The sequence below is a fragment of the Thamnophis sirtalis genome, unplaced genomic scaffold, assembly GCF_051295495.1.
Source record: "Thamnophis sirtalis isolate CommonGarterSnake01/CBP01778 unplaced genomic scaffold, rThaSir2_p1.2 scaffold_9, whole genome shotgun sequence".
Classification (NCBI taxonomy): domain Eukaryota; kingdom Metazoa; phylum Chordata; class Lepidosauria; order Squamata; family Natricidae; genus Thamnophis; species Thamnophis sirtalis.
Window position 1 is genome coordinate 36,327,924 of NW_028261389.1, and position 280,660 is coordinate 36,608,583.

At 37.4% G+C, this 280,660-nt stretch overlaps 7 protein-coding genes and 1 non-coding gene across 11 annotated transcripts; 4 read left to right on the top strand and 4 right to left on the bottom strand.

The window, feature by feature from the left end:
• Positions 1-13,278: 13,278 nt before the first annotated feature.
• Positions 13,279-84,229, top strand: CDK17 (cyclin dependent kinase 17). Of its 2 annotated transcripts, none has more exons than XM_014051529.2 (17): positions 13,279-13,511; positions 43,720-43,868; positions 52,975-53,139; positions 56,588-56,721; positions 64,745-64,870; positions 68,854-68,910; positions 70,988-71,102; positions 73,358-73,452; positions 73,875-73,937; positions 76,461-76,584; positions 78,432-78,552; positions 79,045-79,142; positions 79,399-79,504; positions 80,587-80,629; positions 81,856-81,946; positions 82,396-82,473; positions 83,187-84,229. In XM_014051529.2, exons 2-17 carry the CDS (start codon positions 43,751-43,753, stop codon positions 83,222-83,224), a joined length of 1,572 nt encoding a protein of 523 aa, XP_013907004.1. In that variant the 5' UTR covers positions 13,279-13,511; positions 43,720-43,750; the 3' UTR covers positions 83,225-84,229. The 2 variants fall into 2 exon arrangements, with proteins under 2 accessions (XP_013907004.1, XP_013907005.1); XM_014051530.2 differs by lacking the exon at positions 13,279-13,511 and adding an exon at positions 13,585-13,722.
• Positions 84,230-86,533: 2,304 nt separating this feature from the next.
• Positions 86,534-138,108, bottom strand: ELK3 (ETS transcription factor ELK3). 3 transcript variants are annotated; one of them, XM_014051528.2, is made up of 5 exons: positions 137,695-138,108; positions 109,857-110,065; positions 107,402-107,533; positions 99,253-99,375; positions 86,534-90,383 (listed from the first exon to the last, which is right to left on the bottom strand). In XM_014051528.2, exons 2-5 carry the CDS (start codon positions 110,061-110,063, stop codon positions 90,285-90,287), a joined length of 561 nt encoding a protein of 186 aa, XP_013907003.1. In that variant the 5' UTR covers positions 110,064-110,065; positions 137,695-138,108; the 3' UTR covers positions 86,534-90,284. The 3 variants fall into 3 exon arrangements, with proteins under 3 accessions (XP_013907003.1, XP_013907002.2, XP_087579457.1); XM_014051527.2 differs by having other exon boundaries at positions 86,603-90,383; positions 107,402-108,190; positions 137,695-138,101; XM_087723331.1 differs by lacking the exons at positions 86,534-90,383; positions 99,253-99,375 and adding an exon at positions 105,548-105,977 and having other exon boundaries at positions 107,402-108,190.
• A 26,027-nt stretch (positions 138,109-164,135) lies between these two features.
• TRNAD-GUC (transfer RNA aspartic acid (anticodon GUC)) lies at positions 164,136-164,207 on the bottom strand. The gene has a single exon. It is a non-coding gene; the product is annotated as a tRNA-Asp (tRNA).
• A 275-nt stretch (positions 164,208-164,482) lies between these two features.
• On the top strand, positions 164,483-190,683 carry LTA4H (leukotriene A4 hydrolase). The gene is made up of 19 exons (XM_087723332.1): positions 164,483-164,670; positions 165,885-166,015; positions 167,859-167,979; positions 169,852-169,920; positions 172,555-172,659; positions 172,798-172,850; positions 174,030-174,102; positions 174,212-174,352; positions 175,163-175,186; positions 175,603-175,673; positions 175,761-175,872; positions 183,302-183,446; positions 183,528-183,631; positions 184,309-184,379; positions 184,859-184,913; positions 185,528-185,623; positions 187,192-187,274; positions 189,096-189,200; positions 190,163-190,683. The coding sequence occupies exons 1-19, from the start codon at positions 164,518-164,520 to the stop codon at positions 190,290-190,292; spliced, it is 1,842 nt and encodes a 613-aa protein (XP_087579458.1). The 5' UTR covers positions 164,483-164,517; the 3' UTR covers positions 190,293-190,683.
• A 5,287-nt stretch (positions 190,684-195,970) lies between these two features.
• On the top strand, positions 195,971-217,108 carry HAL (histidine ammonia-lyase). Its single transcript, XM_087723333.1, has 20 exons — positions 195,971-196,299; positions 197,296-197,356; positions 197,568-197,604; positions 198,333-198,407; positions 198,490-198,562; positions 199,659-199,725; positions 199,928-199,965; positions 200,055-200,180; positions 201,125-201,264; positions 202,431-202,478; positions 203,505-203,652; positions 207,491-207,586; positions 208,757-208,815; positions 210,094-210,174; positions 211,019-211,084; positions 211,195-211,360; positions 212,665-212,799; positions 215,499-215,607; positions 215,719-215,788; positions 216,614-217,108. Exons 1-20 carry the CDS (start codon positions 196,053-196,055, stop codon positions 216,770-216,772), a joined length of 2,001 nt encoding a protein of 666 aa, XP_087579459.1. The 5' UTR covers positions 195,971-196,052; the 3' UTR covers positions 216,773-217,108.
• Positions 217,109-218,209: 1,101 nt separating this feature from the next.
• On the bottom strand, positions 218,210-228,554 carry AMDHD1 (amidohydrolase domain containing 1). Its single transcript, XM_087723334.1, has 9 exons — positions 228,267-228,554; positions 227,092-227,198; positions 225,869-225,933; positions 224,265-224,542; positions 223,396-223,621; positions 221,180-221,304; positions 219,776-219,869; positions 218,863-219,023; positions 218,210-218,605 (listed from the first exon to the last, which is right to left on the bottom strand). The coding sequence occupies exons 1-9, from the start codon at positions 228,404-228,406 to the stop codon at positions 218,500-218,502; spliced, it is 1,302 nt and encodes a 433-aa protein (XP_087579460.1). The 5' UTR covers positions 228,407-228,554; the 3' UTR covers positions 218,210-218,499.
• A 1,841-nt stretch (positions 228,555-230,395) lies between these two features.
• On the top strand, positions 230,396-261,080 carry CCDC38 (coiled-coil domain containing 38). The gene is made up of 16 exons (XM_014070289.2): positions 230,396-230,791; positions 233,118-233,187; positions 235,545-235,630; positions 236,627-236,795; positions 238,537-238,604; positions 240,268-240,431; positions 241,945-242,025; positions 242,653-242,867; positions 245,118-245,231; positions 249,823-249,907; positions 250,120-250,192; positions 251,540-251,691; positions 253,587-253,722; positions 257,393-257,607; positions 258,635-258,728; positions 260,381-261,080. Exons 2-16 carry the CDS (start codon positions 233,142-233,144, stop codon positions 260,486-260,488), a joined length of 1,806 nt encoding a protein of 601 aa, XP_013925764.2. The 5' UTR covers positions 230,396-230,791; positions 233,118-233,141; the 3' UTR covers positions 260,489-261,080.
• On the bottom strand, positions 259,807-266,497 carry SNRPF (small nuclear ribonucleoprotein polypeptide F). The gene is made up of 4 exons (XM_014070295.2): positions 266,305-266,497; positions 264,849-264,974; positions 262,522-262,586; positions 259,807-260,846 (listed from the first exon to the last, which is right to left on the bottom strand). Exons 1-4 carry the CDS (start codon positions 266,305-266,307, stop codon positions 260,780-260,782), a joined length of 261 nt encoding a protein of 86 aa, XP_013925770.1. The 5' UTR covers positions 266,308-266,497; the 3' UTR covers positions 259,807-260,779.
• Positions 266,498-280,660: the final 14,163 nt, after the last annotated feature.

The window sequence follows — 280,660 nt, forward strand, 5'->3', positions numbered from 1 at the left end:
ATCTGCTTGTGAAAAAATGTACTTATCCTGAGGGGCGCAAGGGATTGCATATAATAGGTTATTTAATTGGCTTATCAATCCTTTGACCCTAGGCAAATGGACATGAAACTTGTACCATGGAAAAGCTGAAACATATACTGTGGAGATCTTTTTTTAAAAAAAAGAAGAAGAATTCTGTTTTAAAATCCTATTCCAGCTTTTGTAATACAATCAATTTGGCACACTCATTTTATAACTATACCTGTAAGTGACCATTATCCAACTGTAATGTTTCCTTGGTTCCTTACTAGCTGTATACTACTGTTGGTTCCTACACATGCCCAGAACTTGTGATTAGTTCATTCCTGCCTAGTTGTTCTACATAACATGAGTGTCAAGCTCGATTGCGTCCTACGCCGGATCGTGACATAGGGCAACATTTTTTGCCTTTGCAAAACCGGGGTGGGCGTGGCCTGCATGTGATGTATCTGGCCTGCGGGCTACCAGTTTGATAGGCCTGTTCTATAATCAAGCATTTGAGTTACTGTATGTTGCATGTTTAAGTTTTTCTTTTAGAATATACATACAAATATTGGGATTTTCATTATCTATTCTCCATCTAATATTATATACAATCCTTGCATCCCTATTTCCAGATTTTTTTACCTCTGAAAAAATATAATTTTCCCCATCATTTGGGATGAATTTGGATAATCAATAGAAGAAATATGTGTAGCTGAGGATTAAACTGTGGGGTCCTTGGTGCTCTTTGAGCTTGACTGTTTTCTTGCAGACATTTGATTACCAGTCTAGATAACAACATTACTACAAGCATGATGATGACACAAACATCTGCAAGAAAACAATTGAGCACCAAGGACCCCACAATTTTGGATACGTTTGCCCAAAACCAGATACAAAGCTATGCCTAGCAGTCATGATTCCAGCAACTTTTATAATAAAAGTAAAGATTCAAATTTGAACCCTTTTGAGTAGGTGGCATCTAATGTATGAAATGTCATACATAAACCCATCACTAATAATGAGAAAAAGATGAAGGGTCTAGAAAATGAGATAAGAAAGTTTTGATAGTTTTAAAAAGCTTTAAAAATAATTATAAGAAAATTAAGGAAATTTTTAAAAGTCAAACAGTTAATGTGTATTTATTATTCCCGAGTACCGACTCTTTGCCCTTTCAGTCACTGGTACTGAAAGGACACCATCATTGGTGCGAAGCATGCCCAGGGCACCATATGAGCATCCCAAATGCATTATTTATCTGACAATCACTTCCCAGAGCTTCCAGCATTTAATGAAAGCATAAGCAGCTCCACCTTTTTCATTAATAAAAGAAGAAATGAAGATATTTATGGCCTTTTCTATTACAACACATGGTAGAATCCTGTAGTTTGTATTTCTTTGTGTTTCTTCTTTTTAAATGCGCTCTCCACAGACTGGACTGGTTAAGTACAACAAGAAACCGAGAGTGTGGCAGACCATCAGGCTAATGAACACTCAAAGAGAAGAAAAACACACATTTAAGGTGGCATTGAAGCAACAGAGAAGAGAAAAAGAAGCTAGTTTTGTGGAAGCAGAATTTTCCAGTGTTTATAAAATGCCAGTGCTGTTTTGCAGATAGCATAATGTGCCTGTTGTAAGCATGTCTAGCAATAAACCTGAGGCATAATATTACTATAGTAGAGCTCATTATATGCTAGTAATGGCTTGAAAAAGTATGAAATACATCAGAAAATGCTATATAAAATGGTATTTCTGAAGTCTTTATAATTATAGCATTACATACTATAGTATACCCATCATAACAGTACACCATTGATTATATTTCCATCTTTCTGTTTCAATTGATTTTTTTTCTACATCCTTTCCCCTTTTTACCTGTTTTCCACTGAATAATCAAAAGTACTTATGCAACAACAAAAACCAGAGAAGAATGCAGGATCTGCAAATTAATAGATATGAAAGAAAAATATGACAACATTTGTATATTTTTTATAAATGAGCTCTCTATTTCATTATACTTGTCTGTACTATAGACAACTATGGGCAATGGGCTGTACATTTATCTTTCTAATGCTACAATATCAATTTTTTTCTGGCCATAATAATGGCACAGTGAATCCATTTATGTTATTCAGTTGTCCTAACAATTTCCATGTAATAGGTATGTAGTTTTAATAAACATTATCATTTGAACATTTTAATTTTTCACAGTTATATTTATACAATCCATTACTTTCTCCCAAAATATAGTAAGTATAGGACACTGTAAAAGCATGTGTTTTAAAGAAGCATTATCCTTATTACATTTCTAACAAAATGCTGTCTCAGATGCATATTTTCTATTCCAATGAAATGGAGTCCAATAAATTCTAAATATTAAGTTTTGTTGTATAGGTTGTAGCTTAAGATCCATTGGCATGGTTGGTAAAGAAGTTAAGACATTGTCCCATTTTCTAGGCAATATAGGAATCTCTAATTCTTTATTACACTCATTTCTTAGAATTATCAAATAGATTTACGATAACAAGTATATTCTGTATATAAATAATGGGTTTCTTAATTTTAAAGGCCATAACAAAATGTTCTGGGATCTCAAGCGTATCCAAAGCTGAAAATGCTGTTGGTTCAAATACAGTTGTTAACAAATGATGTAGCTATAAACTGCAATTAGGCTACATATGACAGATGATATTTGTCTCTTAACACATGTTAAAATTTCATCTCCATCATCTATCAGTTGATCCATAGTCAACTACAAAAAGGCACCAGGCTAGAAGCTAGGAGACTATAAATTCTAATCCCACCTTAGTCATGAATGGCAGCTGGGTGACCTCTCTCTCTCAGTGCAATTCACCTCACAGGGTTGTTGTTTGGGGAAAATATAAAGAGGAAGATGCATGAGTTATTTTTTAAAAATAATAAAGCCAGGATGCAAATAAATAAATAGCCAATATCCCTTTTTCATCCCATTTTTCCATATTATCATCTTTTTCTTAATTTTAAAGGTTGGGATCAAATCTTCAATTAGACATTCCATTCCATAATTTTCTAACTGACACAATTGTTTCCAGAGATACTAAAGTTCTGTGTATTTTGATTCAATGTTACCCTTCCAACCAAAACTACTATGTAGCTATGTACATTCCAAAATTGCCCAATTCAGAAAATTAACAGCAACTGTTGGTTTCCAATAATTAGGATGTGACAATCAGAAAGCATGATGATATAGCTCTAGATTCAGAAAACTGAATTTTCACTCACCAACTGAAGCCTCTGCTTTTTCAAAATGTGAAATAAAGATGTCAGAAACTTTTATGAAGAAATAAAATATTCACTTAATTGAAAATGAATTTCTTAATACTGCAGTTTAGATACATCATCAATATTTTAGAATGAAACTTTTAAAATGCTATAGATGTTTAACTTCAAGTTAAGTCCTGAAACACTCAGAATTAGAATAATTTCATAATATACTGTTTCACACATCATACAAATACTTCCTCTTCTTAATGCATGCTTTACCAGTCACAGGGGGGAGGGTGATGTACAGGATGAGGAAGCACTGTTGCTTTCTCTTCATCCATGATCTGCCTAGGTCACTTTGCAAACTATCCCCTATGCTCCCTTACAATCCATTGATCTGCTCTATTACCAGGCTTGGGAAGCTCTGCTATTGCCCAGAGGAACTTCCTCGGTATGGAAAGTACTCCCTAGTAGCCTGCCAATCAACTGAATGGCAAGCAAGAACCGTAGAACAGAGCATCAGCATTCACAATGTGTTGTACAGATAGCTAAAATTGCTCTGCAGCATGTGAAAAATTAGAAAGAAAAGCAAAAAAGTAAATAGAAGAGGCAGGGCCAAAGAAAGATGTGCCCCTGCCCCCCTGCAGGCCCACTTGCCTCATCAGGGAGAAACCAATTTGGTAGCACTACCAAATGTTGATATAGAGTTAGATTTAAAATTATTGCTTGCTCTGATGCATTCCATGACACACCTCTTCAGTCTATTCTTGGCATGTTACTAAGATACAGCTGTTTCTATAGAGAATTCATCTGCTAGCAATAGCAGGCAGATTAAACTACGACCATTTGGAAAAACAATTAATTAAAATGCAAATGAAATGTCAGGGCTGAAAAATGTTTAAAATTCCTAGGTAATGGCCTCATGTGTGGAGAATGCCTGAGCGTTTCAATCTTTAGCTATATTTTGGATAGATTCTTCTCTTTCTCTCCCTGCCCCCATCGCGAGTGGATTAACTTTCCTAGTTGAGCATGGTGCAGTAATCGTAGGTTTTGAGTTTCTCATGTTGTTCTAAAAGCTTTTGTGAGCTTAAAACTCAAAGGCAGTTATAAATTGGGTACTGTACAAAAGAATCACAAGAATATGAATTGCAAAATAGAATGGTATAAATAAAAGTTACCTGTTTTAAATGCAATGAAACATTTGTATGAAGTTCTGAGTACAAGAATTGAGCAGCAGAGATTTGGAATAAAAACCAAAATAAGTGAAAATTGTATTCTTATAAGTGGAGCAATGCTTTAAATTATTCAAAAAGTCATATGTAGTAGTTCTTCTTGGGACTCTAGCACACCAAAGAGCCAACTACTTTACTATCTCCTTAATCTTTCTGGACTTCTCTTCCAATTTCTTTCAGATTTCCTCTATAAATAATCCTTGATTTACATGTCATGTGACCACCTCATTTTTACAATAGTTACAATTTACAACCATATTGGGAAGGCACTGTATTATGCTTGTACCTCAAGGACTACCTATACCTTTCTCTCACTGACTACATTCACACCTGGTACTAAGACGTAGTCTAGGGATAAGTATGTCCTGATCTAGTTTTATGCATGGTTTCAGCTTATCTGCCTCTTGTTGGCTGCAACTGTGATTGGGTAAGCCATTTATCTTTTTCATATTGGGAACTCTGTAAAGACTGATATAAAAATCCTCTGTAATACTATTTATTAGGGCATCTGCTCCTTAGCTTTTCATTCTGTTGTTCCTCAAGTGAATCAGAACTGTGTGCATCCATTATCTCCCTCTATTTCTCGTTTCCCTACCAGTAATCCTGTAACAAGGTTCTGTAATGAATGTTATTGTTTGCACTGTGGTGTCTCATAGAGTTTTAAACTGCACCTAAGGTACTGAAGGAGCAGAAAAATAAATGTTTCTAAAGTTGTCCTTCACATGCTTGTGTAATAGTTTGTTTACAAGTTCATATGTTGCAGTAATAGATGGTTGCTGCAATCATTCTTACGCTTCTCCATGGGCCACAGGTTAAAACTAAACAAAAGAAAGGCTAATCCTATTGATTAATATCCTAGTAAAGTCATAAAAACAATTGATAAAAGAAATAACAGTGAAAGTGGATTATAGGAATTTGGTTGCAAAAGCTTGAATAAACAAAGGGTTCTGAAGATAAAATTCATTGGACTGAGATTAAAAAAGAATCATATATTTGATCCCAAGGTATCCCAAAGTTTATGGCTTTAGAAGGGAAAAGTAATTAAAAATAATGAAATTGTTGGTTTTAAAAAACATTTCATGTATCAAGCAATTAAATAAGAATAAACTGCATATAGGAGACCAGACAAGGAAAAAAGAGAAGGTAGGAATAGCATCATGAGATAAAATTCTAAATGTTTGTTAAATGAATTGGTGCCATGTGCATTGCAATGATAATTCTTTATGTGAGGTGTATATTTCTGCTAAAAGAAAAAACATGGAAGGGAATGTTAATGCTTTCCAAAAATGACACAATCCCTATGCAGACAAGAGTTCTTTACAATGTCCTTATAGCAAAGAAAAAGATTTCAGAACTTTTCAGTCATTCATGCCACTGAAGGTTTGCCAGTATTAGGCACAATGCAGATGTGCCTTTGCTGCTGTCCTTTCTTTTCTTTTTTTTAATAAAATTTTTATTTTCAAACAAATACAAACACACAAAACATATAACATAAAAACCTCTTCAACTGCATGCAGTGTGTCAATTGGTTACAAGGTCTTTCTGTGTCCTTTCCATAGTCATCATTTGAGCTTTATCAAAAATCACATATTGTCAATCAAATATCTTTGTATACATTATTATACTTCATTAGTTTGATTATCACTATTGTTTTTCCATTTTAAACAAGGTATTCTAAATATGTATCCATTTATATTATAATGATTCAATATATCATCTTCAATATATCCAATAATAAATAATTTTTATATCCTATTCTAAGTCATTCTATAATTTTAGCATTGATGACATTCTCTAATAATTTTCAATTCCATGTTTTTTCCATTATTTATATATCAATCTAATATACATGTATACAAATTGTTATAATTGTTCAACATCCCTTAAGCATAGCTATTATTACATCCTTTTTATATGAAACATATTAAATTTGAAGTAAATTTATATTATGGCATTTTATTACATCATCCTGAAATCATCCAATGATATTACATCTTTATATTCTATTCTATATATAATTATTTATCTTTTATAAAAGTTTTCAACATCATCTCCATCATCCTCACTTACAGTTTGTATAAAATTTGATATTATCAATCTAGTATATATAAATGCTTTATTATCATTATTGATCATTTATTTGATTATAGCTATTATTATTTTGTTTTATACCTAGTACTCAAAATGTAACTGCATTTAACTAAATTTTATTGTGACATTTCTTTCATCATCCTGTATCCTTCCAGAAATAGTGCAGTCCAATATCTCTTGCCATTTGTAGAATCTGTACTCTTGATAAGTCTTATATGGACTTCTCTTCACAACTTGTTATTCATTGCATATCTTATAAAGATTCAAAACCCTCTATTTGTTCCTTTCATCAGCTTGACTTTTGTTATCGCTGGTGCTTCTGCCGAAATTACTCTCATTGTTTCTGCCAAATTTTCTCCCCTTTCTTCATCTATATTTTGACATCTGAGATAGAGTTCCAGTTCATCGATCTTTCCTTTCCATATTTCGCACTTATCATTTCCATCCACTCTCGATTTGCTGTCAGTGTCAACAATTTTCTTATCACTTTCATATGTCTCTGTGGTTTTTTGAACTCTGTCCTCAAATTTCATCATCGTTTATAAGTATTCTCAACTCTTCCCTCCGTACTTTCTGTATTTTGATCTATAATTTCAAGTCTCTTTTCAATGCTCTCTGTGATCATTATGATTTTTGAATTTCTAGCATACTTCTTTGCAATATTAGTCCTTTTGCTTCTTCATATTCGGCCATTTTTACAGGTTATAAACATTGCCACTAAAACATCCAAGGCTTTTGCTAGGTTTCAAACAAAATCAGTAAAGTTTTTCAGGTCAAAGTTTTCTATTTCCTTCAAAGAAACACCTGTATAGACAAGACGTTTTCCACTGACCCTTTCAGTAAACAAAGCCAATAACTTTGTATTATTAGATGTTGCCAGCCTCTAGCCTCTAGATGGCAGTGTTATCTCCTTTCCCTCTGTTTTTGCCTTTCTTTCTAAGCTCCGAACTCTGGAAGAGAAGAAGAAAAAAATGTTTAAAGATTATGATCTGGCCGAGCCTTGCAAGGAAAGAAACTTTTAATCCACAAATACAAAAAATGGAAAAAGTATAGAGGAAGAAGGGGAAAAAAGACCAGTCCAGTTTAAAAGTAAGAGGCATTTGTAAAAAGTCTATCCATAGAAAACAAACAAAATTAAAGTGAAAAAGATAACATGATCGTTTTAAACTAGGGTTAATTCGCCATTTGCTTCCTTCTGTCTTCAATTTTATTTTAACTCTAAGTCTTTTGGGTTTTCTCTTCTCTAATTATAAGGATTTTTCTCACCATTTTGACACACTGTCTCTCCTGTTCTGCTTCCGTTTTAGTGGACTGTCCCAACCATCTGCAGCCATTTTGGCTGCTTCTCTTGTAGCCAGCAAAAAGAGCTTTCTCCTGGATCAATCAGGGACTTTGTGATGTCCCTGAGATCAGCAGGACATGCTCTTCTCTATCACCATTCCTTCAGAACGGTTTAGATCCAAAAAGGACAGTCCAGCAACAGAGCTATCGACAGCAATCCTGGAGCCCCAAGATTGCATGTTGTGTCATCGCAACATCAAGACCCACCTCCCACTGCTCTCCTTTCAAGTAGCGCTCCATCAAGGGCCTGATAAGCATCAAACTTACTGGGATCAGAAAAGCTGACAAGGCCTAACTTTCATACATTTGTTAAATAGTTGGTCCCTATCCTGCAGTGATGAAAGTAAAGATGGTGGCAGTAGTGATGGTGATGATGATGGTTAGTCGTTTTACGTTGTTTTATTTAGTCTACAAAGACTACAGAGAAATTTGGAAATCCAGAAAAAAAAGAAGAAACAAAGAGTTGGCATTCCAGTTGGAAAAAAAGAATTCAAAAGCTGAATTTTAGAAGATTAGAGCTGTAAGGAGAAGAAAAGGAATGAATGGTCTCATCAGTTGGAGACAAAGAAGCTGAATAGCAATATGTCTTTTACCGCAACACTGCCAGCAATTCTCATTCTTATACTTTCAAAATAAAAGTAGGTTAAGGTTCTCAACCATTTTCTGCACAACTCTGAATATTTAACTGGTCCCCTATTACGGTATTAATGGCCTATAACATGTCTCAGATCAATATTAATATTTATGTATTATTTAAGACCAAGGATAAAAACCCTATAAGAAAATGCCAGATAGAACTAAAGATAATTATGGCAAAAGCTGCTCAATTTCTATCAGGTTTTTATTCTCAAAATGACTTACTGTTTGCTATCTGGCATGAATGTACAGGAACCAGAATAGTTGAAGAAGTATTGTGCTGATGCAACTTTAGCAGTTTATGGCCCAACTACTTGAATAGTTCTACAATCAAATCTTCCTGACATAAACCATGACTATATAAGTAATAGGCTGGTACAGTGGTGAAATTCAATTTTTTTACTACTGGTTCTATGGGCGTGGCTTGGTGGGTGTGGTGTGGCTTGGTGGGTGTGGCTTGGTGGGCATGGCAGGGGAAAGATACTGCAAAATCTCCCTTCCCACCCCACTCTGGGGCCAGCCAGATGTGGCATTTGCCGGTTCTCCGAACTACTCAAAATTTCCACTACCGGTTCTCCAGAACCTGTCAGAACCAGCTGGATTTCACCTCTGGGCTGGTAGCCCACAAGGTGGAGGATTCCAAAGTTTGGGCTCAAAGAATTATTGAGTGAGTTACTGCCTGAGTTACTGCCAGCCGGATAGGATTAACCTAGAAGCCACACTATCGTACATCTGCAACAGTACCACACATCAAGTATCACCCAACCCACTATAGAGGGCAGACTCTCTGACAGAGCAGTCTCCAAATGCTTCAAATATAAAGAACATGGTATTTTAAGTAATACTTTCCCAAAATGAAAGTTCAAGTGAATTTTAATCTAAAAGTCATAGGCCAGAGAAATTTACTGGAAGTGCCCAGTAAACACTTCCCTAAATTCAGTATGGATGTGTAAAAAGTGATAGTGGATGGTATTAGAGAAAATGATAATGTTTGACTCAGTTGAAAGTATGTTCCTGTATCTGCGAAGTATGATAGGTAATGAACTATTCGGGTCAATATGCAGCAACAAACTGAAGTATCCTATCTTAAATGGATAGGGACGTTGAAGCAACCTAACATGAGGAAGAGTACATTGGAAGTGGAGCAGCAAACTGCACCCTGAAAAGTGCTGGATTTAGGCATAAAGTATACAAGCTATAGTTTAGAGCTAACAATCTGCAGGGTATCAGTTTGCTCATTTTGCAAACAAATTCATTATTTATATTATAAAAAACATGATATTACTTATTTTGTTAGCATTTTGTGTGTGTATATGCATACACACACACACATACATGCAGTACATGATGTATCCATATGTACACAAGTGTGTGTGTGTGTGTGTGAATGCATCTTGATTTTTTTAAAATTATATTTAAGCATTATTTTCAGAATATACAGTACTATATTATAATCTATGAGAATCAAGCCAGCCAAGTGATAAATATTTAACCACTAAATGCATTCATGTGAAAATAATTTTATTTTTCACTTTATCTATATATTAGATAATTAAAAGGAACATATATTTTCAACTTTTTTGTGGTGAGCCAAGATCCTCATTTTGGTACACACTTTAATGAGACCTTCTGGTATAATTTCTTAACAATCGACCTTCAACTTTTATATAGCTTAAGGCTTTACCAAGTCTAAATTCAGCACTGATTGAAATTTTAGGGGTATGTGTGTTAATGAAGGACAACATCTGTTTCTGCCTTAGAAGTATGTAACCAACAAGTGATAGAATAGGACCAGAGCAGCATGATATGCTTCTCGGTTTTCTGGCCCTTGGCATGTCCCATGTGAAACCTTAATTGCCACCAGAGAGATGCTGTTCCATCAAACACCCAGTTGCCAGATCACAGGGAGTGAGGCAACATTTAGCCTGTGGGAAAACATCTGGAAATCATTGATCTGAGGAAGCATGCATAAGGGCCAGGCTGTAGCCTGTCCTGCCTACAGAATGCATAAAATCACTCCAGTGTAGTTTCATGTTGGTCCAACCAATGAAAAACAGCAACCAATAGACAGAAAATACATTCTGGGAACATATTATTTTATCTCCACAATTGGTCCTTGGGGGCTATCACCTATCTGTGGGTGCAAACAATTGTCTTCAAGGTACAGAACTAACAATTATTCACAATAGCAGGCTGCCATTGGGAAGAATGTGCTTCCAAAACCAGCAAAGAACAGAATCTGAGGCTGGAGTACTAGTGACTGTGCCATGTTAACAGCCTTTTGCATGTTTCTTGGGAACAATGGAGACCTACATAGACTAAGCACAAATGCTGGACAACTCCGGCATTAAATGCATATTTTTACTTCCAAGGAATGGAAAGTATCACCCACATAAAAGTCTGTGATCTACATCCTCAGCCAACAACTCCTCTTGCACATGTACCCAAGGATCTGCTCATTGGTGTAATGTGAACTATAAACATAGGGCAGTGATGGTGAGTCTTTTGAGTTCGGCATGTCATAATTTCAGAAAATGCCTATCTTGACTCTGCTGGTGTGTCACATCACACACATCCTTGGATAACAGAGGCCTTTTCGGCATCTCTTCTCCAGATCTCTGGAAGTCACACAGGAGGGCCCTGCTCTCACAGGACCTCTGGAGCCTGGAAAAATTGTGTTAGAATCAGAGGTGCGTTGCACCCAGGTCGGCCGAACTGGTAGTAGCAGCGGCAGGAAGCTTCTGCGCATGCGCAGCGCATGTGGGAGCATGCGTGAACCGGTAGTAAAAATATTGGCAAGCCACCACTGGTTAGAATGCTCAGTATTTTTCAGACAGCACAAAGGCTGTGTGTGAGCAAGGCCTTCTCACAGAACTTCCAGAGGATCCAGTCTGGAGGTCTGGTATGTCAGCAAAAATTACCTGGCATGTCACCTGTGACACATGTATGATAGATCTGCAATTACTGACCTAGGGGAAAGTATGGTAGCATTTTTGACCCTTGTAGAGAATCATAACATGCTTGTGCATATGCATGCATAGAAAAGAACTCACGATCATTTATGGGACATTTAAGCTCCAAGCAGCACAGCCCTTTCTTAAGCAGTAACACACAACACAATGGGTTTTGCAACTAGTTATCTGGAGGCATTAATGCAGAGCTCAGGTACCAGTATCTCTCTCTCCCCCTTCTTTTTAAGAACTGGGAGGGGGGAGCCTGCCAATCACAGTGAAGGTGACTTGGAATTTGTAAAAAAAATACTCACTTGTTTCACTAATCTGGCATTGGATTATCAGGGACATAATTTACTCATAGCAATAGCAATAGCAATAGCAATAACTCACACCAGATTGAGTCAGGCATGTTCTACACTATAAGCATTATATTTTACATTTTACTTTGGTACATTTTACTTAATACTTTGAATTTATATCATCCTCTGAGGAACCATTTAGTACCCACCTGACCTGCTAGTCTCCAAGCTTGACTGCATAGACTTGAAATCAACACCAGAAATCCCTTTTCATTAGGTTAAGAACTGTTGCTATGCAAGCTTAAATTACCTCTTCTAAACACTTTGGGAAATATTTTATTGAAAGGCACTGTGTTGAGTATTGAATTTTAGCCAATAAAATAAGAAGTACACAGTATATAAAATCTGCAGCAGAAAATATGTTTCCAACTTCTATCAATTAAACTGGTGTCCTTGATTGCACTGCAAATATTTGAGTGATTGCATTTCAAGTAAGTTTTAAAAATGAATTAGTTGAAGCCTTAACATACCGGCTGAAGAGATGGCTGGGACTTGGAAGTAAAACTTGTATTCAGTTGTTTGAATCTTATGATTCTCATTAAAGGAAATAAGAAAGAAAAGAAAAGAAAAATAAATTTAAAAAGTGAAGATATACAAAATCAGGGCTAATAGAAAAAAATGTTTAAATACAAGAATAAAACCTCAGAAGGGTCTATTTGAAGCCATGTAGAAAGATCAAGAGACCATGAGACCCTGTAACTTGATTTTTATTTTCATCAGGAGCAATCACAAAACATAACCTCTAAGCTAAGATTTCAGTCTCAAAAATTTTACTCAAAAATATTCAGTCATATTTTTGAGTGGGGCTATGTGATATATAAAAATAAATGTCCATATCTCTGTTGATTTTAATAGTTCCTATTCAAACACCTTCAGCAACCTTTAATTTATAGGTAGGATACAGAACAGAAAATGTATAAAAGAAACAAAACAGAAATGCTCTTCGAATTAGAAATAGGTATAATACAGGGGTTGTTCCGGGCAAATAGACAGCATTGGCAGGAATATGTAGATAAAATATCGTAGTGGTAAAGTGTTAAGTATCCAATCCCGGCCCGGATTTCCTTCAGCGAGGTTAAGGGTTCTAAAGAAAGACTACTACAACTTTAAATTGCAGTCGGGGAAGGCCGTGGGCTCCCTTTCCAATTTAGTCCCATATCGGCAGTAGCAGAGGCAGCAAATCACTCGCCAGCCGCTAGCTGTCGCACTGGCTCGGGTCTGCGCTGCGGCTGCTTCGCAGGGATCTGGTGCTCCTGGGCGGCCGCTCAGTCGTTCTTATTTGGCAACTACGCGCAGGGCGGCGGAATCGTCAGCAGCATCCGGAGTCGTACCGTGGCCGAGCAAAGGAAGTAACGCCGCAACAGCAAAGGCCGAACGGCGCGATTCCCGGTCTAGTTGGCGGGCGGGCGGGAGGGGGAGCAGCCATGTTGTGGCGAGGGGTATAAAGTGACTCTAAGAGCCGGGAAAGAGCCGGGAAGAACAGGAAGCGTGCTTGGGGCGGTGGCATTAGCTGGCGAGGGCTCGCCTGCGGAAGACGAGGGGGCGGTGGCGGTGCAGCGGTGCCAGCCAGGAGGTGCCAGCCAGGAGCTCGGAAGGCTAAGGCAGGACGAGGACCGCCCCGGCGCGGCAGAGATTCGGCGCGGCTCCTGCTGCTGGTGAGTTCAGGGCTGCTCATTGTCTGCCGTGCGCGCAGGTCAGGGGCCTGGCCCGAGACGAGAGGGCGACGGCGCGGCTTCCTTTCAGCCCCGGGAGGCAGCAAAGCGGTGGGGTGGGTTTTCAGCGATCTCCGGTGGCTGGAGATGTGCTTGGGAGAAATTGGAGAGGCGGAAGGACGACGTCCGTGGAGGGTCTACTCTTTTGGCACGTGTGAGTGGATGGGCTGTTTAAAAATTAGGCTCTGCTGAAACCCAATATGATAGCACCGTAACAAAAAAAGAGCCTTAGACCTTCGACTTTGTTTGTCTCCCACTATCCTTCCCTTGGGGTGCACGGGAGAGGATAGTCCGGACCGGATGGTAATTGCGCATGAGGGATAGGACGTGGTGAGAAGGCATTTGGCTTTACAATATTTCGCTTCTGTTTTCAATGCTTCTTCCTGGATGGGAGGAAGGAAAAGGGGCTTAATAGTAAAGAATTGATTGCCCTGATTTGAACTATTCCTGCTTTCGGTTCACCGAGAGCATTCAGTTTATTGGTAAATGGCTTTTCAGCTAAGTGTCAATTCTGCAAAGCTGTGCAGGGGTGAAAGCAGGAACAGCATATTAAATATTGTTCTCTCCCTCCCTCCTCCCTCTTTCTCTCACACACATACAGATCGTTTTGATCATCGTTGAACACTATCTGATGTTGATGTTTAATAAGATTTGATATGTGCATACTGTTTAGGTCTGGTTCCTCTTAGATCTGCTTTGTGTTATTATTCTCAGAGGATGATAACAATTTTTTTCTCCTGACAATTTCCCTAAATCTCATACTTTGGCAACACCATGTTTAAAATATCTATACATTTATATTTCGATTTACTTCAACAAGCCATTTTGAGAGTGCTTTAGCTATATCTTCTCACTGCACCTTTCCCCTCTCTTCCTAAAGCAGTCTTAAAATGACAGGATATAAGGCGTGCACTGACCCTGAACCCCTTCCTTTTTAGAATTGGTATTATCACAAATTCTGCATAAACAAAATAGCTTATTCTGGGAGAGCTGCCTACTTGGTATGAATCACCATTTACAATTTTGTGCAAAGCAATATAGTGTGGTGTTTTCAGAAATGTATTAGCTTCTTTTTGCTCCCTGGCTAGCCTTATTCTTCTTCTTGCAAAGACTATTCAAGTAGCTTAAAAGACATTTGGCATGTTGTTTACAACAGCTCCTATTTGCCAGTGTTCAGTGGGCCATAAGGAAGAGACAAGACAGAAGATGTAGCCAAATGATTCTATTTGGACTTCTTTTACCCTTATTATTGTTACATGGTGCAAGTGTATATGGGTAAAAGTACACATCTGGATGTGCACAGTTTGTAGTGAATATTAAATGATTTGAAAAATCATTGTTAACTAAGGGAGGACATCAAATCTCTGAATTATCACTCAAGTTCAAAGTTTATTCTTTAGTACTTCTACCTTTTAAAATAGCTCTATATGTTATTTCAAATAGGTCATATGCTTTTAGCTTAGAAAAAATTGTAAAGAGCATTGTGAAAGTAGACAAACTGTTTATTATTTCTTATTACAATATACATTGTGCCCTTTCTTTGGGAGCTCAAGGTGGTGAAGATGGGTGTTGCCTGTTATTTCTTTCTCCCAACAATTACCATATGGAGGGAGGTTGGGTTAAGAAATAATGACTGGCTAGTGGAAGTAACAATGTATGTTAGAAAGCTGTGACTGGCTGTAACTGCACCCTCTTTACAACCCTTATTTATTTTGCATAAAGTGAAAGCATTGAGTACTATGAGCTTTTTATTCTTAAACTTTGTCACTGATCTGAATTTATCTTTTCAAAATTGCCATGTATTATTTGTTGCAGTGTACTGGCCCCTTGCCATTTTTTCTTCAATTTACCGCAACATTAAATGTGCAAAAAGATTTTGCACTAACTGGTCTAAAGCTCTAAAAAGCTCCCAATTTGTTTTCTTGCAAAGAAGACAGTGATGAGGGGTGGAGGATAAGATTCCCAAACTACACAAAAAAGCATACACAGTACTTTAAAAAAAATGAAAAGTGATTAATAGTCAATGTTTACTAGTGAAGTCCCATATTTGTTTAGGACTAATGTAAGTAAAAAGTATGGTCTAATGGTTAGCTCATTTCCATCCTATGCCTATTTGCTTGAAAGTAGATTCCTCTTTATTCAGATAAGCTTATTCCCCAGTAAAAATGTTTTGAATACTTCACTGTTAGTGTTGTGGATGATTAATTCACAGGATAATTTATACACGTCCACTTAAAGTAAGGCTTATTCCCAAGTAAGTTGATTCAGACTTGTAGGATCAGGTTGCTAAAGAAAATATATGAACTCATATTCATTGGGTCATATTTCATTTCATTGACTAGTTTTGCCTGCTTAATTCTACTTTATTTCATTTATCATAAGCTACAGTATTGCATTATTTTTTCTAGAGCTCTCCTACCTTACGGAAACTCCCATTTTTGTCTGCATCTGATTATCCTGTGTTTCCTTTCTCATTTTCATCTTTTTCCCTTTTCCCTTTGTGGTCTCTTAAGGAGCAGCAGAATCTATTTGCCTCATTCCCTTTTGGCAGCTGCTTCTCCCAGATGAGTTCCTTTTTTCTCTTAGGATGACTTTCATGACTAACCTAACTAGATGTTAGATTCTTGCACCTTTTTGGTGGGTTGTTGGAAACATTTGGAATTGTGAGGTAATATATGGATACTTTCCCAAAATGACTGCAGTGATAATCTTATTTTGCCCAAAGACAAACTGATCCAGCATCATTGGGTGCTTTTTATCTTGGCAGTGCACTTTTTTTTAGATCATTTCCAGTTACAGCACTTATTGCATTTACATTTTACAAGAATGCCTCCTAGTCTTGTACAGGCATCCAAAGCATTTTTGATATGATTATGCACTTGGCTTTGTAATCTACCACATTTCCATTTCTTATTTTTAATGACATGCTTTCAATAGTCTAAATGTGCCCAATTTCCTCCCTCTCTCCTCAAAGTTGAGGATCCTTGAAACAGAAACTAAAATGCGTAGAGGATACTATGGCCTTGTGAAGCCATATGCCAATGGTCATAAACCTGAATATTGCCTTCAGCAAAATGAGAGCATTGCTTTGTAGTGTTTCCAGATCTAGGTCTCAGCCAAATATCTTAGAAGGCTGTAGTAATTGATGTTATGTTGCGAAGAATTGCACCATAGATAACAATGATATCTAAACTACATCCAATATCTGTCTTGGGTCATCCATCCAAGGCTGGTTTTGTGGATAAAATTGTTTACAAGGCTGTCTATTGCAAGAGATTGAAGCAGTGTAAGTTGTTGTAAGCTAGAATTCAAAACAGTTCAGATTGTTTCATATAAATGCAAGTTACAAGATCCATGTTATAGATTCTATATGAGTGAAACTTTTTTTTTGGTCTAATACTCAGTACAATTGAACATCTGCATGAAACCAAATTCTTTTTTAAAAAATTGTATTCATCTTGATAGAATATTCCTCCCGCTCTCAAATGCTTTGTAATGTAAAAAAAATATTTCCATTATTATACAGTGACCTGTTTTAGTGTGATATTTGAACACAACTTTTAATTGGCAATAAGAAATCTTGTGGATAAATAAAAACATGTTTTTAATATGCTGAATTCAGTTCTAAACCCATGAATCATTTTTAAAGATTTTAAATGAACAACATGTTTATTTAATCAACTTGAAATATAAAAAGTAATACTGGAATACAGATTGCTTTAGGAACTGACACAAAATTATGGTTACCTTTAAGTTTGATATTTATGGTAATTTTGTTCTTTTCTTCATTTTATTGAATTTCTTTTGTAGAAGGTTGTTTATGATGTCATGTGTTGTTTTGCTTATAAAGAAAAGTGACAGATAAAAATTTGATTTCATTAGTGGTTTTTAATTTCTTTAAGAAACATTTCACATGATAACTTATATTTGCTTTGTCCTGGCCAGGTTTTCAGACTCTAAATAAAAAGTCTTCTGTCATTTCCTTTAAATTCTCTTTGGCAGCACAAGTTTTGTTAATCTAGATACGCCCAAAATATTCCTTTATAAAATATTGTGCTTTCAAACATTTTTCTTCACTTATTTTTCCTCATTTATGTGTTGTTGATACATTTTACTTAGTACTTTAAGTTTATATCATGTTGTTTATTTTGATGTATTTTTGTAATATTTTCATATAATAAGTATTAGGAGGTACAGTAAAGTTGCTAATCAACTTACCATAGCACAATAATAGTTATTGCTCTAGATGGTACCGCAAAATAATTAGAAGTAATACACTTCTTTTTCTAATTTCTTATATGAAAATTATTTCTTTTTCTTTGAATATTTGCTCTTCTCTTAATGGAGTTGTCAATATTTAAACAATTGTAATACCATAGACTGCATTTTGATTAGTAAGCCTCATCACACAGAATATTCTTCAATTCATTAAGATAAAGAAACAAGCTACATGCTACTCTCGTTTTTGTGCCTATTACTGCACGTAAAAATGCAAGTAGAAAAATGGAAACCACCTTTGATGGGAAGGTAACAGCGTTCTGTACACCTTCGGCGTTTAGTCATGCCAGTCACATGACCACAGAGACGTCTTCGGACAGTGCTGGCTTTTTGGCTTTGAAATGGAGATGAACACCTCTCCCTAGAGTCGGGAACGGTTAGCACATATATGTGAGGTGAACCTTTGCCTTTACTTTTATCTGCCTGTATCCTGCTATCAATTGTTGAACCTTATTCTGATCTAGATAGAGTTTTCAAATGTTACCCTCATATTATAGTTTATTATGATGACAAATTTGTTCCCTGCAAGTCCTGATGAATGCTGCAAAAGGCAAGAATACCAACATTTTTGAACAACTTATCTCTATTACTGACATTTGGCTGAATCCATATGTTTAGTGGTAGCATAGTTGTAGAATACTACAGTTAAATCTCATTTTAAAAAATCAGACAACCACTTTGCAAATTCTAAATTAAGCTGTGAGAGTCCAGTTTGTTTGTTGACCAATTTCCCCCACATATAAATGCTTGTGTGAAGCAGAATGAAGGCCATCCTTCTGAATCCCTTTCTCTTTTTATTTTAACTTTCTGTTATCTTTTGCTTATCTCCTTTTTCTTACAGTTTTTGTAATACATTGCTCCTTTTCTTGCTCGGTATTCTAGCTGGTCTGGTGCAACCTACCATTTGAAATTATGTTGCAGGGTTCATTATGGGCTATTCTTGTGCAGATAAGGATGATGATATACTGTATCTAAATTAAAATGATCAAAATCTAATGCAAGAATCTCTTATCTTGAGAAATATTAGTCATTCTCAAATATTTATTTTTAAAATAATCAGTCTAATAGAGTAGCAGATGTTATGACATTCATGGTGCTTCTCCCTTTTTTAGTTTCTCAGTTTTGCCTTGTGCAAGTGATTGCCTCCTCCAGGAGTTGTTAGGAGGGGCATCAGTGATCTAAAGATGGTAAGCACAAATGGGCAGTAGTAGCTGTCCTTCTTTATAATGTGTATTGTTGCATTACATGCTTGTAAAAAAGGGCAGGGCTTCAATCATCTGGTTGTGTTCAGCATTTTGACATGTTTGACACCCACCGACCCACACCCGGCAGCTACCCCCTGTTTTCCTGAGGTTTATAGCTAAACAAGGATTTAAACCATGGGCCTTGGTCCACTTTTGTTTTTTTCTTTCATTATCTATTGTTTTTCCAAAGTGTTGATGTGCTCATGGCATTGTTCATTTAGTCTTGTTTCAGCCATTCTCAGAGTCTACTACAAAATCTCATCAGTGTAAATCATACAATTTTAAACTTTTTTATTTTCTCGACTAGTTTGAAATATAAACTATGTATTTTATTCATTATGCTTGGGCCTTTACCTTGTCTAAATCTACTCTGTGGAAAAGAGCTATGGCATTTTACCACCTTTTTTTACTGTGTGTGAAGTTAATGAGATTCACCTCCTCCTATGAGTCAGCAGGAATGTATAATTTATTTCAGAGTTCAACAAGGTGGATCAAGACGTAAAGTTTACTGCTCTGTTACAGAGCTTGTTTTCTAGCCTTCCAGATGTTTGTTCTTTCTACCTCCTTTTGGAATCTCTATCATTTTGATGTACAATAATGTGATAAAATAGCACATTGCATTTTCAATTGGAAACCTCAAACCATTCTGCTGTTCTCACCAGTCTTACAACTAGTCTTGCTCATATTTTGCACAACATTAAAATAGGGCAAAGATCCTTCTTGGAGGCTGGGAGTTTAAACTTAGTCTCCTGGTATTCTAAAGGACTGCAGAAGGCCATATAGTGATGTCATAGAAATGAGGGTTTTTTCCCCATTCTCTCTGTGTCTCTTTCCTGAGGCTTGTCAGGTAAGGGAAAATAGAGGAAATTAGACTAATATCTTCTGGGAGTGTATAGAATTTCATGGAAAAAATCTGTCTCTCCAACATAAACAGTCCCTTAGCACAACCTAATAGGAATATTCAGCTAGGCACCAATGTCACAGGCCCGTTAAAAAACAAACGTTCAGAGTACTCTTCTAAGTACCTAGAACTGCTTTGTACAGTATATGTTAAGATTTTGGAGCCACCATGGAGAAATTCTGACTGCTGGCCCCTACAACTCTTACTTACCATGCAGACAGAATCCTAAGCATTTCGTCTAGATCAGGCCTGACAGCTTGGGCAGATTCATTTTAAATAAGGTGTATTAAAAGGATTTATCATTGCTCATTGCTCCTAACAAAGCCTGACTCCCAGTGATTTACAACACAACTCCCAATAAAATGTAGCAAATATAAAGCTAGTAATATTATACAACCATAATTAATAAAGTTAAAAACAAAAAGGATAGAAACATGGCATCAATATTTAAAAGTCCAATATATACCATTGAAATAGTCATTATGGGAGAAAATCTAACATAGAAAAGCAAGTTTAAAATTTTCTTAGAACACAGACAAACCAAACGGAGGAAAGGAATTTCTTGATGTTGGCATTACCACCAAAGGTTACCTTTGGTGTTGGCATTACCACCACTCATTAACCAAAGCCAAACTAGGAAACCAGAATTGTGAATGCTAGTAATACTTTTGATATAACATTGCAGAAACAATCTTGCAAGTCTGGATGCGCTTTCTCTCCTCTCTCCCTTTATCTTTGTGAGAACTAAGGACGGTCTTGCCTGAGGCGCTTACTCAGATTACAGTTTTGCCCCAACCTCAAGATTTCCTTTAGCTGACCATTGTCTTGATAGCAGCTCTTCCTCTTTTTCTTCAAGGCAATTCCTTCTGCCTATTACTCTTACCTCTGTAATGGTATGCTTGTTGACATCTTCTGAGAACAGCATTTCCTCCAAAAAAGACATCCAAGGCCACACTTCATATAGAAGAAGCTGTTTGTCCAGTTAAACAGGGTCCAAACCCTCTAGGGATTTGGCATGTTGGCTTGTACTGTATTGCTCTAATACCTTCCCACAACCTTCATTCATATAATTTTATTTTTCTGAAGGATTTTTATTCTTTTAGCAATCTATTGTTTCTTTTATCTTGTATTTATGTATGTAATTGCCATGCAGCATCCCTTTCTCATTTCTTTACATTTCATTCTCAATCCTACCTTTTTATTTGTCCTTTGTAGATCTGAGGAATGTTGCTTCTCATTCTGCCCAAATTGTAAGGTCATTGTTTATTTAGCTATTCATCAGCATATTGGTAAATAAATATGGTCAGAAATCTCTGAATAAAAGGTGCAAAGAAAAAGTAACAGCTGGCAAGGCAACTTTCCTGAGGCTTCCACACCCATGAGGACATGGACAAGTGTGCCATCTCATGTTCTCCACAGGCATATTAGAGCAGGTAGATAAACAAAATGATGTTGATGGAAGTATACAAGTTGAATCTGAAACAAGTCATATTCAAATATCCAGCTTTAAACCACTCTGGACTTGATAGCCAGTAGAAAAGTGATTTGGACCAACTCCTAATGGGCAAAGGATTGAAAATATCTAATGACCATTGGATGATGATAAAGAGTTATAGAACAGTGTAACCTATTTCTATTTTCTAAAAGTCGTAAGGATACTTGCAGCCTACATTTAGTAGTTCTGCCTAGTATGGGTAACATAGCTTAAACTCGGTCCACACATTGCACTAAGCCATAATGCTACTTGTTTTGTTTTGGTTAACTATATAATAAAAACCCAGTTATTGTAATTTGTATCATGATTTATAGCATAGCATTTTTATGTTAAGTCTTAAATCCTCATCAGTAGTGATTTATTAAGTGAACATACACACACACATTTTTTTATAGTTTATTTGTTATATGTATGTATGTATTTATGTATGTATTCAATTGCTCTGCCAACAGTTGAGCATACTAGCCTTTTGGAATGGACAAACATACCGTAGTTTTCATTAGTGAAAAAGCAACATATGTTTTAGCTTCATAGCCATCAGATATAATCAGGCAATTTCTAGATTGCACTCAGACTGCTGAGATCACTTGAGTTATATGTTAAGGTAAAAGGATGTGTTGCGATACCAAGTAATCTGCTCCTTTAAAATTGAGGTATATCTAATCATTTTCCTCTAGGGGAAGGAATGAATAGAGATGGAAGGAATGCGGTAAGGATATCTTTCTTCAAAGCAATGTGTCAGATGAGCATAGCAGGACCTCCCTTTTCTCCTGCCCTTATCGTTTGATAATCTTTTATTCTCTTATATACTTTAGTTATTAACTGTGTGAACTAAAGCAGGAAACAAAGAAAAAAGAACAAAAGAACATGGCAGAACAGTCTTGCTGTGCTTTCTCTGTTATCTCAATAGGCTTTGTATAGGAATACTTTTTTGCAGTAGTATACTGGCTTTTCTTTGTTTGAAAGAAAGAAAAGCAGATATTTATGGTGTTAGAAATCTCTGAAATCTTCACAGTAGTGTACATTGGATCTGATATTCATACCAGGTTCATCAGTGGGTTGCTGCCAATGTTAATGCTGATTTGCAATCCGCGCGCCAGATGTGCACCACGCACGTGTGCACTATTCCATGTGAATTGTTCTACGCGCATGCGCAGAACAATTTACAGTGAACTACGCATGCACAGTCACTAAAATTCAAAATGGCAGTGCTCAAGCGGCAGCAAGGGAACTGGTTCGGGGGCATGTCAGGCCTGGGTCGCTGCCGATTCTGGGACCCAGGCCTGAATTCCACTACCGGTTTGGCCAAAGTAGGCCGAACCGGCAGCAACCTACCTCTGACCAGGTTGTACTAGCTAGCAAGACTGTAGAAATGATACGGAGAATTTTTGAAACTAGGTACAGTGCTTGTGTGTGTCCCAAGCTTTAATATGGATTGAATTTTAAAAATGAATTTGGAGGGGGAAATGCCATGTAATAGATTTGGAATAAGACAATATCTTGTAAAATCACTTTTGTAAACAAAAAGCATATTGAAAACACATTCGTCAATTTTGACATCTTGAAGGCACTTTTAATCATAAAACTTTCCTGTACTCGTTACTGATCTCTATCACCTTTCTGTTGTTCTTGCTTCCCAATTGCTATCAAACCATGTTTTCCTGATGTGTAGTTATGTTGCATATGTCTTCTTCTGTTTTAGTATATCAGTAGCCAGCAAGGAAAACATCTGCTAGTCTAGGCACTCTGGCAGGAATAAATGGGGTTTACATCAGGATGCTGTCTGTCCTCCTCCCATGTTTCATGTGGGCACTTCCCAAATTAAAATAAAGTGAAACAGAAATGTATGGGAAGAATAAATACCTCAGGACAAAAATACCTCAGAAAGGAGGAAGCAGACCCTCCATGATAATGCAGCTAGCTAAGTCCTGCTCAGCAAGTGACTAGCTGCTAGGCAACCAGGTCTCTTGCTTGGAAATGGGGGTGGGCAAGTGGTTGAAAGTGATGACAAATATAAAGAAAATGGCATATAAGCAACAAGAGCCAGATATAACACCCCTGGTTTTTAAGATACGACAGTACAAAAATCTGGACTATGAATCTACAGGTAAAGAAAGATATGAGCCATAATATATTATACATTATAATACTGTAAGTTATAATATACATTATAAATCCCTAATCATCATCTTATTGGATACCCTTTCCTTCCCTAAATAGTGGACTTCTGACCATTTCAGAGTGCTCTTAATGCAGAACAATGTTAATATGATCCTCTTTTCACCAAATAAAATGGTGGAGTTTTCTTCGCCTCTCCCTTAGTACCCATTGGGGTCAAAATTAGGAAGGAGAAGAATGAAGGGTAGAAAAAAGACTCAGGAAAGGAAAGCATAATAGAAAGGGCAAACATTGGGAATAAAATGGCTGCAAGGAAGTCTGGCTAGTGATCGGGAAAAAGGTTAGGGTTCATCTTTTCCAACACTTCTACGGCATAGTTCTGCCATTTTCACTTATAGCTGGTGATGGTATAAGAGCAGTAGTATTGTGGGCCATGAGGAAAGATTGGTATTGGTATCTTAAAGCCGCTACATAGTCATTGATCGACTCCCCTTCATGTTGGTTCCTTCTGTGGAGCGCATGACAGCGGGTCACACGGGATGGCGTAGGCACATAATGGTGTTTTAATTTTGTCATCAAAACCTGCCATGACGCTGTGTGAATGGATTGCAGTGCCACTAGAGTACCCGCAATGTTAAACATGTCCCTTCCACACAGGTTTAAAAAGCATGCCCTTTTCCTACTTTCTGACAGATCAGGGTACTTGTTTGCTTCTAAGAAACACTCAAAACGGTTAATATAAGAGACCCAGGTTTCTGAGGCGGCATTAAATTCAGCGAGCGTGTTCATAGAGATCATGCCTATCTAACAGCTGCCCTTTTCTAATTCAGAAGAAAAGAAGAAGAAAAGGAAAAAAAAACCCTTTTCCTTCTTTTGTCATGGTTGTTTCCCCCTTTCTTTGATTGTCTCCCTCACGAAGGTAATCAGCTCGTAGTGACTAATTTTCCCTCAGCAAGGTTTATCAGCTCTCAGTGACTGTGCTCTGAGGCAGGGACTTAATCAGCTCTTTTCTGGGCTTCGTCCTCAGTTCTGAAATCTCATCTTCGTCGCCAATGTTCTATCTGGGAGAACTCGGGTGGAAGGAAGGACTGAGGCAAGTCAAATCTCTTAATGCTAACAGTTTATTGCTAACAGGTTGCCAACGTGGCATTTCACTATGCACGTGTCTCAGATAACACTAAGACCCTGCTTGACAGGTCTTTATATATGCTGGCTGTCAAGCAAGAACCAATCAGAACTGAATATGGCGCCCCCTAGTGGAATCAGGAAGCTGCCATACACAACAGGTACAGCAAGATTATGCCTTCTTAAAAATGCAAGTGGGAGCAGCAGGGTTAGAAATTATGGCCCAGTAGGGGGGGAGAGGAACTGGAGAGTGGCAGACTGGCACACGTGGATAAAGCTCATCTTACACAAGTTGAGCTGCACGCATGTGTGCATGCATACCTGCCCACCACTAGCACAAGTTGAGCTACACATGTACGCGAAGGCCCACTGCTTGCAGGGCTCAGTCCCAAATAGGCCACAGCCCAGTAGTGACCCATGGCCCAGGGAGTAGGGACCCCTGATCTAATTGTTTGCCCCATTTCCCCAAAAATAAAACCTAACTGGAAAATAAGCCCTAGTGTGATTTTTCAGGATGCTTGTAATATAAGTCCTGCTCCAAAATAAGCCCCAGTTAAGATTGTCAGCAAGACAGATGCATTTAGTATCATATTTCCCTAAAATATAAGACCTAACCAGAAAATAAGCCCTATTGCTAGCAAAAATGAATATAAGACCCTGTCTTATTTTCAGGGAAATACAGGTATGTGCCATGCTAAATTTATTAAAGAAGGAGTGTCAGTGGTTTCCTCACCACTACTGTTTGTAAGGAAAGTTCATTCAATGTGAGTAGAGTACATTAAATGGAAATATGATTTATTTGTGTTTAAAATGGTTATCTCAACTTTATGGTAGATAATGAGCTGTTTCTGTTAGTATTTAAATCTGCAAAATGATATGAAAGTTTATTAAAGAGCAAAGTTGCATATAGACTTTAGAAAGGATTACCTTAAATTAAACCACAGATATAGTCCTCTCTTTTTGTTTGCCCCATTGATTAAACAAATAATTCACCTTTAAATTTCTACAAGTGAAGAAAAGGATCCCTGTAGTTGTTAATGTATAGCATGTTTATGGCGAAAGTTAGTGTAGAAATAATTAACAAATCAAGAATTAAAACTATGCCTTGTTAAGAGAATTCTGTTATGTTCATTTTGAAATTTATGGCACAGTAATGGTTAAGGCATAGAGCTAGAAATTGGGAGGCTGTGGGTTCTAGTCCTGCCTTAGTCACAAAGCGATCTGGGTAACCTTGGCCTGTCCCTCTATCTTAGCCCTAGGAAGGAAGCAAAGACAAGCCACTTTTGAAAAACCTTGCCAAGAAAACTGCAGTGATTGGTCCACACAGTCTTGAAGAAGTGAACATGATTGAACAGAAGAAAATATGTATTAGTATTTTGTAAAAGAAATTCTTCTTGTTCAGATCTTGTTCTTGTACAATGGCAATGTTTTGTGTGTCGCATGTCCTCAAAACCACCACTTGGATCACATATTCTGAAGAACTCTGTAGTACTGATTGGGCATTTAAAAATGCATGTTGCTACAAGTTGTAACAACTGAATAACATCCTCTTTAATGCATATTTTAAAAAAGTTGAAAATCACAAATAGTTTAACGTTTCATCTTATTTGGTATAAGTTGTTGCCAATGTCATTTTGCGGATCTGTCATGCCAATATAAGTCCTTTGATTTGAGTCAACCAGCTTATGAATTTTAAGTAGGTAGTAGATGGTTCTTGCAATAGTAGGAAGATCGGTTTGTTGAAAGAGAGTTCATGCATGCCTTTGTTTAAAAATTAAAACAATCTGGCTGTTAAACATACATTAAACTGTAATTTGTAAGGGATACATGAAAAGTATACAAAGTATCACTTATTGAATAAATTACTACTGGTTGAACTTACACTATATATTAAATTATAAATCTGATGTGAGCAACTACAAATGTCAGATCACAGTTCATGAACTAGTAGGCCAGTGGTAGCCATTTACTCATGTTTAATTATTTTAAAGATTTAAACTTTTAAGTGTCAGATGGTATGAAATGAGAGCCCTTTAGAAGGGAAACCCCACCCCCACTTTTAAATTACCCAGTTCCTGATAAATGGCCTGAAATTGGACCATTAAAATTAGGCTCATTTGTCAATACCTTTTGGCATAGTCTGAATGTTCTATTGGATATATATATATGTACGTCATGGGTTGCTCATTTCTGCCATAAAACATGGTTTGCAAGCCATGATAGTTGGGTTCATCTATTACAATCAGTCAAAAGCAAACAATCCATAATATGGCCGAATGTGATAGCTGAATCAAAATATGAATGACACATAATGGAACATATGTAGAATAATTGTGATTTTAATCATATATACAAGCAATATATTATGAGATGAATTGTCCCTGTGATATTTTTTCCATTCTTGCATAATGTTCATTGAGCTTGTTATAAATTCATGTTGGGACTATGAGCATATGATTTATGCTGTGTAAACCATAAATATTTGATTCAGTATTTTCACTGTTCATTTAACAGAATCTTCTGGCAATAATTGAAAAGAAAGCCAATCCCCTGAAGAACTTGCATCTCTTGTCAGCATTATCTCCTCATTAATGCTGTCTGCAGTCAGCACTCTGCTTGGTGGCTTTTGAAATAATGTTTTACATGATGAATAAAGAATCCTTTGTCTTAGTTGTTTCTAAGTACCAGGCTTTTGTCAGGAGCTGAACAAGAGTAGCATGTAAATATATTTAAAGAAGTATTTGCTAAATATTTGTTAAACTCTGTTTTGAAAGCTATATTTTAACTTGAAATAAAATTGAATGGCTGCTAAATAAGAAATATGATTTCTTTGTATACTTGCAAAGTAGAATTCGTGCAGGCATTTTAGATAAATGAGGGAAAAATATTAGGCGAATTTGAAAATCAGAAATGTAAAACTGAATAATTTTATACATCTGTAAACATTCAGGTAATCTTCACTATCTGTTTCGTCTAGTGACTATTAGCCATTATTTGTGTATTAAGTAGACTTAACATAATATAATTTTAAATGCGCTTTTTATACCATCTGTTTCCACTTTAAATATAATCTGGATTTAGCTGACTTATGCATTTTAATGATCACTTAATATGCTGGTTTACTGGCCGGATTGAGAGCTGTTTGCATTTCTTCACTTTCAGATAGGAAAGCAATCAGAGTGGAATGCATGTTCAGCTATAATTCTCTTATTTGATGCTCCTTCTCTTATTCAACTTACCTCTGTTGTTTAAATGTTATATAGAGACATATTTTTTATTTATCATATCATCCTCCACTTCTCCCACAACTACTCCTTCCTTGCTGTATGCAGACTCTCCTTTCTGAGACCTCTGTTGGTCTGAGAATACTTTGAGCACTTTGATCCCTATTATAAATTTGAACAGTTGCTGGCAAATCATCAAATCTAAAATTATGATTATTTAAAGAATCTTCTCTCCCACATTATATTTGGCAGATAATCTTTTGAATCTCAACAACTGAAAATGCATAATGTATATAAGTATTCTTAGAATGCTTTTGGAAAAGTGCAGTGATTATTTTTAGTTTCTCTGTTAAGAGGCAACTGTTATTTCCCAGCTAGGTGGAAAGATTTTGACCTGAAGATGCTGTTGCAGCTGTAATACTTTACACAGGAACTGCTGACCTTTAGGGACAGAACTGAGTAGATTTCTACAGTGAATCCTTGCAGTCTCCAAATGTGTCCATAATTTGGGGTAATGCCTACAGATGGGATCTGTGCCAGGGAAGGTGCAGTTTCCTTTTCCTCAAGTTGTGGCTGGATCTTATCTTTTCGCAGATAGGTTTGGCTGTGCTAATTCTACCTATAACTTAAAATTTGCCTTCAAGATGATGCTGGAAAGTAAACCCCGTAATTATGAGGGAAATAAGCACATAAAGTATAATGTAAGGTTCTTCAGTTGTATGTATCCCTATGTTGAATCCTGGAAATACAAAGAAGAGTACAAATCTGGAACATGGAGCTACAAAAAGGACTCCAGCCTAATTTGCCATCATTCAGGTTTAAAGGTCCCTATAAATAGATTTACCCAAATAATTTACTTATACAGTGTTACACTGTAGAAATGCCAAACTTTTATATTAGTCCATTTTTTCCTATAACATTATTAACATGTTCCCGAAAATCATCTTTATATAGCTAAAAATATAGTGCAGTTCAGGGAATTATTGTAAACTAATTGTCTGTAACCCATCCAGATATACCATTGCCGCCTTCTGGTTAGGTGGCACTTGAGAAATAAAGTACTGGATTCTAACCATACAAATTCTTATTTTTCAAGAATTCCTTTGGGATGAATGACTTATAAGTAAGGATTATGCTTGACATTGGTGTTTTGCTTTTCAGGGAGCTATCTATTTTTCTGAAATAAAAATATTTTTTAAAATTAAAATCAGCATATATGCCAGGGAGATGTTCCTGAGACCCTTGCGCATAAGCTAATTTGATTGACATAAAACACTTCTGCCCAGGCTTTTTTCCACCTGGTCTTACCATTTAAGAAAGTTGTTTCCTGACTCACTTGCAGTATTTTGTTAGTTTATGTCTTTCTGTTCTATTTGTTTTCTTCAGCCTCCCACAATTTTTCACAGTAGGCAAGAAAATACAATTATGGATGTCCAAGACTTCTTGTTCTCAAACCTTTTATAGCTGACTGAACTGAAACTTATTTTCCCCAAATACAAATTTCACTGAGTGTTTTAAGCAAGATTAATTCAAAGATCCTCCAGCAAGTGAACTATTTTTAATATGGAACCAGTGTACTTACTGTTGTATACATTAGAACTGCTACATTCTGATAAAGGAAGAATATTCAGCTTGGATTGGTTATTCATTTTCTAGAAATGTAATGTTCCAGAACAATACAAATGTTTAGCTCCCTTTCTTAGCATATTCAAACTTCTCAGGTACTTGATGTGGCAAAACTGTTAAGACACCCTTATTATACATCTCAGTCCCCTCAGGGAAAAGGGCGGCATATAAATCCTTAATAAAATACAAATAAATACAAATACATCTGAATAAAAACCCCAAACGGTTGATACGTCTCAGATAATGAATCTCTAGACCCATAATGGCTAAACTATGGCACGTGTGCCACAGTTGGCACGCAGAGCCCTCTGCAGGGACGCAAGCTTTTCCCTCAGCTCTACCGTGCATGTGTGCGTGCCTCCTGCAAACCAGCTAGTTTTGGGTCTCTGCCATGCATGAATGAGGGGTGGGCCGCTTGCAGGAGATGCACGTGCATGTGGGGGGGAGTGTGGGGGGGTCACAAGCACATGCGGTGGGGGAGCATGGGGGGGGTCATGCACGCATTGCATTATGGGTGTGCACCTGCGCGCTTTCGGCACACAGCGACAAAAAGGTTTGCTATCACTACTCTAGACTCTTCTACATTTTCTTAAGTTTAAACTCAGAAGCTCTTTTTCACACTTTAATGCTTTGTGTTTCCCATTCTGAGTGCTAGGGGATAGTTCATTACTGACATTTTCAAAATTCCTGCTCTTGAAAATTCTAGCTCCCAAATATGTTACACAATGAACCACTTCTGAGAAGAGGATTAATCTATGGAAAGTGGCCTGTCCCAGCCAAATCCAACAAAGGCAAAAAGAAAAAAGAGAGATAAAGGCACTTTTCCCTTCCCATTTCTGGTTCCAACAGCCTGAAGTTTCTCTCTACAGCAGCCTTTACTCCATTATCACTAGTTATTCCATTAATAAATCTGATTTACACTGTCCATTCTTCAGAAATTAATGAAAGATCCCCTTGATCTAATTTTCCAGATCATCTTTTGTTCAACAGGAGAATAGAAACTAAGATTTCCCCCCATTTATCTAAAAATCACTGTAGTTGGCTTTCTCATTCCCATTCTATAGGGTCTTATTTTCTTTTGACCCCTGAAATAAGTGCTTGTCATTATTTTCAGGGAGGTCTTATTATTTTTGAGGTGCAAGAGCCAGCGAGAGTAGTCACCTCATGGCTGCTGCTGTGTTGCAATATTTTTGAGAAGGGCTTATTTTTTGTGGAGGGCTTATTTTAGTGCAAACGCTCAAAAGCCTGTATGGGCTTATTATCCAGGGAGGTCTTATTTTCAGGGAAATGGTACTTTTTAAAGGAATATTTCTTTGATTAAAATTATTAATTCCATCATGTTCTCTTATTCTTGGGCAGTTTAGTCTTTTAGAATGTTTTTTAGTAGATCCTTTCTATACGGAACAGTCCAAGATGTTACATGTATTGGTCTTCCACTCAAATTCCATTCTTTAATTCTGCCTAGGTGTGGCTTGGATGAACTATGTGATAGCTTTGAAAGGCTTGTTCTCTTGTGCTTAAGACTCTTTCCTTTTCCAAGATGCTCCTTCAGGGCAGATTTCACAACTAAGCATTGTTTCCCCCCCCTAAAATATGTTTGTTTTACCTTATGTAAATGAGACGTAGGACTGCTGAAGTCACTGCCACTGAAGTGTGGGACCAGGCCTATTGATTTCCTAAAGAAGCTTATGCTAAATCTATGGATTAGCTTCTAATGACTCTTGGTCTATTTGACATACAGTGCATTCAGAAAGTATTCAGACCACTTTCACTTTTGTCAGTTTTGTTATGCTGCAGCCTGGTTCTACAGTTGTTGAAATTCAGTTTTTTCTCCATTAATCTACACTCAGTGGCCCATAATGAAGTAGAATTGGCCTCCATAATTCTCAAATGGAAGAAGTTTGGCACAACCAGGACTCTTCAAATAGCTGGTTGCCTGATCAAACTGAGCAATCGGGGGAGAAGGGTCTTAATAAGAGAGGTGACCAAGAACCAGATGGTCACTCTGAATAAGCTCCAGAGATCCTGTGTGGAGATGGGATAGAGTTCCAGAAGACACTGCAGCCCTCCAATTTGGGCTTTATGGCAGAATGACTAGACGGAAGCCTCTCATCAGTGCGAAACACTTGAAAGTCCGCTTGGAGTTTGCAAAAAAGCACCTGAAGAACTCTCAGACTGTGAGGAACAAGATTCTCTGGTCTGAGGAAACCAAGATTGAACTGTTTAGCCTCAATTCTAAATGTTTATGGAAGAAACCAATTACTGCTCATCATATGCCCAATATCATCCCAAATCTTAAAGCATAGAAGTGGCATCCTGACTAGCTTGAGAGGATTTGCAAGGAAGAATGGCAGAAAATTCCCTAGTCTAGGTATGCAATGTTTATCACATCATACCCCAAAAGACTTCAGGCTGTAATTGCTGCCAAAGGTGCTTCATCAAAGAACTGAGTGGAGGGTCTGAATACTAATGCCAATGTGATATTTAAGATTTTTCTTTTTACTACATTTATAGACATTTCTAAAATTCTGTTTTCATTTTGTCATTATGGGGTATGAGTGTAGATTAATGAGCAAAAAACGAATTTCAACAACTGTAGAATCATTCTGCAGCATAACAAAATTGACAAAGTGAAGGGAGTCACTTTCTGAATTCACTGTATTTTTGATATTGTTATGATTCTGATGCTGACCATATTTTGGAAGACTTCTGCAGTATTCCTAGAGTGAATAACTAGGTAAGAAGGCACATCGTCTTGGCCGTGAAGTTCCATGATCTTTAAAATGGTAGACGACCCACTGTATCAGCCCAATATATTATTGCTTTACCATTCCTAATTCCATTGCTTACATTTTTCTGAAGGCAGAAGAAAAGTTTTGATCCAAGTTAGTTTTCATGTCATCAACGTCTTATCGTATGAATATTTATAAAAGTGAAAGAAGAGAGACGTCATTTCTTATACCAATAGCTACTCTTAATTTTACTAGGAGTAACTAATTTTACAGCTACTCTGTAATTTTCTATAAGAATAATTACATTCCTATTTTCTTCAATATTGTGCATCTAGAAATTTACTTACCCATCTATGTGAATCACAGAGGCTACGATTAAAAAAGGAATGTGCAAAAACATTTTGTTTGGAAACACATGAAATATGCTTTTTTTTCAAAATGTAAGTTTTAACCATAAAACAGGATGTTCTAACTACTGTGGAAGCAGCTTGAGCTTGAGACAGAGGGATTTCAATCTCAAGGCGTGAGATGACACCAAATGATAAAAACAATGTGTTGAAACAAAAATCAGCAGTTTTGGGATTGAGATGGGTGTTTTGCAAAATTTCATACTAAAATAAAATAAAACATTGTGCATGCCCATTTTAACCTCTAATGTAGTTCTTAAGTGGTCAACTGTGCATTCATACAACCTGCCCTATCTGAGTATTATCACTGTTGGAAACTCACTCTTCTTTCACACCTGCTGTGCAGTGTTACAAACTGAAAGCAACTGGCAGGGGTCATGCCTAGTCATGTGTTATATATGGGGTTTAGCTCCTGCCAAATTAGTAAGCTGTAGAATTTTTTGAATGAACCCATCCATACCAATGAACCTGACCTTACGAACCAGTGTGTGGGAAGTCATTCCAAGAACTGCAGTTGCAGATAAATAAGTAGCTTCTTGCACACACATGTTAGCAATAATTTTGAGAGAACAAGAGGAAAGCATGTTTTTGTAGGAATAGTTCTCAGTTTTGCAGAATGTAATTTACCAAGTGTATAACATACTATTTTCTGACATTCTACTTGCTTACACTCTTCCTTCTAAAAATACTTCCTTGTAAAAATTTGCACTCTGTCATGGAAATAAAGGATTCTCTTGACTAGATTTTCTTCCTAGAATTATCTAGGTAGTAACAATCTTTGACAACCATGTAGAATTTTCTGCCTTGGCATTCTTGCACTCCCTGACTAGTGTCATCTATGTCAAGCCTGATGATGACAAATACATGATGATGTCAACATGCAAATGAAAGTTTTGTGTAGTGATGATATGACATATAACATTCATAAGGAAGTTCTGCCATTTGTATTATTACATTATCATGCAGATATCATCTATGGGCTCTTTGCTGCCTCTGATGAATGTTTCTGGCATGCTGGCAATATTTCTATGTGTTGGATATGTTAACCACCTTGGGTTACTTATAAAAAAATGTGGAACAAAAATTAAACAAATAAACCAATAAAAACATATTTGAAAAGAATGTCCAATATGAGTTAACCTAAACTGAACATGAACAATTTCTTATCAGAAGATGAAGGAAAAATATTCAAAGTTTCTCCATGTGTTCCCTGACAAGATGAATCAGCTAGTGATCCAGTAAATGGAGAAAAAAGATTTTTTCTAATTCCTCTACTCTATCTTTGCATTACTTATCCTGCTAACAATTCATTTCATATTTAGTAATCCGTGCCAGTTCTTTTGTCACTAGCTTATCTAATTGCTTTTATTTAGATTCATATCTACACAATATTGTACATCTTTGTGTGTCCCAATTGCAGGTACTGTATGATTATTTCTAACCTCTGGTAGCCTTTTCAGTCTGTCTGCTTATTTATAACATTTGTAAGTAAGGATATCTGCAGTTAAACTAAATTACCTTCTTAAATACATACATACATACATACAGTATATATTTACTTGTACAGAGAGAGAATGTGTGTTAATATACAAGGATAGGCATAGGCATACCATATTTGATATTTAAAGCACAAGCTTCCCTTAGTTAATGTTTATTATAGCATATTAAAACTTCAATATTGAAAAACACCATACACAAACACATAGAAAGCATATAAAAGTACAAGCATACCATAACTAATACTTTTATAGCACAGTAAAACACTCTTACTTTGAAAAAAATCTTACATGAAATTAATCATTGAAATAATTATTTATGGCTTTTTAAAAAAGCTCTGTAAACATTTTCAAAAATGGCTAATGTCTTTTTTATTACCCTCATTTAGTTTGTGCTTGTAGTTGTCAACGTGCTGTAGGGTTACAATTCAATTGTTGAAAATAAGAAGGGATTTTTTTCCTTCAAACTTAAGTGTTTATTATTACATTTTGCTTGATAAATTAAACTAGAAGAACAACAACCTTGAATTTTTGCGACGTGTGCAAATGTTGCTTAAATGTTTTCCATGAAATGTATGTAATATACAAACTTGATCTAAGTTAATAAAACGTGAGAGATAAAACCTTCTTTTGGGGTCTTGTGCTAAGCTGAAAACAAGTGAAGCATGTTATGACACCAATGCATTTATTAAGGAGTTACTGAATTCAAGTTGCCTCTCAATCAGTCACATTGGCTTGGTCACGCCCACTCAATCACATGACCCCTGCCAAGCCACGCCCACCAAGTCAAGTCCACAGAACCTGTAGTTAAAAAAAATTGAATCCCATCCCTCGTTTAGAATCTTTTGACTCTCTTTCAAGTAATAGTAATAATTTGGGATGCTGCTAATACATCTTTTTGGTCAGGAGATGTTTTAAATGCACATATTGCTATTCTGTAATTTTAGACAGTTCAGATTTTTCTTGCAACACCAAAATGTTTAAAAAGGTTGTTTAAAAATAAATTGATCGAAAGTATTAATATTTTTTGGCCCAGGAATTGCAAAAGTGGCAGTTTCTCATGGGAAGAAGGGTCACATTTAGGCTTTCTTTCCAACCACATACAAATATGGACTAAGCCTTTAATGTAGGAAAACAGTTGATAGGGTAGCAGAAGAGAACCAAACCCCTATCACAATTTCAAAGGAGAAAATAATATCTTTCTGCTCGTCTCGAAGGCAATGGCATAAATAGCAATGGATGCCCCTCAATAAGCCCCTGGAAAATTACTGCTGTGGGAATTGAATTAGCTCCAAAGAGGTTTCTGGGTGCAATTCAAGGTGCCGGTTAGCATCATTAAACCCTTACATGCATGGCATGGGACTGAGTTCCTTGTGAGACTACTAATCCTACTAGATCTGGAAAAGTAGGTCTGCAGTGCAGCCTAAAATGTTTGTTTTATGGAACAATTTTACAAATGCCCTTGACTTTATTGGTGTTTAGAAAATGGTAAAGGCCTAATTTTCACCCAGGCACCCAAGCGCCCAGAGCCAATATGTTGATGAAGCTAGCATAGGTGGTTGATCAAGTTTTATTTATTTCAATTTTATTCAGTTATTGAGGGCTCAGTGTGGTTTATTGTTTAATTTTTAAAAAATATATTATGATTCTGTTTTCTTGTTGCTGTTCTGATAGATGAATGGTTATATGTTTATTTAATAAATAAATACATTGTCTATCTATGCTGCAATGTCCAATAAAATTAGAAACATAAGTAAAGTATCTGATTAAATTCATAATATTAAGCAGAATGATGCCAGTGATAGCGAAGACATTCAGTAAATGGTACAATAAAGTTACATCACCAATTAATAAGTAGAGAATGGCATCATTCTATGCATGTGTTCTGCATTTGTCTCAAATTTGCCACCTGCACACACACACACTGTATATATGAATGAACACATTATCTATAGTGCAGCTGTTTGGAAGCATAAAATGTGCTATAGCCTTTTAGCAACGAACAGATAAAGAACATTTTTAGTGTATTTGAATTGCCTTACTGCATCTTGTTTCTGGAACTGCAGTTTAGATATGTATCGTATATTTGCTATTGGGAGTGAAGTGAACCAAATAAGATTATTAAGCATTGATTTGGAAAAATGAAACGTCACAGATCAATTTTTCATCAATATGAATTTTTAGACAACAGAGCTTAGTTCAGATTATCCGTATTCAAATGTGCAGATCAGTATTTAACTATGTGGTTGTATATTTTCCCATTAAGTCACAGCCTAAAACAACTCATTATATACAGAAATAACTATTTTAGATTATTAACCCAATTTATATAATTGGAAAAAACAATCCTTTTATTTATTATCTGATTTATATCCTACTTTTCATCCAGGAGGTAGCATATATAGCATATATATTATATATATTATCACATATGTATCATATATTGAGAGCTGTATGCAACAAAATTTCATTTTAATATATGCCAATTAGTGTACATTTAAAGTGACAATAAAGTTATTCTAAATCTAAGTCTAACATATAGCACTTCTTCCTCCTGTTTTCTCCACAACACTAGCCTGTAAGATATATTTGACTGGGAGAGAATGACTGATTCAAAGTTACCCAATGAACTTCTATAGTTGAAGGGTGCACTAGAAAGTGAGTTTCTCTGGTTCCAGGCCAACATCTTAATCACTGCAAGTCAAGGTGGCCAAGGTGGCGCAGTGGTTAAATGCAGCACTGCAGGCTACTGCTAGATCAGCAGTTCAGCGGTTCAAATCTCACCGGCTCAGGGTTGACTCAGCCTTCCATCCTTCCGAGGTGGGTAAAATGAGGACCCAGATTGTTGGGGGCAATATGCTGACTCTCTGTAAACCGCTTAGAGAGGGCTGAAAGCCCTATGAAGCGGTATATAAGTCTACTGCTATGTTTCTTTGTCTTCTTACCTTATTGGAAGCTGCAATAAGTAAATGCATTTTCTATTTTAAGGAATTTTAGGGAAAGAAATGCATACATCTCTGTTTACTACATACCTTTCACAATGAACTATATAGGTTAAATAATCATGTTTTCTTAAATAAGCAAGCCATCCTTTAAGGGAGCACTATGTCCTAGTGTAATGTATGAATCTAAATGTCTGTAATAATAATGTTGGCTATTGGTTATTATATAATACATCGTGCCATGTTAATGAGGATGCACAACTTCTACAATTTGTATCGGTTATATTAAATGGGGAGATTATTCCTTTTTCATAGAATGGCAGGAATATATGGCTTCTTGTCATAGTGTTTGACCCACATTAAGAATTTCATTAAGTAGAGAAGTACCTTTTTTTAAAAAAAATGGATTCAACTTTTAAAAAATTTATAATATTTGATAGGTATTTGCATGTTTCACTTTTAGTGTGTGACAATCAGTTACTAACTAAAACAATAGAATCACTTCCTACAACAGAATAATGTATATCTGAGATGGAAAGGGAAGTAAATATGCTTGGATTTCCATTATATTTGTCAGGCCAAGAGTTTAGTGTTCAGTGTCAGAGGACTGAGGTTGAAGTAGCTGCTTGGTACTTGATACTAATAGCTGGTATGAAGACTGGTGGTTGTAATACATTCTGTCCCATCCTACTTGACCAACTCGCTTAACATCTATACTAACTAGTCTGTTTGGTTTACTATTTGTTTCTGATGCTAGAGAAAGTTACTAGTACTACAAGTACTAATCCTTGGTGTCTTGTTGAAAGATCTAGTTCCATAGTTATAGATGTTGAATGTGGCATATCACACTATCAAGTTTCGTATCACAGCATGGAATGCTGTGACTTAATTTAGTGTTCAGCAGTTGATTTAACTTGCAGAAGACTTCCAGATGCAATTCTGCTAGATGAGGTTCTTTATTAAAGACAAGAATGAAAACATATACACAAAAATGAATTGCTTTGGGTAGTGCAAAGAAGTAAAATATATAGGTCAATTCTAAACTAATTCTTTTTTTCCTGTATTTTCTATTAATGTATATATTTAATTTAAATTTAATTAATTATTCATGTAATGGCCCATTGTGACCTAGAAATACTAGTTCTCCCTCACCATACTTAGTTTTTACAAATATGTGCTACAAATTAAAGTTAGTTTACCTTATTTATTACAGAGGGAATCAAGGAAAGTATTTGGAACAAATTCTGTGTACCTCCTTTCCAGCAGATCATTTTTTCCATATATTTCTTTCTATTTCTTTTTCTCCAATTGACAAGTTGCATGTCCTGTTTCTCTTAACAAGATGTGAATGATTGTGCTTCTTCATCAAATTGGCATGGCAGGCAGAGAGATACAATCTGGTTTTCTCCATCAATGTTAATATTTAGATGCAGGGATTGCTTTTCTGGAGGTGGGGTGGGGGGCTTTCCTATCTGTTATTCTGTTGTATCTTCTTCTATTTAGAGAGAGACTATGTTCAAACCAACCCCAAATTAGCACAAGACATACCAGATAAGTGGAAAGCCAAGAAAAACACAGAAAACTATTTTCAATAAGTAGAAAGTTGCATTTCACTAATAAGAAAACATGTAGATTCCATAATCTACATGTTTGTTGTAAACATTGAAATGCACTCCAGTCATTTCCAATCATTCCCGAAGAATAATTCATCAGTAAGGTGTTAAAAATCATTTCTTATTGAAAACATACTCCATACTCCATTGAAACTGTGACATCATCAGAAATCTGTGTCTATAAAGTTTTTTCCAGAGTTCCGTTGCTGATGCCACAATTTCTTGACATATTACACAGGCATTCAAATATTGATTAGGTTATTCTTTTCTCATACATTATAGGACACTACTAGCCTTAATTTTATTATCCTTTTAAGAACATCTATGTTGATTATCTACCTTTGATATTTAAATATCAGAAATTTGAGTGTTATTCAGGAATGTTTTAAGAGTTTCCATTCATCATGATTTTTTGATTGGTGTAAAAATTACAAATATTTTAGTATGAAAGAGGTAGAACCAGTGGTAAGAAAAGTGTGTTATTTGATAGAGATTTTGAATAAGAATGAATTTTATTGATAGCATCTACTCTTGATTATTTCTGATATGGTTTTTAAAAAATTCTAATCATTTTACTAGCATTTGAAAACTAAATTCTGTAGTCAGAAGGTTAGATAAAGTATGATTTTTACATCATGAAAGATAGAAAAATCAAATTATATATAATTCTTTGTGGAAGTTGCTGTCTTTCCTTTTTGAAATGCTTGTAATTTACCTTTCTGAAAATAGAAGAGTAGCTGTGGATGTTTTCAAATTTAACAAACAACTGCCTTCTGATAGAAGTTTGATAGCTAAGAATGACTTTACTCTGCTGTTAACTTTTAAGAGCTAGTGAAAGAAATTGGAAGCAATATAGAAACTGAGTACTTTTCTAGAAGTGCACACTGACTCATACCCTCTTACAGATTGATGATTAAATGCAGCTCAGGCTATAATCCATAAAATTGTGTGTGGGCTTGCTTTTTGTTTCTGCTAGCATTTTGTGGTGGAAGTTGGCCGGGAAATGGAAAGGGATGTAAAAGAAGTTTCTTTTAGAACCAAAAATTGCATGGTCCATCAAAATGGAATCCATTGAAGCATACTATATAACAGTAATCTACATAATATCCACTTGTGTCTGTCATTCATGTTTCATTCTACAAAGCAAAATGTATTTAAGAAAGCTACACACAAAGCTATGCTTGGGGAGAGATTGTGGATAACAATAAAAACAGTAAGTTCAGTAGCACTATATATACATGGATAAAGTAATGAACTAAATTTTGACATTTTTAGGAGATTAGCATTTTCTTTGGGCTTTAGCACTAATGTACAGCTCTTGCTTCTTTAGTCTGAGATAATGATAGCAAACAATAAGGATTTTATAAAAGTTTGAACAGAGATTAAGAAAACCTTGTGGCCATCAAAAAATACATTCCTTTGAGGGGATACTAAAGTAAATAGTGGCAAAGGGCAGAGAAAAAAGTGAATTGGGACATCCACCCTATTCTTTCTGAAATTTTAGTTTTGTCTCCCTCATTCTCTTTCTGATCTCTCTCTCTCTCTCTCTCTTAAGCAGGGCACTGCAGGGAAGGGACAGATGTCTCCTATTGGAAGCTTGAATCAGACAGGTTTTAATTAGGTCAATGACTCAACTTCAAAGCAATTTTTTTACTCCTGAGAATTACTTGGACAAGTCCTTGCAATTTTCTTGACAACATTTTCAGCAGTAGTTGCCATTTCCTTCTAGAGATAAGAGGGAGTGACTACTCAAAGTCACCCAGCTGATTTCCAGACCTAAGTTACGATTAGAATTTAGTTCCTCATTCATAGCCCCAGTACCTTCACTATTAGACCAAACTGGATTTCTCAGCAGGCAACTACATCATTTATATTGTGGACGAAACAGAAATTGCTTTTTCTCTGGAAATCCTGCGACATTCTTCTATGTATTAGGTCAGCATGGTTGCTATTGTATTATTTTTGAAATACGGCTAGTAAATATGAACGTTGTGGTTTACTAGGCCACTTGGTTTCTGTCTGATTCTCCTTTCTGCCACCACAAAGAGTCACTTCAGCTTGCTATAAATGTTTTCTCACAAAGGTAGTTTAAGCAGTTCACATAGGGTGGCATCTTATAGAGTCAAATGATGTGTATGGCCTAGTATGGGTATGGCTATATGCATGCATATGTACATTCATCCATCCATCCATTTAAAATGTTATGTATTTTTGTCAGATTAATAAATGTTTTATCGATTATCGACGGACTTGGACTCCACACCCGCAGTTCCAGCCGAGACTCAGGGGGATCAAGTTCAACAGCTCTGGGTTGAGTTTCAGGAGGTTACCCCCGGGGATGTGGACAAGGCCATGAGAGCTGTGAGTTCCTCCACCTGTGCTCTGGATCCGTGTCCCTCATGGCTGGTTTCTAACTGCAGTGAGGTGACACGAGGCTGGATCCAGGCGGTTGTAACCGCCTCTCTTCGGGAGGGGAACTTCCCCGCCACACTAAAAGCGGCGGTGGTGAGACCCCTTCTGAAGAAGCCATCCCTAGATCCAGCTGTCCTTAACAACTACCGCCCGGTCTCCAACCTCCCCTTTCTGGGGAAGGTTGTTGAGAAGGTGGTGGCCTTCCAGCTCCAACGGTCCTTGGAGGAAGCAGACTACCTAGACCCCTTCCAGTCAGGCTTCAGACCCGGTTACAGCACTGAAACGGCCTTGGTCGCATTGATGGATGATCTTTGGAGAGCCAGAGATGAAGGACATCCCTCCATCCTGGTCCTCCTTGACCTCTCAGCGGCTTTCGATACCATCGACCATGGTATCCTTCTGCGAAGACTGCGGGAGGTGGGAGTGGGAGGCACCGTGTTACGGTGGTTCTCCTCCTACCTCTCGGACAGGTCGCAGTCGGTGTTAGTGGGAGGGCAGAGATCGTCCCCAAGGCCCCTGAAATATGGGGTGCCGCAGGGTTCGGTCTTATCCCCCCTACTATTTAACATTTACATGAAACCGCTGGGAGAGATCATCCGTAGGCACGGGATTAGATACCATCAATACGCGGACGATACTCAATTGTATCTGTCCGCCCCGTGCCAAATCAATGAAGCGGTTGACGTGATGGACCGGGGACTTGAAGCCGTCATGGACTGGATGAGGATTAACAAGCTTGTGCTCAACCCAGAAAAGACCGAGTGGCTGTTGTGTTTCCCTCCCAAAAATTTGGCCATTAATCCAACACTCAGGCTGGGGGGTCAAATTTTACACCCCTCAGAGAGGGTTCGCAACTTGGGAGTCCTCCTGGATCCACAGCTGTCATTCGACCATCATATAGCGGCTGTGACCAGGGGGGCATTCGCCCAGGTACGCCTGGTGCGCCAGTTGCGACCCTACCTGAACCGGGAGGCCCTCACAACAGTCACTCGGGCCCTCGTGATTTCTAGGCTGGAATACTGCAACGTGCTCTACATGGGGCTGCCCTTGAGGTGCATCCGGCGACTTCAGCTAGTGCAGAACGCAGCCGCGCGAGTGATCGCGGGTGCACCCCGATTCACCCGCATTACACCTATCCTCCGCGAGCTGCGCTGGCTACCTGTCGATCTCCGGATGCGCTTCAAGGTGCTACTGATCACCCATAAAGCCCTACATGGCAGTGGATCTGGATACTTGAGAGACCGCCTTCTGCCAATTACCTCCCTACGACCTATAAGATCTCATAGGTTAGGCCTCCTCCGTACTCCATCGGCCAGCCAGTGTCGGCTGGCAACTACAAGGAGGAGGGCCTTCTCAGCAGCGGCCCCGACCCTTTGGAACGAGCTCCCCGTAGAGATTCGTACCCTCTCCACCGTCCAGGCCTTCCGCATAGCCTTGAAGAACTGGCTCGCCCGTCAGGCCTGGGGATAAGGACCATTACCCCGCCCGAATGTTGTATGCATGTTGCTTATTATTTTATTATGTGTTGTCGTCTTAGTGCTGTATTTCCCCTTCCCTGGTTTCTGTGAGCCGCCCTGAGTCCCCCCAGGGAAAAGGGCGGCCTACAAATAAAATCAATTCTAATTCTAAATTCTAATTCTAATCGATTATGATTATTTTACTTTGGGTAAAATGTGTGCTTTTATATGCTACTAATGCTGTTATCACTTGAAATAAAAACAGCATCTACTCCTAAATGTTAACTCCATCATTTTGCTGTGAATATGTGAATATTTCATTGCTGCATATTCTTTTAGTCTCCCATTCTTATATTGTTGGCACGGTTTCTCTTTTCTAATGTTGTATCATATTAATTCTTGGCACTGTCAGCATACATCTTAATAAATTATGAAGCTTTTTGTTTACATTTCTGTGATTATACCTAATAAAATATGTGTGGTTTTAATTTTAATCTTATTTTCAGAATTTTCTGTAGGTTTTGTATGTTTCTTTGAGTCAATGTTCCTTTATTGTGGCATTTCTAGTATTTATTGTGGTGTGATTTGTTCATCTTGGCAATCATGGACAGTTATAGCATGTGTAGAATATTTTGTACCAATTTTGCTTCAAATTGTAGTTTAGTGTAAATTGTATTGATTTTTTTCCTATAGTTTTACATCCATTTTATCATGCAATTTTTAAGTTGTCCAGTCTCCCGATCATATTTAAGTATCAACTATAAATACATCCTACTAAATTGTCAGTTCTATATAAGTATTTCAAATTCTGTTATCTTTCTAAGGGTATGTCCTCCTTCTTTGATGTTATTTTTTAATTTTCCAGTTATTTTCAAATACATTAACCATTGTAGAGATTTATCTTATTAAGCAATTATTGTACATATTGATAGATAAAAGCAACAAAAATATTTTTTTCCTGATTATGGAAATAGTTTTCTTTTAGCTACAATGAATTGCTGGTAGTCAGGTGGCATATAAATTTAGTTAATAATTCTTTTAAACTCAGATAAATACAGTTTGCACTGTTTTTTTTTAATAGGCTTTCTCAAGCCAGGCTTATAGCTGGTAGAATGAAAAAGTTTAAGAGAAGACTTTCTTTAACACTGCGTGGGAGTCAGACTATTGATGAGTCACTTTCTGAACTGGCTGAACAAATGACAATTGAAGAGAACAGCAACAAAGATAACGGTAAGTACAGGCACCACATTTATTATTTTTGTAAAGTACTTAGAAAATGAACATGTTATTTATTGATAATAATTACCTTAACAAGATAAATTTTGAGTTTGGAATTAATGTAGCCGTGTCTTTTATTTTGGATAATTATAATATTTGCTTTTCACAAAATATTTCTAATGTGTTTTGTTCAGTTTATTATTATTGAAGAACATATTTTAATTGAATGTTCCCAAATTTCCATTATGTTTATTTAACAATATTGAATTGTACATTGGGTTGCAAAAACCCTGCATCATTCCATTCCTATTAGTATCATAGCTACATCCATATTTTTACAGCCCAGCAGATGTATTCAGGTATTGAATACTAAATCTCTTTTTCATATTGCATTTTATTTTCAGTGTTGTGCAGCAATTTGAAATTTCAGTTGTAGAGTAGAGTAGTTTAGTTTAAAAGTGAAAGCTATGTTTGCAGTCTGCTGGATGTTTAGTATTGCTGAATAAAATGGTGACTAGTCCAAAGTTGATATTTATGTACTTTAATAGATGGAATTGTATGGGTTGAAAAGTATATTCCATCTAGTTAAGATGACACAGATATATAAGAACAAATAGTTAAGATGGTCTGAATTTCTTTGCTGAAATAAAGATTTTGCACTAAACATATATTATGGGTAATGCAAAGAAGTTGTGCATCTTTCTTTCACTGGTATACAGTGATGTGCTGGTAAACATGATAATCAGCTTTGCCAGCCATTGCTGGGTGTTGTGACTCATTCAGCTTGCAAAAATCCAATTTAATACTCAGCTTCCATGAACAAGCTGACTCAGCACATCATTGCTGGTACAGTATATTTTTCATTGGTTTAAATAATTCGTTGAAGTATGTATTTCAGGCAAAATGATCATATTGTACATATACAGTCTCTCAGATTCAGTTCCTTGAAAATCTAAAAGACTTTCAAATCAAAGGTATGATTTCTCATGCAATCTTTGAAAAATGGGGTAGTACTGGATTTCCAGGTGATGAATGGTGAGCTAGCGTGTCTCTGAATGGGAAGAGACAAGATTATAGTCATGACTGAAGGACCAAGTGGATTGATCCCACAGAACTTTCGCAGATAAAAAGAAAAATGGAGATCTCCCATCCTTTTAGATTGTTGCTTCTCATGGTAAGAGCATACAACAACAGTGGTTTCCCAAGGGTTTCAGTGCCCGGAGATGAAGGGAAGCCAACATAATCTCAACCACATAGTCTCAACCACTGCAGAGCCTTTTTAAGAACACTGCTAGTAGAGTTCTTCAAAATAACAAATTTGCAAAGCATAAGTTTATCTTCATTTCAGAATTTAAAAAAATAACTATGAGTTTAAAAAAGAATAGCCAAAGCTAAATAAGACTTTAATTCAAGAAAGTATAATCAAATTAAGAGAACAGATGAATTTGGACTATTAGAACTTTTCCTATAAGGTTTTGAAAATAATTGTATAAATAGCATATTAATGGGAACAAAATTTTAGTCTACCTGAAGTTATAACAGACATCCAAGATTTTATTAATTCAAGGGGGACTAAAGATTCGAGGCCCAGAAGGAAACAGAAAAATTAAAAGAAGAGGCTTGTATTTTGTCTTCGATCAGCATTGGGAAAAAAGAACAGAAAATGATATGGCATTTCAAATACTCCAGGAGATAGTTAAGTGGGGACAAAAACTAGCAGCTACAATGTCAGCAAAGATGTCTTCTACTGTGGATAGATTATTTCCAAAAGATGTTAAAGAAGAAATCGCAAGACTGTTAGAAGCACAAAGGAAAAGTATAAATTTATTTGACCAAAATTAAAATAAGACATTTCTATAAAACTTTGGAAAACTTTATGGACTTTTACTGATACCAGAAGTGAAGTGTTAATGATTTATGGATAAGAAATGGGTTATGGGAGATTTATCTATTTATGTATCTATTAAATTTATATGCCACCTATTTTGCATTCCAAAGAGATACTTGCATTGAATCTTATAGGGGTGAAGAATCACTAAGTTTGTACTTGTGATGAACATTAGAACTGATTACTTTAAATATTTTTTTCTCCTTTTCTTATTTTTTCTTATTCTTCTTCCTCTTTTTTCTCTTTTTTGCTTTTCTTTTACTTTCTATTCTATTTTATTTTTTATTTTATTTCAGAATTTAGGTCCAATTGCCATTATATTTTTTTAAATTTTAATCAAAATTATTTTTAAAAAGGAAAGCTGGTGTACAGGTAGTCCTCAATTTACAAACACAACTGAGCAGAAAATTTATGTTGCTAAGTGAGACATTTAAGTGATTTTGCCCCATTTTACGACCTTTCTTGCCACAGTTGTTGTGAATCACTGCAATTGTTAAGTTAGTAACACAGTTAAGTGAATCTGGGTTCCCCATTGTCTTTGTTTGTCAGAGGGTCGCAAAAGGTGATGACATAGCCCTGGAACACTATAACCATCACAAATACGAGTTAGTTGCCAAGCATCTAATTTTTGATCCCCATGACCATGGGGATCCTGCAACAGCCTTACATGTGAAAACGGTCATGTCACTTTTTTCAATGCTGTTGTAATTTTGAACAGTCACTAAATAAAATGTTGTAAGTCGAGGACCACATGTAATACTAGCCGAGAGGAAACTAGAGATGAAAGGTGGATCATTGACAGATTCGTATAAAATTAACCTCTTTTTAGGTATCTATTGAAGGAAAATAGAGAGCTATGGAGGTTATCAAATCCCTGTTCCGAGATAGGCAGTGTATCTCAGTTGTAATTTCCCTTGGCAACTACCAAGGTTGCTTTCTCATCTATGCCATTTTTGTTTGATTTTCATTAAATGAAATAAGAGGGTGATATGTTACATAGAGCTCTGGTCTCCAGATAAGCTGCACAGTTATTCTTAGAAAGTGGAATTATCAGTTGCTACAGTTTGGAAATGTGCCAGCCTGCCCTGAAAAGAAGGCAAAGGTAAGTTGCAGGAGTCACAGAGCAATCCAAGGAAGGGAACTCATTTCTTCAAGCAGTTGCTATGTGACTGGCTGGGCACTCCAGGCAACTCTTCTGCATATAAACAAGCAGCCTTACAGTGATAGCTTAAAAGGGAAAAAAAAGATCAATTGTGTCATATGCGCCCTCTAGCCCCCCCCTCCCCCAAGTTACTTGCTGGGCAGTATTCTCTTACATAAAATCCTCCCTAGTCCTCCTGATCTTGCTCCAATTCAGAAAAAGATACATTTTTTGCAAACAGGAATATAACATCTTGTCAACTAAAGCTTCTTGTTGACTTTTTTAAAACAACTGTACAGTAAAATTGGCTTCTCATTAGTCTCTAAATTTCATGGAAATCATTTCCCTGAGTAGTGGTCACAATTCATTTCTAGGCAAGTGGCTGTTTGCCAGCCATTATGGAAAAGCTGGGATTAAAACACAGGGACAGATGGATTAGGGAGATCTTTTGGGGAAAAACCCTTAACAGACAAAAAAAGAAAAATACAAATCTACAGTATATGTGAGTGCTTTCTTTTCCCTTTATATCATCCGTACTCTCATTTCTTTTACTATAGCTATTATACAGTTACTATTATTTCTATATTTTTAGTGCCCATAGAGCAGTGTTTTCCCTTGGAGAGATTGGTTTGTCTTTAAATCCCCCCACTCTAGGATTTCTTCTACATTTTTCTTCTTTATTAATCGGCACTGCATAAAGCACTTGCACGTTCCCACATTGTGCTATGCTGTGCCTCTTCTTTTTCCTTTGGGCTATTCAGTTTCTGTGAAGGAAAAATATATTCCTTTATTTAGTTGTTTTCTCTGTTTGTGGCTGGCTGCAAAGCTTCCAAAACACACATTTCTCCATTTCTCCTACCTTGCCTATTTCAGGGCTACAGTTTTATAGGTAACTCTGCCATGCTGATGCTTGGGAGAAGGCTCAAATAGGAGAGGCAGAAATCTCTCTAATTTTTTTCACCAGCCTGTTCTTCCCTACATTTACAATTATATATGAAAGTTTAAATATCCTTGGTCAAATTATGTGTTTCAGTTGATCTCTAAATGAACAGGAAATGATGCAACTCTGAGTAGTACAAATTTACATGACATCTTCCTTGAAATGCATACTTAGCATTTATGTGCAGTTATCTGTAAATTTAAAAGAAGAAAACAATGACTATGACAGATGCAAAATGTACACTATATTGCCAAAAGTATTGGCTCACCTGCCTTTACTCACATATGAACTTATATTGGCTCCCAGTAGATGTTCAGGTGCAATTCAAGTTTCCTGGTTATTGCCTTTAAAGCTTTAGATACCATAGAACCGAGCTACTTGCAGGACTACCGGCTCCCCTCAACCTCTGCCTGCCCCATGCAGTCCCATATGGACATGCCGCATGCCCCAGATCTCTGCTGACTGATGTCTAATGAATGTTGTTACAAATCCTCTACCCAATACTCATATTAATACAGAACAGATAAATGAAAATCAGTCTGATAAAATCCAGACTAACTATAATTAGCACAAAGAATAATGAAAAAGTCATTAATTTGAAGAAGTCACATTATAACTGATATGCAGAATAGGCAGTTATTGTATAGTTAATAGATAGAACTGTTACTGTGATGTCCCGAAGAACAGATTCTTGTTGTAAATTCCATTTTAAGTGAATATGCATACATGGGAACTGAAATTGTTTAGATAAAAAGAATCATTGCAGAAGCAAAGAGAACATTAGGTATCTGACCATATGTAGAAAGGAAAAAAGGAAACAATTGAAATACAAACTACTACAAGTAAATATGACTGTTATCAGTTCAGCTCCAGCATAGAATAGGTACCTAGTGTATCCTGAGATTACAATGAGTTTCCATGTAATATCCAGATTTAGAATAGGATAATCAGATTTCACAAACATTAAAGAAACCATAGTTACTTAGTTCAACTTCATATATGAATTATTACAAAATGGTTTTCAATTCTGCAGGAGAACTTTGGAATTCTAATTTTGTTTAACAGGTATAGACACATTTTCTTTCTCCCTACCCTAACTTATAACATGGTGCAATATTTAGAAATGCATACATTCATTGTTTCAGTGATCATTATCTAAACTGTTCTTAGTACTTCAAAGGTTCTATATAAGTAATTTGAAAGTGGAATGCTTCAGATTCAGTTTAGAAAAGGTGCTTCAGGATGTGTGGGAACATGAACTGAGCACCTGACTGACAAAATCGTCTAAATTGTCTTTTCCAAATTGGTATAGTACCCCAAGTTGTATGTACTTCAAGAAATGTACAAAAATAAGTTCTGCTTTTTGAACCACCATATAGTAGCTGGCTGCAAAGGTAAACCAGCACTCATGTTTCATTGAAATCTGTTTCAAATGAATTCCACTGGCATCTGCAGCAAACTGTAATGATACCAAAACAACAGTGTGTACATGATAGCATAATCACACAAATGCTGTGATTACTTACTTTAGTCACAGCATTTTGTATATTTACATCACCACACATTTCCTGTCATTGCTCCCCTTCTCTGCCACCCATGTCAATCCTTTGGTCCAGCTATTGACTTTGCTTGTTGCATTGAACCCCCAGGAAGTTTTCAATGACAATCACGTGACCCTGGGACACTGCAACAGCCATAAATACCTGCTGGTTGTTGAGTGTCTGAATTTTTATCATGTGGCTGCGGGGCCACTGCTACAGTTATAAGTGCAAAATCTGTCCATAATTCATGTTTTTCAGTACTCTTGTAACTGAAAAATTAAATGATTGGACATAAATTGAAGACTTTTTGTATTCAGAGGAGGTGCCATGCAATTTTGTTTTGTAACAAAAATAAGATTGTGGCAAACTAACAATGTATACTATAAGATTTGTGTATTATGATTCACAAAGTATAATAAGCTTTTGATTATTATTGAGTTTAATATCAGCATCTTTCTTTTTATTCCAAAATTAAAGGAGGTTTACAATTACTACAACATGCATGTTGTTTTAGTAACCAAAAACATTATACAGGATAGGACTCATGTTAAAATTGTTTCAGATTAACATTAAATAATGTCGTTGGGATTTATTTTACGGCAAATTATGGACCAGTTTATTGTTTGAGTGCACCCTGCCTATATGTCTCAAAATAGATTTCATATTGCAGTGCTATGTTCTGCTACAGGCATCATTGCCCTTTATTTTGAAAGTGATTCAATAGACATACATAATACTTCACAAATAACAATACACTACAAAAAGAAAGTTCGGTAAAGCTTCCACATCTTTCTACTGCAAAAGGGTTTAATTCATGATCTTGTTATATAAAATGCTTCCTCATCTTGTTCCTAAGCAACTGCTTCATTTTGAATTGGGTGAAAATGCTGTTCACCTAAGATCTGCTGCCTCCTTTGTTCCTCTCTTATGAATAAAGTGAGAGCAGGGTTACCAAATCAGTCCCTCACTGCAAACAATTGTTATTACCTAGTAACTACTCATGTATCATATGGACACAGTTTTGCTTCTTTTCCAGATAGATTAAATTGTGTGTAGACATCCTCTTCCTTTGGGGAGTTGTGACTTGCTCCATATGAGAATTCATCACAAGGCATTAGACAAGAAGCTACATACAAAGTGTAAGGAAATGACGCCACATAAAGTTTACATTTCACTTAATGATGCCAATTTTTTTAAAATTTCTAAAGCAGTTTGTGGGATAGCTCCAACATATATAAATACTATATAGCAGAATTGAACCCATCCACTGGGTCATCAAATGAGGATGTGGTGCAGATCTCCAATCCTAATAAGATACATGGAGCATAGACCCATTGATAGTAATATTCTCTTGGTAGCTCTCATTTTATGAAATGCCCTCTTGCAAGAGATACAAATGACTGTACCAGCTGGCATTTCATAAACAAGTTAAATCAATGTGCATTAGATTAGATTAGATTAGATTAGATTAGATTAGATTAGATGATTAGATTAGATTATTTTGCTTTTTGGTCTAGTAGTTAAGGCATAAGATTAAGACCAGGAAATTATAAATTCTGGTCCGAGCATGAAAAACATCTGAGCCTTGGATCAGTCACTCTTTCTCAGTCCAGCTCACCCCACCGAATTGTTGTGGGGAAAATAAGAGGCAGAAGGAATATTAGGTATGTTTGCTGACTTAAGTTATTTATAAAAATAAATAATAATAATTTCAGGATATACAGTAAATAAATAACTATGCATTAATTGATTTATTTATATTGAGCTTTTATTTTTGTATTTGTCTTTTGTGATTTATTTTGTTGTACTCCACTCAGAGACTGTTAGGGTGGGGATGTGTTACAAATATTGTAAAATATATGAAGTATTCAAACCATAGATTGAGACCTTTGCAAAGAAGGGGAAATTTTTAAATTTAGAACTGGAAAAAATAAAGCAAGTATATGGGAGAAAATTGCTTATTCTATTTTTTCCAAGCTTTCACATCTTACTCATGATTGTTTCTCATGTCTTATATGAGCAGTGAAATACCCACATATCTGACAAGCGAGTCCCTTATTATCAAATCTAGAAATTATCTAGAATTCCCTGACTGTAGTTGTCTAAAACTTCAGAAAGAATAAAATACCAATCTTGACTACACTGATATCAGCATCATCAAATTATGGTGATGATGGTGATAGTGATGATGATGATGACTATTACTGTCAAATATAGCTATTTCTGTTCCTTCTACCTTTTGATTTTGAGTATGCATTGTCAGATTACAAGAGGGAATTCTTCCAATTCCTATTAGAGTGTTTTTATATGGAAAATGCTGACTAAACATTATGTTTTGGGAGCACTGGAACTCACTCTGATTCTAACCAAAGCTATTATGAGAGTCACCTAAAATATAGGATGCCTGAGAGACCACCCTATGGCTTGCTTCAGAAAAAAGAAGAGGAGTTGCTAAACATTATTCTTAAATGAACACAAATGGATTGTGGTTGAGCAATAGGAAGTGTCTCTTTATAAACTCTGTTAACTTTATGTAGCCATCAGAAGATTTTCACAAAGGTTTGCAAATGGTTGAATGCTCCTATTAATTTTCTATGTACCGATAGAAGAAAATATTTGTAGCTCAGGATTGAAATGAGGGATCCGTGGTGTGCTTGGTTGTTTTCTTGCCGACATTTCATTACTCAAATTGTATTACAGTGCCAATGCACTGATGATGTTGCCTAGTTTGGGTAATGAAACATCTACAAGCAGTCGCGTTCAGAGAGCACCAAGGACACACACACACACACACACCGCCAAACTCCCTATGTTTCACAATGTTTTGGAGAACTATCAAATGCAAGACAGTACAAAATGTGGTATTAACATGTGATTCATTATATGCTACCTGTTGTTAAGCAGAATGCTAATATCTTCATGTTTTTTTCTCTATAAATAGTATAATTAATAGTTATGGGAATATATGAGGAACAAAATGAAAGCTACTGTCACAACACTTCCTCTCTTTTTTCATATCATTATATTTCCCATTCTTTTCCCTTTCCCTTGACCATTTTGTACCCAAATTAACCTTTACTCATTTGGTATCCTCTGTAACACTTTAAAATTTTCATCAGTACAAGTTTCAGCCATTTAATTTAGGAATTCTTGCCATGCACCTGTGTATCAACTTTAGTAAATTTGATGGTGTATGATACGGCTTCAATATATATTTGGTAACTAAAATCCAATCAGAGCTTTTCTTTCTCATTACTTAAAGCTTTTTTTAATATTAAAGACACTGGTGTACTTTAAATCGACAAAACAATCCTGTCCTTTTAGCGCTCTCTTAGTCAACCCATTACAGGTGATTTTCACTACAACTGATCCAGCACCAGAGAAGAGGATCTTTCCATTTGTCAGGCATCATGGCTGAGGAGGGAGTAGGTAGGGAAGATAGTTGAGAAATGTGTCCTATGCTCCAAAGAAAAGTTAATAATCTGCTTCTAGACAATTTACATGAGTGCTCCAAATATGGCTGTATGGTGATTTTACTCTTTTCTTTCTCAACATGTTGCTGAATTTCTCTGTTGCGGGATGAACTGGCTGGTGCTGGCAAATCATAGAACCCATTGTGAAGAATGGCAGACCTCCAACATCACACAGCATGCACTCATTTCTTCATCAGTATACAGGATCCTTCAAAAAGCCTCCATTACGACGACCACACAGCGTTATAGGGGGCAGTCTGGGTTCTTTTATGGCAATGCCAAGAAATGGGAGCAGATTAGGTAATGTGCATTTTTTATATCCTTTAAATTAATAGGCTCTCATTTTTTCCTTACCTTCATGTTATAATAACTGTAATATAACAGTCCTGGGTAATACCATCTCCAAATTAAGATATTAGATATGTTCATTGCATATCAAATGGTTTAAGCAGAGATTTCAAATATGATGGCTATGATATTAGAAGAATTGTATGGTACCTTGCCAAATAACTAAATAAACCAGGAAACAATCCAAACTCCACATTGTGCTAGTACCACAACAGCTGGGTTTTAATTCTCCTCCTGCTGCTTCAGGTCAAGAGTACATTTTTCAACATTTTCTGTTGGACATTAGCCATTCAGTGTACTTAGGAAGCTCACAAGTAGAGACAGTCTTACAAAACAGTGACAGTTCTCCAGTGTTACATCCTAACAGCTGTTGCTTATTGTATGATTCTTATTCAGTAAAGTCTGTCCAGACATCAAAATTAATAGTGATTCATGCTCAATTTACCACAAATCTATTTATTTGTTTATTAGATTTCCCCGCTACAATCAAAAATGACACTTGGCCATTTACATTGACCCAGTAAATTACAAGGAACAGCTATAGTATATAAACAATCAACATGTTTTACGAAATTACACATTAACAGATACTCAAATTAACAAATAATTACACAATCAACCAGTAGCCTCAACTCATTCCTTCGCAGTTCCCCAATGAAATTCATTTTTTTAATAATTTAAGGAAAGAAGGGATAAATCATTATTTTAGAGAAGGCTGTTCCAAAATATGAGTAGAGCAATGGAAAGAATGCCTGCAAGCCTTTTCTCGTTTTGTCACATAAAGGTGATAAATTAAAATCAGATCCTCCAGGACTTCAACCCAGCACGGCATCTTATGCCAAAAAATACTCAACATTTAAATATAAAGAGCTATTCCTTTATCAATCTTCTATTCCCCCTTCTAGTAATTTCTTGAAAGTGTGCTACTCTAGTTTCACTTTCATGTGTCCTTTTGCAAGTATGTTGATCCAAACTGCACACAGTATATAAAGAGTAGTGGTATCTTAAGTTTCTATATGGACATTGCTACAGCAACAATCTTATTTTCAGTTTCTTTTCCCATTCATATGATAAACATTTATGAATGGCTTTCCTAAGTGGGAAGAAAAGATAATACAGGGTACCATGAGCTCATTAGCTTGAACTGACAGCTGTGAAAATGTGCTTGCCCAAAGCTCATAGCCAATCCAGTCTCTTTCCTATATCTATCAGCAAACCATCCGTTTTCAATTATATTGTTGTCTAAATCAATTATATGGATTTATGTTACTGTATCCATGGCACATTGCTTAAATATTCATGAGTGCATCAGGTCTTCTTCCTATCCTTACAGAAAAATTAACTGACAGACTTGCCTGTTCTTTGTCTGAATTAGGTTTCCCAGAGGTGTACTTTTTATGTCAATAAGCTTGTGACATAGAAACATTTCTTGTGAACAGAGTATTGTTTTATCTGATAAGAAGAGATGTAAAGATTGGTCTGGCCCATTTCCTGCATCTGTAACTTAATTCATTCAGGCAGTTGTGTTAAATAAGCTTTAAGAAAGAGATTTTTTGCCTAATTTGAATTATTTTTACTGTGCAGTACTCTTTTTTAATTTAAAAATCATTTTTTCTTTTCAAGTAAATAAAAGCTTATATGGGATTACAGATTATTTTTTGCAATTCTGTAGACCAAAGCAAATGCATCTCAGAAGACAATTGTCACTTCTGATGAGCTGTGAGCTTCAGAACTGTAATGTAAAAATAAACACCATTAGTCACAGAAGTCTCTCTTGTATACTTAAAAACTGAATGATTAAAATTTTTGGTGCCTTGAACATTAGCTCTGAAAACAAAACATCTATAGGTGACCTTTTCAAACAATGTCTTCATCTTTCTCAGTGTTTCCTATATATCTTATTAAAATGCATATTGTCATATATGCAAGACTATCCTATTTTATTACACTTTTTTAGCTGCATTATACTTCATTCAAATTTAATGTCCTTTGAAATGCTATTTCTTAGTAACTGGTGGTACTGATGTACATAAAAAATACCAAAAATCTTTAATGGTCCTGTATTATTTATTTATTTTTCATATTTCTTAACTGCTCATCTCCTTCAGACAGGTTTTTTTTTAATAGTTTAATCTAACATATATTGGAAATTAATGTGGAACAACTTGTTTGTAGAAAGTGCCCAATGATAACTCTCTCTGTGGGAGTTGGATAGGAGGAAATCTTTCAAAGTGAAGTTGCTTGTCTGTGGCTATTTGCCATTTTTACTTCACAGAATGTGTCTGGCCCTCTCAGGACCCAAAACCTTTTCCTTTTCTGGAAATAAAGATTATTGGTAGCTGGAGGTCAGTGAAGTGTTCCAAAGACTCATAGAGTCCTCCCTAAAATGGAAGAATTGAAAGGAGAGTGTTGTGGGATGATAAGAGGAAAGGTGCAGAGGGTAGGAAGAGGTGAAATGATTATCATGTAATTGGATATTTCTATAGTATAACTTGAATTATTTTGCAAAACTTGTTTGCAAATTAGTTTGCTAAATTTAGAAATATGATGGCTGAACTTTGGTCAAACTCCCCCCAAATATGTCATCTATTTTCCAATCACTGTTATATCTAAAAGGTACATACAGCAGCTAATCAAAGACACCAGGTACTTCTTATTAGAAAAATGTTAATTTTTTTGCCATTTTCTTCTGTTGTTCAGGGAAGAACATTTTTAGCAGCTTGAATTTGATATTTACTGTAACAAATACTGTAGTTATTGGCAAATGACCAATGCTATTTGAAGATGTCTGTCACCAAACATTTATCTAAATTCAAGTTCTCTTTCTTATCATCTCTTAATAAATGCCTTCTTTTAAATTGAATGTTTGGAAGATTAGAATTTTACATCTATTTTAATTTAATACAGCTGTTTTTTTCTTGCTGTATCAAGAGTACATTACTGCTTTTGTTGTTTTTTTAAATTATGAAATTAAAGAAAGATCAATTATCAGTTAATGATACTGGATAGGACAAAAGTGTTGTAACCGAATTAACATTTTATAATTCCAAAGTACTAATAATCTGTAATTCAATTTGAATTTATATTTTGCTTTTCCAAAGATAATCTGAGTGACTGACAATAAAATACAGATAAAAGAACAAATAAAAGTAATGTATAAAAGTGCACTAACAACTACAGGTAAAACTTTAAAATCTACCGCAGCAGAGAAACCAGTTGAATTAGTAAAAATGTGTCTAAATAAAAATCTATTTGTCACCTGCCAAAGAATAACAGAGAGAAAGTTGGTATGCTCTTTACTGACAGAGAGTTGCATTAAAGCCTGAGAACTATCACTGAGGGTGATGGAAAGTCCTTTCTCAAGTATCAGTTAAATAATTATTGGTTTTGTTCAATTTAGATATTGTACACGAAAACCTAAAAATGGGATCAGATGGTGAAAGTGACCAAGCTTCTGGAACATCATCTGATGAAGTTCAATCCCCAACAGGTGTTTGTCTCAGGAACAGGATACACAGACGGATATCTATGGAGGTAATCTAGTTTTTCACAGGAGAGGCATTATCCTAACAAAAGACTTGGGATTTGTTTGCATTACCTTTGTCCCTGGTAGGGTGCTTTAAAGTAAAGCTATTGATGTTCAGAGTAACTGATCCTGTACAACAGATTTAATCTGATTTTTTTAAAATTGAAGGTTATTACTGAATGTCTAATGTATAAAACATAACATGCCCTAGATAGAATTTCCATCAATTCTGGCCAGTTTGCTACTGAAGATTGAAGTACTCTGTCACAGCTGAAAAGGAGCAGGTTGAAGAAAGATAGTTTTGATATAACATTACATTGGATTGGATTGGATTGTTTATTTGTATGCCGCCCTTTTCCCGGGGGGGGGGGACTCAGGGCGGCTCACAATCAAAAGGAAGTGGGGGGACAGACTTTTACATATAAGACAGTACATAATTAAAACGCAACATTCATACCATTCGGGCGGGTTACAATCTTTAGCCCCAGGCCTGATGGGATAGCCAGATTCTAAGGGCTGTGCGGAAGGTCTGGAGGGTGGTGAGGGTACAAAGCTCCACGGGGAGATCGTTCCATTGGGTCGGGGCTACCACCGAGAAGGCTCTCCTCCGTGTGGTGGCCAGTCGGCATTGGCCAGCGGATGGAACTCGGAGGAGGCCTAAACGATGAGATCTAATGAGTCGTGTGGAGGTGATCGGCAGAAGGCGGTCTCTCAAGTACCCAGATCCACTACCATGAAGGGCTTTATAGGTGGCAAGTAGCACCTTGAAGCGTATCCGGAGATCGACAGGTAGCCAGCGCAGCTCGCGGAGGATAGGTGTTACGTGGGTGAAGCGAGGTGTACCCACAATCGCTCGCGCGGCTGCATTCTGGACTAGCCGAAGTCGCCGAATACTCCTCAAGGGTAGCCCCATGTAGAGCACATTGCAGTACTCCAGCCTAGAGGTCACAAGGGCCCGAGTGACTGTTGTGAGAGCCTCCCGGTTCATTTCTTTCTTGTAAATCAGATTTATTCATTCTGATTCCCTTCAGGTATATTAGGGAAACATGATGAAAGGACATGGGCATAGAGTTCTGAAAGACGAAGGGCTTATTGCATTTCTTATAACTTCCAACCAGGAAACTAATTTTTCTGGTTAGAACTGATAGACTGTTAGGTATGATATAGTCCAACACATCCGAGGTCCAATACATTGAGGAAGGTTATTCAAGCATTGAACTGTTTGACAACAAGTTCTGTTGTAGCAGTCATTGGAGCTGTTTTCTATTTGTAAATACGTTTTATCACAAAGCACTCTATAGGTATAATTAAGAGGAAGTAGGAAAATAAGCCTGGAGCAATTTCATCTTCCTTAGCAGATTTGTTGACATTTAAATGATTTTATCTGAATAAAGAAAAGTGTGAGACTAGACAGAATGCTGCCTACTTTGAATTTAGTACTTGATTTTCTTTTCCTCTTTCTTTTTTAAATACTTTATCTCAACATTGTTCTGTCATACCCAAATCTAAGGATTCTGAAATGTCTGTTGATTTTAAAATTACAGGAAGAATAGCATACATTGCAACTGCATTTATGTGTAGTGACAAGCCATGGTTTACTTTGTTCTGCTTTATGGAAAAAGGCACTACTGGATGAATTCACACTAAGCCTGAAAGTCCAAGCCATATTATAGCTTAATATAATATTTGTTTGATTTCAATAGCTATGATGATGAAAATTCTGGACAATCAAAATAATGTTGCAGCAGCTTCTCAAAATATGAAACCATAAGATGAACAGACATGATTTAGAGGTTGATACAAGCATTTGTAAATAGATTTGTAATAGTCAGTGTATCTCTCTAGGGTTAGAGTTAGAGTTGTCAGGCAACTGGGACAAAATGTATTTTAATGTATTCTTAATAAATACATATTTCCCCAAACTTGCTGGGAAGAAATAAGAAAGCAAATGAAAACAAAATAATTCCCATTCCCCCCACATCCAGTTCTAAAAACACAAAAGGCACTGTTCTTTGTCTTTCTAGCTAATAGTAAGACAGACATGATTGTGATATAGCAAAGAGAAAGCTCAAAATAGTCTATAGTCATTATTTTAGCAAAGCTAAATAATCATGCTATTGTTTCATTTGGTAGATAGGCAGTGAGGCAAAATAGTGTAGCATTTTTCAATGTATATAACCATCAGAAAAGTTCACTCCACTCTTTCTATTTATTCTTTCTGTATATCAGTATCTAATTTTTGTTATATAGACTATTTTTCTAGAATGTGTCATTTTGGAGCTTTGCATGGTCCAAAGATTTTGCCCAACAACATGTCAGGAAATGATATTCCAGAGGTTAGATCTGACTTCTTAAAATCCCTTTGCTTCATTCCCACAAAAATGTACTTCCGCCTTCAGTATGATGTAGCAGAGAACTTTAGTGAAGTACTTTGTGATCAAGAAAGTATTGTGAAGCAGAAGTAGTCCTTGAGAACCTGGTTGTAAACTATTCAACTATTTGAATCACGTTTAGCAACTGTTTGGAAATCATTGGAATTTTAATGTAACTTGTATAAAAATATATGGCTTCACTGTTTTGAATAGTATTTCTTTCTGGCACAAATTACTTTTTAAAGAAAACTTCATACAAACAGCAGATACAACAGTGTACCCCAAATTGGGTTCTTCACTCAAGTGATTTCATTTACTTGTATTGAATTGGCCAGCCATAAAATAACTTTATTTGCTGTTTGCAGAACACTTGTATGAATGAAAATAGTACTACTAAAAGTTAAATAATAAATAATGGCCCAGGAAGTAGGTAAATATGCTTCAAGAACATTTCCTCTCTTTGGACTTAAAGGTCCAAAGCTCATTTGGGAAATCAAAGTTAGGCAGATTTTTGTAACAACCTTGGAAATTGAGCTACAACTGAAAATATGGTAATGTAAGCTTTAGTTTGAAATGTGTAGCTTTGAACACCTCTTACTCATGAGGCTTTCATTTAATGCTGCTTATTAATCTGCACAATGCTCCAAAACTGAGTACAATGGGAAAGCTCTTGACTTCCCCAGATTTTTCTTTTCCTGTTTAAAAACGGAATTGTGCATGACAGTAAACAAAAGGAGGAAAAAGTACTTAATTTCCTTCATTTATAACAATCTGTACGAATGCCAGTATTTGTGGAAATTGCAGTAAAATTTGAAATAATGTTTTAATTGTCAATTTAAGAATATAAAGTATATTTAAATTAACTTTCTAATTTAAATATAGATTCTTTTCATTGTGGCTTTCTGAATTAAACATTTTCTTCATTAAAACAGAATTGCTGTTTTTCCTGTGATTTTCTTAGAGCTGACTCAAAAGCTTAACTATGATTTGGCTAAATCAGTAACCAAACCAATATGTTTAACATGATTGACTAACATGTTTTCCATATTCAGCTGAGTGATAAACATTTTGTATTACTATAGTTTTAGCTTATTTACCAACAATATAACCAAAGCCTTGGCAAGCTGGTAAAATCTGAAAAAACATAGAAAAAAGGAGGGAAATATTGGCATTCCCTGTTTCAAGTTAAAGATGTAAACTGAAAGTCTTTTACACCTTTTAACATACAGAATAGTCAAAGCATGATATACTTTATAACTCATGGATCAGCAATGAATTATTTGCTGGCATTAGAACAGCCATAGAACACTAAGATGGTGACCACTGACCTCAGTTATTTTTTAAAGAAATTACATTTTTTTAAAGGCTAAAATATATCATGAGATGTCTATTTTCCTATGTAAAATCTGATAATACTTGGAAATAGGTACAAAATAATACCGTAGTATGCACCACTTGGAAAAATTGCACAAAGATGCTATAACATATAGTTTTCATTCATTCATTTAAAATTATTTGGGATTTCAAAGCTAATAAAGATGCCTGTGTCGCAAGGCCATTGTAATTGTCCCTGGACTGAAAGATTCAGTCAGATATTATAGGGTCTGATAAAATTTGAGGTGAAATAATAAACGAGCAGTTTAGGAGCAGAACTGCTTCTTTCTTCAGTGGGGATCTGCAAATGAAGCAGTGAAAATAAAGATAATTTGGGAGAAAAGATAATAACTTGTATTTCTTCATTATGATTCTGAATTAGATCTGCTATTAGATCTTCATTCTGTCGTCAGTAGAATAGGGTTAGGGTTCTATTTATTAATTTTTAAAATCACATTTTGGATATGAAACTTGTTCTGTCTCTAAGTATCAGAATTTTTCTCTTTCTAGAAAGTGCCTTATAAACTTGGATTCTCCAATTGATAAGATACTTGTTTCATATATTTGCTAGCATTATGCACTGTCCAGCAGATAACGTATTTCAAACATGACATTTTTCTGATATATCCAGTTAACAATTTAAAAAGATTGACTGGCTAGTTAATTAAAAGAGGGAAGCTTTTATTTTTAATTACCATTCCAATTATGCTAGAATCTATAATTATGAGTCTCTAATATTTCAAAATGCTAAATAAAATATTTTTATGTTCTCTATCTATGGAGTAGTGATTCCACCCCATTTTTGTGGTAACACATTTCTGTTGTAAAATCAGTCTGTTCATGCTCTCTGCCCTGTTTGAGGTGTGTTCTGTTTTAGATGCATTGGAATCTTAAATATGTATAAAGTACACTCCCTGGAAAAGGCTATATGATGTGACCATAGATGTAAATGGCATGATTTAGGCAATATCAGTTTGTGTGAGGAAACCTGAAGTTGTGCAGCAGATCCCTAGGAAGGAAGACTTAGAAAGTCATGTGAAATTCAAAGGAGCAAAAGAGTTTCTGACAAGGAAAGACATAGTGATGATAGCATTCTACCACGCTATATAGAAATATAAAGAATTTGAGTATATTTATTTGAGAGATTTCTCCTCCTTTTGCCCCTGCTTAGAGCCATTGTAAACATCTTTTTCCAGTATTTTGTGTTAGCATCCCAGTTCAGAGATCCTTATGCATAAAGCATTGGCCCAATATACAATTCTTCATTAAAAATGCAGTATATTTTCTGTGGAAAAAATATTCCTCTGCATAGTATTTCAGAATTAAAAATACAGGCAAGTGTCATGCTTAAATGATTGCATCATGAAGTAGCAGTGAGGCCTACAAATACTATTGGGTGTTACATCTTCCTTAGTAGTAGTGCCTGCATCACAAGAATAAGCAGTTTTGTCAAGATGATTAATTATCATCATGAACAATGCAGAAAAACACAATTGAAGGTCAGTATAACATCATCATCTCTGAAAAGACCTGAAAATTTGAAAGACCAACAAAAGCAAGAAACCATTGTCATGTAAATTGGGTGAGATAGCTGTTTTTACAATGCAAGACTCCTCCCTATTTCTTTTATTTACCTATATTTCGTAAGACATTGAATTACACAGGATGATTAAAATGTGGCAATTACCTAGAATCATTCTTTGCAGTAGAATAACTGACTTTGTGCAAGGAAAGTATTATTCATTTCCATTAGCTGAGTGTGTTCCTGTCATGCCTTGATCATAATGATATAATAAACCAGGAAATGATTTACCATGATTCATATTTCAAAATTGACTTACATTTACTTTTAGAACTTAACAGTTTTTACATTTAGAATTATTTTTTATTTGAGCACAATTTTATTTGAACACAGTTAACTTTTTACTATTAATGTAAATATTTTCATCTCATAAAATTGTTTATTGTGAATTAAACAATGGCATAACTTTTAAAAACTCACTGGTGAGAGTCCTGTGATTCCTTCATACAAGGGAAAAGTCGGAGTCTTAACTTTGTCTCGAGCCGAGGTGGCGCAGTGGTTAAATGCAGCACTGCAGGCTACTTCAGCTGACTGCAGTTCAGCAGTTCGGCTGTTCAAATCCCACTAGGCTCAAGGTTGACTCAGCCTTCCATCCTTCCGAGGTGGGTAAAATGAGGACCCAGATTGTTGTTGGGGGCAATATGCTGACTCTGTAAACCGCTTAGAGAGGGCTGAAAGCCCTATGAAGCGGTATATAAGTCTAACTATTGCTTATGGCACAGTGGTCCCCAACCTTTGTGATTTGGCCCGGTTGGGGAGGGGGAAGCGGAGAACTGAGCCGGCACTATGTATTTGGAATCGGGCCGCATGAGCAGCAGGTCGTGCACACAGCTCAACTTGTGCAAGGGATGGGTGTGCTTGCACGTATGGACACAAGCTGGCCCACTAGTTGCTCAAGTCAAGGTCACACATGTGCATGACCTGCTGCTCATGCGGCCCGATTCCAAATACATAATACACCGTGGCCCAGGGGTTCGGGACTCTTGTTATAGCATATAGTCTGAGCATTTGTGTTTGGTTTGATTTTAAAAAACAATTTTCAGCAGAGGGTTAAAGTATAGCACAGAACACTTGGAAATCAATTTTCACTAGATCAGTTGTTTCACTAGATTATATAGAGAACAGACTTTGCTAGTCATTTACCACATTTGTATGCAAAAAAGTAAAGTGTGCATTGTGTTGGCCAAGTCTTGGGAACCTCTGACTCAAGGTACATTTACACATAGTCCTTGACACAATTGATCACAATTAAGCCCAAATTGTATGTTGCTAAGTGAGACATTTGTTAAGTGTATTTTGCCCCATTCTGCAACTTTTCTTGCCACAGTTGTTAAGTGAATCATTGCAGTTATTAAGTTAGTAATGTGGTGGTTAAGTGAATCTGGATTTCCCATTGACTTTGCTTGTTAGAAGGTTGCAAAAGCTGTTCACATGACCCCAAGACACTGCAAGTGTCATAAATATGAACCAATTGCCAAGGTATTTTCAGGTCTCAGGTACCATTGTACAATGACCTAGCCACTCCGTACTAACTTTCAATTTAGTGAGGTTATGAGATTTTACAGTTATATAAAATTTCATAAAAGGTGTGGTTTTGAAGGATATAAGTAAAAGGTATTTGAAGGATATGGAAGGAAAAGCTAATAAAATCACAACTGCAGTTGGTTAAGTTCAGGAGTGTTAAAGAAAAATTGAAGACTTAATTTTAGTGGCTCAAGAAACAAGCTTTGCCAACTAATTCCATGAAGGCAAAAACTCAACATGTAACAAACAACAGCAAATACTGCCTTTGTAATAAAAAGGATGAAACAATTGACCACTTGATCAGTGGCTGTAGGAAAATTCACAAACTGCAGCATTATGATTGAGTTGCCACAGATATTCATCAGAGATTTTGCCAGAGGTTTTGGATTTGAATACAACCACTAAACTACTGGGACAAGTTGAGGTATTTTGGAAAATAAGCAGGTTACGGTCTTATGGGACTTTAAGATCCAAACATACAGGCATGTTGTTCACAGCAGACCTCATATAACAGTTATTGAAAAGAAGAAAATCTGATTCATTGAAATTGCTATACCAGGTGAGAAGGATTGTGGCAAAAGAAAGCATATAGTGCCAATATTAATAGGATGCCTTGGGTACAATCCGGAAATAACTGGAGCATCACTTGAACACCACTGGCACTTGCAAAATCACCATTAGTCAGATGTAAAAGGCATTGGACCAGGAACATCCTGCAATAATACCTTTATGACCATCAAGAAATAACATCTGCGTATTCCAGGTCCAAATTTTTAAAATTTTATGAAGAACTCTGAATTTCACTACATGTGAAGGATATTAAGGTAGGATTGCCAGATTTAGTCTGCAAACCATTAAATAGTAGCCCGTAGAAAGTGTTTGTAAATCAGTTACTGGCATGGTTAAAGAAAGCCTTTCTTGCCATTAAAAAAAGTAAAATTCGCTTTTGCTATTTTGAGAAATAAAGATTTGATAACAACTTGAGATGAAGCATTGCAATTGTATCTTTACGTAGAAACAGCCTGTTTGCTTCATTTATGTGTTCTTAAACAGTAGCAGACTATGCCTACATCAGTGAGTACTTATTGACATTTTTATTGTTTATAAAATAGAAAATAAAATAGAAACAAAATTTTAAAATATGTATGTCATCTTACTAGTGTTGGTTTACTTCTACAGGACTTAAATAAACGCTTGTCACTACCTGCAGACATTAGGATACCTGATGGATATCTTGAAAAGTTTCAAATAAACAGTCCACCATTTGATCAACCAATGAGTCGACGATCTCGTAGAGCATCATTGGTAAGCTCTTTTACCTGCAATAGATAATTTTACTATATCCTTCATATTTTTATTGCAGCACAGAAGTTTAGATATGCTATAGCAAAATGATAGGTGTCTTAGAGCACTTGCAGCTGTACTGTGATATAATTCATTTAATTAAATGATGTATTAATATTTTCTAAATAAGGCTCAAGGTCTGTATTCACCCATAACACTAAGCTTTAATTCATAATTTGCAAACTAGTAATTTAGATCCTCTTATTAACTAGTCAACAAACATAAATGTTGGCTTATTATAAAGTGTGAACGCAACTGATTTCTAGTGTGAAGCCAACTTCATTATAGTTATGAAATTTGTTTGGAAAACAGGAAGACAAATGCAAGGATGGTTCTCACATTGGTCAAGTATAATAATAAGACAGTGGATAATAAACCATGCTTATAAAATACAGGCATTAAACAGCAATTGGGACCACAAGTTTACTAAGACTTACATACCACTCCATAGTGCTTTATAGTACTCTAAGCAGTTTACAAAGCCAGCACATTGCCCTCAACAATCTGGGTCATCATTTTACCAACCTTGAAAGGATGGGAGGCTCTGTCAACCTTGAGCCCAAACTCCTGGCTGTGGGCAGAGTTAGCCTGCAATACTGCATTTGAACCACTATACCACCATGGCTCCAGAAATGGCAATCCTGCAGTTCCGGTTGTCATCGTAACCCAGGACTCTGCAGTTCATTTATCTGGAAGAGACAGAAGTCCCAGGCAAGTAGGCCAGCAGTGAGAGCAACAGATAGACAAGAGTCTTGCGGTGTTCTGGAGTACCAGTGCCACAGGGAAGCAGGGGTAACCGTGAACAGTGCTAGGAGCACAGATGCTGCAAAGGGAATGAAGGGAACTGCATTCAGGTGCTACAGAGTGGGTGGGCAAAAAAGCAGCAACAGTAATTTCCAGCTTCCTGCTAACTTTTCCATTAATTTTGCTTGTGAGAAGCTGGCAGTGAATAGCAGAAATCACAGTCACGTGACCTTGTCTTGCTGCAGTATTGTAATCATGAGCCAGGCACCAAATGCTCAGATTCATCCCTGGATCAGTCATATGATCCCGGGATGCTGTGACAGCTGGAACTCTTGAGTGCTGCTCATAAATCCCTCTTGTTCAGTTCCATCATAAATTTGAATGGCCTCTGAATGAGTATTCATAACCATGGACTATCTGTAAGTTTTAGCATCGTGAGTAAAGGTAAAATAATCTCTATTTAAATAAATAGGAAAAAAAGGGTTTTATAGATTTTAAATTCTCCAATTCATTATGAATTATGCAGACAAATTGGTTTTAAACATTATTTAGTATTGTTCCATCATGTTTTCACTTTCAGATACTTGCTGACTATAAGATATTCAACCTGATCCCTTGGGTCTTCCAAATATTTGCCCATCACCCCAGGGCTTTCTTCTAAAGAGCCATAATTAATTTATCTAATTAAAGACTTGTTCAGTTTCAAAGGGAAAGGGGCACCTTGAAATACGTATCTTTTCCAAGGATCAGACCACAGTTGTGGAAGGCAGCCTCAGTGGCCTCTCCCAAGTCAAGCATGAACACAACTACACAAAGAGATGTGTTTGGTTTTTTTAAATCTCTGTTTACTAAATGAAACTTGCAAACACACCCACTTACATTATAGAAACAAGTTATTACCTTCCGGACTTCAGCAGGTTTGGCTTAACCAGAATTCCAATTCAAAGTAGCGCATAGGAGAGTAGTCGGGTGGAGTCCAAAGGTCAGAGTTTGTAGCAGAATTGTCAGCCAATCAAAGTTCAAAATCAGAGTTGCAGGGTTCACAAGTCAAGGCATATTGAGTGTGCATTAACAGGCATTTGCCCTCAATGGAGAGCTTGTGCTTGCTCTCCGTTTTAATAGAAAAATCCCTCGTGTAGTCTCATTTAGTGGGATGGGATTCCTTCCACTTGAGCAGTCTTACAGAGTGCCTTTGTGCTTCTCTTTGCAGCCCACGGGCTCATGCTTTGGAAGGGGCGGTAATTTAGCACCTTGAATGATAGGTGATAGTAGCTGTATCTGCCGCTTACTGGCCTATCCAACCTCCTCTGCCTGCTCAGAGAGTAGTCTGTCTGTTAGTACTGGAGCTAATTGCTTGTTATCTGACAGTCTTTCTGGATCTGATTCTGGTTCCTCATCGTCAGTCTCCTACTCTGTCTCCAAATCAGAGCCATCCATGACACTATCTACACTGAGAAGTTCCTTACTCTTGAAGACAAACTCTGATATATAAATGTTTTTCAAGTAAAGCATCTTTTCTCTTTCAAATCTGAAGTACTGCACACAGCCTTCCTTTACTGAATATGTTTCTCCAGCCCAACAGCAAGACATTCTGTAGATGGCATGACCATAATTGGGCACGGAATCACGGTCGTTGAACAAAGCATAGTTAAGTGAAGCACCATGTGACTACTTCACTCAACGACCACAATCCATTCTCTGCCACAAAAGGGTTGCCTTTAAATCCACAGAGAACCTTCTACTGGTTTAGGATGCAGTGGCACATGCAATTTTGAGTGCCCCACAGTTAACCTGAGTAACACCACTGCTGCACTGGATTCCAGTTGTTTCCAGGTGCAATTCAAGTTGCTGGTTATCACTTTTAACATCTGCAGTGTCTTTTTAAACTTTGAAATAAGTCCCACTGGGTTCAGTGCAACTTATTTCCTAATAAAAGGTCAGGAGCAAAACCCCCATGGGTGTGTTCTGAACAGCCTCTTTTGTCCTGATTAGACTCCCTATACAGCCTAGTTTCAATTTTTTTTAAAAGATTTTTAATCTTAAAAATTATCACAGCAACAATGAGAAACTGACATGCTGCTACAATGCATACATTTAAGCACAAATGTTTCTTGCAAGAATGCTTCTTGCTCCAATGTAAATCTCAGAGATATTCTGGGTTAATAGAAAAAATTCAAAAGCTTTTCTTTAGAAGTTGCCTAGAAAGTAGGATAACAGTGGTAAAGAGCACCCTAAGTCATTTGAAGGAGTGCCTGAAACAAGCTAATCCATTTCTGTTCTGATAAATGGAGATGTTATCATTCACCAAGCTCCCCATGTGAATCATATTGCAAAGTAGGCAGTCCCCTGAGTTAGCCATTTGGGGAATATTCCATGTCAATTTCTCAGAATTCTAAATGTACCCCCCAACTGGCAATATTTGTTCACTACTGCCCCAGTGAACAGCATTTAGTTACCATATCTAATTAGTATGGAAACAATAAGAGAAATGTACTATGACTTTTCAAAGGTTTCATTTGTTCATTCATTAATTTAAATTTTATTTGACAGCATTTATATTGCTGGTGTACAAGTAGTAAATAGAAAAGCCTAAACAAAAAAGTAAGTGAGTAATAAAAGCCAGTATAAACAAAAGTATATCCAAAAATGTCTCTGATAGCTACCCTTCAACTAGGGCTCTTTGTTAAGTTTAGCTGTTTATGGAATGCAAAAGAAATGAGCTGAATGGACTTCCATGGGAAGAGTGTTGTGTCTTCTAGTCCATTCTCAACAGACAATAATCAGACTGAAGCACACTCAGTCTTTGAAAATGAGAATACTGTTATTTTTAATACACTTTCTATGCCTCCTATGATTTGCAGAACAATAGTTTCTTAATCATATGTAAACAATAATGATATGCCCTGATAGAGATAGTAGTAACATTTTAAGACGGCACACATTATTCTATTATGAAGCTGTATGGTGAATACAGACCGACATGGGCAAAGGAAACCATACTACTAAAGATTTAGTGCAAACAAAGTTCATGTATCTAAGTGGTTTTCTAGCTCTCTTATCTATTCAAATGTTATGAATATGACTCAGGGACACTTCAGGTGTGCTTATGAATATAATATAATGTTACACATTCTTGAAGAAGACAGTCTGATCTTTGTATGAATTATTTTCCTTGTATTTTTTCCTTGTTTTTATTACAGTCTGAAATTGGATTTGGAAAAATGGAAACTTATGTTAAATTAGAAAAGCTTGGTGAGGTATGTCTGCTTTTTTAAACTATCAATAAATAAAATTAGTATAAATTACGTTTTAAATGACAATAAAGGGCAATGACTTGTCCAAGCTCAAAATAAGAGAGAGAGCACACTGGAAATCAAAGAATATATATTCCTTAGTGGTAATATTTGGCTTTCTGCATGATAATTATGGACAATTGTTTTCATTTAGCAAAAGTACTTGTGATAAACATATTATATAAATACAATTGAGGGGTCCTTGGTGCTCTCTGAGCTTGTTTTCTTACAGATGTTTTATTATGTATTATTTACTTGTTTGTTGGTCTGATGTTAACCTAATACGGTGTGAAATTAAAGAATTTTCATCGTCCAGTTGGTGTTCATAGATGTATTCTGCCAGTCTTCTGCCTCTTTGTCCTACATAGTGATTGTTGCATTTCTTATATTGTATGTGGTAGATCTGTGATGGCGAGCCTATGGCACGTGTGCCAGAAGTGGCACGCAGAGCCATCACTCTGGGTACGCCAGCTGTTCCTTCTTCTGGGTTCCAGCATGCACCGGCCATCTGGCCTTTGCATGCATGGGAGCACCAGAAACCAGAAGAGCAGTTCCCCACTGTGCATGCACATGCCGGGAAGCTGAGCTTCCGGTTTTCAGCATGCCAGCTGGTCTTTGTGTCCGCATGCATGCCGGAAACTGGAAGCTCAGCTTCCTGGCATGTGTATGCATGCTGGGGAACTGCTCTTCTGGTTTCTGGTGCTCCCGTGTGTGAGCACCAGGGAGCTGTTCTCCCACTTTCCAGTGTTCCTGCAGGTGCACGCCGGGATCTGCTCTTCCAGTTTCTGGCGCTACCCCCCACATGCACTTTCATTTCGGCACTCTGCGCCAATACTGTGGTAGATGGTTCCTGTTTATGACAGTAAACAATACAACAATCAAGAAACTGACAAAGAGTCAACAGTAAACAGCCCAACCAAAGAATTTCTAAGACCACCCCCAACAACACTGACAGATAAGCCACCAGAATATAAACTGACAGCAAACCACACTCTTATATGTTACCTAGATAATGTTACCTAGTTTGGGTAAAGAAACATCTGCAAGAAAATAAGCAAGCACAGAGAGCACCAAGAACTCCACATTTCAACGCTGGGCTGCAAATATTGTCCTTTATTTATAAATACATTCTTTTTCAAACCTTTTTGTGCATTGCTATTGTTCTGCCCCAAGTGAATTTGAATTTGTTTCAAAAGTAAATCAATACAAAAGTTTTATTGTTTGCTATTAGGTAGCTCCACAAATGTCATAAGCTGTTGTTTGCTTGCAGAAGTTTCATTACCCAACTAGATAACATCATCAGTGCATGATAGTTAACACCATCATCAGTACATATATGATTAAGTATACACGGATATAATATTCAGCTGATAGAAAGAGAGCTTTTCTTCCACCCCACTTTATCTTTAAAGTGAGAGGGTTGTTCCTGTGTACAGTACTTCTGAAAACATTACCTTCAGTTACTCTTCTAGGATAATACCACTCCCTCAGTTCCATGAGTAATCCAATGGTTTTCCAAAATGTAATCCTTCAAATGGTATTATAGACATAGGCCAGTTCTAAAGCAATCCTGTCTGAACTATCATGTCCAGTGTAGCATAAACATGTTCTAAATTATTAATTAACTTCTGGTAAACTGCTGAACCACCCTTGGAATGGATAGATTGGCATGGTCCAGAGGAGAAACAGAATGTTCCAGAGTTATCCACAACATTTGCTTCCGAGAACTGCAGAGTTTGCACATACTTAGGGTAGTACAAAGAACTGAGGTAGATGGATTAATAATATGAAATGGGTAGACACTCTTTCCTATTTTGTGAGAAGGCCCTAAATTGTTTGGCAGTGGTGAAGCTATTGGGAGAGTTATGAATTGGGTATAAATAGCTGTACTTTCAATGACACCATCTTTAAGATTGGGTTCTTTCAACCAATATATAGTAATTAGTATGTATCTGATTCTGAGCTAATAAAGTTCTAATTAGTTTTTTCCCCCTTTAATTTGTAAATCAGATTTCATGTACATTCTTCATTTGTTATTCAGGGTACATATGCAACAGTATATAAAGGAAGAAGTAAACTGACTGAAAATCTAGTAGCTTTAAAAGAAATCAGATTAGAGCACGAAGAGGGTGCACCGTGCACAGCTATTAGAGAAGGTAAGTAACACTTTTTAATTTGGTTGAAAATATGAGCAGAAATTATAATTACATAATTATATCTAATGTGAAAAAACAGGTTTAATAGGCCTGATATGCTTGGTTTCTAGTTCAGAAACACCAGAGTACAAACTGCCTTACACATTTTTTGCTTCTCCACAGAACAAAACAAATTTGGGCATAGGGGAAACATAACCTTAAGGCCTGTTGCTTATAACCTCTCCCTCCTTCCCTCCCTCCCTCCCTTCTTTCCTTCCTTCCATTTCTATGTCTGCTCGTCTCAGTCAATGATTCTATGCAATTTACAATTCAGAAAACATATTGTTAAAAAATTTAAACACATGTAAAAACATTTAAAAACAGTAAAACCAACAAAAAAAACATTAAAAGCATCCAATTCAACATAAACATAAACAAAAGCAGTTAGCAATATATCCAGGAAATGGGGCAATTAACATATTCAGTGCCTAGACTTGGGAAATTTTGCTATTGTTTATGTCCCAACATCTGAAAATTAAGCACTGATTATTTGTGCCAGTTTTAAATAAGCTTTTTATTTCTCCAACGTATGACCAAAGCAAAATGCTTTAGAATTAAACAAAAAAATAGAATATATTGAATTGTAAGGTTTAAAGTAACAGAATCAAATTTAAGTCTCTAATCAAATTTAAGATAAATGGCAGAAAACTATGTTCTTATTCAACTCTTGGTGGAGGAAATGTCTTAATTATCTTATATTCTATGACATTTAGGATATGTATAAAGTTTGAACAATAATACAGTAATGTAAGGTTCTTTATGGAAAATGCTGCAATTTTATTACTTGCTTAAAGAACTGTAAAATATTTTGAAGTAAGATGTTAAGATTCCAGAAAGTTAATATTTCATCAGTAGTGAGCCATTCCAAATTCATTGCAATTGGATCGATGAAAAAAATGGGCTGTTTAAATTAGCAATACTTATGATAAATACTTACCAGTTTTTCTTTAATGAAGTGGTTACCTACCCACAATTTACTTCATAAATTTTATTTACTTCTTTTCATCATCAATATAACTTGCTGCTTTTTATGTAAGCTTTTGATCAACTCAGGGCATGTAACTGGATCTAAGCTATTTTGATGATAATGATGATCAGAGTTCTCATGGATATATTTTAAGCACAAAAGAATACAAATTCTGTGTAATTGCACTGAAAAGATTAGATCAATTTAGGCCAAATTACTAATTGCAGCTGCAGTTATTTCAGTTGATTTTTCCCCCTGGATGTGAAGTTCCTAAATCAAACTACAAAGCAGTGTATGTGTTTTAAAGCTGTGCTTTAGACCAGGAGTATCAACTCAAGGCCTGTGGGCTGGATCTAGCCCACGGGGTGCTTAGATCTGGCCTGCAGGGCCGCCCTGGAAATAGCAAAGGACCAGCCGATGGTGCCTCTGCCAACCAAAACGTACCTCAGGAGGGACGCATGCAGCCACACAGGCTCCATTTTCGCTGGCAGAGGGCTAGCAAAAGAAATCAAAAGCAAAACAAAAGGAAAAATGTTTCCCCTTTTACATTTGAGCATGCAAGAAGGGACAGGAAAGGAGAAAGGGAAAGAGGAAAGACAAAGAAAAGGATGGGAAAAGAGCAAGGAAGGAAAAATAAGGATAGACTGCTTTTTTTAATTAAAGCAGTCACATCCTTTTTCAGATTTTACCCAAACCTGGAAAAGATCCTTTTGCTTTAATAATGATTAGGCAAAATATTTTTTAAAGCAGCAGCATATTTTCTAAGGTGTACAAAGCACTGTTTTAATGAATAGCATAAAGCTGCTGTGCTCACATGAGATCTGAAGCATTTCTTCCTAATTACTTTTGAAGACTTATCAAATTAATGAAAAATAATTACATCAGTACTACACATTTACCACCTAATAATACAGGTAGTCCTTGACTTATAAACATTGTGACCATTGGAAGTTACAATGGCACTGAAAAGAGTGACTTTTCAAATTTACAGTTGTTGCAACATTCCCATGGTCACATGATTAAATTTAGACACACAGCAACTGATGTGTATTTATGATGATTGCAGTGTCCTAGGATCAAATGATTACATGACAGGTAAAGTCAGTGAGGAAGCCAGACTCACTTAACCACCATGTTACGAATGTAACAATATCAGTGATTCCCTTAACAACTATGGCAAGGAAGTTGTAAAACAGTTTAGTTCACTCATTTCTGTATTTGACAATTTATTTTATTCTTTTTTTTTCAGTGTCATTGCTAAAAGATCTAAAACATGCAAATATTGTTACATTACATGATATTGTCCATACAGACAAATCATTAACGCTTGTATTTGAGTATCTGGTAAGTTGTTTTTTAATTCTCTCAAGTGTTTAGCTTAATCATCTAAAGCTATAGAGATAGAAATATGGTAAGAAGCAAAATAATAATAATGTAATACTTAACGGGGGGGGGTAATTTTTGTAGTCTTTTGATGCCATAATTTTAATTGTTTTTTAGGAACTCACAGTGGTACCTGGAAAAATGCTTTTCACTAGCTGATTAGTATAAGACATGCAGTACCTCTTTAGGTCTCCTTGGATTTTTTTTTAAATCGACTTGATTATATTCAATGTGAGCAAAATGTTCAGACCATAAACGTACATGTTTAATATATGTTACTTCCATTTCTCCTGAATTAGAGATAAGATATACACCAAAGTAAATAATTAACAAATAATAAAATTCCTTCTTATCTTTAATGCAAATTATTTTTATTTTGTCAGGACAAAGACCTAAAGCAATATATGGATGACTGTGGGAACATTATGAGTGTGCATAATGTAAAGGTGAGTCGTAATCTTTAATTTTCAATTTGATTTTCTGAATACAAATGCTATCCATGTTCATACATTTTTCTAAATATTTTTCCGTTAGAAAATGGTTTTCATTATTAAAATGTATTTAAACATTGACTATGAGAACCTGACTCATTGAAATAAATATGTAAAGAATTTGATTTTATAAATTGGTTCTTGCCTTCCAACAGACTTTTTTTATACTGTTATGCTTTCTTTCAAGTAATAGTAGTGTGCTCAATAAACAGCAGCTGACAGAATAAATGTGGTTGACAGCATAATGTACTAGAACATCATGAGATTTGGCTTGTACAGCCATCCAACTGTTCTTGTCTCCAACTTTAACTCTATAGGATCTTTTTTATGTGGATGGGGGCAGGGTTGAGGTAGAGACAATATAGTAACTTTTCTTTGAAATTCTGTTGATTTATATCAGATAGAAATATTGATAGATTCCAAATGTAAATCTTTAACTTTCTGGTATGGGTAGATTTATCCAGACATGGAAGAGGCAACAAACATCTTTTAAAAATCCTTATAAAAAGATAATAAAATACCATTTCTAGAGTAAATTTCAAGAGCAATGTGACAGAATAAGTAAAGTTTATATGTATGTATGTATGTATGTATGTATGTATGTATGTATGTATGTATGTATAGGTATAGATATAGATATAGATATAGATATAGATATAGATATAGATATATAGATAAACAGCTGGAAAAAAACATATTCTGTGACAAATGCAACTCATAAGTATTCTTAGTGTATAAATCCATCATTTTGGAAGCCTTTAATATTATGGACAAATTGGCAAGCTATGAAAAACCTCTTTAATGCTCTCAGTTGGTTCCCTTCCTTTGTTCAGTGTGGCAGGTATTTAGATGGTATTTTCAGTTATGAAAAAGAACAGGAAATAGATGATGAAAATGACTTCTCTCTGCCTGAAGTTCTAGAGAACTATCAGAGTAGACCGTGTTGGCTGAGTGGACAAACAGGCTGCATTTAAATTTAGAATAGGTAAATCTAGTATTCTTATCATTGAGTTCTCTGGGTTGCTAGAAAATGGTTATAGAAAAATGTGATAGTAATATTCAGCTTTTTCATAGTACTTATTCATATAAGCGAAATGAATTATCCTGGAACTAGCATGAGTTATCACATGACTACACAAATTTCCTCTTGAATGGCACTGTGCTAATTTAGCCAGTAGTATATTGGATGTGGAACAAAAGCCTAAACTCGTTGAATCCTAAGAGAATGATGTTATTTCAGCCTCAGTTTCCATATATAATCTAGCAGGACAATTATTACCTGAGAGACGAACATTTGAATTTATGCATGAGAAATTATTCAAAACCATGCTCAGTACTGCAGTTTCTTAGTGTACCCTTTGATGAATCACTCCTGTATCTCTTGCTATAATTCACCTTCAACTCAACTACTGGGAAGCCAATAAATAGGAGGAAATGCACTTTTCGGTACATCTGGGATCAAAGGCAAGAATAAAACAAGACAAATAAAATGTATAATTCCAGTCACTAGGTCGATAATTAATAATTGTTACTAGCAGCTATTACTTCAGACCAGGTTTGTTTTATTTTTAATTTGCCCATTTTTGATGCAACATGTCTGTAGATATTAGAATTGGAGACATAAATGTACTGATTCAAAAAAATTAGGGGGAGGGGATATGTGCAGGATTCTATGATTTTATCCCAGATTGCTAAGAATGAGTAGAAAGGTGGGTGCCCAATATGACATAATAATAAAGGTCCATGAAAAGCACTGAGAACATAATGGTTTTCAGACCTCCTTTAAAAATTGGTTTGCAAAATCCCAGGAAGAAGCTTTTTGTTCTAAAACCACTTTGCAAACTATGCCTGAGCACTAAAATATATAGCAGAATGCTAGGGTATTGTGTGTGTGCATTTCTTATGTAACGAATATGAATAAGCCAGAGCTTGTTTCTTTTATGAGAAAATTGCTGTACTGTATGAAAAAGTGTCTTTGAGCATTTGGTTGTTACTGTGGGGGTTAGCCAGATATAAAAAACCAAAGTGCAGAGGAATAAGAAAAACAGAAAAGGGAATATGGTTGCATCAAAATAAAACTTTCCATGGCTATGAAAGTATGAATATATCATTAAAGATAGATAGAAACGCATTATTAGGAATGGTTGTTATGTCATGCAGCAGGCTTATTAACCTGTGGTTTGGCTTTTATTGCATTTTAAACAGATGTCTGCAGGGTAAGGGAAGATAATCAGAGAAGGAAAGTTATACATTCCAAGCCAAATAGATAAAATTTAAAATTATTATATTCTGCAACAAATATAAATTGACTAATTACAACCTGCATATAAAAATAGCTTATATTTTCGAATGTTTCTTCTTCTTCTATGCATTGATAAGCATATTGATTGTTGTATTACCTTGGCAGCTTTGAGGTTCAATTAGTGTAGGTTTGGTTATTGTTCCTGAAAAATGTATTAATCCTCTCTCCCCTATCAGTTATTTTTATACCAGATTCTGCGCGGTTTGGCCTATTGTCACAGAAGAAAAGTACTACACCGGGACTTAAAACCACAAAATCTACTAATTAATGAAAGAGGAGAATTAAAGCTAGCAGACTTTGGTTAGTAAAAGAACTAATGGATTGTTTTGACTGGGGAAAATATTTGCTTTATTTCAATTCTATGAACACCTTTCAATGCCCACATTAGTTTTAAGAATATTAGTCTGTGTGTGTTTGTACACAGATACCCACATTCATGTTTACATACTGAGAAAGCCACAATTCACATTTGCTGAGTTTTGCTCAATTGATTTAAGGGCTAATGCATTAATGAATGTACAGTCTGAAATGCTAAAAAAAAGTATTTTGGAGGAGAATTTAGCACTATTAGCAATATTCTGATAAATATATTCATATATAATTTATTTGTTTATCAGAGAAGCACATTCTTGTTCTAATTCTTTCAGAAACAGAAGTTTCTCTCAAAAAACAGCATGACGATGAAAGCTTCTCATCATGCTTTATAGCTTTTGCCTTTAGCTATTTCTAAGTGTTCTATGCTTTTTGCTAATCTTATGTAATTCACCTGGTTGTAAAAGCATGTTACAGTGCTGTTTCAGTTTAAACTATGGATTATGTTCCTTCTCTGATTTGCCAGCTATTTGTGTTATAGGACCAAACATGTTTTTAAATTATCTGAGAGCCAGTATTAATTTTCTTAGAATAGTTTGATTTTTCCCTATCTTAGAACTTAGAAAACAAAACACAGAGGGCTCCTCTTGCCCCTCTGCTTCCCTCCCCTCAACCCCCCCCCCCAAAAGAGTGTATTAGATTCCCCTGATTGTTTTAGCCTCCCAGGAATATTCTGGGCATTATATTGAAGAGAATTTTTTTAAAAAAAACAAAAGCCTTTGTCACTTGGTACTTTCTGTATGTTTCTTAAAGGAACTTGCCTGTTTATTGTGTAAGGGTATCTTCCCTTTTATGAGCCATTGTGACTCATGTTGTGGTAGCACTTTCCACTCACACTCAGAAATACTGCAGACAATATCTTGCACAGTTTCTTCAGAAAGCAGCTCTAAGTCTCTTGTATTGTAAGCTAAAGTTGTTTCCAGATGATGTGGCATACAGTTCCCTTCATATCCAAACTAGCCAATAAGAGTCATTGGGTGGACCCCAGATTGGAGAAAGTTGCCAAAGGCGCTTCCTTCTTAGTAGGACTACGGATATGTGCCAAGATTGACAATGTTTTCATCTCAAGGGCTATTTTGTTTATTTCTCGTGAGGACCACTTTCAGAATTTAGATATGGCTTAACATAAAATAAATTTTGTTGTTTTCATTCTGTATTTTTTAGTGTTTCTCTTTTCTTCATGTCTTCTTTCCTCTTTATTTTGGTGTATTTTCTTTGTGCACTAGTAAAAGACTGTCCCTTTCTAGATGCATAAAAAGGAATGCAAACTTTCTGGCAGTACAGGAAGACATTAATCTCTACCTGAATCACCAGGCTGCAGGGGAAAGGGATAGTTGAAAGGCCATGGTTGTCTGGAAACTGCTGTTAGGATAGGTGGGGAGGTTTAGCAGAGGTGTCATCACAAATGGCAGAAGTGTTTCTCAGAAAGATTTGTTAGCAGTAGTAATTCCATAACATGGATGCATGATTTTCTAAACATGAGTGATACATCTAAAGTAGAAAAAAGAGACCAGAAGGATATAACAGGCATGTTTTTGCATACACATTAATTTTATATACTTCTAATCAAAGTTGCTGAGAGTGTAAATGGTTGACCATTCTGTAGAAAGCACTCGTCTGTCAAAAATAAATGCTCCTGTTTTATAGCAGCAAGCGAATGCTTAGCTATAGTTTCTGAATCATGTGAAATTTCTATGAAAAAGATCTATGTAATATAAAATTGAAGAAAGATGGAATAGGGCTAAGGAAATTCATTTTGCACTTTATTTTTGAAGGCCTGGCTAGAGCAAAATCTGTTCCTACAAAGACATATTCAAATGAAGTTGTTACATTGTGGTATAGGCCTCCAGATGTTCTTCTCGGATCTTCTGAATATTCCACACAAATTGATATGTGGTGAGTTTCAAATATTAACCTGCTTGCTTTCATTCAAATTAAACATATCTGTATATTTTTCTCCTTTACCTCTAAGTAACCTTTGTTAATAATAAGCAGTAATACTGCAGATGCTTCTCTAGTTCATACTTGAAACTTTGGGGGAAGAAGAAGGAAGCAAGCCAAGAAAATATTGCTTAAATATTTAAATATCTCAAAATTTAGTTGATTTCAATCTCTGAACTTTAAATATTTTCATATTTTAAATCTCAATAGTGAGATTGGACAAATGTATTTCAAGTGAATGCAAATCATGTTGATTATTTTCATAACCAAGGAAAAAGTAATGCACTATTGAGATACTAATTCAGGATACTAACTCATTGACAGTTACATGACCTCATTACCTTAACACAATTAGATTAAGTAGTCCATCTACCTATCATTAAAATTATATGTTTAAATACTTTCATCTCCTTTATAATACTTAATTGAGCTTTTCCTCTCTTAAAGGGGAGTTGGATGTATATTTTTTGAAATGGCATCAGGAAGACCTCTCTTTCCTGGGTCAACGGTTGAAGATGAATTGCACTTAATTTTCAGACTTCTGGGTAAATATGTTTAGCTTACAGCTATGAGTTTATTTTGGTGGTCTTAAGAGAATTTCTGAAAACTTTAGACTTGTAATATAATTGCAATGTTTATATGTTTATAAAGGGGGGTATGATTTTGATGTTTCAAGTCTGTACTTTTGTTAGACTCAGTTATCTATTTTGGAAGCTGTTGTTTAAATTTTTACTTTATTTATTTTAATATCTACATTGGATTAGTACTCCTTATGTTGATTTGTTTAATCTTTCAACTCAGGAACTCCATCACAAGAAACATGGCCAGGCATTACTTCCAGTGATGAGTTTAGGAATTACAACTTTCCCAAATACAAGCCACAACCTTTGATCAACCACGCTCCAAGGTATTTAAAGTTCAAATTGCACATATATCATAAGTACTCTCTCTGGGGAAAAATAACCATCACTAGGAACTGTTTTTGTTGGGGGATTAACTCTAAATGGATTATTATTCTCATGGTCCAGTGACTTTTTGTACCTTTGCATAAAGAATAGTAAAATAATTGAATTTGTGTAATATCTGCTAATGATCCAAATCAATAATTTTTATAATTAGAATATCAACTATAAAAGTGAAAATTGATTCCAGGAATCTTATATTGTTGAAGTTCTACATTTTAACTATAACTATACATATATTTGTGAATAGCATGTTGTAATAGTTTGTTTTGTTTTATTAAAAAATGTGTTACGGCAAACCAGTTTTAAATAATTCGACACATATTGTATTGTCTTCCCTGAAATATCAGTCTTCCCTGTTGAAGGGGGTTGGGAGATCTTCCAAAGACGATTTTGCAGTTACAAAAGAAAAAAGCTATAGATGTTGCTGTGCATAAGTGGAATTCCCCTTGTGGAATTCTCAGTTTATCCTAAAAAACAAATAAAGGCTAAAGACAGCTGCTGTATAATAAAGAAATCTCAAACCAGTGACTCTCAGCAAGTAATGTTAATCTGTGATTTATTTAAAAACCCATATTCCAGTGATTAATTTTGTTTAGGTATCTGTTTGCTACACATTTTGCTTTACACTATTTGAATTAGATTAGGCAATTATTTTCTAGTTTATGTGGACTTACATTCATTTAGTGATTAAACAATCTTGCATTTTCAAAATAAATTACTTTTCTTTAGTGGTAAGCATGTGTAATACATTAATTTTCAATGCCAGTTACATGATACGTCAGTTTATTTAAAAGTATTGCTTTTTTATTTTTACATTAAAATACAATGAAATAATAGTATTAACACAATGCATTTAGTAATAATAGTAGACATATCACCTTATTAGTGTTAAGTAGACCCATAATTACATTCAGGATATTTTGAAATTGGAAGTATGTCTTAAGCAAAGGCACACACATTATTTCAATTATTAGAATCCACCTGGAAACTGTGAATAAACAATGAATATATGATTTATTTCTAGGTTGGATTCAGAAGGGATTGAACTGATAGTAAAATTTCTTCAAGTAAGTTCTTTTTTGTATTCTTTACGCATGTAGTGAGTACTTTTCAAGTTCTTTATTTGGTAGATTAGAAGAATACAAAACTATGGTTCAAAAAGAGCAATATTTAGATGTTGCTCTTGAATGTAGATGTTGCTCTTGCAGCTTCTCTTTTGTTTATTGTAAAGATCTCTTCCTTCAATCAAATATTTCTTCCTTCAGTTGATAATTTAATATGGTAAAATCCTGAAAAAGTACATAAATGATGAATTCCTTAAAAGATTTTGAAAGGCAACAGCAAAAATAATTTTGCATATATACAAATAAAGGCAAGAAAATATACTAGTTTTTGTTTGAATTTATATGTGGAACCTAACTAATTCGGGCTGTATTCACCAGTGTGCTAAGCCAAAAGTTTTAAATAATGGGTCTTTGAATGAGATATATTAAACCAAAAATATAACAAGCAATGTTTTAGTGTATTTGTACCATGGACTATGGAGTAGTCCATCAGTTCATCTGTTTCAGTTTTTTTTCCTTTCTGATGTTCCCAAGAAGTACCCACTGCCACTTCCCTTAGTGTCCACAAGCTTCCTGACCCACTTGAGCTTTTTATCACTTTTTATCTTCATTAAAAAGAATGGGAAGTGGTAGTGTTGCACCTCTAAAATTATTTATCTCTCTCTCTCTCTCTCTCTCTCTCTCTCTCTCTCTCTCTCTCTCTCTCTCTCTCTCTCTCTCTCTCTCTCTCTCTCTATCTATCTATCTATCTATCTATCTATCTATCTACATATAATTAGATGTATGTATATGTATACAGCTACAGCAGTGGTGGGTTGCACGCGGTACGCCCCGGTACGGGAGTATCGGATCCTGCCCAGAACACCGGGTACTGTTCCGTTACAGTGCTCTGGAGGGCCCACCTGCCTGCCTGCGCTCCTTACCTGTGCTTTATGCTTTGGGCGCTTCTGCACACACGCATGGCACATACGGTGCCTGCACGATGCTCCGCGGAGCAGCTGGAGTGTCACGGAGGCTTGCGGAAGTGTCATTTGATGCTAGAATGCATGCGCGCTGCGCATGTGCATGTGGGTAACTCAGAAGCCGTTCCAACCGTACTGTTTGGAACGGAATCTGGAACCCACCACTGAGCTAGAGGTACTAAAGACCAAACATTGTGATTTGAAGTAAATAAAATCTATCCTGCATCAATTGTGTTTTAAAATAGTCTTTATCATTTTGTTTGCCAGTATGAATCAAAGAAAAGAATATCAGCAGAAGAGGCTATGAAACATGCATATTTCAGAAGTCTTGGAACTAGAATACATACTTTACCAGAAAGTAAGTTTATTGCACCTTTGATATGACCTGGGCATCTGGTTTTGAGGAAGTTTATTCTACTTGCTCAGAAAATTAAGAATCTTTCTAAGAATTACATTGAATCAAAAGTATCCATTTGAGTTAGGTTGTGTTTAAACTAGCAGTTATTAACTTTGTATCTTACATCTGAAAGACTTTTATTGATACCCAATATCAGGTTCAAATCAAATTTAGACGGGTTCTTAGCTTTTCCTGTTTTTGTCCAGCTGGGATTGGAAGTTGGGATGATGACAGGAAAGGAAAATACCATTTTCTTCTTCTTTGCTGTAGTTCCTGTAAATCCTTCAGGATTATTCAGATTTGAGCATTCTATAAATATTGTTTGATAAAGTTTTATTTTGATCCTAAATATATTTTTGAAACTGAGACACTTATTTGGGGGGGAAAAGTCACTATATATATTGTTTCAGGTGTATCAATATTCACTTTGAAAGAAATTCAGCTCCAAAAAGATCCAGGCTTTCGAAATTCCACTTATCCAGAGACAGGTATGTAAAGTCATATTTGCAGTTCTTTCTCAGGGTTACATGAGGTAGAACAATTAATATCTATGGTCTTGTGGATCATAGAAAAAAGCACTATTAAGTAGCTTGGCACTGTTGCATCATATGCTGATGTATTCAGGTACATTCTGTGAATGACTGGAGCCATTCCTCATAAGACACTTTGATTCATTTAAGATGCAGGTTGTTAAGCCACAATGATTCACAAATACTATTAAGCCATATATGGGAAATTTCCAAACCACAGTGGCTGAATTCAAACATCATGCTAAGCCAGAACCAAACTATACTGTAATTTAGCATGTATGACTAAGCATAGATTTGCTCATTTGTATCCCACCTTTATTATTTTTAGTCAAGGTAGTAGACATAACCAGTGCACTTTCCTCCACCTATTTGCCCCACAACATTCCCCGTGAGATGAGTTGGAGAGAATATAAGAGAGAAAGCGACTGGCCCAAGATCACCCAGCTGACTTTAATGACTAAGGCAGGACTAAAATTCATGGTCTCCCAGTTTCTAGCCTGATACCTTAACCACTGGACCAAACTTGTTCTCTCCATGAGACGTTTGCTTTAAATATAATGCTCACAGAAACTGCCAGTTCCTTTCTAAATCTGTTTGATATGATGTGTATCAGTATGTATACTGAAACATCACCTTAATCTCTTAACAAAATACATGTTTTTATGTTCTAGGTCATGGGAAGAACAGAAGACAAAGCATGCTTTTCTGAGGCAGGCAGTACTGTTTCAAGCCAAGACTGGTTTTACCTCCATCAAGGACTCTAGTTTAAAGGCAATTCTTCCCTGGTGGACTTGAAATCTGTTTGTCTACACTGTCCTCCTCACAGTGCAGTCTTTTTATTTCGGACCTACTGTTTTTTTTTTTAATATATATATGTAAATATATATATATATGTATTTGTTGTCACAATGTGACAAATTTTTGTACATTTTAAGGTCTCCACCACCATTAGATCCAGTAGGTTACAACTGTTAATGTAACAGTAGCTGCAATTTTTGTGCAGGACTGAGAAACACAGTGCATTATTTATTGTGTAATCATTGCTGCTAAAAAAACTACTGTCTGTATAGTTAAGAGCCGAATGCCTGAAAGAGTTGCAATGGGTTTACTGTATATGCTATGTGAATGCCTTGTTTCTCTTCATGAATTATTGCTGCAGTTTTATATCTTGTTTTTTCTTTAACTGCAATTTTTCCTGGAATGTAAACACAGCTTTCTTGACTATAGTTACTATTTACTTTAACACTCTCTAGTTCTTGGCCTGTAAATTTCTTATTTAACATTAGATATGAAGTACTTAGAATGCTACCAAATACCTTTTTAAAGCACTTAGTAGTACAGATATCAGTTCAAATTGATGAAAAATTATATGGATCAGGTTCCAGATCTCTTATTTTGCTTATATCAGAAATGATAAACCACCTATATGTGACACTTAACTATTATCTCCCTTCTCTAACTTTTTCTAATAGACTGTTAGAATATTTTTGATATTGATATTTCCCAAAACGTTCCAGTGATTCAAAGCAAACTGTGGGTGTGAAGCATCCCAGCTCAATTCTCTAATTGCCACCTGCTTTGGTGGCTGTTTCATGACCACGTGTTCATTGGAAAGCCACTAAAGAATGCAAGTCCACAATAAAGAATCTATCACTTTATTATGCAGGCTTCCTAGAGCAGTGTTTCTCAACCTTGACAAGTTGAAGTCCTGTGGACTTCAGCATAGCTGGCTGGGGAATTCTGGGAGTTGAAGTCCACAGGACTTCAAGTTGCCAAGGTTGAGAAACACTGTCCTAGAGTATGAGAACTTGGAGGGTTTTAAAGGTTGTAGGCGTTACCTGTTTATTGAAATTAAGTCATCATATTACAGTACTACTAAGCTTATGTATCTCAGTGAGTATCATAAGTACCTCCTGGTGATAGGAACAGTATTTTTCAGCATTTGTGTTCACCTTTTGGAACTTCTTCGTTTAGTGCATCTTCCAGAGGCTGTAAATCTTTATTAGTATATTTTGAAATGGTTATGTAAATCTTTGGCTGATGTATCATGAAAAATATTCCTAGATAACTTAATTTTTTTTTTCCTGATGTTCACTGTAAAACATTCAGGGGTCCTACCATTTCTGTTCAGGAAATCTTGTAATTGATTATTGTTATTTAACAGTATTAAGTGAAAGATTTTGTATGTTTCTTTAACTTTATTTGTGAATAGTAATTGTGGCATGTTTTGGAATGTTTTCTTAATGTTTTATTATTATAATAGTAAAATTAATTTGAGAACTTTTTTCTGGAAAAGAAGACAAATTTATGTGAAATGGTGACTATTGGACCACTGCTGCTTTTCAGCATTTGTAAACTGGTTTTACACTTAACGAAGCCCAGTAGAGCTAACCAATTGCTGTTTATTTCTAACAGATGGACCTGTATTAATGCTGTACTTTTGAAAGTATAAATATTATATCGAAATCTTCAGTAGTGTTCAGATATTCTGTTGCATCTCACCATGCAGCTTTAAGAAAAAATTGCATTTCTCCCACCTTCTTGAAATCCTGAATCCCTCACCTTCCTGAAGCTTGCCAAAATCATTGAATTGAAGAAAACTTTCCTGTCACTTTTCAGGAAAAACAATAAATCCTATTTTTTAAAAGATGGCTTCCCTTGAAGCTTGAAACTTTTCCACCGTGTATTATGCATTTTTAAACTGACCAGCTAATCCAGTGAAATCTGCACAAAAACTAGCTGGCAGATGTAATTTAGTTTTACGAAAGTACCCAGAAGATATATGTGTTTTCTGTATAAGGTTGGAATATACTATTGTTTGGAAACAATGTTTAAATTCAACTTCCCAGATTCAGCTAGAAAACTGCTGCTTGACAAACCAGTAAGACATCAGTTGAATTGGGCATAGCAGGAATGGAAGGAAGAAACAGGATTTTTAAACTCTTGAAGGAACTCAGAAATTGCCGTTTATTCAGCAGAATTGTGGCTATTTCTCCTAATATATTTGAACAAAGCATTATTACAGTTTGAAAGACTTGATCTTTTTGCAATTCTGATATACACATCCATTTTTTCGACTTTGCACAAAGAAGGAATTGAGATTCCATTTCATTATTTTCCTTACAGTTCTTCACCACCTACCATGCTATTTAGAAAAATCCCTTCATTGTCTACACCATCCCCCCTCCCTCCTCCCTCTCTGAAAGAGGAAACATTGGCAAAAATTTCTTTCACATTCCGTCAGCAAGAGAACTTTGAATCCAGCTCTCAGAATTTAGTGAAGTTTTTACCAGAAATTCTAACACATAGGGGTTAAATGTTAAATGCTTACAAATAGAACAGATAAACTACAAAAAAGGTCTTTATAGCCAATAGAAAAATAATTGAAATATACATAACATTACCAAATGTTACATTTGTTATTTAAGAATTTATTGCAAATTTCTAATCTATAAATCTGAGTGTCTCACCAGCTGGACTCAATGTTATTCTCATTAATGCTACTAGAAATGTATGCAATCTTTTTCTCCCCGTTAAATATCCTCACAACAGCTCTGTGAGGTTGGTTTAAATAAATATCTTTAAGCTATTCCAATGTTTACATATGTAAAATGTGAATGAAAATAATTAAAGAACTTTTCAAGCTTAAATGGTATTTATGTTGGAAATCAGGATTTTTCACAGCATTTTTTCTTCTTGGCATCCTTTAAACATACTGGACTACAAATCCCGGGTATTCCTAGCCAGTAATGCAGTGCCAGTTAAAAGTTGTACTTGCAGTGATCTGGAGGAAAATCTGGCTTAATAGATATTTTGTTGGTACCTTTAGTCAATTGTACTTCAAAAGGATTGTATGCAAATATGAGTATCTTATGAAGTATCTCACTTGGTAGAGCAGATGTACAGTACGTGTTAACAGTGGTCCATTTAAAACTTTTGTTTGGAAACTGTTGTGAACAAATAAAACATATTTGGGTATGTCTTGTAGGAGCAAATCTCATGGATTGGGCAACAGAAGAAGGATCATCCCTTTTATTTATAATTAGAGTTTATATTTCAGATAAGTTTCATTATTATCAAGAAAAAATAAGAGTTCCAGCTTTTAATGCAATACATTTGTTGATACAGCTGTGTTAAACAACACCCACATTAATGCATAAATGTCTGTTCCCTGTGTATCTGTGAATAATTTCTTGACTGAAGCAGTTAGAACTTCACACCATTATCCAGTAAACTTGATTGCTTGGTATACTTTATTTTTTACACAGCAAACACATTAAAACATTGGTAACTTTAAAGAGTCAACAGGTAATTCACGTTGTATGTGTTTGCCACAGACGCTATCTATGAAAATGCAGAAGTGCATTTGCAGCCATGATGTTTATCTTTCTATTGTTGTATCTTCAGCATCTCACATTATAAGTATGCAAAAACATATAGAGAGAGCATTGCTGTTAATTGGCTTGCTAAATATTCAACTAAACAGTTAAACCAATCTTTCTCAATCTGGGGCCTTACTATGCCTAAATGTAGTATGCTAGCCAAGAACTATAGAAGCAATGATCTGACTAATCTGGGTACTAGTAGGAAAGGCTTACTTTTGTAGTTCACTATGGACTAATTAAGACACATGAGATTTAGACAGAGAAGAACGGGTTAGATACAGCATTTAGGGGCACTTAGACATCAAGCATCTATTAGCTACTTACTAGCCTTTAATTTGCATTTAAGGAAATGAGTTAAAGAAATATGGCTCTGAATATGTAGCTTATTATGGATGTACATGTTCTGGCTTTTACAATATAAAGGTTACAGTATATTACTGATGACCTCATAGTCTCACAGCTTCCTGATTATTGGCAAAAAATTATTACACCACCTGAAATATACCATCTGATATAAACTTTTCTTCAGCTTAAATTTCATCTCAACTTCTGCATGTGATTATTAAAAGTAGCCAAATAATAGTGTTCTGCATGTTCTTCAAATGGGAAGAACACAATCCTACTTTTAATGTAAAAACCCCATAAATCAAAGGATACAGTACTGCACTGTTAATGTTACATGTTATTTATCCCACCCCAAAAACCATTCTAAAGTTGTTTAACCCCGGTTTTAGGCAAAGTTTAGAACAGTTTTCTTTCATGATTTTAATGTGCATAGATTTGAATGTTTACAAATGCTTCTAGCATGCCAATCTATTCTATTTTTTTCCAGCCAAAATAAATGATTTTAAGATAAGCTTCTGTTGCGTAATCAGAAAAGGTGTATATTTCACTCTTAAAACTTTTGAAGTTATTTTATTAAATTTAAACATGTAAGTGCTACATTTGTTTCCAAGTTATAATAGCTATATACAGGTATTCTTCAACTTATGACCACAATTGAGCTCAAAATTTCTGTTGCTAAGTGGCAGTTGTTAAGTGAGTTGCGCCTTATTTTACAACTTTTTTGCTACAGTTGTTAAAAGCAAAGCACTGCAGCTGTTAAGTGAATCATGTGGTCATTAAACAAATATGGTTTCTGCACATGATTTTGCTTATTGGAAGCCAGATTTAAAGATTACAAATGATCACATGACCACAGGACAGCAATTGTCATAAATACATGCCAGTTGCCAAGTGCCCAAATTTGACCACAGGAAGACCACAGCAGTCATAAGTCATTTGTTTCAGTGCCATTGTAACTTTGAGCGGTCACTAAATGAATGGTTGTAAGTTGAGGGCTATCCCTGTATTATGCAGCGTAACAGTGTGTTTGAAGTGAATGTAGGCTATATATTTCAGAAGTTTTAAGAAAGGATGTAAGCAATGTAGGATATGCTTTGATCAGTATTTTGAATCAGTATGCATAAAAGAACTGGGGTCCAAATATTCCCTGGAAAATCTAGCAGGATTCTGTGCATGACACAGAATATTTTTGGCAGTGAAAATGTTTTCCATATATAGTGTGTGTTAAATTGACATTTTGCAATGCTTCCTTGCCAAGAAGGAGATAGAGAGCATATGATAGAAAATGTGATAGAATACTAATCAAGTAAAAAGCCTGGGAAATCAGTGGTTTCTCCAAGCAGCAGAAACTTGTTCTCTAGAAGAAGGAAAGTAAATTTTGGGAGACAGAATGTGAAGTGAAAATCAGCTGTATTAATTTTTGCTTCATATTTTTAACTTCAAAATGTACACAAGGATCTGTCATTTTTGCCAAAACTAGAGCACACAGGGAGATTATTTTCACATTGATTTTGAAACATAAATCTGACTTCTTAAAATGAATGTGTTTTGTTTAAATATTGTTAATATGCATGTACAAGATATCTTTCCATTTACAGCTAAGAAACAATACCCTTCACCACCACCACCCACATTTATTTAGTTTTACTTTGTTTTGTGTTTCATCATCAGGGAACCAGTCATGATACTCTAGGATAGTGGTTCTCAACCTGTGTGTCGGGACCCCTTTGGGGGTCGAACGACCCTTTCATAGGGGTCGCCTAAATCCATCAGAAAACATGTATTTTCGATGGTTTTAGGAACAGAGACATCAAGTTTATGGTTGGGAGTCACCACAACATGAGGAACTGTATTAAAGGGTCGCGGCATTAGGAAGGTTGAGAACCACTGCTCTAGGAAGTGGCAAACTCTTTTCTACTTTCAGAATTCTAGCCTGATGAAATAAAGAATCTCAATATTTTTTTAATCACAATATTCAATATAAGGTTAGTACGAAGTGAGTTACGGGGGAGGAGAGAAAAATCACTGAAAAATTATTCATAATATGGTAATATGGTATTTATTTCCCAATTATGGAAAGGCACCTGTCATCTATTTAGACTTTCATTTTTGTAAGCATTACTAAAATATTTTTTTGAAAAATCAAAAATGTTGAAGTCTTAAAAGCCTTGGTCCATGCACCCCTGGAGACACTTTTTCTCCGTCCCTGATAAGAAGCATGTGAGAATTTTACTTGTTCATAAAAATAAATTTTAGATTGACATCTCTTAACAATCAGCTTTATACACAAAGATAGTGGCACTGAATAAGACTATTCCCTCCAATTTAAAAAAAATGCCCCTAATATAAGTTGCAAGTATTTTAAGACCATATTACTATTTCAGAAGAATTCAAGCACTAATATCTAAATAGTGTTCTATTCTTAACCACAGGCCAAAATATTACGGCTTGTCAGTTCAGGAAGTAAACAAAAATATTCTTTATATATTTGGAAAGCGCTTAATTCAAAATTACATGAATATGCTGCACCACATGGCTGACTGTAAAGGGGAATACTGAAATACTAGGATGGGGAGAAAAGTGTTCAATACTTGGTTCTTTCCAACCTTAATCTTAATACTGGAAAATATATAAATCATTTATATAACATTATGCAAAAGAAGGCACAGCCGGTTATAGTTTATACAAGCAGGATGCATTATACGCAGAAGTACAGAAGTAAAACATTTCACATCCTTTACATATTGTTTAGAAATGTATTAAGAAAGATAACTTCATTAACAGTGTTCAACACTTGGAGAGCAGGATATAAAAATTATAAGTTGTTTTAATGCACAAAAGATTTCTTATACAAAAAACCCCCTCACTGTATAAAAATGCTAAATAAACACCATACAAGTAGGTCATTTGTGTAATGGAAAGTGCAAACCATAGTAAAAGAGTTTCATCATGTCCTCCTGGCTTTACCAGAAAAATGAAACCCATCAGAATGGCTGTGTCAAATCCAGTTTTTTAGTGAGTCCCCAGTTTGCTGAGACATCAGGATTTATGAGCATTTGGAGAAAGGAGAACTGGAGAAGAGGCTCCATCCAAGCTGGGAATTTGCATTGGGATGTGACCATTTAGCAGAGTTGGAAACTGTAAAAAAAGCAAAGAAAAATGTCACTGATATTCACATTCTATCTATGTGTGAGCTCTCAAACATTGTTTTTAATGCTACATAGAGACTGCTGATTGCAGCAGGTACAAGTAAAATAATTTTTAAAAGATCAAAGTTAAACATTTTGGATTGGCTGAATATGAGATGGTTCAGAAAAAGGCATTCATGAAAAGCAGATATTTGTGACATATTCCTGTGGGGGTGGGAGGAAACGTAAGTGAAAACTTTCTTGTGATTTTAGAATAAGCTAACACTTTTTCATTTTATTCTAAAATGAATTAGTATCAATCTGAGGTTCAACATTTTTTTTGTAAATGAATTAAAGTAAATGACAGAACGGCAGGTTTGTATATAACATTGGGTTGGGAAAGAAGTATATGAATCTGTAAGAGTAAGACCATCTCAATAAAACTGATGAATAGAGTGCACATTGTTTTATTTTGGCAATCAGAATATGATTTTTTAAAAATCAGAAATAATAAAATTGAAAATAATTACAATGCAAAAATGTCCATATGTTCTGCAAGACATTATAATCTTCAAGACAATAATGAATGCCTAATAAAATCAAATAATCCCCATAATAACTAATGTTTTTAATTGATTAAAATTTAATAATTTAAATTATTTAAATTTATTTAAATTGCTTGTATATCACCTCAGGCCCATGATTCAGAACAGTTTAGAGCATAAAAACAGACAACAAAATAAACTTTAAAAATACTGTAGTAGCTTGGGTCAACACTACTCATTAAAAGCCCAAATAAGATGTTTTTCATAGATTTCAAGAAGGTTATCAAGAAAAGGACTAAGAACTAAATTGGAGGCAAGGTATTCCAGTGACGTAAGTCTACTATAGACAAAGATTGTCCCCCTCAAAAAAAAAAAAATCTCAAATGCCCTGTGCCACACCATGTAAGACTTTACAGGTCATGACCAACAGTTTAAATTGGGCTTAGATTGGTTTATGCAATCAATAGAGCAGTTTAAGAATAATATTAAGTTGTACTTGCCTACCAGCAGCCTAATCATTGCGTTCTTCCTTTGTTGCTGTGAGTCAGTCTCAAAAGCACCCCACATATAGCACGTTACAAAACTCTTATCTACAACAGCTTTTTGATCCAGTAAGGACTATAACTGGCACATCAACCAGAACTGAACAAAGGTTCTAGCCTTTATTTGCTCTAGCAAGAGCCATAACACACTCCCACCAAGTCATGGACATTCTTTTCCAGTGGAAGCACAATTCTGTCCAGAGCTATTGTGGGAACTAAATTAAAGCCAGGATGCTTCTGAACGAACTACCTCTAAACTGTAACTTGAATTTGGCTATCAAAAGCTGTTTGTAGTGGAGCTACTGGAACATATCTTCAAGAAGGATGCAAAAGATCACATAGCTAAGATAACTCTTATGATGACTAGCACTGATGCTGTTACCTAGTTAGAATAATGAAACATCTGCAAGAAAACAAGCAAGTTCAGAAAGCACCAAAAAACCCTTGTATCAACCGTGACCTACAAATATTCTCCTTTATTAGTAAGAACACTCTGTATTTTGTATTCCTCCTTTTTAATGTCCTTGTTCTGATAAACCAAGGCATGATAGCTTAATGCAAAGTTTCTGAGGCTGTTCTGTTGACATGGTTCAAAGTTCTCTGCCCAAAATTTTATTAGGAGTCTTGGAACTGAAAAACTTACTTATTTTGGCTTCTATGCTGCTCAACAGCCACAAGCTATGAGCAGCTGGGAATTAGACTCTCCCAGATGCTCCCAGATTGAAGGTGGGATAAATTGAGGCCTAATTTGTAAATTACTGGGTTTTAGTTAACATTCTGGAGTCTGCAGAGGCTCATTTGCTACACTTGACAAATCCTTTACAAGGTGTAACATTCAGCTTCATACTTGTTTGCAGTATGAAGCAGCACAAGCCATAATTTCACAGCTTTGACATTTTTGTCTGTATTGTATGGGAAAGACTCTTAACACGAACAAGAAAATTAACTTTTTTTTTCAGAAAGTGCTCCTATAACATTTAAAATATATACACCCAATTTATATTATATAAATTGTCCACTTTGTCATTATATTATGGAGAAATGTAAATGTAATAGAAAAATATTTAAACAATCAGCAAAGCGAATATTTGTCATTGCAGCATTAGAACACACTGTGTATGACATAGTGTATAACTAAGTTTTACATAGGGAAAAACAAATTATTAAATACAGCCATTCTGAATTATCACTCTACTCAAGATGAACATGCTTTTCTATGTCAGCTCCTCAATATCTAAGCATGAACTTTGCATTACAGAAGAAGCAGAGGTTGCATAATAACTGCAGCCTAACTTTTTCACCCTTACATCAATTTCTTAAACAATAAAACAGGGAATGCTGTTGAATATTTATCACATCTCTTTTCTGTAACAAATATCACCTTTAGAATATTTTGGACTCTCCAGTGGCTCTTGCTGTTCTGATTTTCTGTCCTATTTTAAAAGCAAGGAGTGAGCTACAGTCTAAAAATAAATGGCTGTACACAATTTTAATCCATCCACATGTATAACCCACAGATTATATACTATAGTGTTCCATGGGCAAAAGTGTCACTTCTGGAAACCCAAGGAATGCATCACTAGCAACTCATTTAAAAGACACCCCAAATTCCATTTACAAACAAAATAAAGGGCTCTGATTCATTGCAGAGATCTGCCCAGTAAGATGGAGCTTACTTGCTGAGCCAACTAACAATTTTGTCAATTGCCACAATTTGTCTATCCCTTGACTCATCCAAGCTTTGTATTTGACATGCTATGTTGGAGAGTTAGCTCTTTAGAAGATCTCCTTTTGCTTTTGGGCCTAGATATGAAGGATTCTAGGGGGTTTCCCTCAAGTCATTCAGTGCAGCTATAAATACTAAGCAAACAATTAACTGCATGGATTCAAATGGAGAAGTGTGTGTAAGGTGTTGATGAATTTCAACTGTATTTCCTTGCTATTAATTCTACCTTTGTTGCTTGGTAAACTGCAGCTCTCAACAAGTCTTTCATTATCCTAATGACACAGCAAACTTTTAGATCCAGAATGAGTTAATTACAATCTGCAGAGGCTCTGCCAATTACCCTGAGCCACTGACGTCAGTTGGCTGTTGCAGAATCACTTCTACTCACTATACTGGGAAACAAAAGTAGTTCTACCTGTACGTCAACTCAAAAGAAATTGATTCAAGCAGGTAGCGTCTGTGACAAAATTACATGTCTTTGCTTTTGGAAACAGCAGTACACCATTTTTGAGAAGAGTTCGGGGATAAAGTTGAAGGAGCAGATGACGGGAAGCGATACCATTTGTCACTTCCCCTTGGAAAGCCAAGCATGGACAGGTAGTTGTCAACTTACAACAGTTCATTCAGTGACAGTTTTGGTATTTTGGTATTTTATTAATATTTATAGGCCGCCCTTTTCCCCGCGGGGACTCAGGGCGGCTTACATAAAATAGGGAGGGGGGTATAAACAATAAACATAAAACAATACATAAGAGTTAAAATAGTACTCAACATTCATTCTTCATTCGGGTGGGGACAGATTGTGATCTTATCCCCAGGCCTGACGGGATAGCCAGGTCTTGAGGGCTGTGAGGAAGGTCTGGACGGTGGTGAGGGTGCGAATCTCCACGGGGAGATCGTTCCAAAGGGTCGGAGCTGCTACTGAAAAGGCCCTCCTCCGTGTAGTTGCCAGTCGGCACTGACTGGCGGATGGTATTCGGAGGAGGCCCAATCTATGTGATCTTATAGGTCGCAGGGAGGTAATTGGCAGGAGGCGGTCTCTCAAGTACGCAGATCCACTACCATGGAGCGCTTTATAGGTGGTGAGTAGCACCTTGAAGCGCACCCGGAGATCAACAGGTAGCCAGCGCAGCTCGCGGAGGATAGGTGTTATGTGGGCGAACCGAGGTGCGCCCACAATCACTCGCGCGGCCGCATTCTGGACTAGCTGAAGTCGCCGGATGCTCTTCAAGGGCAGCCCCATGTAGAGCACATTGCAGTATTCCAGCCTAGAGGTCACAAGGGCCCGAGTGACTGTTGTGAGAGCCTCCCGGTTCAGGTAGGGTCGCAACTGGCGTACCAGGCGAACCTGGGCAAATGCCCCCCTGGTCACAGCCGTCAGATGGTGGTCGAAAGTCAGCTGTGGATCCAGGAGGACTCCCAAGTTGCGAACCCTCTCTGAGGGGTATAAAATTTGACCCCCCAGCCTGAGCGATGGAACACTGGTCGAATTTTTGGGAGGGAAACACAACAGCCACTCGGTCTTCTCCGGGTTGAGTACAAGCTTGTTAGTCCTCATCCAGTCCCTAACGGCTTCAAGACCCCGGCTCACCATGTCCACCGCTTCATTGAGTTGGCACGGGGCGGACAGATACAACTGAGTATCGTCCGCGTATTGGTGGTATCTTAACCCGTGCCTCCGAATGATCTCGTCCAGCGGTTTCATGTAGATGTTAAATAGTAGGGGGGATAAGACCGAACCCTGCGGCACCCCGTATGTTAGGGGCCTAGGGGTCGATCTCTGCCCCCCAACTAACACCGACTGCGACCTGTCCGAGAGGTAGGAGGAGAACCACTGCAAAACAGTGCCTCCCACCCCCACCTCTCGCAGTCGTCACAGAAGGATACCATGGTCGATGGTATCGAAAGCCGCTGAGAGGTCAAGGAGAACCAGGATGGAGGCATGGCCTCCATCTCTGGCTCTCCAGAGATCATCGGTCAATGCGACCAAAGCGGTTTCTGTGCTGTAACCAGGTCTGAAGCCCGACTGGAAGGGGTCAAGATAACTGGCTTCCTCCAAGGACCGTTGAAGCTGGAAGGCCACCACCTTCTCGACAACCTTCCCCACAAAGGGGAGGTTGGAGACTGGACGATAGTTGTTGAGAACAGCTGGATCCAAAGATGGCTTCTTCAGGAGGGGTCTCACCACCGCCGCTTTAAGTGTGGCGGGGAAGTGCCCCTCCCGAAGAGAGGCGGTAACAACCGCCTGGATCCAGCCTCGTGTCACCTCACTGCTGTTGGCAACCAGCCAGGAGGGACACGGGTCCAGTACACAGGTGGAGGCACTCACAGCTCTCATGGCCTTGTCCACGTCCCCAGGGGCAACATCCTGAAACTCAACCCAGGGGCGGTCTACCAATTCATCCTCTTGTGCCTCGGCTGGAACTGCAGAGGTGGAGTCCAAATCCGACCGAAACCGAGCAACTTTGTCCGTTAAGAATTGGGCATAATCCTCAGCTCTACCCTGCAAGGGTTCCCCCATATCCCTCCTATTCAGGAGGGAACGGGTTATCCTAAACAGGGCGGCTGGGCGAGACTCAGCGGACGCAACCAAGGTGGCAATATGAGATCTTTTTGCTGCCCTAAGTGCCCTGATGTACTCCTTGGTGCAAGTTGTTAAAAGTGCTCGGTTCGTTTCGGACTTATCGGACCTCCACAGGTGCTCTAGGCGTCTCCTCCGGCGCTTCTTCTCCCAGAGCTCCTCGGTGAACCAAGGAGGCCTCCGGGATCCGCCGACCTGGAGGGGCCGTAGTGGCGCAATCCGGTCAAGGGACTCCGATGCTGCCGAGTGCCAGGCAGCAACCAGAGTCTCTGCCGAACTGTGGGCGAGAGTATCAGGAATAACCCCAAGCTCCGTCTGGAACCTCAAAGGGTCCATAAGTCGCCTGGGGCGGAACCACCTGGTCGGTTCCTCCTCCCTACAGTGGGGGTTTGGCCTCCGGAAGTCAAGCCTCAGTAGGCAGTGGTCTGACCACGACAGGGGTATGATCTCATTACCCCTCAGACCAAGATCACAAGTCCACTGCTCCGAGAGGAATACGAGGTCGAGCATGTGACCCGCTGAATGGGTTGGGCCCCGAATTACCTGGGTCAAGCCCATGGCTGTCATGGAAGCCATGAACTCCTGCGCCGCATTAGAGTGTTCACCGAGCGAAGGCAATTTGAAATCCCCCAGGACCATAAGCCTGGGGAACTCAATTGCCAGCTCGGCTACTGACTCGAGGAGCGAGGGGAGGGCTGCTGCAACGCTGTTGGGAGGCAGGTACGTTAGCAGCAGACCCACTTGACCCTTGAGGTCCAACTTCACCAGCAGGGACTCACACCCGACAAGCTCCGGAGCAGGGATCCTACGAGGTGCTAAAGACTCCCAGATAACGATAGCCACACCGCCACCCCTTCCCTGGGCTCTCGGCTGGTGAAGCACCTGAAATCCGTCTGGGCACATCTCTACGAGGGGGACTCCTCCCTCCGTGCCCAGCCAGGTTTCAGTAATACATGCCAGATCTGCTCTCTCGTCTAAAATTAAGTCCCGGACGAGGGGAGCCTTGTGAACAACAGATCTGGCATTTAGTGACAACAGCCTGAGACCAGGGTCCTGATTACTCGCGCCATCTGGCCTCGGAGTGGAACTCATAGGGCCGGAAGGAGGGATATCTGTGACGTAGCGAACCCTCCTTCCCCGGTAATGGCCAGCCCTAAAGTCCCCGCCATATCTGCCCCTCCCCGTTACGACCGTAATGCTCCAGCCCACTCCCGTGGCCGTGGTTCCCCCAGCCATCCCGATGACCCCCGCATTCCCCGGCAGGTCCTCCGAAGCACACATACTCATTCACTCACCCAAGCAGTCTCCACACGATAATTAAAACACAAAATACAGCAGATAAGTCAATAAAAGTGGAACCATTCGCTCAATCACATGCGTATCCCATGCATATCCCATACAAAGGAAGAAAAAAGAAAAAGAAAAAGAAAGGAAAAGAAAAGAAGGAAGTTGCGCAGTTACTTAAAAAGTGCAAATTCTGGGTTGCAACACTGTAAAAAGTGACTTACGACTATTTTTCACACTTACAACCATTGCAGCATCCCCATGGTCATGTGATCAAAATTCAGACACTTGGCAACTGACTCATATTTATGACAATTGCAGTGTCCTGGAGTCACATGATCCCCTTTTGCAAACTTCTGACAAGAAAAGTCAACGGGAAGCTAGATTCACTTCACAATCATGTTACTAACTTAAACACCTGCAGTGGTTTACTGGACAGAAAGGTCATAAAATGGAGCAAAACTCACTTAACAAATGTCTCACTTAGCAACAGAAATTTTGGGCTCAATTGTGGTTGTAAATTGAGGACTACCGTAGACTGAGCAAAGCAAGTTCTAAGGGTGGTGGAAACATGGATCTCCTTTTCCTCGCTCACCAGGGTGGATGAATTTACATTTCAGAGCACTTACCCACTGCTAATTAAATAAGGTTATCTGGGTAGATTATACGTTATTTAATTTTTCAAGCATTGTATGAAGAGGGGAAGGCTTAAAACTCTTGTAGTCATATTTCATTTTGGAAAATATTAATATAATATTGATTTTCCCTCTACTGCTTTCTCTGCAATTTTCTCTTCAGAGAACAAATCACCATAAAAGAAACAGTCTACTTCTGCTAAAGCTTTGGTACCTCAATCCAAAAAAGCTTCTTCTCAATTGCTATAGGGAACAAAATCCACGACCAACTGATTTTTTTTATTTAATCCAATTAATTTTTAGGGTCTTGGTTGCCATAGTAGTTAATTCAGTCAACAGCTCTCCAGACTAATTATTAATTCCTGCTTACTGGTATCACGTGAGAAAAGAAGCTTTGAACAAATGGGCAACTGTGTTAGAGAACCACAGCTGCCACAAGCTGGGACACTGGCACTGCTCTCTTTCTATCACTTCTGCCCTATCTTTCCATCACTCTCATCTACAGGGGGCAGTCTAAAAAATCAAGATGGCAGTCATGGAAATGCAGTTAAAGTGCCCCTCTTGAATGTGCATCGGCACTGTATGGATCCATGGGGGATGAACTCCATCTTGACCCTTTTGATCATCCGCTGCAGGTGGCACTACTCTCTATGAAATGTCTTGTCCCTAATCAGACAATGTAATTGACTGGGTGAGTTTATTGTTTTTACACTGTGGTGGGTACATTCACCCATCAGAATAACCACATCTTATTTTCATGGAGGTCAGTTAAATCCCTGTGGACTCATTCACACATCCTCCTGACAGAGATGTGACCTTGGCCTTTCTTGCAACCCTGCAACAGCCAGGGACATTTGCTTGCTACAACAGATCTAGAATCCCTTTATCACTTTTAGGAACCCTTAATGTTAGTCAAAGCTGCTTATGTTTTCTGTTTTCCTCATATCAGTCAAGTACACCCAAGAGGGCAAATTCATGTGTAGATATAGTTTTACCCTGACACTTTTCTCTTTTTTGATAAGAGATTAAGAGAGCGTGCCTTGGACCCATATAGCTGTCACATCCTTGAGATTGATAGTAGCTTTTCTAATACAAGGTTCAATGCCTGTTACTGAAAGATTTCAGTTTCAGACATGGCATACTAACCTTCTGAGCAATCATCAAAATTCTTTGTGGTCTTTTTCATAGATTTCATTATGTACTAAAATTGTTAACAATTTTTTTATCTCATTTACAATGAAATATTGCAACTGATGTTTTATCAGGAAAGTACTCAGATGTGTACACTATATTATCAGCAGATTAGCTCCTAATCCATTTACCAGCAATATAATGAACAATTTTGGACAAGAGCCATTTTTACTGCAGCACTGATGTCCTTGTCTCCTGATTTCAGAGAAGTTACATATGGTTTCTAAACATTGAATAAACACAGTTTATAATGTGTCTCATCCTAATGCTGAAGATCTTGTTTCTTTAGCAAAGGGTGTAACTGTTACATATTTCCTATATCTGTTTTTGTTCCCAATGTCACAGATTCGTCTGAGACTACATGCACAAACTTACCTGGAACAAGGTGTTTGGTCCTTGCAGTCTGGCAGGACTCAAGGGAGCAATAGGACTGAGGCTGCTCCAAAAGTGAATGCTAGAAAGCAGTGGACTCGGGGTCAACAGTAACCCATTTGGAGTCTACAAGACAAAACACACTAGCTTAGTCGTCTGTTGATAAACATTGCCATAAGGAGGCTGGCATGCCATTAACTTTCCCACTTTTATCATAGCTTCTTCAGTATTGCTTACATCCCAGTTTCTAATACACATTTCGAATGGGATGTGTAGAATCATATTCTAATATACTGTTTTATTTTTCGCATTCCTGCATCAGTTCTGATCAGAGGTGGGTTCCTACCAGTTCGCACCTATTCGGTAGAACCGGTTCGTCAAATCTACCAAACTGGTTAGAAGAGGTTCCACCAGTGGACCCGGAAAGCAGGCCACACCTACAGAAGAGGTTCCAAAAAATTTTGAAACCCACCACTGCTTCTGATGGAACGCTGTCTAGTTGTTTCCTTTGAACATGATTGATGAAGGCATAGCTAGATTCAAAACAGCACACTTTCAATCATAAAACAGCTATTTTATACCCCCCAAATAGATTATTGGAGTCACCCAAACTTAACTGCCATTCCATTTTTTAAATACAAATGATACAAGCAAGTACATACAGATCTAAATACAAAAAAGGGGAGGCAATACAAATATTACAGTGTGCCCCCTCCCCGGAGACCTTTTTTCCCCCCTTATATTTCCTCTATAACAACTAAAAGATATACAATATATCCAATTGTGCCCTTATACCCTCCCCTTTTGTCAAGATATATTTAACCAACGAATCTTCAGAACAGAAGAAAGAAAGCAGCACAAACGTTCTATTTTTGATCAGTTCTGCCTGGATAAATATTAGTCAGCAAGCATACCGCATGAGGTATGAACTCCATATAAAACTGATGTAAAGTCATTTCAGAGGTTCTGCTTCATGCCAAATATTTTTCCAATCATTATCATTTATTTCTCCTAAATCTGATTCCCAAATTAATTTTAAACCTTTTGCCTGCTCTTCTAATTCAGTTAATAATCTAAATATTTCCCAATTCTTCCTTTACCTATATATTCTTCATTCACTTCACATTCTTTTATAATCATTTCAAATTTTGTTAACTGTCTATCTTTCTCCTCAAATCTTTCTTACACTTTTATCCATTTCTCTAATTGTATTAAATTCAACCAATTTTTGTTTCCATTATTGTTGGAACCTGGCAGGTGAAAGTTGGAATGTAATCAAGCAAATACATGCATCCATTAGTTCGGAGTTTGAAACTCAAAACTCCTTTCCAAAATATATCCTATTAATATTAAATTAAATATTAATTAATATAATATATCCTATCAATATGGCTCATCTCACACAATTGGACAGAGGTTGGAGCTTCAGTCCCACTCAGTTTGTGTGGATCCTCTGCTCATTAACTGCTATTTTCAACAGAATGACTCACAAAAAAGCTGAGATTTTTCTTGCAAACAGCCCACAGCTTTGAAAGCAACTGTCAGGTCATTTATTTTTACAAGAACTGCAAACTCTCATGTTTTTGTACTTAAAATAATCATGTTCCTTTTTTTAGTACCATAGACTGAAGTTCATTGCTCAGTGTTAAACTCTTCTACTGCAGCTTTTAGCATTGTCAGAACTTAGTTCTCAAGTGGCTAAGCAACAAAATGTCTATTACCCTACTTTGTACATAGCACTTAAAGAGCCTTTAAGCCAAACTAAGACCAATACTGAATATCTGAACTCCAATCTAATCAATAAGTGAGTTAATCCTGAAATAGAGATTGCTACAGTATTCTTTGAAATTTTTCACATTTTTCACAAGAAGTCAGTTTTTGTATTAATACTTGGTAAAGTTAGAAAGCCTTCTATATAAAATTAACAGCCATTTCAAGGGATAGTTCTCAAGATTTCAAAAAATATAAAATATCAGAACAAGATTTGGTTCCTATCTGAATTGGTTGAGGCAATCTCATCAAAAGAAGTATCAGGAAGTGCAGAAAGACAACCAAGTTGAGATTCATCAAGCTTCGTTGGGAATTATAAAGCCGGATGGGATCTGTAGCACTTGGATCCTTCGTACGAAATGAGTTACCTCGCCTTGATGCTTATGGAATACTATCCTTAACTGTACAGTTAGAATTTGAGTTGACCATATAGAATTTGAGTTGACTCATATAATTACATATGAGGTCTTTAATCCAGTATGTAAACAGTGAAAGTTGTAAATTTGTATTTATATATATATTGGGGTTCTGAAAAAATAAAAATGACAAATACCACTGGAGGTATTGTAAAGACTGCCTGTCTTGGGACTTGTCCTGATATTTTTGATAAGTTAATTATATTGAAAACTGATGTATCTGAGGATGCTTACATCTTTTCTTGACTTTTGCAGTGGTCCTTCAGCTTTCTGCATGCCTTTGATATCAATGTCTTTCTTTCTTGCATAAGCCCCAAATTATATTTGGTATGATGCAGAGCCTGTGAAATGACTTTATATCAGTTTTATATGGAGTGTTCTGAAACTGCCCTCATTCGGTACGCTTGCTGACTAATATCCAGGCAGAACTGATCAAAAATAGAAGGTTTGTGTTGCTTTCTTTCTTCTGTTCTGAAGATAAGTTGGTTAAATATTTCTTAACAAAAAGGGAGAAAGAAAATAGCACTTGAATCCTATTTTTTATCACTTCTGTGTGGACAAATATCAGTCAGCAAGTGCAATATGCTTAAGAGTGTCAAAGAACTCTTACTATGTCAGAAAATAACAAATGAAGCTACAGTCCAATATATTTTTGTGTATGCCACAAAGTCAGCATTGAGTTCTGATGATTGCTCGGGCAAGTCCCTACTGTTTTATTGTCAAGATTTCAGAAGTGGTTTGCCATTGACTTTTTCCTAGGGCTAACAGAAAGTGATTAGTCAAAGTCACTCAGCTGGGCTTTGTGCTTAAGGCAGAACTGGAACTCATGATATCTTTCTAGGATGGTACCTTAATTACTACACCAAACCAGTTCTCTATAGTCAGATGTAGATATAGATAGAAATGTGTATTAATATCTGTGTGTGCATGCACATGCTGCAAATTGGTCATATTCCAGTGGATATTATTCATTCATTCATTCATTCACTTCCTCTTATTCACTAGAAATAACTATGGGGCAGAGCCCACATTACTATCTAGAGTTTGAAAAAGAAGCATCTAAGAGAAAAGCCAATGATTGTAATAAAATGCTCTCCAGTCTTTGTAGTTACTAAAATATGCTGTCCACATATACCCAAGCCTTATTCTACTGAAATAAGAAGGCGGGTAACTTGTGCTGTCCTTACAATTTTAATATTAGACAAGTTAAGGAAAGTGGCTGCAGAATTATAAATGCCCCCCTTTATTTTCCCTTTCACCATGTGTTGCCTGCCAGTAAGAAAACAATTACTAGTCACTCTCTCTGATGTGGGGTGGAGTAGACAAGTGTAGAAAAGGAATTGGAACAATTTGCTTAACCACCCATCAATTTGTTGAACAAACCAACTGAAGGCACAGAAGAGTTCCACAAGTGTCACCCGTGTTTAGCATTCCAAAAGGATTACACTTCAGTAGAAAATAATCTCTCTGATAGGGATGCATGGTAGGAGATTGTCAGAAATCAATGTCATCTATCCTCAGTTGAAAGGGAATGGAAGTGCCGATGGCAAATGGCCACACGTAGAAGCCCACGGAGTATACAAGGTAATGATATGCATTCCTCCCTCAGAAACCAAAACAAAAAATAGAATGAGTAAAAAGTGCAATCATGCAAATCAGCAAAAGCAGTGGGGGGGGACTACAATGCACTCTTTAGTAACAATGCACAGTCCAGTTATTTAAGCACGAGGATAATGCTCATTCCAAAGAGTGCTAAAGCAAGGTATTTAAGGAGCAGCATTATATGTTGGAAAAAAGTTCAAGGCAGGCATAGTGGTAGCAAGCTCTAGTCTCTTTTGCATTCCATATCAAAATGGATGCACCTGGCAATGGCGGAGAATTGGAGGAAAGGAAGTACAGTATGCCTTCAGTACCTTAAAGTGGTCACTTGTAGCTGGTCAGATCCCAGCCTCTAATTACACCCAATAAAGTATAATTATCAATAAAGTGTATCCATGGCAAAAATTGAGTTGGATTGAAGAGGAAAAGTGCCACTTTAAAACTGAAACATGATTTAAGTGATTTCAGGTACAACCTGAAGAATGAGGCAAAGGCAACCTAAGGAAGACATGTCATACCAACAGTTATTGATGCATATATGTATCGTGTTAGGGGATACAAGGATAGCACCTGGCTTAAGTACAGAAGCTGGGGAAGTTGTCTCCAGTGATCAAGATTTTTTAAAACTTCATAGATCTTGCCTGGTAAAAAGTAAGCAGATCTTATTATGACTAATTTTGTGTGAATCATATTCTTTTTTGCTTCTAATGCACCCATTCTCTCTTTTCTTGATGATATATAGCATTTCTCTGCATCTTTCTGCTTTTCCTATCCCCTCATTCCCTGGACTGCAATTAACAAATAATGCATTATTGGAGAAGGAGAGAAAGAACAATCCACCTTAATCCAAAAGAGCACTGTTTCCTGCAATGGCCTATTTATTCATGCTTTTGATAAATGCAATTCAGAATGGTTTTTAATTAAGTGGGGCTAATTGAGGAAACCATTGAGGCTCATAGTCACTAAAATTGGATACAACATTATTTTATATCTCTTCTTCTTTTTTTTTAATCAAAATTGTTGCCAGGGCTTTGGAACAACGAAAAAAATGAATTCTAGCATCTGCCTTTATATAAATTCACTGAGAACTTTATCAGTACAACTGTCAACCATATTGTTTATAGGTGCTAAATCTACATCCTAAATCACATCTTCAGGCAACAAGGTCAATAATTACTACATGACAGAATTATCCCATGCACCCATATCTATCTAATTTCAACTTGTGTACTGACATTTTACATTTACCCTCAGTGTAGCCTGGGCCTTAATCTTTTTTTTTTTTTAATCAAGCATGTCTTTTTCTGAATATTTGTATAATTAAATTTCTATGACTGGCACTATATGTTGTGCTAAATTCCATGAAGTATAATTGAGCACATATGCATAAGAACAGACTGGAAATATCTTGTCAAGATTGCAGCGTTTGTTTAAAACACCAGGGTTAGGTCTGCTACTGGATGGACAACATAAAGCTTTTGTAAAAGGACAATATAGGAAGAGAAGGCTTGCAATTGCCCATCATCATCCTCTTTCTGGAAACAAAAGGGAAATCCAATGCTTAGTTTGCAGAATATATATTTTTCATTGGCAGGGCTGTTCCCAGGCAGAGGAGCAAAAACAGGAGTAGAGCAAAGTAAAGCTCATTTGATCCTCAGTGCAAAGGGGAGAAGCAGTTCTTTACCCTTATGGAGTCAGCCTTTCTTTTTTTCAAACATCCTCAAGCCATTTTCTGATTAATTAAAACAATCTGACGTAAACATGTCAATTGGTATTTTGCTTGCAAGAGGCCTAGTGCCAGCATAATACAAAGGGTTATTAAGAATTCCAGTTGCCAACTGGCCAGAGAAAAAACAAAACTTGTTCTTACACATTCACTGTAGACAAATCTTGCTATTATTTGCAAGTCCTGCAGGTCCTGACCTGGAATGGTTAATTTTGACTCCTCTAAGATAGGGCCCACATTACAACTTTCCCTGGACTTGAAGCAAGCCCTGATCTTAGAGGACGTTAAAAATATACTTATTCATTCAGTCCATTTCAAGTTTTTTTAAGCATTATATTTCTTGACTTATGTCTCACTATCTTTACATGCTATCTAGATATGTTAAAGAGAGAGAACATATACATTTTTAAATAAATAAAAGATATTTCTCTCTGGTGTAGTGATTCCTTCTGGACATGTTAGGCTGTAACAGCTTGCAAATGGAATATCATCTATGGGTTCTTTTGTTCTTGATGACTACTTTATACCAAGAATTCTGCACAGTGAAATCCCATCGCATCTGGAAGTTTCCGATTTGAGAAATATTGATCTATTCTTCAAAACACATTACCAATACAGAGTGTCATACATCCAACTAAGCCACTAACAGCAGCTTTTGTCACGCTCATGAAAATCCATGGGCTGGGCTGCTTTCATGAAGAGCAGAAAGATGCTGAGCTTATACAAAGTGTGAAGAAATTCTTCCAAATGTACTAGTATTAAAATAAGAATAGATATACATAATGAATACGATGGTAAGCTTTTATTATGACACAAAAAATTATATCCATACGACACATTGTTTAATGAAAGATGAAACGTTTGTATTAAAAGAAAATAAAAATTAAAAAAAGAAAAATTCTTCCAAATAATTTTTCAAATATGCAACCCCAATAAGAAACTTTACCAGATTTCTTATAATCCAAAATGTTCATTTTATAATGACTAAGTCTCCTTAAAGAAAACTGCGCATGTCCAGACAATGCAGAATCTCTAGACCAGGGGTATCAAACTAGTGTCGTCATGGTGGCATCATGTGACATATTGTGACCTTTTCCCCTCTTCGCTAAACCAGACATGGGCATGGCCAGTGCATGATCCATCCAACTCATGGGCCGCGAGTTTGACACCCCTGCTCTATACAATCCTATCTGACCTCCTGAAGAGCTGTTGCTGGTCTGTAAACAAATGAATTAGACAGCAGCAATTTAGTAATTTCTAGATTTATTTAATTTGCCATTTAAGCAACAGGTATATGGGCAATGAATGAAACATATGAAAAGCCTCTTTCTAAAACCAAATAGTTGAAAATAGCAATTTAATTTTCTAAAACTGTATTTTGAAGTTGAAAGAAGCTTAAGACATACAATCTGCTTAATAAGCAGACGAGATGTCATATTTTATGAGTGCATATATGTAATACATGGTATAAGAAAAGTAAACCAGATACCCTTTGGCATATGGATGGGTTTAATATTTTCTTATATTTGTTTTGAGTTCACATTTCATATATGGTTAAACCAATTCAATTATTTGGATAAATTTCAATTCTTGTTTTTATTGTCTTTAAAATGCCTCTCAGAACTGTGGTTAACTTTTTCCTGTTTTCACTGTCCTGGTATTTTTCACATGCAGAACACAATTCTTACTTTTGACCATGCTGCCTGGGCGCTATGGTTAAACATATTTGGAATTACCAAGCTGGGGAAGTGAATTTATTCTGTTTGGCTGGGGAACAGAATATTGCCAAAACACTGCCACAACAACATTGTTGTAACAGTGCTTCTCTTTTGAACATTTCCCCCCCAAAAATTCCTGTAGTGCCTATAGTATTAATTTTATAAATACGAATTTACTGCTTCTCTGACTTTTCATACCATTTTCTAATGTTTTTATTCATAATAACTATAGTTAAATACAGGGAATTTCTCATCTTATGACCAGGAATAGGTTGTATGGATTTATATATTAACTGCCAGCTTAACTCTCTTGTTTTCTCCAGGTAAGAAAAATCACTCATCTACGATACGAAGACTTGATTCTGCCCTTCACAAAATCCTGGAATTCACCTCCCTTGCTAAATTGATTTTCCTCCCATTGGCTCTGATTGTTCAGCATTTAACACTTCTAATAGGAGGTAACTGTTGTGTAGGAAGTTCTCCCTCTGGTCCTCTTAACTAGGGGGTGCTATACATTTCTCTGATTGGCCGCCGGTTTGACAGCCGGTATTTAAAGAGCTGTCAAGCAGGGTTTCAGCTGTTGGCGTTAGCTGAAAGACACGCGTTGTAAGCTGCTGCGTTTGGCAATCTTGTTAGAAATAAATCTGTTAGCTTTTGAAATCTGGCTCACCTCAGTTATTGACCCCGTGGTTCTCCCAGCTAGAACAATAACTTAAATAATAAATTGCATAGTGGATGTCCATTGTTTCTTTTACTCTTAAGTGGTCTTTCTGTCTGTCTGTCTGTCTGTCTATTTGTGATGGTATATTTTTCTAAACACTGCCCAAATAAGCCTTGAAATGGTTTTACAATAACCATGAAGCATGTCTTGTGACAGAATTTTTTTAGAATTACAGCTAGGAATTCAAAGACATCTGTCTTACCTGTGCGGTGAAGAAAGCAGGGGTCAAGGATCCTGAGGGAAGCGCAGGGCTATTGAGGGCAATAGAGCCGAGGTCAGTACTTGAAAGAACCATTGGAGATGCGGAGATCTCTAAGCCTTTGGGTTTCTTAGCCTTTGGAGGAAGAGAATGAGATTTTACTTTGGATCCGGAAGAAAGATTCAACGGCTCAAGAGAATCTGAATCCTGGCAAGTAGACTCCAGATAGATGTTTCTGTGTTCTGAGGGAAGGGGTGAGTTAGGTGAGAGAGATGGTGATCGAGAGGAAATTGATGAAGCTGAGGATATGCTAGTTGTGTTGGGCAACATTAAGGATGATATTTTTGCAGAGACAGAGGATGCTAAAAATGGAGAAGCATTTGCTGCTTCAGATGTAGATGGCAATGACACAACAGGCCTCATGACTTGTTTGTTTGTTTTGTTTGTCACAAATCTAATAACAGTCCGGACTTCTTCCAGAGGTGTGGCATCTTCCAATTTCTCCTCCAGCTTTTCTGTTTTAATTTGCTTGACAGTTTCTGGCTGATTTTGTAAGGAATTGATGGTGAAAGATGAGTACAGCCCCGAATGAATGTATTCGTTGCGGCTTGTGCCTTTCAAGACTGGGAGATTATGCTGTTCTCGGCTCTCCAGAGGTATCTTGCAGTCGCTGTCCTGCAGCAAAAGGCTTTCTCTGCTGATTTCCACAGCATGAGGATCCATCTTTAAGATTTCCGGAAAAGAAACAAACTTGTACACAAACTTCTGACCAATCACCTTCTTGATAATATTCTGCACAAAATATCAAAGCAGGTATGAAAAATATGTAAGTGACTTGACAAAATAGCTCAAAGTAGTACAAGTGACTGACTGACTAAATAAAGAAAAGACCCCAAGTTCAATCCTGGCACCTCTGGATAAAAATATTGGGAGAATGACATTGTCACAGACTTCAAAAAGCTGTTGTTAATTCAATCACCAGCACTGGGCTTTAGGGCCAAAATGGTTTAATATAAGATGGGATAAATTTTGTTAACAATTCCTCTTCACAGAAAATTCCGGATTTTCTTGTCACTCTCCCTTTCTCCCTTTCTTTTCTAACCTTCCAAAACATAATTTTTAATATACTCAAAACACTGTTCTTTCTTTTTACGCTACATACAACATTGTCTTTTCTTACTATCCAGGATTATTGTATTTTTTTTAATAGAGTCATTTTATATTCCATCCTTATCAATTTGCCTAACAGTGATGTATTGCATGGGCACCATTCTAATTGCCCCTAAAATGCTCTTAAAAGAAACAGAAGATATTACAGGATTATAATACCATATACTACAGGTAGTCCTCAATTTATGACTGCAATTGAGCCCTAACTTTCTGTTGATAAGCAAAACAGTTTTGCCTCATTTTATCACCACTTTTGCCAAAGTTGCTAAATGAATCTCTGCAGTTGTAAAGTTAATAACACAGTTGTTCAGTGAATCTGGCTTCCCCGTTGACTTTGCTTGTCAGAATGCTGCAAAAGGTGATCACATGACCCCAGGACATTGCAACGATCATAAATATGAGCCAGTTGCAAAGTATCTGTATTTTTATCATGTGTCCATGGGGATGCTCCAATGGTCATAAGTGTAAAAAAAACCTGTTGTAGGTCACTATTTTCAGTGCAGCTGTAACTCTAAACCAGTGTTTCTCAACCTTGGCCACTTGAAGATGTCCGGACTTCAACTCTCAGAAATCCCCAGCCAGCATTCGCTGGCTGGGGAATTCTGGGAGTTGAAGTCCGGACATCTTCAAGTGGCCAAGGTTGAGAAACACTGCTCTAAACAATCCCTAAACAAACTGTTGTAAGTTGAGGACTAACTCTATAATTCTATTTTTTGTACCAGAGTCTTTTACTACTATGCCACCATACCATAAAAAGGCTGTGGAACCCTTTGAAAGAAGTGCTTCAGAAAGCATAGAAGGGCATACAAAGTGCCCCTTTTCAAATTCTTAAGCAGCTGCCACTTTTTCATGTTCACACAGCTGCTTCCCAAGTGCTTCTGGCTGTCTCTGCATTCAGGCATTAGGCAGAGCCAAGTGGCCTTGCTTGCAAATCGTGCGGGGCCAGCTGGGAATTGCTTCCAAAGCAGCCGTGTAAGCGCTCTTATAACATCGTATTATTTATATAGTGCTATTCCAAAAATGAAATTAATATTTTATTTTACAATTTTAAAAAGTCATGTAAATTACATTAGAAGAAGGGTTTTTTTGTGTTTTGTTCTACTGTAAAAGGATAAACACCAAAATATGCAGCAAAGAATTAGAAAATTTAAAAGAAAAGAAAAAAAACAAAAAAATTTCCGCAAGTGCATTGAAAGGAAAGCATCCCTGTGTCTGGGTCGGAGAAACCAGGTGCATCATATATATAAGACTATTTTTGTTTACCTAAAATTTTAAAAAAATTAAATACCTTGTCATAATAATATCTCAGAGCTCTGCTCAGTTTATCATAATTCATGTTAGTTTTGTTTTTTCTGAGTCCCCACAGCTTAGCAACCTCTTCTGCCTTAAGTAACTTAAATTCACCATCATTGGACGTCCAGCAAATCAGGTGTTCGTGTTTCTGATCAAGAAGCAACTGCAACAGGAATTGCCACAGTGTGATTGCACTCTCCATGCCTACAATAAACCAAAAAATAAAAGGAGGAGAATAAAGAGAATGTGAATATAGCTGCACTCAGAAATGGGCAAGCCGCTTGAAAGTTAGCCTACAATTTGCAGGACCTGTTTTTGAGAACTCCTTCATTTTGTTGTCTAGATTGACACTGGAGGGAAAAACCCATAGTAAGCTATTAAAAAAACATGACCATGCTTTCCCACTAATTCCACTATAAAGTACATACAATGATTTGATGTAATTTAATTTTCTCAGTTTTAAAAAAGAAAATGAGGAAATACAGATAAAACCATGTCAGTTCTTATCCTCTATTAGTATTATCACATCACAACTATCACTAGCCAGATTTTTTACTAAAGGGGGATAATTCTAGAAAATGTAACCCAGTTATAAAAGAGATATACATCTGCCTTAAACTCAAATTAGTTTCAAATACAACACATAAGTAGGATTTTATATGTAAGTATGTATATACAAGTAGCCCTCGATTTACAACTATAATTGGAACCAGAAATTCATCATAAGTCGTTACTTAAGTTGTAAGTCAAGGACCCATGTGACCAGAAATAATTTTCTGATCTTTTTTTGCAGTGATCGTAAGCAAACCACTGTCATGGTTATTAAGCAAATACAACAGTCATTAAGTGCATCCAAAAAAATATCACAAATTGCAGTCATGTGACTGTAGAATGTCATGACTGTTCATGAAGCTGACCTGCCCAACATAGCCAGGGATGGTTTGCTTGCTAATAATCCCAATAACTACTTCCAACATTGCATTCATCTATGGTTTATTTAACCAAGGTCAAATATGACACTAGAAAGCTATGTTTTATAATCTGGGAAACATGAGTTCACATAAAATAGTACACAATATACAATACACTTAAAGCTGCTTATTACCACAAATGAAACAGAGCCATTTTTCTAAGCTTTAATTTATAAATTAAAACATTAAAACATCTGTTATTCCTGGCAATCACCATAGATCAAGGCGCCTTCAGACAGATAACAATACCACGTTGTTTCAGAGTTGTCCACTGTTGGACCTCTTAATGTCTTTCTATAGAAAAATGAAGTTGAAATTGGTAAGAAAGTATGGGTGGACTGCAAATGGAATTACCCATCTTGTTACAGTTCGTTTATGATGCATTGTGTGACTGGGCATCAACACTTCCATTAAAACTTAAATATGACCAACAGCTTCCCTGCGGAGTCTGACCTGAACCCCTAATACCTTTTAGCAAGCTGAAGCCACTTTTGTTTCAGTGAACATTGTCCTCCTTTGACTTTTTAGCTGTTGTAATTAGTTGCAATATCTGACTTTATATTTTACTGTTTGTAGTAGTTCCATTGAGAAACCCCTCAAGCATACATCAGTGTATGTAGAAAAAATAAAAGTTATTTAAGAAAATATGAGTTCACACAAAAGTAAAAACCCTAAAACGTGTTTTCATTTAGTCCAGAATAATTTCCAATTTAAATAAAATATACTTTAATCAGTAACCCATTAAAAATACATTATGCATAAAAATAATAATAATCCAAAGGAGACATATTAACCTTTGCAATTTTTTTAATTGTTTATTATTTTGTTTTGGGGATGGTACTTAAAAGTATGGAAAATGTTGACCAAAAAATTGAATGCAACAGCAAAGTCTTAATGAATCCCTAGTTAATAATTACTTTATTCATATTTAGGTAACATTTTTGGTAGATAGACAAAGTAACACATTTTTCCACAGACATAGTGAATAGATTTTAAAAATGTTCAATGTAATCTTAAAATTCCAAATGCCATATAACTATGTGTATTTAACTTTACATTTTTGTGCTTTATTTTTGCTGCTTGCTTATTAGTGATTTTCTTAAGCTATACATTTTTGAAAATTATCCTTATCATAGTTTTTAATATGTTTAAACCCAGAGTCAGGCTTGGTTAGATGTTTGGCTCTAAAGTACTTTTGCTGAATATTAGGGTCTCCTAGGAAATCTCAGAATTATAGACTCACCTGGCAAAGTTAAAAACACTCTTGGCAAACTTATTTTCTCTTGGTGCCAAGGTGACTGCACAGACTTGTCCATTATGTCACCCAGAATCCAACTCATCGCCAGAGCTTTTAAACAAACCAATAAGGGAGAATATTTGTAGCTCAGGGTTGAAATGAGGTGGTGCTTTCCTTGGTGCTTTCTGAGCTTGCTTATTTTCTTGCAGATGTTTCATTACCCAAACTGGGTAACATCATCAGTGCTACCAGCTACTAGTCCTTACTAGCATTGATGTTGTTATCTATTTAGGATAATGAAATGTCTGCAAGAAAACAAGCAAGTTTAGAGAGCACCAAGGACCCCTCTTTTAAACAAAGATCATTGAACATGTCTGCCACTAGATGGCACACGATTTCTGTCTCTATATACTATCCAATCTTTTGTAATTGTTAGGCAGTAAAAATTTCACATTTCTTCTGCAAGATCTTAGATAAACTACACAAAGAACCACTTCATATGATTTACAAATGTATCAGGCCTTAGTGCAGCAGAGACAGAATTTTAAATTGCTTGTGTATGTATTACATGTATGTATATATGTCTGTCTGTCTGTCTGTCTGTCTGTCTGTCTGTGTCTGTGTGTATAACACATATCTATATTTATGGAAAATAACCAAGTAATCAAAAATGTTTTATTAACTTCCATTTATTGCCAAGGCAATTTACTGAGGAAAATACTGAACGTACAAGAATATAAATTCCCACTTTCAGCATTTTTATAGGCACATTATTCAAAAACTATATCTCTGTTGTTGTTTTTTACTGCCCCAAAAACTTAAATTCCCCTACAGGCAGTGGTGGGATACAAATAAATTAACAACCAGTTCTCTGCCCTAATGATTTCTTTCAACAACCGTTCACTTAATGGCTCAGAAAGCTAACAACTGGTTCTCCTGAAGTGGTGCAAACTGGCTGAATCCCATCACTGCAGGGAGCAAGAAATACCAATGGAATCAGAGGCAGGAATTTGTTCCATTTATTGCCATCCATATAATGCAAAACAATAGAGGTTAAGTAGGGGTTTTAAAGGCATTCTAATTTCTCATAATACTTTAGCAATTCAAAGTAAATTCTAATAGAGATTAGGGGTAACCCCAGGTCTGTGCTAAGATAAAAGTAGCAGGAATGCCCTGAGGGTAGCCCCAAATCTTCCTTTATATAAACTGCAGTGTAGCAGAAGTTATCGTGGACCCATTATAAGAAACCTAGCTTTCTGGAGAAGTCTACAGGTGAAACTCGAAAAAATAGAATATTGTGCAAAAGTTCGTTTATTTCAGTAATGCAACTTAAAAAGTGAAACTAATATATGAGATAGACTCATTACATGCAAAGCAAGATAGTTCAAGTCATAATTTGTCATAATTGTGATGATTATGGCTTACAGCTCATAAAAACCCCAAATCCACAATCTCAGAAAATTAGAATATTGTGAAAAGGTGCAATATTCTAGGCTCAAAGTGTCCCACTCTAATCATCTAATTAAGCCATAATATCTGCAAAGGGTTCCTGAGCCTTTAAATGGTCTCTCAGTCTGGTTCAGTAGGAATCACAATCATGGGAAAGACTGCTGACCTGACAGTTGTGCAGAAAACCATTATTGACACCCTCCACAAGGAGGGAAAGCCTCAAAAGGTAATTGCAAAAGAAGTTGGATGTTCCCAAAGTGCTGTATCAAAGCACATTAATAGAAAGTTATATGGAAGGGGAAAGTGTGGAAGAAAAAGGTGCACAATCATGTCAGGAAAGGACCATTCAAAAGTGTTGGGGACTTTCACAAGGAGTGGACTGAGGCTGGAGTCAGTGCATCAAGAGCCACCACACACAGATGGATTCTGGACATGGGCTTCAATTGTCATATTCTTCTTGTCAAGCCGCTCCTGAACAACAAACAACATCAGACGGTCAACGCACCGTCTACCAGGAGATTTTGGAGCACTTCATACTTCCTTCCGCAGATAAGCTTTATGGGGGTGCTGACTTCATTTTCCAGTAGGACTTGGCACCTGCCCACAGTGCCAAAAGCACCTAAACCTGATTCAATGACCGTGGAATTACTGTGCTTCATTGGCCAGCAAACTCGCCTGACCTGAACCCCATAGGGAATCTATGGGGCATTGCCAAGAGAAAGATGAGAGACATGAGACCGAACAATGCAGAAGAGCTGAAGGCCACTATTGAAGCATCCTGGTCTTCCATAACACCTCACCAGTGCCACAGGCTGATAGCTTCCATGCCACTCCGCATTGAGGCAGTAATTGCTGCAAAAGGGGCCCAAGCCATGTACTGAGTATATATATGCATGCTTATACTTTTCAGAGGTCCGATATTGTTCTATGTACAATTCTTGTTTTATTGATTGCATAATCTAATATTCTAATTATTAATATTCTAATATTCTAATTTTCTGAGATTGTGGATTTGGGGTTTTCATGAGCTGTAAGCCATAATCATCACAATTATGACAAATCACGGCTTGAACTATCTTGCTTTGCATGTAATGAGTCCATCTCATATATTAGTTTAACCTTTTAAGTTCCATTACTGAAATAAATGAACTTTTGCACGACATTCTAATTTTTTCGAGTTTCACCTGTATATTATTGGAAAAGAAAACACAAAAAGAGGATGACTAGCAGCAAGTGAATGGTCTCAACCAATGGCGGATTAAGGCTCACTGGTGCCCTAAGCACTGACAAATCTTGGTGCCCCCCTCCTTTGTACATACTGTACAAATCTTCATTGGGGTTTTTTCTCTCTCTCAACTTTGTGGTGCCCCCTTTGGGCCATTTGCCCTAAGCACATGCTTAGTCTGCTTAGTCAGGTGGTTTAAAGATTATAGCTTCATAGAATGTGAGGGTGATAAGAGATATTGGAAATCAACTAGTCCAAATCTTCACCTGATGAAGATTCCACTACTATAGCATTTCTGACATATGGTCATCAGTCTTGGCTTAAGTACTTCTACCAAATGTAAGTCTGCTACTTCTCTATACAGGCTATATCTAGCCGGTTCCATTGTTAAACAGTTTTTAGGCATTTTTTCCAACACTCAATTGAAACCTTCTCCCTGTAATATAAAATCTCTGTTCCTTTTCTTCTCTTCTGATTATACCCTGATCAAGTCTAGTATAATATTCCACATAACGTATCCTTTGAGACACGTTAAGACAACTAATACATCTCTTTTCAGTCTTTTCTTTGTGTCCCGGCCAAACATAACCAAGCAATTCCTCCTAAATTTTTCTTTCCTGGCCCATTATCATCTTTGTTGCTGTAATCCATACATGCTCCAACTTTGTAAATGTCTTTTGTAAGATGGACATAAAATGCCTAAGAGCAAGAACTACTGCAATGCGCTCTACATGGGGCAGCCTTTGAAGAGTATTCGGAGACTTCAACTCATCCAGAATGCAGCCGTGCGAGCGATTGTGGGTGCACCTCGGTATACCCACGTTACACCTATCCTCCGCGAGCTGCACTGGCTACCGATCGGTCTACGGATACGCTTCAAAGTGCTAGTCGTAACTTATAAAGCCCTTCATGGTATTGGACCTGGGTACTTGAGAGACCGCCTGCTGCCAATTACCTCCCAAAGACCCGTCAGATCTCACAGGGTCGGCCTCCTCCGGGTTCCGTCCACCAGCCAATGCCATCTGGCTACTACCCGGGGGAGGGCCTTCTCTGTAGCAGCTCCGGCCCTTTGGAATGAACTCCCCGCGGAGATCCGGACTCTCACCTCTCTCCAGGCCTTCCGGAAAGCCGTCAAAACCTGGCTGTGCCGGCAGGCCTGGGGTTGATGAGTTCCCCTCCCCTCTCGACTGGTATGGCTGTGTGATTTTCGTGTATTTTAATTATGTGTACTGTTGTTTATGTTCCCTTTCCCCTTTGAGTTGTTCGCCGCCCTGAGTCCCTCCTGGAGAAGGGCAGCATACAAATAAACCAAATACAATACAATACAATACAATGAATATTGACCCCTACATTGTACTTCTGTTGGTGCAACTGCCTTGAGCTGCTTGGAGTCAGGTGGTACATGATTAAAACAAACGAACAAACAAATACTGCATGTATAAGGTTTGCAGCTGAATGACACTCATGTTCAGCTCAATTAAACTACCACAATTCTTTTGAAATGTACACATGTCCAGTATGGTCTCCCTGCCCTATTTTCATGTTTCTAACCTACCTAAGTTAAGGACATTTTCTTTCTTCCTTTTGAAATTCATCTTGCTGGTTTCTGCCATTTTTTTTGGGGGGGGGGTGTTCTTCAGAGCTTCCTAAATCTTAATATAGTCCTCTAAATTATTTGCTATCCCTATTATATTTATGCATTTGCAGATTATGCACATTATGCTTTTAACCCTTCATCCATGTGATTTATTAAAAGTATTAAAGTTCAGATCCTAAAATTATGCTCCTCTGAACTTCAGAGCTTAGAGTTATGTCCATTTAGCATGCTATCATGTCTTGACACTGCACCATTGATTTACACTTATTGATTACACATGTTTTGATAATTCTATTTTAATTTAATAGTAATTAAATTAACAATTGGTCCACATTTTGCAGAGGCCTTACTAAGCAATGCGTTTTTCCAATTATTCAAAAGCTGACTGCTCAACAACTTATTCTAAGAAGTTTTACTCTTCTTCTGTAGCCACCTGAGCTTTCTTTTATTCATTGTTTACTTATTTGCAAATTCTATTTCTATATGACCCCATTGGGCTTAATATAAGCAAGTAGAAAAAGACACAACATGCCAGGGACTCATAACAATTCATAATAAACTATTCTAACTCAGTCACAGGCCCTCATAATGTCCTAGACCAGTGTCTTTGATAGGAAGAACATTTGCCTGCCTTTGGTCGGTTAGCACTATGCTCATCTTCTATGATTGTTCATAGATCACTGTAGGGCCCCCAAGAATACATCCATGAGCTTCTTTATGGCTCGTAGATGTAAATGATCTGGTCCTCCAGATTTAAATTCATTCATGATAGCTGAATATTTCCTATATTTTATTTATCTTTATTTATACAAGCAAAAGCATGCAATTTTTATTGTTTTTAAAGTCTTCCTGACACTAATGTTAAATCTTCATTTATCACCAAAAATAAATGATGTCCAGCAAAACTTTTTTTCCCTGAGCTGGGTGACGTAGGGCATTGTTAGTTTCCCATTCTCATTAACACTCACAGCTTCCGCTATTTCTGTAGGCTGTAGGCAGGAAATGAGAAACAAGACCAGAGGAAACCTGGCCATCTACATCTGTCCTTGTTTGCAATCTCAGCTCTAGTTTTATTTTGCTAAAAATCATCTCTTAACCCCCAAAATGCCAGTTTAATTCCCATCATATACTTTATTTTACTCTGCACTTTTCTCTGTAATCCTGTATACCTTGATCATGCTACATAAAGTACCGTAGCCATAATTTATGATGATGAAATGAGTTCCTCAAACTTGGTATCTAAGAAATTCCTGACCCAATGATGAGATTATACTCAAGGGTTTTCCCACATTATCTAACCTATGTTTCGATTTAAACAAAGTTTGTGAAATGGCTATGCGTCAGGGTTCCAAGTAACAGCCCTAACAAAATAAGCATTCATGCATAAAGCTTAGTTATAAATTTAAACTGTGAATCATAACAGTTTATATCACAAATATATAGTTTTATGTTAATTGTTTGGTTGACCCAATATGTTAAGTTAAAAAAGAAACCAAATAAAAATACACATTGTGGTTTAGCCCAATATCTCAGTCACAGCTGCCTAGGTCTTCTATACTTGGTAATGTAGCAGTACAAGTTCTCCTTCTTAAATTGGTGTTGTAGATTATTATTTATATTCAATCATTTGGTGAGAATAAATGACGTTCAATTTACTTATTTCAGGAATGGACATACAGGGACAACAGACGGTGAAAACTTACCAGATGAAACAAAGGAGATGCTTCAACAGAAACAATTTTCCATAAGGAAGATAAACAAAGGAACAAACCCAGTGGATGAGAATCACTACCAAAAACAAGTGTCATAGAAGATATGCTGCATAACTTTGAGGCCCTCACAGAATAAATAACCTCTGATTCTTCAGAAGAAGAAAACTCAGCACTGCGGAACAGGAGACAGGACCTTAGATCCCTGAAAAACAAACAGGATACAACAGTGCCCTGAAAGTAGACAAAGAGAAGTCATGGCAGTTGATGACATCCTAGATAGAACAAGGAACTGAAACAAATACAGTACCGCAAAAAGGTAGCCTTCAAGACTACTCAGAAACTGCAGTAGGTACAAATTGCAGTGGGCAACTGGCTAGCTGACTGGCTGGCTTTCAAGAGTCACCCTAGACATCTAGGCTATGGACTCAGCAGGCTTTGAAGTACAATTTAATGTGTCGGTTTTAACAATAAACTGTTATGCAGCTTGGCTTCTGTGTACATTCAGAACAGCCTTGTTTGTAGATATTCAAGCCCTCTGTACTCCCTGAAGAAAGTCTGCTGGAAGTCTGCCATTATTGAAAAGTCAGGAGAATGGCCTAATAGGTAATATTTCTACATTGTGGACCTTATGAATAATCTCCCCCTGGAGCCAAGCTAGCATAGAGCTTCCAGGCTTTCCAGAAGCTAGTAAAAATAGAGACTTTCCAAATGTATTAATTATTTATTTTACATCCTGTATTACTATTTATTGATGTAAACCAATGGGAATCCATGCAGTTTACAGAAATACGTAAATAAAACAAATGTATGCTAACTTGATACTTGGCTTGTGAAATTTCCTACCTGCCTGGAACAACAATCAGAGATGTGACAAAACACTTCAAGATTTATAAAGTCCATAGTCAATCATCAATTCTAGATAATACATATCGGAAAGAATAATTCTGCCAAGGGCACCTAAAATTGTATCACCACGAACTCTAAATATCCAGAAAGAAGCTCAAATGCATTCTCATTCACAGAATAGAATTGGAACGGGAAAGAATAATTCAATGAAACTATTTCATGAGAGAAATTTGGTTTCTGGGACTATACTAAGATGTGGATAATAGATTACTAGCATAGAATGTTTGAATGTAATGAAGTCTGATAATAAAACGTATCTGAAAAACGCATAAAATTGAATTGTGAATTGAATCCTGTATGTGTAGGATATCACATTCTTGAAGTAAGCATCCCCTTGAACTACATAAAGTAGTTTTAGTATTGCTATAATGGAACCAATAAAAATTAGAAACATCTCTAAATCATAAAATACATGATGTAATGTTCAGAGTATAGAAAATTTAAAATGTTGGAAAATTGTTTTACATCAATCCTAATAGCATGTTACAGAGATATTTGCCAAAATCTCAAATGGTTGCCATTAAGAATTTTATAGGGGCCATGGTAGCACAGTGGTTAGAATGCAGAATTGCAGGCTAACTCTGCCCACAGCCAGCAGTTCGATCCTAACCGTCTTAAGGTTGACTCATCTTTCCATCCTTCTGAGGTCAGTAAAATGAGGAGCCAGATTATTAGAGGTAATAAGCTGACTCTGTAAACTGCTTAGAGAGTGCTATAAAAGTACTGTGGATCGGTATATAAGTCTACATGCTAATAATACTGCTATACAGGAAGGAAGAAGCTTTTTCCATGTTTATTCTGTTATATGATAATATGGAAAATTAGGAGTGAACTGCACATACCTTTATTGTGACCTATGGAAACTGTATACAAATAGGACAATGGACATATGCAAAGGTACATTCTATAATATATCCATAGGAATCTCATAAGCTTTTGACAAAATGAATTCTAACTCATCAATAGATCTATACATCTAAATACCAAAAACTGCTTTCCTAGGTTATTTTAACATTTCATGTAAAGCTTTTTAAATAATATTTTAAATTTATTTATTTATAGGTTTTGTATGTAACCCAATCCCTTGGCAACTCAAGATAACGAACAGAAATAGAATTAAAATAAATAAATTTAAGCCTAAATATTAATAAAATGATACATTTTGAAAGAATGGAAAGTCTTGCATTAAAAAAATGTAAAGAAGGTGGTTTGCTTCAATTCTAATGGCAGTTTGTTCACAACATGCTCCCTGCATGAAGATAGCAGTATATGTATTACTTGCACAAGAGTAGGGGTTGGGTTCTATAATATCTAAGACTTTATATTCCATGTAAGCAATACAATATAAAGGTTTGGAAGGCAATTGTCAATCCAATGAAGTTGTTTCAATAAGAGGTTTTGTGGCAACGTCAACAACACATTATTATTCTACCACATTCTGGGCAAACAGCAATTTCTTGACCATCTTCAAATGACCAGAAATGTACATTCTAATAATCCTAATCAATATCAGATAATTGACTTGTAAGACACTCCTTACCAAGAAGGAGTGTCTTACCAAAGGTGTTACAAGGCTGTGCAGCATAAGTGCTAGATCCAGAAGGAGCCAAAACTAATCCTTAAAGATCAGAATAGATTCTACCCTGAGACCATTACAACATCCTCCAAGACTTGACCAGTCTCTCAGAGGGTTGAGCCTCTGTCAGGTTTTTTTTGTTTTGTTATGTTGTATGTTTTCTAATTGTACATGATTCTTTCTTATTGGTTTCATGGTTGTTTCCTAGAAGGAAGCTTCTACAATAAATAAACAGAAGTGCACTCACATCACAAAGTGCCCCACAGCATTTTTCCTGTATTCTCCTGAATTCAGCCCCTGGTCTCAGTCACCTCTCCATCTTGTCAAAATTGAGTTTTGTTTGTTAAGCCACATCTAGTACTTTATAGCCCAGAACAATGGTGAGATTCAAAAATTTTTACTACTGGTTCTGTGGGCATGGCTTGGTGGGAGTGGCGTGGCTTGGTGGGAGTGGAGTGGCTTGGTGGAGTGGCTTGGTGGGCGTGGCAGGTGAAGGATACTGTAAAATTTCCATTCCTACCCTACTCCAGGGGCAGGATAAGTAAAATCTGCATTCCCTCCCGACTCCAGGGGAACCTTACTGCAAAATCTCCATTTCCTCTCGATCAGCTGGGACTCGGGAGGCAGAGAACAGATGGGGGCGGGGCCAGTCAGAGGTGGTATTTCCAGTTCTCCGAGCTACTCAAAATTTCCACTACTGGTTCTCCAGAACTGATCAGACCTGCTGAATAACATCTCTGGCCCAGAAACAATCAACTATGTAAATATATAGTTATATAATATAATCCCTTCTCTGTGGTTTTCTCATTTTTCCATTTTTCACAACTGCACCTCTTAAAATATTATATCGATGCAGTTTTCCTCATAGTTGGGTTTTTAAAAAGTGGTGTTTTTTAGAACAAAATCCTGTTGAACCTTAGAAATACTTTTCTCTGAAACTGAGACAAAATGTAGTGATATTTTCCAATCTTCAACAGCATCATCATACTTGCTCCCCACCAAGCCTCCAATATGTTGACACTGTAAAAGTCTAAATCAGGACTTCCGCCTATTATATTTCAGAGTTGTCTTTCTGGAAAAGGCAGATAATAGCTAAAAGGTAGAACGTCCTGCAGCACTACACAGATTGTTGATATTTAACACCATACAAGTTATCAAGAACATATAAAGGTATTTCAAAAGAATAATGGAAATGCAAATGTAAATTTTGGAGTAAGATTCATATTCTAATACAGAAGGTTTCGAAAGTGAATATAAAGATAAAACCAGAAACTTGAGGGGGGGGGGTGTTAATGGAAAAAGACTTGAATTTTTTTTTTTAACTTTGCTGTTATATATGTTGAAGGCAGCAAGACTACTTTATGCACAAAAATGGAAAGACGCTTCAATTCCCACAATGAACAAATGGCTGCAAAAGTTATTGGAGTTAGCAGAGATGCTAAGTTGACTTCTTTGATAAAAGAAAAAAAACACTAGTACTTTTGTTTCTACTTGGAAACCGCTTCTGGACTTTGTGCTCAAGGTGGGAAAAAATGATACTTTGATTTTGGGTTTTACCCATTAATTTGATTTATTGTTATAGAAATGTTTGATGTTACCATCTTATTCTACTGCACCAAAGTCAACGCCTTATGTTTCTTTTTTCCTTCTTTTGTACACTTTTCCCTTCCCTTTCCCATCCCCTATTTTTCCTATTACAGTATATTTCAGAGCTTTGTTTCTGGAAAAGCCAGATAATATCTAAAAGGCAAAAGTCCTGCAGCGCTACACATTGGAAATATTTTTGCAAATTGTAGCTATCTTGCATTCTCCAAGATGGCTTCTGTAAATAATAAAAACTATATTGGTTGGGTAGATTAGTAAACTTTTAAGGTGCTCAAGACAATAGCAAAAGCAGAGGTGGGCTGCTGCCGGTAGTTCTGACCAGCAGCTGGGCCCACACACCTGCCCTGGCGCTATCCCACCCTATATAATCGCCAGTTTTTTGATGCCGCGTGCATGCACAGAAGGTTTCGCATGTGCACACTCAAATTTTCGGTTCTGGGCAAACCGGTTGTTATAGTATGTGATCCCCACCTCTGAGCAAAAGCCATAATTGGAATGGGCATAATCTATCAATCTCCATATCTGTTTATAACTATATGCGTCTGTCTGTTTCTCTGTCTGTCTATCTATCTTCTTTCGTTTTTAAGAATTTTCTTAATTCTTCCAGCTTTTATGCATCTGCTTTTATTAAAGAACTTTTCTCCTAGCAATAAACTTATTATTTATGACAGCTATTTTTATTCTACATTGCAAGATACCAGTTCAGCCAAATTTACTTACGTACAAGTCATATCAACAATTATAACTTAATACACAACAAAACATCTGGGTGAGAAGAAAGAGGAAAGAGGCCAACTTTTTCCATTTTTTCTCCATTATTTTTCCATTTTTTCCATTCCTGGTGCCATTGCATGATTTGCCTAATGTTATATCCAGAAAAACATTTTTTAAAAAACCTGAAATTTCACAAGAACACCAAACTCTAGAAAGATTTCTTTTGCTTTTAGCATGTATTTTTATTTAATTTGGAGATTCAGGCAAACTTTTAATATAATATTTTAATATAATATAGCCTATAGCAGTAATGGTGAATGTTTTTCTGCTCAGGTGCTAAAAGGGTGCGTGCCCAGACCCATAATGCAATGCCCTCCCCCAAGCATGCATGCACAACCCCCCATGCTCCCCCCCCAGCGTATGAGCGCAGGCCTCACTGAAGCCTTTGGACTTCCAATAGGCCCGTTGGGCTGTTTTTCGCACTCCCCAGGCTTCAGAAAAGCCACCTGAAGACTGGGGAGGGTGAAAAATGGCCCAACAGGCCTACTGCAACTTTAGAAATGAACTTTTGGTTTGCCCCTTAGACCATTTTTCACCTTCCCCAGGCTTCAGGAAAGCCTTTGTGGTCTGTGGATGTAAAAAATGGTCCAACGGGCAAACTGGAAGTTCAGAAACGTTTCTGAACTTCCGGTAGGCCCATTGGGCTCGCTTTTCACCATCCACAGGCTACGGAAGCTTTTCTGAAGCCTGGAGAGGGCAAAAAACTGCCTTTCCCTGCCCTCCAGAAGGCTGAAAATCAGCTGGCCAGTGCACACATGCATGCTGCAGCTGATATAGAGCAACGCCTTGCATGCCCTCAGATATGGCTCCGTGTGCCACCTGTGACACGCGTACCATAGGTTCGCCATCATGGGTCTATACCATATTTGATCCAGGAGAAGGGCCTGATATTTGCTAACAGCATTAGTATTTATCCCAATTTTCGTAGGGTTTAGTTTCTATTTTAAAAACATTACTTTTCACTTGAATACTTAATATACTCTTTGTGAGATAGGCTGGCATATAAGTGTGTGTGTGTGAGAGAGGGGGGGGGAGGGAGAGAGAACTCCAAATAATCCATGAAAGTACATAGAATCTTCCATTTATACGGGAGTAAATTCCCCTGTGAGGAAATTGCTTTAGAGTAGGATTATATAGAGAGCCAGTTGGGTGTAATGGTTAAGGCACCAGACTACAATAAGGAGATCATAAGTTCCAGTTCTGCTTCAGCACAAAGCCCAGCTGGGTGACCTTGGGCCAATCACTCTCCCTTGGCCCTAGGAAGGAGGTAACGGCAAGCCACTTCCAACAACATTTGCAAGAAAAGGGCAGAGACTTGTTCAGGCAGTCACCAGGAGTCAGCACTGACTCAAACACACACAGAGATTATATAGGATTGCCTACTTAATCATAAAATTTCAAAGCTTGACAAAATTCTTGAGTTAACAAGAAAGAATACACAAGTGCACACAAATAATTATCACGTATACATAACCATATCACTTTGGGTGTCAGATTTGTTTGGTCTCTCTTATACAACCAACCTTGGCTAGAAAAATAAGTTTAACAAAAAGCAGGGAATACAAGGAGAGACAAAAGATAAAGTGAATGTCTGAGGTCAAAGAAATGGCTAGAATGTCCTTGGAAAAGCTATGGGTTTTGTTGAAGACAGAGAAAGGTGGTGAGCATTTGTCTATACAGTCATTAGGATTCAAACACAACTCAGCTGATATACACATCCATGTGTGCATTCAGGTTGTCTGCAATAAGACAGTCCAAACCAGGAAGTTTGATTCAGTGCATGGATTCTATTTCCTGGGTTGGGAAAAGGAAGGAAATGGAGATAGTTCCTGCTTGCTAAGATTTTTAAAACACTAGTTGTTCAATGTTTTTTAAAAATAAGCATTTGGAAAAGCACATAAATCTACACTGATTTGAAAAATTAATGATAATAAAATAAAATGCATACAGGATTGTTATACTTCCTGCCCCACTCATATGGTATACATCTGTAATATACTGGCACAACATTCATTTGCACAAAATAACTTCCAGGTTCAAAGCCAGACTATATCTTTATATTTTCCATATGTATCTCTGTTGTCTCGGTCTCATGGCAAAGTGGCAGCGATAACTGTTTTGCTGATTTAACATAAAACCATTTTCTTAACATTTAAAATACTATAGATGTGAGCAGGATCAAAAATACAAGGCTATAATTACTGCTCTGTAATCTTACTACAGTGAACTATTTACGGTACATGTTCACTGAAAAATATTTTACTCCTGTTTATCTAGCAAATCTGTATTTTATTTAAGCTTTTAAGCATACTTATTGCCTTGGTTTTCTTGAACCATTTCATTTATCTCATCAAATGGTAAGTTGTACAAATATTAAATAGATTTTAAAAGGAAGACAGCTTTAATCCTGCTGAGAGCCAGAGATATTGAATAGAATGGTGAAGTACTTTCAAACCTTGGTATATCCCTTATCACTGGAAGTCCCAAATGCAAGGATTGTTGAAATATGTTGAACGAAAAATATGCATATATTTTCAGATTCTTCTTTCTAGTTTCCACTATCTGTCTCCCTCTTGCAAAAATAGTGCTGTATCTGTTGATATATGTTATTGCTTACCCAAGTTCATGACATAATAAGTTAGCTGAAGCTGTGAAGCGGTATTTTTTTAATGATGAAGTTTTAAAGATATCATTAATTCTATGATAAAAAGTGGTTCAAGAAATGGTCTTTTGGAATCTCTTGATTTACTCCTGGAATTTGCCTTTAAAATAAATGGATAATTTGCCATAAGGATAGAGAAGTAAATTATTGTGGCGTTTTCCAGCCATACATACATTGGACAGAATTCATATTCCTATTTCAATTTATTAGATCATTAAAAAATAGTCTTGAAATTTAGTGTAGTGAATTTGGCTTTCTAGAGGAAAGCCAAAATGCCTTGATCTGCAGATTACTAGAAGTACTTCTTCATAAATATCCAGAGTTTTTGCTTGAATACCCAGATAATCAAGGACCCAATTCATCTAGGAGGTTATGGGCAGATGTAATGTGATACAATACCTATGTTTTGTCATGGTCAGATCACTCTATGATTGCCATAAAACTAATTAATGTTGCCAATTTCCAAAAGAAAAGCAAATCAATTCAACCAGACTACCCAAATACCTAATGGATCTTCTTGGCTTCCAAATGATTCCTGAGGATTTCCCCAAATCTATAGTTGGCAGTTCTACTGAGAGCTGAGTCTCATTCTAGAATATGGAGATGGCAACAGCCTTGGATAGGATTGCACAGCTTTTCCTTGCTTCACAACCAAGAAGTTATCTTAGCTCTGGTAGAAGAAACACCAGAGGCCTCAGGTATGTGTGTAATTCATATTAATTTCACCAGTGGTGAAAGACAAAGAGTAAATCCAACCAAATATAAGGGAGAGCTCAGGTTTGAGTAAGCATCATGAGAGGCATAGAAACAGCAATACTATTTGCATGCTGTTATTACATCATCAAGATTCCTGCTGGGCAGGCTTATTTAATGTGACCCAAACTCCTTTGGGAAGAATGAGCTGGAAGAACATTTGTTAGGCTGCTTAACAAGATTGTGGGCATTTAGAGGATAATTCTTAGTAACTGCAAAAGGTATTCTAAGGAATGTAGAGGATTCACATGGAAAGGAATGCTTGCTAGGCAGATTCTAACGAAGTAGCAGAGGCTATATATTTCAAGGTTATTTAGAAGTTTGAACCTGTTACCTTGAAGATATTAAAAGGATTCTCCACAGCACTAATTCTGCCACATGCAGCCCGATCACTGTCTTTTCCAGGGAGGTGATAACAGGAGGGTAGTTTCAGTTAAGAGAAAGGATGATACTATTGGCCCTGGAGGAGGCTGCAGTTGTAAATATCTCAAGGGGAAACAATTATCTGGATTCTTTTCAGCAAAGGTTTAGGTCTAGGTATGGAATGTAATTCATATTAATTTTGCTTCTGGATAACCTGTGGTAGAAACAGGATAGGGGAGTGTAACCCTATATTTTTTGACTTTTTAGAAGCCTTCACTATTACACTTTTGTGGATTATCTCTAACGGTTGGAAGCAAAATACATTAATTGCAGTGGTACACTTTTCAGAGTGGACACTTCAACATCTACATGAGATTGCTAGGAGAAGTCACTCACTAGCATAAAAATATCAGTAAGTGTATTGTATTCAGCTGCATATTTGAATTCCAACCCAAAAAGGATGTCATTCAAGTTCTGTCCCAATGCCTGGGGGTTTTAAGGGTCTGGCTAGGTAGGATCAGCTTAGACTCAATTCCAGCAAAACAAAATGGCTGTGGACACATTCCAGAGATATGGCTCTGGATGGGACTGTGCTTCCCTCTTTAGCTTGCTCAAACAAAAGGTCTTCCTGCATCCACAGCTTCTGCTTGAAAAAAAGGAAACAACTATAGCTAGCAGACCTCTGCATAGTTTCACCTTATGCTTTAGTAACAGCCTTTGCTTTGGCCATCTCTCAGTTGGGTTCTGGCAATGTGTTCTACTCAGGGGTCAAGAATAGGCATAGGCACCAATTGGTTTGCCATTGGACAACTCCATATTATATATGGCAAACCAACTGGTGCCCATGCCTATTCTTGACCCAATTGATTCATATACCTATATGGATGATTGCTTTCTCTCAATGGTCCCTGCCTGTCCATTAATATCTGTGATAGAGGGCTTCCTCTGAATCCCAACTCTCACAAATGTCATCTTCAGGAATCTCAGCAACCTTCAAGGTCAGAAAAGTTTTGTTTTCCTCTTGGAGAGTAAATGTTTAGATTTACTTCAGTTGTTTCTTGGTGTCTTGATCTTTGATATTATTGCCATATTTTATTTTTAATCCTGTGCTGTTTGGAAGTCTATAAAATGTTCAGAGTCAGCACTCACAATGGAAACAGTTTGTACAGCAGACATTCTATTTTTCACTTACATTAGAAAACAAAGAAGTCACTTATTATTTTGAAATTCTTTTAATATATAAAGCCCTTCTTAATCTTAGTGTACAATTTACTGAACATGAATACAAATCAGTGTGTGTGGGGGGGTATGCATATGTGGGGAGAAAGCGAGAGACTGTAGATAGATATGGATAAAACAAGTATTAGATAATGTGGTTGGCATGATTGATGTCAGGGTCCAAAAACCAAGACCTGTTGAAGTTCCTCTAAACCAGTGTTTCCCAACTTTGGCAACTTGAAGATGTCTGGACTTGCTGGCTGGGGAATTCTGTGAGTTGAAGAGACATCTTCAAGTTGCCAAAGTTAGGAAGCACTGCTCTAAGCAGTTTTCTTTATTGTTCCCCACCGATAGACAAAAATGCTTGGGAAAACTGAAGCAGGCTATTTACACCATTAAACATACATTCTGAGAATGCCTATGGAGTGCCTAGGGAAGAGCTGTCTTAACTCTTTCTCTTCTAAAGTTTGCTGTCTCATAGTTTTCTGAAATGCACTCTGTCCCTCCTGGGAATCTGGACTATATCCTACTACAATTTCAGTATCCACATAGTCACATGATCCCAATTGGGGTGGCTGGCATGTATTTATGATGGTTGTGATCATGTGATCGCTATTTGCAACACTCCCAGCTGGCTTCCAACAAGAAAAGTCAAGGGGGGAGGGGGAGTCAGATTTGCTTAACAACTTCATGATTTACTTAACAATTGCAGTGATTAATTTAACAACTGTGACCAAAAAAAAGGTTGTGAAAATTAGATGTGGCTCTCTTAACTTCCTTGTTTAGCGATGGAAATTCTGTTCCCAATTGTGGTTGTAAGTTGATGACTACCTGTATAATATCAGTGTAGGACTGTAGAATCCTCTGATTCTCTTCTGTGGAGCTTGGCTGAAAAAGCAAATTTAAGTTATTTTATTCCAGTCAAGCATGGTTAGGCAAAACTGTAAAAGCCAGAAAACCCTTCCTAAATTAAATTTAAATTTACCCAGTCAATGAGTTTATGTTCACATATCTAATGACTCTGCAACATAGCAGCAATCCTGGCTCCATTTTGGACCTGGGATTTGGCAGGTGAATGAATGAAGGAACAAAGGCTATAAAAGAAGCAATAGTAGAATAAATGTCCTACAGTACATTTTTGGTTCAGCTGTAGAACAAATTATTTGCATACAAAAATCTGGATTCAGTCCTTAGCATGTCCAGGTAAGGCTGAGAGAATTGAAACATTATACCTAGACAGGTATAATAATTTAGTGCAGATAAGAGAGAGCCGAGGTGGCGCAGTGGTTAGAGTGCAGTACTGCAGGCCACTTCAGCTGACTGCTATCTGCAGTTCGGCGGTTCAAATCTCACCGGCTCAAGCCTTCCATCCTTCCGAGGTGGGTGAAATGAGGACCCAGACTGTGGGGGCAATATGCTGACTCTGTAAACCACTTAGAGAGGGCTGAAAGCCCTATGAAGCAGTATATAAGTCTAACTGCGATTGCTACTGCTATTGCTATAATTCTGAAATTGGGTGAGGGTGAGTTCATTTTAGTTCCTCCAAAGGAGAAACTATTTTCACAGAGATTGGTAATCACAAAATTTTCAGCTGTGATATTTCTTGGATTATAAATTATATGATTCATTACATGAATCATCCATGTTTAGTGAAATTGACTAGTAGAATATTAAAGATTTTGAGAGAAAATATTTCTTTACAGTGTGTAACTACTTGTGGATGTGTTACCACAGATATGTTGCCACTGGATGCTGGTTCAGATGGCTTCCAAGGGGACTAGACAAATTCCCAAAGGACAGACCCACCAGTAGTTACTACCCTCTATTTCTCAATCAAGAAGAGTATTTCAAAAGAGATATTATGAACTCTTATCCACAAATGAACCTCAGAACTGTTTGGACTATGATTATGATAATAATATGGATGTGAAAATCAAAGGTGTAACTTTGATTTTAAAAAAAATATGTGTGTACTTCATACAATTTGGAGCTGCTCATCACCTCTACTGATACTATACTCACAAATTTCCCAACTTTAATATAATTGTGGTAATCCATGGTTGCACTGAACTTCATGTATGTCTGTGTGTGTGTGTGCATAAACCAAAGCTATTTAATTAAAACAATAATTTAGTACTCTATAAATTGAAATAACTGATTCCTGTAACAAATGCAATTAATTATGCATAATTTCTGTTAATTCCTACAAAGAGTTAAACTGTGGACAGAAAGTACATTCAACAAGTATTCAGACCCCCTTCACTTTTGTCACTTTTGTTATTTTGCAGCCTGATTCTACTGTTGTTGAAATTCATTTTTTTCCTCATTAATCTACACTCATACGATAACGACAGAGTGAAAACAGAATTTTAGAAATGTCTGTAAAAACTGAAATATCACATTGGCATAAGTATTCAAATGTTTCATTCAGTACTTTGTAAAACACCTTTGGCAGCAATTATGGTGAGTCTTTTTGGGTATGATGCGACCAGCTGTGCAGACCTGGCTTGGGGGATTTTCTGCCATTCTTCCTTGCAAATGATTTCAAGCTCTGCCAGGTTGCGATCGTCTGTGGACAGCCATTTTGAGATGTTCAACTGATGTTCAGGGCTTTGGCTGGGCCATTCTAGGACATTCAGAGAGTTTTCTCTAAACCACTCCTGTGTTGTATTGGCTGTGTGCTTAGGATCTTTGTCATGTCAGAAAGTGAACCTTTGGCCCAGTCTGAGATCCTGAGTGCTGTGGAACAGGTTTTCATTGAGGATATCCTTGTATTTTGCCCCATTAAGCTTTCCCTCAACCCTGATCAGTCTCCCAGTCCGTGCTGCTGAAAAACATCCCCACAGCATGATACTGCCATCACCATGCTTCACTGTTGGGATGATAACGGGCAGGTGATGAGTGGTGCCTGGTTTTCTCCAGACATGTTTAGAATTGAGGCAAAACAGTTCAATTCTCTTGTTCCTCACAATCTGAGAGTTTTCCAGGTGCTTTTTTGCAAACTCCAAGTAGGCTTTCATGTGTTTTGCACTGAGAAGAGGCTTCCATCTAACCACTCTGTCATAAAGCCCAGATCTGGGGAGGACTGCAGTGATGGTTGTCCTTCTGGAACTCTGTCCCATCTCCACACAGGATCTCTAGAGCCCAGTCAGAGTGACCCTCGGGTTCTTGGTCACCTCTTTTACTAAGGCCCTTCTCCCTCAATTGCTCAGTTTGACCAGGCAACCAGGAAGATTCTCTCTTGGAAGAGTCCTGGTTTTGCCAAACCTCTTCCATTTGAGAATTGAGGCCACTGTGCCCTTTGGAACCTTCAGTGCAGATAAATTTATTTGTAGCCTTCACCAAATCTGTGCCTTGCAATAATCCTGTCTCTGAGTTCTGCTGGCAGTTCCTTTGACCTCACAGCTTTTGCTCTGCTACAATATGCATTGTCAGCTATGAGACCTTCTAGAGAGAGGTATGCCTTTCCAAATCACGTCCAATCAATTTAATTTAACACAGGTCAACTCCAATCAAGGTGTAGAAACATGTCAGCAAGTGATCAAGAGAAATGGGGGTGAGGGGCATGAGAGCTAAATTTCAAGTGTTGTTGCAAAGGGCCTGAATACTTATGCCAATGTGATATTTCAGTTTTTTAAAATAAATTTACACATATTTCTAAAATTCTGTTTTCACTTTGTCATAATGGGATACTGAATGTACCTTAATGGGGGAAAATGAATTTCAACAAGTGTAGAATCAGGCTGCAGCAGAACAAAATTGACAAAAGTGAAGAGGATCTGAATACTTTCTGAATGCACTGTATTTAAAATTCTGAACTCAGCATTAAATTGCCAGCATCAAATTATTCTACAGTCCGTCTATATATTTATTGTCTATAAATACACTTGCATATGGTGTATTCAAACATTTTATGTCAAAGTCTACCTTTAATTTTCACATACGTTCATGATTTGTTGTGTACTTTTAATTATATCATTTAATTATTTCATTATGTTTTTATTGTATTTAACATTTAGGGCACCTTAAAACATTGTAAAAGGGCAAATTATATATATTCATGAATATATTCAACTTAAACTATATATATATGTTACTTATGTAAGTTCATGTGTACAAAGATTATTACTGAAAACATTCTCAAGGGGAAAAACACTTCCAGTAAACATATTTCTATACATGTTATGAGAAATAACTGAAAGTTACCTTCTACTGCAATATGTACCTTTGTGCACAGTGAAGAATAACATGCCTAAGAAGCAATAATAAAAATTTTAAAGGATTGGCACACAATCCATAACTGAATAGACTAAGATAAATAAGTTTTCATAGAAACTGTTGCACGATATTTTCACTTCATTTAAGACAAATTTATACTAGAATAGAGATCTGTTTTGCAGATGTTCTAAGACATAATATGGCCTAAAACTACTACTAAAAAGTCCTTTGTTATGCTTATATAAGATAGTAGATTTAATAAAGATATTTACGAATCTTTAATGCATAAAAAGCTTTTGTGAACTTTCTTACATTTTACAAAATGTATTATTGTTGTTTAATATAATAAAATAGTTTATACCTTTATACAGAATGCATGTTCAAATAATTAACCTATGTCATGAAAGGTTATTTAGAAAAATAAATCCTTACAATATCTTGCCCCTATTACCAAATTATTGCTTTCATTTAAATAATCCCACTGCAACATATTTAGTTTTTTTCCCCTGTTAGAAAGGAAATTCTGTAAAGTTTCAAAGTTTATTATGTATTTCAAGCTAAACAATGTAGAGTTAAATGTAAACTGTAAATGCTTTCTCCTCAACAGTAATTCAACAGAGGAACATGATTTTAAACCTGCACTGCAAACCTGCACTGCAACTTAAGACACTGCACTTCATTTGAGATTTGTGAATCCTTCGGAGCATTTTTAGAGTTTGTTCCTAAACATTGATACACATAGTGTTCACATACTACAAGAACAGATAATCCAATAAGAAAAATCAAAATTGTTTTTTAAAAAGGACAAACTTTTTTTCTTTCTTTCTTTCTCTTTCTTTCTTGCTATTTGTTCCTTCCTTCCTTCCTTCCTTCCTTCCTTCCTTTCCTTTATATTTTATTTATTTATTTATTCATCCCATTTATATAGCTATATATATATATTTTAGCAACTCTGCATTATCACAATTTATTTTGATGCTTAGTGCTTAGTAAAATCAATGTCTTTTTTTTGTATCTTGATGTTTTACTCTAAGTTATGACCAATCTTTGGTCACACACTAATTTTTAAGTCAGCAAAATTCCTAAGAACAAATATGTTCTTGTCTTTTAAGTGTTTCTGAGAAGATTCAAGTATACCATTTGGTTTCTCCTGAATCAAAACCTTTAAACAGAATGAACTCACATAATCATTCAAGACTAGAGAATGATTGTGGAAAACAAAGCTGCATTGCTACAGAAAGCTATGACAAATATGTCATTACAGCTTTTTACAGGACTACAATTGACATAGAGGAGGAGGAGGCCAATCTCTTTCTGAAAATCAAACAACACCTGTGCTAAATGTGGCACACAAAATCAATATTTAGTTTGCAAATTTTAGATAAATTTCCACATTTTGAGCATGAGTCAGCTACAAAAGTAAAATATATTATACTATCAAGCCACATATTAAATTGGATATGATTTAAAATATATCCTGCAGCAGTTCTACTACAAATTAAAACAAAGACCACCATAGCTAATACAGTTTATTCCTTGCTGGGCAGCCTAATGGAAAATTCAGAAATAAGATAACATGTAAATTAGAAATTTCTATGGAAATTGTATTATCTAATCAGCTGATTCTCAGCAATAGATTACAGCTATACAGCTTAATATACTTACAAATCTTGCAGTATGACTTCTAAATTATATATAATGCAGAACTGTAAACTAAAGTATTCTAGAATGTATACAAAAGAGTCTGCTTCATAATTTTTGTCTTTCTGCAGCCTAAATTCATAACATATACTGGTAGGTATGTTCACATGTACATCAAGTAACAAGCCATAGCTAGAATCAGTACACAATTCCATTCTGGAATCATGTGAATGTGTGAACAGAAGGCAAGTCTATAGTCTATCTAATTCTACTACATAATTCTACTACATATCTATGAATTATCTAATTCTACTATGATCTATGAATTATCTAATTCTACTATGATCTATTCAAATCTATGAATTATCTAATTCTACTACATATCTATGAATTATCAGATTTTTTTAAAATTAAATTTGGAGCCCATTTCATCTCCTCACAGAGTAACTCTAACCAGTCAAATCGGACTAGTATCAAACTTATTCAAAATTTTGAACAAAGACTGGCAATCTCTGAAATCAATTACTTGTAAAGAAATTTAGTTGACAAAACAGTAAGCACCCAGAAAAGTAAACGGAAGGAAATGTATCTTCTAAACAGAGTGTAATACAGTATTCTTACAAGGGAAGCTAGCTATATTATGCAAATAATTAAATGAAACAGAAACTGAAAAACATAGAAATCAAACTGTGCATATAATTAACCTGTAAATGGTATCATTTCTAAGACTCAGGAATTATATTTATTTTGCTAATTCATTTATCAAAATTATATAAGCCACTCATCTCACAAATGTGAAACTATTTTTTTTAAAAAAAGAACATTGTATTTTTTGCTTTTTCTTTCATTTTTGTCACATATAAATTAAAACAGTAGCAAAATCCCACAAAAGGCTACTTTACAGATAATTCCACTTAGTACCCTGGAGCAAAAGTATATGGTTTATATTGACTTTCAGGGTAAGACTTCATCAATTTAAATTTAAAAAAAAATGAATCTCAAGTTTGAATAAGTTTTTTAAGCAATAAGAAAAAAGCAACGATCCTGCACATTTCTATTCAGGTAGCTCATCAGAGATCAATGTAGAAAACTAATTTATTAATCAACATAGACAGAAGGTACAGTATGGTCTCCTAGGACTTTAGTAATTTTAACATTTAGCATAGTTACTTTCTTATACCAAAGATTCAAGCTCCATTTTTAAGACAGATATAGTTTGGCATCCATCAATTTTCCGGCATCAAACTGGAATTGATCTGTAAACTCCATTTTTGTTCTGTTTTAAGAGTTCCCCACTGCCAAATGAGCTTATATACCAATTGTTGGCTGTTTTGTCTTTGTCAAAAGCAATTTATTGCTTCCCTGGCAGCTTGCTGTGTGAGGAGAACAAGAAAAAAGAGTAGTCAGCAAAAGGATACCAAAAAGAGAGCATATCACTGCATATTGCCTTTGGCTCTGCTGCTACCCACTGCTTGCTTCAATCAATCCACTATTAGCATACAATGCAGCCTCCAGTTGATTGCTTCTGCAGGAATGCAGTCCTTAGAGGGGAAAAAAGGATGCCCATTCCTGGTTAGATCATAGTTTGAATCGCTCACTGAAACTCTAATGCAAAGTATTATAAAATCTATGGATGAAAGCCATTCTGAGATGCCATATAGCCCCCTGGGATTCTACAAGCAAGCACACTTCTGGGAAATATAGCCTGTTTCATTTTGGTTGCACATCAGATATCTAAAGCAAAGCCACAAACTTCTTAAAACACTCTCAGAAAACAGTTTGATGATAATCTCCATATGTATTTAATGGGTTTCAAGTTCTGGATATTTTTTTTAAAGGGGGGGGGTTGTACATTAATACAAGCAGAGCTGGAAAAATATCTGGTGCCAGAATGCTCATTTAGAAGAGAAAAAAGTTTTAAGTTATAATGTACATTGTAATGTATAATGTACAGTAACAAATTGAAAATTCATTAAAATGGAAAAATTGCAATTATAAATATGTAATTTAGATTAATAGTTTGTAATCAGATTGCTATTTTAAGAAGCATAGGGAGGTTTAAAAAACTGAGATCCAAGTGAAGATATCTATCCATTATTAAGATAAGCATTGTATTCCTCTGTACTGAGATTATCCACTTACATACAGTAGTTCATCACGATATGCAAAATGTCATAACTGTACTCTGAGGCTTTAAAACCAACAAACCACATTTACAAAACCAAAGCTCTTCTGTTAGGAAAATGAAATGTTTCTGCCCTTCACTTCTCTTTAAAAAGTCGCTCGAGAACTCATGACCAATGCAGCGTTAAATTAGCTTGGTCCAAACCCCCCATCCCCGTTAAATAAAGATGTAACTTGTCTCGCTTTCAACAGTAGTGCAGCAAAGTCCGAGAGGGCTTCACAAAACCCTCCTGTGTTAGGGAACGGAAACGCCTAATGAGATTAGTTGGTGTGTGCAGACATTACTTAGCCATGACTAAATGGGCTCCCTTCCTGCAACCAGTGGAAAATTCAGGGAACTTTTTTCCTCCTGCAGCATCATGGTCCCTTAACCTTCAGCTAAGCCAGATCCAAAAAACAACCCTCCCGCGATATCCCCCCCCCCGCTTCCCTCTCGTGGAACCGACGGTGGACAAGTTTAAAATGGACGGTGGGGTTGCTTAAGTGGAAGAAGCGGATGAACGGGAAGGAGCCTGGCTCGCTCCCTTTTTCTCCAGACCACAAAGACAACCGTAAAAGAGCGAATACACATAAACCTGAGAAGGAGAAAAACCACAGAGTTTCTTTGTGAGCTGCAGTGACTCATTTTCAAGATGTTGTCTGCTGCCAGTTTCAAACCGGAAGCGCATGGCAATTAGTCTTGCTGTTTCCAGACGAGCCAGAAACTCTCCCAACGCTCCCCCCCCCTTCCTCCCAAAGCCCCTTGGACGCTCTTATTCCTCTCTTTGCAGCCCGAAACAATTTAAGCAACTCCCCTAACTTTAAGGAAGTCCAGACCGGTGTACTGCCCCCTCCCCTCCCCCTCCCCGCCAATCCAAATCCATTGCCTCAAAAATTAGCGCCCCCCCCCCAAACTCCGGGCTCCTACAAGCGAGCTATTATCGCCACGAGCCTCGGACGCACGCAAAAGCGCTCCCTCCCACGCACGCCGGAGTCGGCTCGTGACAGCCTTCGGCGCTCCTTCGGAATAAAGGCACGAAACTGTCAGACGCGCTTTCTCTGCCCACCCCCACCCCCTTTCCACAAGCGCTGACCCCAAAGCTCTTTTCTCCACACAGAACAACAGGGCCCTCCGCGGCCGCCGCGCTTCTGCAGAAGCGCTTGCAGCGAGCGGGGGCAACACCGGCGCGGGACTCCGACCCCATCCCGCTACACAACACCCCCCCCCCGCCTCCAGCGAAAGATCCTTCTTTGCTTTCCCTGTTGGCCAACGGCAGGTGGAGGCTGCTCCTGGCAGCCCCCTCACCTCATCCCTCTCTGTCGCCTCCAGAGTCCCTTCCTGCCCTGCCCGTGGGGTGGGGGAGAGAAAGGTCCTTAAGTCGTCTTCACTCCAGCAACCGAGGTTTCGGAGTTTTTACTCCCCCCCCCGCATGCACACATTAAGTGCCAGATGGCACTTCGCCAGCAGCAAGAAAAGTCACCCCAAAACTTCCGCCCTCACTGGCCCCCAAACTCACGCACACACGGCTCGGATCTCTTCCCCTCCTCTCCCCTTCCCTGGCCGCCCCAACCGGATGCCTTGCGGCGAGTCAGGGATCCCCCCCCCCTCGGCACGACCCTTCTGGTGTTTTATCGGGAAAAGTTAAATGCTCCCGCAAGTTATTTTGGAACCGAAGCCTGGCATTGGCATTCGGCTCCCACCTGTCTCCCCCACAGCCCTTTTCCTTGTCTCCAGACTCTCTTCCAACTTTAGAGTTACGTACCCAGCGCCTGGTCTGGTGGGCTTCTCTCCAGTTCTCTTCTGGCCGTTTTAAAGAGAGCTGCGTAGAATCCTCCGGTTTTCCATGCTGACAGTCCTCTAAAAGCTCTGTTGCTCTTGTAATGAGATCCTGATTTTTCCCCTTGTTTCTTTCTCCCTTTCACACACACACCCCTTTGCTAGTGTGTGTGCAAATGTGTGTGTGTGTGTGTGTGTGTGTGAGTGAGAGAGAGAGAGCAGGAAGTTAGAGCAGTCAGACAGAGAGCCGGCTCACTTCCTTTCCTGCATTATTCCCCAGGCGGTTTGCAGTCTGTGTAAACAGGCTTTTCCTCCCTTCTCCCCTCTCTGGCCACTGATGTGCAGGCAGCATTGCTGTAATATAAGACACACGCAGAGTAAAGCGGTAACGGGACTCGGCCTCACACACAAACCAAGGAACTCCAGCAGTTCCCTCTGACCTCCACCTCTTCCTGTTCTGCACCCCCGGGGAGGAGCTTTAAACCAGACTTACAATTTTGCTCATCAGCCTTAGCTACTTGAAACATAAGGTAGCTTTAAAGCAAAAACAAAATAAACACAGACAACATCCAGCTGTAAGCGATTCAACTATTTTTCTGGGCTTAAGTGAAAGAAATTGCAAATACCTTTCATATACACGGGTTAAAAGTTGTTTGACTTGATTGCATGATAGACTAAAACCTGAAAGTCCATAGAATGCATTTATTATATTGCATGTATACAGTGCATGTATCAATATTCCTACCGATGTAGTTAAATAGTTAGAGAGACATCAAATTCTGTTCTTCAGATTTTGTCCATCATGCTCACTGTTCTAATAATTCTGACAGATTTAGAAGTACTTGGTTAAAATACTTCTAAAATACAATTTTAGAAAAATCCAAAGATAACATTTCATTTGCAATAATCACTATCACAAGTCTTCCACTATTCCAGTTTGGAAGTGAACGTCTATATACAGGCTTTGCTGGGATTTAAAAGCTTATTTGTGTATAGAATTGTAAACTCATTTCTTGATTAAATAATCTGTACTATCCTTCTCATCCAAAAAGTTTTCTAAAGAGGTTTATAGATCAATAAATAAAACATAGTCTCTGCTCTCAGACTTACACCTGAAAAATGTTCATTAAAAAAGGAAACAATATAGGGAGAGATAAAATGTTTCATTCTGTCAGAACACAGTAATCAAATGAGCAGAAAACTACTAGCTGGAAACATTAACAACAAAACTACCAAAGAGAATATACTGCATACATAAGTGAATAATTTGCAAGATAGTCAAACATTACCTCAAAAATGAGGAGGATGATAAAAAAAAGTTAAATAGAAAAGTTAAGAGGGCCAAAATTCTATAACATATTTTGAGGAATGTGATTTGCACTACAATTGAAATTCAGCTTGAATCCACACCACAGATGAGGCAAGATCTAATGAAGTCCAAGAAGGTGCCAGCATAAATTTCTTTTCTTATAAAATGTAAATATTGTACAAATTAGTAGAATGGGAACAAATGCATTCCTAGGCAAAGTAGAATGTAGAGAATATTCAATAAGAATTAAAAAAATTTAGCCCAACAATATTTTTAAAAGAAATAAAAGCAAAATAACAGCAGGGAAGATACATGCTAACACAGTGGGTCTCAACCTTCCTAATGCCGTGACCCTTTAATACAGTTCCTCATGTTGTGGTGACCCCCAACCATAAAATTATTTTATGTTTTCCGTATCTTTTCAAAAATATGTGTTTTTCAATGGTCTTAGGTGACCCCTGTGAAAGGGTCGTTCGACCCCCAAAGGGGTCCCGACCCACAGGTTGAGAACCACTGTGCTAACAAGAGTGTTAAAGCAATCCTTAAAGTGAACTGATGATTGCAGAAATTGTGAATTATTTATATATATTATCTCTTAGAAGATATACAATATATATTTTCTCAGTCTGAGATAATGGAATAAATAGGAAAAAACCCTGTAAATTAAAGACCTTAATATACTGCAGGGTACAAGTGGAAAATAGCCAGTGTTAACATTTGATTTTTTTAAAAATGGATATAAAATTGAGAAACAACGAATTAGTTTTATAGCTTTTGGTAAATTAATAGAAAACATTAAATACTACATTAATGGACAAACAGAAAAGTAAGACTTACTTAAGAAGAATCAGAATACTCTCATTCCTGTATCAGCAATCAACAGGAAGAGGAAATGTAGGGAACATTACATACAGAGAATTGATAAGACAAATTAATAATTTAGCTATGAATAACTTATGTCATTGATTTCTCCCTTATTATCATATGACTATTGTACCTGCCTGTTTCTTTATAATCTTCATCTGAATTTTTTGATTGTGAAAATAAAGCAAAGCAATGAAAACTGTATTTGTTTTAGTTCCGTCTGAAAGAAACCTCCTTTTTACAACATGGCAAAGCCAATTTTTACAGTACAACGGACAGCTCATTATCCACGCCAAGGTGCAGGAGAAACTAGGAAGTACAGAGTATTTGCAGCTAAGATCTAACTTTGACTTGTTATGCCATCCAAAGGTAGCCATTAATACCAACTTTCAAACTATTTTTTTCAAGTCCTTCAGTAAACAATCTAAGTAAACTCAGGAGTCATGGAATAAAACAGCAATTGTTGCTGTTGTTTTCTCCTTGGATGAATGTGTTTCCTCCAGGGAAATGTGGCCAAAGCCACATACCAGCAATAGGTAGGCCTACAGCAAAATAACGGGTAGAAATAAACATGAATACATGCATCCATTCATTCCACTCCCTCTCTGATACAGTCGTAGTGAATTTCTAGTTTAGAAAAAGTAAGCCATGGGAAAGTATAATAGTGGTTCACATAATTACAGAGCACATGAAAAAGTGAGTTGAATATCATTTCTATTTCTTTCATAATGCTAGGAGTTATCTAATGAAACTGAATGGCAGGAGATTAAGGACAGAAAATAATATATTCCTTTGCAAAATTCAAATTTAAACTATGGAGTTATATGCATTATCATCTTAAAGATTTCTGTTCTTATAGTGCCCTTATCTAAGGTTTATTTAACTAGCGTTTACTGAGTAAACCACTAACTGGATGTGCTCACTCATTATAACAATGTTATTCCAATACTACAATATCTACATCCATCCATCCATCCATCCATTCATTCAATTGGTGTTCAATTATGGTTATTTCCAGTCAAGGGTTATAGGACTGCAGTTTTCTTCAAAGAATTAACAAACTACAAATTGTCCAGAAACCATGTTGTGCACAGTAATGGGGGACCCTAGATCTGCCCATGTAACACTTCTGTTGTGCAAGTTGCATTGGCTTCCAGGTTTTCCCCCCAGATGCAATTCAAGGTTCTGGTCATCACTTTTAAAGCCCTATAGATCACAGGCCAAGTTATTTGTGGAATCACCTTTCCCTGCAAAACCAAATAGAGTGGACATGCTCCTAGTCCCTTCCCTTAAATATTACCATCTGAAGGGAGCTAGGAAGCATGCTTTTTTCTTCCGTGGCAGTCCTGCCTCTTGAAGTTTGGCAGGCCCTTCTCCTCCTAGCCTTCCATAAAGCTTTGAAGACCTACCTTTCCTCCGAGCACTGGGATAAGATGAAGTGACTTGGCCCCCCGCTTTTTGTTGTTTTTAATGTGTTTAGTTTTATACTGTTAATGTGGCTTTTATACTGTTTTAACTTTTAATTGGGAGCTGCCCAGAGTTGGTTTTAAAATGGGCAGCTATATAAATGTTATAAATGTTATAAATAAATAAATAAATAAATAAATAAATAAATAAATAAATAAATAAATAAATAAATAAATAAGAAGTAGAATCAGATAGGTATTTCTACATTTGCAGATTCAAAGTACTTTCTGGAAGAAAAAAATATTTTTCTGTTCCTATTTTCTGCCTTCTTACCCTTTGGCTTACACTACATAAATAAGGTATACAGGAAAAGATAGTAATTTGTGTCTAATCTTGAAACCTGACAAAAGATTGTCAAGCTCACTCACAGATTTCTTGCTTTTGCTTCTACTAGTGGCCAACAAACAATTAATTCCTAATTCCTGGATATATAGGACATAATCAGTTGTAAGTTGTGGAAGGCAATAATTTGTGTCCTTAATTTACCATTATTGACTCCCCCCACAAAGTGGTTGCAAAACGATTATGTTTCTTAAAAAACCAGGAGGAACATAAATCAAGCATTGATGTAGTCACCTTCCACTAAGCATATCCAAAAGAAGCTCTTTAGGGGGGAAAAGGACAGCTTCTGAAGGGCTCCCATTTTCAGCAGCACTGCAAAGATCTGCAATGATACAATAGAAAAGTCTTTGGCTTTGGGAGAGGAGGGGGTTTTGTGTTAAGTGTTAATGAAGGGAAGCAGTTCAGGAAACCTCTCATGGGCCAGCTGCTATCATTCCAACTCTTAGAACTTCATCAAAACTTCAAAACAGCCCAAAATTGTGTTGGAAAAATTCAGCCATTATTCTGATGAATTGCAATAGGGTGATCCTGGGATACTTTTGTGTCTGTGGATTCTTTATTCTGCTTTCGACAGAGAGAGAGAAAACAAAATATATTGAACTGGGGAGAAACAATGAAGCAATTCAAATAGTTCTTTTTTATTATGATGATTTCAGCTCTTTTGTGACCAGATTCTTCTGGGGAAACATCTTTGTTGAGAACCACACTTTGAAAAATATGGTTCCAGGAAATTCATGGCAGTTTTTAAAATATGTACTTCATTGCATTGCTGCAGGTTTTTAAGTGTCATCCAGAATTTAATAATCTGAAAAGCCCAAGACTTAGTGGTGACAAACCTTTTCTATCTAGTGACATACCATTTTAGGAACACTGAAAATTATTGATAAATAGATTGATTATTACTATCTGTGTATTCCTAGCTGGGACACACAAGCACAGAGCACAGAAATATACTGTAATCCTCCAGTGCCACTTACAAAAAGAGAGACAAATAGTCACAAATAGTAATCCTTCTACCCCATGTGCAAGCATAATTTCTGTAGGTTTATTTCAAGCTCTGTCTTCCCAAATATAGGCTTTATTTTTAAAAATCTCCTTACGTTTTCTTCAGCCATCAGTGGAATCCACAGTAGGCCCTACAATCTGGCATATGCAGTATAAACATTATTTACAGATGTCCTTCTTTAACACATTTAGCAAATGCATTTTAACACGCTAACTTTATAGGTAAAATATATTGGTTTATATTGAAATACTTATCAAGCAAGAGGAAATCTAATGACCTGCTGGAAATTTTTGGCTACTGTTTATATTTGAACTTTTCTCTTTCTTCCTGTAGAAACTTCCGTATCCTCTTCCTGTGTCCTACAAAAGACTGTACAATTCTTGAAAAAATGCAGCATAGGCAGAACTCCACCTTTCTCCTTCCTGCAAGGATATCCCTTTCCTTGTAGAATTGTTAGGAATGTTCCTATCAAAATATTCGTTCATTAGTTTTCCTCTGTACATTTCTGAATTTATAAATCTGTGCAGTTAAATGCATTTGCAAGCAAAGTATTCATTACTTCATAATAAAATTTTCTCATATAATATAGTCTAAATCTGTTTCAAAGTGATTAGCATTTTAAGGTTTTATCATGAAAAAGACCAAGAAAAATAGTGAACAGTTATTTTTCATTGGTTGAGTAAATTAACAGGAAAGAGTGGGATTTATCTGTCCAGCAGCATAGCAATACTGTATAGATTTTTCAGTTACAGGCTGAAATTTTTGATTGTCATGTCTCCCTTTTCTCTCCAAATTCAGTAGTATTTATCAAGTATTTCCAAATATAACTTGTACCTTCTGCACATGGAAAAGAGCAGCCAGAATTAGGAATCATAACAATACAATTACAGTTTGAATGCTACACATAAAACAGAGATAGTATTCCTCCTAATTGCAACCAGTGCTAAGGTAACTGTTGGCTCAGTTTCCAAATTGTTCTCTTTTTCATCTTATGACTCAAAATAGCACAATTCTGCACAGTACAAAATCCATAAAGGGATTTCTGAAACAGAAACAGACATCTCTTTAAGTGCCTACCTGATACAGATTCATTCCATGCACATTTACTCAGAATTTCACATAGTACGACTTGCTCTCTTTTTAATTTTTTTCATTGTTTTCAATTTACAGAACATTAAGAAATCAGAAATAGAGCTTAAATTATACCAAAACCAAAAATAAATGCAGAACAATATAAACATATGACAGTACAACAATTTTAACTGATACATTAAACTTTGATCAAACGAGAAAGATTTTCCTTTATCTTAATATAAAAAGCTCACAATTAGAAGGTGTACCCATATCATCAAGCAGAATCCTTCTGTCAAAATAAAATAATAATTTTAAATAAAATAAAACCAATGGGCCCATGAATCAAAGAATCATAATTAAGTTTCCAATTTTTAACATCAAATCAAATAAACCTTTATCATGATCAAAGACCAGCATAAACATCATATCAGCATGCTATCCAAAGGACTACACAGGAGAAGCTGAACATCATTTTGTCAATGTAAAGAGCAGTTGTCTTAGTTTATTACACAAGTGATAACAAGATAACCCCATTCCTAAGAGGTCTTTAAGGGGCATGCATAAGTGCACCAGCATGCCTACTGTCCCAGTCCTAGTATGTCCTTGTATTCACATTCATTTCATGTATTCATAATCATGTTTATATTTTTATATCTGTTATCTAATTCGTGCTTGATGAAATAAATAAATAAATAAATAAATAAAATCAACTTCTCTGCTTAATAGTGAAAAAAAATCTTCAGAACTTTTATGCAGACTAAGGACATTAAGCAGAAGGGCAGGCAATGAAAATAAATGGAATCTAATACTAGAGATCACAGTGATCTTCAGGTGCCCTGCACAATGTGTTTACATAGGTAAATTTTATAGGAATGGATCAATTTCATACTGCTTCAACAATATTTCGAATGGATTGACACTTAACAGAAACATACTAAGCCATGATTATTTAACCATAATCTTTAACTAAAAGCTTGAGTTTTTACAAAGTCAAGCCATGAATCATGATTTAAAAACCATAATAATCTGAATTTTCACTGCGTACAAAGACCAACAAAACAAACCACTTTTTAGCTTGGTGCGCTGTATAATTTCAGTTGAAGTTGTCCCAGTTCTTTGAAACTTCCCAGCTTGAAAACGCAAATAAATGGTGAGAATGTAGTTGGTTAAATGTGAATTTACCTTTTTTTTATTAGTATTATCCGTCCAAGAAAACAGAATGACTTAAAGTCACTTAAAGCAATAAATAAATAGTTATTTTATACCACAGCAGATAATATATAAGAAAGAACAAAATACAGCAACTTGTAAAATCAGGAAGAGAGAAAACAGAAAACAAATAGTCATCAAGCCATTTGACATTCATAATATTTGACAACTGAAATTTAAATGTATAAACTGCCAACTAAAATAATCAAGGTTAAATTAATCAGCTCTTATTTAATTCCACAAGCTATTTCATAACTTTTAGCTACATTAAGAATTATTTTTAAGAACTGGCAAAAAATAATGGGCACAAATTAATCTGTTAATCAGGAAATGATTTTATCAGGGGAGTTAACAGCAACCTATCCCAATAGACATCACAATGAAGGAGATTATGAACTAGGAAATTTACAATTCCAAATCCACAATGACAGTTACTATTAACACATGAAAAATCAGTTTAGAATTTGCTGGGTTCTTGGTTGAAGGTAAGATGTCTAGGTGCAGAAGTTCAAAGGGTCAGTGACATTTCAGTGCAATAGGCTACTAATAATTACATTCAGCCACACTAAAGAACCTGGAATGTAACACTGATCCATATTCTGCAGTCACACCTAAAACACAAATTATACCAGGAAAAACACATGGAATTTCAACACTGCCAATGTCCCTCCCAGCCATTTTCCATAGGTTCTTTTCCTGTGCAGCCAGTGTTCAACTCTGCATTTGTTTGGTATTCTGCTATAATACCACTATTTCTATTTTATGATGAAAAATGTACTGCTATGTTCTAATAGCAGATAATATGAAAGGTGACCAAAAAGATTACTTCATATAATACATAATTTTATAACAGCAGAAATATCCCAAATTGCTTGAAGTTATTTATCTATTATAAGATTTACACTGATTTCAAGAATTAAGTAGTCACCACATGTGAAATAATTTCTGCTAATCAAATTTCATATAAATAATTTTTGATAAAGGTAGTATGTAAAATTACTTTTTAAATAAAGCAGATTGCAGGTTTCTTTGCTAGATTAAGCAATGAAATGTTAAATTATTTGTATACATGTATGAAACTACATAGAAGAGATGTACATAGACATGTATATGCAACCAGCAAGGTTTTTTAAAAAATTGTGTCAAATGTAGACATGTAGAATAGCCAAAGCTCCAGAAGATAGGCTTAAGATGCAGAAGGATCTTGATAGACTTGAAGATTGGGCGCTATCTAACAAAATGAAATTCAATGGTGAAAAGAGTAAGGTTCTACATTTTGTTTTAGAAAAACGAAATGCACAGGTACAGTACATGTGATAGCTTGCTCAATGTAGTAACTATGAGAAGGATCTTGGAATCCTAGTGGACAATCATTTAAATAGGAGACAAAAGTGTGCTGCAGCTGCCAAAAAACCAACACAGTTCTAGGCTGCATAAACAGAGGGAAAGAATCAAGATCATGTGAAGTGTTAATACCACTTTATAATGCCTTGGTAAGGCCACACTTGGAATACTGCACCCAGTTTTGGCCACCACGATGTAAAAAGATGTTGTGACTCTAGAAAGAGTGCAGAGAAGAGCAACAAAGATTAGGGGACTGGAGGCTAAAACATATGAAGAACGATTGCAGGAACTGGGTATATCTAGTTTCATGAAAAGGACTAGAGGAGACATGATAGCAGTGTTCCAATATCTCAGGGGCTGCCACAAAGAAGAGGGAGTCAAGTTATTCTCCAAAGCACCTGAGCGTAGGTCAAGAAGCAATGGGTGGAAACTAATCAAGGAGAGAAGCAACTTAGAACTAAGGAGAAATTTCCTGACAGTTAGAACAATTAATCAGTGGAACAACTTGCCTCCAACACTGGAAGTTTTAAAGAAGAGATTGGATAACCATTTATCTGAAATGCTTCATCTTCTACTTGTTACTCATTGAACATGCTGTAATCCACCTCTGAAATGTATTTGTATTCCTAATTAAGGAAATCTTTTCTGAATCTTAGTAGAATTATATATTAGCCTAGCCTGTGCTTTAGATACTAATCCAAGGAAATTCCAGACCAGGAAGAAAACTAATAATTTGCCAGACATAAACTTTTATTATCATATTAAAACAAATGTGTGCTTTTTTACAATTTACTTTTTTCTTTTTTCATCAGTTATCAAGGATACAATAAATTCAATGTATTTATATTTAATTGGATAGGTTAAAAGTTAAACCTAACTATTGTAGTGTCTCTTGGGGTGATCTGCTCAACGATAATAAATGAAAGGGAATGGAACAATACTGTCCTCTCAGAATAGCCTGGCTAAAATTTCCAAAGCAGCACATGATTCCCTCTAAATTAATTGTAATTGTTAAATATTGGATTTTTCTTGGGCAGATGTCTAATTATGCAAACAAACTCAGTTGCATACAAACATTTAAGCACTCCTGGTCAAATTGTTTCAGTGAATCCTGAAATCAAGAGAAATTGATACATCTCTACATGGTACAAAGAAAAACATACATACGACATATTGCTCAAAATTTGACTATTATTTTATTGTATATAATTTGACTATACAAATATGTGCATTATTAGATGCATTAAAATATGTGCATATATGTTTATAGAATAAAAAATAATGAATATGGCGGGTCCAGAGTTTTGGACAACTTTCAGGTGTTATTTTGTAATATCTCCTTTGGCAGAAATAACAAATTCTAAATGATTCCTGGAGCTACCTCTATGTCTTTTTTCTGTGTTTTCTGCTTTTGCTTTTTGGATTTTTTCCCACTCTTCCTTTCAGAATTCTTTTAGCTCAGAAATATTCTTAAATCTCCTTGCAAATGCTGCATATTTGAATTCTTCAAATCTGGAGACTTTGAGAGTCAATCCAGAAACTTTATTTTTCTTTCATATAAGCACTATTATAGTTGGTTTAGAATCATCTTTCATATTGTTGACTTGCTGAAAAGTCCACTCTTCATTCAGCTTAATTTTCTTCACTAATTGTGGGATATTAGATTCTAGGATATGTTGATATTCAGTTGAATCCATTCTTCCACCCAACCCACATTGCCATTGGTTGCCACATGCTCCCAAAGCTTAATAGAATAATTCCAATGCTTAACAATTAACGAAGAGTCAAAGTACTTCATTTCAGGCATTGATCAGACTACCATGAGATAGTAGAATAGAATTAGTAAAATAGGACTAATGCAGGGGTGAAATCTAGTAGGTTCTGACATGTTCTGGAGAACCAGTAGCGGAAATTTTGAGTAGCTCGGAGAACCGGTAGCGGAAATTTTGAGTGGTTTGGAGAACTGGCAAATGCCACCTCTGATTGGCCTCAGTTGGGAAAGAAGATTTTGCAGTATCCTTCCCCTGCCATGCCCACCAAGCTCTGCCCACAGAACTGGCAGTAAAAAAATTGAATTTCACTGGACTAATGAGATAAGGTTAAAATACAAGGCAAATAAATTAAAAGTATAATCAAATCAACCAGTCCCCATCAAGGTTTTGACAGTTCTTGCCAACTATTAAACAGAATTTGATGACATTATATGTAATGGTTTGTGGAAAAGTTTCTTTATCTGTTTTAATCCCACTTTTATTATGTTTATAAATAACTTCATGTGGTGAACATACCTAATACTCCTTCCTCTTCCTATTTTCCTCAACAACAACTTTGTGAGGCGGGCTGGCTGATAAAGAATGACTGGTCATCCAACCAACTTTCATATTAAAGGTGGAACTACCAATAGAACTCACAATCTCCTGGTTTCCAGCTTTGTGAGACAGGAGGATCAGCCATAGCACAGACAACTGACATGCAAAATGTCATGTTAGTACTCATAGTTTGTGCTCCTTGTCTGGACTTCCTCAGAATGCTGACATGATGCACTAAGTGCATCATTGCGTTCAATAAAAGATAAATAAGGTAAAAAGTATTAGTACAACCTAAACTTGAGAATATAAAGGTATAATAAATTTTGTCTCCATTTGTGGTAAATCTGACAACCGAGAAGTAAGTACATATGCTATTTTTTCCATAGCTCCTGATCAATTGCCAAAGTGTTCTTTTCTTTAAATCAGCAGCCTCCAACCTTTTGGATAACAGGGACCAGTTCTTTGGAAATAGAGTTTTCCACAGACTGGAGGGGCCGTGGTTTCATGTGCTGCCTGTATCCCGCAAATGGGGCTTTGCTTGTTTGCGCAGACCAGTTTCTGGCATGCCACAGACAGAGGTGGTATTCAGCCGGTTCTCTCTGGTTTGGGTAAACCAGTAGCGGTGGCTGCGGGAAGCATAATGCGCAAGCACTGGGCATGTGCAAAAGGCAGTGCGCATGTATAGATGTGGCATGTGTGCTCACAATTGCGAACCAGTATGGAAGGTAAGTGAATACCACCGCTGGCCGCAGACTGTTGCTGGTCCATGAACCGGGGGTCGGGGACGTCTGTTTTAAATGCTATATCCCTTTTTCTCAAAGTCTTATAGTAGTTAAGGTAGAACAATTTAAATTTTCTTTCATCTGTCTATAGCAGTTTGTTAAAATAAACTTTTCAGGCTTTCTTTCTTAAATTATTATATGAGTTTGTTTATCTATTAATCATATTTAAAAAGCCACCAACCTCCATAAAGACTACTTTAGAGTTAAAAATAACAAATAATACAGAATCAACTGGAAAGGTGCTCACTTTCTGTTCTTGGCATATTTACTAGTTTTTAAAAAAATATCTATTTTAAAACTGTAAATATCTGTATATAACTTGTAGGTGTTCATTCCAAAGTACAAAACAACATCTTGCTTAACTTTGCACCATAAGTAAGCGGCATTTTTTATTAGAGACTAGTTGAAACAAAATGTAATCAAGGGTGCCTAACATTTACATGCAGGTGAATAAGAATGTTCCCCATTTACCTCCTTATTCAGTTACCTGCTTCTTGCTGATTTCACCCATCCCTATTCTGTTCTACATTGGAAAGATGTCTTGGTTTATTTATTCAGATTGGCTTCTATAATCAACCTGCTGTATTATATGTATGCTGTTCTATTTCATAGGATTTTCTTAGGTTTCGTAGAAAGATCTGCCTAACACTTCATTCTGTCTCCATTTCCATTTCTTCTAGGGTTTGTATTTTCAGATTTGGTTGCAAATCATCGAGTGCTCTTTTATTTGAACCTGAATCTATATACTATTAAAGCCCTCATGTCTCTTTGTTTGTAATCTACAGTTGGGTGAAATCGGAAGCCATAAGGCAACAATTATTCAATCAAGGTAACTCAAATGGATTAACTTACAGAATGCTAAGACTCATGACTGGGAATGATATTTGGGAAAGTTTTTCCTTGTTCAGCACCGCCCCACTGCTGCTGTTCAGAGCCATCACCATACTAGTTTTACTTAACTTTTCTAAATTGCTCAAAAGAAAATTAGGCCCTGCCATTTAGTTGAACTAAGAAGATAAAATGTAGAGAATAATGTAGGAATAAGCTACATTCTCTTCATCTGGAGAACAAAAAGGAAGAGAGGAAACAAAAGACAGCAAAATGAGGACAATTGCATAGGTCATCCATATTTTAAATAATGAAGCCTTCTGGCATTTTGAAAGGTAGACTTCAAAAACTGTGAGGAGTACGCTGTAGCCAAAGTTCATTTTCTACATCCCAGCAGAGTTCATCAGTTAAACGAAGCACACTAAGATAGACTAAAAATCCTATGTATGCAAAATAAATAAAAGCTTTGCAAAATGAGTAAGACTCAAGTCCTGTAGAAATGGGTGATAGATAAACTTTGGATTTGGAAAATGGTGAACTACGCGTCTCTGAAGGAGTGGAGATGCTGCTGTGAACAACAGACCAGGAGCAAACTTGATCCAACAAGTCCCCTCTGGATAAAGGAGAAGGTAAGAGATTGCCCACATGTGCTCCAGACACTTTCTTCTCATAGGCGTTTGCACAATAGTCATCATTCTTCAGGTCTGATGAGAAGCCCTGGCATTTTTAGTTAATAGCCCATCCGTGTATTGAGTTATGACAGAACAGTAAATGGATAAATATTTATCCTACCCTCACTGTATTTTTAATCTTCAATAAAGAGGAGAAGGGCCTCTGATATCTGTTCAAAAAGCCAAAATATTTGATTGCCCTTTGATACAACCCACTTGGAATTGGGAGATCAGTATCATTTTCAGTTTTGCCTCAGTCTGCAACATGAGATGTCTCTGATCACTCTAAAATCTATAAGTTTTACTTGTGATGAAAGGTAAGGCTACAAAATCCCTAGTTAGTTATTTAAAATATCACATAAAAGTACATTTGTAAAAATACCACTTTTGATGAAGGATTATATGCTGGTCATATTGAAACTGATTGTCTCCCATGAAGATGCATAACACAATAATAGAGTTGGAAGGGACCTTGGAGGTCTTCTAGTCCAACCCGCTGCTCAGGCAGGACATCCTGTACTATTCTGACAAATGGCTGTCCGATCTCTTCTTGAAAACCACCACTGATAGTAAGAGGAAACCAGAGGAAGGTAAGGAAATATAGGAGGAAAATGAGAACTTGGAGCCAACTACAGCCTCATCACTACTTCTACCCAGAAAAAAAGGCCAGGAAGAGGGGGAAGGGAAGAGTGCAGCATTGAAAGTAAAAGGCATTGTTAATGAATGTTGCCAATCATTTACAATTATTCAAAGATTTTTGGTTTCTGATGCCCAGGGCAGAAATGTGCAATTAAATACCATCAGCATACTGATGATAGTTAATCCAAGGCTGACAGATTGCCTCCCCTCACAGTTTCATTTAGATGTTAAAGAGGAGCAAGGAAAGACATGATCTTTATGTCATGTCTAAATACATTGCCACCCAGTTCCCTTATAGGGGACATGGGCGGCATAGAGAATTTATAAATAATAATAATGAACACCATTGGCACCATTGACAAATTCACTGTCAGTCAATTGCAAAAGACAGCTTTACTCAGAATCGCTTACATCCTGCAGCGATACTTTTAACACTATAAAACATCCATATCTGCTTATCCCAGGTTCTTGGGAAGGACTCAATGGGTGGACAAAAATACCAAAACAAGTCCGAACATCTGGCTGACTATGCGACAAAGCATAATATTAAGGTAAAAATTGTGATTCATATACTGTTTTAGTTGTCACACTATTGCATTTCAATACAAAGAGCTACGTGACATAAATAACAAAAGTAAATTTTAAAATACATTTTTGTAGTTATTGATTTAAATATAAACTTTCAAAAGGAAGTGAAACTGCCAATGCTAGAAAAATCAATGCTGAAATGGTAAATACTTACAAATATTTATATAAGTATAAATATTATTATTTATAAAAGTATGCATTATTTATATAAATGCTTATACATTTTTTAACCACAGTATTTATATGCTTATAGTATTTATATACTATGTAAAAGTATTTATATAAATAGTCATATAAATACTTGCATATTTTTAACCAAGCAAGCTGGTAGATTTTACCCTATTAAAACTGATTTTGCCTTATTCAGTACCCACCAGAAAGCTTGCAATTTTTATCTAAGTGTGGTAACACTTTTGTTATGTCTGTATGCTTCTGAAATTCTCCTACCTGTGAACTGAAACAGAGCAAGATTTTCATGGAACTGTATCTTGCATAACTGTCATGTTGAGAGAAGCACTTTTAAAATATTTGCTGTAGGAGTCCATGAGTTGTAGTTTCCTTAAAACAAGCCCAACGGGATTTTGTTCCTGGAATAAATGGTACTGCATGGAAAGATATAATTATACAGACATCTTTGTTTGGCTCACATTGGTCTTTGCTAATGTTAGAAGCACTTATTCTGTGGGTAGGACAGCAGCAATATCTACGGCCTAGAAGCATAGACAGACAAACAAGATGAATATTTAAGTTTCTTTTTTTTTAAGAATCCGTAAACCACAATCACTGATAGATGTAAGTTGCTTTTGGTCTAGATGGAATGAAGGTACAATTTCAATTTATTTTGAAAGAAGCAGTATCTCTTTCATAGAGTGGCTTACTAACTTTAAAAAAGTAACAAAAATACCCTATAAGTCGACTGTTCAGGAAATGGGGCTGTATCCAGAGAGTTGAAATGTGACACCATATTAAACACCAAGATTGCATTCCCCGAGGGCAGCCTCTCTGTTTCCCACCATATATCCTTTTAGTTGTCACACTAGTATGTAGTGACCAACATCAAGCCACCACTTAGATCCCAATTTCCCCCAACCCAGACCTCCTGATGCCACCCCCAAAAAGAGAATTCCTACATCTCACCATTAGGCACATAGGGTGGTGATGTTGTTTGTGTCTTGAGTCCATGCTACTTTAACACTTGCTCTCAACACCAGGGAACGGTTACCTTTCCCAACTCATCCATCTACCCTCACCCCTCAGCCACTCTAGCCAGAGTGACTAGGGGTTGCCCTCCATACAACATATAGGACCCACTCCTGCCCCCACCCATCTGCTCTCACCCAAAAAAGGAATCAGTCCCTTACAAAAGGAAGGCTACTCACTATCCACAACCCCAACTATCTATAGCCATTGGTCCATCAGATGATGAAATGATGAAATCCTGACAGCAAAGATCAACCAAACACATGATTCCCATGCCATCCCTTTTGCCTACCTGAAGATGAAGACAATAAGATGGCTCCAGCAAAGGGAGCTTCTGCTGCTGCTAAACCCTGATTCAGGCACCCCAGTTCATACTCCCCATCTTCTAAATCTTGCTAAGCCCTCCACTGAAGAGGTTACAAAAGCACTGGTGCATTTCCTCTGCATAATCCAGCTAGGCACCACCAGGAAGCAATGTTAGCTATGTGTAACTGTATGCACTGTTGCCAGACAAATGAGTGCCACTGCTTCTGCACCTGGAACATTGTGTCTTGCCCCCTGTCTATCCAGCCTCTGGCCCTTCATCACCACAAAACAGTGAAGCACTGACAAACACAGTCCACCGAGCCTTATCCAGAGCACTCTCTGCACAGCTCACGCTGCCAATGGTAATTTGTGGGACTGAAAATATGCACAGCTCTCTTCCTTTACAGCCCATGGCCCAGAGGGAACTCCAAGTCTTACAGTCCAGGTCATTCTACTCAGGATCCAACTCTTAGCAATCCAGCTGTACCAAGATGCAGCAAACAGGTAGCTCTGAAGCTTCCAAGAAACCAACATACCGTCCGTCTCATCATCTACAACCTAAAAAAAGAATCCACAGAAACCCATACTACAATTTTCACTCTCTGTCATGTTTAAAAATATATATTCTGTTGTAGCTTTTATCAGGCACTAAAGACCTAGCTGTTTTCTCACGCATTTGGGTGAGGTGGTTAGACAACCTCTGTTGATACTAATGTGTTTCCTCAATGAGTGAGGTTATTGTTTACTTTTAAGCATTGTACTGAGTTTTCTGTGTTTTCATCCTTGCAGGCTGCTCAGGCACTTGTGTGAAATTGGCAGCTATATAAATCATACACATCAATCAAATTAAGTAAAGTTCTTAAGATACCGATTCTTCAGTGTAAGGTGCAAAGGCCTCAGTGCAAAGGCATCTAATAAATTGTTTGCTTTTTCTGTAGCTTCATTGGTTCCATTGCTATCGGTGGTCACTTGGCTTCTGTTCTGATTAATATCAACTCTCATATCCCAACCAGTTGTGGGTTGCTCCATGTTTGGCCCGGATCAACTGAACTGGTAGTAGTGGTGGCGGGAGGCTCCATGCACCCACCCAGATGCTTCTCTGCATGTGTAGAAGTGTTGCACGCGCACATGAGAGTGCGCTGGAGTGCACTCGAACCGGTAGTAAAAAAATTGGCAACCCACCACTGATCTCAACAGATGAGCTCTTTGTATCCACAATAAAGTTTGTGGTACCATGGAGTAGCTCAAGATGTAACAAAAGCATTATAGGATGATGGTGTGGCACATATTCCACACAAAGTATGATGAATAATATCTAATTTACACAAAAACTGATGGCAACATGGGAATAATATCTAACTTAATACCTTGAGTATTTTAGCAATGCAGTGCAATTCCCACCTCTTTCATATTTCCAGAATACAAAAAGTCCAGAAGCAGAGCAGCACCAGAGATTTATTTAGTTCTGGTTTTGAAAAAGAAAATACAAGTTTCCTGAGATTAGAACATGGAGGGTTACTATGAACTGTATTGTCTTGGCTTGGTATGCATATCAGCCCTGGGCCTCTCTTTCCTTTAGTCAGATGTGGTCACAGCTCCCTCTTCTGTTTCTCTCTGATGTAGCTGGTGGTTCTCTTGCTCTGTTCCTCTGCTGCCCTCATCCTCCATATTGCAACTAAGTAAGGGAAGCGGAGCATTCTGTATGCAAATTTGTTGTGTGTGTGTCTTGAGGCATTCTTAATATTTATTTATTTATTTATTTTAGCTTGTCAAACATGTAAAAGATAACAGGTATAAGTGTAAACATAAATATGAACACACTAAATGGGCACAAATAAATGGAGACAGTAGGACAGGGATGGTAGGCATGCTGGTATGCTTCTGCATGCCCTTTACAGATCTCTTAGGAATGGGGTGAGGTCCACGCTAGACAGTTTAAGGTTAAAGATATGGGGGTTTCAGGATGTAACAAGAGTCAGGTAGTGCATTCCAGGCATTGACCACTCTGTTGCTGAAGTCGTATTGTCTGCAATCAAGTTTGGAGTGGTTTACCTTGAGTTTGTATCTATTGTTTGCTTGTCTATTATTGTGGTTGAAGCTGAAGTAGTCATTGACAGGTAGGACATTGTAGCAGATAATTTTGTGTACTATGTTTAGGTAAGAACATAGGTGTCGTAGTTCTAGGTTTTCCAAGCCCAAAATTTCAAACTTGGTGGCATAGGGTATTCTGTTGTGAGTAAAGGAGTGGAGTACTCTTCTTGTGAAATACCTCTGGACTCTCTCAATTATATTAATATCCGATATATAGTGCAGATTCCAGGCAGACAAGCTGTATTCAAGAATTGGTTTAGCAAAGGTTTTGTATGCCCTAGTTTGCAGTACAATATTACCAGAGAAGAAGATTAGGTTAACAACTCTTAATGCCATTTTGGCAATGTGGTTACAATGAGTTCTGGAACTTAGATCGTTTGAGATGAGTATTCCAAGGTCCTTGACAGAGTGAAGGTCATTCTCCCAGTTTGTATTTGAGGTTTTTTTGCCAATGTGTAAGACAGAGCATCTGTTGGTTGAGATTTGGAGTTGCCAATTGTTTGACCATTCTGACACATTGTCAGTGTGTCAAAATGGGCTTGGTTTGTACAATTCTGAAGACTTTTACATGTGCACTGGCAACTTTCAGTTGGGAGGGAAATAGTGATTTCCATCTGAGCAAAAGTACCCGTTTGAAAGCAGTTCTAATTGTGAGCATTTCCTGGTTTTTTTATTCCTAACAAGTAATTATTTAATGCAATGTTGTATCAAGAACTCTACCTCCCCAAGATAAACTTGAATATGAAAAAGTGAGTATGCTGGGAGTAGCCTTCAGTTCACTTTAATTACTGCTTCTTTATAAACATTTACACTTCACAATGCGTAAATAAAATAAAACTTTCTCCATTTCACAGCTATACTAAAAAATGTGCCATATAGATCAGAAAATGTGGGAGTCCAGTAGAATAATCTCTATTCAAGTTAACAAAATTACAAATGTTCCATTAAATGTATTGGACATCAGTTTCTACAGTGCCAAACAACATATTTTGAAGTTATGGAAGTAGGAATCAAACATAACTTTATTTGTAAGACATTCAGCACATGAAAAATGATTTCATTAATACAGTTTTCTTCTTTCTGCATGCTCCCTCTTTCCTTCCATACAATTAGAATAGTAGAATCAGTCTTCAGTATTTAAAGAGTTAATAGTTGAATAAGAGAGGAAAAGGTGGAGAAAGGAAGTGGAGTAGAGGACATTGAGGTGGGGGCAACAGGAACAGCTGCCACAATTGCAATCATCAGTTCAAATCAGTGGGTAGAGGAAGATTTTCCAGATCCTCTGACCTTAAAGTTAGGGAGTAAAAGGAAGAGGAAGTACATTTGCACAGACCTTCTGTAATAGCTTCCTTAGGGAGGGGCGGCTGCCCATGCACACACATACCTCTTAAACAAGCATATATGTGAAGTTCAAATTATAGATTTATAAAAGAACATAACAACCATAGCCTTATTAATATTTCTCTGGTTTCAAATCCTTCACATGGATTACTTCCAATAAATTATAATCATTAATTTACATTTAGAATACATTTTGTTCTTCTATATTTAAAATCATGACTTAAAAAAAACTTCAGATTAGTGATAGAGCTTCAGATTTGAATCTGTGCTCAACATAGATCTTATTCTGAACTTGATTTGCTGCCATGCATAAAAATCTATAAACTCAGTTGGAAGCAACAATTAGCAGGACCTTTGGATGGCAGCAAAGAGTTAGACTTAACACATATCTCTTCACTGTCCATCATTAGATTATCAACATTTTTGCAGTTCAGATCTGGTGGCCCTATACAAATGGTGTCTTTTGTGATTCACCTGTGGGCTGATTTTCAAGACTAAGCCATCAATAGCACTTTTAATGTGAAAATGGTAACTGTGCATCAAATAGTATCTCTTAGAACAAAGATAAACAACTTTAAAATATAAGGCAGGTGTGCACAGGAGTTAGATTAGCATCTCTTGACTTGATATTTCGATGATTTTGCAGGTGGGATTAATTCAAAACGTTTTGCCTTCTAAAAGGAGGAATGAGTTATTCTGAAACAAACTGGTCCTAGATTTTACTTTAAAATAATTTTAGCACTAATGATAGAACGTGAAATCCACCATTCCAAAGGGCTGCAAAGGAGTTTAAGAGAAACTGGCCAAAAGATACACAGAGCATTGTCTTCCCAAACAAAACAAAAGGGAACACAAAAGAAATGGCTAGAAAACTACTATTCCTGTCCCAAGTATTTGTCTTGCTTTGACATTTTATTTATTTATTTTATTTTATTTATTTGTCAAGCATGTATAAGGTAACAAATATAAGCATAAACATGATTAAGAATACAGGAAATGGATATGAATAAATGGCGGACAGTAGTATGGGGGCAGTAGGTACCTTGGTGTCCTTATGCATGTCCCTTACAGACCTCTTAGGAATGGGGTGAGGTCAACAGTAGACAGTCTAATGTTAAAGTTATGGGGGTTTGAGAATGAAACCACAGAGTCAGGTAGTGCATTTCAGGCATTGACCACTCTGTTGCTGAAGTCGTAGTTTCTGCAATTGAGTTGGAGCAGTTTACCTTAAGTTTGTATCTATTGTGTGCTCGTGTATTGTTGTGGTTGAAGCTGAGGTAGTCATTGTCAGGGAGGACGTTGTAGTGGATGATTTTGTGTACTATGATTAGGTAAGAGTGAAGGGGGTGCAGTTCTAAGCCCAAAATTTCAAGCCTTTTGGCATAAGGTATTCTGTTGCGAGCAGAGGAGTGGAGGACTCTTCATGTGAAATATCTCTGGATATTTCATGCCCAATTGTATTAATGTCCGATATGCAGTGCGGGTTCCAGACAGATGAGCTGTATTCAGGAATTGGTCTAGCAAATGTTTTGTATGCTTTAGTTAGTAGCACAATATTACCAGAGAAGAAGCTATGCAATATTAGGTTAACAACTCTTAGTGCCTTTTTGGCAGTGTTGTTACAGTGGGCTCTGGCACTTAGATCATTAGAGATGAGTACTCCAAAGATATGATAACGCCTGCTATCCTTACATTAAAGCAGCAATATTTAACATCCAGCTTTTTTTTAACAATAGCAGCAACAACTACACTGTATTCTCCATTTTTAAAAACATTATTCTAATATTTTCCTGATGTTAAGAAATAATATAATTTAAGATGTAAACTTCTATTGACTGTAGGAATTATCTAAGTCAGGGTATGCAATGCAAAGCTGGCTGAGGAATTCTGGGAGTTGAAGTCCACAAGTCTTAAAGTTGCCAAGGTTGGAGACCCCTGATCTAGGTTATTATTTTGCACATAACACTAAACTTGGCATAAGTGTTATGTGAATGTGCCATGACAATTTGCATGCTTACAAATTCCACTTGTTTCTTTTTACATTAGTTTTACTATACATAAGAGAAAATATAAATAAACCAATAAAAAGAGAACATACATAAATAATATCTATTAGATATACATATTAGATATACACATACACACAAAAGAATAAGTTTTTAATAGCAACTTAATGGTGACCATTCATGGAATATTTCTGATCATTTTTTCATTCTGCTATGATCATAAGAATGGAAGCTTGTTTCTATTTTTTTAATACCTTTTTTTAAAACTAATGGCAGCATTGTTAACCAAGGTAGAACAAAATGCTAAACTATATTTAACTGAACTAGAAAGATCAGCAACTCAGATTGAGGAAATCAAGAAAATGTAACAACTTATATTAATTCTGCCAGATGTTTTGAGGAACATGGTAAAGAAAGCACATGACTGTGGGAATTGAATTCCCCCTTCCCTTTTTAATCTCTCCTGAAATATTGCCAATTTTAAATAATTAATTAAACCTATTTCTGTGCCACTGCAATCAAAAAGATGCTTGGCAGCTTACACAGAAAAAAAATACAATATGATAATTCAACTTTAGATTTTGTTCTTAATCAGAACAAAAGATATCTTAACAACTGTCAAAAAATGGCATTCATTCTTCTACATGAAGGAGAAAACCAAATGGCATTCCTTTTCTGTTAACAGTGAGGCTAAAGCAGAAAGATTTCACAAGAGGGTTTCCTTGGCAGCAGAAATACATTAAAATATATTAAAAATACTAACATTGTAAACGTACAAGAAAAATACTATTTTGCCCCTTCAGGTTATTCCAAATTAGTTGCTCTTTTGAGATGCTGTGCCTGAAAATGTTCTTTGGCCACAGCTGAGTTCGTGATATTCCTTCCTATCAATGCCTGTATCAGCTTTCACCATCATCTCAGAAAACATGTCCATTACCCTAAATATACTAAATGAGGAAGATCCATGCTAATGTGGGTCAGCTATGCAACTAGAAAAGGTGTCACAACTTTGCCCATCACACTCAGCGCATGAGGAGTGCTTGCTGAACAATTCCCTCTACTTCCCTCTCCTTTGGATGTAGTATTAGGGTGGTACTGAAATTCAGAAGCTGCCTAGTTGAACTTAAATTCATAATAAAGGCAGAAGAGGCAGTGTTTTCAGTCTGAACATTTCCTGGTAATATTCAGCTGTGAATTCTGTTTGGTTTTAAAGAACATTTTAGAGTAATGTTTTAGATTTTAAATATTTACAATATGCCTTAAAATACTATTCATTGCTGACATTAAAAAGTGAGCATTTCAGGAGCCAATTTATGTTACCCAGAAAGCCGGGATGGGTTCCTGCCAGTTCTAATCTCTTCTATAGAAGAGCTTCCACAAATCTATAGTGCCGTTTAGAACCAGTTCCAGCTCCCTCCCCCCACCCATCTGCACATCATCAAGATGAAGAGCGAGAGGAGGAATTCTGGGAGTTGAAGTCCACAAGTCTTAAAGGTGTCAAGTTTGAACACCCTGGGGTTTTTTTCCCTAAAGGGTTAGGGGTGCAAGGGTCTTGTAACTTGACAGCTTTAAGACTTGCGTGCTTCAAATGCCAGAGTTTCTGAGCCAGCATTTTGGTTGCTAAGCAAGAGCGTTGTTAAGTGAGTTTCACCACATTTTACAAGTTGGCCACATCCACCCAGTCACATGGCTGGCAAGCCACTCCCACCTGATCACATGGCCAGCAAACCACTCCCACAAAGCAGGCCACACCTACAGAAGAGTTTCTAAAAAAAATTGAAACCCACCACTGCCAGAAAGAGACATTAGAATGTTTTGCCAATCAAGTGACCTCAGTGGTAGAATATTCTTGGGTGTTTTGCACGTATAATGTATTGTTTCTGATTGAATGTAGTTGCAAGCATTCTGTGGAAAAAGACATTCAAGCACATTTTAGAGGGCAGCATAATAGATTATATTTAATTTAATGTGTCTCACCTGTTATAGCCTGGCAGGCTCTTTCTATATTGCATATATGATTTCACAGGAATGTTGGCCTTGATTTTTAGTTAAATCGGCCTTTTACTGCAATTCTTCCACAAGCATGTTAACAAGTAGGCATTGCTCTGTCTGGCATAACAACTTCACCAGCAACTACGGTAAATTAAACAACCTTTAAAGGAATTCTGTGCAAATTATACAATATATGTACATTTCTATGCTTTAAAGTTCAACTTTCAATTCTATAGAATATCATAGAGAAAACTATTGCCTGCATGGTTCTGATCTTTGTAGGTATAAGCATGTCACAGCATCTTAAGATCTTCATTATCATCTTTTAAGATTTTCATTACTATCTTACCAAGAGTTAGACTGTGATGTATTTCTTGGCTGATTGTTACTTTACTGTTGATAATTGATTTTAAAAGGCAGAGGGCTATCCACTCCTTTAATATATTCAATGTCATTTCCAAGGCTGGTTTCTGGACTTGTTGCCATGAATTTGGCCTTCTTTATAATAAATCATATTTTAACTGGTGCTTGACCTTCATTACTAGGACCCAGAGATCACCTTCATTTTCAATTGTGAGAATAGTGTCATCAACACAGCTAAATGTACTGGAGTTTCTTCCTCTAATTTTAACATTATACTTACCTTCTTACAATCCCATATATTCAGCATCTAGGTTAAATAAATAAGGAAATAATATAAAGCTTTGTCTCATTCCTTCACTGACTTGGAGCCTTATGTTTTATCATGTTCTGTTTAGACTGCGGCATTCTGCCTTGTACTATATATGAGTTTTGCATGAAGACAATAAGATGTTCTGGGATTCTCATATTTCTAAGATAATCCACAGAATAACTTGGGTGACACAACTGAAAGACCTTCTATAGCCAATAAAAACACCTTGATTTGTTTTTAGTATTTGTTGGCTTTCTCATTATCCATTATATAGCAAGAATGATGTAACTTGTTACCTATGAGCTGTGCTGATGCAGTGGTTAGAATGCAGCTACTTCTGCTGCCTGCTGGCTGCCTGCAGTTTAGCAGTTCAATACTCACTGGATTAAGGTTGATTCAGCCTTCCATCTTTCCAAGGTCAGTAAAATGAGGACCCGATTGTTGGAAACAATATGTTGACTCTGTAAACTGTTTAAAGAGGGCTGTAAAGCACTGTGAAGCGATGTATAAGTGTTATTGCTATTCCTTGCATCCTATAGTAAACTAGGGTGTGTTCCAAAATAGAGAAAATTTCTATTCCTTTAGGATATGTCCCTAAATATACTGTTCAATATTAAATCAGATGAGTATAAAACATTCCTTAGTGTTTAAGAAGAATGACTGCTCAGGAATTGATTTAGAACCGGAATTATTTATTGATTTATGATATTTATATGGCTGTCCAACTCAACCAAGGTGACTATATGTAGCTGTCAAATTTTTTAAAAAACCCTAACAAAAATAATAATAATAATAATAATAATAATAAATTAAAACAATCAAATTGAGATCCAAACAGTATAACTATCATTTAATCTGGGCTCCATCAGACCCAAAAGCTGGAGAAAATTCAGGTCTTGACAGTCTTTTTAAAGGCAAGCAGGATTGGGGCCAACTCTATGCCAAGAGGAAAATTGTTCCATAAGATAAGGGCCACCATCAAGAAACACATCCTGAATTTCACCTAACAAATCTAGTAGAGTGAGTAGATACCCTGAGGATTGTATAAAAATATAAGATTAACATATTGTCCTGGGGCCCAGATGGAGGTAGCATACTAGAAACATTTAATGGACTGAGATAGGACCCTACCTCCTCTCAGTGTGCATCTTGCTCCCTTCCTTGCCATTGTTGTTGATTCTTAAATTAATTTTAGTATTAATATTTATTATTTTAATGTTGTATTCTGCTGTAGCTCCCTAGAGTTGCCTCTTGGCAAGAGTTGTGGCTATAAGTTAAATAAGTAAGTCACAAAGCAGTGAACACTGCATCTTAAGGTTTTCTGTCCACGAATAAATAAACACAAGCACAAAGCATAAGTGTCATTTCTAACTGCCTTTCCTATTTTAAAAAAATAAAATATTAATATTCTCACCAAATGACTAATTCAGAATAGAGCTGGAAGGGACCTTGAAGGTCTTCTAGTCCAACCCCACCTTCAAGCAGATGGCCCTATATCATTTCAGACAGGTGGCTGTCCAATCTCTTCTTAAAAGCCTCCCATGATGAAGCCCCCACAACTTCTGAAGGCAAGTTGTTCCACTGGTTCTTGTCTATTCTTGTCATCTTCTCATTCTTCTCATCTCATCTTCTCATCTTTCTCACCTCTTATTTCCTACTATCTTCTCCTATTGGTATACTATGATTTATCAATTGTTTGTATCTTATGATGTATGATCTATGACTTATCACTCTGTTGTTTGTATGCACACGGAGAGTTTATGCACCGGAGACAAATTCCTTGTGTCTCTAATCACACTTGGCCAATAAAGCATTGTATCCTATCTTCCAGCTTCCAAGATTGAGAAACACTGTATATACTTACACTGCTGTAAGTATAGTAAGCAGCAGCAGCAGCAGCAGCAAATTGCTAATCTTCGGTAGACTCCACTAGGGCTTCTTGACTTCAAAGGGGTTAAATGAGAGACTGGAAAGCAAAGCAAAACAAAGAGAGCAGAAAAAGGGAAAAACCCAAGACCCGAGTGTGTATTTTGTATTCCAGACTGAAACCTGGTCCGCCGTCAGATTTCAGCGCTTATGAATATGTCCCCCAGTTAAAACAGTCCCAGGAAGTTCCTTACATTATTCTTTAAGCAATAATTAAAACGTTCTTGATGATGCTCCTCTTTAAACTTTTAATTGGCTGGCTTAAAGATGTACGGGCCCTTGCAAGAATAGCATCAGGTAGGATTTGTAGGTTTATTGACATCAATAGGGAAAGATAGTAAATTAGGTAGCCTGCTGGCTGTTGCTGTGAACGTGTAAAATTACACATCATTTTCATCTGGAAATGTATCTCGGTTTCTGTTAAGATTTTGTAGAAATACATGGAAGGAAAAAATCGTATCTCCCCGTCGGGGAATCGAACCCCGGTCTCCCGCGTGACAGGCGGGGATACTTACCACTATACTAACGAGGAAGTACTGATGAAAGGGTCGCTTTCTGCTCAATTAAACTGCTTTCCTTGAAGTTTCGGACTTGTAATAGGTTAATAGGTTGCTTGGTCGATATCCAATAGCTACTTGGCCGTCGTGCATCATGGGAGTAGCAGTCTAATTTCCAGTTAGTTGCATGAGAGCTGGACCTCGTGAAGAACTATAACTCCCAGAGTCCTCCTTGAAGCCATCCACAATAAGGAGGGGACTCTCAGCCAATAAGGCGGTGCTAGGACTTCGTTAAATAGCGAGCGTAGCCCTGAGCCGCCCAGTGTGGAGCTGTGTGCTGGAGCCATGGCTGATGCGGACCCGAGTTCCTTCGCGGCTTCTGATGCCTGCCGCACTCACCATCTCTACTTGCGTTGCCGCGTGGACTTCGAAAGCCGATCGCTGCGGGGCACGGCGGCCCTCACCGTGCGGTCGGAAAGGGACAACCTGAGTTCCCTGGTAACGCCGCTCCTTCCATGGGGGGCGCTGGGGGGGGGGTGCGAATTGGGGAGGGGGGTTCTCTCGCGCTGTGTTGGGCTTCAGCGTTCAGAATTGCCCGGGAATTCGGGGTTCTGAAGTCGAATGAAGAAATAAACCTCAAACCCCTCGTATTTAATTCTCTTCTTGATGTGCCAGAAAGCTGATAAAGAGATGTTGCTCCTTAAGTAAACCTGCATTGGAGCAATTGGGTGTAATGTTTTCTTTGGCTTCTAGTTTAAGAAGTTGAATTAAAATAATGATTTCCTTACATGGGGGGCGGCGGCATGGTGTCCCTGCTACTTATTGTGTAAACGTAGAGCAGTACGTTTAGTAAAGGAGGGGTGTGTGTAGGATGACCATGCTCACACTCAAATACCATGAAAGAGTAATATAAAAATTAATGCTGTGAATGTGCTGCGCTAGCACTAATAAAATATTAAGTTTTCTTGGAAGTTGCATTTTATCTCCCGATAGCAGATGTTGCAAAAGCATAATCCTTCCAGGACTTTCTGCTAGGTCAAAGTATAGTTCTTAATGGAGGAATGGGGGGTGATCCTCCTCCTGTGGGGAATAATCTTTAGGGTGGGTCTTTGGCCAGCCCTGCTTCTGAGCTGAAAACAAAATTCCTCTCTAATTTTCTTGGAACAGACTCAGCATGACAGCTTCTGAAAGAAGCACAGCACAAAATACACATTTTACTCATGTTACTAGACTATATAAAATTCTAACCCTTTTTTCTAAAATGAGACATTCAATCCACAAAAATGTTTATCCTGGCCAAAATAAAGCTTTAAAGAATTTTTTGGTAATATTGTGAAATAATGTTCCTCTTTGCAGTTTAGTTCTTTCATTAAACATGTTGAAATTTTACTAGTTCTTTACTAGTTTACTACCTCTTTTTATATAAAAAGGAGAAAATGGGCCAGAGAGTAGGAATGGTTATAGGCCTTATAACAAAAGCTTACACCAGTTTTAAGACTTGAGCTGATCTAACGTTACAAACAATGGAGAAATATACAGTAATGAAGTATTTTGAACTATCTTCTATGCTAAAATATTTTAATAATATTTTAAGTAAAACTTTTAAGTGTTTTAATTATCACTTCCAGAATCTTCATTCTGGAAGTGATAATTAACTTCATATTGTTACATAGAACATTTATTTGTTATGGTAACACAGATTTATTTAACAGGTTTTGGACACCAAAGACCTAACAATTCAGAAAGTGGTTGTTAACAATCAAGTGGCTCAGTTTGTTCTTGGACAACAACACAGCTTCAAAGGAGCACCACTTGAAATCACATTACCATTCCCCTTGAGGAAGTATGCATTTTTATTTTCATACATTAGTTATCTTGCTATTACCTTGATCTTAGGACTTTATATAGGTCATTATATATGACTCTGCCCTTGCTGAATAAATGATACCACAGCATTATAACTGTTGAGAGCCAGTTTGGTCTTGTGGTTAAGGCACCAGGCTAGTAACCAGAATACTGTGAGCTTTAGTCATGTCTTAGGCATAAAAACTGGCTGGGTGACTATGAACTTTCAAAGTACTTTCAGCCAACCAACCTCCCAGCATAGTTTCTGTGGAGAAGGGTGAAGTACATAGGTTTTCTGCCTTGAGTTATTTATAGAAATAATAAAGGTGGGGCAAAAATGAGTAAAATAATTCTAATACTGTAAATATTATTCGGTGGGTCACAAGATTGTATGTTATCTTTAACAGTCTTATAATTATTAAAATTTTCAAGGCTTTTTGGCTTTCTGTTCCACAATCTCTTTGTTTTGCAATCTGGCACATCTTTCCAAAGACTTTGCTTTTGATCTTTTATTAGGAGCAATTTTTTCTTCATTCAAAAAAAAAACAGTCTAGGGTAGCCACACAGTGAGTTAGGCAGCAAATTTAACATAAATAAAAACCAAGTTTCCAGAAATAAAGTTTAAAAAATAATTTTGAAAAGTAGAGAAGGAAAAGACAAATAGATTTAAAAAAATTGGTAAAGAAATCCAAGTGAAAAGTGTGGATTGGGAGGCAAAAGAATAGACTTGGAAGACTGTTTTCTGAAAACTGGGGTGGTTCCCTACTTCTAAGACAGAAAGTAATTGAGGAAAACCCTCCAAAAGCAGCAGCAGGGTGAGTAATATCAGGAGAAATGCACTGCTGTACAAATTCATTTCCATAAGTTTATCTTCCAATTTTAAAATCAGGGATACTTGTTTTCTCAACAGCACCCATTTGCTAATTATTCCTGTTTGTCCTTCTTGGTAATCTCCTGCTGCAGAAGAATGGATGTCAAAAGTTTTTAACCTCACCCTCTAAAGAAACTAGACAATCATACCAGAATTAAGCTGTGCCAGCAGAGAGGTGGTGGTTCATCTTCACTTCAAGAATCTTTTCATTATTGTTAGAACATTTATTTGTTAGGGTAACTCAGATTTATTTAAGAAGTTTTGGATACCAAAGACACCAATACAGAAAATGTATTGCAGTTAATTAAAATATACTATAGAAAGACTCGTGTTCTCAGAAAGTATCTGTCAATCTGGTGATTTCTGGAGCATGTTTTCTTCTTTAGTCCAAAAAGTACTACTAATTAAAAAATCAACACTGCAGGTGTGCATTATAAGAATAATACATAAGAGTAAGTTAAAGTTTAGTAGACTCACAAAAATACATTGTGGCACTTTGCCCATGTATTCAGAAGAAACAGTGCTTACATTCTCTTGTTTGTCAATAACCATTAATATATATTTGATATCTGTTCTGAGAATTTCTTAGGGATCTGATGATATAAGATTAAACTTGGTATTTGATAGGTTCATTTTGTTGATTGTTTCTTTTCAGGCAAATGGGACTCAGCAACTGACTATAATTGTTGAGCAATACATTATAAAATTATTTTGATTTGCTTTAAAAATGTAATAGACAATTGCTTTCATTAAGATACCGCATGGGTTTGTTGTTTTTTATTCTTCCAGTTGGTAACTTAAATTTTCCCTATGCTCTGTTGTGTATATGCAGTTTCTCTTGCTTTGTGGATGAACCACTAACTACTAAGGTTTTTCAACAGATATTCATCTTTGTTACAGTTGAGGTTTGAGGGATGGTTCAGGAAAGTCTTAAGTGATATTTCCAGTTTAAATATTTGAATATTTGCAGGGGTCAAGATGTAGTTGTGGAGGTCTCTTTTGAAACTTCTCCAAGGTCTTCAGCACTTCAGTGGTTCACTCCAGAGCAGACATCAGGGAAAAGACATCCATTTCTTTTTAGTCAGTGCCAGGTGAGTAGGTTGCTTTAGTGATATGTCTCATAAGTAAGCATTATTAATCTTATTGTCTGATAAAAGTCTGAGAATGCCTTAATTCCCAAACATTCATATACTGTATTTTTTGGAGTATAACCTTTTCCCCTCAAAAAAGAGGCTGAAAATCTGGGTGCGTCTTATAAACTGAATACAGCATTTTTGCCTCCTGAAGCCCCGCCCCCTTCACCAGAATGGCTGTGCATAGCCTTTAGGAGGCTTTCAGGGTGCTCCTGGAGGCTGGGAAGGGCAGAAATGATGAAAAACGGGCCATTTTTGGGAGGTCTGCAGAGTGCAAAAACTTTTTTTTTAATTTGCCTGTACAAAATCTTGGTGCATCTTATACTCTGAATAATACTGTAGTATGTTGTTAATGCATCCTAATATACAGAAGATGTGCCATTAAGGGTAAAGCCATACTTGTTAGTGCTTGGTTTAACATACTTACATAAATTATATGGCTTTAAGGTAAAGGTTCCCCTCACACATATGTGCTAGTTGTTCCCGATTCTAGGGGGCAATGCTCATCTCCATTTCAAAGCCGAAACGCCACCGCTGTCCGAAGAAGTCTCCATGGTTATGTGGCTGGCATGACTAAACGCTAAAGGTGCACAGAACGCTGTTACCTTCCCACCAAAAGTGGTTCCTGTTTTTCTACTTGCATTTTTGCATGCTTTCGAACTGCTAGGTTGGCAGAAGCTGGGACAAGTAACAGGAGCTCACTCTGTTATGCGGCGCTAGGAATTCGAACCAACGAACTGTCTGATCGACAAGCTCAACATCTTAGCCACTGAGCCACCACATCCCTTATTATATGGCTTTATATATGTCTTAAATTATAATTTTACACATTCTGATTTGTATATATACTGTACAACTTTGTAATGGACACTTCACAGCACAGTCATTTTTGACACTGCTTATGACTCGGGAACGTACAAATGTATGGCATGCATTTTTGTACCGTTAATGAACTACTTCCCATGTGCCTGCCAAATTTCAGATTGCCTAAGAACATAAAAGTTTAGAAAGGAGTCTATTGAATGAGACACAATAAAGTGTAGAGGGGTAATTGAGTTAAGGATGTGAGCCTGAATGAACTGTGACTGGATATGATTATGCAAGAATTGGATACTATGCTGCATTGTAGTATAGAATAAACATTTTACAAGTAGTCCTCAGATTACAGTGGCAATTGAACCAGATTTTCCATTGCTACACTATGCAATTGTAAAGTGCAAAGCTATGTGACCATGTCACTCGGCCACAGCAGTCCCAGTAGTCCTTTTTATAGACATTTTTATATATAATTATATGTAGATATAATTTTTTTAAATAACAAAAATAAAGCAAAAGGAACAAAACACAAATATACAGTACATACATTATCAAAAATACGCTATAAAGTATAATATGTTAGAATAATAAAGATTTATATTGTTAGACCTATGTGTGGTTAATTATCTAATGCAAACATTCAAATATGTGTATAAACTATATGATACACTAATATATCTTGCTTTTCTTAACCTATAAACTTTATAGTTCCAGCAGTTCTGGTTGCTGTCAATGATTATATGTGATTATGACTTCCAATTTCCTGCCATCTTCCCCATTGACTTTGCTTGTGAGAAGTCAGGATGGAATTTTTAAAATTGTCATTTGACAGTAAGGACAACTGGAACTGCAAGGACTTGTTGTAAATATCATTCATTTGGCACTGTCTTAACTTTGAACAGTCACTGAATGAATAGTTGTAACCCAAAGACTGCCTATACTATTAGCCTTACCTTTAGTGGTTTGCTGCACTATCTATACAAGAACTAATAAGTCCCCTTTTCTCTTCAATAGGCTACTCATTGCAGAGCTCTACTCCCCTGCCAAGATACGCCCTCTGTGAAGTTAACATATTATGCGGAGGTAAGTATTAGACTGTTCAGTTCTGTAAGGGTACTTTGGAGAGCAAAGGATTTGTGAAACATCTTTGAAGCATCCAGATCTTTTCCCTGCAAATGGATGGTACATTCATATTCCTGCATATCCTGAAGCATCTTTTATTAAAGTATTCCCCAATACTCTGGTAGGTAAGCACTCCATTTTGCAGAAATGCCTTCCTTTTGTACTAGGTTGGCCCAACATAATTGGTATAAGGTATGTTTCAAAATTGCATAGATTCCGCCAGATAGACTTACTTGAGGAAAGAAATAATTAAACGCTGAAAATATTTCAGTTAATCTTGGCAAGTATGACCTGCTCTCCGTCCTGAGAAAGGGCAAGCCTCTCTGCAGAGCCGCATGGCTGAAGTGCCCCAAGCATTTTCTCCGCATTGCTCGTGATCAACTGCTTTTTGCAATTCTGCCCCTTCGCGGGCAGCTCTATGGTAGCTGCGGTCCCCTTCATGTCGGCTCATGAAGGAGGGGAACGGGGAGGACCAATAGCTGCTGTCGCCGGATGCAGGGAGGGAAGAACTCTGGCTCTCCTGCACAGCACGGAACAGCAGGCTACTCACCTCACTGCGCAGTGGCGGCAATGGGAGGAGTCGCCACCGTCCCTGCCACCGCAGCGATCCTAGGAGGGTACCCTGCTTGGCGCACGCATGAAAAAGAGGTGAGAGAAAGGGCAGGAAAAAGAGAGAGAGAAATGAGAAAATGATAAAAGGAGAGAAATGAGAGAGACAAAAAAGAGAGAAACAATTGAGAGAGAGAGAAGGGGGAGAGTGGGAGAGAAATGAGAGCTGGAGGGAGAGAATGAGAGAGGGAAAGGAGGGAAATGAGAGAGAGAAGGGGAGAGAAAGGAAGAAGAAAGAAAAAGAAAGAAAAAGAAAGAAAGAAAAAACTCTCTCAGACCTATGATGTAAGCAATGGCAAGCTAGGTCTCTTGCCAAGGAAAACTGCAATTTGCCAGAAAGCACAAATTGGAAGCAAGTCTGATTTTTTTTAAGGAAATAACAGAGATGGCAAAAAATGCATCTGAAAATAAGATTATTTATAATTTTTGATAATGTATTATATTGTCAAACTCAAAAGAAATCAAAATATATATGCTATTGTTGTTAGAACAATCTTGCCATGTTCTATCAACTTAGAGTTCACTGTGAAAAAATTACAGAGAAGCAATCTTCCACGATAAATAACTTTATTTTGGATTTGCTATCATATTCAGTGAGAAAGAAAGAAGAAGAGGGAAGGGAAAAGAAAGAAAGAAAAGGAAAGAAAGAAAGGAGAGGGAGACGAAAAATAGAGAAAAACAGCAATGAGAGGGAGGGAGAGAATGAGAGCTCCATCCATTTCCCACAGAAACCACTGAGAGCCTTAAACTGCCATGAGCCTGGGCAGGCGTGGCGGTGGTGGAGAGGCATGTGAATAGGTGGGAGTGACGTTTAGGTGGCCATGCCCAGCCATGTTTTATGGCTCCCAGTGTTTTCTGTGGGAAACGGATCCAAATGGCTCTTTGAGTGTTTAAGCTTGCAGATTCCTACTCTAGATCAATGGGGAGAGTACAACTGGATATCATCAGCATATTGATGATACTGCATCTCAAATTATAGATGACCTCTCCTAGCATATTCATGTAGGTGTTAAATGGTATAGGTGAAACAAGCCCTGGAGCACTCTATAACAGATGGATGAAGGACCCAACCTTCTCCTTGTACCATTATTGACTGAAACATTTTTCAATGGAAAGCAGAACTACTATTACATAATCCAACTCTCAGACCTCGCAAACCGTTCCAGAAAATACTGTGGTTAACATTGAAAGCTATTGAGAAATCCTGAAAGACAAGAATCATTGTGTTTCATTCTCTGAATCCTTTATGAGATCCTCCACAAGGCGTGTGAAGGAAATGGACAATTACTAAAAATGATAGATGGATGATAGACAGACAGACCGACAATCCCAGCGAAAGCCAAGTCTGAAATGTGGCTACTATAGATACAGATAATTTGTTTTCCTGAGCACTCTCTGTAATTGCAACTCCACTGTTTTCTTGCTGCTTTTGATGCAATGGCCATATTTCTACCCATTTGGCAAGACATTGCCCTAAATATACATACAGCATAGGTTTTAATGTATGGGGGAACTATGATTGGCCAAGACTTAACCTTGTGTAAAGGAGCTCTCCATATGTCAGGCCTTTATTTGTACATGCTAAATGCATGTAAGATACATTTTTAAGATTTGTTTGCTTGAACACCTCTTTTTGTTTTTTTGTAATTGTTATACTTAAAATAATTTATTTGAATTAAAGTTGTGCACTTAGTTTTTTTTTGTTAAATGCTAGATACTGAAATGTTTACTATAAGCTTATATAATTGAGGTACTGTACATATTTATATCTAAGTTTGCTTCAATGAGCTGTTGATGTAGTATAGTGGAATCAAAGCTGAAAACATAGCAAGACATAGAGGAGAGTATCTAGAAGGAGAGGGGACCATATACATAAAGCATAACAGAACTTTCTGACTTGCATTGTTGCAAAATTGTCATTTTAATTAAAAGGAAAAGTCTTATCATGTTGGATAGAAATTACAGATATGTTTTGTGTTTAACTAGATATCTGTTCCAAGTGAGCTGGTGGCTCTTATGAGTGCCAAGAGAGATGGAGACTTGCTTGATCCAGAAGATCAAACTAGGAAGATATTCCGTTTCATTCAAAATGTAAGGGTATTCAATGACATGTTATATCATATAGATGACTTTTCTTCAACAAACTGCCTTCTAAATTTAAGCTGTCAACACATAGGTCTGTTGTAATTATGTTTGTATCTAAGAACTTCCTTTCTTCCTCCCTGTTAGGTTCCAATACCCAGTTATCTGGTTGCTTTAGTAGTTGGTGCCTTGGAAAGCAGGTGAGGGTAATATAGTTGAATGCTGGTTAAGTGGGTGTGGGAGGTTTAAGCTTCCTACTGCCTCAGTTGCTGTTAGTGGCTCTTGATTACTGGAAAAAGGCTGCCTGATCTCTTGGCTGGACACATCTCAGGCAATGAACCTACCAGCCTCAGTGGCGTAGTGGTTAGAGTGCAGTACTGCAGACTACTTCTGCTGCCTGCCGGCTACCTGCAATTTAGCAGTTCAGATCCCACTAGGCTCAAGGGTGGCTCAGCCTTCCATCCTTCCAAGGGGTAAAATAAGGGGGCAATATGCTGACTCTGTAAATCGCTTAGAGAGGGCTGTAAAGCGGTATATAAGTCTAAGTCCGTGATAGCGAACCTATGGCACGCGTGCCAGAAGTGGCACACACAGCCCTGTCTGTGGGCACGTATGCTGTCACAAGCTGCTCTTCTGATTTCCAGCGCACACTGTCCAGCTGATCTTTGTGAGTGCCAGAGTGCTGGAAAACGGCCTGAAAAACAGCCAAAAACCAGATAATTTTCAGGCTGTTTTGAGGTCATTTTCCGGTGCTCTGGCACCTGCAAAGACCAGCTGGCCAGTGGCATGCATGTGCATTCTGGTTTGGGCACTTAGTGGCGAAAAGGTTGGCCATCATTGGTCTAAGTCAGTGTTTCTCAACCTTGGCAACTTGAAGATGTCTGGACTTCAATTCCCAGAATTCCCCAGCCAGCGAATGCTGGCTGGGGAATTCTGGGAGTTGAAGTCCAGACATCTTCAAGTTGCCAAGGTTGAGAAACACTGGTCTAAGTGCTATTGCTATTGCTACCAGCCACTTGGTTACCTGGTCAGCTGACTGGGAGGAATCAGATTTCATTTTCTCATTACAAATGGCAGTAGGGAGCTATCAATTCTGTCAACTGGTAAGAAGAATCCACATGCCCAAGGGCAAGAGGTGAGGGAGAAAGTGAGGCAGATGCTTATTCTTTCTATGGTGATCAGTATATGAATGGAAGATTAGTCAAGAAACAGTATTAGGAACAAAAATAACTGAAAGAATTACCTAGCAACTGTTGCATTTCAATGTTATTCACTGCAACTAATTTGCTCTAGTTAATACAATTTAACTAATGCTGCCTTGCATGGTAATGACATCCAAACAGTATTCTTCATTTATGTAATTAAATTTTGTTCTCCAGAGAAATTGGCCCTAGAACTTTGGTGTGGGCTGAAAAGGAACTGGTGGACAAATCAGCTTATGAATTTGGTGAGGTGGGTTATTTGCATCATGATAATAGCTATATATGCTTGTGTATGTATTTGTCTTCCGCATAATCACATCTTCAAACATTAAACACTGGTTTGCTCATTCTTGTTTCAGACTGAAGCCATGCTGAAAATAGCAGAAGATCTGGCAGGTCCTTATGTCTGGGGTCAATATGATTTGCTGGTGCTGCCCCCATCGTTTCCATATGGTGGTATGGAGAATCCCTGCCTCACTTTTGTAACTCCTACTTTATTAGTAAGTTTGATTTTATTATGGATTGCATCTCCTAGATCAGTGTTTTTCAACCACTGTGCCGCGGCACACTAGTGTGCCGTGACATAGTGTAAGGTGTGCCGTGGGAAAATTACTTTATATATAGTCAATATAGGCACAGAGTTAAATTTTTTAAACATTTTCTAATGGTGGTGTGCCTCGTGATTTTTTTCATGAAAAAAGTGTGCCTTTGCACAAAAAAGGTTGAAAAACACTGTCCTAGATAAAAAATACCAAATCAGTTTGACCCAATTTCATTTGTGAAATTTTCACAGTATCTTGTCTTTTGATATATCTTTATACAGGTAGCCACTTACGACCACAATTGACCCCCCCCAAATTTATGTTGCTAAGTGAGACATTTGTTAAGTGAGCTTTACCCCATTTTACATCCTTTCTTGCCACAGTTGTTAAGCGAATCAGTGCAACTGTTAAGTTAGTAGCACGGCTGTAAAATGAACCTGGCTTCTCCATTGACTTTGCTTGTCAGATGGTCACAAAGGGGGATCACTTGACTCAGGGACACTGCAATCGTCATAAATATGGGTCAGTTGCCAAGTGTCTGAATTTTGATCATGTGGCATGGGGATTCTGCAATGATTGTAAATGTGAAAAATGGTCATAACTCACTTTTTCAGTGCTGTTGTAACTTCGAACAGTCACTAAATGAATTGATGTAAGTGGAGGACTACCTGTAAACTATTTTTTGTCCAGATTAGACCATAATATTAATCAGAATTGTCTGGTATTAATTTAGAGATTTAATTACCTCCTTTTTTTTTGTTTGTGCAGGCTGGTGACAGATCATTATCCAATGTAAGTATAAATCTAAATTTACTCATTTATGAGGACTCAACTACACTATGAAATGTAAATGGATTTTTCTTACATAATCTTACATAAATAGCTTCAGATAATAGATATTATTACCTATTTAGTTGAAAAATATTCAATACATATTAATAAGAAAAATGGCAAAGGTTTATATTCTGTAGAATTCCATATAGAAATTTACAACTGAAGTACATTTAAGAGATCTAGGAGATTGTATGAGCATTGGAAAAACATAAGTTCTCCATCTTCTTCTGGCTGAATCCATTTGATGGCATTCTGCTTCATGTAATTCTGTACTCCGTGCTGTAGACATTAATTAGTGAAACAAAATGTGATTTTGCTCCTATTTGTTGTCTCTTTGAGTTAAAGAGACCACAATACATTTTTATACATTTCAGGTTATTGCTCATGAAATTTCTCATAGCTGGACAGGGAATTTGGTAACAAACAAGACTTGGGAACACTTTTGGTAGGTGAAATCCAAATGTTGGAAGAATTTTTGTATGTTTTAAGAGTCTATCAAGAGAAATACTCATTTATCTGCTTCATATTCTAGGCTAAATGAGGGGCATACAGTTTATCTAGAACGCAGAATTGGTGGTCGGCTGTTTGGAGAACAATTCAGGCACTTTCAGGCTCTAGGAGGCTGGCGAGAGTTACAAAACACAGTAAGTGAATTATTTGTTTATGGGGTATTTTAATGTACAAGACTACACCCTTGACACCTGAGTCTGGATAGCTAACAAATGATGAATAAATAGTGCAAATCCATCTAAAACCAGTTTTAACTCCCCAAGCATCTAGGGGGGATTCAATACATGTATCAACACCACACCAGGAACACCTAGCCTGGTGTCTGTGGAAGAAGAACAAGTCTTTAGCACTTTATGAAAATCCCGCAATCCTCAGTCATACAAATCTTTCAGGTAATCTGAAGATAATAAGCATAATAATGAATAGGAATGTGCAGAATTCCAAAGGTGATCTTCAGAAACTCCAGCCGTAGCACTTGCTTGCAATACCTAAAGCAGTTGTCTCCTTTGCTGGAATTGTGTATCAGGCAGCCACATGATTTAGAAAAAGCTGCTTTAAAATGATGTGCTGTGTTTATTTGCATGGCCTGGATTCTTTTTATGGCTAAAAATTTAAACCGTTGCCTAATTAAATAATGGCATTTATTTTGTACTAAAATGCATTGAACTGAACCGGTAGACCTTTACAATAGTTAATTTAGTGACTGTTCAAAGTGGTGCAGTGGCCTAGAGGTGGAGCTCTCACCTCACAATCAGGAGGCTGTGAGTTTGACCCTAGGTAGAGGCAGATATTTCTCTCTCTGGGCACACTAAGAATTTCTCTGCTGAACAAAACTCTCCATTGGCAACAGGAAGGGCATCCAGCCATTAAAACATTCTGCTAGCTCCATTCAGAAGCACAGACTCCATTCCACTAGGGATTATGGGGGTCGTTAAGTGAAGATGATGATTTAGTGACCGTTCAAAATTACAACAGCACTGGAAGAAGTAACATGATCATTTTTCACAATGCAGATGCTTCACAATGAACTCATAGTTATAATAATAGTTGCATTGTTCTGAGATCATGGGAATCATCTTTTTCAAGCTTCTGACAAGCAAAGTCAATGGGAAAGCCGGTTCACTTAACATCCGTGTCCCTAACTTAATGACTGCAGTGATTCACTTTAAAAGCTGGGGCAAGAAAGGAGGCAAAACTCATTTAACAAATGTCTCACTTAACAACATAATTTTTGGGCTCAATTGTGGTCATAGGTCGAGGACTACTGTATTAAATAAAGATATTTTAAGTATTAAATGTGCATTTTTTAAAGAGTTTAAAGTAAATGCACCTGACTTCAAGAAACAAAACTATACTTTCCTTTTCCTTAAACTGACTATTAATTTTTGGAAATGTTTGCTTTCTTGCCACCTCTTTGGCATTTTCAATCTTTAAAGTGAGAAATAAATACTTACATTAAATTAAATAAATCCAGTAAGCAGAAGCAGAAGAAGTATATAAAACAAGTTGAAGAATTCTTTATCAAACAGAATATTTAAACAAGACACAGATGTGTAGAACTTAATTCAGAAAAGACTAATAATGAAAACATTTATTTGATTAGGACAGTGATGGGCAACCTTTTTGGTGTGGTGTGTCAAAAATCGGCAAAAAATCGAGCATAACTCGTGTTGTGTGTCACTTCGACAAAAACATAATTTTGCGCAATTTATAGTTTAAACTACAAAAATATATAATTGTATTTAATAAACCAAAAACAAATTATTTAACATACCTGCTTAGTAACTTCTTTGTTCATCAGTCACTTTTTTCAATGCAATTGTAACTCTGGTCACTAAATGTTTTCACCCTCCTCGAAACTCCTCACTTCTTCCTTCATTCCTCTTGCTTATCTACCTTCACCTTATCTGTCTTCTGCTCTTTTCCGCTCTTCCTTCCTTTCTCCTTCCATCCTCTCTTCTTTCCTCACTCACTCCCTTCCTCCTTTTCTCTTCCTTCCTCCTTCCATTCTTTCAGCTTCATTTCTTTTGCCTATCTATCTTCGCTGTCTTTCTGCTCTTTCCATTTCTCTCTTCCTCTTCGCTTCTGTTCCTTCCTCCTTCCCTCCTTCCCTATTTCTTCCTTCTTCCTTCCTTCTGCCTATCTACCTTCACCTTCTCTGTCTTTCTGCTCTTTCCCTGTCTTCCCCTTTCCTCCCTCCCTCCCTTCTTTCCTTTCTAGTTCCATCTTTTCTTCTTTCCTCTCTCCCTCCCTTTTTCTTTTTTCCTTCCTTCCTCTTTCCTCTTTCCTATCAACTTCATCCTCTTTGTCTTTCTGCTCTTTTCCTCTCTTCCCCTTTTCTTCCTACCTCCTTCCTTCTTTTCTCCCTCCCTTCTTCTTTTTCTTCTTTTTTTCTTCCATATTCCTCCTTCTCCTCCCATTCTTTCTCCTTCCATCCATCTTTTCTCCTTCCATCTTCTCCCCCCTCCCTTCTTCTTTTCCTTCCCCCCTCCCTCCTTCCTTCCTCTCCTTCCCTTTCTCGCACACAGGAAGGGGAGGGGAGGCTTTCTAGTCGCTTTCACAGCATAATTTCTTTATCTAACTTTTAAAAAACAGTGTGCAAATCAAACTTGAGATTTTCGTAACCTGCGAAGCACCAAGTTATTATCTTCTGTTGTTACAAATTCGCAGCTACTCCATTCTTTCCGATAGGGAACTGCATTTCCCAAGATGCCTCAGGTCCTCAAAGCGCTGAACGCGGTTTTGTAATTGACTCCAGCGAGGCCCGGTAGCCGCCAGCTGGGGTGGCTGTCAAGGCGCTGACAGCGGAGCAGATGCGCTGTTTGTTACTGCTTCCAGCAATCGAGACGGACGAGGGAAGCGGCGGTGGCAGACGTCAGCAGCGACTGTAACGACCGTGCAGGCGAGGTGCAGAGGAAGAACGGAAGGTCCCTCCCGCCTGCGACGACGGCTCCAGCCATGGACGAGCAGGCTGGCCCCGGCGTCGTCTTCAACAACAACAACAACGCGCTGCTCTTGCCGCCACCTCCGGGTGGGAAGCAACCACGCCTTGCAGACTTGCTTCCCACTGCAGCACAGGGGCTGCACAGGCGTGGTTGCTTCCCATCTGGAGGTGGCGGCAAGAGCAGTGAGTTGTTGTTGTTGGGGCCAGCCTGCTCGTCCATGGCTGGAGCCGTCGTTGCGGGCGGGAGGGACCTTCCGTTCTTCCTCCGCACCTCGCCCGAGCAGTCATTACAGTCGCTGCCGACGTCCGCCACCGCCGCTTCTAATTAATATAATTCTCCCTCTCTTTTTCACTCTCTCTCCAGCACACAAACGCAAATGCATAGGGCAGCCACCTCACACACAGGTAACTCCGGGCGGCTTACAACATTATGATGCACATCTCCCCATAGGAGAGGAGATGGGGAAGCCGGGGGCCTGGAGATCACCCGGGGGATGCCAAGGATGCCTTACCAATTGAAAGCCGGCGTACCTCGTCATAATGGGGGATGGATTTCTTGCCAGGAAACGCGAGGGTTGGACAACGGCGGAGGCTCGGGTTTGTTTTTTTCCCCCGGGAATAAAAGTGAACATAAGACTTCTAAATCCCCAGCAAGAAAAGAAATGCAACTGTAGTGGTCTCTCCCCCCCTTCCTCTAAAGAACAAATGTTATCCTGCCGCAGAAGCGAAGAAATCTCAGATTTCGCCCTTCTGCAACAGCCTCCCTCGGGATCCCGCTCCTCCGCTACAGATGCATCGCGTCCCAACAGCGGAACGTCTGGTCACCTTAGGGATGAATCCTGTGCGTGTCACCCCAAATGGCTACGCCTGTCAGCACTGACACGCGTGTCATAGGTTCGCCATCACTGGATTAGGAAGTCCCATTATATGAGTATTGTTGGAGGTATAGTCAATACAATAATACAATAGCAGAGTTGGAAGGGACCTTGGAGGTCTTCTAGTCCAACCTCCTGCCTAGGCAGGAACCCTTATACCGTTTCAAACAAATGGCTATCCAACATCTTCTTAAAGACTTCCAGTGTTGGGGCATTCACAACTTCTGGAGGCAAGCTGTTCCACTGATTAATTGTTCTGTCAGGAAATTTCTCTTCAGTTCTAAGTTGCTTCTCTCCTTGATTAGCTTCCACCCATTTGCTCCTTGTTCTACCCTCAGGTGCCTTGGAGAATAGTTTGACTCCCTCTTCTTTGTGGCAACCCCTGAGATATTAGAAGACTGCTATCATGTCTCCCTAGTCCTTCTTTTCATTAAACTAGACATACCCAGTTCCTGCAACTGTTCTTCATATGTTTTAGCCTCTAGTCCCCTAATCATCTTTGTTGCTCTTCTCTGCACTCTTTTTAGAGTCTCCACATCTTTTCTACATCGTGGCAACCAAAACTGAATGCTGAATCAGGGGTGGGTTGCTGCCGGTTTTACTACTGGTTCGCAACACGTGCTGTTCAATGTAAATTGTTTTTCGTGCATGCGCAGAACAATTTACAGTGAACTGCATATGTGCAGTCACTAAAAACCAAAATGGTAGCAGCCCAGCAGCGGCCAGTGAACAGCTGCCGGTTCTGACCCAGACCTGAATTCCACTACCAGTTTGGCCGAACCAGGAGCAACCCATATCTGGTTCTCATGTTTTGCTACTGAAATGTCCCTTCAAAGTGGCAGTTTAAGCAACAGTAGTCAAATTTTGGAGACAGTGTGCAGACTTCCTTATTTTAGGCAGGAAAGCTTTCTGTTTTTCTTGTATTATTTGAGGTTTTATAGCTAACCACCATCACTATTTTGACTTGTATTGGGGAAAAGAGCCAGACGTCCATGAAATAAAAAGGAAGTGTATTTTGAGGAACAAAATCTAAAATCATTTTAGTGAAAACATTTTGAACTTATACAAGTTCCCTCTCTCTTTAAAAATTGCTTTATGTCTGATGATGACCTAGATATGGCAGGGTAGACATTACAGTGCCTAAAGCTTTATGAGCTGGAAAAGAACCTGATTGATAGACTTTATTCAATTTTTATAGTTGTTCACCTAGAGTTGCATCTCTAGGCAGCTCACAACAATTAAAAACAATAGCAGGAACAATAAAAATGGAAATAAAAACAGCATATGACTATGTTAAAAACTACTGAAGGAAATTCAGACACAAAACAGTCACAATCAGTGAGTAAATGCAAGCAATACATCTGATTCAGCAAAACCATTGAAGAGGCTCACCACTTCCAGTGGTCCCTTAAGTATGGTGGCACAGCCATGTCTTCAGGGACTTTCTAGATGCCAGAAAAGTAAAGACAAGTCCAGAGAAATTATTTTTTATTTATTTATTTATTATATTTTTATTCTGTCTTTAGTACTTTATAAGTTACTCGGGGCAGCAAATATTATATAATACTACTTATTAAAGGATAATATTTGTAGTTCAGGGTTGGTCCTCTCTGAGTTTGCTTGTTTTCTTGCAGACATTTCGTTACTCAAACTACGTAACATATCAGTGCTAGTGAGGAGTGTAGTTTGCTGCTGTCAGTTTATATTCCAGTGGCTTGCCTATCAATTTTTGGTGGGCGTGGTCTTGGGGATTCTTGGATTGGGCTGTTTGCTGTTGGCTTGAATGTGGCATTTGCTTGATTGTTGGTCTGATGTTAACCTTGAAATTAATTTATGCCAGGAATGTCAAATTGGCAGCCCGCAGGCTGGATTCATCACACATAGGCCATGCCCACCCCAGCTCTGCGAAGGGGAAAAACATCATGTGATGGCAATGTGACACCACAAGTTTGACATCTGTGATCTATGCTGATCTGGGTGCTGATTGCTGGTGGAGAGGTGCTTGGGTCTTTTTGTTCTCTTTAGGGCTGGGTGCCAGTATCTTTTGCATAGATGTTGTTAATATTTATGTGTCTTGATAGCTGATTTGTCAGAGTGCCAGGCTTCTGAAATTCCCTGCTGCTTTTGGACTTGGCTGAACCTTAGGATGGTCACATTTTCCCAATTGAAAGTATGGTTACATCTCCATAGGTTGTGAAATTAAAGAATTTTCATCTTGTTTTCTGACTGGTAGTTGGTATTCATGTATGCATTTTGCCAATCTTCTGCCTATTTGTCGTACATAGCAGTTGTTGCAGTCCTTACATTGTAGATGACTCCTGTTTTTTCTTCTGGGTTGTTGAGTCTTTTGGGTTGCTTAGGATGTTTTTAAGGGCTTTAGTTGTCTTGTGTGCTATGCTGATTGTTAGGTAAGCTCCCCGTTGGGAGAGCAAGTACGTTCAGAGAAGCGTTGTGAGAGTTGTGTTGGAGAACACACAAACCAGCATACAGACACACTGCAGTTTAAATAGGCTTTTAGTTTCATGGAAATAGAGGTCATACACGGATAAGACAGTCAGCCATTAATGTCTTTCAGTTAAGGGATAATCCAAATAACATAGTCCATAAACATACAAACAGTCCGGTACCCAAAGTTTGCTAGCACTTGCAAAACTTACAATAGCTCACGGCACTTTCTAACAGCCAGCTTCCAAAACAGATCAGATCAGCCCAACATCTTAACAAACAGAGAGCTAACAGTCATTCTGGCTCCCTCTTATGGCTGATTGAGGAAAAACAGCAACCAATCACATTTTACAGCATGATTTTAAAAAAACAGGTAGAACATCATTACATGATTTATATATTGCCAACCCAACCGTTAGATTATATTCCTAACACTGATTCCATGTGATTGTAGGAGTCTGTTGGTGGTTTCTGAAATATTCTTGATATATGGCTTGTAATTCTTTTTAGAGTTTGTGTTGGTTGTGCTTTATTGGGTTGAGTGGTCAGGGACTTTTTGATAAAGTTGTGTGAGTTTCCATTTTGTTGTATACATCCTCTATTTCCTTTTTTTTTTTTTTGCTGTTCCAGATTGCTGCAGTGTGTTTGGGCCTGTCCTTCCTTCTCCTATTTTCCCCACAACAACCACCCTGTGAGGTGGGTTGGACTGAGAGAGTGAGGGACTGGTCCAAAGTCCCTCGGCCAGCTTTCATACCTATAATGAGACTAGAACTCATATTCTCCTGGTTTCTAGGTCAGCATTTTAACCACTACATCAAAGTGAACCACTAGTTCCAAAGGGCAGGCACCAAAGCTCTCTTCCTGGGTCCCATCAGATGACATTCCTTGGCAGATGGGACCCATGGCATGGTTGTCTTGGCAGATCTTATGAGACGGGTATATGTAAATGGGAAGAAGCAGCATTTCAAATATCTCAGTCTTGTATCATGTGGGGCTCAATTGGGTATTACCAGCACCTTAAATTGTACCCAAATTTATTTGATATTTGGGACTCCTTTTCTTCCTTTTTTTTACATCAATCTTCTTTCTTCTTTGTTAGTGCTGAACATAGGTTTTTATTTTGTTATTTTGTTTTTGTTTGTTTTTGTGTTTTGTATTTTACCTTCTATGATAAAACAAAATAAATATACTTTAAAAAAAAGAATTGTACTCAAAAGCATACAGATAGTCAAAACGGCTTGCAGAGCAGAGATGTAATGTGTGCTGCTAAATAAATCTTAATTTTCATAACTTTTCTAGATTAATAACCTTGGAAGCACAAATGAAGTGACAAATTTGATCCCTAATCTGAAGGAGTTAAACCCTGATGTTGCATATTCTTCTGTTCCATATGAGAAAGGCTTTGCTTTATTGCTTCATCTGGAGCAGCTGCTTGGTGGACCAGGTATTAATTTATTATAAAACTACATGATTTTCTTTAACCAAGACATTCTACTATTGATTAACATATGTCATACTCACACAGATGTCTTCATTGGCTTCTTGAGAGCATACATCCAACAGTTTGCATACAAGAGTATAGTGACTGAAGACTGGAAGAATTTCCTCTACTCCTATTTCAAGGATAAGGTTAGGTGCTATTCTTATAATTCAAGATTTTACTTACAATTCAAACTAAAAGAATGGAATGAAAGGAAATGAAATCAAATTGTTTTATACACAATCCTTTCAATAAACTGCTTTGCTTTTTTTATTTATCCAATTTGTAAGATGACCCATTTCACCCACTTAAAAGTGACAATTTTAGTAGCATAAATATAGGTAATGAATTGATTAAAATAAAGACTAATTTCTTCAAAGTTGCTCCCCCGAGGAATATGTTGAAGCAAAATATGTCATTAGGAGGATTACAGGATAGGGATTTAAATGATAAAGAAAAGCAGCACAGTAATTTAAATTCACATAATATTCAGGATTATATGGCTGGGGATCAGAATGCTAATACTTTTGAAGAAATATGTATAAAAAGTATCTTATTTAAATATTTATACCTGCGTGCATCCAGCAAAGTCAACCCATACTTTAATTATTAATGACTAAATTGTATTATATTCATTATGAGTAAAATCTATCTCTGAGAATCTGGAGACGTGATGATTTCTTACAAATTCAACTGCATTTAATTTGTTTTGGTGACTTTTTTTTAAAAAGTGGGGTATGTTACTTTGTAAGAAATTGATATGACTTTAAAAGCAATTTTGGTTCACTACCCACATTTTGGCTAATAGGATGTCATTTTTTTCTAGGTTAATGTTCTTAACAAAGTTGACTGGAATGCATGGATGCATACTCCTGGTATGCCACCAGTAAAACCTGAGTAAGAGTTTTTCTCTAGTAGCTCTCCCCATCTCCTTATTTACAGGCAGAGCTTTTAGTTGTATTTTTAAAGCTATAGCTTAATAAAGATGGGGTTTTTTAAAATCTACTTTATCTGTTCTGGATCTTTTGTTTGCTATGCTGATATAAGCATTTAGTTGATTGCTAGATGAATATGGGACACATTGTTCTTTACATGATCCAAATCTACAATGCATATAGAATAGTTTTGTATAAAAATTAAAAATTATTTAAAAAATCAATATTACCAATATTGTTCAAAAATCAAGTACCAAATAGCTATGAAATATTTTTGAATTTTTTTTAATTCTACATATCTATAAGCAAAGTTCTTTATATTACATAACCTGCTACAATGCATGTAGAGCATTAGATATGTGCCAAAAATAAATATGTAATATATTTGCATATGAACATGCCCACGCATAATTTTACATTTCCTGTTTTTTTCCCCATCAGATATGATACTACATTGTCAAATACCTGTGTTGCCTTGAGCCAAAGATGGATCAAAGTGAGTTAATGACTTCTAATGCACAGAAGGTTTTATGTTTGTCAAGTGTTATTTTAGTGTTCCACTTTGCATTGACTCCCACTTTCATAGTATAGAATTTAATACAAGATTGTTGACAACTTGCCTTTATACTGAAATACTGTTTCATAAACTGCTGTTTTAGACTGTTTTGAACATTATTTCTCCATATATATATGTATATGTATATGTATATGTATATGTATATGTGTGTGATAGTATGAGTGTGAGAGACATTAGCAATAGGTACTTGCTGTAATGCTATGATATAAAGTTGTTCATAATTATGTGGAAGCAAGGCTTTAATTTTCCTTATTGTGATTGGAATAAATTACACATTTGGTAGGAAGTACATTCTAATCTTGACTTTGCAGATATTTGTTATCTTTATAACTCTAAGTATGTAAGACAAAAACATTTCTTGTCTTTAAAGAAAACTTAAGTCCTTGGTGTTTGATCCTTATTTACCAAAGTAAGATTTGGTAAGTAAAATCCTTCTGAATGTAGATCCTGGTATTTTAGAAACGTATGAGCTCCTTTGCACATCCCTGCCCTTGTGTGTGTTTCACATTTCTTCCCAATTTTGCTTCCTTTAGGCCATTGAAAGTGATCTTGGTTCTTTCAGCTCAGCTGATATAAAAGATATGTCTTCTCACCAACTGATTGAGTTCCTTGCACTCCTGCTGTTGGAGGTAAGTGATTGCCAGCCAATTGTCATTCAAGAGTATATGTGTTCAGCCTGACATTGAAAAGGATTTTTTTTCAAGGAATATGGAATGAACCATACTGTCTAGCGATTTAGACAGTATTTCATTAATTTGGAAAATTGAATGTTTATTATCAAATTGTTTGGCTACCCATCTCGTCTGAATAATTCTGGGAAAAGTCACAACAGGTGAAAAGATAGCAACTAATACTTCTAAGTATTAGTACTTACAAAAGTCCTCGACTTACAAAAAGTTCATTTAGTGATCGTTTGAAGTTACAATGGCACTGACAAAAGTGATTTATGATAATTTTTCATACTTATGACTGTTGCAGCATCCCCACGGTCACATGATTTACATTCGAATGCTTGACAACTGACCCACATTTATGATGGTTGCAGTGTCACGGAGTCATGTGATCACCTTTTGCGACCTTCAGGCAAAGTCAATGGGGAAACCAGATTTATTTAACAAGCATATCACTCATTTAAGAACTACAGTGATTCACTTAACAAATGAGGCGAGAAAAGAATTTGTTAATCATAAAATAGATTAACAAATCTCTCACTTACCAACATAAATTTGGGGTTCAATTGTGATCATAAGTTGAGGATTACCTGTATACAAATATAAATTAAAATTAAAAAACCAGAAAATCATGATCAGCAGAATTCATTCTACCTCAGTTCATGTCTTCAGGGCCTTCCTAAAGGCTGGGAGGGTCAGGGCCAATGTACGTAGGCCTTTATAGGTCATAACCAGTGCCTTAAATTGGACTTGGAACCAATGCTGCTCACAGAACTGGGGAGTAAAGTTTTCTGTTTGAGGACAACTCATGCCAATACATTCTATACCAACTGCAGCTCCTGGATGCTCTTCAAGGGCAACCCCATATATAGTCACTTCATCATTGAAGTGATGACCAAGGTATGAATGAGTAGAGCCTCTGGTTCAGGGACTGATGCAACTGGCACACAACATGGAGTTGCACAATGTTATTTTTTTTATTATGCCAATGTATAAATAGTGAGATATGATAGCTCAATGTGATATTATTCCATTCATAAACATGGAGAATGATGAACTCAGGCAAGCTTTTCGTTCAAATATTTCCTTCTTCCTTATTTGGGTAAGCATAAGGCAAGGATTTACATTACAAATTAACCAACTATTTTTTTAATATAGTAGATGTTAGTTTTGAAGGGCTCTGGGTATGCTAGGTAACTATCAGAACAAGCAAAGGTGAGGGACTTTCCTTAGAAATAGATTGGATGCCAAAAGAAATAATGCTAGGAATTGGTTACTTAACTTTCTTAATTCTATTTGATGAATACAGTTCAGAGGCAAAATGAAGTTTTATAGTAATAATAATATCAGCTCTGAACTGCACTTTTCTACAATAGAGTGAGCGAATTTCCAGAAACACTGCTTAGAAACTGGCATTGTTACTTAGAAATAAAGATATGTTGTTGTGGTTTTTTCTCCCATTTCCTTTTCCTCCTTGTGTGTCCTTCCCTTTCTATCTCACACACACATTATTTCAAAATTTATAGAATCCTCTTCCAGTGAGCCACGTGAGTCGAATGCAGGAAATCTATGACTTCAATGCAACAAACAATTCCGAAATCAGATTCAGGTTCGTTGCAAATGTAGAAATAATATATTGAAATGGTTGCAAATCAAGTTTTTCTACTTAGTCCTATTGAATGTATACCTAAATCTCTCATGATGGAGATTTGTTACATGGGAACAAATATATAGAAGTAAGCAGTTGTTCAAGAATGAGAACATGACCCCTGGGAAATTTGAAGAAGGTGAAAGATGATACTTTTTGTTTTGTTTTGTAGTTAGGCTCCTTTAAATGATGAATTATATCTGGCAAAACCAGTTGCTTCGTTAGAAACTTTTGGAGATTTAATTTATTTACTTTGATGCCAACAAACATTGTTATTTAGACTATTAAGCTTTTGGCTAAGTAAGCCACTATTATACCTTGTTTCTCTGAAAATAAGACCTCCCAGATAATAAGGCCAATCGGGGCTTTGAGTGCATGTGCTAAAATAAGCCCTCCCCTGAAAATAAGCCCACCCCGAAAATATTGCAACATAGCAGCAGCCATGAAGTAACCAAGCTCGTCACTTCCGGCAGCTCAAGAATAATAAGACCTCCCCAAAAATAAGGCCAAGGGCTTATTTCAGGGGTCAAAAGAATATAAGACCCTGTGTTGTTTTATCAATTCGCATTCAACCACAATTTCCTATTTTGGTCTTCAGCAAGCAACATCGGGTTTAAAGAGATAAGAATGAACATTCCAATTGGGAGGAAAGGGGAAGGGAATGATCTATGGGCCTGACAGTCACTCACCTACATTTGTTAAACCAAGAATGTAGATTGTCCAACCTGTAGAGAGTGCTGCCAGTTTTTAAAATTCTAAATTTTGATTTGTCAGTTTGATTATTCATTGTCTATATGTTATGTGCAGGAGCCTTGAAGATTGGTTTAATTGTTCATGAAGCACTGAAAAAGAGTCTCTCACTGTCAATAGCTTGATTTGATGCATGTTGTAGAACAGGGCTGTCAAAACTCCCAGCCCAAGGGCTGGATGCGTCACATGCTGGCCACACTCACTCCCGATTTAGCGAAGGGGGGAAAAGTCCTGATATATCACGTGATGCCTCCATGATGACGTGAGTTTGGCACTCCTGTTGTAGAATAAAGCAGATTGACATGATTTTTTTTTTAAGAAAACCTACCGAAAAGTTGAAAGCATATGTCCAATGTGCGATAAAACTTTAGGGGATAAAAATTTTTAAAATATGTCTATGCAAGCGATATCTTGCCAAGATTGCTTGTGCATCTTGCGTGCAGTGTTATTTTTCTAAACCCTACTGCTTGAGGCAAATTATCATTTTTAAAGCTTTTCTTGTGTGCCAATTACCATATTTTTTTGGCGTATAAGACGGACCTTCCCCCCTCCCCCTTAATAGAGTGTAGAAATGTTGGTGCGTCTTATACATCGAATACAGCCATTTTTGGCCTCCCAAAGCCCTGCCCCTGCATCCCATTTTTGTGAAAAACAAGCTGTTTTTTTCAAAAATGGAGGCTTTTTTGCCTTAGCCCAGCCCTATTGAAGCCTGCAGAGTGCTGCTGGGGACTGAGGGAAGGCAAAAACATTTTTCTTACTCTTTGAAATCTTGGTGCGTCTTATACACCGGTGTATCTTATAGTCTGATTTTTTATAACTGAATATCTGGGGGGGAAAAGATAAATTATATAAGTAACTATGCTTAATTTGCATAGTGGTTCAATTTAGGAACAGCATATTGTAGAATCTGGATTATTATTAATTATATATAAAAAGTATTCATATATATATCATTGTTTAAAAATTGTTGTTTATAGTAATATAAATGAATACAATAAAAAGTGAAATGAACTTAATCTCACTACCTTTCAGATGGCTCCGCCTCTGCATTCAAACCAAGTGGGAAGCTGCCATCCCTCTAGCTCTAAAGATGGCTACTGAACAAGGCCGCATGAAATTTACTCGTCCATTATTCAAGTAAGACAAATGTTTGTCTTTGTGTCAAAATGTTTTAGCCATTTTCCTGATCATTGACTTAAATGTCACTTTTGAATTTTTCAAAATCATCAGTATCAGAATTATAATGCAAATATACAATTCCCTTATGAACCATTTTAATGTGGAATTTGTAGTAGCTTCTTATTAGTCTCTTTTCATATACCAAACAATACAAATTTCACACCCTGGATGTTGAAGGAACAAGAATTACAACCTTTTTTATGAAGCTGGCATTGCTGTTTTATAATGTCATTTTTACAGTTAAAATCATTAATACATTAATACCTAAAGAATAGCTGTTATTATAAGATCATATAGGACAAAGGTGTCAAACTGGCGGCCCCTGGACCAGATGCGTCACATGCAGGCCACGGCCACCCCAACTCATGAATGGGGAAAACATCGCAAAACATCGCAACAAAAAACATCGAGTTTTTAAAATAATACTGTTACTAAAGATCATGTTGTTGATCATATTTGATTGAAGCAAGCAGTCTAACAGGCAGAGGAATCATATTTATATGAATAAATATATATATATATATATATATATATATATATATATATATATATATATATATATAGTGAGGCATTTTGAAAATGTTAATTAGACTAGCTGAGACCTTGTTTTGTTTTATCTATCACTCCATTTTGGGATTTTTAAAATAGCAATGTATATACATACTTTACATAAATAAAGTAAATTCTGCACATTAGGCAGAAATGTAACTAAGTAAGTTCAAAAACAGTTCATGCAAATCTTCTCCTATTTATCATGTAGCACTTTTCTCAAAACTCTTGAATATACTCCCAATGGAGTAGATAAACTATGTGCTCTTACTTAGTTCAGAGTGCAGTTTTTATTATGTGGAATACTGTACTGATAATGAAAACAAAAGCACTAAAACCATTTTTTTTTTGTTATGTGGGATTTTTTATAGGGATCTCTATAAATTTGAAAAATCACGTGACCAAGCCATCAGTGCCTTCCAGCTGCACAAAATATCTATGCATCCAGTGACTGCAATGTTGGTATCCAAAGATCTGGGCCTGGAGGGACAAACAGCTTAACTTCTGCAGAGTTCATGGTGCGGACCTTGTATAAGAGAATTTTGCTATTCCTCTTCACTCTCTTGCCAAAACATACAAATAAAATCATGGTAGATCTCATTTGATTTCTTTACATTGTCTTCTGAACCTGGAACAAAAAAGCTCTTCTACGTTTTCTAGAGCTTTGCATTTCTGCTACATACATGTTATGCAAAACTGGAAAAAAAAACCTATATTTTTCTACACTTCGCTACATTAGTTCTACTTTTACCACAACAAATACAGGTACTAGTGGACTTTATTGAAACTATGCTCTTTGAGTTCTACCTGCAATATCTTTTTATGTTGGTATACTTAATAATGTAATCATTGATTTCATCAGAAGAGTGAAATAAACAATGAACAGATAAAACTATCTGATTTATATTCTTTCTTTAACAATGTTGGTATAACTTTCATGTCTGATTCATGAGTCAAATCATCTTTAAAATATAAAGGCAGAAATAATTAACTGGTTTATTTATATTTATAAGATTTATGTGGTATGGTGGCTTGCTATGGTGGCTTTGGGTGATGTACAAAGATTAAAACGCAAAACCCATGGTACATAACTCCTGGAACTCAGGATAAAACAACTATCTTGTTCATCTAGAAATGCAGTAGAGCTCATCTAACCTCCTGACTCAAACACCTGGGCTTTCTGCCTTGCGAATGGCTAACAGAGTCAGGGCTGTCTGAATCTTTAGAGGGATGTTGTTCTGTAGGGCAGGTACTATAGGTACACGAATCAACTTAACAGCAGTCTATTTAGTGACTGTCTGAAGTTACAAAGGCATTGAAAAAAGTGACTTATGATCATTCTTCACACTTAACGAAGCATCCCCATGGTGACATGATCAAAATTCAGACTAGTTCATATTTTTTTAATTAAAAGTTTTTTTATTTTTAGTTTTCAAAACAGACACAATACAAAAAATCCTCTTTCTTTACATACTGTAGAAAGTGTATCAGTTGGTTACAAAAGGTTTTCGTGCATTTCTTTCACAGTCACCCATGATTCATATTAATTCTAGTATTTTAAATCAAATATATTTGTACATATTACCATCATCCTATCCCCATTCTCGTTTGACTATAATTGTTTAAACGTCCATCATAAAACATACCAAAACTCAAGACATTACCACATATTGGCATCTCATTTGCTATTTCTAGTATCCCAATAACACTTCCTTATGGCCTATTCTAGCTAAAGATCAATAACATTTAGTAACAAAAGTTTCTAATCTTCCTTTCCAAATTGTTTACAATTTGCATCCAATTTCCCCATGTTGTACTCATACCTATATATATACATTGTTATCATCATCTCTCCTTTGTTTGACTATATCCATTATCATAATTTAGTTCTTTTTTTATTAATCTTTATATGTAACCGAATCATTTCTCATCTTCCTTTCATAGGTGCCATTCAATATTAATATCCAATTACTACTTGTTATACCAATACATATGTATACATTATTATCATTTTCAATTGTTTATTTAACCATATCTATTGTCACTAAATTTCACTAACTCCAATAGTTTTAGGTTAAACACTTTCATCTATCAGCCTGTATCTTTCCAGTAGTGAAACAGTCTCATATCTTCTGCCATTTGTGGCATCAGTCCTCTAATCGTCTCCTTAATCAAGTTTGTATGGACTCTTCTTTGCAACTCTACCAAGGTACACCCACGTTACACCTGTCCTCCGTGAGCTGCACTGGCTACCAATTGGTCTCCGGACGCAATTCAAGGTGTTGGTTATTACCTTTAAAGCCCTACATGGCTTAGGGCCAGCGTACCTTCATGACCGCCTACTGCCACATACCTCCCAGCGGCCAGTAAGATCCCACAGATTGGGCCTCCTTCAGATGCCGTCAGCCAGACAGTGTCGGCTGGCGGGCCCCCAGAGAAGAGCCTTCTCTGTGGCTGCTCCGACTCAGCTACCCCCAGAGATCCGGACCATACCCACTCTCATGGCCTTCAGGAAAGCTGTAAAAACCTGGCTGTTCCGGCAGGCCTGGGGCTGTTGACCTCATTGTTGAGGTCCAGCCCCGATTAAAATGAATGTATGCGGTGTTGTGATTTTAAACTGTCTCTTTTCTCTCTCTCTCTCTTTTTTCTCTCTCTCTCTTTTTTTTTGTAAGCTGCCCAGAGTCCTTCGGGATTGGGCGGCATATAAATTTTGATAATAAATAAAATAAACAAATAAACTCCTTGTTTATTGATTCTCTCATGTAATTTCAATGCCCTTCTTCTTTTTCCTTAATCAGCTTGTCTTCAATTGTCAGTGTTGTTATCAATGGTGTTACTAATAAAATTTCTCCCTTTAAAGCCATAAGTTCGTTATTTTTTCTTCTTCTATGTCTAGCCATCTAGGGTAGGGTTCCCATCCATCTGGTTCCCTTTTCCGTATTCCCCTTTTTCCATTTACAGACAGAAACTATTCACCATAGATGTCAGCAGATTGTAGTCATTTTTCTCTTGTAGAATGTAGTCATTTTTCTCTTTATTGCTTGGGACTCTACCCTCTATTTTTCCCATTTGATAAGCATTTCCATCCTTTTCATCATATTTTTCTGTTAGGTACTCTAATTTTTCAAACATTTTCTCAAATGTATTTGATAATTTCAAATTTTAATTGCAAATATTATCTCTTGCAAGCTGATAGATTCTGTTGTTGGAAATAAGCCATTGTTTCCAGCTATAGAAACACTGCTGCTCTGACTTGGAAGATTTTTACAAGGTTATATCTAGGTTCACCATGAGATCTCTTCAAAGGAACATTTGTGTAAACAAATGGTGCTTTACTTCTTATCACTTTCTATAAACAATCTGAGATTTTAAAGTTTCAGACCAGAATAATCAGTAGTGAAAGTAAAAGTATTTTGTTTTCAATACTCAAGTTTCCAGTCTTTGAGTAGCAGTTATCTCCCCCTTTCTTGTTACAATTGTTGCAATTCTCTTTGTTACAATTCTCTTTTAATATTCCAAGTTTTTAAAAAAGTCAAATTCTTACATGAAATAGAGAAGAAAGAGTAAAAGACACATGTAGTGATGACTACATAACACACCAACCAAAACCATCCAAAGCTTAATTCTGCTGTTTATTTCTTTTATTCTTAGATTTAAATTAGCTTTAAGTTTTTTTACAGGCAGGCTCTTTTAAAACGGGTAAAAATTCCTCACCAGCTGTAAATACTTTCTCTTCCGTTTCCTTCCGTTTTGGAGCCATCCCTACTTCAGCAGCCTAGGGGCTGAGCTTTTAACGCCAGCTGAGAGACCTTCTCCTGCATCAATCAGGGACTTTGCGATGGCCCTATGATCAGCAGAACGTAGTCTTCCTGTTCATCGTCTTTATGGGACGGTTTAGGTCCAATTGGACCACCCAGCGAAAAAAGTATTGGCGGTAATCTCGGAGCATCGAGATCAGTGACTATTTCATAGCGACATAGGCTCCTCCTCCCCAACTAGTTCATATTTTTGACGGTTGCAGTATCCTGGGGTCCTTTGTGACCTTCTGACAAGCAGAGTCAATGCGGAAGCCAGATTCAATTAACAGCCTTGTTACTAATTTAACAACTGCATTGATTCACTTAACAACTGTGGCAAGAGAGGTCGTAAAATGAGGCAAAACTCACTTAACAAATGTCTCACTTATCAACCGAAATTTTTGGCTCAATTGTGGTCGTATGTTGAAGACTACCTGTACTGCTAGAAAGCCCTCACTGCAGGGTCTAACAAGATATCATGATTTTGACAAAGGGACTGAGAGCATGCCCTCTGCTAGGTCCTTTTAGGTCAGGGGTAGTCAACCTTTTTATACCTATCGCCCACTTTTGTATCTCTGTTAGTAGTAAAAATTTCTAACCACCCACCGGTTCCACAGTAATGGCGATTTTATGAAAACCTAATGAAAATGTTTTTAAATAATGCTATGAATTTTTTTTAAAAAGTCAATTAAATTTAAAAAAAGGAAAGTGCTTCAGTATCGGACAAAACCCTTACCGCCCACCATGAAAGCTGGAACGCCCACTAGTGGGCAGTAGGTACCAGGTTGACTACCACTGGTTTAGGTTGGATAGCAATGATAGGAGACAGATTATATGTGTCATCATTTCTATTCAACCTAAACAGATTAGCAGAGGGCTAGATACACACAGAGAGAGAGACAATATATATATTGTGATACTTGAGATGCAGCCACAATTCCCTAATATTTTAAAATATTTTTTCAACCATATTTTAATTTTAGGAGATTTATAGCTGTCATCCTTTTTCGTTTCTCCATATTGTTTATGGAAGGTGATTAGTGGTTTTTTTTTTAAGCAATATGATGAATATATTTTTTTTGCTAGACCAAAAGGGTGTTATTGTCTGCAGTGAGAGAAGAAAGATGTTTTAGAAAAAACAGCTAAAAGGAAATTAGTAGAGAGCCCTTCCATGCCATTTCCAAATAAATCCATAAGACTGTATTGCATGCACAAAGAATTGTAGTTTACTATAGTGAAATTTCAGTCTATTTCTCCATAGCCATATTTACACCAGAGAAATCTGTAACAGATATTACTTAAATGTTGTGTATTCACATTTGGATTAATGATTAATACTAATAGGTCTACTATACATATGTTTGGGCTGAAGTCTAAAGGTTGTTGTTTTACCCTAGTTACCTCATGATCAATACTGATTTTGTCATTAGTGTAATCTTTTATATTCTTTCAAAATGTGCCCATACAGAAAATTACAACTTAGTGAAAGAAATACATCCTCTTAACTCTAAGCTCATTTCAGAATGGCTTCATTTAGAATAGAGTTTGGTAGTGAATTTGGGAAGGCAGACTAATTTATTCATACAAAACTATTGGCTTGTGATTGTGCATGCATACATTTTTATTACCAACATAACATAAGATTCTGCAATTTCATTTGAAGATCAACATGTAGAAAAAGAAAAAAATAAAGTACTTAGATAGGAGATGATGCTCCTCAACTCCAATTAGGGTTAAAGGTTCATATATCCCTGACAGAAGAACAGAAGAGATGAAGATCAAGCCAGAAGTTCACATTATTGCTTCCTTTTATCAACAGACCAAAAGAATGTCATTTTGTAGTACAGAAAAATATGGGTGAGTTGAGTAATGTTTGCTCTATTTGGTGCAATCGGAGTTCAAAGCAACTCTGAACACAATTTGTTTTTAATGATAAATGCTACGAACTAAAACTTACGGTTCTTTGCACAACAAAAAAGGAAGCACTCTTAACTAAATAACTTTTGGGTTTTGCATATGTGCTTTTCTTGAATATATAAATTTAACTTGCATGGGATGTTTTAATTACTGGAAAATCATATTCACCAGGAAAAAGTTTGAATTCAGATAATTATTATCTCAGTCAAATGTTTGGAATCACTTGAGTTTAGGAAGCAGTTCTTTCAAGAACAAAAATGAAACAAAACAGGCTTTAGAGCTAATTTGGATAGCAAGAGGTTATTTTATTGTGCTTATTTAATTTACAAAGACTTGCATTCCTGTGTTTTTATCTAGATACTTGGTTATGTACATATGTTGATTTATTTGCAGTGGAACCTCTGGGTGGGTGGGTGGCTTTTTAGTCTTCTGATTGGGACAGTAGAAGCCAGTCAGGTGGCTTGTGCTGTGGAATGTAGATCAGAGAGGTGCTCACCCTTAAACTGAAGCTCTCTAGTAACAGGAGAGCCCTGAACTGAAGACAGGTATGCCAAGGTACACGGTGCATGTCCGAGGGGAATGGCTCACTGTCCCTTGTCAAAGTGGGACAAGCACAGTGCGATGGCTGGGAAAAGAAGCTCTGAGGCGTTACATCAAAAACAAGCCTGACAATGGAGGGTTTGCTTCAGTGGAAGAAGTAACATTCTACGTACGATGCTGCAAAGGACTTGGATTGCTGGACCATGATGATGCCTTGGAGGAAGTCCTAGAGGACAATGAGTTTGTGGAAGTTGGTAAGCAAACTGCATATTACAGGACTGAAAATATCTTGTGTACATCAAAGGGAAATGATACATTTTATAAACTGAAATGGTCAAAAAGGGAAAAGATGGTAGGAAACAATATAAGCTGGTCTCCAGAGAAGCCAATGCCAGCAACATGTTTACCTTTAAATGTAAGATATTTTAATCACAGTTATTTTCAAATACCTTTAAAGCATTTTTACAAAGGGTATTCAAACCATGTATTTTCCTTATTCATGAACTGAAAGAAAATATATTAGGTCTAAGCTGCTGTTTTTGATCTCACATTCATCATAACATCCCAGATTTTGTCTCTGTGCTGTTTGTCTTTTATCATTCCTCCCTATCCATTATCAAGCTTTTGACAATCAGTTTTTGATACAGGGATTTGGTTTCTAGGCTTCACATTGGCCTTCTGCATTTATTGTTAACAATATAAATTCGACTGCTATTTCCATAATGCCCATCCTCACCTATATGGGAAAAGTATGTGCAAATAATAAATATTTAGCGTATGTCTGACAAAATTGTGGTATATGTGTCATTGCTATTAAAATAGCATAGAGAGCTGATTTCCCCCCAGGTTCTTCTGGGGCAGAGATGGGAGATTATGAATTGGCTGGGGTTTTTTTTACTGTTTTTTTTTTATTTAGTTGTTGCAACCTACTCAGAATGGTGCTCTAAGATAGATGGCCATACAAATCTTTAAAATAAATAGGGGAATTAGGAAAAAAGAAATCATAAAGAGACAAAGGGAAATGGCATAATAAGGTTTGGATAATTCAACAAAATGACTATGATGAAGATAATGATAATGATTTACATTTACTGTATATGCCACACAATTCCCAGTGGATTTAGTGTGCTTGATTCTGAATGTGCTGGGCACATTTTTTATGAAAGAAAGGTAACCAAGGAATGATTTATCTGGACTTGGTAATGAAGAAAATCTATGTATTCATGGGATTAATTTCCCTTTCCCTCCAGTGATACAAGGAGATATGATGTCCTCAGATTTTATTCCATCTCAGCCAGAAGGTGTTTATTTGTATCCTTTGAAAAATATCTCAGATTTATCTTTTTTTTAAAGATTCCTAGGTTGAAAAGATTTCATTTAGTGCATAATTATATCCTTTCTCTTGATGATAACAGTAGCCTAAAAGAAGTTTAAATGAACAAAAGTAAAATAAATGCTCCAAAGTATTCTTAAATGTAAACCACCATCTTGCCTTGTTTATTTTCCTTAGTTGTTATTTCAGATATAGATACAGATACAGATATAAAGAACCGGAACAGGTATGGAAGAATGGTGGCTTATGAAGAACTAGCACAGCCTTCATCATGTGATCAAATGAGTGATCATTACCATACACTAGTGGGAACTGAAATTAAAGTCTGCTCCATATATATGTTCCATAATTTGGAATATAAATCCAAATGTGTTTGTTTCCTGTTCTCTCCCTATCTTGGTTTTTTTCTTCTTTTATACGTTTTAGATGATAAATATGCAGGCTTTAGAATGCTGTTCTTGGTTCTCTAATAATAAACCACGACCCTAACAATATGGCATGCTTCTGTGTGCATGTCTAGGTTCTGGTCTATCAAACACAGTGGGAATTACTTCTGAGTTAACAGAAGAAGCTACATTCCTAATATTCTCAAGTGTAGTAAATTGGCTGATTGCATGTCCTAAAAAAAGATGCTGGAACAAAGCATTGCAATCTAAGAGTTTAATAGTCTGAAACCTTGCCTTTTGGATATAACATTTTTAATTACATTAAAATAGTTCCTACTAGTAAAATGGTTCAGTTTAAGATTATTCTTTTTTTTTAATAAACTGTTGTGTGGTTCTCCAGAAGGAAGAGCAATATAAAAATTAAAAGAAGCAAAATGAAAGGGAAACTCTGATGGTTCCACTTCAATGCTTTTGATTGTACCCAAACATTAACAATAATCCCACAAATTACAGTTGGTTGTCATTATTGATGTCATGTTATTCTCTCTAACATAATTGTTTCATTCAGTATCTTTATTTAGATGGAAATAGTTTGACAACAGAAGATTTGGTCAATTTAGGAAAGGGGTTGTATAAAATCAAGGTAAATATCTGGAGAGATTTTGATATTTTTGCCCTTTACCCATAATTAAAACACAAACTAAGTAAGAACTTTTTTTCCCCAGCTTACTCCTGAAGCTGAAATTAGAGTCCAAAAATCCAGAGGTGTTATTGAAACTATTATAAGTGAACAAAGAGGTACCATTGCTTTCATTTTATAAAATGATTTTCTGGGAGCTCAGACCAATATTTCTCTTCTTCTGCTTCTTACTTTGTACCCCTAGAACTTGAGAGCAAACAAAATCCCTTAGCCAATCTTGTTCTGAAACAAGCAAAATGTGCCTGTTACACACCCAAATCATGGCATTATGATAATAGAAATAGAACTGAGTTTGCATCTGCTGCCCTAATGCCAGATACGCTCAGTTAGGAATAAAAACCACTTTCTGTAGAAAATGGGAAAACATATTTTAATATAAAATAATAAAAAGGTATTAAGACCAATCAGCTATGTTGCAATCATTGGGATAGAATGAAAGATAGAACGTGGGAAAGGAGCTGTCATGACCATCAATACAATAACCCACTTGTATGAAAAGTAGCATGAAGACAATGTTTCACCCGTTACTTCATCTTCTCAGATGTACTATTATGTGTGCCACATCATTCAGGACTGCAGCCAAAGGGGCTGCAGCAGGTAAATATGCACATGCCCAAGGAGACTGCCCTGGTTATGAAGCATTTTGAGAGGAAGAAAGCAAGAAGGTTGCTGCAATGAACAATGATTGTAGTGACCCCAGCATTCACACCACCTGCTTCTTTATTGCTGCCTCTATCACAAACCATTTTCTAAGTGGTACTTTGAAATGGTCCTGGATTACAGAACCCTATATAGCAGAGGTGGGTTGCTGCTGGTTCAGCCTGGTTTGATCAAACTGGTAGTGGAATTCAGCGTGGGTCGCAGAACCAGCAGCAACCCAGACCTGTCACGCCCCAAAACTGATTCCCTCACTGCCCCTTGGCAGCCACCATTTTAGATTTTAGTGACTGCACATGTGCACTGTTAAATTGATTTGCACATGTGCGAAGAACAATTTACATTGCACAGCGCTTCCACACACATGTGCACACAGCACACACACATTGCAAGTGGGTTGTGAATCGGCAATAACGCCGGCAGCAACCCACCCCTGCTATGCAGGCCTACCTGAACAGTGATGGCAGTAAACATAACCATCTAAGTCTCTTTCTTGAAACAAAATAGTAATAAATATAAAGTATCTGTTTCTTCCAGTTGTCTACGGAATCACAACAGGCTTTGGGAAGTTTGCACGGACTGTTATTCCAAACAGTAAGCTACAGTACGTCACTTTTATTTCTTTCTAAACTCTGTAAAAGCAAACTGTAAAAATATAGACAATTTCTAAATGATCAGCCTGAGCCAAAGCTATTTTTAATGTAGTGAAATAATTTCCATAGTTTTAATTTTTTAAACTTTTTTGCATTAAATTTAATTTCATAATGTAGTTTGAACTGACTATTTTCTGCTCTTTTCTCTCTGAGGGAGCTGCAAGTGAACTTAGTCCGGTCACATTCTGCAGGTAATGGAGGATTCATTTCTAATTATTTCATAATCATTTTTACAGTAATTTTCATCCTGATAATCTTGAAATGAACATTTTCATTTCAGGGGTTGGGAAGCCTTTGATTCCAGAGAGATGCCGTATGCTCTTAGCTCTGAGGATAAATGTCTTAGCCAAAGGATATAGTGGACTTTCATTAGAAACTCTTCAGCAAGTCATTGAAGCATTTAATGGTAACACGATAAGTGTTTTCCTGATATTTTTTTTCCAGACTTCAGTATTTCAAATACAATTGTTATCCTTTGGAAGGAAGTAAAGTTCCTACTAACAAGCAAAGAATCTTCTATGAAAAAGGGAAGACGATCTTTCTCTCTTCTCTGCCTTTCAATTAGTGGATTACACTTTGAATAAAACAATAGAATGCTAGAGTTGAATCATGTTTGTCAACATCAATATTATTTATATCCTGTAATGCTCTGACATAGTGGTAGCCACATCTTTCAAGTAGAGAATACATGGAACACAGGGTTCAATTGTTTGTTTCTTGGAGCTTGTCTGTTTTCTAGCAGAAGTTTTATTTCCCATCCAGGCAAGATCATCATGACTTTTAGTGGCATTTAATATCTTTTGCTGAAAGGAAATATAATAATAGCAATTATTATATATTCAGTCATTATGACTCTGTCAAGAACCTCATTTTCAGCACACTTTAAAAACACAAAAACCTTCCGTCCTTTCCATCTGCCACCTGAAAAATGCAGGCTAACACTTTCCTCTCACCCAAGTAACAACTCTTTATTGGGTTTACTGATGGATTGTGGGGAAGACAGGAAATAATAGCACTTGAGGTGCTTTGGGGAATTTGGGTGGGGTTGATTCCACAGCAAGATTTAAAAAGTTGAGATGGTGGCTATGATTAAAGTTCCATGTGTTGTTTTTAAAATTTGTGTTCCCATCTTGACTTATTTCACCATGTATAGTAGACGCCTCTGTAACCTAGGATAGTGGTAGTGAATAGAGAAAGCTGATTCTATGGTCCCTGCTGAAAGGCAACAGGGTGATTTTGGTTTGCCTTCCTGCTCAATGGGAACTATCATTAAAGTGCTCCACTAAAGATGAGGCGACAAAATACTGTATCACAAAGAGAAACTCTAATCAAAACAATTTTCCTCCTTAGCATCCTGCCTGCCTTTCATTCCAGAGCAAGGGACTGTTGGGGCCAGTGGAGACTTAGCGCCTCTTTCCCATCTTGCCTTGGGACTCATTGGCGAAGGAAAGATGTGGTCCCCAAAGAGTGGATGGGCTGATGCAAAATATGTAAGAGAGATACTTTCTAATGAATTGTAAATGGTACACAGGGTGATGGGAGGGACCATTAAAAGGGAAGAAGGTTATTTTCAAACTTTTACAGTAATGTCATAGAATGTTTAAAAAAAATGATATCCTGGTTCTATTCCTTCTTTTAAAAAACAAAGGCAAGTATGTTGCTTCTAAGGAAAAAATCCAAAGGATATATTTGGGGAATATCTTTACTACACCAACAGACCACAGGTAAGACTTCATGACCTCAGGTCTCACTATCAAGCAAGACACTGCAACAAGCAGGCTGGAGGTAAAGTGACACAAATGGTTTTAAATTCATAACATCTGGAGGGCCATTTTCAATGCTTCCTACATTTTCTGTTGCTTTCATGAATGCCTATGGGATGGCCATGAAGATGAATCAATTTTGACTCCTAGTTTTTAAGAAAGATTTTTGTCAGCCTGAATCTTCCATCTTTTGTGTTAGATTTTAATTAAGTTTAGTTGAGTTGAGTTTATTGGTTTTGTATGCTGCCCATTCCCGAAGGACTCCGGGCGGCTTACAATAAAAGGGGAAGGGGAATAAATAAGACAATACAACATTTAAAATACAACAACAACAGTAACCATTATTGTCCACAGTCTGTGGGAAGGTTGTTCCTAGGACAGAAAATCAAGTAAGTATTTGAACTCTTCTGTACTTCCAAGTCCATTTTGACTCTTAGCACCCGCCTGGATAAATCAGCTTTCTTAGTTTTTCAGAAGCGGCTTGAGAGCAAATGATTAGCCAAAATTATCCAGCTGGCTCCATGCCTAAGACTCTTATCTTTTGATTTTTAGCTTTGTGCCTTTAATAATTATATCATACTGGCTATCATCTTCATATATTCTAACATAATATATTTGTAGCCTTTAAAACAGAGGCCCCAACCTTTTCAGCACCAGGGACTGGTTCTGTGGAGAGAGATTTTTCCACGGACCAGAGGGTTTGTGTGGCTTTGTGTGTTGCCTGCATCTTGCTTCACTTGTTTACACGGACTGCAAAGTTAAGGCCATTTCCTCATGTTTTAGACTGCATAGCTTCTTGGTATTTCAAAATATTTAGATGTAGAATACTAAGAACTTCAATTCATTTGAAAAGTTTTTCTCACTTAATAAGTATACTTGGTATTGCCTTATAGGTGCTGGAAGCTCATGGACTCAAACCAATTACTTTGAAGCCAAAGGAGGTAATAAAATGCATTATGGTTTCCCAATACCACAGTTTCAATTGGCAGATAATATATATATTGTATACATGCGCACGCAGGGTGTGCACATGCTTTGTAGCTTCAAATGACGTGTCTGCAAGCCTCCGTGATGCTCCAGCTGCTCAGCGGAACATCGCGCAGGTTCTGTATGTGCCATGCACGTGCGCGGAAGCACAGACAACTTTAAAACACAGTAAGGAGCACGGGCGGGTGGGTGGGCCCTCCAGAGCACTGTACCGGAACGGTACCCGGTGCTCCAGGCAGGCTCCGGTACACCCGTACTTGGGCATACCGCCTGTAACCCACCACTGGTATGTATGTATGTATGTATGTATGTATGTATGTATGTATGTATGTATGTATATATATATATATATATATATATATATATATATATATATATATATATATATATATATATATATATATATATATATATATATATATATAATATTGAGTTGGGCATAGAGAAACAGTTTCTTTCTCCCACTTCCCTTCTATTTTAGGACTGTCCAATCTTTCCCCCCCTTTATAGTTCATTCATACCTTCCTTTGCCCAAGATCAACATAAGTTTCTTTTACATATTCTTTTCCTTATATAGTTGAATGGAATATATTTGAGTGTTTTGCATTTGCTGCTTCTCTGCATAGACACTTACAGAAAAGAGACCTTAAATTGACTATCTGTGAAACACTCAAGAGATTCAGACTGAAGCTTTGTGTCTTCACAGAGTTTTATAGATTGACAGGACTGCTAGGAAAGTAAATTGTAGCCAACCATGAGATATGACTGCCAGAAAAGTAATTTCTAAGTCAACAAATGTTGGAGTGACGGAAGTAGCTTCTTTCCCCACCCAGGCTGTTTCCTGAGATTGCTTTTGGCTGAAGCACAAGAGGAAACATTTTGTGTTGTTTGAGCCAGGAAAATATAGGAAGGGCAACTCATGTTTTTGAACGGTAAGACTCACTGAATATAACCCTTAGGGTGTGTGTGTTTTTTTGAAGGGTCTGGCTCTTATCAATGGAACACAAATGATAACTTCTCTGGGATGCGAAGCAGTTGAAAGGGCCAATGCGATTGCTAGACAAGCGGACATTGTGGCTGCCCTCACACTGGAAGTTCTCAAGGGCACAACAAAAGCCTTTGATACAGGTTGGTATTTTTAAAGCATAGTATAGACTAATTACCTTCTGTGGTAATTTGCTTGTTTATTATTTTCCATATGTTCGTTATTCAGAGACATATGCCAGAAAATCCCTCAGTAATTCTAAAACATACTTCTCAATACAATACAATAGCAGAGTTGGAAGGGACCTTGGAGGTCTTCTAGTCCAACCCACAGCCTAGGCAGGAAACCCTATACTGTTTCAGACAAATGGCTATTCAACATCTTCTTAAAGACTTCCAGTGTTGGGGCATTCACAACTTCTAGAGGCAAGCTGTTCCACTGATTAATTGTTCTGTCAAGAAATTTCTCTTCAGTTCTAAGTTGCTTCTCTCCTTGATTAGTTTCCACTCATTGCTTCCTGTTCTAGCCTCAGATGCCTTGGAGAATAGTTTGACTCCCTCTTCTTTGTGGCAACCCCTGAAATATTGGAACACTGCTATCATGTCTCCCCTAGTCCTTCTTTTCATTAAACTAGACATACCCAGTTCCTGCAACCGTTCCTCATATGTTTTAGCCTCCAGTCCCCTAATCATCTTTATTGCTCTTCTCTGCACTCTTTCTAGAGTCTCCACATCTTTTCTACATCGTGGCAACCAAAACTGAATGCTGAATCAGGGGTGGGTTGCTGCCGGTTTTACTACTGGTTTGCAAGGCGATGTTTTTCGTGCATGCGCAGAACAATTTACAGTGAACTGCATACGTGCAGTCACTAAAAACCAAAATGGTAGTAGCCCAGCGGCTTTGAGTGAATTGGGTCTGTGACATGGCAGGCATGGGTCGCTGCCGGTTCTGCGACCCAGACCTGAATTCCACTACCACTTTGGCCGAACCAGGAGCAACCCATATCTGGTTCTGCTACTGAAATGTCCCTTCAAAGTGGCAGTTTAAGCAACAGTAGTCAAATTTTGGAGACAGTGTGCAGACTTCCTTATTTTAGGCAGGAAAACTTTCTGTTTTTCTTGCATTATTTGAGGTTTTATAGCTAACCACCAGACTATTTTGACTTGTATTGGGGGAAAGAGCCAGACGTCCATGAAATAAAAAGGAAGTGTATTTTGAGGAACAAAATCTAAAATCATTTTAGTGAAAACATTTTGAGCTTATAGAAGTTCCCTCTCTTTTTAAAAATTGCTTTATGTCTGATGATGATCTAGATATGGCAGGGTAGACATTACAGTGCCTAAAGCTTTATGAAACAAAAAAGAACGGGATTGATTAATTGTTCTAACTGTCAGGAAATTTCTCTTCAGTTCTAAGTTGCTTCTCTCCTTGATTAGTTTCCACCCATTGCTTCTTGTTCTACCCTCAGATGCCTTGGAGAATAGTTTGACTCCCTCTTCTTTGTGGCAACCCCTGAGATATTGGAACACTGCTATCATGTCTCCCCTAGTTCTTCTTTTCATTAAACTAGACATACCCAGTTCCTGCAACCGTTCTTCATATGTTTTAGTCTCCAGTTCCCTAATCATCTTTGTTGCTCTTCTCTGCACTCTTTCTAGAGTCTCTACATCTTTTCTACATCGTGGCAACCAAAACTGAATGCAGTATTCCAAGAGTGGCCTTACCAAGGCATTGTAAAAGTGTGACGAGGATATAAATATTCTTGTCACACCTATAAGTCACATGAGCTTGCCACCAAACAATGGACAACAATATTACAGATTTTATACAAAACATATGCATTAGTTTGCAAATTTGTGGCATATATTTTCAACAATACTAATTCTCATTATGGCAGCCAAACTAGCATTATCACATATGACAAGAAAGGACCAGTAACTTAAAAATAATCCAAAACTTTGCAGAAGCATGAAAATATTCAGAAAAATACTTTAACACAGGGGTGTCAAACTCATGGCCTGCGGGCCAGATGTGTCTTGCACTGGCCACACCCACACCCAGTTTAGTGAAGGGGGAAAAGTTGTGATATGTCATATGACAATGATGTGACGAAGTGAATTTTATACCACTGCTTTAACAGAAACAGTTCTTTGGAAAACCAAACAATTCAACTAGAATAGGTTAGGTTCTATGCATTATGTTCCTGGGCCTAGATATTAGTTGATTGCTGTGAGTGGAGAATGAAAGTAACATGGAAGTAAATAATCATTAAAAAAAAAAAAAGGAATAATGTTTGGATCCCAAACAAAAACATTCCATAATTACACCATTTTATTTATAGGTCCCATTCATCGAATGGAATAGGAATACACTGAATGAATGAGCACCAAATGTTTTATACTACACTGCTAGATTTTGATTACAACTTTAAATTATTTTTTCCTGCACTGCACTTTCCATATAATCTTAAGTTTATACAAAACTACAAAAGAAGAATTTGTTTTCACAAGTAAAGGGAAAGTGTTACCTCTTTATCCTTATTGCTTTTTTGTTTATTTATTGCTTTTTAAATTAATAACAAAAAAGAAAAGAATAAATAGAAAAATAATTGCGGAGGGGAATACATAGTCAATGAGATTCAAAAAATAATAAAAAGTGCTATAATGAAAAAGTGAAACAATATGACAAAAGCAAATTACAGGTAGTCCTTGATTTATGTCCACAATGGACCCCCAAATTTCTATTGTTAAACAAGACATTTGTTAAGTGACTTTTGCCCCATTTTATGACCTCTCTTGCCACAGCTGTTAAGTGAATCACTGCAGTTGTTAAATTATAGCACAGTTGTTAAGTGAATCTAGTTTCCCCATTGAATTTGCTTGTCAGAAGGTTGGAAGAGGTAATCACATGACCCCAGGGTACTGCATTTGGGATAAATGCATGCCAGTTGCCAAGCATCCAAATTTTGATCAAGTGATCCTCAGGATGCTGCAACTCTCGTTAAGTGTGAAAAATAGTCGTAAATCACTCTTTTCAGTACCGTCGTGACCGTTCTGACCTGGGCATCCCCAACAGCAAGAAGCCGAGTCCTCGTCCCACTAAACCCTTTTATTTAATTTACAGTAAATTCCTCTCCAGCAAAGTCTTTCCTCTCCCACAGACTTTCAAGATAATTCACAATTACACAACAGTGACTAAACAAATGATTGTAAATCAAGGACTACCTGTAAACTTTTGTATTATATATCATTATATCATTATATGTATGTATGTATGTACGTACGTATGTATGTATATATTCGTATGTATATATTCGTATGTATATATTCGTATGTATATATTCGTATGTATATGAAGTCTTCAATCCATTGAGTGGAAGAGGTCATAAATTTATCTTTCCAATGTTGCAGCAGTAAGGGCACAGAGAATTTCAGTTTCACATCTCATTTAGTTCAAGAAATATTAACCTCTCAGAATTTTAAGCTTTTGTCATACAATCATCTTAATATAATCCATTACTTTCTCCCAAAACTTGGTGAGTATGGAGCATTGTATAAACATGTGTTTTAAAGATGCATTGTGCTTATAATGTTTCCAAAAATGTTGTTTTGACATTCCTTATCTATACAAATCCACTAAAGTCATAACTTCAGGTCCATTGACATTCTTGCTATATAGGTAGTTCTTGGCTCACAACCATAATGGAGGCTACCCATTATGGTCAGAAGACATGACAGCCACTAAAGAAAGTGCCCACATGATTGCCTTATGACTACCCCCCAACCCTGCTCTCCCTCATGCAGTCATTAAATGAATCCATGGGTTGTTAAACAAAGAAAGAAGTGCCTCGGGTCCTGGGAAAAGCCCTGAGAGGCCTTTCTCAATTTTCAAAGGTGCCCATAAGTCAAGTTGGTCAAATTTCAATCCTCCCTTATTTATTTTCTGAAAATATTTTAACTCTTTATCCTTACTTTAAATCAGATATTCATGCACTGCGACCACATCAAGGGCAGATTGAGGTAGCTTTTCGATTCAGGTCCCTTTTAGATTCTGATCATCATCCTTCTGAAATAGCAGGTGAGTAATCATTGGCAGTTGATATATACTTCATTTATCCAATTAGTGCAATCTTTTTTTAAAAAAACTGAAAATGACATTCCAGCTTAATTTAAAATATTTTGAGTCATGACTACTATTTGTAAAAAAGAAAAATCACACATATAGAATACTACCGGCATTGCTCAAGTATTTATTTAAAGGTGGGAAATGGCTGGACCAAACATAATTTCTCATGTTGGATTTTCCCCCTTACCAGAGGGAGCCCCCTTGTGGAGTACTGTGAAGACATTACAATGGCAACTCCACTGCTCTGTACAGTAGAATCCATTTTACGGCAGTACAGTAGAAGCCATTTTAAGGCACAACAGGAAGTATCTTAACAGAACACACATTCCAAGGGGTGTTAGGGGTGTCTTACCCACACAGTATTTTTTTTCCAGAGAGTAAGTCATTTGTTTACCAAGTTTGGTTGTAATTGCTTGAGGCGTTCCAGAGTTATACTGGAACACACACACACACACACACACACACACACACACACACACACAGACATTTTATTTATATATGCTGGTCTTGTTGTATTCGGGTCTTTTCCCATGTAAGATTGAGATTGTCTTGGCAATGTTTCGGCGAGGTCTCATTCACCATCTTCAGGCTGATGTTTTCAGCTTAAAGCATGGTCGGAGCTGCCGTCTTTCTATAAAACTTGGTGGGGGTATATGGAGTGCTGGCTTTGTTTCAGTAAGTGGATTGATTGGCTGTGTGGATGTATCATGATCGGTAGATTGGTGCTGGTTGGTGCTGGCTGTGTGTCCACTGTTGTTTTGTGTTGTAACGGCCTGGGTGGTGGGTGGGGCTCGTTTGTTGACTAGGGCTGGTTTCAAATCAACAAACAAGCCCCACCCACCACCTAGACCATTACAATACAAAACAACAATGGACACACAGCCAACACTAATCAGCACCAATCTACCAATCATGATACATCCACAAAGCCAATCAATCCACTTACTGAAACAAAGCCAGCACTCCACACACACACACCAAGATTTATAGAAAGACGGCAGCTCCGACCATGCTTTAAGCTGAAAACATCAGCCTGAAGATGTACAGCATTGTGAAAATTTCACCAAAATAGCAATGCAGGTCTTCTAAAACAAACATTATTTGCTCTGTTTTTTTTTACAGAATCGCATAGATTTTGTGATAGAGTGCAAGATGCATACACATTACGTTGTTGCCCTCAGGTAAAGCTTCAGAAATTCCTTCAGATAAACAGTATGTAGTCAGGATCTTAATATATTTTCCAAGTTAACCAAAGTTAGTTTTATAAGCAAATGAAATTCATAAGTAAAACTAATGGCATTAACAAAAAATTTTAATTTCAACAATTGTACTTAAAATGGCACTTGTTAATAAGTAGTACCACCTGCTTGCTGCTAAGTGGCAGCACTCTGTCAACTTTAACTGAAGTCCGAAAAATTAAACAGGGTTAGACAGGCAAGCATATGGATTGGAAATCAACAGGAAATCCCAGGATATGCAGGATAATTTCAGAAAATAACTTCTTAGGTGAAGAAGACAACAGATCATTATCAAATTGTTCTCAGGAAAATTTCACTCAATCTTTACTTGAAAGAGACTTACTTCAGCATGTGAGCCTCTAAATATTCAGTCTGAGCAAGTTATAGTATCTAGCCAATCTTGTCTTAACTTCAAGGGTAATTCTGATTAGATATAACATAGTACATAGGTCCTATCCTGAGTATCAGGGCTCTAGTACTTGCAAAAAGCAGCCAGGAAGAAGATAGTAATAAAACATTGTATTGCTGCCAACATTTTATGGACATCTTTATCAAAGTCACCAGGAGCTGAGATTGATTTCAAAGTGATTATACTGTACAAAAAAAATGTTTTCCAATCAGAGATTATATTTGTTGCAGAAGTAGAATCTATATGGAACTATTATTTCAAAGAATAAAAAACTCATCAATTAGTTGAATAATTCTAGACAATAATTTAACAATAGTGAAAAATTGTGATCTGTAAATAGATCATTTACAACAAATTAACCATTGCTGCATGCACTATAGTTATAGTTAAACTTATTAAATACATGTAGCATATTGCATAGGAAACCTACACAGATATATTTTGCAGGCTTTGTTTATTTTTTATTGAGTCAATACAATATATACCTTTCCTTAATTGCATATGTTCCACCCACACTTGTGATCCAACCTAACATCAATTTGACTTAAATCCTGTAAAGTATGCTGTAAATATAAGTTGCATACTTTCTATTACCTATAAAATCTGAGACATTAATGTTCTGTTTCATCAGTAAAGATGGAAAGGGTGGACTTGTTTTAACAGACTTTCAAAACTGAAGCCTCTGCTTCTATTGGCTGAGAATGTAGAAAGTTATAGTTCAACACATACAGATGGTGACAAGTTGAGAAGGTTAGCTCTAAAATGAATAATGGTTTACCAAAAAATAGCTAACATCTATCTTTTTCTTATAGGTTCATGGTGTTGTGAATGACACAATTGCCTTTGTAAAGAACATAATTACCACAGAGATCAACAGTGCAACAGACAATCCTGTATCCTTATTTCTTTTTAAAATAAATTGGTTTTTTCCTCTTTAGGAGTTCTATTACAAGAAGTGAACTTGGGTTGTGAGACAGATAGATGACAGAAGATATATTATTAGACTGGGTTGGGTTAGGTTAGATTAGATTAAATTGCATGATGATAGATGATAGACAGAGAGAAAGATAGATAATAGATAGATATAGATCATGGGTGTCACACTTGCGGCATCACATTGTCATCAGTGACATATCATGACTTTCCACTCTTTGCTAAAATGGGGGTGGGCATGGCCAGCACGTGATGCATTGGCCCATTGGTCATGAGTTTGACATCCCTAAGATAGATAGATAGATAGATAGATAGATAGATAGATAGATAGATAGATAGATAGATAGATAGATAGATAGATAGATAGATAGATAGATGATTTATTCCTAACAAGAAGCTACATAGTATCCACTATCTTTCTACATTAATACATTAAACATTTAAGGTAACATCATGTACCCTGGTCTGACTCCTTGCTCAGAACTGAACCATTTACTAAATATTCCATTTATGCTCCTTCATTTTTAGTTCCATTATTATAGCTCTCTTACTATATTTAACAACTGATCTTCTACTTCATATTTGTGCAAAAACGTTCAAGCCTATTAATTTTATCTATATTTTCTATGCATCAAAGGGATATATGCTTACCTCCCACTCAAATCACTTTAAAAACGATTTGCTAAGTCCCACCTGTATCATGAAATAAGTAAACAAATTAATAGATTAAAAATGTGGAGTTTAGGCTGATCAAAGCAGTCATTTTTAAATTTGTCATGTTAATTCTTAATTTTTTTGGTAAAGATGGTTTTTGCTGACCGAAAGGAGACAATTTCTGGAGGAAATTTCCATGGTGAATATCCAGCCAAGGTAGGTGTCTAAAATGTCTTTCTCTAACATGTATTTGCTAATATTGGAATTGGGGGGGCAGGGCAGGAAGAGGGCTAAAATTCCTATCTCTAAAACTATTTAACTTGCAGGCTTTAGACTACCTTGCAATTGGTGTCCATGAACTTGCTGCAATTAGTGAAAGGAGAATTGAACGGCTCTGTAACCCATCACTCAGTGAATTGCCCCCATTTTTGGTTACAGAAGGAGGTCTAAATTCTGGCTTCATGATTGCACATTGCACAGCAGCTGCCTTGGGTGAGTACTTAGGCTCACAGGCATTTGAGGACTTGGGAAAATATGCTCACCTGAAATTGGGAGTATTGATAACAGTACATCCTGTCTGTTTTATCATAGTACTGTAGTGCATACATTTTTTTTTTTACAATTTCTCTCTTATGCATAACTCGTTGCATCTAGGACTATCAATTACAATCTGGCACTATGCCAATACTTCTGTACATCGATAGCACAATTCTATATATGCATTATCTTCTTAGGATAAATAATAGTCTGGCTCGTAGGCTTATTCCTAGATATATATGCATAATATTATAGTACTGTGTCTTCATTTCAGCCTTCATGAGTCTAGGAAATATTAGGTAGGTAGAGGGGAAAATACACTCAGTTATATAGAAATATCATAGAAGCTAATATCCTACCACAGTTGGGCTATTTCATCAAGACAACAATCTGAAGTTTACCTTCGGATCAACTATGGCAACTGTCATAGCAAAGAAAAAAAGATACAAAGCAGAGGTGGAATTCAGCAATTTCTGACCAGTTCTGGAATTGGTAGTTCAGTAGTTCAGAGAACCAGTAAATACCACCTCTGACCAACACTGCCCCCATCTATTCTCTGCCTCCTAAGTCCCAGCAGACTGGGAGAGAATGGGGATTTTGCAGTATCCTTCCCCTGCCATGCCCACCAAGCCATGAAGCAATGTCACCTCCACCAAGCCACGCCCACAGAACCGGTAGTAAAAATTGTTGAATCCCACCACTGAGACAAAATTTATGGAAGGCCTGCACAGTATCCGAACTTGAACATTATTGAAATCTGTATGGAGAATTCAAGCATATAGTGCATGCAGGGAGATCTGGCAATTAGCTAGAAGAGTTCTGAAAAGAAGAGATTTAAAACATTCTGAAAGCAGAAATCGAAAGATTTTTAGGTAGCTACAGGAAACATTTGGAAGCCATTATTTCTACCAAAGGAACTATAGCAAAATATTGTAACTGAAACCATTTTCAAATTTCTGTACCTGCCATATTTTATTTTATTTTGATTTTGAATCTGTAAACAGTTACATGTAAATAGTTAAGTAGGCATTCAGTTTTAATGAAGAAAGATACCAAACTCCAAATACCAAATTCTACCAAGGCAGATCTTAGTGTTGGCTTCTGTTCACTTCAGGATACATTAAAATGTAGAATTTTACCAGTGCCCAAAGTTTTTGATACAGTACTATTATTACAAAGAACTTTCATGACTGACTGTTCTTTACATTGGGACATTGTCCCCTTTATTATTTGCTTTTATTTCTTCTGGACTTTTTCAGTTTCAGAGAACAAAGCTTTGTGCCACCCTTCTTCTGTGGACTCCCTTTCAACCAGTGCTGCGACAGAGGACCATGTATCCATGGGAGGATGGGCTGCAAGAAAAGCGCTTAAAGTCATTGAGCATGTGGAACAAGGTAAAGCTAAGTAGCAGCCTCTTAGGAAGACACACAGGGCATCACGGCAAGGCTTCACGAGGTACATTTGTGTGTTAGATTCCTATGAGGCTGAACAAAAGCAGAATTCCAAGACAAGCAGTGGCACAGTTAGAGATAGGAATGGGTAAATCGGTTTGATTCCTCTTGTTCCTTGCTTTACAGGGCTTGTTTTTAATCAACTATCCAGACCAGAGGTGGGTTGCAAATCTCAGTGCTACCGGTTTGCTCGTGCTTGCGTGCACGCAATGCTTCTGCGCATGCAGCCTCCCACCACTGCCAATACAGGTTCACCCAATCCAGGCCGAACTGGGAGCAACCCATCTCTGATTCAGACACAAATTGATTGGTCTTTTTGAAATATACAGGGAATTTACTTCCTTTGAAAATGTGTAAGACTATCTGGTTCTTGGCCTTTTTCTTTTCTTTTCACAATATCACTTGTGTGTCTCCTATTTTTTAGCAGATCATAAGATCACCCTTACTCATAATATAGCCAAATTTTGCCTTGCTGCTACAAGAGTGTGGTAGCAAATATTGTCTGATAAAATTGCATTTATTTGACACTTACATTTTCTTCCCATCTTGATCCTTTACTTTTTAGTTTTAACTTCTTTTAATTGTTATTTTTATGATATATGTAGCACTTCATGCATGTACATCAGTGGTGGGTTTCAAATTTTTTTAGAACCTCTTCTGTAGGTGTGGCCGGCTTTGTGGGAGTGGCTTGCCGGCCATGTGACTGGGTGGGAATGGCTTGGCAGTCATGTGACTGGGTGGGCATGGCCAACTTGTAAATGTGGTGAAACTCACTTAACAACGCTCTTGCTTAGCAACCAAAATGTTGGCTCAGAAACTCTGGCATTTGAAGCACGCAAGTCTTAAAGTTGTCAAGTTACAAGACCCTTGCACCTCTAACCCTTTAGAAAAAAAACCCAGGGGTTTTCAAACTTGACAGTTTTAAGACTTATGGACTTCAACTCCCAGAATTCCTCCTCCAGTCATGTTGGCTCAGGAACTCTGGCATTGAAGTGTGCAAGTCTTAAAGCTGTCAAGTTACAAGACGCTTGCACCCCTAACTAGGAAAAAACAACCAGGGATGTTCAAACTTGACAGCTTTAAGACTTTAAGGTTTAGATAGGACTCTTAGAGGTGGGGCAATTGGTGAGCCAGCCAATCAGTGAGCGGTGGGTGGGGCAAGCGTGGTTCAGACAGGCGGGGGGAGGGAGCTGGAATCGGTTGTAAAGGGCACGGTAGATTTGTGGAACCTCTTCTATAGAAGAGGTTAGAACTGGCAGGAATGCACCCCTGATGTACATCTATATGTACAAACACCAGTCAAAGACCTGCCTATCATAGTCCCACATATCTATAGCAGGCTCTTCTTAGAGCTGCTTCAGAAAATACTACAAAAGAGACACCGTCCCTGAGGTGAACCCACAGCTGCTGTGACTGTGTGGACTGTGTGCTACAAAGAAAAGCTAAAGAAAAAGCAAAGATTCCTGATAACTTCATACATTTTCAACAGTGAGTCAGGTTTGGAAGATGAATATCAGTGTGACTTTGTTCATGCTGGCATCCATTTTGCCATGAATCTGCTGGAATTAAAAATTAGCCTTTGTTTCCAGCAACATTTGTGGCTAAATTCTTTAACATCTCTAATGAGCTTGAGGAGAGATGGAAAAGCTTAGCATCTAAGTGACACAGCAAGACTTTTTAAAATACAGAACTATTCTGAGGGGCATATTTAGGCTCCTTCAGACAGCTGCTTCCTCCTCCTCTTCTTCTTCTCCTTCGCATATTGCCACAAGTTCAGGGGTCTCTTTTCGTATCATTGAACACCACTTTGCCCGGTCAGCTTCATCTCCAGGGCATAGGCCTGCAGCTTCTACATCTTCGTTGATGGTGTCTTGCCATCTCTGTTTTGGACGCCCGTGAAGTTGCCAGCCATTGACTTCTATTTGATAGGCAGTCTTGGCAATGGTAAAAGGTGCTGCTCTCAGGACATGTCCATACCAGTGGAGCTGGCCTTCTCTCATCTTCTCTATAATTGGTGCCACAGCGCTAATGTATAAAGTTTAAGTCTGTAAATATCAAATCAAAAATATGTTTTTAGTTGCTGATCTTAGACAGATTGTCATAATATACTTCATTAGAGGCTAGAGGAGTTCAAGTGAAAAAGTTGCCCTACCCTTTTATTATTATTATTATTATTATTCTGTAGGTATCTTATTTTTCCATTTGAATAGCTTGGTGCAGATATATTCTTAATGGCATTGGATATTATTAAATCATTGTATGTGGTTTATGACCATAACAAAGATTTGGTTTCATGATTACATCATTTGTCAATATTATGGCTATGGTGCTTGCCCTTGTTGTTTATTTGTTGTTTATAGTTTTGCCTAATGTTTGTACAATGCATGTTAATTTGTGGTCTTGAATTGGCCTAATAAATAAACTGTCCTAATTTGACTTTTACTTTTACCTTGATATTTAACCTATAGATCAACCTCTTGCACTTATTGGCAAATGACAAAACATTTCTAAAATTTCTTCAGAACTCCATTCTCAGTCACATCCTTAAAGTGCCAACTGGGTCCTGTGACGTCAAATGTTGAGTGTTACATCTTGAACTCTTTCAGCTAACCAAGCATTTTCCTATTGCTTGTGTTCACTAGTGCTAGCTATAGAACTGCTTGCAGCATGTCAGGGCATTGAGTTTCTACGCCCACTCAGGACTACAACCCCATTGGAGAAAGTCTATGACCTTGTGCGGTCTGTTGTCAGGTATATCAAACAACGATTCCCAGGGATTATAGTTTTTGGGAACATTGGGCAAATATTAACAGAACCATACTAACAGGACTAAATTTAGGATTTTTGTTTGACTTTTTTCAGGCCTTGGATGAAAGATCGTTTTATGGCCCCAGATATCGAAGCAACTCAGCGATTGCTTGTGGATCAGAAGGTAAGTTGTTGTTATGCATACACACCAATGCATATAACTTTGTATACTTAGCAATTGTTCATAATTCCTTACAAGATTTAGTATTCACTGTTCTATGCAAAATATTTAAATATTTAACAATGAAATGTTAAATATTTAATGATACTCTTCAGATGTGTTAGGACTATAACTCTCAGAATTCCCAGTCAGTAGAAGCAAGGTTAAATCAGGGTTGTAGCAGCGACTGTGAAAAGATAATAACATATTTATTTCAAATATATTACCTGTTTTCTATTGTCAAAAGTTTCCCAGGTCAACTAATTAATGTCAGGAAACAAACAAAACAAAATCAAACCATAAATAATTCTAAGAAAATAATTAGCAAGCCAATAAAAACAAATATTCAAACTAGGATCTGTTAAATGCGGAAGAAAAGGTAGGATATCTTCCCTTGTTAGTAAAGAGGGTAGTAAGCAGAATTTCAGAATAAAAAATAAAAAATTGGGAAGATTTTTTATCGTGTCTTGGTGATGTGGGCAAACTGGCTTCAATCAGTTACGCTAATAAAATCATAACGAACGAACAAATGAATGAATAAAAAAACCTTGCCTTCTAAAAACATGCCTTCTAAATGCAGTCTGAACTTCAGACCCCATAAGCCTTAGCTTTATAGCCAGCAGCAGACATCTGTAGGGCAAAAGACCTATAGGGCATTAGTTGCCTGTTCCTAATTTTAGTGTGTCTCCTGTTTATTAGTTATTTTGACATGTGTTCCAATATCTTGCTGAGTTTCAGGATCAGACTTTGCTTTTTCTTCTAACTCACTTTTATATTTTCTACATCTAGGTTTGGGAAGTAGCTGAACCATACATTGAGAAATACAGAAGGGAGCATATTCCAGAATCCAGACCCATTTCCCCAACTGCATTTTCTCTATCAGCCTGTAAAAGTGCTTCTTGTCACCACTATCACCCCAGTGATTCTGAAGAACAGGATGAACTGTGAAAACTGTCAGAACTGAATCTCAGTATTTCATATGCTAGATTGTTGTACGTGTCGTAAATTTTCTGTTGTTTATTCTAAAGGGTATTGGGAGAAGGGTGTTATTTCCAAAACCAAAAATACTGATAAAAACGTTGTTGAAATAATTTTGCTATTTCACAAATTGAAAAAGAGAATATATAGATTTAATTTATTACAAAATAAATGGAGAGGGGGCTGGAATGTAATCCTGTGCAGAAATTACATTTCATGGCAAAGTTAATAAAAATCAATGTTAAGCCAAAATTAATATGAATACACTGTTCCAGTATATTACAATAAATAAATTTAATGTTACAATTTTTACAGAAATTAATTCTTAAATCTTTTCAGAAACGAATACTAAATTCACACTTTATACCAAATTAATCCAGCACTAGAACTGTGCATAATATGCAGAAGCAATGAAATATTGTAGAAGTATAGTAAACTACAATTTGGTAGTAATGCCAAGCTTGAAGGCTATAAGCCACATCTTAAAAGTTTATAAAACTATATCCTTCTTCATATCCTCTTACCTCCAATCTGAAAATAAAGGTTTGTTAAACAAACAAACAGCTGTTGATGAGCTTCTTTGCATGAGATAGGCTTCCTCCTATTCCTAGTTAACAGAGCTAAGGCAAGCTTTGGATTTTTCTAATCTAATGTGGAAGCACTATTTCCCATCTTTTCCTATACAAGCCTAAATGTGATATTTTGGTGATGACTCTTATGATGCTGTGGACGATTTGAAATTTGCCTACATTCTGCAAGCATGTTGCTTTCTATCCAGTCATTGTGTTTTTTCCCTCCATGGCTGATTTTGTTTTGTGCTGCTAGAGTGACATGACTTGAAGAGAGAAGTAGCAGCAGTAACACTAATCGAGTAAAGAAGTAATCTGAATGTAAGCACTTTCTGTAGCTCATTGATGCTGCTATAGGTTCTAGCTTATCACATTCTCTGGTTGTGTTGAAAGAGATTCGGGGATTTCTAAAACAAAGCACAATATTTCTGACATGTGGCTGAAGCTGTCTGTCCATCCTGTCTCCTCATCTAGTCTCAGCATACACAGTGGAATTTAAGAGTCGGTTGTGTTAATTGATGATTGGGAAATCTGTTAATCTCTGCACCTTAAGATGACCCACAATAAGGTGGGTAGGATAGTGCCACATTTTGGCCTCATGATTAAGTGTAGACTAGCTACATAGATAAAATAATGTGTGCTCATATTGTGTCACCCTAAGTCTGGACTAAATCGTATCTAACTAGCTGTCTGGAAACAAGATTTCCACATGTGTATATATAAAACCTTCCCATGATACATTATAAACTGCTCTTCAGTGTGCTCCCATTAAATGATAAGTTGTGCTATTCAAAAGAAGACAAGATAACAAATGTGCAATTATTTGAATCTTCTTTATTGTATTCTTACTCTAATTACAAATCATATCAATGAACTGGAATTGAAAGAAACTGAAGAGATTTAAGACCTATATATATATTTATTTCATAATTTGCTAAGAAAAAGGAACATTAAAAATAAAATAAGCTATTGTTTTTTATTAAAAATAGGAATGAAAATCAATTAAATCCTGCACTTGTGTATGGTAAACAAGCATAACATTCAGGTTTTACATAAATGTGATATCTTACTGTTCTGTGTGCACTTTGAAGATCTGGCAACTGTGCTATTTATTCTTAGAGAATATACCTAGTATTGAAGAATGCTGTCATTTTTGTAAACAATACTTCCTTTAATAACTACATATTCAATCAATTCTTGATGGCCACCAAATTGATAGATTATATGTTCCCACCTGAAAGAAGTAGATAATTATATTTTATGCAGAGAACAGAATATTAGATAAATAAAGATAAACAAGTACAGGATAGTATGGTTAAGTGCCTTCCTATTTAAAGGAAGGCATGAATAGCTAGGAGATCACTATGAACCAAGCATGACTCAAAGGAAATTTCAACTTTTGTTATTAGTAATAGCATTATAGCTTATAATACTTTCCTAGATAGTTCAGTCTAACTAATGTCAACATTAATGAATACTTTACCCTCTTACCTTGGAGAGTTAACGATAATGAAATCTCCTTGTTTGCCTTTTTCAATAGACCCATGGGTGTGAGATCTTCCAAGAGCATAAGCAGCATTAATGGTGGCAGCAGCTAAGGCTTCCTTCATGGACATCTTCATGTTTACACAGGCTAAATGCATGACCATCAGCTAATGAAAAGAAACCCAAAAGTGCTGTCAGAATTTACAAAATAGATCAGTCACTTCTGAAAGCTTCCAAGCTCAGTTTTATTTGAATTCCAAACTATGGCACGATTCAAATCATAAGCAATGTCAGGCATTTTAAACATTACTCTATGGAATTAGGCATTCTGATACATACAATGGGTGGGCTGGAAGACACAAAACGAAACAGATAATTAGTTTTTTGGTAGCTCAGTGCCTCAGACAACCTGATCAGGATATAATGATGTCAGCAGAGGGGACAGGAATGACCATTTCAGGCATTTCTTATCATTTTGGGGAGCTAAATGGGGGGTGGGAGATGGAAGTTTTGGGAACTGTTTATATTTTGTGGATAGGCAGTTTTCCAAAATTACACTGTCATTTAAGTGGTTTGAAACCACACTTTGGCAATATAATCTTGGGAGAAAATAATAATCTCAATATGACCCATGCATTACATTTGAATAACTCAAATCTATCTGCATGGATTTCAAGTGTTCAAAAGCATTTTTTTTCTGGAAAAACTTGTGGAAAACTGTTTTATGCATGAGGCTATTTCATACTAGCAACATTTAAATCTCCAGCATTCAGTTCATAATTAAATTCATAGATCATCAATATAAAAAATGAAACAGAATATTTTTATATCTACAGTACATTCTGAGACTATAAGAAGGAAAAAAACAGTGAATGAAAAATCATTATGGTTCCAATAACCACCAGTATGGCAGCATTACCATAGAACAACAGTAAGCATTTGGATTAAAATCACTCCCAAGAGCCACAATTACTCCCTCTTTCAACATTTTTCTAGCTTGAGGCTGTTTCAATCTAAAAGAAAAAGAAAAAAAATATTGGAAAAACTAAATAAAATGCATTGAATCATTCACCATATATAATTTCAAATGTTCTAACATTATAAAAGAAAAAAAGCTATTTTTCTGTACTGGATGGATTCAGGATGGTAACATTACATTATGAATATATCTTTTAACTCTGACAAAGTTTTAATTAGAAACACCAGAATTAGAAAATTAAATTCACTCCTGCGCATGGATAATTTACTCCTGTGCATGGATGCTTGGAAGTAAGACTCATTAAGTCTCATTAAGTAAGTCTCGCATGAGTGTGGATTCCAATTCAAAATATAAAGACTCAAAAATAAAAACATATACAGTATATACACAGAGATTCCCAGGTGACATAAAGAACAATTCAGCAGAGCTTAGTTGAAACTCTCAATGGAAGCAATGGACTCAGGGGTGGGTTCCGGCAGGCACTACTGCCGGTTTGCTCGTGTGTGCGCCGTGTGTGTGCGCTTGATGCGCAGTGAAATAAAAATTGTTCTGCGCATGTGCAGAAGCAAAAAACAAGATGGCGGCCCTTATGGCACCATCCAGAGAACCGTTTTGGGGGTGTGGCAGGCCTGGGTCGCTGCCAGTTCCAGTGACCCAAGCTGGCAAACCACTACCGGTTCGGCCGAATCAGTATGAATCCACCACTGAATGGAATTCTTATCGCCATCATTTCTACATGACCATCAGACTTTATATGGACGTGGATAGTAAGCATGGAACTCCCCTGAATCTTGGGTTCTCTTTGTGTGAGTATTCTGCTCACATGGATATTCTTGTTCATATGGAATAAATATCTGACTTTGCTAGTCCAATATTTCAGCCTTGACCAGTATATCAAAAAATTTCCAAGATTGCTGTTTTCTATTGCGTGAAATACCAGAATAAGAGTAAGCATGTTATAGAAAACTTAGCTAATACAGACCTGTTAACTCATCCTTATTGAACACTGAATTTGTTGATTTTTTTTAAAGGATCCTTGTTTCATATGATATTATTTAGTTTCATTGTTGCTGTGAGTTCCCTAGAGAAGTGCTCTTAGATGGGTGACCACGCAAATCTTTAATAAATTAAAAAAATAAGTATATTCTAAGCTGGGTTTTGGTTTTCAGTAGTCTTTCAAGTTGTGCAAAGTCAATATTTAATTTGAAACTGAAGCTATGTAGCATAATTCTAAGTGTGTTGAGTCACTTGTAGGGCCCACTGAGTTCCATGAGAGATATTCCTTGTACAGCCTTCCCCAATATAAAATATCTATATAAAGCCTAATATACAGATTGCACTTACCTCAGGATGTAGGCAGTGGTTGGCAATAGGACAGCTGCACATTTTGCCTGGGCCATGGCAAGAATTCCTTCATCACTGATTTCTTCTAGGTGACTTATAGCTTGTGCACCCAGTTCAGCTCCAAGCTATTGTGCCAAATGTAAGGTGACAAAGAAGAAGCATCAATGAAATGTAAGATATGCAAATAAGATCCAGTTTTGAGAATAATAATAATATAAAGCAGCAATAGGTTATAAGATACAAGCTAAACAGTCACTGCTTTAGATATTTCTTGGTCACATTTGCATATGTGCATGAAAATATGATTTTACAAGTATGAAACTGAGTTCTATAATATTTCAAAAGTTTCAGAGCAACCCGACAACTCTTTCAAAAGTTAGCATATTATGCTAGTATATTATGTTTTATTTTTAAGTGAAAGGGGGAAGAAATAAAAATATAGACATTTATTAAATTAATTGTCAACCCAGTTAAATAATATTTTGTTAATTTATCCTTGGACTACTATGTTATGAAATGTGGCTTCCTTCATATAATTGAAAACTAAGTGGGATCCTTGCCTGAAAATAATTGGAAGAACCTGGCTTAATGTAATATAATGAGTCCAACTCCTGGAATCTAACCCCTCCTCTCTTTCCTGGAAAATCAGAAGGGGCAGAGAAAGGATTTCTCATATGATGGTTTATTATCTGACAGAGGAGGCATAAAACATATCTGGATTCCTCTTGGTCAGATGAAAATAAGGAAGGGGAGAAAGGAGCATGCAGTCAAATTCCCATTGTTCAAAACCATGGTTTATCATTATATCTAAATATGGGCATGGTATAATTACCATGATGATGAACCTCTGGCACACATGCCACAGGTGGTACACAGAGCCCTCTCTGCGGGCACGCGAACCGTTGCCCCAGCTGAGCTCCACTGCACGTGCATACATGCCACCCGCCAGCCAGCTGATTTTGGGGTCTCTGCCACACATGCATAGCAATAGCAATAGCAGTAGACTTATATACCGCTTCATAGGCCTTTCAGGCCTCTCTAAGCGGTTTACAGAGAGTCAGCATATTGCCCCCAACAATCTGGGTCCTCATTTTACCCACCTCGGAAGGATGGAAGGCTGAGTCAACCCTGAGCCGGTGAGATTTGAACCGCTGACCTGCTGATCTAGCAGTAGCCTGCAGTGCTGCATTTAACCACCGCGCCACCTTGGCTCTTATATCTAAGATATAAGAGCATGCATGTGGGGTGGGGCGCATGCAGGAGACACGCATGCATGTATTGGGGTGGGAAGGATCACACGCACATGCGTGGGGCAGCATGGGGGAGCGGCACCCTCCCGGACTGTTTTTGGTCCCAGGAGGCTGCAGGGAGGCCTGCTAGGCCCCAAACAGGAAGTGGGGGTTGCGCATGCATGCATGGGGGTTGTGCCCGCATACATGGGGGGGTCGCACTCATATATGTGGGGGGTCGCACCCACATGCGGGGGCCGGGGGGAGTGCAGGGGGTGTTATACATGCATTGCATTATGGGTGTGGGTACGCATGCTTTCAGCAGATGTCACATGATGACACGTGACGACATGCGACAACACGTGATGATACGCGATGACAAAAAGGTTAGCCATCACTGGAATATTATAATTGAAATTCATGCTTAAGCTTTCAGATGCCTTTAGAGATCACTATGAAATGTGCTTCTTTTTTATGTGTCAATGTTTGCTTGAGAGTTATTTTTTCCTAAGTAAAACATGAATAAGTACAAGAAGAAAGAGATGACATTAAATTATAATCAATAACTTTGTTTTGCTTTAGTTCATTAAATGGATCAAATATATTTGGGATATCACCATTTAAATACTGTTTAGTTGAAGTTTATATTGGAATATATTGTATTATAAATTATAAGGCAATAGTAATGTTAATTTTTGGAACGAAGTATGATGCAGCAACTATTAAACTGAACATTTTTAATACAATGAAAAATATACAAAGGAGAGTTCATCCTTTAATTTTACATCATAAGGAAAAGATAAACAAAATCAATGTTTGAAAAGTGATCAGCAAAGGTTAGGAGGTTCAGCTTTCTAAAAGATTAAACCTCATATGCTGCCGCTACATTTCTCTGTTACTGATTGCCAAAATGTTGTACTGATATATTTGTCTTTACTCTTATCTCAGAACAGAATCAAAAGCAAAGGCATTTTAGCAAAGGCATACCTCAGCACTTTTCATTGGATGCAGCTCATCCCCATGGAAGTTCATTTGTAACCCTATAGCTTTTCCAGCCTGAAGAATTCTTTTGGTAGAACTCAGATCAAAGACACCCTTCTCACAGAAGACGTCTATATTGTCAACATGCATTTCACCATTAAGATCAAGTTCTTTGAGTTTAGGAAGATGGGTGTTGATAATGTCATCAGCAGCTTCTATAGCATTTTTCCCCCTTTTAAAGAGAAAATAAAACAAATTGCAAAATCAGTTGAATTGAGCAGTGTATGCTCCTCATTCTTTTATGCCTAAAAATCAATAGATGAAGTAAGAATTGTTTAATTATAGGGTGGCCAGAGGATATTATTAATATCCTGTCTTCTATTGTACAATAATCTCCCCCTCAGTCTGTAACTCCCTGGCTTCCCACTTTCCATTATTTGCTGCAGAAAGTCATTAAGAAAAAAACTCCTTCCTTTTATTCTGTTTTTTCAGGAGTAATTGTACCTTCACACGTAGTAGCAATAGTACTTAGACTTATATACAGCTTCACAGTGCTTTACAGATCTCTCTAAGCACTTTACAGAGTCAGCATATTTCTCTCAACAATCTGGGTCTTCATTTTACCAACCTCGGAAGCAAGGAAGGCTGAGTCAACCTTGAGTCGGTCAGGATCGCAGAGTTACCCTGCAATACTGCATTCTAACCACTGTGCCACCATGGCTCAGTTCTGACTTTAGAAATTGTCAGACAATTTCTCCTTCACCTAAAAAGTCAAGATAATTCAACCACACTATATGTTTGCTCAAACAATTATCTGTCATCTGTGCCCAACTCTAACTCTAAGTGATTTTATAGACAAAACAACACATAATTACTTAGGAATTGCATGGGCTCCACAGTAGGTGGAAGAAATACCAATGTCCAATTCCTTTTTAGCCCGTTCAATGACCCTGAGCATCTTAATTTCTGTTTCCAGATTTAAACCATATCCACTTTTGCATTCAACCAAAGTGGTGCCTGCTCGGAGCATCCGTAACAGACGGATTTTGAAACTTTTAAGGAGTTCGTCTTCTTGGGCTTTCTGAGTCTGTTCCACAGTGAAATGTATTCCTCCTCCAGCTTGATGAATATCCATATAGGAAGCACCTGCCAACTTAAAACAGAATCATCCATGAAACATGTGCCAGAGTATTGCATCAGGAAAGCTCTCCTGGAAATATTCTAAAATAATTTTAATTCCTAAATAGGGAAAAATTCCCTTTTGGGGAGATGATCTCCTATAGACCTATTTTACTTCTTAATTTAGATTAATTTGTACAAATTATATACAAAGTATCAGCAATCATGTTAAATATATTGTTTAGACAACAAAAGAAACATATTCTGTCTTAGAAAATATGAAATATTGTATGGTTAATATGACTCAGCTATATGTTCATTGGCTTTTTTAAGGCATTCAATTTTCCAGAGACTTAAAATATATAGGTTCAGGCCCTATTTTGCTAATGTGATTGATCAGATTTGTATTTGTACAACTGTGCAAATAAGACTTGGCAATTATCATACTTCATTGCAATTTTGTGAGGCATTAAACAAGGATGCCAAAATAGCTCTTTCATTTAATTTGGTTTTAGAAGCCCTAGGAATTGCATTGTGCATTAACAATCAAAGTCAAGGAATTAAATCTGGAGATAAATTATATTTATTAAGCATCCTTGCAGATAATACGATATTTACATTGTTGAACCCTAGCTCTGCAGCCGAACAGAGTAAGGAAAAACTTACAGGATCTGCAGAGGTATTTGGCAGACTGCCCTTTTAAATCAGAAGATCCGACTATGGACTTATACAGATATATCAAAACCTGACAATTTTTTAAAATCACATACTCTTCCAGTTGAAAGTTTTTGTTTAAAAATAAATAAAATCAATAACGCGATATGTGGCAGATATGTAAAATATGATACTTTTTTGGGATAAAAAAAATTAGTTAATTTCAAGACAAAGCATTAAATGCCATGCAAAGCTTGGCTTATTATATCTATTCATGCAATCCAAAACTTCTCTTAAAAACAAGGATTGATGTATGTTTAAGTAAACATCACCTCCTTTTGGTAACAAAATTATCTATTGCACAACATTGGTGATGTCTTTACATTTAATTATTTTGATTTGTGGGTTAAAACAGCTTTCTCAGGTGCAACATTAGAAAAAATTATTGTTGAACTTACAACAATTAACTTTCAGAGAAAATTCATGAACCACATTTTTATCAAACTTATAAAAGGCAAAAGTGAAGTTATTCATTATTCTGTTGTTGCCAGTATCTCAGGGACTATGGAGTCATCTATAGTCCCATTTCAATGACTGCACCCAAGTTTACAATATTTCTCCATTTCCAAAGCAAACAGAAAAGCACTTCAGGCATATACAGTATAACAGAAAGAAACCCAAATCTTCTCTAAATATTGTAACTTACCTTCATTGCAAATTCATGCACCCTATCACCAGCCCATACAGGATGTGTGTGTGCATCTACTAGACCTAATTAAAAATAAAGTCAATACAAAGTCAATATGAATTCTGGAGTTTTCAAAATTAGCCTTTAATATAAAAGAGAGAATCATCAAACTTTAATAATAAATCATGCAGTTAGCAAATGCCTTACATTGCACGTTTAGAAATTGAGAACATGAAACAGAGAGGAGAGAAATTGCATGTAATTTTGTAGCAAATTGACTAGAAAGAGATTAACCATCCCTTGTCTTTGAGAATATTCATGCAATTTATACAGAGTCTAACGAAAAGTGTAATTGTAATTTGATTTATTCATTTACTTGCTAGATTTAAATCCCATCTTTCTACAGGAGCTTGGAGTGGCGTATATATATTTCCCACTCCAATTTTATTTTCACAACAATACTTTGAGATAGTCTGGGCTGAGAGATAATGACTGGTCCAAATACTATATTTCACTTTTATCTGAATTCCAGCTGCTGAGACTCATGCCAGTGGATCCATTCCTGGGTTGATTTTTTTAAATTTTATTATTTTATTTTATCATTTATTTTATTTTATTTTATTTTGTGGAAGTTCTCCAAACCGGCCATAACATTAGCCATTGGTTCTCCCAAACCCAGCGAACACGTAGTAGCCCACTCCTGATTGTATCTATAAAAGGGGAAAATGTGTGGTAGACTAAAGTTAAGAGGCAGTTTCCTTGGAAGGAATATTCCAATAAATGGGGCAAGACAAGAGGCCTGGCTGGAGCTAGATTGGAGACAGAGGAAGAGATTTAAGATAACCACTCCCTAGAATCACTCAGGATATTTCCATTAGGGTTAGAATAGTATAGTTTTAGTCTGGCAAGATTCTGTCTATAGCATGTAAGCAAATAAAGAACTGAACTTTGGTTGGATTTTTCTAAGTCATTTTTGGGCTGGCCCTGACACCTGCTGCCACATTCTGCACTGGCTGAAGCTTCTGTTTCTGATTTTACATATTATAGATTAAAAGTCGTGGCATGCTCAAGAAATACATCCAATTTGACACAGCCATCTTTCTTTCAGAATGTTCTGTGTCCTTTACTCAGTCCTTTTCACTTCAAGGGAAAATAAAGAAGTAAAAACAGAGGCATGGCTTGCCTCTCTATAAATACATAAATTACTGCTTGGTACAATAAATCTTTAAATCCATACCAACCTGGTAAAATGCACTTTCCAGAGCAATCAATTATTTTGTCAAAAGTTGCTCCAGAGAATTGCTCACGAATGGCCCTTGCATCACCAACTGCTTCTATGCACCCATTTCTGAAAACAAACCACAATTTGTTATTATTGGATTATTAATGGAATTATCTGTTTTCTCCTAATGTCTTTCTTCTTAAGAAAAGTGCTGAAGATCTCCTCTTTCATCAAGTGTCATTAAGCACCATTTTGTGATCCACCAGTAGGAAAGAAGAGTAAACTGGGTCCCAGATCGGGGTTTGCTTACAGATGAGTCTTATCTGCAGAGATTACTTTTTCTCATTTTTGCAAAAGGTCTCAACAATGTTCTCCTACTCACTCCTCTGTATCCCACTGGTCATCTCTTCTTCCTTTTGTTTTCCCCAAAAAGTTTTTTCCCAGAAAAAAATAAGAGAGGCTCAAACTCTTTGCTTATAGTCCCAGATGTCAATCAATCTATTTCAGCAGGACTAATATGTTCTCACAGTTGGAGAGAGTAAACTACCAATATCAATGGGGTAACTGATTCAAGTATGTTTTCTTCATTTTAATGAGTCCTCCACATGTGGTCACCTCTTAACTGACTCACAAATTCATTTCTATTAGAAAAATAGGACTATGTATTAGGTGGGTTTCTTGGTTCAGCATTAGCATGCTGGTTGGGCTTCATAAAACATACTTTATGGCAAACCTCCATGGTTAATGCAAGCCATGGTATTCATGCATATGGGAGCTCTGGGTCTTCTGAACTTGGCTGTTGCTTGAAGACACTTTAACGAAACGTAAGCAAACCACCAAACTCAAGAGCGCCCCAAGGACTCCACCATTCAATCCTGAGCTACACTCTCTCTTTTCTGGAATGAATTTTTTCTACCCTAAACTTTAGTTCCAAGAGAGTTAATGAAGTAAAGCAATAACCAAACGTTGTTAATCGCTGGATTTATTGCGAGGGGAGGGGATGGAGAGACTCCACAGCAGGGGTGTCCAAACTTGGGAACTTTAAGACTTGTGGACTTCAACTCCCAGAATTCCCTGGGAACAATTTCTCCCGTCCGCCTGTCATCTGAAAGACAAGGGGAGCTGGCCACAGCCATTCCGAATGCCTCTTTGCCCAGAAACAGCCACACATCGCCCCTCCGAAGATGCACTTACTTGCCGATTACCACGCTGGCGTTTCCCCGCAGGGCCAGCTGCTGCATGCCGGCCTCCAAGAGATACTGCTCGCCTTGGGTGCAAACAAGCACTAGTTGCTCGGCTCCTTCGAGCAGCAGTTTGTACTCACCGCCGGCCATCGCCTCGTCCTCCGCAGAGCCAAGGCAGGAGCCGGAGAGCGGGCTCAGGGGGCGGAGAGCGCGGAGCAAAGTTTGCTTGGTTGGGGTGGATCTCTGGGGAAGGAACGAATTTATTCGCTGGACTTAATACGCAGCACTTCGTCGCCCTTGGTTTACCCCCGATCCTGTGTTCGTCAGGTGGCTTCGGTTCCAAAGATTGGGCGGGTGTGGGTGTGGGTGAGCTGCCCTCTGGAATAGCCTTCCCCTTCATCCTCTACCCTGCCTGCCTCCAACTTGGCTCTTGCCACCCTATGATTAAGGCTGCTGATGAAACTTTTGACTTGAGATAACGTGGGAGAATTTGACTTGAGATGTCTTGGTCCTTTTTTAATGTTGTGACGCTACCTGGAGTCATTTTTGAAGCTGGGCTGCCTGAAAATTTGATAAATAGACGCAAAGCAAGTCATAGTGGCTTAGTGCCACAATGAACTGTGGTTTAGGGCACTCAGTGAGAAAGTTTTGATGGTCCAGAGAAAAAGTATTTGCCTTTTTTATATTGCACCAAATATTATTTATCTTTTTAAAAAATCATATTAGTGGTCCGCGGGATTTAAAATGATAAATTTAGTGGTCCCTGAGGTTCAAAAGGTTGGTGATCCCTGATTTAGGGGCCATAATGAACTGAATCTGCACAGTGGGATTTGGAATTGTTTGGGATGGGGAGCCATGAGAAATGGTTAAAACAAGAAATAAATGTCCCAACCATATAAACCAGCCACAGAGAAACCAATCCACTCAGGCTCAGAGGGAAAATAATTTTTCTAGATATAAAAGGTGCCTTCTCAACCAAGGATGAAGCTTGTGAATCCCCATCTGTTGAGAGCTTTTGAAATGGCAAATTGTTGCCACCTGGGACAACTTTTGGAAAATAAGTTTAATAAATGAACACACACACACACACACACACTTTTCCCATGTCAGAATGAATAGAAAGAGAATATAGGGGGCTGTGGTAAATCTGAGGCGTTAGACTGGATGGCTAGGACCTCTGTGGCATCTGCTGGAGCACCAAAGTCATAATTTCTCTCTTGCGATGAATTTTACTTCTGGGGTTTTATTTTGCTTATCATTCCAAAATATCAGAGAGTAAACTCTTAGCACAAAGCTTTAAAAGTTTGTTTTAAGATTAACTACAGTAATTTAGAAAAGTGTAGCATAAACCTCAGACCACAAAGCTTGCACTATAATCAGCATGGTAGAATTGCCAGTCTTTATTGTTTTCTCAAAGCAATACCCATTATTCCCAAATCGATTTCCAAATCAATTTCACTTCAATTGTTAATCTCTCCCTTGTTCTCTAGAAGGCACGCTCAAGACTATGTACTTGAGCATTATTAGCTCAATCTTATGCCTCAATGGAAGCAACTGTCATAGAGTTCAACGGAACTGGGGAATTCCCTGTCCCGCTTTAGGCTCCGATGAACCGAGTTTACTTCTTTGTGCATTCCATGGGAACAAATACTTGATGAAGGGTAGCAGTTTTAAACCCGAATTTTGTGGAATCTTAATGGCAGTCATATGTACTCTTCCTGTTCTGAGCACAAACCCGTCAGAGCAACAGAAAGCAAAGGATCTAGCTGCATCTATCATGCACTATAGCCCTCCGCTAAGTTTACGTATCATATTTGAAAGAAGGAAGGAAGGAAGGACGGAAGGAAGGAATCTCAAACTCTACGATTAATCACAAAGGCATATGTACAAATATCAGTTACACGGGGAGGTGGGGGGCATCTCTTTCTGGCAACGTCCTTGCGCTTAAGAAATTGAAGGACTTGTTGAACACCAGCCCCGAGCTCTTTCCCAGTTCAGACGCGGTAAGAATTGGGGACGAAGCCGCCAGTATCGGGCAGCTGAACTGAGGAGTTCCGCCCTGTTTCATCGCTAGAGTCAAAGTCGGGCGGAAACGGCCGAGATTTATGGATAAGCTCCCGTGACCGCAGTCCAGACCGCGAAGGAGCCGATTAAAACGCAGACGGCCCACAAGAGCCAAGTAGAGTGCAGGGATGGGAGGGGGGAGTGGAAGAGAGGGAGAGGTCCTGCGCCCTCCCATTCTATGGCCGAAACAAGGCGAAGGTCCCCCGGGGGAAGAATCCAGTGCGCCAAAGGGCTTCTCTGCCGGGCAAGAACCGCCAGCTTCCGCTGCCCTGCAGGCCCGTGACTGGCGGCTGCCTGAGAACGGCCGCAACCTAAGCCAGAGTTCCGTGGGAATGCTCGCCTCGTGCCCAGCAGCCGGGCTCAACCGTCTCCTCGCAGGAAGTCCAGGCTGATCGGGACGAGCGCAATTGGCACGGCTGCGCCGGAGCGGGTAGCTGGTTGCCGTCGCCCGAGGAAGCTCCGCTGGTGAAGGTGAGCGGTGGGTCTCTTCGGACTCTTTTGAGCTCTGCAAAGTGCCGGAAGATGGAGCGGCTGCAGCCGTCGCACCTCTCCGCTGTGCCCACCTGCCTTTTCCGGCAAGCAGGCGGGCAGACGTTAACTTGTCTGGCCGACTTAGCTGCTTCTTCCTATGGCAATATAAGAACTTCATTCAGAAGTGCTGGAATCGGGCCAGGTCAGAAAGACATTCTGTGCATGGAGGATTTTGTGGATAAAGCAATTTTTAGTCGTTTTATTAAATCCTAGAAATTCTGCAACTCTCATCCCTTCCACTTTGCTTAGTCACTAAAGGGGGTTGAATAAATGTAAAGTGCAGATAGTCCTCAGTAAATGGAGGTATGTAATTAAGAGTGGGAACCCTGTTGCTTAGCAAAACTGTCATTAAGCACAATTACAGTTGTTCCAGTTCTAATGGATTAGGCAAACCAGGGGTGGGTTCCTGGCAGTTCTAACCTCTTCTATAGAAGAGTTTCCACAAATCTACAGTGCCGTTTAGAACCGGTTCCAGCTCCCTCCCCCCCCCCCCCGCCCATCCGCACATCATCAAGATGAAGAGCGAGAGGAGGAATTCTGGGAGTTGAAGTCCACAAGTCTTAAAGCTGTCAAGTTTGAACACCTCTGGGTTTTTTTTCTAAAGGGTTAGGGGTGCAAGGGTCTTGCAACTTGACAGCTTTAAGACTTGGTTGCTTCAAATGCCAGAGTTTCTGAGCCAACATTTTGGTTGCTAAGCAAGAGCATTGTTAAGTGAGTTTCACCACATTTTACAAGTTGGCCACACCCACCCAGTCACATGATTGCCAAGCCATTCCCACTCAGTCACATGGCCAGCAAGTCACTCCCACCCAGTCACATGGCTGGCAAGCCACTCCCACAAAGTGGGCCACAGCTACAGAAGAGGTTCTAAAATTTTTTGAAACCCATCACTGAGGCAAACCCCATGTGGTCGGTAGGTGTGATGCATGTAATCACAATTTGCAATTTCTTACTGGTTTCCCCTTGACTTTGTTGGAAGCAGACAGTGAAGATTGGGAATGGCAATCACTTGACACAGGATACTGGAACCATTGTAAGTGCAAACTAGTTGTCCAGTGTGCAAAACACAATTGTGTGGATGTTGCAATGGATGCAGCTTTGAGCAAGTTTCTTTCTTCAATACGATCCTAACTTTGGTTGATCACTGAATGAATGACAAGACTACCTCTAAAACTAGACTCAAAGTAAAGATGTTTTTCCCCCATTCCATTAAATTGTATTCAATTCTCGGAGATTGTCTAAATTAGTCTCTGCAGTTTTCTGCCAAGATTTTTCAAAATCCGGCTCAGCCCAGGTCAGCAGAACTTAACAGGACACATTAAAGCACAAAACAAAACAACACTGATGATAATTTAAAAGAATATGTTCACTAAAAGCATAGTAATACCACTTCTAAAGGCCAATCAGTTGTAGAGAAAGTGCATTCTAAAATTGTAGCTCTGGAGCCAATATATTTCATAATTTGGGAGCAATCAATGTTAGCTTCCAAATTTTGGTTGACAAGACAAAACCCCAAAGCACAGTTAAACATTAGTTTTGATAAGAAACAGTCTATTCAAGCTTCAAGTTTGTTCCCTATAATAGGACAAGTGGAGTCACGTACTTTTATATTTATTTGTCAACTCTCTCTCCACTGTCACCACCATCCATTTTAGCTTTACATACACTATTGATAAGTCACCAATAAGCATTCAAGTATCCAAAAAAAGAAAAACAAAAATTTTCTTGCAACATTTCTTGTTGTAAATATACCGTATTTTTCAGAGTATAAGACGCACCGGAGCATAAGACGCACCAAGATTTTGAAGAGGCAAATTAAAAAAAAAAAGTTTGTGCACTCTGCAGACCTCCCAAAAATGGTCCGTTTTTCGTCAAAAAAAAAAAGGGCATGTATAGCCTTTAGGAGGCTTGTAGAGTGCTCCTGGGTGCTGAGAGGGGCCGATGGTTTTGCGCTCATTTTTGTCCTCCCCAGCCCCCAGGAGCACTCTGGAAGCCTCCTTACAAAGGAGGCGGGGTTTCGGGAGGCCAAAAATGCTGTATTCAGTGTATAAGACGCACCCAGACTTTCACCGTTTTCTTAGGGAAAAGGTGCATCTTATACTCCCCAAAATATGGTAATTGTGTGACACACATACGCACACATGTAGGACCATTTAATTTTCAGGATGCCAAACGTATCATTACAGATTATTCAATTATTTTCTTGCAGATTGAATAAAATGTGATTTCAATCTTTTCTCGCTATTGTGTTTCTCTCTTTTACTAGGTCTAAGAAGAATTTTGTGTGAAAATGGCATCGACAAATGTTACACATAGTCCTTTTGTGGAACTAGATGGTAATAATAACATTTTAAATTTATGTAATCTTAGCAATTATAAAATTCTAATTAGGGAAGCTATTTAATTCTAGAAAATGCATATCAAGAGATTTAGTAGGGAAGGAATCTAGGAAGAGTGACACGTTGTTGGTGGGTTCTTCATATTTATAGAGACTAAAATAAACCCTAATGAAACAATTAACTATATGGGAGGAATGAATTGAATTGGTAGGTTAAGAAGCTGTATAGTGTGTGGATGTCTCATAGGTGCATGTATGGCAAAGGAGACTGTGATTCTCTAAACCTGGTGCTTCAGTGTGGTCTTGGAGACCTAGAATGCTTTATGACTTCAAGGATACATGCCCATTTGAAAAATAAAGGACTAATCTTCGTCTCTAAACTATTTTTTTTGCTTTTAAATAAAATAGTTTCTGTTTATTTCTAACACTGTTTGTCTGACTTACGACTGGTCATTTAGCAACAGTCTGAAGTTACAAGAGACCTCCCCAGGGCTAATTATGATTTCGATTCAAAATTCCAATGCCCGGGGAAAGCCATCATGTGACTGCATTTTGGGTGCTTGACAATTAGCCAGGGCATCATCCTACAGTCACATAAGCACAATTTATTACTTTTTTTCTTTGGCCAGAGATTGACATTTGCTTCCAGTTTCCGGCAAAAAATACCCTTTTTGCAAATAGTAGATATTTAATGACTTTAGCTTTATGTCCCCCACTTTCACTTAGCAACTGCTTCAAAGAAGTAAAAAACAATCAGTTGTGGTAGCATGGTGACCCCCTTAATGATCAGCATGACTGTAATTCAAGGATTATCGGTATATATAGTGGCCTCAGCTTTTTGAAGTGTATATATATTTCTACTACAGATGCTTTTATTGCTTTTTAATTATCCCACTTGTTCACTGATTCCACAAATATTCCACGTCATCACTTTGATATACTCTTAGAGGGAATCAGTGCTGGAGAAGAGAAAGAGGGAAAATATAACTTTTTTTCAACTTCTTGGATTTCCAGTCCTTTTGTCAAACGGTTGTCAGGGTTCCAAGTAACACTCCTAGGTTTGAGTTTCCTCAAAGTTCCATTTTATTAGAGATGCCATATGGGCGCATCTGGGAAAAGCGGAATCTGAAAGCTTTCAGGTTTTCCCCACCCAAAAGAAAGTTCAAGTCCCTGCCCAGCACCTACATGGCCATCACGTGGTCCAATCAGGCACCGTCCAAAATTGGAGATGCCTCCCGGTCATCTTATCGCAGCTACCGGGCAAGGTGGCCTTGACTCTCTGAGAAAGAATGTTATTTAGACTATATATCTCCCATGCTCCATATAATCCCCCCTCCCATCTTCCCAAAGTAGAAAATGTGGCAGGCCTGAAGGCCCCATCCTCTTCCTTCAGTTCCTTAACTCAGTGGTCTCCAACCTTGGCAACTTTAAGACCTGTGGACTTCAACTCCCAGAGTTCCTCAGCCAGCTTTGCTGGCTGAGGAACTCTGGGAGTTGAAGTCCACAGGTCTTAAAGTTGCCAAGGTTGGAGACCACTGCCTTAACTGACCCAGAATATCTAGTCCCCATAGCACAAATACCACCTCCAGCGATGTCCAGCATCCACCACCAACATACTCCACAGCCTAAGAAATCTATTCCTTTCTATATTTTCACTAAAAGACAGACATGATTGATCTCAGCTTTCTCAGTTAGGAAGAAAACTTCTCAGTGTTTGTGTGACCCTATGCACTGTGCCGGCAAACAAGAACGAAACACTCTTTGACACTGAGACCATTTTATAACTCCACTCATCTCACTCTGGCGCAGGAGCTCTGCTGGCGATGCTGCTATACTTTCTTAGCAGTATGGTCAGTGATGAGAGATGCCTAGAATAATTGCTCAACAGTATCTGGGGGGACTAATCGGGATGGAATTCTACCGGTTTGGACCGGTTCGGGTGAACTGGTAGCTCCAGCGATCAGCTGGGAGCGAACCAGTGTGCTCTGACGATCAAGTGGGCCCACCTGCCCACCCCTCTGCTTTACTTACCTATATCTTCCGCTAGAGCAGAGAACATGGGGATATCTGAGGAAGTGCACTGTTATATTATGACACAACTTTTTATGTATTATAAAAATTATAATTATAATATAATTTATATTATGTTGATATCAACAGATAAGTATTATCTGTTGGTGTTTAAGAAGCTGAAAAACAGACTAACATAGATGGCTACCTGGGAATAACTTGGTTTATGTGTCCATGTTTATCTGTTACACATTCTAACCCAGTAATACAAAACTGCTGTTGCCTGTTGTTAGTACTGACATTTTGAAGTGTACTAAAATATTTTTCTTTAATATTGTCCATCAGAAGAATACAGGCAAAAAACTCCTTTTGAAAGGTTGAACACTGAAATCTACCTTTACCGAGATATTGAATGCACAGAGAAAGAAATTGTAAGTATTCTACTGGTCAAATATTGCTAACTACAATGCCTTCTTGGCCTCTTTGTTTGGATCAGTTTCACATATCCTGTTAAATCATAGTTTGCTTTATACTCACCCACCCGTCTCCCCCAAAGGTAAGGGCAGTCTCCTAGACAAACCAAAGTCATTATGGCTTCTTACTAATACGGAATAATACTAATGACTAATAGCAATTATAATTTACACAATGAAAAATCAACAATTTAAAATAAGACAGTAATAACAATAATACAAATAATTATAAATACAAACCAGAACTTTCGTATGTTTTAAACATTCATTTTGGACAACCAAAAGAGAAAGGACTGCTTCTTTCTTTGGAGCCAAATAAAGAAAGTATCATATATTGTTGCTAACAGAGCTCCTTAAATCAAGTTTCTTGCTGCCTCCTCCTCCTCCATCATTTTTTATTATCTTTCTCCTTCTCTGCTCCTTTTACGTCAGTGAATTATTGGAAATAATTATTATTGCAAACAACTATATGGAGATTCAACTGTAGTTTGAGAACATGAAGAAAACACATTAAATGAATCCCAGAGCACTTATCTTGGCTACCATTTAGTTTCTCATTTAACTGGAATTCCAATAATTTACTTTCAAATTTCATACAACTATAGTATACATTCAAAATATAGAGGACAACCTGCAGAACCAATAAAACTTGTCTTAAAGGATTTTCTTTAAAAATTCCTTTTCCTGATGTACCATTCTCCATCCCCATGCAAGTAGAGTTGGGGATAACAAAATATGTGGACTTTTAAAAGAAAAGACTGGTAGAGCTATAAGAATATTTGGATGCACTTTTATTATGTTTATACATTGTGTTTAATTTTAAGCCACCTTGGAAATAAAATCTTTACTATGATCATAGACCAGCCTTGAGAAAGTTATGAATTTGGAAGGCAGTTAGGAAATGCATTATATATAGTAAAAAAACTAGACAATAAATATGGATTTCAATTTTAGATTAGAAAAACGAAGCAGACTGTGAAGGCATATCAAAGGAGTACCATTTCCTCAAGAGCCCGGTGTCGAAAAGCTTTGAGAAAACTAGAAGAAGTCACCGAACAAGAAACAACAGAAGCAATGGGAAAGGATCTTCCTGCTCTGAATTGGGCTCTTGCTTTTGCAAAGTGTGAGTAAACATTTTAGAGAAATAATAGACTGCAGGAACACTGTGGAATTTTGTGGTTTTTTACAATCTTGGTTGAGGTGGCTCAGTGGCTAAGACGCTGAGCTTGTTGATCAGAAAGGTCGGCAGTTCCGTGGTTCAAATCCCTAGTATAGATTTCCTGCATGACCAGGGGGTTAGACTAGATGATCTCCAAGGTCCCTTCCAACTCTGTTACTGTTAATATTGATAGATGTTGAGCACTTGAATTAAGTATCCCATTATTGCCTCTTTTCTCTAAAATGTTTCTGATTGGTTCAGGATCTTCTGATCAGCTTAGTGGTTTCTAATATGCAATAACATCATTGCTGTTTTCCCATTCCGATATTTTTGCCCAAATGCTCTTAACTGCATTCCTGTGCCTCAGTCCCTGGATCTCAAAAATGTGTGAACGTCTTTCACATTTAATGTCACTCCTGCCCCCCTTTGTCCGGCCTACTCTTTGGAGTAAGTGGTACCCTTCAATCCTTGCATTCCACCCATGAGTTTTATATTATCCCACCAGGTATTAGTACAGGTAGTCCTTACATTGTTGCCTCACGACCACAGCTTCCACCCCAAAGCTAGGCAGTCATTAAGTGAGTCATGCACTTTTTTGCCAAGGTCATTCAGGGAATCCAGCTTCCCACTTTGGTTTTGCTTATCAGCGTCCCTGGGAAGGTTATGAATGAAAATCTTATGACATCTGGGCACTGCAAACTTCGAAAATACATGCCAGTTGTCAATTTTGATCATATGACTTCAGAATCACTGTGATGAATCACATTCATTAAACTAATAGCAATAGCACTTAGCAATAGCAAAGAGAGAGTCCTCTGCAGCTCTCTCTAAGCGGTTTACAGAGTCAGCATATTGCCCCCAATGTGCTGATCATAAATTGCCCCCAATTGGATGGTCATAAATTGCCCCCAATATAATGGTCATAAATTGAGGATTATCTGTAATGTTTACTATCATTAAGTTGTTCCTGTTTGTTCTTCATAGCTCTAATTATATAAAGACTTTGGAAACCTTGAATCATAGAACATGGGGAGTTCCTTTCAACTTATAACTAGGTTGGTGCCTTCAGAAGCTGCATGTGACTCTCAGTAGTGAAATCACACTATTTTCTGGGGTGAGTTTTTTTCTCACCCCTCACTCATTCCATACGGGTAACAGTAATTTTAATATAATCCGTATAAAGAGTGTAAGTTATATTCCAAACACATTTTTCCAAGCCTCACCCAGCTGTGCTGAAAAAATCAACGGGGACCTTCTGAAATCTATTCTAAAGATAAAAAGAAAAAACAGGTCTTATTTGGTAGATTTGTTTTCTTCTTGTCTTTAGGAAACTATGAAATATGATGGCTCATCTCTGGCATATTCCTCAAAAGAGGAAAACAAATCTTGCTTTTGTGGAATATTCTATATTGTCATCTGCAAAATGGGTGTTTTAGAGTCGTTTGCTTGAACTGCTCTGTAAAACTCTTCTTGGCTCACTAACTAAACTCACTGAATTCTTAACTTTGGCTTTATTTCTAGCATAGTTTCCTTATCCTTTGGTTTGACATTATACAACTTTAGTTTAATATTTAGTTAATATTTCAATTTTTAAAATGTTGATTTAATTGTGTTAAGTCATCAATAACATATAGCTTGTTTTAAAAATATAAGATGCAGAATATCAGGAGAAAAAAATCACAAAATTTTATTTATTTTTTTAAAGGTTGTCAAAGTGACAAACAGTCTATAGCAGATTACATCAGTGAAGAGAAGGAGCTATTTCTATTGGAGGTAACAGTTTTTATAAACCTTATAAAAATACTAGTATATGTGTTTCCACGGGCATTCTAGAAAACTTTCAAGATTTAGCTATTCTCCTAGTTCTCAAGTTAGATTGGTTGGAACTCCTGTTGAATTGTGTGTGGCTGTAGATAGTTGGATCTTTTATTTTTTATTTTTATCATTCTTGCATTCTGTTTTAATGTTGTTGGCTTTATTGTACGCTAGACTATGTTGGAGGTGGGCAGTGTCAGGCCCAATTTTATCTTTTTTGAATGGTCATTAAGCAGATGCTCTAGTTGTTAAGCAACAGAACAGTTGTTAAACAAATCTATTTTATCCAAAGATATTTTTTTTTGTTCAAAACCAAAATAGCCTAAAACTGGCAAAAAACAAAGCCACCAAAAATCTCAGCCATAAATGCGACCTGGTTACTAAGCGACCAAAATGCAGTCACATGACCATGGCGGGGGGGGGGGAATGTGGCTGTCAGAACTCTGAAATTGGCTCAGAAGTTCCTTTTTGGGAGATTCATTGTAACTTTGACTGGTCATTAAATGATTGGTTGCTAAGTGAAGACTACCTGTATGAAAAGTTTCAGATCTATATTATTTTATTAGAATATTTTAAGGTGACTTGAACATATAGCAGTTCTCAACACGGCATATGCTCATTGGCTCCAGGCCATTGCAGAGCCTTCCCTTCCCATCTTCCCCTGCCACTTTTCAGTCACTGGCAATGTCCTTGCCTGTTTCAAAATGTCTCTATGCCCACTGCAACTACCGGTATCTTCCAATATCCAGAACAGAGCAGCCCAACTTATTTTCATACGCAGACCAAACAAACAGATTATAGCACACAAGCTACCTGAAACCAGATTTGTCATGTACTGACTTATATGTGCAATCTTACACATCTTTTGTGCAATGGCATAATCATTAGGCTAAGGGAAAAGTGGGTCACAGCTGATGAATAAAAGTGGACTTTGCTAGAATACAAAAAAACCCCACACCTGTGGCGAAAAGATCCAGTTTGGAGAGCTGAAACAGGAAAATAATCATAGACTGTTAAGAAAAGCTATAGTAGTTTGAAGACAAGCTACAGCTGATACAAAGAGAATAGAAGAAAGAATCCTGACACTTGTAGGAAGATTTCATTAAATGGTATGTGAATGAACAAATGAGTCCACTTTATTTGTTACAGAATCAAGAAAAGGATATGATGGACTGCCAGTTAATAATGCAATTTCAAGATTTTATACACTTTATAAAAAAATAGAACACACGTTGTATGCTAGCTCACATTTCTGAATCTATTATGTAGCAGTAAATGATATTCATAATTTTCAAAATGGAGAAAGGTGATGCATGTGTGGGAAATGATCTCAGGGACGTAATTTGGGGAAAGTGATCAATGGCTTGACAGGAATATATAGTCTTGTCTCTCCCACACAGATACACAGGAAATCCAAGTCACTATTTTAAAACTAGATTACCTAAATATAGGATTTAGGTAATCAATATCTGAGTCTTAAGAAAAACACAGCAATATTTGATCAAGTTCTTTTCAAATGGCTCAGTGTCAGAGAAGTGCATGGGAATGGTTTGGTTATGACAAGTTGCTGTGCATTAAGATGTTTTTTATATAACATTTTGCTATTGTGCTCTTTCTCCAGTACTCTGTTAAAATAAAACAGCGGACCATGACAAAGCTGGAGAAGATGGCAGCAAAGGAGGAGAGGAGGGCCAGAATTGCTGAAATAAAATTAGAAGACGATACCCTTGCATTTGAGGAGTTTCTCAGACGAAATGATAGGAGCTCTGTAGAAGCCCTTAAATTGTTAGTTACAATTTTGTTTTAACTTTACAGCTGACTGTAGTGGCCACATTTGGAGTGTGACTTCAAAGATTCATTGTCTGGTTTCCTCTTCTGTTCTCCCAAATGAAAAAGCTGTGAAAGAGTCATTGCAAAAAATGGGCACTCTCTCTCCTACCTAAACGCTTTCCTTTTCTCTCTGCTAGATGTGTTTATTGGGTTTTAGACGTTTTTAGGCAATGGGTCATCCTTGGCTTTTGAATGGTGTCATGGGTGGTCACATTCTAAAATATTAATGCTCAAGAAAAAGCAGTGTGTTAGACCAGCCATAAGTTTGATTTAATTTAGCTTATATTACATTGAATAAAAATAAATATTATGAAATAATGTCTCTATGATTACTCTCCAGAACATTAATAATGTCCCCATGTCACATTATAAACATCGTAATTCAGCAGCTTTTGCAGGAGTTTAAGGAGCCAAACACAAGGCATTCAGGAACTGAACATTCCTGTTAGATCTCAGATGTAATACTTCATAATCGCTCATTGTGAGCAGCTAAAGGTTTAAGAACTAATTGGAACTAACAATAAACTAATTCAGTTTTAGAACAGAATTCTATTACAAGTAAAGTAAAGAAACTGTTTCTGTAGATGAGATTTCACTGTTTACTTTATCACACACAAAAGGAATGGGGAATTTCCAAACGTTCCTGAACAATTCCTTATTATAAGAAGAAGCTGATATTAATTAGGATTCAGTTACCATACAATTTCCTTTAGACAAAAGGGTTTACATCAGTGGTAGTCAACCTGGTCCCTACTGCCCACTAGTGGGCGTTCCAGCTTTCATGGTGGGCGGTAACTCTGCTTTATAAATTTTATAAAGTAAAGTTACTTCCCTACTTTATAAATCACCATTACTGTGGAATTGGTGGGCGGTTAGAAAATTTTACTACTAACAGAGATACAAAAGTGGGCGGTAGGTATAAACAGGTTGACTACCCCTGGTTTACATCAATGGAAATTTTATTGTGTTTTTCATTTTCAGTATTTTCAAGTAATAATAATTGCTGAATGTCGCATTGGGTTTTTTCCCACATAGACAAAAAATAAGTTTGATTGTTTTTTCTTAAGTTTTCTTTAAAATTATTCTCAAGTTATTTTATAATTATTTGTTTAGATTTATTTATTTAGATTTATTAAGTTTCTGGATTGCCAATAGTGTATACAACTATAGTCTCTTACTACTAATTGAAGAGACAAAAATGCCTTTTCCTTCTTGATTTAAGAAATATAAACTGCATCTGTATAACTATTTCAATATTTGGAATTGGCAAGATTTTGGAAGTTGTTTGCTACTGCATCCCAAGGCAGAGAGAGACAACTGGTCCAAGGTCACCCAACTGGCTTCATACCTAAAATGATACTAAAACTCACAGTCTTCTAATTTCTAGTCTGGTGGCTTAGCTGCTGCATCAGATTGACTCTCTGTTTCAATATGAATATCTCTGTATTAATATGCAGCCTTTTTCTAGGGCAACTCAAGAAGCAAAATACAAAATGGAAATAACAACAGAACTGAGGATAGCAATGAATGAAATGTTCTCCCTTAAAAGGTTAACTCTTTCTTGTTGCTTGTTGCTTTCCTTCCTTATGGGAAGGAATCTTGATGATGTTATTCTTAATATATTTTTCTATGATGCAGCATCTTCTTGCTCCATGAAGTTGCATTTCAAGTACCAGATACCTACACAAGGGTCTTTATACATCTGTCCTATGACAGGCACCAAATGGTCCAGCTCAAAAATCATTCAAATGTACACTATTTATACCATGGACAACTGAGAAGTGACAGCTGAGATTTAGAAAGCTGAATCTTTAGAACTATGAAATAAATAGAAAATTGAGTAGATGTTCTTATTAAGCCCAAGTTAATATTTTCTATTCTTTTTATGAAGCATAATTGTTCTTTTTTAAAATTTCTAAACAAGTTCACAGATGTTGGGGATAAAGGACAGACAGTTTCTTGATAAAATAATCTTCCCCAAATTAATGTAATTTTGAAAAACCGTGTTGCCCAGACATAGCACAAGTAGCTCCAATACTAACAAGAATGATTATAAAACCACATATTGTAATTCAGGGAAAATGCTTTACTCAGCTCTTTCAGGTATTTGTTAAATGTCTGTTTGGCATTGCACATCTGTAATATCTTGTATCCCTTGTTCTCCTTTGACGTGCAGTGAAATTGCAAACACTGAAGACCTTTTGAAGCATTTTTTGTCCTATGAAGCCTTTTTGTTTAGTATTTCTCCCAAAGCATGGCAAGAGCAGCAGATGGCAAAGAGGAAGAAAGAGCGGAAAAGAAGCCCATCAAAACCCCTTATTTCTTTCCCACAAGCTGCTGATAAAGCCAAACTACTTTCAGCCTCCATTTTAATACCAACAAGTAAAACAAGTAAGTACACAGTTTTCATTTGTCCATTGATCATTTAAAATACAGTGTGGGGGAATACTGCTGTAATCATTCTAGCAAGCACATCAACTAGGAATCTTGAGAGATGCAAGGCTAACATATCTGGAATAAACTAAATTGAAAATATATAAAGGACAATATATGCAGTGGAAGCAGAAAGTTTTAATGTATGTAAAAAAAGGGGAAGAAGCATTGAATTTCCATTAGTGAGATTGCCTGGTGAATAAAGTTTCAAAATAACTGGAGGAATTTAGCATATTTCTTCTATGATACTTTTAATATATTCCCATCTCCTGCTTTATTTTTGCATAAAGTAACTTAGACATGTGTCACTTTGACTGATTCATTTGTAATAATTATGATCCATGAGGCACAGCTTACTGGAGTGGGATAATTGCCCTGCACTGGTTGTACCTGAAAGCAGTGGTATATCCAATTCCAAAGGCATCATTTATGCTGATGTTACTTAATTGAATAGTAAAACAACTGTGTGAAAACAACGATGCTCAGAGAGCATCCTGGGTCCACAATAAGTTAACTATTTAAAAAAACTGAAGAAAGAAAAAATATTGTCTTCTTCACAAAAGAAAAAATGGAGGATTCAGGAAATTTTTGGATTAGTCAATCTGGCATCACTATCTGAGCAGGTTCCAGAGGAGGAAATCATAAAATGGAAACATTATATGAATCAAAATTTGTCAAGACCAAGTCTTAGCAGACTAAATTTATTGTAAAAGTTAGGTTACATTGTATAACAATTAAATGTGTACAATGTGATTCAAAAATTGTATTCAAAGAGCACTCATGAAAAATCTTAATTCAACAAGACAGTTATAATTCTAATAGATGTCTTTGGCATGTCTAGTAGAATTGTGTATTCTCTTATTGAATAGTAAAAAAGCACTCTTAGGTTAGTCCTGAACTATATTGGTTTCATGATTGCTTTTGGGGTAAATTTTTAATAGAAATTTTATCTAGGTATGCCAAGCTATTATACTATAAACCTGGAGGGAGAAAACAATGTCTTAAAAGAAAAAAAAATGTATTTGGTATAAATATATTTTGTCATATCCCAAAAGATGGGGGGGAAAAACCAGTTCATGCAGGAAGAAATATTATGAAGTATATACTCTATTATTTTAGGTCCTAATAATGTTTATAGTGAAATGACTATAGTGAAATATTTATATAGTGAAATTGTCAGTCCTATTTCTAGAATAATTGCCCTCTCTTTGGCCCTGACCCATCTGTCCAGCAATGGGATTCCCTAACGGTTCACAAATGTGAGTGCACATGCCACTTCTGCACATGCGCACTACCTTCTGCGTATGTACAGTTCCTGTGCATTACGTCGGGGTGGGTGGGTGGAGCCTCCCACAGCCACCGCTACTGGTTTGCCTGAACCGGAGATAACCGATTCCCTAGCACCTCTGCATCTGTCCTTCTGGAAAGCATTTAGAACTATTTTTTTAAACAGCAATAGCAATAGCAATAGCAGTAGACTTATATACCGCTTCATAGGCCTTTCAGGCCTCTCTAAGCGGTTTACAGAGAGTCAGCATATTGCCCCCAACAATCTGGGTCCTCATTTTACCCACCTCGGAAGGATGGAAGGCTGAGTCAACCCTGAGCCAGTGAGATTTGAACCGCTGACCTGCTGATCTAGCAGTAGCCTGCAGTGCTGCATTTAACCACTGCGCCACCTTGGCTCTTACAGGCTCTGGCCTCAACAGGCTCTGAGACAGGATCATGTGTGATCTCGTTTAAATATTTAGAATATTTGTGTATTTCTCCAGGTTGCTATTTGCTTCAGTGTTTTAAAATGAAGTTTTAACCAACTGTAAAACTTGGAGTAATGTTTGAATAGATAACTTTACAATTTAAATAAATAATTTGTAATGGCATTACATCAAGATTAGGGAAAACTCTAAGAGCATAATTGTTCTGTTGATATAGGATGAAAATAATGTATCAGCATTCTCTTTTGCTGCATCCTTAGTCTTAGTGTTATTGATTTCCCTAGGCTTCCTGCATTATAATTCATTCTCCAGTCCCATGACTTGGCCATTTTCTTTGACAACACTTTATATCAGTTGCAGATTGTTTCCACTTCCTATCAAAGGTAGCCTTGTTTGGATAATGGCAGTAAGGGTTAATAGAGTTGATGACTTGTTTATGTTTTGTTCTTTTTACAAATATGTGACTCTTGTGTTATCTGGCTACTGCTTTTAGGCAAAGTGACACATCATAAAGGGCCGCAGCATGCCAAGAAAGTGATAGTCGATAAATCAGTCTCAGGCGCCTTAGGCCATCCTGAGGAAAAGGGACAACTTCCAAATAGCCAAGGTAAGGAATAAGGAAGACATTTGAAAGAAAGGAGTCTGGGCTTTGGGGTGAGATGTTATGGCTGATTAGATATCTCTATAAGCAGCTCATCAAGTGGAAACAGCACGGTGGTTCAGTTGCCAATCAAGAGTTGGTTCTGGTGACAGAAAATGTCTCTGGAGGTAGGAGAAATCAGGGGATTGCCCACTTGTGCTCTGGAAGAGCTTCTCCTTACAAAAAACAAAACAAAGCATGCAGCAATTTAGTTTCTTAGTTTCTTTAGTGATCAATTGTGAGTCCACTAATTGGGAAGTAATGGATTTACAATTTGCCCTGAATTGCTGTACAGCTTTTTTATGGACATTTGAATGGCAAAAAGTTCACGTTTTTAATCACTTTACAATTCAAGTACTTTACAATCTAAGAAAGATATTCCAAAAGTAAGGAAGATGAAAGAATTTCAGTGTCTTCTTTTTGAAATTAAAAAGAGGGAGGAAAACCTATCTTAAAGGATTTTAATTTAAAGATAAAAAGCTGATCAAGATTACAATATTAGGATATTTCAAACAGAAAATGATAGCAATTTTTTAAAAAAATAGAAGAAATAATATTTTTTTCTTTGACAAAAGTATATTTGAAAATAATAAAGTTAGTTAAACTAACAGACTGGACCGCTGTTGGAAGATTGATTGTTTATATATGTGGGCAGTAATAATTGGTGGATTTTACAAAACAAGAATAGAAGAGTAATATGAGCTAGACCAGTGATGGCTAACCTTTTTCTAAAGTTATGCCAAAATTGTGTCTGTGCATGTGCCCTACCCACATGCAGATGCAATACCCCCCAGTGCATGTACACATGACTCCCCCAGGCTCCGGAGATGTTCCTGAAGCCTGGGGAGGGTGAAAATGGCTTCCCCAGGCCCTCTGGAAGGCCAAAAATGAGCTGAGTGGCACAAGCATGTGTGCCGGAGCTGAGGGCTGCTGTGCTGGCAAATATGGCTCCGCATGTCATCTACAACTATTTGACTAACTAGGCAGAGCCAACTGAGACATAAGAAAAAGAAAAAAAGAAGAACCGTGCCTTTTATTCCAAAATAAAAGAGAATTTTTATAAAATGATGTATCATTGATACATAATGCCAGAGAAATTATTTAGAATATAGAAAGGCACTTCACATGCATGTTGGAAACATGATGAAGGAGAGCCTTCTCTGTGGCTGCTCCGACCCTTTGGAACGAACTCCCCGTGGAGATTCGCACCCTCACCACCCTCCAGGCCTTCCGCAAAGCCCTTAAAACCTGGCTGTTCCAACAGGCCTGGGGCTAAAGAACCGTTGCCCCTATCTCGAATGGTATGATTGTTGCGTGTTTTAAATTATGTATTGTTTTGTATTGTTGTTAATTTGTCTATATCCCCCTTCCCTGGTTTGAGTTGTGAGCCACCCTGAGTCCCCCATCGGGGGGAAAGGGCAGCATACAAATGAAATAAACATTCAAACATGAAGGAACGTTTTATCATGCTTGATGAATGTTATACCTAAATAGGAGGGAGGGAGGGAGACGGGGACTCCCTACAGGGTAAAGCTGAGGAGTATGTCCAGTTCTTGGCGGACAAAGTTGCCCGGTTTCGAGCGGACCTGGACTCCACCCCAGTAGATCCAGCCGAGACACAAGGAGAAGACTTGGCAAACCATCTCTGGGTTGAGTTTCAGGAAGTTGCCTCTGGGGATGTGGACAAGGCTATGCGAGCTGTGAGTGCCTCCACCTGCATACTGGACCCGTGTCCCTCCTGGCTGGTTGCCAACAGCAGTGAGGTGACACGAGGCTGGATCCAGGCGGTTGTTACCGCCTCTCTTCGGGAGGGGTGCTTCCCCACCGCGCTCAAGACAGCGGTGGTAAGACCCCTCCTGAAGAAACCGTCCTTGGATCCAGCTGTTCTTAATAACTATCGTCCAGTCTCCAACCTCCCCTTTGTAGGGAAGGTTGTTGAGAAGGTGGTGGCTCTCCAGCTTCAGCGTACCTTGGAGGAAGCTAACTATCTTGACCCCTTCCAGTCTGGCTTCAGACCCGGTTACAGCACAGAAACCGCTTTGGTCGCATTGACCGATGATCTCTGGAGAGCTAGGGATGGAGGCCATGCTTCCATCCTAGTTCTCCTGGACCTCTCAGCGGCTTTCGATACCATCGACCATGGTATCCTTCTGCGACGACTGCGGGAGATAGTGGTGGGCGGCACTGTTTTGCAGTGGTTCTCCTCCTATCTCTCGGACAGGTCGCAGTCGGTGTTGGTGGGGGGGCAGAGATCATCCCTGAGGCCCCTAACTTATGGGGTGCCGCAGGGGTCGGTCCTATCCCCCCTACTATTTAACATTAACATGAAACCGCTGGGCGAGATCATCCGAAGGCACGGGATAAAATACCACCAATATGCGGACGATACACAGTTGTATCTGTCCGCCCCGTGCCAACTCAATGAAGCAGTGGACGTGATGAACCGGGGTCTAGAAGCCGTTAAAGACTGGATGAGAGCAAACAAGCTGATACTCAACCCAGACAAGACCGAGTGGCTGTTGTGTTTTCCTCCCAAAAATTTGACCAACATGCCATCACTCAGGCTGGGGGGACAAAACTTATACCCCTCAGAAAGGGCCCGCAACTTGGGAGTCCTCCTGGACCCACAGCTGACTTTTGACCACCATCTCTCAGCTGTGACCAGGGGGGCATTTGCCCAGGTTCGCCTGGTGCGCCAGTTGCGGCCCTACCTGAATCGGGAGGCCCTCACAACAGTCACTCGAGCCCTTGTGATCTCCAGGCTGGAATACTGTAATGTGCTCTACATGGGGCTGCCCTTGAAGAGCATCCGGAGACTTCAGCTAGTCCAGAATGCGGCCGCGCGAGTGATCGTGGGTGCACCATGGTTCGCCCACATAACACCGATCCTCCGTGAGCTGCACTGGCTACCTGTCGATCTCCGGGTGCACTTCAAGGTCCTACTCACCACCTATAAAGCGCTCCAAGGTAGTGGATCTGGCTATTTGAGAGACCGCCTTCTGCCAATTACCTCCCTGCGTCCCATCAGATCGCATAGAGTTGGCCTCCTCCGTATTCCATCCGCCAGTCAGTGCCGACTGGCGACTACTCGGAGGAGAGCCTTCTCCGTTGCGGCTCCGACACTATGGAACAATCTCCCCGTGGAGATTCGTACCCTCACCACCGTCCAGGCCTTCCGCACAGCCCTCAAGAACTGGCTAGCCCGTCAGGCCTGGGGATAAGTCTACTTTCGCCCCTCCCGAATGCTGAGTGAATGTTGAGTTTTACTGTTTAATTTATTTTTGTTCACATTTCTTTTGTATTGTCCTACACTCCCTTTCCTTTTTGATTGTAAGCCGCCCTGAGTCCCCTCAGGGAAAAGGGCGGCCTATAAATGTCCAATAAATGAAATGAAAATAAAAAATGAATGTGTAAAAAGGCTTTAAAAAATTAGATCCAATACCTACTTTGATATGGATTATTTTAAAGATCAACATTCAACTGAAGCCAGAACTTTTTCTTTTAAGATTAATGGATAAATCATTAGAAAGAACCCATGAAAAAGTATTTCAGTATATGATCATAGCAGTGAGATTACTGTATGCACAGATGAAAAGAGTTGACACTGCTCATTATGGAGTGATAGTTGAAGTCAACTGATTTTACTAAAATGGATACATTAACTTCTTTGATTAGAGTAAAAACCAGAGGTGGTATTCAGCAGGTTCTGACCAGTTCTGGAGAACTGGTAGCGGAAATTTTGAGTAGTTCGGAAAAAATACCACCTCTGACTGGCCCCGCCCCATCTATTCTCTGCCTCCTGGGTCCCAGCTGACTGGAAAGGAATGAGGATTTTGCAATATCCTTCCCCTGCCATGCCCACCAAGCCATGCCCACAGAACCGGTATTAAAAAATGCTGAATCCCACCCCTGGTAAAACATGTTTATATTTATTGCTGTCTGCACATTTCTTATGGACTTTTTGCATAAAAATAAAAAAAATGAACTTGTGACTCATGGTTTTGATGATTAAACAGGTTAGATTATAGAAAAAAGCATAATATGATGTAAGTTTAGAAAGAAAATATATTTGCGCTTATAAGTGCTATGAAGAATATGAGAAGCTACTTCTGTATACTTTTTTCTTTAATGTTTTTTTCTCACTTGCATGTTTGCTTTTTCTTTATTCGTTTTATGAAAATGCATAAGATAGTAGTTGGACAATGAGCACTTATTACATAGGATGCTTCCATTTTTGATTAAGGACCAAGAACTATCACCCAGGTTGCATTGAAACACCTGGAGATTTTAAGGGGTAAAAATAGATGTTTTAATCCTTGTAGGAGTTTAATGTACCTGTTTTGCCCTTTATTACAGAAGAACATTCTGCAAGTATTCTAGTGGCCACCAAAAATTTAAAAAGTAGAATTGGGAGTTATGTGCTTCCACAGTTGCTTATTCTTGCTTAGGGCAGTCCTTTCATGGTAGATTCATTACTCCACTGTGTATGATATAATTCTAGCAAACTCCTGTTGCTAAATAAGAATGATATTATATGTTCCCTCTTTTTTTTTTGCAGGAGACTACAGATTCTTTAGAAGGTCATCACAAGGAGTAATAGATCCAAAAGTATTCGGAGATGATTCATATGTATCATCAGAAAGGTGATAGTAATCTGAATTCAGGAAAAAAAAATCTAAATCAAGCTCATCTATGGATATCAACTTTCCTTCCCCCCCCCCTCCCGTCCCCTTCCCTCAGGTGGGATCTTTACTTTACCAAGCATAATCTTCCTGCTTGGCATTAAACACTTACTTGGCAAGCTTCAAGATATACACACAAATTATATCTAAGTTAATTTTTCTTTTAATAACAGTGGTCTAAGTGAAAGCATCTCTTTATCTTCAGAAGACACTATTAACTTGGATGATATCCAGAATTGTGACAGAGTAAGACATTTATCTTTAAAATATAAATATCTCAGAGTTAAACTGTGGCGTTCTTGGTGCTGAATTTGATTGTTTGCTTGCATTCATTAAATTACCCAAGAGTTGCCCTATTCCACCAGCTGGGTGACCTTGGGCCAGTCACTGTCTCTCAGCTCAATTCACCTCCCAGGCTTATTGATGTGGGGAAAATAGGAGGAGGACGTTGTGTTGGATATATTTACCACCTTGAGTTGTTTGTAAAAATAATATAAAACTGTTTTTGAAAAAGAAGTGTGCCTCTAGATATCATTTAATACCCACAACCTTTCAGATATCACCTACATCAGTGTTTCTCAACCGAATGCTGGCTGGGGAATTCTGGGAGTTGAAGTCCAGACATCTTTCAAGTTGCCAAGGTTGAGAAACACTGACCTACATAATCGTAACTACTGTACATATTTTGAGTGCTATAGGAATCAAAGCAGCAGAAAACATTACCTAATAAATAAATCAAAGAATTATTGATTGATTCATTCATTCATTCTATAATTAACAAGGTATTTAGAAAGAAAGAAATATTTTGTTTTATATACGTTATCCAGTAGGTTTTTAGTGGATTCAATCCAGTAATGTGAGGAAGGAGTGACAGAACCTGGGTGCAGAGTTAAAAGAGAGATCAGTCTAGAATCTCTAAAGAATCACAAGCATGTCAAGTCCAACCTCTCTTGAATTCCATTGAGCACAATCTAACAGCTAGCAGGAAGATTCTCAAATATTTGAGTCTTCCTGTGCATAAGCATGAATAATAATACATCAGTTTAATTGAATCTTCACATGTAGACCTGATCTTTTGCACCTGATAAGTAATCCTTGAACTTATTTGTGTTCTCTATAGCAAACAGTGGTGTCTATAAATATGAGGGACATTATGCAGCACTTCAGTGCGTATCATATTTCCCCATCATATTTAAGCATGTTTACAGAAAATTGGTGGCATAGCAAACCATGCAGTCTGCATAATATATAAATTGGCAAATGAAATTAATGGGTTTTCTCTTGCTGATTTATACATTTAATAATGAGGAAAACATAGTCCTTTATTGCCAGTTGATCCTCAAATGCCCTCTTTTCCCATATTTCCATTTTAATACAATAATAATACAATAGCAGGGTTGGAAGGGACCTTGGAGGTCTTCTAGTCCAACCCCCTGCCTAGGCAGGAAACCCTATACTGTTCCAGACAAATGGCTATCCAACATCTTCTTAAAAACTTCCAGTGTTGGGGCATTCACAACTTTTTTCAAAAAAAATGTTTGCAAACAGATGTGCCATTCCAGAAATTATGCTTTATTGTCTCTCCTTCATTAGGAACCAGAGATATACTTTAAAGACACAGAGGAGTTACTTCAGATGTTCAGATATCTTGAAGAGCAAAATCTTTCATTATTCCAAAACATTCAAGACATTAGTGGCACATTAGAGGAAACCCAGCAAAGAGAGAAAATAGTTAAGCAGCATATGTAAGTTATTAATTTTAATAGGGTTGTTTTATATATATTTTCAAATTGTGAACCTACATACATACTGATAGCAATTTGTGCTCCAAACAAGCCTATTGGGATTTTTTTTATTTTAAGCCAGGAAAAGAAGCTGAATTCAATATGGTGCTCTCTTTCAGGCACAGCTGATTAGCTTAATTTTAAGCAGGGTGTGGTGTGGAATGGTTTCAGCTCCTGAACAGTTAACACAGGGAAATGGATTTAATGTTAGAATCGAGAAGCTAATAGATATGAGGTACCTAAAAAATGTAATGTGTTTGGCTTTAAAATGAACCCTTAGAACAGTGTTTCTCAACCTTGTCAACTTGAAGATGTCTGGACTTCAACTCCCAGAATTCCCCAGCCAGCGAATGCTGGCTGGGGAATTCTGGGAGTTGAAGTCCAGACATCTTCAAGTTGACAAGGTTGAGAAACACTGCCTTAGAACACTGAATAATCTTAATCATTCAAGACTTTAGTTAGAGAATGTCAGGGAGAGAACACACTGCCTTCCCCATCACCTTTTTTTAAATGTTTGTATTACATGGAATGAGGGTCATGGGGTTCAGTGGCTAAAATGCTGAGCTTGTCGATCAGAAAGGACGGGGTTTGGCAGTTCGAATCCCTAGCGCCGCATAATGGAGTGAGCTCCCATTACTTGTCCCAGCTTCTGCTAACTAAGCAGTTTGAAAGCATGTAAAAATGCAAGTAGAAAAATAGGGACCACTTTTGGTGGGAAGGTAACAGTGTTCCGTGTGCCTTCGGCATTTAGTCATGCTGGCCACATGACCATGGCGACGTCTTCATACAGTGCTGGCTCTTCGGCTTTGAAATGGAGATGAGCACCATCTGTTGGGAATGGACGTTGGGAACGACTAGCACATATGTACAAGGAGAACCTTTTATCTTTATTACATGGAAGCTGTCCTCCACAAAGTCTTTCCAATTCAATAAAAATAACATGCCCAGTGAAGATAAGATTATTGCATCTGGAAATAATATAATTAAGAAATGTAGAGGATGTAATTAAGAAATTATATTCTTACATGAATAAACCATATTTTCAAAGGAGCCAGTCCTTGAGAAACTGCATATGGTGCTTTAAATCTTGTTATTATGGCACACCAATACAGAACTAACTCAAAACATGTTGCTGCATAAGGTAAATCACAATTCCGTCCACTGAAGTTGGTTGGACTAGCAATTCAATCTTAACCTAGTGTTGGTAATCAGACAATACTTTCTACCTTTCCAGGAAGACTATGCAGGGTAGGCTTTATGGTACATGAGAAAAACATTATGATGGGGTTCAGGAGGGGAAGCTACAGAGCTGCCACACATGCTCCTTTAACATCTGTCTCCTATAGAGGCTGCCTTCCGCTATCCAATGCAGGATAACTACCCACTCCCCTTCAATATAATTGATGAGCATTCCATTATATCAGCGTTTCTCAACCTTGGCGACTTTAAGTCCCGTGGACTTCAACTTCCAGAATTCTGGGAAACACTGCATTATATGCTATTCTATACAATGTATTATTTTACATGTTTTCACCATTTTTTTCTAAATGATGTTTTAATTAAAGAAAAAGATATCCTTTCTAATTAAGGGGTTTTAGCTCTTAGTAGCAAGTATTTTGGATAATTATTTTATAGCATTAGTCAGTTTATAATGACACTGCTACAAATTCAAGACCGTCTCTGCCACAAATCACTCTGTGGTAATTTCCAGTAATCTTATTAAATCAATGTGGTCTTAGCAAAAATGTGTTATTTCCTCTGCTGAAAAATGTTAGAATAGAAAAACTTCAGCAGCTTAAAAGAGACAAAACTAATTTAAGATTCCAGCTATGAAGTTTTATACTCTCTTTTAATAGGGAACAAAAGGTAAAGCGCCTTAGGGACAAAAAAGAAGCTCTAATAGCTGCTTGCCTCAAAGAAGATGGGAAAAGTGCTGAACTGGCATTAAAAGCTAAAATGTTTTCTTCAGGAGAATATAATCCAGCATCCATGGTAAGTCTGAATGCAACAACCATCTTCATCATAGCACAGATTGTTCAATCCTAAAAGGATAATTCAGTTTGTATTGAGTTTGTATCTCTTATCTGTATGTAATACTCTGGGAGCTTCTGGTACAGCACCAAGTCACCTTTACCTAAGCCCAGAAGCTAAGCAGGGTCAGGCCTGATTTGTTATTGAATGGAAGAAATATCAAGGTTTTAGGTTAGACTGGAAAATAAAATAAAAAACATCCCAGAAGGGAGCAATGGTAAAGAGCTTCCATTCTGATACCAGGGATGCATGCGGGAAGTTACCGCCAGAAGGTGAGTTTGAACCACAACTTTACAACCAACTTTTGAATACCATGTCCACTGTCAAAGGAGGTATTCAGCTAGTCCAGAATGCAGCCGCGCGAGCGATTGTGGGTACACCTCGCTTCACCCACGTAACACCTATCCTCCGCGAGCTGCGCTGGCTACCTGTTGATCTCCGGATACGCTTCAAGGTGCTACTTGCCACCTATAAAGCCCTTCATGGTAGTGGATCTGGGTACTTGAGAGACCGCCTACTGCCGATCACCTCCACATGACCCATTAGATCTCATCATTTAGGCCTCCTCCAAGTTCCATCCGCTGGCCAATGCCGACTGGCCACCACACGGAGGAGAGCCTTCTCGGTGGTAGCCCCGACCCAATGGAACGATCTCCCTGTGGAGCTTCGTACCCTCACCACCCTCCAGACCTTCCGCACAGCCCTTAGTATCTGGCTATCCCATCAGGCCTGGGGCTAAAGATTGTAACCCGCCCGAATGGTATGAATGTTGCGTTTTAATCATGTACTGTCTTATATGTAAAAGTCTGTTCCCCCCCCCTTCCTTTTGATTGTGAGCCGCCCTGAGTCCCCCCAGGGAAAAGGGCGGCATACAAATAAACAATCTAATCTAATCTAATCTATGGGCTGACTCAGGTTCATCATTGATAGACAAAGGAAACCAGTCCTGTCAATATGCCAGTGGGCAACATTTAGTTTAAGAAGTAGAGTGCCAGATAAATACTGAGTAACATTGCAGAGCGTCCAAAATGACCATCAGCAATTTATTATTGATATGGAATATGAAGTAATGGCTTTGATTAGCACTATAATATCTAATAGTGGTAATTAAATGCTTGGTTTATTGATTTATTATATCCCATCGAATCTGGATCGATTCTTAATGACCACCCAGATTTTCTCCATGACAATCTGTTCCAAATCTGGCCTTTCAGGTCTTCTTCATTGCCACTGTATTCATTGCCACTGTAACTGAATCCATCTGCCTTGCTGTTGGTCATCCACTTCTCCTTCCTTACACTTTTTCTACCATTAGCACCTTTTCTAACAATGAAGTAATTAAGTAAGGGAACTATAGAACCAGAAGGCATTTAGTCTTCCTATTAGAAGACCTATTAGATCGCACAGATTAGGCCTCCTCCGAGTTCCATCCGCCAGTCAGTGCCGACTGGCGACTACGCGGAGGAGAGCCTTCTCAGTAGCAGCTCCCCGTGGAGATTCGCACCCTCGCCACCGTCCAGACCTTCCGCACAGCCCTTAAGATCTGGCTATCCCATCAGGCCTGGGGATAAAGATTCTAATCCGCCCCACCTGAATGTTGAATGAAAGTTGTGTTTTATCGTTTTATTTTTTACTCACATATTGTCTTATGTTTTGTCTTGCACTCCCCCTCCCATGAATTGTAAGCCGCCCTGAGTCCCCTCAGGGAAAAGGGCGGCCTATAAGTAATAAATAAAATCTTTAAAAAAATCTAAATAAAAATCTAGTCTACAATTGACCTAGATGGTCCCCAAGGTCCTTTCCACCTCTTATATTCTATGATTCCATATCTGAATACATACAGATGCTGCATAGTGTAAAAATCTACCTTGAGCGTGTTCTAGCTTGAACATATGCAGCAAAGGGGAGGCTATTACTTTTTTGCCTAATTTGTTACTCTCTCAAATTCCTCTTACGGTTAGTTTCCCGCTACATACAACTGGCATTAGCTTCCTGTTCCATATGTCTATTCCATGTCCTACATTCTGGTGAGACAGAATAGGTCTTTAATCTTTTTCCAAGTGGCACCTTTCAGATTCCTAAAAAGTAATGTATATCCCTCTACATTTGTGGACTGCTGCTGAATAAACGTTTTATTTTTATTTTCATTTTAAGGCCTTCAAGTCATTCTTGGCCCTGATGACTGAATAAATAAGTCCCTGCAGTTTTCTTTGCAATATTTTCAGAAGTGCAAGTTGCCCTTCATTTTTCCTAGGGCTGAGAGAGAATGAGGAAGGCCCAAAGTCCTCCCGATGGCTTTCTGGAGCAGGTAGCTTACAGCCTCCCAGTTTCTAGCTTTTAAAAAGCTAGAACCCAGCTAGCTCTCAACCTGTGATTGAGAAACTGTATTTGTATTAATATAAAACTGCATTAGACTATTTAGCAGCCGCATTGTAATTGTAACCAATACTGAGGTTGTAATCAATTACTATTTCAAAAGCAATTGTTTTTAATTATTTCCAATATTATTTTAATAAAACCAGAGGTGGGTTGCTACCGGATCGGCCTGGATCGGCTGAACCAGTAGTAGTGGCGGAGGGAGGCTCCGCCCTCCCACCCAGACGTTACTGTGCATGCACAGAAGAATCGCACAAGCGCAGAACCGGTAGTAAAAAAATAAGCAACCCACCTCTGAATATAACCCTTCAGTGTAGCTAGTCTACCAATTTTCTTTTTTCTTTTGAGCATATATAATGAAGTCCTTTTTTATTCTTTCCGGAATCCTTTGTTCAACTTGGTGTGTTGAGCAGCAGCTATAAAATGAGCTGATAAATAATAAATATTCTTTATTGACTTTTTGACAGTCATCTCTTTGGTTCTTTGCTCCCTATGTCCTCTTCCTTGGTGGTGTGTATGCATTTCCATTTCTTATATGTGGAATTATTCTCTTCAAATCCTTACTAAACATTCTGTTGAGGAACAGTGGCTTCTTCTGTTGTTTTGCATGGGCTTTTTCCTTTTTGCTGGACCCTTCTTGAACTGTTTTAGCAATCGGCACAGAATCCTACTTACTGCTTCCCTTAATAAGTTTTTCCAGCTTTACCAGATCTCAGAGTGGATGATCTCAATACCCACTTCACAGTTCCAACTGGTCAGAACAATATTGAAACGGTTTCAGTGAATTCAGGATGGGCCACCAAAGTCCTGGATGTTGTAACCTTGAACTGAACATCTCTCCTTCCAATGTGCATTGGGTTCTTACATTTGTGTTTGCATCCACATTGGTTTTATGCCTTTTTGACCACCAAACTGCATTTATTTTTTTAACATTTATCCATTTGAATTTGCAGTGTATGTTGCCAGCTTTGTATTATTAGGTCTTGTTCACTGAGTCAATACCTTTTTGCTTATACATTATTTTCTTCCTTTTAGCAATATTCAGAATTATATAATTCTTACTCTAAATTTGGGAAATGCTTACCTCTTGTATTTAGCTTTAATATTTCACTATAAGCTTTGATTCATGTTTTCTAATATAACCTGAGAATTTGCTTCATTGTGTTTATGTATTTATTTATTAAAATATACTCTCTATTCCATTCCCAAGGTTAAGAGTAGTTAATGATATTAATTTTCTTCTTTATAACATAAGAATAACATACTGGATGCACTTACTAAAAAAGTAGCAGAAGTATACAGAGTTTGCTGTGAGACACAGGAAGTATCCAGCATGACCTCATTTCAAATGCTAAAAAAAATAGAAATGCGAGTTTCAGAACTCTGTGAAATGTTCGAAATACTTCCAAAAGAGTATCTTGAGATCATTGAAGTCACTGAAAAGCTCAGAGCAAAAGAAAGACGACAAAGGTAAAAATTTGCCAAAATATAATCTCATCAATTAACATAATTTTAACTCTGAATTCCAACACCATTTTAACCAATATCAAGATTGGTGATGTGTCCAGCTTTTGACCTAAAAAGTAGGCAGCTTCAGAAAGAATGCAGTTTTTGTTTGCTGATGCTTTCAGGATCCCTAAGGCCCCCTTTATAGTATAACAAAAGTTGTATGAGCAAAGTTGGAGTGAACAGCTACAGAATGATGGATATGTTTGAAGAGATCAGTCAGACTACAGAGAATAGCAGTCAGCAATGCTGAAGCTATACAAGTGACAAGGAATATGGACAGATAGACAGATTATTCCCAAGAACACAGTTGGTGACATAATGGAAGATTGTATTTGTTGCATTATAAATGTTAATCTAAATATGGAGATTCTGTTCAGCCCATAGCATTGCAACTCTGTGAGGGGAAATTATGTGAATTAATAAAAGAAGGGAGAACAGGGCAGGCATTAGAAAGTTCTCTCTCACCAATATAATGCATAACATTTCCCACGTAGTTGGACAATATTTTTTTGGGAGGGGGAGTTGTTATAAAATATTATTTTTGTCCATTAGGACACTCAGCTTTGTCTTCTAAAATGAACAAATATATCATTTTCTTAGAGGCAAAACAAATGTATAATTGATGTAATTATACAGTATAAGAATGGGGTGCTAAGTCCTTTTCATTAGAAGGAAACCTTGGGGCACCAATGGAAGCTGTATCCAGAAGGAATGAAGAAAAGGCATTGAGATTTCCTTTTGACTGAAGCAAGGCAGAGCTCGAAGTGCAATCCCTCACATAGACAGGGAGTGTCCCTCGCAGTTTCCAATAAGTCGCTATGACCCTTTCTCATTCTCTGATCTAACATGTTTTTCCCCCTCACTGAAATAATGTTGAGTTCAGGTTTAAAAATAATAAAATAAAATCAGGGAACATTTTAAAAAAGGAAGCTTTCTTTAGACAATACACTTTACATTTTCAAAGTCTTCCCTTTTTCCGTTCTTGAAGGATACGTGAAGACAAACTGAAAGAACTCAGAAGAATTCAGGAAGAACGGCTGAAGCTTGCTCTTGAGAGAGCAATTGCAGAACCAAAGAAAAGGGTTGGTAGTCATGCTTTAGAGATGTGGTCTTGGATTGTGCCAGATGATAGCTGAATAGATGCTTGCCTAGCAACTTCGTCAAAGCCTAAACTGTTATTTGTAGTTAAAACTTTTACTAGCATCTTATGCTGTATCTAAGTAATTATGCCTATTCTTGGTTTGTGAATTATGTGTTCTACCCATTTAAGGTCATCCCACAATATAGTTTAGTATTAGTATAGTATAGTTTATAGTTGAGATTGGAGGAATCCAACAGAATAGTTTGTCTTCATTATATGGTATAGTGCAATTTAGTAACATACCAACTGATGCAGCAGCAATGTATTCATCTACACTAAAAATGAGTATTATGTGGATATACTTTATCTCTTCCTGAAAGTGCCTTTGCAACTGTATTTGCACAAGTTAATTTTCATGCCTTTGTAACTACTGTTTCCCCGAAAAAAAGACAGGGTCTTATTTTCTTTTGACCCCCGAAATAAGTGCTTGGTCTTATTTTCAGGGAGGTCTTATTATTTTTGAGGTGCAGGAGGCGGTGACCATGATCACCTCTGGGCTGCTGCTGTGTTGCAATATTTTTGGGGAGGGCTTATTTTAGCTGCATATGCTCAAAAGCTCAATTGGGCTTATTATCCGGGGAGGTCTTATTTTGGGGGAAACTGGGTAGTTCAGAAATTGGCACATAACTCAGCTGCCAGATTAGCGTCTTGTAGAATTCAAAAATTCCATTATTCATCTCTGGAAAACACTGCACTGAGGATCTATCTATTCCAGGAAAACTACAAGGGCTAATCATTATTTTAAAAACCCTCTAGAGGTTACTGAGGTCAAGCCACTTTGGAAAATACTTCTTTTTGCATTTCTTCCTTTCCCAACACAGAATGAATTATCACAGCTGCTAATCTTTGGGTGGTATTCTGAATTCAACAACAGATTTAATGACTGTCTACTTTTTATAAATTCATTATAGTCACATTTAAATCAGAGCCTAAATTATTTTTATATTATTGGTTTTAATTCTGATTTCAATTTCGAAGGATTAAGATATTACAAAATAAATATTAATATAGACCACAACTGTCTAAAAGAACTTTTTAATACAGTTTCTTCATCATAAAGTCCGTAACAAAAATGTGCAGACACCTACATAGTTTCGGGAGCAATCCTAGCCACAACATAATTTCAATCAAAGTGGGATATTTAACATCTAGCCTTAAGATACATATCCGTATGAATGGGCCCAAGTTAATCATGACTGTCTTCAACTGTCACAAAAGTAGTAATGTCACAAAAACAAAAGAATTCATACAAACATTGCCAAAACTCTTTCCTGCAAAGCATTTAAATGTACGTTAAGATTGAAGTGTGCCAAATTTAAAGCGTGGTGGAAGATGTCCAGTGATGTGACTTTACTGGGTTCTCAGACCAAAAAGGCTTCACCTTCCCAATAACTAAGCAACTTTGAAATGTATGTGCTTTGTCTGATAGTTCTGTTCTAAGTATATCCAGCTACAGGCATCCATTTCAAGTGTATCTACATTTGTATAAAATATAAGTGAAAGACTATGTATGGGAACTTTTAACAGGGAAACTAAGGCTGATTTTAAAAGTCCATGCATATGAAGGTTTTATATTTTTTGGCTTTGTTTTAGATGGGAAGAAAACTAGTGTTCCGCTCACAGCCTCCAGTGACTAAGCACGAAGCAGAACAAACTACAGATGCAACTACAAGAAGTGAAGATGATTACTACTTTACTTGAGGTGTTTTTTTTGTAAAGTGTATTTTTGTACTAGTTATAGTTTTGCTCCTAGTTTACTGCAACTGAGTCATATAAAGTAAATGGTGATCCCATTTGCTTTAAAATATTTGTATTAAGGTTAAATAATCCCAGTTTTTATATTTGTGGTTCATCTTTCATATTGACTGTTTCTTTCAGCCATATGTATTTTTCTGCCTCCCAAAATGTAATGTTACAAAACATGAATTTTTTTCAAAAGTTCCAACTGAATATACATATTTTACCCATTAAAAAACACAAGATTTTCCAATATTATTCTCTCATTTCTCCATCTTCTTCTTCTTCTTCTACACCCCTTATATATAGGACATTGTTGCACCTGGCAATAAAGAGATATGTTATTTTTGCTGCAATTCACATAAATTAAAAAGACTGTTTTCTATAGCTAGTTTTCATTCAAACAATTTTGATTGTTATTTGGTGTTGTGTTTAATATTAAAACTGCTTTTTATTGAATTTGTGTCATTATTTTAATATATTTCTCTATAACTGTCAAATACACTAAAGAAACTTTATAAAGCTTTATAAAGAATGAAATTGTGAAACATGCAAACTGGCTCGTGCAACAGATCTTTCTGCTATTTTGCTTTCCCAGACCTACGCCTTCCATTTTCATTTTGGGGGATGGGGAATGTTGTCGAGGTGCAAAGGAAATTCAGGGGAGAGGAAGAAAGTTTCTTTTGATTGTTCAAGGAGAATCATGTAACTAAATTGTATTTAGTAACTTACCAGAAGATTTTAAATGAAAACTTTATTATAGCACTAAGATATTTGATTAATGCACTTTTCCCGATATAGGTAGTTGTCAACTGATGTCCACAGTTGAGTTCAAAAGTTTCATTTTTAACCAAGACACTTGTTAAGTGAGTTTTGCTCCATTTTACAACCTTTACTACCAGAGTTAAGTGAATCACTGCAGTTGTTAGGTTAGTAACACAATTCTTAAGTGAATTTGGTTTCCCCATTGACTTTGTTCGTCAGAAGGTTGCAAACGGTGATCACATGATCCTGGGACCCTACAATCGTCTGACTTTTGTGTATGTGACAATGGGGGACGCTGTAACTAAGTGTGAAAAATTGTTATAACTGACTTTTTTCAGTGCCACTGTAACTTCGAATGATCCCTAAACAAATGGTTGTAAGTCAAGGACTACTTGTGCCAAGTACTACACAGGTAGTCCTCAGGTTATGATGGCAATAGGGCCTGGAATTTCTGTCACTAAGCAATGTGGCTGTAAAGCACACCATTATATGATGTTATCACTTACAAACAGCATTTCCAACATTCCTGGTTGCCACTGTCAATATCAGGACCGTGTAGGTTATTAAGTGAGGACCTCACCTGATTGCAATGTGGGAAGAGAGAGACATCTCAGGCAAACAGACCAATGGGTGAAAGTTGCAGGTGAAAGCTTTGGGTAGGCAGATGCTATAGAGTGCAGGCAGGTGGGTGCAGGCAAGAATGCGGGTGGGTGAGAAGTGTGCTATGGAATACAGATCAAAAAGCAGCAAGAGTAGGAATGACAATCTCCTGTTGCAAAGAGTGATCTCATGACCATTAGATGCTGCAACCATCATAACTGCAAGTCGGTCGTCAAGTTTCCAAATTGTAATTACGTGACTGTGCGGATGTTATGATGCCTCTATTTCACAGAGCAACCTTAAACCCCCCTCATTCAGCTACATCATAACTGAACAATTGCTGAATCAGTGGTCATAACCTGACCTGCAATTGATAAAGGTTATTTATTAGATGTATAAAATGTATCCAAGAGTTTAAGGCATATCAAATGGAGGGCTCCTCTCATTTGATTTTCACAATGATTTGGCAAGATAGATGCAATGTATATCTGGCAAGGTAGCAATTGGCCCAACACTTTCTAATAAATTTTCTGGTGTTAATTTTACCTTGTGTGTCTCTGTCTTCATCCAGCACTTCAATCACTTTTCCACAATACTTAATTTTAAGCCACTCAGTTACATGCAGACATTACCTTATCAGAACTTCACCAAGATGTCCCGACAATGCACCATCAATATATTCTTCAGTATTGGCAAGCTTTACAAACAGAAATGAGTATTACTGGATAGGAGAGTTACATGTATTCCTTAGAGAACATTTTCTACAATCCATACTTAAAATTTAATAGAAGTTCCAATATTTAATAGTCTAAATTGGTGGTTCTCAAAGTATGAACTGATTTCTGAGATCTTATAAGGAGTCTATTATATGCATGGTATATATATATATATATATATATATATATATATATATATATATATATATATATATATATATATATATATATATATATATATATATATATATATACACCATGCATATAATAGACTCCTATATATATATATAGTATATATATATTATAATATATATATTATATTATAGTATATATATATATATATTATAATATATAATATATATATTATATATATATATATATATATATATATATATATATATATATATATATATATATATATATATATATATATATATATATATATATATATATATATATATATATATATATATATATATATATATATGAAGTGGAAGGAAGCACATCAGTCAATTTCAAAGCTCCTCCTGATCAGTGCTGACATTTCTCCCCTTCCCTATATGTGATATATGTTATCTATTCTTGCTGCTGAGACACTCCTAGCATCAGGCCTGGCTACGATCCACATAAACTTCCCATAGTCTCATATAACAACAGCAATGCTATTGTATAGGTGCTTCCAGACTTACCCTGCGAATTGATGAAGCTCCTGCCTTCTGCCAACTCCCTTTTATACTTCCCTTTTCCCATAAATTTTGACGCCCACCAGCTTTAATAATGAGGTCTGTGCCAAAAGGCTTGTCTCTGTCCCCTCTCCTCACTAGAAAGGTTATAACGCAGAGGCTCCCAACAGAAATAGAGGACGTAGTCCTGGTCCATGCTTGCAGTCCCACTCAGCCAATAGCATCCCCAAATGCATCTCTGTCCTCTCTCCTCACTAGAAAGGTTATAACGCAGAGGCTCCCAACAGAAATAGAGGACGTAGTCCTGGTCCATGCTTGCAGTCCCACTCAGCCAATAGCATCCCCAAATGCAAAGGTCCCTTCCTTGGTATCCATCACTGAACACATCCTCAAGTGGGGAGTCAGTGCAGAATAGGGAGAGTGTGCTGGGTTCTCTAAGCCAACACAAAGAACTTTTTCAGCCAAAAAAGAAAATAAGTTAGTTTTCTAATTTATTTTAACTTTCTTTAACCTTTTCTGATCAAGTGTGTATATATAGAGATTTAATTGGTCACTGGTCTAAAACTCTAATAATAAATTGTTGTTGTTGAGAGATTTAATTCATATGATTTAATTCACAGGTTTTTTTCCCCCATTTTTATCTATTTCAGTCAATAGATAGATAAGGTAAAGGTTTCCCATGGCCAATCAGGTCTAAGGGGTGATCCTTATTTCCATTCTTGGCCAAGGGAGCCAGCATTGTCTGAAGAGCATGGTCATGTGGCTAGTATGACTGATAGATATACAAAGTAGAATTACTATCATATAAGGAATGCAAACTTTTTTTTATTAAGAAAGTTTTCAAAGCAAAGGTAATCACTGTCCTGAATTTAATATACACATAATGAAATGTGAATTCATTATTTAAGAAAACTTTGCTGTATCACCTAACAATATTTGTGTGCATACAATTCTATGTAGGCTGGTGAGCACCAGGAAGAAAGACTATCACAGCAGCATGTTTATTTTCCGCTCTGGCCATAAAAGAAGAGTCCCCTTGTCTATCATGTAAATACAATAGACTGGCGACCTTGGAACAGATAAGTCCGTTCTTCCTTTAGCAGCCAGCTAACTGAAGTTTTAGTAAAGTAAGAATCCAATTTATATTTCAATGCTATCAACAAAGGAAACCTCCCCTCTTCCAAATCATAATTCATCATGAGTTTATAAGGACGTTTGTGGATGTTATAATAAAAATACTTTGTTAGCAATAAGACTGTACAGTTGAACACTGTAAAAATATAAACAAAGCATAAATTCTTTATTGAACCTTGTTCAATAAAATATAGAAATTAACCTGATTGCTCAACTTAGTAATTGGTCTTTGCATTTGTTTTTTTTTATGCATTTATATAATTCAATGCTATATTTGCATTGCATTAGGCCTCGATTTATTTGCTCAAAACTAATCCCTTACTATGCTTAGGTATAGCACAGAACTAGCATCTTCTCTATATAAGGAGAAGACCAAACTCTTATCCTTTTCACCAGTTGGATAACATGAATATTTTCTTGACTTACCTGCATATTCATGTAGCCATCAACCGATACAAGATAGCCCTTGTATTCCATCCCCCACTTCAATTTCACCATTACTGGCTTCCCAGTTAGCCCATTTAGAAATGGCTTTGGATTGAGAGGCAAACTCTGCATAGACAACAAAATAAAAACACTCACACACGTATACACTGTTAGACCAAACTCTTATCCTGATTAGAGTTTGATTGTTGAGATTTATCAATTACAAGTTTAAGAAAAAGATTATAGCATTTCAAAAAAACTGTTGACAAAATAAACCTTTAATTCTATAAATCCCATATAAGCAACCTGTATTCTTATGACACCATAACTTAACCTATTAGTCCCATGATTTGGGATATTTTCCAGAGATGTGTTTAGGATTATGGAAATTACAGTGCAACCATTCTGAAAGCAGCCAAATCTGTGATGGGTATTTAAAAAATATCTACCGGTAATTCTCTTTTAAAGTTGTTAAAAATCATGAGCATAATTACATGTTGCATTACCTTAGTAACACCTGGAGTCAACTTTACAAATATGTGTTGTTTTCTCTACCTTCATACTTCAGCATCATAGTACCATCCAGACCACGAATACTATTAACTGGCCTTATTTTACTAGCTTTTAAGCTTTAACTAAACAAGCCCCAAACAAGAACCATACCCAGTATTCAAGCCATATAGTTGTCAGAAGGCATCCTAATATTAATGCTAGGAATCTTAGTTTTAATCACCCAGGAGGGATATGCTGTGGTCCCAACTCCAAAGGAGTTCCATGTGATGGGACCCAGGCAACATGCCTTTTCTGCTGTGGCCTTGGGAAAAGCATGTCATTGCCTTCTCCCCAAATGAGGTTAGTCCAGGCATAATTTCTCCATCCACCTCAAGGATTTCACACAAGGTTGTGGTATGGTTCCAGTGACTGTTGTTCTCCCAAAATCTTTATTCTAATTATGTTCGAATGCTTTGAGACTGTTATTGTTTGTGCAGAATTATGCCCAGAATTATGTTTTCATGAGGTGGGTGGCTATATAAATACGCTAAATAAATAAATAAAATGTAGGCATGCGTGTTCCCGTATGGTGTAAATAAAAGTTGCAAGCAATGTCCATATATCCCATGCTTACCGCCACCTCCACCAGATGCACAGACACACACCCCACATACAGAAAACTAGGAATCGGCAAAGACCAGGATAGCCCATTTTAGCTCAATAGTGCACAATAGTCTTTCTCCGCCTGGTCTCCTATTCAGCTAGGAGTGATAAGAACTCTACCCCAACGCCTCTCTTGGGATAAACGCCAATTAACCCGCGAAGTCAGGGGAAGGGGGTGGGGGTGTAACCCGCAGCAACCTGCCAATACTGCAGCCAAGAGCCGCTTTCGAAACCGCGCTCCCAGATGCATCACCCGGGACCCAGGACCTTCCGATCGCGCTGTCTGCCCTCCTTTACTCACCATAGCAACCCGGCCAGGCGAGGGGCGGCTGCGACTGTAAAAATTATTCGGGGGCAACACGTGCGCCCGCCAAACTTGCAAAAGAAAAGGCCAGGAAATGACGTCACACGCCGTCTCTTTCCTCGAGCAAAGCTTTCCTGTTGACCTTTCACCTGAACGGAATAATACTCCCCGTCCTGTTGATAGACTTACAAATTTTCCTATCTCTATGATCCAGGCGAAGGCGGGAAGCAAAGGCACTTTTCGATAGGCGGCTTTTCAGAGACAAGGCGGATGGGCGGGGCTAGGGAAGTTGAGTTTGATTGGAGCCGGAGTGATAGTAAAGAGCGGCGGGCTGGTTGTGCGCGCGCAGTGCCTCATAGGCGATGCACTTCATAATGGAATTCAGTTGTTCGGGTTCGCACAGCGGGCTGAACTATTAGCGTACACGAACCTCATTGGGCTTAGCGTATCAACACAGCCGCAGTGCGGATGCCTTTAATGAGTGCCGTTGGCTGTTACTTGTTGCTGAGTACAGTGAGGGTCCTCCAGTCTTTTGTCATCCATTGCAAAAAACGGGCGATGCCCATTAGTGAAAGTAAAAAGTCTGTTCTATTTTAGGCTGAAGCCAAGTGCAGTTGGCAGCTACAATGGCGCATAACTTTCTCACCGAACGTATTGGAATATTTTTGTTAAAAAACTCCTAGCTTTCCTCCATAGACTCAGTTTGAGGAAATTTTTTTATTTAGTTTGTCAAACATGTACGAGATAACAAGTATCCGTATAAACATGGACAAGAACACAGGAAACGAATACGAATAAATGGGGACAGTAGGCCAGGGATGGTAGGCACGCTGGTGCGCTTATACATGCCCTCCTACAAACCTTAGGAATGGGGTGAAGTCCATGGTAAACAGTTTAAGATTAAAGTTATGGGGGTTATTACTCGGAAATGTAATTGCTCTAATGCTAACCACTGTGCACCTGTTTATAAGACCATCGTTCAGAAGTATTTACTAATTATTAACGGTGTAGTGCAGTGTTTCTCAACCTTGGCCACTTGAAGATGTCTGGATTTCAACTCCCAGAATTCCCCAGCCAGCAAATGCTGGGTGGGGAATTCTGGGAGTTGAAGTCCAGACATCTTCAAGTAGCCAAGGTTGAGAAACACTGGTGTAAATCATTGGGGCATGTTTGCTTCGTAATTTTGCTTCGTAATTTTCCATGCATCCTGGTCACCATGGCAGAAAGATCTTCACTGGGTTGTAGAAGAGACGTCCTTCCAACACCACCTCTTATCTCAGTGCCAACCTTCTGAGGGAACTGGAACAGGTTTACATATTCCGGCATAAAAGTGTTGTTTTTTTCCCCATCCCATCACAATTTACCACATTGCTGGGATATTTTGTCATCACAACCCAACACTTTTTGTCATGTTTGGTGGACATGAAATAAAGCCAACCATTTTTTGATATATATTTATTATTTCAGAAGATTTTAAAAGACATGAAACCAGAGCTTTTCTTGGGAGACTAATGGATAGACAGTTTGAAAAAATATAAATGTCGTTTTTATACAGTATATAAGTTCAAAAGTGAAAAGGTTCAACATCATCCACAATAGAGGAATAGTTGATGAAGATAGTGAAACTTGTAGAAATTGTTAGACTTATTCAGAGCAAAGACAATATCGTTATTGCTGACTGGAAACATTACAGACTTTTTTGCATGAAACAGAAAAAAATGAATTGATGAATTGTGATAGGAAATCTTTGCATCTATTGCTGCGAGCTTGCACAGTGGAGACACTCATCTGTAAAGCTTATATATCTTAGCTTACATTTTACTGTCAAGAATAAATATTGTGCTGAATTATTTCTACTGGAAACACCCATGTATTATTGCTATTGTTTGTGTGGGTATAGGTATAAATATATCTTTGCCTTGCTGCTGTGAGAAACAGAGTCACCAGTCAGAAATTTGACAGAATCATAAAGTGAAGCAGCAAGCAGTTTATTGCAAGAGTGGATGGTTAACAAGTAGGAAAACTAAGGAATACATTTCTTCAACTTTTTATTCCCTCTACCCAAACCACAAATCCCTCCCTGCAGCCCTCTTTGACAAAGACCATAAGGTTGCAATCTTCCCCAAACACCTGTTTCTCCATGAATTTCCCCATGCTTAATCTGTTTCCCCACCTTTTGCACAGATCCCTTTTTTCTCTACTACCTTTTGTCCCTTTTTTATTTCTTAACCTACATTTTTTGTTTCCTTACAATCTTTGCTGCATAAGCATAATTGAGGCAAGCAATTAATTAATTTCTCTACTATATTACTAGACTGTGTGGTTAAAACTGTTAACTAATCTGCTTGACTAAGCTTACTCACTTATCGGCATAACAGTTTCTTCCTGTTTTCCAGTCTTGAACTTTTTACCTTTAATGTCTCAATGTCCTACTGAAATTTTATACCCACGGTTCTTAAAAATGTCTGTCTTTGCAAAAACAACATTATCTCCATCAGTTTCTTACATTGCTGTAGTTTAAAGGTTAAGCAATATATGGTGCATTATTATTAATTTGCAACAGATTGAATTTCTGGAAAAGTAGACTTGTTGTGATACATTAGATCCATGGCAACATGCAGTACAGAATGTGTCTAAAGTGTCTAAAGATTATAGGTTACAATGAATCACTGATCTCTTCCATCAAGTAGAACCAAAAGCAAAAGTCCCAAGGTTATACAGATGAAATGTTGATATGTATAAACGTATAGAAAGAAAATTCCGGTCCGCTTCCAAGCCAGGAGTAGGGCATTGGAAATAAAATGGAGGCTGACTGCAAGAAAATAAAGTTTATTTGGTTTCCAGAAACTTCAGTGACAAGCAGCAATGTTTCTACAGTAGCTGACCAAATGGTTAAATGAGTGGATGGATCTTTATAGGGTTCTGATTGAGATGCTCCAGGGGGTTCTGCAATGTAATGAGCCTTGTACCTTTCGCTACTCTAATGGTGGTGGGTTAATCTTATTATGTCCTAAAGGTCATGTCCTGTCCTTAGAATTTGGGTGGGGGAATGTAGATTTTAGTCCCATCAGCTTCAACTTCTGTGCATTTTGTTTATGAATAGATTGGCCCAATTTTCCTGAATGGATACAAAATCTCCATTCCAAAAGACTTCTGCTTGAGGCTGTTTTCCTATGCAGGAAGACTGGGGCTGCTTTCTGCCTTTAAGAACCTGTTTCTCCATTTCTCCTTTGGGGAAATTTGGGATATTCTATCCTGCCTCTTTTAATATTAAGAATAAAGAATATTTTAATCTGGGGAGGAGAAAGGGCTTCCTATAAGAGCATGCATACATATTGTAGAAACCCCAGATATACATATAACTGATAAGGATACAAAATAATAAGAACTGAGGCATGGGTACCATTCAATGAAGACACTACAATAACATTCATGGAAATATAACAGAGTAGTTTTGATATACAAAAGTGTTAAGATATTTTAACAAGCAAAGAATCAGAAGAAGTTTAATAGCACCTTTTCTAGCTAATGAATCATATTTAAAAACTTAAGCTTTCATGATCACTTCATTTTATGCCATAGGGTGGCTAGACTGAGGTAGGATTTTAATTGAGGTGAAATGTATAAAAGGAGGGGAAGACAGAAATAAAAGTTGTTAGATATTCCCCCCCCCCCCCGCTGACAGACTGACAGAGATTTCCAGCAAGGTCCTCTGTTCCAGCAGAAACAGGTTGAATCCCATTGGTCAAGAGGTCTGACAGATCCCTTAGTATCGCCCCTAGACTGTTCCAAAGCATGGAATGACCTATTTCGACAACATCTTGGTATCAGCTGCAAATGAAGTGCAACTTTAAAATGTGTACAAGCAGTTTTGACCAGAATTAGAGACAAGGGTCTCCGCCTCAAAAAGGAAAAATGTCAAATTAATGTACCAAAAGTAGAGTTCCTTGGGTACCTGATCGATGGGTCTGGGATCCACCCGACCTCACAAAAAATTAAAGCTATTGAGGATGTCCCACACCTCACAACCAGACCGAACTGCAGGCATTCCTCGGGCTCCTTAATTTCTACAGCATCTTTCTCAAACAGAAAGCCACCATTGCTGAACCTTTACATCGCCTCCTAGCCAAGAACGCGAAAGGGTCCTGGGGCAAAGCCGAGACTGCCGCATTTAACGCAGTAAAATGACTTCTGTCAGCGGATTCCTTCCTTGTACAATACAGCCAGACCTTGCCATTAGTGTTGACATGTGCCGCCTCCCCATTTGGTGTTGGTGCTGTCCTCAGCCACCGCATGCCCAATGGAACTGAATCCCCCATCGCATTTTATTCAAGGACATTGTCGCAGAGCGGAACTACAGCCAATTGGACCACGAGGCTTTGGCTGCAGTGCCCGGAGTGAAAAGGTTCCATGAGTACCTCTACAGCCGGGATTTTGAACTGATCACAGATCATAAACGTTTGTTGGGCTTACTGGCTGGGGATCATCCCACCCCAGTATCATCATCCCCCCAAATGACCAGGTGGATTATTTTCTTGACTGCATATTCCTACTGCCTGATTCACTGACCCGGCTTCACCTTAGGGCACGCGGATGCCTTGAGCCACTGCTCCTTGCCCAAAGTCCTCTCCAACCCCACTCCCAAAACAATGATCCTCCTCATTGACTGCCTGGAAAATGGACCCATCTCCTCTAGTGACGTTGCATGTCAATCTGCAAAGGACCCCCAAATAAAGCAAATTTTGAACTGGATGTGGAGGGGGTGGCCCAAGGAGCCTGTCGGGGTTGAATGCAAAATGTATTTTGCCAAACGTGATGAATTATCGGTTATTAACGGGTGTTTGTTGTGGGGGAACTGAGTAATTATTCCCAATAAACTGTGCATCGCAGTACTGGAAGCATTACATTTAAGGCATCCTGGAATAGTCAGGATGAAGTCCTTGGCAAGGAGTTACATATGGTGGCCTAACATGGACAGGGAAATCAAGGAATAGGTGGCCACATGCACACCCTGTCAGGAATCCAGACCGCCCCGCCCCCCCCGAAGCACTTGCTAAAGAGTGGGAGCGACCACAGGCATGATGGTCCAGGGTACACATTGATTTTGCAGGACCGGTACATGGCCAAACATTCCTTATAGTGGTGAAAGCTTACTCAAAATGGTTAGAGATAGTCCTAATGACATCAACCAACAGTAACTCCTGCACAAAACCACACGAAACAAAATAACAACCCCTCCACATCACACTCAAGCTCGGGAATGCAATGCAGACCTGCAGCGAGCTCCGAGTGAATCAACTCAAGAAGCTCCAGCTGCAACTGGTGGAAAGTTGCAGGAGTTTCCATCAGGCAGAACCACAGAGCAAACAAGTCTGTCCGACTTGTCCGAAGAATCCATGAACACTGAACTGCATAAGTCAAGCAGAGCTACGCAAAAGCCCGCCTACCTGCGTGACTACGTCACCAGTTAGATTGTTCCATCCTAGAGGGGAAAGGTGTTAGATTCCCACCCCCCTCGCTGACAGACTGACAGAGGTTTCCACCAAGGTCCTCTGTTCTGGCGGGAACAGAGGTTGAATCCCATTGGTCAAGAGGTCTGACAGATCCCTTTAAAAGGGGATGCTGCCCGACCATTCCTCAGCGGGATGTTTACTTGACTTGCAATAAAGAACTGTTGTTACTGAAGCCTTTGTGTGCCTCCTTTACCCGATCTAACAAAAGTGATTATGTGAGAAAGATTATCTGATCAGTTAAAAATTATAAATCTACATTTGTGTATGTTGAGACCTTCACAGATAGTCTGAAACCTTTTAAATTTCAACAATCTCTAGCTCAATTGTGCTGGCTAATTTATTTTTTTCCAAGATAAAAATGAGCTCCATAATGGATTGTCCCAGGAACCTAAAATGCTTTGATATTACCTGATCCATGCTTGAGTGTTGATGGCAAATTTATGTTGATTAATTGTTTTGTACAAAAAATGGTCTGTCTCTTCTATGTAGAATCCAGAGGGGCATGCTAGCAGATGACAGCATATATCATATTAAAGGAAAAGCATGGGAGGGTACTTCTAATCTTGTATGCAAAGTTCTAAGGTGATGGTTCTCTTGATATAAATGTGAGGCATTGTTATTCCAATAACCTGACTGTGTTCTTAATTGCAAAGAGATAGATAAGCAGTCACTGCACTGCTTTGAATCTGTTCCATCTCACTAAATACTTAAATTCTGCAAGTATTAGGTTTAATTGGAAAAATTTGGTAAAACTATAAAGAATTCTCACAATTAAATGAACAACTGAGGAATAAATGATACACTGATTAGCGTAAATACCATGAAATTAACTACTCTTACAGCAAACATGTGTTTTTGTTCCAATTCTATTTCATCCCTCCACAAAAAGATAAAATTTAAACTCATAACCTATTATTAAATCTTAGAAACTATGCATTGTACTGTTTTTTATGGGTAACAAAACTCTAAAGATTTTTTCATGAACCTTTTCAAAACAAATATCTAATATGAAAAAGTTTGGATCCATCTCTGATATCATGATCGATCTAGGCTCATTTCAACTCAGGGCAGTTTCAGAAGACCTGAAACATGAATTGTCTCAACATATAACCAACTTCAGCAATGTGTATAACTAAAAAAGACATTTGATTTATTCATTGAAGACTGAAATTCTAAAATTTTGCAAAAAGACTCTAGTTGTGATTATGTTAAAAATAGCTATAGCAAAATACACTTTATATTAATGTACCAACTAAAGATTTGCAGGGATGTACAGTAGGTCAGTGATAAAATTCATTTTTCCTCAAAACAGACTGTAGTTTGCCATGCTTGATTTTAAAGCACAACAAATTTGACCTCACTGGTGAAAATGAATAGCAGTCCCACATTTTAAAAAAGAAAAGTAGAAAATTGATGTATTGGACTCTGACTATAGATAATATATTAGTATGCATTAAGTGGGATAATTTGAAAAGAGAGGCTCTCAGAAATGTCTGAGATATAAAATACACAAGGAAGGAGGTATTTTGCTGTGGTAAATGTGAAGAGAGAATGCAGTCCGGAATACTACATGTTCCAATGCAAACTTGTTGCATGGCTGACAACTCTGTCGTCCTAGGCAAGTTTGCAGAATTTGTAATCCCACTAAGTCAAATGTGGAATACCAATAAAATTTTATTTGTATCCTTTTTGACCCAGGATCTGCAAAAAAAGGTATTTATCCAGAAATGTAGAATGCAATCAAAAATGTTGTAACTAAATATGTATCTGCAGTTATATAACAGCTTTTACCCATGGGCTGTCAGACTCCTAAACACAATATAGCACCACAAACAGATTAATACGATGAATTTTACTGATGCCAGTATAATATGTATGTACCATGATATAAGATCATACACCAGAGTAATATAGATGTTGCACAGAATATGACATACATATGGAAACATATGACTAATTTTTTTCCTAACTACTTGTATACGGATTATATTATTCATGTTGCCTTGTAGTCTTGTATGGACTGCACCAGCAGAGGCTAAATCAATTTTGTTGGATACATGATGTACAATGGCAATAAAGGCTTTGAAATATGCAGCCTTGCAGGAAGAGGGGTGATCACGTGTTCTACAGGATTGACTGCAGAGCAGTAGAATAATAACAAATCTACAGCCCCTTCCCTGCTTCATACGACTGAAAAGAGGGAATCTTGGGCTTGTCTAAAAAAAAGTATAATATGACAAAAAGGATGAAGGCAGCTGACAAGAATCTGTAAAGTACAGTGTGGTTCCTCTAGTCTAAAACCTTCTGTCTTTGTTTCTATGGAGGCAAGGGTAATAGAGGTGGAAAGGGCTCCTTTGATGGGCAGATTCCCAGGACCTCCCTTCTTAAATACCAGGTGGATTGCTCTCTTCTTTGAATCTATAATGCACATTCCAAGTGACCCATTTATAAATGTGTCAATCAGGATAACTTCGTAGGCTTAGCCAAATGTAACTACTTTCACATGGAAATAATGCTAACACCATAATGTGCTATTTGTGCTCAGATGGATTACACAAGCAAGGCCTCTGCCTGGCCTGATATAATTATATCAATAGGACATTCCTGTTCCTTCGAAGCTTAAAAATCCATCAAAGAAACTTAATTCTAACGATACTGCAAGCAGTTTGTGCGAAGCTGTCAGTTTCCTTGCAATAAGTACTGTGGACTTTAATTTGCTTGTTACACTAAAGCGTCCACAGCCACTATGTCAAAAGATGAAAACAAAGCAAAGCAAAACAAAAAACAGGGTCTCATAAGCTTCAAACTTTTATTGTTTCAAATGCTAGTTTCTTTTCCTTTTTAAGGAAAAAAAGCAATGCTACATAATTACATCATGGTGCTGCTGAAATCAGTACTGTATAAAGACCATTGTGAGTATTTAAATAATCTTTCCAATGGGCTTCTGGACAGAAAAAAAACATTCTGAGGGTCATTCAAAACTGAGTTGGTAGTTTCAAACAGAAAATGCATATATTTTCTACTTTTCTCTCTTGTATATTCTATTTAGGCTGATACTGGCATGCAAATACATACCCACGCATACATAAATATATAATAAAATTACACACACACACACACACAGAGAGAGAGAGAGAGAGAGAGAGAGAGAGAGAGAGAGAGAGAGAGAGAGAGAGAGAGAGAGAGAGAGAGAAGAATTTGACAGGTGCTGACAAAAGGATATATTACTCATCTGTCTCAAAAGAAACAATTGAAGTATTAGAACTATATGTCACTTCTCACTTTAACCTTTTCAGGCATTTTTCATCATTTTGACACTCATTATTAAAATATACGGCACTACTAATTCTCAGGGGTTATTCAGAATATAAGCAAAACATTCCTTTGCCAATCTTCAACTTTCAGTAGTGATTCTAATGCAAGATATATGAAATTTTTTTTCATATAATTGTCACCAGCTCAAGTATGTCATCCTTGCCCCTAATTTCTTTAAAGGCTTAGTAAAAAATGGGACTCAAAGGCGAATGTCACAGTGTTCAATCCTTGTTGTTAAAAGCAATAAATCAATAAATAAATCACAAATTGATGATAAACCCAAAGATCTGTGTATCTTTCATTAACTTTCTCATTTTTTAAAGCTCTATATGAGCAATGCTTTAACAAGAACGTTTATAGAATTCTTATATATATTTTAAACATTTTCACATAATTCCAATAAGCAAGAAAAAGTAGATCTTTGGCTCTTCTTTTATTGTAATATTTTCCTCAGACACTATGTATTCATGTTGTTTGCCTAGGTAGATACAGTTATACATATAATAGATACAGATATAATGGTTATCACTATATCTATATAGAGCAGTGGTGGGTTCTAAAATTTTTTACTACTGGTTCTGTGGCCGTGGCTAGTGGGGGGGCATGTGACTGAGTGGGCGTGGCCACTTGATGTCACTCAGTTCCAAGGAAGGGAAGGAGGGGAAGAGAGGGGAAAAACTCCCAAAAATAGACCGCCGGAGGATTTAGGGTGTGGAAAAACCATAAGTTTCCTAGAAGGAATCGAAGCATTCAACTTTGCAGCCCAGAGGCCACACCTATGTTTATAAATCTGGCAGGTGGTGGAAGGGAAAGAACATGGGAAGGAAAGGGTGAGAGATAGGAAAAATGCAGGCGGAGGCACTGGGAAGTGCAAGAAGATGGGATGGAGGGTGGAAAGTTTACTTGATCCTGGCTCGAGACAAGGGGGAAGGAGGAACCAGCTGCAACCCCCAAAAATGCCAGGGGCTGTGGGAAATCTCAGAACTCAGATTGCATGTGTGCACTTGTGCCCTGCAGTCATGCATGGCACCCCCACCCCACACCGGGTTCCCCTTTTTGTGTTCCATTGTGTCTTCGGGTGGAGCAGAGGAGCCACTCGGCTTCATCAAATTCCTGCAATGGGTAAGTTGAGCAGTGGCAATGAGGGGCGCCCAGCCAAGCAGGGCCTGGGTGCGCTGTGGAGCGCAGAGCCAGGATACCACACAGGGCCCGCTTCTCTCCACCTGAAGCATAAATTGACTAGGCTAACACAAATGCTTACCTGTTGTAGGCAGGAGGAGACAGTTCTGTGGATGCACGTGGCAAAGGTAAGGGAGGGTGAGCGGTTCGGGGGTATGGCCAACCAACCATCACTACCAGTTTGGCGACCCACACCCAATTCTCCCAAACCAGTCTGAACCGGGAGCAACCCACCTCTGATAGAGAGATATATATACACGGTGGCTCAGTGGCTAAGACCCTGAGCTTTTTGATCAGAAAGATTGGCAGTTCAATGGTTTGAATCCCTAGCACTGCATAACAGAGTGAGCTCCCATTACTTGTCTTAGCTTCTGCAACCTAGCAGTTTGAAAGCATGTAAAAATGCAAGTAGAAAAATAGGAACCACATTTGGTGGGAAGGTAACAGTGTTCTGTGTGCCTTTGGCATTTAGTCATGCTAGCCACATGATCACACAGACATCTTCAGACAGCACTGGCTCATTAGCTTTGAAATGGAGATGAGCACCGCCCCTAGAGTTTTTTTTCTAAAATGGACTACTGCACAGTATTACAGCTAGCTTATCAGGTATTTTCAGCTGTACTTCATATTTCTTTCAGATGTTTGCAAACATTGCCTTCCTTTATTTGTTCCAGAAAATTCAGAAAGTTGACTAATTAGAAATTTTTGTCACCTAATTAATTGTCATGCAATAAATACATTTGAAATATGTACTATAGAACAGCTACGGTACATATTGAAGTATCTCTGAAGTATCAAAAAGGTACTGAATTACATTGCCTCCCATGAATACAGTATGTTCAGTGGTGGGTTTCAATTTTTTTAGAATCTCTTCTGTAGGTGTGGCCTGTTTTGTGGGAGTGGCTTGCTGGCCATGTGACCGGGTGGAAGTTGCTTGCCGGCCATGTGACTGGGTGGGAGTAGCTTGTCAGCCATGTGACTGGGTGGGTGTGGTCAACTTGTAAAATGTGGTGAAACTCACTTAACAACGCTCTTGCTTAGCACCCAAAATGTTGGCTCAGAAACTCTGGCATTTGAAACACACAAGTCTTACAGCAGTCAAGTTACAAGACCATTGCACCCCTAACCCTTTAGAAAAAAAACACAGGGTTGTTCAAACTTGACAGTTTTAAGACTTGTGGACTTCAACTCCCATAATTCCTCCTCTCGCTCTTCATCTTGATGATGTGTGGACGGGTGGGGGGAGGGAGCTGGAACCGGTTCTAAATGGCACTGTAGATTTGTGGAACCTCTTCTATAGAAGAGGTTAGAACTGGCAGAAACCCACCCCTGAGTATATTTGATAATAATTTTATTAAACATATCTGGATCTGTCTTTTCAGTCAACATAATTAAGCAGACTTGTCCCCCAATTTCTTTCTTAGGCCAACATTAATCTGATTAATTCAGACTTGATAATTATAATTTTATTTTTACAATGTATTATAGAACTTACTTTAAGAGTGAAGAGCCAATATAGGGTGATCTATAATTATTATCCTGACTGATGTATGAGTATGGGCTAACCAAGCGAGCTAAATTTAGTCCCAAATATATGAACTGAATATAATTGCTGCACATTCCTGAGCAGCTAAAATTATTTGACTCTTGAATTCATACCTTAAAGCACAAAAAACACATATTAAAATTGCTTTGAAATGCTTTGGCAGGCACTGATGTCTACGTTGTGTTTAATTGTTTTATATTCATTTGAGATAATTTCCCCCAGACAGCCTTACAAATGACTGTGGTGAAAAAGGGCAAAACATGACTAGAAAACTGAAGTGAAGAGATAGTGAGTCGGAAAAAATCAGTTTTTCAGTTCAGTGGAATAGAAAAGGGTATCTAAGCAAAGCCAGGATGATGTAATACCAAATGTATGCAAAACAAAACAAAATCTTGAGAGGAAGACCCAATGTGTATTATAAGGAAATTAGAAAGGGTAAAAAAAAAAAAAGCTGAAATGAAGAAAACAAAATACATTACAATCTATGTAAGCATAAAGTAATTATAAAAGTAAAGTAAAATAATTATTCTGGTGTTATCTTTGGGGACCATTTTCTTGTTTCAGAATACCACAGAAAAGGAGAGATAAAATATAGAGGATCATAATCCATGGAAGGCTATCTGAAGATTAGATTTATAGGGTGCACTTGTTTTTTCTGACCTGGTGCCATTCAGATCGGCAGGGATTAAAACTTCCTGAAGATCACAGTCAGTTTTGCCAGGAAACTGTGGTTCTGCAACTGAATCAATAAAATGGAATTGGAAGAAAAATGCATTCATTACGAATCATGGGGTGGGGACAGATGCTTAATTTTTTAAAAAATTGGAAAGTGATCTCCTTCATCACATATAAATTCAATCCACTTTTACTAGTGTTATATTGTTTTGCATATTTTCAAAAATGAAGTCAGTTAGGAGTGAGTGTGATATTAAAAATACGTTCTACAGTGTACTGCCAGAAACAATACTTCTCTCCTATTCAGCCATCGGTTAAAATCAATCACTCCTCCAGGGAAAATAGCTAAGAACTATTTCGGAACCCTATAAGAATAAAACTGGGATCACCACAAGCACATTCTTTTCTTCTCCGTACTTCTTAAACTCATCTACTTCAAAAGTTTGAACTACAGAAAAATCTGAAGTTCCTCTATACAAATGTTAGGGTTAGCATAGTGTGAAAAAATAGTCCTATAGTCTTCCATGGTCTTCTGATACGGCCAGCCCAAGATATTTCAATGGCTTAAATAAAGGTGTGCCCCACCCCAAAATCCATTGAAGAGGAAATGGCTGGATTGAATCCTAACTGAATGCTGAGAAGAGCATAGAAGCTTCTACAACAGAAATGGGCAAAACTTTTGTGGCCTGGGATAATTGTCCATCATAAAAGATTTAATAAACAGAATTGGATGGGGGTTTTGTTTTGTCTCTTTTATTTTATGTTAAATCAAATGACTGGAAACCACAGTGCAATTCTGAGCAGTTGTTTTTGGACAGGGTTTTTTGGGCTGTAAGTGACTTTCCCTCTCTAAGATTTGTAGTAAGTGAAGCCGTTTAGGAAACTCTGGGCTGGCTGTGCAGCATTTACAGTTTTTTCACCTAACAAAGTAGAATATACCAAGTAGAATACTTTTCTTTTTTCTTCTGAGTATTAAAACTTCAACTACAGAGAAAATATAGAATGACAGAAAGCCAAGTAACTGTCTCTAAAAGCTCCATAAATCACAGCTCTTGTATGCACATCCATACTTAAAGGAATCTACTGCAAGATGCAAGAGCAGATTCCCCCCTTCAGGGTAACTGTTCTAGTTTGCCTGTATTTTGTATTGTATCCTACCTTTTACCTCGCTAAGGAAACTGGCAAGGAACCAAGTGGCTTGCAGCCATAAGTGAAAGCAAAGGAATTCTTAGCATTTTTCATTTAAAGGTTATACGCCAATAGAAATTCTTTCTTTTGAAGTACTATTTAAAATTACCAAGCAGCTATTTTAGTCAGCAAACTTGCATGCATTGCAGGTAATGAGTAACAAAACCTGTCTACTAGGCGCAATAATAGTAATATATTGCTTTTACTTTTTTAATTGAAAATAACATCACTGCAAACTAACATATTCTTATATTTTCCTAAATGCTCCTTTTTGAGTATGAAAATGCAAAAAGACAACAGGTTGGGAAAAGCTGATCTATCTGACTCTGTAAACTGCTTAGAGAGGGATGTAAAGCACTGTGAAGCAGTATATAAATCTAAGTGCTAAGTGCTATTGCTATCTCATTTGTCACAAGCAACAGCAAATAGTAGTAATTCTCAAATGAAAAAAATATATAATAACAGGCATGACATCCATAATATGTTTCTTTGATCAATATGTATTATTTCTCTACTGTCTTTCCCTGGAGGGCTGGAACCCTGATTCAGGCACATTTCAGAAAAGTAAATTTCAGTTATTTCAACAGTTCCAATGCAAACTAACTGCAATTTGCTGAACAAAGAATGTTCAAATATAGAATGAGTTTCACATTATTTTATTTGTAAATTATTTTTGTTTAGAAAGTTTCCAAGTTATCATGAAGTATTCTAATGAAGATATTGCCTTAATACTAATGTTAAATTATATAATTTATAATTCATTATAGAATTTTTCCACCTTTTCCAAAATGAGGATTTGAGAAGAATTCCATATAGCTCTAAAATACATAAACTGTCCATTGTTGAGGCTTTCTTTACATTTACCTATCAAATTTAGTGGAGAGCTTTAGCAGAAATGATTATATATTCATAATTCACTACACCATTTTCAGTGGCT

Bases quoted from the DNA above. Each gene is read 5' to 3' on its own strand.
- CDK17 (XM_014051529.2), top strand. From the start codon at position 43,751: ATGAAAAAGTTTAAGAGAAGACTTTCTTTAACACTGCGTGGGAGTCAG. The intron at 68,911-70,987 runs GTATGTCTGCTT...TTTGTTATTCAG, and splicing joins AATTAGAAAAGCTTGGTGAG to GGTACATATGCAACAGTATA. The intron at 81,947-82,395 runs GTAAGTTTATTG...ATATTGTTTCAG, and splicing joins AATACATACTTTACCAGAAA to GTGTATCAATATTCACTTTG.
- ELK3 (XM_014051527.2), bottom strand. From the start codon at position 110,063: ATGGAGAGTGCAATCACACTGTGGCAATTCCTGTTGCAGTTGCTTCTT. The intron at 108,191-109,856 runs GTATTTAATTTT...TATTTTGTGCAG, and splicing joins TGAGATATTATTATGACAAG to AATATTATCAAGAAGGTGAT. The intron at 99,376-107,401 runs GTAAGACAGATG...TTTGTCTTGTAG, and splicing joins CTGCTTTCTTCACCGCACAG to ACTCCAAATGGGTTACTGTT.
- LTA4H (XM_087723332.1), top strand. From the start codon at position 164,518: ATGGCTGATGCGGACCCGAGTTCCTTCGCGGCTTCTGATGCCTGCCGC. The intron at 183,632-184,308 runs GTTAGGTGCTAT...ATTTTTTTCTAG, and splicing joins ACTCCTATTTCAAGGATAAG to GTTAATGTTCTTAACAAAGT. The intron at 184,914-185,527 runs GTGAGTTAATGA...TGCTTCCTTTAG, and splicing joins TGAGCCAAAGATGGATCAAA to GCCATTGAAAGTGATCTTGG.
- HAL (XM_087723333.1), top strand. From the start codon at position 196,053: ATGCCAAGGTACACGGTGCATGTCCGAGGGGAATGGCTCACTGTCCCT. The intron at 196,300-197,295 runs GTAAGCAAACTG...CTTTCCCTCCAG, and splicing joins CAATGAGTTTGTGGAAGTTG to TGATACAAGGAGATATGATG. The intron at 215,608-215,718 runs GTATATCAAACA...GACTTTTTTCAG, and splicing joins CTTGTGCGGTCTGTTGTCAG to GCCTTGGATGAAAGATCGTT.
- AMDHD1 (XM_087723334.1), bottom strand. From the start codon at position 228,406: ATGGCCGGCGGTGAGTACAAACTGCTGCTCGAAGGAGCCGAGCAACTA. The intron at 225,934-227,091 runs GTTGGTATGGAT...ATTTTTAATTAG, and splicing joins TGGAAAGTGCATTTTACCAG to GTCTAGTAGATGCACACACA. The intron at 224,543-225,868 runs GTAAGTTACAAT...TTCTGTTTTAAG, and splicing joins TGCATGAATTTGCAATGAAG to TTGGCAGGTGCTTCCTATAT.
- CCDC38 (XM_014070289.2), top strand. From the start codon at position 233,142: ATGGCATCGACAAATGTTACACATAGTCCTTTTGTGGAACTAGATG. The intron at 233,188-235,544 runs GTAATAATAACA...ATTGTCCATCAG, and splicing joins TCCTTTTGTGGAACTAGATG to AAGAATACAGGCAAAAAACT. The intron at 245,232-249,822 runs GTAAGGAATAAG...TTTTTTTTGCAG, and splicing joins ACAACTTCCAAATAGCCAAG to GAGACTACAGATTCTTTAGA.
- SNRPF (XM_014070295.2), bottom strand. The intron at 262,587-264,848 runs GTAAGTCAAGAA...CTGTTTGTAAAG, and splicing joins ATGGCTACATGAATATGCAG to CTTGCCAATACTGAAGAATA. The intron at 260,847-262,521 runs GTAATGTCTGCA...CTTTATTGCCAG, and splicing joins CTTGGTGAAGTTCTGATAAG to GTGCAACAATGTCCTATATA.